Source organism: Microtus oregoni, unplaced genomic scaffold (genome assembly GCF_018167655.1).
Source record: "Microtus oregoni isolate MIOR12 unplaced genomic scaffold, Mior012 000027F_ref0000203, whole genome shotgun sequence".
Classification (NCBI taxonomy): domain Eukaryota; kingdom Metazoa; phylum Chordata; class Mammalia; order Rodentia; family Cricetidae; genus Microtus; species Microtus oregoni.
In genome coordinates, this window is record NW_024543086.1 from 29,652,460 (window position 1) to 29,940,817 (window position 288,358).

General features: G+C 44.1%; 2 protein-coding genes across 4 annotated transcripts in view; one reads left to right on the top strand and one right to left on the bottom strand.

Moving 5' to 3' along the window:
• Nucleotides 1-641: 641 nt before the first annotated feature.
• Cpped1 (calcineurin like phosphoesterase domain containing 1) lies at nt 642-127,531 on the bottom strand. The gene is made up of 4 exons (XM_041676690.1): nt 127,351-127,531; nt 106,681-106,899; nt 28,772-29,194; nt 642-2,056 (listed from the first exon to the last, which is right to left on the bottom strand). The coding sequence occupies exons 1-4, from the start codon at nt 127,418-127,420 to the stop codon at nt 1,830-1,832; spliced, it is 939 nt and encodes a 312-aa protein (XP_041532624.1). The 5' UTR covers nt 127,421-127,531; the 3' UTR covers nt 642-1,829.
• Nucleotides 127,532-218,985: 91,454 nt separating this feature from the next.
• The window catches only part of Shisa9 (shisa family member 9), a 313,031-nt gene continuing 243,658 nt past the window's right edge, over nt 218,986-288,358 (top strand). For 2 of the 3 annotated variants that reach the window (XM_041676321.1, XM_041676322.1), the window contains exons 1-2: nt 218,986-219,991; nt 232,389-232,516. In XM_041676321.1, coding sequence (XP_041532255.1) covers nt 219,306-219,991; nt 232,389-232,516 — 814 coding nt within the window. In that variant the 5' untranslated portion in view covers nt 218,986-219,305. Of the gene's footprint in view, nt 219,992-225,211; nt 225,623-232,388; nt 232,517-288,358 lie in introns of those variants that run through there. The other variant, XM_041676323.1, reaches the window with a different exon arrangement.

A 288,358-nucleotide genomic window follows, 5' to 3' on the forward strand; every position in this document is an offset into this window, starting at 1 on the left:
GCAGCAGCAAGGAACAACGCCCCATCTGATGCAGCGTGTTCTGCTAGGGGACCGAGCTGCCCAAATGCCTGTCCCTTCATGGCCATGGATGGGCTGGTGCCGTGGAGCCAGTCTGGGCCTTTCTGAGACACCCAAGGGGCATTCAAAATTTCAGCACGTACATGTGGGAAGTCTTCATTACTTTTTCTTTCAGTGAGGTATTTTTAAGGCATATGAGTGAATGGAACGCGGACTCGTCTGAGTTAGATGGATACCCATTTCTGTTCCCCATGGCAGGAGGTCCCACCTTGATGTAGCTGCTCCACTGAAAACTGGAAATGCCACGCCATTCTTCCTTTAGCACAGTCGCTGGTTTCTGAACTAGCTCTGCAATTTACGTGGTTTGCTTTATACCACATTCTGTGCCCACTCTGGGGCTGCATTTTTCATATGGATCTTGGACACAGGGCACGCTCTCAGCTCACTGTAATTAAACTTCCTCATATCATGGAGTTGAGCCCACATGTTCTGAGTGCAGTATTCACTCCTGGAACAATTGGACTCTTAGTTACCCCCTTATCCAACTCCTCCCCTGGCCTCTTACATCTGCTACAGAGAAAAAGGAAAACAAACAGGGAACATAGCCAAGCACTACAAGATCATTCTGGTTTGAAAAATTTAATTTTCTTGCGCTACCTAACAATGAGCTCTGGCGTGTCACCAATCTGTAACATAATTAACTTCTTGTATCTTTTGTTCCATATGAATTTACATATCCAATTATCTTTTTATTTAATTTCTCACGGTTTTGCTACATTGACTAAAACTTTTTAACAAGAAAGTTTTTTTTTTTTTTTAATTTAATGGGCTTCGCAGTTCATGTATAACCAGAGAGTTTTTAAAGTTGGTTTAGGATTCCCCTGCACCACTGCAGGACACTGTAAAACTTCGGCAGTAGGATATAGAGCCCAGGTTACTTCAGCATCAGGCCTGAAGATAAATGGAGGAAGAGTCAGAGGGGGCAGAGCTCCCAGAGGAGGCAGCACAGCAGATTCCACAGTGCAAAGGATTTTAAGTAATTCAAATTGTTTTTTTATTCCAGGAGTGTTGTATGTCAGTAGCAATTAGCATGGTGTAGTTTGTCCTGTGAGTTCTGTGCTGTTCTCGGGAGTCTGCAGCAAGTGCAGTTTCCCCATGAGGTTCATTGTGATTGGATAATGCTGTGGCTGCCTGCAGCAGGAGGATATAAACAGGGCAGATGCGTGGGTTGTCCAGGGCCTTCATGCTGCATTCTCTGTTTTGGTCAGCTGAGTTTGTACATAGAGGTGATGTCTGTCACCAGAAAAGCAAACACACTCTCACGTGGATCACCCGTGTTCGTACCATCAGCATTACCAGTCAGTGGTGGCTATGAGGAATCTGTGGGCCCGGGACGGAGTGGTACCGTTTGGTATGCCAGGAAGGGAGGATGGGCCTTTGTTTCCCCAGTGCTCTGGGAGTCAGGATCACAATGTAGCGAGAGCAGATGCAGTTTGTTTGAGGAATTATTAAAGATCACACTTGGGTACTGAGCTGGGATTGAGGGCAGGAGGTGTCAGAAACAGTGAGATTCGAGGGCAACATGAAAGCCGCACAATGAGCAGAGTCTCACACCATAACCAGAAAATATCTGCAGCCTTCTGTTCTGGCTTTGTAAAGGGGTGACAGCCCCCTTTGAATACAATGGAGGATGGGACCCAGCATTTTGATTTACATAAAAGGACATTCATTCACAAACCCGCCTGTCTACTCAAACATTGCTATGAGGTGAAAGGTCATGGGCATGGAAACTGGGTGGGCCAGGTGGGGAGTCACTCCTTCATCAGCTCCTTCAGGTCGTCGTCAATTCCTCTCCGACTCAGCTCATCTAAGCTGTAGTAACGGTGAACAATTTTCTCAGCAGTGACGACCACCACGCGGAGCCCATGGGTGTCTTTGCCTAGTTGGCATCCGATGGCCGATGAAACCACCATGTCAAGGTCCTGGTAGGTTCCCCCAGCATTCCTGTGGTAGTGACCCGAGAATACAGCTCTGATACCTGCAGGGGAGGGAAAGATGTTAGGAGTGCCTAGGACTTCCATGTAGGTTACCCGTTGGCACCAAGGTTTGATTCTGTGAATGGTATTACCATTAATGCTAACTGTTGGAGAATGCATTAATCGAACTTTTCATAGGAAAAGTGTGTGTGTATGTGTGTGTGTTTGTGTGCTAGAGTAGTAACCAAAACCACCAGACAGGGAGTGTGAGGCCGGAACACAAACAGAAAGTCCTGATCACTCACCAAATCAAAAGAAACATCTTCCAGCCCTCGAAGAAACTTCTTGTTAAGTAAGGCAGCCCAGACACCTTAGTTAGGGGCAGGAGTTCACTCCAGGATTAATTAGAAGGAAGAGTCTGGCAAGTATTAAATATCTTTTGTATATCAGAGTTCTTCAGAAAAACCAACAGCCATAAAACTTAGACCCTTTGATGGAAAACAGACAAAAATTGAATAATGGGAAGCAGTGAAAACTCAGAAACAGTGTAACATGGAAAGTTCCACTAAAATACCCAACAAAACAAAAGCAGTAAATTCTACTAGGAAGCAATCAAAGAATAAATGAGCAAACAGACGAAAAGAATCAAGGCAACAAATCAGAAGACACACTGGATACAAAGTAGTGAACATGAAACCCCGAGAACTAAAGAGGGGTTTGGGAGATTAGGAACAGAAACTGGAAAAAGAGAAAGGAGGGAATGATGCAGAAAAGAAGGAGAATTTTAGCTGAAAGATTCCTAGGAAGGATGAAGACACGGGTCCTCAGAGAAACTGTCGTGTAGGAAATACCAGTTCCCACACTGATACATAGCACAATAAAACTGGCACATCAGAGGAGGGGAAGGAAACACCCTTAGAAGGACGGCAGCAGACGACGTCAGACCAAAGGACCGGCATCCCCTGAGAGCAGGAGTCAGGAACCTCAAATCCCATACCTAAGCTCACCTGACACTTGATGGTAAAATAAAAGATATGTCTAGAATGTGGGGAAAAATCAGATTTCACCATTTCCAAAATCTACCTATGAATTACCAAGAGAAACAGTTCAGCAAGGGATGAGAAGAAGAACGGGAAAGAGGAACGCTGGTACGTGAATCCCGATGCACCACTTTGGCGACTTTGTTGATTTAAATATCTATAGTTTTCACTGCTAAAAGTGAGAGCAAGCAATGTCACATGCAGCAGGGTGTCAATATAAGACAGACAGAAGGCAGCGAGCACTCACGTGCCTTCCCAGATCTGACAGCTCTTACGCAGTTATCTGGCTAACACCACCCAGAGACCTCGGTCTAGAGAAAGACCCAAGAGAAATGACAGCACACATCTCCGCTGAAGGCCGCACTAAATGTCCATCCATACGGCAGAACAAACAGTAGCCAGTCATGTAAAGGAACAAAGTATAAACATCAATTGCAATGTTATGAAAACATTAAACTGGGTGAGAGAGCCAGACAAACGGCCACGAGACAGAAGACCCCGTCACACGGAATGTCTGGAGTAAGCGGAGTTAGGTCCCAACAGTGGATCCCTGGCACAGGCTGACAGATGTTGAGGACATGGATTCTCTGTGAAATGGTAAATAAAACTGACCAGCTCCCAGACACTAGTGATGCTGCAGAACCTCTTGAAAATATTTAAATCATTGAATTTTACTTTGAAAGGGAGAATTGTATAATGTGGAGTGCAGTTAGGAAGAAAAAAACAATTTATGGGAAGGACAGGAAGTTGGAATATTTGACTTCAAATGGTCTCAGAGAAGGGACCAAAGCTGTGTGCCATGTGTGTGCATATGGCTCAGTGCTGACTGAAATGGTCTGTAATGCTCCTTTACAGGTGCTGGTTTCATTGTACACAGATGCCCCCTTACCCATGAACAAGATTGGCATAACCCCCAGTAGACGCCTGAAACTGGCTGTACTGGCCCCAGGAATTCCATGCTTTCCCTATGTATGCAGATGGCATAAACACCATGCTTCCCCGTGTATACCTATGCCATGAATGCTATGCTTCCCCGTGTATACCTATGCCATGAATGCTATGCTTCCCCGTGTATACCTATGCCATGAATGCTATGCTTCCCCGTGTATACCTATGCCATGGATATCATGCTTCATCCATGTATACAGATGCCATAAATACCAAGCTTCCTCCGTGTATACAGATGGCATAAATACCATGCTTCCTCCGTGTATACTAACCCCATGAACTCTGCATTTCTATGTCCCACTGAGGCGTTGCCACACAACAATGGAGTCCGTCTGTCTTTCTGTATGTTCTGCCTTATTGCCAAACTTGCACTTAGGGGCTAGTAAGCATGGTTACCTGAAACAAATTGTGATACTGTGACAGCCAGCGTGATACCCGAGAAGGCTGCTGTACACTAAATGCATGAGCATCATATATAGTGTGGATACCGAACCAAAGGACAATCCGGGGCAGACAGAGGACATGTTATTCAGAACAGTGCAGAATTTACAATTTATATAGACTGTTTATTCCTGGAACTTCCCAGTGGATCTTTTTAGATGGGAGGTATACGTGCATAGCAAACCTCTAGATAGGGCAGGCTTCTGAATATGTATTTAGAACGGAAGTGGTTCATATCTGCTGGTATTGTATGTAAGGGGTTCTTAGCAAGAGGATCTCTCTCCCTTTCTTATCACTGTAGATGAGATGTGGGTGGTGACCCCTTGGACAAACCTCTGTCTCTAAACGTGTTTCCATTATGATCCACAACAGTATCAAAATGACAGCTGTGAAGTACAACAAAATAACCCTACGGTTGGGGTCAGCACACACGAGGAGCCTTAGGAAGTTGGAGAAGCACCAATGTAGTCTGTGCTTACAGTGACCATGACTTGATCTGTGGGTCAGGACATGTAAAAGCGATAGTGGTGGCCAGTTGGACCTAACAAGGGCAGGTGCTGTCACACCAGGGTGAACGCACAGAGCTGTAGCAGGACCCTCAGGTTAGGTACCTGAAGGGTCTTCACTACACACAGAGAACTAAATGCTCCCAACTGCCAGACCTGAGTATGAAGGCTGTTGGCATCTGAAGTTCCACTGCCCTCAGAACTCTCAGGAGCTGCAGAGAACAGGCTCAGCAGGGTTCTTTGTGTGTGTTAATGTTAATGAACTATGACTCTACATCTAACGTACAGTTGTAAACAGTACTGCTTTTTGTAGCGGAAATGCCTGGTGATTTTGAGCAGGGCTCACAATAGCAGTGGTTAGCTAGACTCATTTTTGCTGAAGTGTCAAGCCATGCTCCTCGGCATTCACAAAGTGGGGAACGGGTCTTGACTGGTCAAGGGGCCCATGGGACTTTTAGAACAGAATTTACTGGACTTCAGTCATCTGTTCTGCAACATGTATGTCCCCTTTCTGCCACACCCCAACACTTTTAGGGTTCACCATTTACTATTAGTGTCCAAAGAAAAAAAACAAAAACAAAAATGACCAAATGAGAATCCTGTGCAGAGCAAAGACACCTAAAGAGGACTAGAAATAATCAGCCTGTAGGCAAAGAGATTCCCTCGTGATAACAAGGAACTAATACTTTGGGGGTCTGAGTAAGAAATCAAGCAATGGCAATGTGATGTTTACAAAGGAAGGGTCCGGAAGGAGGTTGTAGTCTTCTAAAAGCAGCCAGATGGAACCCTTCCTTCCTGGACTCAGATGGTGCTCTCGGCAGCTCTGGGTCTCCTGGCTGGCCGAGGAACCACAGACACAGGAAGGATGAGATACCATAGGCAATGGTGGAGCTTCTGCAGACCAGAACCGGATCTGCAGGAAGCCCTGTGTGGTGGCCAGTGGGAAATTCTGGGTCTCTCTCTGACTCTAAGCATGCTTTCTTTGCACGGCCTCGCTAAGGATGGGGGATGCTCTAAGGCAGAGTCTTTTTGTCTTTCATCCTGGTGCTTCCTCCCAACTGTCCAAATGAGAACAGAGAGGCCTACTGAAGTTAAGAAATAAACTCAGAGCTAGATCTCAGATACTTGCAGACTCAGGTTCAATTTTTGGGGGAGCGTGGGCACATTTCCGACCTCTGTGGCTGACTCCTTACCTTGGGTAGGACAGACATTTGGGGAGAAGCAGGGAGGGTTAACAAGCTTCCTGCCTGGCCTTGCCTCTGGACAGCCTTTCTCTAGGGCAGTCCAGCTGCTCACTGCTGGCCTGGGGCCCAGCTCTGTGCTAGCATCTGAGCTCTCCAATGTGCATACCACGTTCACGCCTATAGCTGTGAAGCCTCATCAGAAGTTTCACTGCCTTGGCTCAAGCAGCTTCTGAGCATTGACTGGCCATACACGATGCCCACTGATATGTCATGGCTTCCCTGGCGTGGCACTGATGGTCATGGAGTTTCCAGGAGTCGGGCATAATAGCCATTCCTCCCATTCTTCAGTCATCTGTGGTTGACATGCTTCTGTGCTTTCTTAATTGAGAATTATGGATAAACTGATTTTGAGTTATGAATGGCTCTCTTAAAATCACTGCAAGGGAAAGGATTCCCAGTGAAGGCAACCCCTGCATCTTCAGGCCTCGAGTGTGGCTGTCACTGCCCATTTATTGCTCCATGGCATTAAGTCATAAAGAGACAAAAAAAGCTACTTTTAAAGTTGCCCTGACTCAAATTCATTTGGAATTAATCAGAGGACTGGGATACAGTCTCCATATAATTTAATATCCTAATATTGGAAACGTGCCATAAGTCACAGAAGTGAACTGCAACACACAATTCTGGTCTGAACGGTGGGTGGCAGGGAAACTGGGGTGCTTCTGACTTAGGTCTGAAGTGTGCTGAGTTCTAACTGGACAGTTCCCCTTTTTAATTCTGTGTTGAGTATATATTTACGAACATGCTATGCCACTTTATACTGCTAGCTGAAGCAGTGAAAACTACATAAATCTCCAAGTACACTTGATTTATGCTTCCTCGGTGGTGAGGGAAACTCTAACTCACAAAGGCGGAGGGGGGTAAGGAAGGAAGGTGTGTGCGGTATGGGGCAGCAGAAAACAGTGCACATATATAACCTCTCAAGAAATGAGGGTTCCTCAGCAGGCAGTCAGGATGCCAGTGTAGAGATATGACTGTGAGCCCACTCTGGCTTCTGAACGCGAGGGCTCCATGGGTTTCCAGTCTGGGAAGTCTACGCTTCTCATTTTTCCCGTTGGGGCACGTGGGGATGACTGGCGGTGGTTAACTACAGGCTCTCAGGGAAGGCAGGAGGCAGTTTCTTCCCTCAGCTCCTGAAGCCACATGTTGATAAAGCACAACAGGACACAGGGTGACCTCCTGACAACTGCGCAAGGTTCACGCGTGGCCAGGGAGCAATGGAGGGCTCATGACAGTGGCGGGAGACAGCGCCGAGCACGCTCCATCCACCGAGTAGGGCACTTTGTACATACACTGTCTCACAGGGAAGAAGTTACCCAGCATGCAAGGTCAGGTGGCTTGCTTGGGGCTACACAGCTCAGACACCGATCTGGCTCAGGCTGGTTTAGGGTGTGTTCAAAATGCTGAAGGCCACAGAGCTGTAATCCCAGAGATGGTGGATTGGCCAGAACACACCTACGCTTCTAGCTCTCCATCCTGAGCTGGCACCCGAGGGAAGACACTGTAGAAACAATGCTGCCAGACACTGCTGCGGGCATGCGACCGGCTTTTACTTTATATCCCCACCTTTCCCTAAGGAGGGAAGGATGTGTAGTTTTACAGATAAGAAAAGGGAAATCTTGAAACATCCAGCATTTGGTTAACTCAGGTTAACCAAGTTGTGATTGACAGTGTGTGGTCCCAGGCCAGGCTCTTAAACAGCAATGCCTGGCCCCACAAGTCAAAGAAAGAGGGTCAAGTAGGGCTTCAGGAGCTGTGGGATCTGAAAAGGCTCACTGGTCTCCTGGGAGGCTTGTGACTGTTTTCCCAGTATTTTCCAGGAGGGCTGGGAGTGGGAGTGGAAGTCTGCGTGGGACACAGCAGCAGACTCAACAGGGATTAGTTGTGCTGGAGGACAGGGCGCGGAAGAGCTGGGTAATGCCAAGATGGACCTTGGCTGGGGAGGGACAGAAATGACTTGAGCAAAGTGTCCCCCCCCCCCGAACCTGTCTACCCCACACCTGTCTTCTTGCCAGAAGCAGGGAGGCAGAGTCACAACACTCAGCCTTTCATTGGTTAAACCCTCCTGAAGACTCTCTAGCTGGGGCCCCCTCTCGTGGGTTCCCAGACATTTCCACAGAGCTTCTGAGGTCCTACTCCATTGACCTTCACCTTTCAGAACAGGTCAGGGAGGTCAGCTTTGTGGACCCTGCCGACCACTCCTTCCCTTCTGTATGTGAAAGCAGAGAGAGGGGGATGAGAGCCTAGGTGCACAGCTGTGAGCCAAGAAAACTAACCCGGAGGAGGGAAACCTCGGCGAGGCAGGAAGAGACACTCTTAAAAATACAGTCTACGGAAGTCCAGCCAAGATATCACGATTCTGCAAAACCTGCAAGTTTCTGTGCTTCTCAAGACTAACGGAAATGATACATGTGATATTGAATATAGCTTATGAGAACAGCGTACGATGCTCACGGAGCGTGGTCCTTCAGTGAACGGGAGCACCTATACAAGGACAGACATCCAGGAGGCCCAGTGCGGAGACATCTGTTCAGCAAGATAGATAGAGGCCTGGGTTTGACCCCAGGACTGAAAAATAAACAAAACATCACCCTCCTCCCTATGAACCATACTATTGAACGTTAGAGAAATATAGAAATATGTACACAGAATCAAGCCTTGAAATTTTTATAAAACAAACTGGCTGAGCTTAGTGGCATATGCCTTTAATCCCAGCACTCGGAAGGCAGGCAGAACTCTGAGTTTGAGGCTAGTCTGGTAAATATAACAAATTCCAGAACAGCGAGGGCCATATAGTTAGACCCCATTTTAGGAACAATTGCTAGACTTTTGACTGAATCTGTGTATCAGTTTTGGTACATGCCATATTGCCTGCCTGCAGAGCCAGGGACGTGCCTTACCTTCCCACTTCCTAAGCCATCGCCTTCACAGAGTTCCGGCTCTCCTCTGGGACACCATGCTACCCTCGGGGCAGGGGGCTCTTTTCCTCTTGGACACCATACTACTTACTCCAGCGGTTTTTGCCCTCTCTTGGATACCATACTACCCTCAAGGGTTCAGCTCTCCTCTTGGACACTGTGCTACTCTGGTGGGGGCTCTTGGTGGTGCTGGAGATTAAGTTCTAACAATTGTTTGCTAAGAGTATGAAGAACAGAATTGATTTTGCCTATTATTAGCTGTACAGTCTTGGGACCTTACTAAAGAACTTACTAATAACTATTTTTGTCGATTTCTGGGATTTGCCAAATTAAAAACAATAACCACCCGCCAACAGGTACTGCTTTGGCTTTGATCTTTATGTCTTTCCTTTTTCTTGCCCTTTTACAAGGGTAAAGGTGTCCAATAAAATTTAAAGAGGTATATATATGAGGGTAAGCATTTGTTGATGGGAATTTAGTCTTATTATTGCTATTTTTCCAACTTGACACAATTCAAAGATTCAAGTTATTCTTCAGAAAAATTTAACTAACTAAAATCCCATCAAGGCTGTAAGTCTGGACACAGGGATTTCTCCAGTGGCAAAATCACAAGGAAGGGACATGAAGTTCCTATTCCCTAGAACATCCAGGTACTGCTGTTGACCGCTGCTCTGGTATCCTCATGCTGAGGGCTCGCATCTTCCTCTCGACAGAGCCCACCACTCACTATGGTGGACACCATGATAGTCACTGGCTCCTAGACAGGCTGAAGTCCATTCTCTGTTGTTGGGAGGGCAGGCTGCTCAGGATGCAGAACAACTTCTTCCTCAGGAGGTTCCCTTCCCTTGATGGGTCTGAAGGAATCACACCCATTCAAGCAGCATGCTATAGGGAGCCTTTTAAATGAACTGTTCAGAACAGAAATAACCCCTGGCTGAGATTTCTAGAGTTGGGGTGAGGTGGGAGGAAATGCAGGGGTAACTGCAAGAAGGTTACAAGGTTGCTTTACAGGAAAAGAAAGTGCAGAGCAGATAGCGGTGTGCATAAACTTTCGATAACTGAACTGTATGATGGTATGAGAATATCTCAAAGTGCTATCAGAAAAAGGAGTCAGTTACAGTAATTGGAGCTACAACAATAGTGAACTCCAATAGTAACTGGAGACCTGCTTTGGTCCAGGCACTGTGACCAAGCTTTAGGACATGTTATTTAAACTTCCTTAACATTCTCCCCCTGCTCCCCATTAACAGTCTTAAAATAGATGGCCACACATAGGTTGGGTGCCTGCCCCTGCCTCAGGATGGGGTCCCCAAGGGTCTAGCTGGGTCAGATGATGTGTGAGACCGTACCTTTCTTGGCTTTGCTGTAGTCCCACTTCCTTATTCTCCTGTCCCCCAGAGCCAGCTCTAATCCTTGTCCCAAAGTGTCCTTCTAGGGACTGCACCTGGCACAGTTACTGGCTAGACTTCATGAGCTCACTTTGCTGTGACTGCAGGATGTACAACCAGGAAGTAAGTGACAAGCCCAAGGGCTCTGTGGCCACTAGCATCTCCCCAGCTAGGCCCAAGTTAAATATAACTGAAACCTGCTACCATTTCAGCTTGCTTTCTTCACTGCTGTCTTACCTCCTACAAAAGTAAATCATGCCTCAAGAAAGATGAATAAACTGTGACTTGCACACACACATGCACGCACACATGCAAGCATGCACGGAGCTGCAAACAGAGAGAGGACCACCTTCATGAGTTGACAATGGAGGGACTGCTAAGGAAGTGACTAGGCTAGCAATAGGAGAGAGCGGACACACAGGATAGGCTAGCTTTTGTGTGATGCATGCAATTTGACTTCAAATAGATCAGCAATGTATGTATTTTATACACACACACAATAGCTATCAAAAACAATCAAAATAATAAAGCAATGGGGTAAATGATCAGGTCAAATCCTATAAAAGGACAAAGGCACGCCATTTCCTACCACATCCTAGCAACTTTAATGTACGCCTAATTGTATTTCTGGATAGAAAGATAAAAAGAACAACAGATGACTACTAGAAATGAAAGCAAATATTATAAAAAGTATAGACGGTCAAGGCAAAACAATAACAACAACAAACAGGAGGCAGAAGGAAAATGTCCCTCAAACCTTCCCACTTTGTGAGTTCTGTATGTTCTTTCCTGATCATCTGAATATATTAGGGGTGACGGGACTATATGTGAATGTATACGGATTTCACAAGTGGGTACACCACGTAGGCATGTGTGACTTAGTGTACTATGTTCAAAAATACATTCTCAGGTGTTCCACATAGGACCCACAGCTGAATTTCAGAACTACCCTAAAAACCCTGGAGAGTAATTACTTCCCAGCACCACTGCTTACTCTGGAAAACCCTACTGTTGATATGTAAAACCTAAGGTTAAGATGCTCTTTTTGTACTTTAATAAAAACTCTGCCATCATGGTGGTTTAAGGGTCTTTTAGCCCCCCCACCCCCCGGCCGGACTGCTCAGATACAGGGACTTAGGCAGCTAGTGCCCTCTCATAAGGGTACACTTCATGTGTTGGGGTGTGGGTTGGGTATTGGGAGGAGCTCCTTGCTGCAATTCACTGATCTTCTTGAGCACAGATTCTCTTGGTTTTGGGGCACACACCACCCAGCTGCTCCACTTCTGCATGACTGAGGCACTATGGTGGGGGAACTATGGACGTCAGAAGCTGGAAGTCTGGTTCTGTGCTGGGTGCTCTGTGTACTCAGATGTCACATCAGGCAACTACTTGAATGTTGCGTCATAAAGTACCTGGCTTTTCTAGAAAGCCTCCTCTTAGTGGTTTCCTTTCCCCTACTCCTCCTTCTCTTCCTCCACTGTTCTCTTTCCTCTTCACTTTCTGACTCTCCTCTTGATAGGAATAAATGACCCAATTGCTACAATGACATTCGCCCAAGGTCACCTCATCCTCCATAAACTACAGGGATTCCTTCTCTTTCAAGAACTTCTCACCATTTTTCTTTGTCTAAGAATTAGCTATGGAAATTATACCCATCTTGCCTCATCTAAATATTAATCAACTTATATTTTAATGACAGCTAGCAGCGGATGGTGCATGCATCTTGGTGACAGAGAAGCAGAGAAGTGTGGGAGCAGGGTATGCACAGGAGCGGGATGATATGCTCAGGTCAGCACCATCACAGGAATCCCTGGTGTGAGTGCAAGGGACCAGAGCTCTCGTTTGTAGTATGGTATTTCCCATGCCAGCCTTTGAACACACACAGTCTGCTCTGCCCCCCGCAGCCTGCAAGTTTTCAGCTCCAGGGTAAGCAGTGGTGCTGGGAAATAATTACTCTTCAGAGCCCAGAGCTTCCTGGCAGCTGCCATGGATCCGCTGCCCAGGAGGTGTGGTTGGCACCCAGTATCACTCCCTGACTGGGACTTCATGGTTAATTATAGTCCTGCAGCCTTGCTGCCACACCCCTGAATCCTCTTCTCCGCAGCAGATGATGCTCAACTTTTAAAGTTGACTTCCTTTTGAATGAGCTGGGCATTCAAAACCTGGGGAGACTATACAAGAGGTTTCTCTTTTTTATTTGTATTGGTATTTGGTTGCCAGAGAAGCAGTGCCAGGAAGGCACACCCTGCACTCACTTCTGTGGTGTGCAGGTGAGCGACACGGTGTGTGCTTCCACATCTCCAGGAAGGCAGGCTCAGCATTGACCACCCAGGGTCACTGAGGAAGTCAAGTGAGAAGTGAATGGCGCGTGGCTGGGGTCTGGGGATGCATCTCACGGCAGGAAGCTGCAAGTCACATATTGAATCCTTGCTTGATAATCACACTTTTTATCTTCCTCCAACTATCTGATCAGGACATCTTTTATTCTTCATGTGCACAATTTACATCTTTCTCGCTATTCATAACATTCTCTGTATTTCTAAAAGAAGTGAGCAGGCCTGGGAAAGAGATGGCGTGCGGGGCAGGCATGAGGGCCTCAATCCAGAATGGACAATTTTCTATACTTCTATAAGCTTCCCATGTCCTGTCTTAAACACAGCTGTCAGGACAAGAGGCTCATTAAAAAGATTGTTTTGACTGATGCAATGTTCATGTATCAAATTGGAAATCCATCCAAAAATACTAGAGGGAGGTAGACAGAGGTGACTGCGAGCCATGAAGGGAACAGTCTCACAGAATGTAAAAGGGACATGTGCCAGGAGCAAGTGCCTCTGCCTGGAGCCAGCGAAGACTATAGCCATCAAATATGAGCACCATGGCTAGGTCCATTCTGATTTAAAACCCGTGGAAAGGAAAACTACTACCAGGGGTCCCTTAAAAAACAGGTTAATGGCCTATGCACTAGAATGCCCGTCACACAGTGGCTTCAAACAGGGATGAGGGGGTTGCCCTAATGTCCCCTTCCTGGTTCATTCTCCTATTTGGACCTATTCATGAGCTTCCTCTCGTTCTCAGAGTGCCCTCTGGGAACTCCCGTCTGCAGTCCTCTGACTCTAATGTGTTAGGATGATACTCAGCTGTTAGAGGCGTGGAGTCTTAACTAAAGCCTGAGTCTATGTTAGCTGTGATCTGCTGATCCCTAAGAGAGGAGGGTGGATCGTCCACGTTAGAGGGGAGCAACTGCTTGAAGGCTTCATTAAGATCCAGGCTTTTCTCTTTCTGTTTTACTACTCTGTGACTGTAGCTTTTGTCTTCAAAAACATAAAAGAGCTATGGGGCTTCTGGACATCACATCAAAGTTCCAGTCGGGCAGCTTTACTTGCTAAATTCCACAACTGGGTCATGAGGCGACTCTTAGGTTTACAGAGTGCTTTAGTCTGAATGGCAGCCTCAACAAAGCAGGCACAAAATGGTACTCTATGAATAAGGACAAGACTGAATAGGGCCACCTTCCCCAATGCAAATACCCAGCCATATCAATAATAGGAAAGCATCAGGTCCCACTTCAGGATCCTGATCTGGCTCCTATGCGGTGACATCACATGAAGATATAATTTATTAAGGGGTGCAGAAAACAGACAACAGACTCACAAATACAGAACAAGGCAGACACCACGGCTGACCAGCTGCCCTTGTCCTGACATCATGCCCACGGTGAGACCAACTACAGGCTTTCTCCTGCTTTGACCACCCCTGAAAAGAGAGCACGCAACCCCTTCCTCAGTTTTATCTGGTCACATATCCAGAGCAAACCATGCCCAGAGGGCTACTCACCACCAGTGTTATTGGCCCAAATGGATGGAATTCCCCTAACAATCATACAGTGTCTCCCTGTGCGGCAGCCACCCGGTACCTCAGAGGTGGCTCTCATCCTGCAGCTCTGTCTTCTGCCTGCCCTCTGCTCTGTCTCTGGCGCCTCTTTCCTATTGAAATGCCTTCCAGAGATGCCAATGATTGCGTTATTGAAAAACTTATAAAGAAATTCTTAGGAAAACAAATTAAATCTGAAAACAATCTTCAACTGTGTTATTGCCAAAAGTCAGAGTTCAAGTGTAAGATGCTGTCAATGAAGCTTTTTCAGACAGTTCAGGCCAGGGTAACCAAACCAACACCTGCCCACTCCTCTGCTCGTTCTGAGATGGTGATGGTACACCCGCAGGGACAGCTGTCCTCTGCTCGTTCTGAGATGGTGATGGTACACCCGCAGGGACAGCTGTCCTCTGCTCGTTCTGAGATGGTACACCTGCAGGGAGAGCTTGCATTTTACCAAAGGTAATCTAATGGTTAGTGTTCTCAGCCTGACATATGCCTTCCCAGATCAGCTGGGAGAGCTCTGTGGACTGCTGTGGAGGATTCATTGACTGTATTAGCTGAGGTGATAAGATCTGCTCACTGTGGGCAGAACCAGTCCCTCACTGAGATGCTAGAAAGGGAGCCAAGCAGCAATCAGTCATCACTCTGCTTTCTGACTGTGGACTGGATGTGTCTGGCTGACTCAAGCTCCCGTTGCCTTGACTCCCATACATTGATAAATCCTCCCCTTGACCCAAAGGCCAGAATAAGCCTTTCTCCCTTAAGCTGCTTTTGCCAGTGTTTTTATCAAGCAGATATGAAGAAGCCGACACACATTCACTTATCTCTTAAGATTTTAAATTCTTTTAATTTTATTCTTCTTTTCTAGATCCATAGTTCCCATGTCAAGTGACCTGTTCCTGGAGTCCATAATTCTCAGCTCATGTTCATACCAGGATTTATATCCCTGAGGAGCTGCAGAGGCTAGGGTCCTGGATCCCTCCATTTCAACAAAGACCAGTTACAACACAGCTTGCTCATATGCTCAGGGTGACAGGAGAAAGAGGGAGGCTCAACCTAGGGGTGGCTGGAACTGCTGCTAGCTGAGCCCACAGGGGAGATATTCTAGAGCCCCCTTCAGCACAGAGTCCTTGGGACAGTCATGTGCTAAGCTTGCTGGCTGGGCAGACCAGCCCTTCCCTGCAGAGGCCCTGGCAGAAGAGCTTGAGGGAGCTGTCCTACATAGCTGTGCTTCCTTACCCACCTCTGTTGGCCGTGGACACAAAAGATACTCATTAATGCCCTCTGGGTATTTGAACAGATCCAGGCAGGACCCCAGCCCACTCTCTCTACTTCCTGCCTGGAAAGTTTACTTGACCTCCTGCCCTTTAGAGTGTCCTTGCCTGTATAAAGTCACAATGGCACATGCCACGGAGCATTTACTAAACGGTAATTAGTAATATTCTAATTATTGTTTTAAATGTACACATTAAAATTGATCCTCAAGGAGGCTGGCTACCCCATGAATCTAACTATCCACTGGAGACAGGGTGAGGTCATTGCAGGGACAGGGGGTCCCCCAGCACAGTCAGCAGAAAGGGAGAACATCAATGCTTGCAGAGAGACAATGCTCCAAACAATATTAATATCAGCATGCTAAAGCTACTAAAAAGGAAATGTGTCCCCTAAGTCTCAGTTTATATAAAGTTAGGTCATTTCAGTTGTTTCTCAGTGATAATAATGAGGAGATTGATGAAAATGAGGAAGGCAATGTTCAACAGACATAACTTGCATTAATGAGTACCCGTCAGAAGCAGTTTCTGGGTCAAGAGACTAGAGGCCAGCACCCTGCTGCACAGCCTTGCAACCCCAATGAGAACTCGGCCTCTGGGACCCGAGTTTGCATGCCAGTGCAACGGAGAGACAATGCCATCTCAGACTTGTGTGGGTATGCCAGCAGTGACAGTAAGATCTAAAGAAGCTTGTTCACCTCCTGTGTTTTTGAGGAAAAAAGCTCCTCCTTTAGGGGTCTTGACAGAGGAGACAGGGCATTGAAAATTCAATCTCAATCAGGGTTCCCTGACCTGTGGGAAGCCCAAGGACTGCCCACCTCTATCCAGGTCTAGTAAGGTGAGCATCCAAACTGCCTAGGCTCCCCCAAAGCCAGTATGTGCAGTAGGATCAAAAACCCACTGTGATTGTTCTTGAGTTCTCAGTATTCCTCATTGTCCGCTATGTTCAGCTAGTCCGGGGGAGGGGGACTTGATCGGGGGAGGGGGAGGGAAATGGGAAGCGGTTGCGGGGAGGAGGCAGAAATCCTTAATAAATAAATAAATAAATAAATAAAAAAAGAAAATTCAATCTCAAGTAGATGGGAAGCTCAGATTGAGTCCTCACCCTAACAGGACAGATGGCTGCTAAAGTTAAAGCCTGCCTTGCTCTGATGTGACCCTTTCTACCTGCGATGCTGCCTCAGGGGCGGTTGCCCAATGGACGCACTCCTGTGCCTATGAAATTATAAATGGACACAAGGCTTGGCCAGCCCTTCCTAATTATCCATGTCTTGGTTGGCTCCCCCACCTGTACTGTGGACAGGAATGGGGAATCTGTAGTGATGGGCTGGCAACTCTTTAATTCAGAGTCCACGACCACCATGGCAGGGAATATGGCAGCAGACAGACAGTCATGGTGCTGGAGCAATAGCTGAGTGCTTGATCAACAAGCAGGAGGCAGAGAGAGTTAACTGGGAGAGGTGTGGGCTTTTGGAATTCAAATCTAGTGACACACCTCCTCTAAGACACAGCTCTCAACCTTTTCTAAACAGTCCTACCACCTGGGGACCAAGAATTCACATGTATGAGCTTATGAAGGCCAATGCTCTCATTTAAACCCACCACGAGGACCAGGACTGTGTCCGACCCAAGCGAATATCGCCCAACTCTGCTGCTATCTTACTCCCAAGGTGATTATCAATATAAAAACTCTTTAACATTTTATATATTTATTTATTTAGCATGTATCCAGGCACCATGGCACATGTATGAAGAGCAGAGGTCAACTTGGAGGATTCAGTTAGCTCCTTCCATCACGTGGGTTCCCAGGCTTGGTGCCGAATGCCTCTACCCTCTGAGCCAGCTCACTGACCCTGTGAATATTAAATAAAACGAAAGAAAAGCAGCAACATTCAAGCAGTTCTAGGTGATGCTGCACAGGGAGGTTCCAGACCTGGATTGTGTGCTGGGAAGTGGACTTGAATCTAGCAAAGAAGAATTTGAACTGAAGAGAAGGTTAGGGTGTTCTGCTCAGACAGGGACTATGTCAAATGTCCCCACAAAGAAGTCATGCCATGGTTTCACACTCATTGTGAGGTGTCAAGAGAGTGATAACATAAGGGTGGGGCCCTGATCTGATGGGTTTGTGGGTTTATGAGAGAGACCTGGGACAAGATGCTGGTCACATCGTGTGACATCCCATGCCGCCTTAGGACAACAGGGAATCTCACCAGCAGAAAGGACTGGAAGATGCGGCCTCCTGCTCTTGAACTTTGTAGTCAGAACTATGAGCCAAATGGACATTTATTCCTTATAAACGACAGCCATGGTGTTAGTTAGAGTGGCAGAAAATGGAATAAGACACTAGAAATATCCAGCTTCTACAGAGGAACCTCACTGGCCATTTCAGAAGGATGTTAACTGCCATAAAAAAAAAAAAAGTGACCTGAAAGAGCAGACAGGATATCCTTCACAAACCCCAGACTCCACTTCTTTGAAATGTTGCAATGCAATTTTCACCAACACATTTAACTTGCACTTTAAGAATGATCTGAAGGCTGAGGAGATGGCTCAGTCAGTCACATGCTTGCTGTGCAAAAGAAGCTGGGTGCAATCATCAGAATATACACTAAAACAAGCCCAGATGTGGTGGCATGCCTTTGTAATCCCAGAACTGGCAGGGGGAGATGGGCAGATCTCCCATGGCTGGCCAGCTGGCATCCAGGTCAAGGTGGATGGCACATGAACAACAATACTCAAGAGTTGACCTCTGGCCTCCAAATGCAAGTACACATATATGTACTACACACACACACGCATCACACACACACCACACACACACACACACACACCACACACACACACCACACACACACCACACACACACCACACACACACACCACACACACACACCACACACACACACACACCACACACACACACCACACACACACACACCACACACACACCACACACACACACCACACATACACACCACACACACACACCACACACACACACCACACACACACCACACATACACACCACACATACACACCACACACACACCACACACACACCACACACACACACCACATGCACCACACCACACCACACACACACCACACACACACACCACACACACACACCACACACACACACCACACACACACCACACACACACCACATACACACACCACCATACACACACCACACATACACACCACACACCACACACACACACCACACACACACACCACACACACACACCACACACAAACATACATGACCTGGAGCTCTGGAGAAGGAATCCTACCTATTTTGTTCATTCCTCTGGCCTGCGTGCTACTGAGGAGCCTGCACTGTTTGTTGCGTGAATACAGGCTGGCTTAACTTCGGGAATCAGTAGAACGCATTCGCACGCCAGATTCTTGATTTATAAATATTTACCATCAGGACTTGATTTTAACTTTAATTAGCCCAACTGTTAAGGATACCTCCAAAGTGAGAAATGAAATCCACCAATTCACACCAGATGCAGCTTCAGCAGCTGGTCTTTATCTTCTATGCTGGAGGAGATGCAGGCATCAAATGATATTTTACAATGTATGGTGTTTTACAATGAAAGGACCAAGACACAAAACTGACCAAAGCTGGAGAAATGAATGGGGGACTACATGCTAGAAGACAAAACAAAGAGGGAAATGCATCAAGCTGATCTGCCCCAGCGCTTGGGGGGCTGTGGATGCTTCAAAAAGGGACACTGTCTGGTCTATTACAAAGATGGCTGAAAAGAAAAGCCATCCCAAGATGAGCTTCTTAAAAATGTACGTCAGAGGGCTCTGTGGGGGTGATTACTGCTGTCCTGCGAGTACATTTCTTCTTCTCCTTCTCCTTCCTCTTCCTCCTCTTCCTCTTCTTTTTCTTTTTCTTCTTCTTCTTCCTCCTCCTCTTCCTTTTCCTCCTCCTCCTCTTCCTCCTCCTCCTCCTCCTCCTCCTCCTCCTCCTCCTCCTCCTCCTCCTCCTCTTCTTCTTCTCTTTACAGGGTTTCTCTGTAGCTTTGTAGCCTGTCCTGGAACTACCTCTTGTAGACCAGGTTGGCCTCAAACTCACAGAGATCTGCCTGTTCTGCCTCTTGAATGCTGGGATTAAAGGCGTGCGCCACAACTGACAGGTACATTTCTTTACTTGGAAATTCTAACTATGGAATTATGCATCCAGAACAATAGGGAAGTGTGTGCTTTAACAAACAGTCACATGCAATTGTTAAATTTCAAAGGAACTTTGCGTCTAGATTTGTGGCTCTCCCCCTTCTAAACTCCTGATACTTTTTGCAAAGCTAAAAGCACCATGCAATCCTTATCTACTCTAAAGAACATCAGCTTGAAGCAGTGTAATTCCCACACACCCCTGGGGCCAAAAAGCTTTTGCACGATGCTCAGGGTGGACAGCTCCACCCCGAGCAGCCTGCAGGCAGTCTTTGGAGCACACCTGGCTCTGCCAGGACAGTTTCAGTGATCCCTCAAAGAAAGAAGCCAGTGTGCCTGGTTTAGGAAACACCCGTCTAGTTAAAGGAGAGCTAAGGAATCTCACCTCAGTTCGGGGTGGGTGCTATAGGGCAAACAGCTCTTCACAGAGCACCACTACGTGCAGGCATGGTGCCCAGTACTTCTCGGCCATGCCTCAAAACCCCTGAACGCATAAGTAAAAATTTAAAAAGAGAATTAAATCTGCAACACCCACCTCAGGATGAGAACCTCTGTTTCACAAAGACAATGGAAAGCAGAAAGAGATGCCACTTGGCTAAGGGGCCACCAGAGGAAGGTCTGCCCCAACCCATGGCCTAGCATCACACAGCTTCTCCTGTCCCATCAGCCCCCACATGGACCGCTTTTACAACTTTTCCCTTATTGATAGCCTAGCCATACTATTCTTACCTAGCACCCATGTTTAAATTATTAAATAGCTTATGTTTTTCTTAGTACATGTTAAAATAAACATCAACCATCAGACATTTTTAAATGTCGCCATGGGCCTTCCCATCTCATCTCCAGTCTAGACTGCATCACAGGCCTCAGGCATAATATTGGGCTCACCCAGACATACAGCATTCTGAGAAGCAGAGGAGTCGGTCTGTAGGCAGACCCCACAGCGAGCCAGCCGCATTACCACAGAGAGTTTCAGGAAGCACACTGCCATCAGACACGTCAGGAAGCACACTGTTGTTAGACATGTACACTGTCTACCTAAGGACTGAGGCGGCAAAAGTGCCTGCTGCAAGGAAACATGTCTTGCAGACAGGATCAGGACCACCGTCTATTGTTTTAAAATGGTTGGATCATGGCTATAGCCAGTTGACACGTTATGTCTTGTCAATTCCATATTACAAATCATTGCTGAATAGCTCTACAGACATCCCGGGTCAGCAAGCCTAAAATGCTTACAGCTTAACGGTTTTCAAGGAAGCCTATGGACTCCAGGCGAGGGCTCCTTCAAGTTTTCCTACTCATGACACCATTTCACTTGAGAAATTTTTATACAATTCTGAAATATAAAATAGGTGTGCAAATAAAAATCACCACCAACAAATCATAAAACTATTTCATCACAATCCTTTGATAAATGTATATATATATATTTTTTTTTTGGATTTTCAAGACAGGGTTTCTCTGTAGTTTTTGGTGCCTATCCTGGAACTAGCTCTTGTAGACCAGGCTGGCCTCGAACTCACAGAGATCCGCCTGCCTCTGCCTCCCGAGTGCTGGGATTAAAGGCGTGCGCCACCACCGCCCGGCGATAAATGTATATTTTTATCACTTATTAAAGATGAAAACAAATCCACATGCTAATGAAATGGGTATGCTTGCTTATCTTTTACAGAAAGAGCTAAATCTTGGGGGCTGGAGAGATGGCTCAGCACTGGTTACTCTTCCCAGAGGACCTGGGTTCAATTCCTAGCACCTACATAATGGCTCACAACCATCTATAATTCCAGTCCCTGGGGATCTAATACCACTCTGGCCCCTGTGGGCACCAAGCATACACACAATATATAGACACACATGCAAGCAAAACTCCTGAACACATATAAATAAGTAAAATTTAAAAAGAGAATTAAATCTTAGCTGAACACTTGATACCATAGGACATTTGCAGAGTGGATATTTTGATTTTATAATTACAATGCTGAGAATGTCAATTCACAGAAATATGCAATATAAAATGGCAGAAGCACATTTTTATGATCATTTTAGAAATTGTTGTAAATTCTGTCCTAATCGCAAACCAAAACCATTAGCATATTTTTAAGGGAACTCAAACCACAGCTTTTAAAATGAACCATTCTTACATAACAGCATCCAGCGATACACTAATTTGATTCTCACAGGCTAAGGGATGACTGTAGAAAACAATCTTCTTTGTTTTCTGCAATTAAGCTATTATGTTTCCACAAGAGCAGAACACTTCATGTGTACATCTAAAACACCCTGCAATTCATAACATATAATAATCTCAAATCTGAGCAAAGACACTCCAAGCAGCAGCATTTGCGGGTGTGTGGGTATGATGTCCGTGAAGGACTAAGTGTACACATGTCAGGTGTTCAGCTACTCTGTTTTCTTTTTGATATTTGAGACAGGGTATCTCTGCATAACCCTGGCTGTCCCGGAACTCACTCTGTAGATTTGAGGCATGCACCACCACTGCCTGGCTGTCCCGGAACTCACTCTGTAGATTTGAGGCATGCACCACCACTGCCTGGCTAAGGTTCAGAACCAAGGCTGAAACTAATGCAACACAATACCAGTGCTGAAAGAAACACTCCAGGTTGCAATGGGCTTCATTTTGAGCTAAATTTTGGTCACTATGTTCAGGAATGTTTTCCTCTTTGCCCAGCCCCACCTCTGGTCGCATGACCCTGCATAAGGTCCTGTTTAGGCAGCAATGCTCTTGTAGGCAGTGTGTTTGCAGCCAGAACTCAGCTGGCCCTTACAGGCACTGTGGGCATCACGCAGCTGCTGGGGCCATGCGAATCAAGCCAGGCTCTGTCCCTGCTAACCACTATGCCATTATTTATCAAGGGGCAGCTACCGTGTGACAGGCAGAGGGCTGAATTTCCACCAGCGAATGCAGCTGGCACCTTACTCCGTGGTGCTATCAGGATGTAGACACCTTCAGTACAGTGGTGAGACAGAGGACCTGGCATTCTCTTTTTCCTACAGTGTGGCCCTGAAAATCTGACCTCTATGTTCTCTCCTTAAAGACTTGAAATCCTAAAACCAAAACCAAAGACTGAGAGCTCACCTTTTCTTTCTGTTTCTTTGTTAAAAAGCACACAAATGCAAGAGATGAAACTAATCTTTGAAATTACCCATTAACTTTTGCAGGAAAGATCAACTTGATGGAATTTGTGTAATTGCCAAATGTGCCCCAGGCTCTTTTTAGCACAGCCCTTAAGCTCTGTGCTAAGAATGAGGGGAAAGCAAAGCTACTGAGACATTAAGGGGAAAGATGGGCAGCTAAGGAGCCAGACTTCGGCTTTTGTTTGTTTGAAGACTGGATCTTTAAACTGCGTTTGCATTAACTGGGTCACATAGTAACTTTCTGCTGAGAGAAGCCCGAGGAAGCAGGCGATGTCCAGCTTCCCCCAGATTTCATTATCTAAGATCTGTCTTTGCAACTCCAATGAGGTAGCAGGTGAATTAAGGAGAAAACCAATTTCTACATCCCTTGGATGTGATGAAATTGATTATCCCCAGGCAGAGCAAAGAAGACTGGAAATAAGTGGTGCTGCTTCCCATTTGTGCGCCTGTCCTGCCCTGATATCTGTTTATTTCTACCAGTTATTGACAATGTGTTTGCACCACGCAAAGAAGCCCCCCCACCCCAACTTATTGACTTCAAAAGCAGAAGCAGGAAACATCCGTTTCTAGGGAAACCTGAGGTTGGAAGCTCTCGGCTTTTGGATCACAGAGCGCATTCCTCCACAAATGGTGGTCTATTGTGTGATGACAGCCCTTCCTCCTCATTTACCTCATCCCATTTACAAAAATTAATGCAACAATGGGAGATGATTGTTGATGCTCATTATTAAATCATTTATTCATCCCACACAATGATTCAGAATTATTCATTAAACTTGCTGGAAGGAAGCAGGGTTTTATCTCCACAGTGGCTTGGGGAGGAATGTGTTCTTTAAAAGGATATTTTATAACAACACAATTATCGTAATTAAAAGCTACCCTGATCATCTGATGAGCTTCTGACATATTTTTGAGCCCTGGCATTTTAGCACAAGGAGAAAAATGAGACTAAAATAGTATTAGGAAATAATATTGCCGTGGGGGACAAAAGCTAGAGGCAACACTAAATACTACCTGCCACTGTCACCCCAGCTTTATCAAGGTCTTCATGTTAATGAATCTTACCAAATATTGCTGAACTTTTGGCTTTCCAAAATGAGTTCAAGTTCTGTTGCTGGGGCTTCAGCCACCGTCTCCTTTCCTGAGCAGTCAGTGGCATCTGACCCCGTGCCCCCAATCTCACCAATCTACTATCCATGCCTCCCAACCCAGTAGCCATGACAATATTGTCCCCTTCAGATGTTGCCAGTGTTTGTTCTCTGTCTGACAGGGCCTGGCTTAGTACGCCATGGAATCCCACCCATGAATGCAGGAAGGGCTCCCACCTCCCTGGTGAAGTAAGCTTGTTTAGGGGAGGTATCTCCTATCCCAGAATGGGGAGAACAGACTGCTGAGTGACCCCAGAGGACAAGGCAGGCGAATGAGGAGGAGAGACAAAAGGCCATGGCACCCTGTGATGTGGGGCAGACAATCTGAATTAGAGTCTTTCCTGCGTGTGCGTGTCCCAGGGCACGTCCTGGGCACCGACTGTGCCCTGTGTGCTGGCCACTGAGATAACACTTGAGCCAGAGCTCTCGGAGGCAGAGCTCTCGGAGGCAGAGGCAGACGGACACTGTCTCTAACTCCAAGGAGCCCACAGTCAGCTGCTGTAAGGACCCCTCCAGAAAGTGGACAACAGGGCACTGAGGAATCGACTGCCCAGGGCAAGGCAGGCTGGTCCTCCCACAAACTCCTAGTCCACAGGATCTTCTGAAGCCCGTCAGGCCCCACGCTGCCAGCCCTGCCCTGAGTGACCATGGAGGACCCTGGGAAGTGACTGACTGTCTAGGTAGCCAATCAAGTCTCTGTCATTTTTCAATCAATAACTCAGGTAAAATTTTATGCTCCTCAAGAACTCTGATGCAGTTTGACAGCTGGGAGGTTTGCCGGACAACTTCATAAAACAGAAGTCAAGATAACTTCTTGCCATGTTTACATAAAGGGTGTTTGAAGATGCAAAGCTCTGGACGTGAGGATCTGAGACTGTCTTAGGGTCTAAGGTGTTTCAGGGTGCACAAATACAGGCTATTAAAGTGTGTATATGCAAGTTACAGAGGTCTGAGGATAAAAGCTGAAGTCACAGCAAAGACAAGTGATTTGAGATGTTTGAAAAGATAAAACATGTTCCAGATTTCTCTCTTTCATTCTGCTGCTGTTATGTTAGGACTCCAAGGGCCCACATTCTAAACACTAATCAATAAAATTCTGATAAACCATTAATCTAGCTCTGGCAGAGTACGACTACTACCATAACTGCAAGATCAAGTAATAAAAATGCGGACCATTTCCACTGTGGAAGATTATTCGGCGTTGGAGAAAAATGAAATTTGCAGGTAAATGAGTGGAGCTAGAAGAAACAACCACCCTCACTTCTAGTAGGGACGTAAAATGTGCAGTTACTGTGGAAATCAATCAGTATGGAAGTTTTTCATAAAACTAAAAAAATATCCACCATCGGACCCAACTATACCACTCTTGTGCATGTCCTAAAGACCTCTTGAGATACTTGCACAACCATGACTCTTGATGAACTACTCACAATAGCAATGAGATGGGACTGACGTAGATGTCCATGAACAGATGGATGGGTAAAATTCAGTGTGTGTGTGTGTGTGTGTATGTGTAATATATATATAAATATATATATATATAGAGAGAGAGAGACATTTTGAGAAAAACAGATGAAACTAGAGATGATAATGCTAAATTAAATAAGCTAGAACCAAAAAAAAAAAGATTTTAAATCCTCCTTGATCGTTTTCTAACTACAGACCTAGAAGATACTTTTCACTGTGCAGAAACATTTGTCACCGTCATTTCGGAAATGCGTGTACTGCCATTTCTACAGAACAAATTTCGATCCAGATTATAAACAGTAAAAATGCTAATGCGTCATTTTCACAAACTCAAAGAGTTCCTGTAAGATCCAGGGAGCCAACTTGGAGAATTCACTTCAAACAGGTCAGTTGCACCCCTCCCTCAATTACCAGGCACTAAGTGCCCAGGCCTCCCCATATTCCCCTGGTCCTAATACCCTCCCATTCAGTCACCAGGACCTAAAGAATTTTTTTCCTAAACTTAATCTTGCCCTCTGCTCTGTTAGAACCTTGCTAGGTCCAAGAAACACTGGACAGTTCCACAGATCCACAGCCTGACCAGCAGTGAAACAGCCACCTATCCCAGGATGTGGCCAGTATCTCAGCTTCCTCAGGTTCACCAAGATTTCAACAGCCCAAAGTCAGCAGGAAGCAGTCTTGAGAACTTGATGCCCTCATCTCCTTAACCTCCCATGCCTAACCCCTCACTTTTTAATAAAAAAAGAAGGGAGGAATGTTAGCATCCAGGCACACCTTGACCCTGCCCCTTGGAAACCTGGCACCTCTCTGCCTATGGCAAGCAGTTCCCTGACTATATGGAGGTGCAAATGTCTCCTTAAGAGACAAGCTCCGCTCTCTCTCTCTCTCTCTCTCTCTCTCTCTCTCTCTCTTCCCACTGAGGCAAACAGGTCTCTGCCTCTGCCCCTCTTCCTTCTTCCCTCTCCCTCCTTCTTCCCTTTCCCTCCTCCTCCACCTCCTCCTTCTTCTTCCTCTCTCTCTCTCTCTCTCTCTCTCTCTCTCTCTCTCTTCCTCTCTCCTACCTTCCTCTCCTCTCAATAAACTCCACAGCCAAACTATGTCTGCATGGTATATTTTGTCACCCGCTGTGGTCCTTACCTGCCAGGGTCCCACTGGCACTGTATCATAACAATGTCAACACTTGCAACCCCCTTGACAAGCTCTGGGATCAAGGAAACACTGACAAAGAATTGTGGAGAAAGGAGCTTTATACGGAACAGGTGAACACTGAACAGGTTTTGCCGTGTGACATGGAGGCAGTCAGGGCAAAAGGCTCTGGGAAGGGCAAGCTAAGGAGCTGGATCTTGGGCTGGGGTAGGAGAGGGTTCTGAGGGCCTGGCTATGTAGCTTCTTCATGAAACAGGCCCATGGATGAACACAATCTTGCCAGGCAAGGAGGACCCTTTGAGTCCAGAGCCCGCAGGATGCCGGGGTCTGATATCCACCAGGAATAGAAAAGGAAGGTGAACTCTTGCTCTGCCTCATGCTCAAAAGCAACTTTCAAATTGTAATTTGTCTTCCTGTTTAGTCTGCCTATGGGAAGGGGCTGCATGGCCAGGGCTTGTCCAGCCTCATGGTTGTGGATCAGCCTTTGCCAGATGGGCCATGAGATTCACCTCGGAGGCATACACACTCCTGGGTAGACATGCTGACAAGACACCTGGTTCCAGAATCTGTTAGAGCTGTTGTATCCTACACGCAAGTCCCTCTGTGCTCTGGGTGGCCAGGTACCCCGTGTTCTCCAAGGCTGCCCTGCTAACACTGTGGGTCCTCTCAGCATCTGGGCATCCTCACAGATGGCATGTGCTCTGCCGTGGGCCGGGCAGCCCAGACCCACATGCTACCTTGAGGATGTTGACAGAAGAAGAACAGAGAGCAGGAAGGGAACTGCATTTGCACCGCCTTCCATTTGCTGTGGAAGGGCTGGTTTTGGTGGCACTGAATGTTCTACTGGCTTCACTCTCTGTTGCAAACCATCTCCACAGTGGAGTGGGTACCACCCTGGCACGATACTTCCTTGGCATCAAAAACATTTTCCACACTAACTCAAGCATGGCATAAAATTTCAAAGGCCTTTAGTGGAAGTTCCCAACCTCATCTCCATGGAACAGTTGGAAAATGTCTCTCATTATGCAAGCTTTTTGTAAAATGTCTCAGAAGCACAAAAGTGCTCATTGGACTTTCACAAGCAAATGAAAACACACTGAACAGTGGAAGATGAAGAAAAGAGTAGTGAGGATTGTTTTTAAGTTTTGTTTTTTCTTCTGTTTAATAAATTCTGGTTCTTGGGTGAGATACCTCCTTCCCTGCTTCTTCCTGTAATAACCAAATTAAAGGGTTCACATGTCCCAAGAGTTCCACATGAATAAGCTGTGGAGCAGTCTAAGAGGGGAGTTGGGGACAGGACATGTAGCTGTCTTAGTTGGAGTCCTGGAAACCGCTGATCACTTAGGCAAGAAACCCAGGGCATTCCATTTCTTTAGAGGGAGGGGATCTGAGGAGGGGCAGGTGGCAGGGGCTAGCACGAGGGAGTTATGCCATCAATGGCTAAGATAAAGCTTTAAAAACAGGGCATCTTCATTACCCGATCGCACACTTGTAGATCACACAAATGGTAAGTTGCAAGTCTACATCAGAGAGATCCTATACATACATCTATCTCCCTGTCCTAATTCAGGAAGGAATCACAATGTACTTCCATACAGGTGAACCCATAAAGATCCCAGGACCCCTCTATGCAGCCTCAGCCCAGGTTTCCGGCATGGTACGTGAGGATGGTGGAAGGACGCCTCTTCTCAAGGCTTACCTGCCCTCCAGCCAGTTCATGCTTCCCATAGAGATGAAGAAGGCTGTTTCCAGCTCTTCTGCTAGGACCCCTCACCTCCAAGGCGCCCATCCTCAAATGTGGGCGTTTACTTCAGGTTGGTGCTCAGAGGTCAGGGGCCATCCTACACAATTTCTAGGATTACTGTTCATAACCATCCTATGATATCTGCAGAAACCGAGGCAGGAAGGATTTGGCAACTTGTCCACAGCCAAACTACTGGTGAGTAATGAACTGGGATGAGAACCAGTCCCTCTGAAACTCTGTCTCCTTTTCACTTTGCTGAGTGATAGAAAGAAGGGGACACCCCCAGGCCCCAGGCGTTACCTGCTCTAGTAAGCTTGCTTGCCAGCTCCTTCCGCACGGCCTTGGTGAGGTTGAAGTAGTCGTCTTCCTCGTCAATGCTGCACAGGAACAGCGGGATGTGCTGGAAGACGATGGCATGCTGGCACTTCCGCTGCTCCGCGATGCTCAGCTGCTGGTCCAGCCAGTGGTCCTGGGCCTGCTTCAGTGCAGGGCACTTGGAGGCATTGTAAAAGAACTGGGAATTGAGCACCAAGAAGAGGACGCCCCCCACCCAGAAGCTGAAATAGTCATCTCCCCATGTTTGGCAGAACTCCTCCACAGTCTCGGCGGTGGGGATGTTGCCCAGGTCATGGTTGCCACTGACCAGCACCAGTGGAATGTCTTGGTCGATGGCCTTTAGTACTTGCTGCAGGTCCTTGGTCTGTTCCTTCCGCCAGCGAGTTCCTAGAAGACAAAGGGTGATCACCTGAGAGGGCTGGAGCCATTTCCCTATCTACTCACATGAAATAAGACAGACTAGGAAATAAATGGTATAGAACTGTCAAAAAGTAAGCGGCCGCTAGAAGCAAGATGATGAAGTGGGTACCTGTCTACTCCTTACAGGGGAACAACACATCCTGCTCATTTCTGCAACCTGAGAAGTTCAGTGTCTGTGAGATCAGACAGCAGAGAAGCAACTTCCCCGCTGCCCCAACGTGCATCTGGCCATCCTTGTGCTGTGTTTGTGTGGACCTGGTTTTGAACAAGGACCTCACACAGGTATCTATCTGGTCTCGCAAAATCCATCAGAACCTTGAGGGAGAAATCTTGGACCTAGCGATCAACGTGCCAAGAGTCCCAGCACGGAAGAGGCATTCTGTGTTCCCTCAGCAGCTCAACAAGGCACACACAGGCCCAGCATCTTAGTGCTCAGCACATCCTCCCTCCCACTCTGGCCTGCAAGACTCAGAATGGAAATGATTATTTGGATAGAGGGTTGGAAAATGTGTGGGCAACCAGCACTCTCTTTCTTCAGATAGCTGGCTTCTGCACTTCCTGTAATAATGTATTAAAGCTTTAATAAATGGATATTGAAATGACCAATTCAATTCCACATCTGTTCTTCAGAGCCTCTCTGTGTGAATTTATTCAACAAGTATTACTAAGCATTGACTATGTGTGAAGCACCAGTTTAGTGACAGGGATGAGCATAAGTCCTTCCCTCTAAATTGGGGTGTTGATCGTAGGTTAGGTAAATTACCACTGTGCACTCCACCTGCCTGTGATGTCATGAGGACTTAATGAGAAAAGGAAAGCAGAGTGAGAATGCAGCTGCCACGGAGAGCGTGGACAGTGGTCCTCAGCCCTCCTAACACTGCGACTCTTTAGTACAGTCCACAGACAGCGTGGACAGTGGTCCTCAGCCCTCCTAACACTGCGACTCTTTAGTACAGTCCACAGACAGCGTGGACAGTGGTCCTCAGCCCTCCTAACACTGCGACCCTTTATACAGTCTACAGACAGCGTGGACAGTGGTCCTCAGCCCTCCTAACACTGTGACCCTTTATACAGTCCACAGACAGCGTGGACAGTGGTCCTCAGCCCTCCAAACACTGCGACCCTTTATACAGTCCACAGACAGCGTGGACAGTGGTCCTCAGCCCTCCTAACACTGCGACTCTTTAGTACAGTCCACAGACAGCATGGAGAGTGGTCCTCAGCCCTCCTAACGCTGTGACCCTGTATACAGTCCACGGACAGCGTGGACAGTGGTCCTCAGCCCTCCTAACACTGCGACTCTTTAGTACAGTCCACAGACAGCATGGACAGTGGTCCTCAGCCCTCCTAACGCTGTGACCCTGTATACAGTCCACAGACAGCGTGGACAGTGGTCCTCAGCCCTCCTAACACTGCGACTCTTTAGTACAGTCCACAGACAGCGTGGACAGTGGTCCTCAGCCTCCTAACACTGCGACTCTTTAGTACAGTCCACAGACAGCGTGGACAGTGGTCCTCAGCCCTCCTAACACTGCGACTCTTTAGTACAGTCCACGGACAGCGTGGACAGTGGTCCTCAGCCCTCCTAACACTGCGACTCTTTAGTACAGTCCACAGACAGCATGGACAGTGGTCCTCAGCCCTCCTAACGCTGTGACCCTGTATACAGTCCACGGAGAGCGTGGACAGTGGTCCTCAGCCCTCCTAACACTGCGACTCTTTAGTACAGTCCACAGACAGCGTGGACAGTGGTTCTCAGCCCTCCTAACACTGCGACCCTTTATACAGTCCACAGACAGCGTGGACAGTGGTCCTCAGCCCTCCTAACACTGCGACTCTTTAGTACAGTCCACAGACAGCGTGGACAGTGGTCCTCAGCCCTCCTAACACTGCGACCCTTTATACAGTCCACAGAGAGTATGGACAGTGGTCCTCAGCCATCCTAACGCTGTGACCCTGTATACAGTCCACGGACAGCGTAGACAGTGGTCCTCAGCCCTCCTAATGCTGTGACCCTTTATACAGTCCACGGACAGCGTGGACAGTGGTCCTCAGCCATCATAACACTGCGACCCTTTATACAGTCCACAGACAGCGTGGACAGTGGTCCTCAGCCATCCTAATGCTGTGACCCTTTATAGAGTCCACAGACAGCGTTGATAGTGGGCCTCAGCCCTCCTAACGCTGTGACCCTTTATACAGTCCACAGACAGCGTAGACAGTGGTCCTCAGCCCTCCTAACTCTGTGACCCTGTATACAGTCCATGGACAGCGTAGACAGTGGTCCTCAGCCATCCTAACGCTGTGACCCTTTATAGAGTCCACAGACAGCATTGATAGTGGGCCTCACTCCTCCTAATGCTGTGACCCTTTATACAGTTCACAGACAGCGTGGACAGTGCTCCTCAGCCATCCTAACGCTGTGACCCTTTATACAGTTCACAGACAGCGTGGACAGTGGTCCTCAGCCATCCTAAAGCTGTGACCCTTTATACAGTTCACAGACAGTGTGGACAGTGGTCCTCAGCCATCCTAACGCTGCAACCCTTTATAAAGTCCACAGACAGCATGGACAGTGGGCCTCAGCCATCCTAATGCTGTTACCCTTTAATACAGTTTCCCATGATGCAGCAACTTCCAACCATAAAGTTATTTTCATTGCTACTTCATAACTGTAATTTAGTACAGTTATGAATTATATTGTAAATATCTGTGTTCTCCCATGGTCTTAGGTCACCCCCGTGAAAGGGTCATTACACCCCCAAAGATGTCACAACCCAGAGGCATAAGAAAAACAATGGAGAAGAGCAGGCCCACTCCCTAAATGTGATGAACCCAGAGAGGAGGGAAAGATGGCTTTGAGAGGCCCTGGCACATGATGGGTCAGCACTAGAGTTGATGCTGTGTCCTGACACTGCGCTGGGCATCAGACATGAGTCCAAAATCTGCACAGCCCACAAAACTGCACACTTAGGAAAAGCCCCACGAAGCATCTGAGCTAAGAAAGGCTGGAATGCAGAGATGAAGGAATCCGGTCAGAAAGTAACCCGTATGAAGAGGGAGCAGGAGGAACTCAGGGCTGATGCTGAGGGAACAGCTGCAGAAATGACGGGTACACGAGGCCACTGCTTCCAAGGGTGGCCCTCCTTGCTGCTCTGGAGGTCCCCGGTGAGCTCGCCATCCTTGGTGCTGCAACTCACACTGCCTACACTTACTCTGTGCTCCTGGCCTGTGTTCATTAGCTCCAAGAGGTTCACTTAGGTGGTCACAGTGGCGGTAGATCGATCTGTTTCTCTTTGTGTCTCAGTGGTCATGCCGGTCACTGTTAGCTGCATTGTTAGTGTGTGAGGTCAGGCTCTCAGTGCCACCAAAATGCTTTCTTCATGGATCACCCCAATGAAAAGATAAAAGAAACAGTGCAGCTCTTCTGATAAGATGCCATCTCAGTCACTGATACCTGATCACGGCAATGCTTATAAAAGAAAATGTTTAATTGGGGCTGGCTTACAGTTCAGAGGTTTAGTGCATTATCCGCATGACAGGGAGCATGGCAGTGTGCTGGCAGATGTGCAGGCAGATGTGCTGCTGGGGACTAGCTGAGAGCTCTATGTCCAGATCTGCAGGCACCAGGCAGCCAGAGGCACTGGGCCTGGCTTAAGCATTTGAAACCCATCCCACTGACACACTTCCTCCAATAAGGCCACAGCTCCTAACAGTGCCACTCCCTAGTGACCAAGTATTTGAATCTATGGGCCTATGGGCCAATTCTTGTTCAAACCACCACAGGTGCTCACCACGCATAGGATTAAAAACATAAGACATAAAGAGTAGAGTCACATAAAAGTGTTAAAGGTTTAGAGATACATTCATGTTTTGTGGAGAAAATGTCTCTAATGATTCAAGGAGTTGGGAAACTTTATGTATCATTTCTCCTTCCCTTCTCTCTTCTTTCAGCAAGGTGGGGTGGTAAGGGAGAGGGAGAGTGGGATGTGGGATAAAAGGGAAGATGGGGGGAAAGGGAGCAGGGAAGAGAGGAGAGAACTGAGAAGAGGGGAAGAGAATTGGTAGGGAGGGAGGGAGGAAGAGGGAAAGGGGGAAGAGAGGAGGGAAGAGATAGAGGAAGGGGGAAGAGGGAGGTAGAAAGGGACAGAGGGGCAGAGAGGGAGAGAGAAAGAGAGAGAGGGAGAGAAAGGAAAGGAAGGGGAGAGGAGAGGGAGAGGGGAGACAGGAGGAGGGGGAACACACGAACACACACACACACACACACACACACACACACACACACACACTTCTCTTAAGAGGTGCTTTCTGCCAGAAGACTCCAGGGCTTATTATAGAAGTTTCAGAGACTGACACCCAGGCGTTGCACCCCAGTCATGCATCTCTAGTGGAACTTTCTGGGGAGGGGGAGGAGCCACACAGCAGAGGTGAGGCTTCAGTCTATGTGCACAGCTAATGGCCTAAGCTGGAGAAACAGCAGTACCGCCTAGCACAGGGACTAGGAGAAGGCTCTGATAACGGGGCTGAAATTTCACATAGTGTGAATGACCTGGTTAACTAGTTCTGAATCCAGGTTTGCAAGTGCCATGGACCTGCAAGTGTCTTCTTCAGCTGCCCCCAGATAACGTGCGCCTGTGCTGAGGACCCTCGGAGGCTCCGCTGGTTCTTTTCCCTGTGGCCAAGCTGCTAGCTCAGACCTTGAACATGGCGGACTACTTCCCAGGAGTTCCAATGACCCTCCTCCTGCCACCTTGAGAGAGAATGTGCTGCAATGCTCCTAGATGTCCATTCTAAAGTCCCGGCAAGTCAGGTACTGTACCAAGACTGGCCCACAGCAAACAGGACAGCTCAATCAGAGGGCTGCCAGGATTTGAACCGGGCTGTCCAGGCCATGAATGAAGGTCCTGGGTCTCAGGTGAGGGTGCTTAGCCAGCCAGCTCCTTGGGCCTGAACTTTATGACACTTTGGTGCATATAGTATCTCCACTTGCTTTAAATTTATTTGTATTTTTTTCAAGACATTGTATCTCAATGTAACAGTCCTGGAACTAGCTCTTATAAACCACACTGGCCTCGAACTCACAGAGATTTGTCTGTCTCTGCTCCTGAGTGCTACCACCTCCAGTCTCTCTCTCTCTCTCTCTCTCTCTCTCTCTCTCTCTCTCTCTCTCTCTATATATATATATATATATATATATATATATATATATATATATATGAAAACATTAAGGCACTTTTCATTTTCTTAATTGAAAATAATTTTTTCATAAAATCTATTCTGATCAATTTTCCTCTTTTATCTCCTCACAGAAACTCCCCACCTTCCACCCATCAACTCCATGTTTTCTTTCTCTCTGTATTTAAAAAAAATACAGGCAAATACAAACAAACCAGAATAAAAAAGGAATAGGAAACACAACACACACCCAGGCATGTGCCTGTGCGATCACACACATACACCATAAAAACATCAAGTAGGAAACCATAAAATACAAGCAAAAGACCAGTAAGATATAAAAAAATGTCCAAACAAAGCAATAGAAGACAACTGTCTCCAAAAAATACCATTGTGATGACTATTTTGGTTATCAACATGACTACATGTGGAATTAACTAAAATCCAAAAATACAAAACCCATGAGTGAGGGACTTTTGCTTAGCAGGAAGTAGGAAGAGGCACTTTAATCTGATCTCGAGGCAAGAGGATGAACCTCCAATCTGGGCCACACCTACAGCAACCTATATAAAGACAAGGAAAAGGACACTTGCTGGCTTGCCCACGCCTTGCTAGCAAGTCCATCCCTTCACTGCGATACAGCTTGCTTCTTCAGGATTCCAGAGGCTGAACACACACACATAGTGGGGGGCATGGACCTGCCTTTAAGTGTGGCTTATATGCCTACAATGACACTCCATTAGAGAAAACTGATTTTTGTTCTGCTAGTGGTTAGCAGTTAGAGATAGCTTTGTGGTTAGGGATGGGGGCTCTTGTCTACCCCTCCCTCTCTCAGTACTAGGACAGCATTGGTTGGACCTATGCAGGGCCTTTGCATGCTGCCGGTCTGTGCCATTTCATCTGTGCATCAGTCCAGTTGGGTCTGGAAGACTCTCTCTCTCTCTCTCTCTCTCTGGTTTTTCTAGACAGGGTTTCTCTGTGTAACAGCCCTAGCTATCCTGGAACTAGGTCTTGTAGACCAGGCTGGTCTTGAACTCACAGAGATCCACCCGCCTCTGCCTCCCAAGTGCTGGGATTAAAGGTGTGCACCACCACTGCCCGGCTGTTTCCTTGTTCTCTACCAGCTCTGGCTCATAACGCTTTCCTGTCTCCTCTTCCACAGTCCTCCAAGTGCTGAGGAGGGGACCGATGAAGACAGCCCATTTAGGACCCAGTGTTTCAGAGTCTCTCACTCTCAGCACACTGGCCAGTGTGGGTCTGTATTCGTTCCCATCTCCTGCGGGAAGCAGCTTCTCTGACCCTGGCTGGGGGAGGCACCGCTCTACGGGTACAGCAGAAGGTAGTTAGGAGTCATTCTGCTGCTGTGTTCCTTTACCAGAACAATACGATTTGCTTTTCTTCTAGGCTCATGGCCTATCTAGTCTCGGCTGTTTAGCCACCTGTGTTAGGCACAGGCTCAGTAGGTGTCAACTATCACCCCAGTGTTTCAGGCAGGCAGGTCACCACTGCATACTGAGGGGTCTGTGGCTGGGTTGGTGATGGCCTTTCTCCTGTGCCAGTGTGCAGAGGCCCTTCCAGTACCATGAACCCTGGTCAGAAGGGGTGAGGGCTCCAGTTAGGCAGCAGCTTTACTTCACTGTGGAGATGTATAATTGTCTTCAGCAATAGAGCCTGATCAGTTTGTAAATAGGAATGACTTCCAAGAGTTCATGGATTTGAATGCGTGGTCTGCATGGTCATGGACTGGGATATTCTGGTAAAAGGCCTGAGCATGTGCTTGTTCAGAGGACTATGGAACATACTGAGCCTGTGGATTACAACAGCAGGTGAGTGCTCTAAGTGGGGCTTAATGGGCCATCCCAGTAGGAAGGAGCATAGAAGACAGTGCTGTTGAACATGCTTTAAACTGTGGGAGCCCTACTCAGGAGGTTTCAGGGGATAAGAATTTTAGTACGTGGCCTAGAGATCATTCTTGTGATATTTTGGCAAAGAATGTGGCTACTTTCTGCCCTTGTCCAAAATTTATGCCTGAGCTTTGGCAGAGGAGATTTCTGGGCCATGTGTGTTTCTTAGTGGTCAGTCTTAGGCAGACTCTAACAGCAAGGACTAAGCTAAGCAAGGAAGAGCACAAACTGCACAGTTTGTGAAGAGAAGGGGTCTAGGAGGTGTGGACCGAGGAAGGAAAAGTCTGAGGGTAGCTGGAATAAAGGAGTGGTGACCTCAGAGCAAGAGCCCACTCAGCTAAGCTGCCGACTGATGAAAAGGAATTAAGGAAATAGGGCTGGTTGTGGTACACACCTTTACTCCCAGACTCCAAGGCAGCAGCTGATGGACCCCTGAGTCTGAGGCCAGCCTCATCTACAGAGTGAGTTCTAGGTCAGTCAAGCTTAGGCAGTGAAGGAAACCACAGAAAACACAAAGCTGGTGAAAATTATTTGAATAAGTGGGGCATGTCCCTGCCCCAGCAGGCTGGTTTCCTTGAGAGAGTGTTCCTGGAATTCCTCCTGAGTGCTGGGATTAAAGGCGTGGACCAGCTTAGGCTACACAGTTCTGGCTTTAGAGTCAAGAATACAAGAAAGGGGTTATGGAATCTCCCTCTATGACTAAGCAAAGCTGTTGAGGCCAGGCATATTAGGGGTGTCCCTGTTTGGAAGCCTACAAAGGTCATTGCATGAAGCTGTGAAGCTGACTCCTGGGTGGCCTTGGAGATCCCAAGAAGCTGGAGATGCCAGAGGCAAGGAGAGCTGCTGACAGGGAGTGGAACCAGTCTTAGAGAAAGAAGTGTGTTGCAGTCAACACAGCTGAAAGGAGCTGGAGATCTGAGGAGCCCTTTGACATCAGACATGGAGTTGTTTCCTCAGCTGATGACTCTATCTTGTGTCAAGTTGACATTTGAAAGCACCCCAGTACAAGAGGACAGAGGGGTCAGGTTCAGGGACAAGAGCTAGGATGCAGGCCACTGTAGCCACAGGCAGGAAAGAATGAGAAGTACAGGAAGAAGCTTCATCCAAGGACTTTATGAAATGGGGTTATGGGTGCACAGTAATAAGGGTGTACTGGATACCAGTGAACTAACTGCACACACTACATCTCTGGGCTGGGATGCTGACAGCAGTGGGCACAGGAACTTGAAGTTCAGGGATAGGGTGATGGATGCAGTCATGATTACCATCAGACTTCAGTGCTGACAACTTCACAATGTAAAACTTTAAGACAATTCTGAGGACAGTTCTGAGCCCTCTCAGTCTCAGCAGTAGTGCTGTCCAACCCTCCCCCCCCCCCCCCCCCCGGGAACCAAGGATCTAACAACTACACATGCACGTACTGAAATGTTGGGAATTTTCCACCATCTCCCTGAGTCCTTGTGAATGTTCTCCAAATAAACTCAGTTATTGAATAGGGGTAAGATAACCCTTAGGTGTTGACTCAGTTCCTGGTGTTCTGACTCAGTCCCTGGGAAAGGGGCAAAGTGACCCTCAGATGTTCCCTCTTACCTCACCTGATCTGGCAACCACTCTCCAGACAATTATTGGTAGTATCCCTTTTCAATAAGCCAATCATAATAGTTAAAGAACAATCCCCAGTAACCTCCCTTGCTTCTGTGGCCTTTTCCTCTAAAAATAGCCTGTACCAGCCATTTGGGGTCTTTCTGGCTCCTCAAATGCTGAAAGACCCGTCATGACAGAATTAATAAAATCCTCAACTGTGGTGTGAGAGATGGTCTCTTGCAGTGACTCTTCCTCGGTGATTGTACTCCAGGGTCCAACAACACTACTGCCCTTTGGGCTAGCATTTTAGGAAGGAGCAGGTGAGGTCCCTGGACTCAGAGAACTTGAGCTGTACTTTGAGGGATTACAAGATCCTCTGAGCTTTGGGGCTTCTGGTTAGGCCCTAAAACTCCATTAGGGAAATGTGGGGATGAATGAGATCACATACATAAGTATTCAACACACAGTACATGTTCGGCCTCCTTCCTCTCTCCACTGAGAAGGCAGGGCTGATGTGACCTGAGATTTTCCTCATGCTTAGAGAGCTTGAGGTCAATGCTGCCACCTGAGCCAGGTGGGGAAAGTATAGCACAGAATGACTGACGTGCCAGAGACAGGAACTTCTGGCCCAACCTTCAAGAGGTGGGGAATGGGGCCAGCAATGTCCCTTCTTCAGTGTAGGCTGAACACAGAACAGTCAGTGCAGACACCAATTACACAACAAAAATCACAGCGTGACTTTAAAACTTCCCTTACAGGGCCATTAAAAACTATCAATTCAAACTTTTAGTAAGGGACCAGAGTGACACCAGCTTGAAGAAGCATACACAAGAGCCCACAGCAGGCCTGTTCCCTGTGGCATTAGCTGGGACCTCATCTGCGAATGATGGTGTGTATCAGCTGTGTACGGTGGTGTGTCCCTACTGTGTACGGTGGTGTATCCCTACTGTGTACAGTGGTATGTCCTTGTTGTATACAGTAGTGTGTCCCTACTGTGGACGGTGGGTGTATCCCTACTGTGTACAGTGGTGTGTCCCTGTTGTGTACAGTAGTGTGTCCCTACTGTGAATGGTGATGTGTCCCTACTGTATTTGGTGGTGTGTCCCTACGGTGAACGGTGGTGTGTCCCTACTGTATTTGGTGGTGTGTCCCTGTTGTGTACGGTGGTGTGTCCTTACTGTGTACGGTGGTGTGTCCCTACTGTGAACGGTGGTGTGTCCCTACTGTGTACGGTGGTGTGTCCCTACGGTGAACGGTGGTGTGTCCCTACTGTGTACGGTGGTGTGTCCCTACTGTGAACGGTGGTGTGTCCCTACTGTGTACGGTGGTGTGTCCCTACTGTGAACGGTGGTGTGTCCTTACTGTGTACGGTGGTGTGTCCTTACTGTGAACGGTGGTGTGTCCTTACTGTGTACAGTGGTGTGTCCCTACTGTGTACGGTGGTGTGTCCTTACTGTGTACGGTGGTGTGTCCCTACGGTGAACGGTGGTGTGTCCCTACGGTGAACGGTGGTGTGTCCCTACGGTGAACGGTGGTGTGTCCCTACTGTGTACGGTGGTGTGTCCTTACTGTGTACGGTGGTGTGTCCCTACTGTGAATGGTGGTGTGTCCCTACTGTGTACGGTGGTGTGTCCCTACTGTGAATGGTGGTGTGTCCCTACTGTGTACGGTGGTGTGTCCCTACGGTGAACGGTGGTGTGTCCCTACGGTGAACGGTGGTGTGTCCCTACGGTGAACGGTGGTGTGTCCCTACTGTGTACGGTGGTGTGTCCTTACTGTGTACGGTGGTGTGTCCCTGTTGTGTACAGTGGTGTGTCCCTGTTGTGTACAGTGGTGTGTCCCTACTGTGAATGGTGGTGTGTCCTTACTGTGTACGGTGGTGTGTCCCTACTGTGTTCGGTGGTGTGTCCCTACTGTGTACGGTGGTGTTTCCCTACTGTGAATGGTGGTGTGTCCCTACTGTGTACGGTGGAGTGTCCCTACTGTTTAAGGTGGTGTGTCCCTGCTGTGTATGATGGCATGTCCTCAAGCAGTGATAAGAACAGAGAAAACCTGCGTTAAGCAAAAAACAGCACCACACTCTGTCTGGCAGTTTGAGGGAACCTGACGTTGGGCAGGGCTAGGGCAACAGGAATTGGCAGGTGCTATTAGAAATGACATAATTTTGTTGAAAGTATCAAGAGATGAAATATCTAGAAAAAAATGACCAAACTTTTTTTAAAATTTTTATTTATTTATTTATTAAGGATTTCTGCCTCCTCCCCACAACCGCTTCCCATTTCCCTCCCCCTCCCCCGATCAAGTCCCCCTCCCTCATCTGCTGCTACTATCTATGGGGTAGGAGAGAGGGGCAGATACACTCCAGCTTCCTGTATACACTGAATATTGCATAAGCATAAATCACTTTTAAAATAAAAAGTCAGAATATCTAAAAACTACAAATGTGCTGAAATTAGCTCTTGTTAGGTAAACAAGTATAAATATAATTTTAACAGGAACAGACAAAGTAAATGCCAAGGCTGACATGCAGTTCTAGCTCTTAGAGAAACAGAGAAATGGGAGAGGCGAAAATGACAGAAAGGTGCTTCAGAAACTTAAAAAAATAATAACATCCATTAAAAGCACGCATAACAAGACTGTGCTCAGAAGAGACTGTGTTCTTTCTAACAATTGCATTTCCTCTAACTGTGTTCTGCTCTAGGACAGACGCCTTCCAAGGCCAACATCCAGGCACGATGATGCGGCTTGGAGGCAGGACAGGGCTCAGTCAGCACCCAGGCATCTGGAGGGACCATGGTGCCATGAGGGAGTGCTCACCACGGTCTCAAATATCCAGCTCAGTCCTCCTGTCCATAGGAGATGCTCCGCATCTACAATTATTAATTCTAACTATAAACACTGATTCCCCTAAGGAGCCTAAAAGCACACACGGCCTCTTCTTACCCTCTATGTGTGCTATGACTGACTTCCCTCTGTGAACAATGCTTCCAAGTTATATCTCTGAGTGACACTTGGTTTATAACTCAACACAATGCCAGGTTATGCTCCCATGGGGCTAAAGTCCCTATCTACTCCATCCTTTAAGAGTGTTCATGAAAAGCATCAACATAGGAAGGGTCAGAAGAGCTTTCTATGGGCTACTGCCCTAATCATTAGAAACAACACTAAAACCCTGTATGGAGAAACCTGGAGATGAACCCCGGGCTTCCTGAGGAGTTTAAGGCACCACTTTTTATGGTTACTGAGAACCAGTGGCGGGTTTCATTTACAAGAAAAATTTACATTTCATTTACAGGTATCCATACTGCAGCCATTTTCCCTCTTCAATAAGGACTGATTTTCTGAGGGAAAACCACTGGGATTTACTTAGTGGACCTCGGCCAGAGGCACAGCCAACCCCACAAAAGGTAGTGCATACACCTACCAAGCATAAAACATCACAACCATAACACGCCATCTTCCCTCTGATGGCAAAGAGCAAAGGAACTGCTAAAAATGACTGAAGACTGTAACCCTCTTACAGACAAGACAAGAAGAGAGCGGCCAGTCCCCGGACCTCTCTTTGTGATAGCCCTACTCTGTGCAGTAGCCTGCACACAGGACAAAATTCCACTAGCAAACTGTTACTTAAAAGTTATCAGGGGTTGGGAACACAGCACGGTTCGCAAAGCAAGCACCAGGATCCAAGACTGATCCCCAGAACCATGTTAGAAAGCCCAGCATACTGGCCTGTGCTTGTAATCCCAGCACTGGGGAGATAGGAAGACCCCTGGGGCTCCCTGGATGGCCAGCAAAAAACATGCCTGCCCTCTGAGAAAAACACCTGAGTTTGCCCTTTGCCTCTGTATGCACGTACACACATGTACAACTATACACATGTGCACCTACACACATGCATATGTGAACACATGTACACACACATACACACACACACACGAAAGTCATCCATTTCTAAGACTTTCAAAATGTCTTCTCTTCCCTATGGAGGTTGTTTAAATAACACACTGCAAACAGGTTTCCAGCAGGCTATGAATCCATTTACTGTTTCACTAACAAGAACAAGCAAAAGAATGTTCTCTGTAGCAAAAAGACAAGATGGGATGTCGCTTAGTCAAAGAAAATGAGACCTTTATAATCCCTACTCCCTGAAGGCACACGTACTCAAGAGAACTGATCATGATATACTCAACTACTTCTGGAAAATTTTTAATTAAATAACGGGACAACCTCAGTAAGCTGAGAAACACGATTCGGGGCAGCAGGGCGTGTCTCCCTACTCAATACAAGCCACGGTGAGAAGAGCAGAGAAGTCAATAAGCCTCCGAGGAAGCAAACTCAATGATCTCACTCACTGGGCCAAATGCAGGGCCGCAGAGTGGTGGGTGGTCACGGGGAAGAATTTCCAGGTGGCGTCCCAGCGGCTGCCCTCTGTCTAGTCCTGTCCCACACACCTGGTCTCTTTGGTGGCCCAGCTTTTAGGAGCTCCATTTGGAGTGGGACTTAGACCCCTGGGTACACTGTGCAGGAAAAACATGCGCCAGCAGCACCTTTCTTGGCACAATGAAGGTGCTCAGTAAAGATGCGTGGATTTGGTCCGCTTTGCGAGGCACTGTGTGCAGAAACAGACAGACCGTGGAATACAGACAGAACACCCCATCTGCTGTCTTTTTTCACCAAAATTTCAGTGCTGGGCTGTCAACAGGGCAGCCGGAGGGTCCTTCCCACTGCTCAGGCTTTCCAATGCAAACAGCCCAACCCAATTTAGGTATGTGTACAGACACGTATGTGCATGTACCCTGTGTACACATGGCTTCACCCTAACTTGGAGAGCAACAGCCAAGCCCGAGACTGACAAAGGCAATTCACCTCCTGGTTTACTGTAATCTGGGAGGTCACCAAGGGTAGGACATCCTCCTTACTGACTGAACAGGGTCCCCCTCAATTCTTAAGTTGAAGCCCAACCCCCAGAACTTTAGGGTACTATGCATTTGGAGCTGGGTTTTGAGGGAGGTAATTAAACAAATCCCTTGTAATGGTCCCCGATTCACCGAACTCTGGTTCTCTAAGGAGTTTAGGAAACAGGGACACAAGAAGACATTGTCTGCAAGTCAAGAAGAGAAAACATAAAAGGAACCGAGCCAGCTTAACCTTAGAAGTTATATTTCTGTTGTTGAGAACAAGTGGTCTTGCTAACACAGCATCACTAGCACACCTCCTGTGGGGCAGGACAGGAAGGTTGAGCTTTCTGGCCTAAATCTGTGACTCTAGAAGAAACACCTAGAAAATTCAGCCATTAAAACAGGATTGGCTATGGATTTGTGACAGGCTTCAATTCCCCTCAACAGTTTCTGCCCATGTCTCATCCACCACAATCTGCAAACGCCACTCCACTCATCTAGCTCCCAAGGGTCTATGAGTGTGCCTTGACTACTTGCTCCTTCCTTTAGCTGCTGTATCCAGCCACCAACAGATTCTAGACATTTGTCTCCTAAGCGTCTTTCACATCCATGCAGTGAGCATCGACTCCCTACAGCAGCATCCTGCACCCTGACCTGAGCATGCACTGAGCATTGTCTCCCTACAGCAGCATCCTGCACCCTGACCTGAGCATGCACTGAGCATCGTCTCCCTACAGCAGCATCCTGCACCCTGACCTGAGCATGCACTGAGCATCGTCTCCCTACAGCAGCATCCTGCATCCTGACCTGAGCATGCACTGAACATTGTCTCCCTACAGCAGCATCCTGCATCCTGACCTGAGCATGCACTGAACATCGTCTCCCTACAGCAGCATCCTGCATCCTGACCTGAGCATGCACTGAGCATTGTCTCCCTACAGCAGCATCCTGCATCCTGACCTGAGCATGCACTGAGCATCATCTCCCTACAGCAGCATCCTGCACCCTGACCTGAGCATGCACTGAGCATCGTCTCCCTACAGCAGCATCCTGCATCCTAATGTGATTCAGAACAAGTTTCCCCCAAGACCTGAGGACATGATGTTAGCCACATACACACCCCGCCCCCGCCGCTGGGGCCTGTCTGAGCTTCTAAAACAGACTGATGACAAGACAGACAGGGATGACAAGGTACCTTTCCATTCACAGTGGAGGGAAGGAGCAGATAGGATGCAATATGCTCGGTGGTAAGATGTTTTAGCCTCTCTGACTCTGGGCATCTGCCCTCTTCCAATGAAGGCTCTCCCAAGGGAGCTCAGCAGTTGTTCTCGGCATCAATTTCTCAGAATCTGACTTCTTCCTCATGTACTAAAGAGCCCTCAGGACCACATTTGGCCCTAGTCCCAGACCACTACTCGAAGATAGCAATAATTCCTTCCTCCCAGGAGTGTCCTGTTAGAATCTATGTGTTACCTAACATCTACTGGTCCCTTCCCCCCAGGAGTGTCCTGTTAGAATCTATGCACTACCTAACATCTATCCGGTCCCTTCCCCCAGGAGTGTCCTGTTAGAATCTATGCACTACCTAACATCTATCCGGTCCCTTCCCCCAGGAGTGTCCTGTTAGAATCTATGTACCTAACATCTATCCAGTCCCTTCCCCCAGGAGTGTCCTGTTAGAATCTATGTACCTAACATCTATCCGGTCCCTTCCCCCAGGAGTGCTCTTAGAATCTATGCACTACCTAACATCTGTCTGGTCCCTTCCTCCCAGGAGTGTCCTGTTAGAATCTATGTGCCTAACATCTATCCGGTCCCTTCCCCCCAGGAGTGTCCTGTTAGAATCTATGCACTACCTAACATCTATATGGTCCCTCCCTCCCAGGAGTGTCCTGTTAGAATTTCTGTGCTACCTAAATTTCTCCAGCTATAAAATAGAAAATTTGTGTTTATTTTCAAATAATAGAGAAAAATAAATAATGATTTGTTGTGTTTGAAGCTAGGTGCCCTGAGGATCCTGACATCAACAGCATGATCTCTCCTCCATGATACACTCAGAGCACAAGGTACACACCAAGGTTTATGCCAGAGCTGGGGGAGCGGGATGGTGGATGCTTCCACTCCATTCTAAGCACGGTCCACAACCACCTGTCATACAAATACATAGCCTACCCAGGCCTTCTATCATACACAACCAACGTCTGGACACCAAGCATGCAATACATGCCCAGTATAGTGGAATTTCAGACACTATTGAAAGGTACCAGGCTAATCATCCACATAGGCATTCCATTGATTAGAGCTGATGACCCAACACTCAAGCTCTTGCACCCTGCCAAAACTGCTCTGTTTTCCTGGAAACAATATTTGACACTTCTGTTAATGTTGCAAGATTTTGTGTCATTTCTCATTGTCACAACAGCTCTGGTCACTAGCCTAGAAGCCCAAGCACTAAGCATTCTCTGAGACAGCAATGACATAAGGGAACTCAATACGATAAGGAAGAATGGATGTATTAGGTAGAGCAATAATGTTGAGTGAAAATACTTATGTGGTTATTTATACCTTGAAGTACTGTTTGTTACTTTAACCAAAGGAAAATAATACTGAACCGCCAGATTTAGAGTAATGTACCCTTGTTATATTATGAGGCAGGGAGACAGAAGAATCTTTAGGTTAATAATATTCTTGAGGGCACAAGTCTTGGACCTCCACAGAAGAAGAATCGAGCCAGGGACCTCTGCAGGAGCAGACCCAAACCAGAGACATCAGAAGGAACAGGCCTGAGCCAGCAGCCTCAGATGGAGCAGGCCTTAGGCAAGGACATCCACAGAAGCAAGTACAAGGGACCCACTGCTGAGAAAGCAGACTGGAGCCAGAGGTCTCCACCAAGCAGGCCTGAGCCAATGACCTCTGCTGGAGCAGGCCCAAAGCAGCAACCTCATCTGGAGCACCCAAGCAGCAACCTCCATGGGAACAGGCCCAAACAACCCCTAGTACTGCAGAGCGACCCTGGGAGTGATGAGCAACGTCTGGGAACACCGAATGACTTCCAGGGTGACTGGAACCATGCCTCTGACTGCACCACAAGGAGCAACAATCTGAGCCTTGGATCCACTGGCACCTGGAAGATTGATCATCAGAGACACAGCCCCAACTACACCAATCAGAGGAAAAGACAGGAAGACAAGGTAAGAGCACACCACAAAGAGCAACATGACACCAACAAAAACTAATGGCTCTACAACAGTAAGACTTGAACACACCCATATAGATAAAACAGAAGAAAATGACATAAAAAATAACTTTAGGAGAATGTTTGAGGCCCTTAAAGAAGAAATGAAAAATTCCATACTTTCTTCATCCATTCTTCCATTGAAGGGCATCTAGGTTGTTTCCAGGTTCTGGCTATTACAAACAATGCTGCTATGAACATAGTTGAGCAAATACTTTTGCTGTATGATAGGGCATCTCTTGGGTATATTCCCAAGAGTGGTATTGCTGGGTCCAGGGGTAGGTTGATCCCGAATTTCCTGAGAAACCGCCACACTGCTTTCCAAAGTGGTTGCATAAGTTTGCATTCCCACCAGCAATGGATGAGTGTACCCCTTTCTCCACAACCTCTCCAGGGATGTTCTATGGGGAACTCACCAAGGCCAGCTTGCCTGGGTCTGAAAAAGCCTGGGATAAAACCGGACTCGCTGAACATAGCGGACAATGAGGATTACTGAGAACTCAAGAACAATGGCAATGGGTTTTTTTTTTAATTTATTTATTTATTAAGGATTTCTGCCTCGTCCCCACAACCGCTTCCCATTTCCCTCCCCCTCCCCCGATCAAGTCCCCCCCCCCCTCATCTGCTCGAAGAGCAATCAGGGTTCCCTGACCTGTGGGAAGCCCAAGGACTGCCCACCTCTATCCAGGTCTCGTAAGGTGAGCATTCAAACTGCCTAGGCTCCCACAAAGCCAGTACGTGCAGTAGGATCAAAAACCCACTGCAATTGTTCTTGAATTCTCAGTATTCCTCATTGTCCGCTATGTTCAGCTAGTCCGGATTTATCCCATGCTTTTTCAGACCTAGGCCAGCTGGCCTTGGTGAGATCCCAATAGAACATCCCCATTGTCTTAGTGTGTGGGTGCACCCCTCGTAGTCCTGAGTTCCTTGCTCGTGCTCCGTCTCCTTCTGCTCCTGATTTGGACCTTGAGATTTCTGTCTGGTGCTCCCGTGTGGGTCTCTGTCTCTGCCTCCTTTCATCGCCTGATGAAGGTTAATATTCCTGAGGATGCCTATGTGTTTGTCTTTGGATTCACCTTATTTAGCTTCTCTAGGAACATGAATTATAGGCTCAATGTCCTTTATTTATGGCTAGAAACCAAATATGAGTGAGTACATCCCATGTTCCTCTTTGGCCAAAAGACACTTAAGGTCATGCTCAACTTCCTTAGCGATCAGGGAAATGCAAATCAAGACAACTTTAAGATACCACCTTACACCTGTCAGAATGGCTAAAATAAAAAACACCAATGATAGCCTTTGCTGGAGAGGTTGTGGAGAAAGGGGTACACTCACCCATTTCTGGTGGGAATGCAAACTTGTGCAACCACTCTGGAAAGCAGTGTTTCGGTTTCTCAGGAAATTCGGTATCAACCTACCCCTGGATCCAGCAATACCACTCTTGGGAATATACCCAAGAGAGGCTCTATCATACAACAAAAGTATATGCTCAACTATGTTCATGGCAGCATTGTTTGTAATAGCCAGAACCTGGAAACAACCTAGATGCCCTTCAACGGAAGAATGGATGAAGAAAGTATGGAATATATACATATTAGAGTATTACTCAGCAGTAAAAAACAAGGACTTCTTGAATTTTGCATACAAATGGATGGAAATAGAAAACACTATCCTGAGTGAGGTAAGGCAATGGGTTTTTGATCCTACTCCACATACTGGCTTTGTGGGAGCCTAGGCAGTTTGGATGATCACCTTACTAGACCTGGATGGAGGTGGGTGGTCCTTGCACTTCCCACAGGGCAGGGAACCCTGATTGCTCTTTGGGCTGGCGAGGGAGGGGGACTTGACTGGGGGAGGGGGAGGGAAATGGGAGGCGGTGGCGAGGAGGAGGCAGAAATCTTTAATAAATAATTAATAAATTAAAAAAAAGAAAAATTCCCTCAAGGAAATGGAGGAAAAGAAAAACAAAAAAATTGGAAGAAATCAACAAACCCCTAAAAGAAAACCAAGAAAAAGCAATCAAACAGGTGAAAGAAACAATTCAAGACATGAAAACCAAAATAGAAACAATAAAGAAAACATAAACTAAGGGAATTAAAGAAACAGAAATTGTGAGAAAAAATCAGGAAACACAAATGCAAGTAAACACAGCAGAATACAAGAGATGGAAGAGAGAATCTCAAGTGCTTACAATACAAAGAGGAAACAGACACATCGGTCAAAGCAAACACTAAATCTATCAAAAGTGTTAACACAAAATATCCTGGAAATATGGGATACCATGAAAAGACCAAACCTAAGAATAGTAGGGATAGAAGAAGGAGAAGAAGTTTAACTCAAAAGCATAGAAAACATATTCAACAAAATCACAGAAGAAAACTTTCCCAACCTAAAGAAAGATATGGCTAGGAAGACATAAGAAGCTTATATAGACTAGATTAAAAAAAGGCCCCTTGCCACATAATAATCAAAACAACAAACATACAGAATAAAGAAAGAATATTAAGAGCTGCAAAGGAAAAAGGCCAAGTAACATATAAAGGCAGACCTATCAGAATTACACCTGACTTTTCATTGGAGACAATGAAGGCCAGAAGGTCATGGTCAAGAGTTATGCAGACATTAAGAGACCACAGATGCCAGCCCAGACTACTATACCCAGCAAAACTTTCAATAACCATAGACTGACAAACAAGATATTCCATAACAGAATCAGATTTAACCAATACCTAGCCATGAACCCAGACCTACACAAAGTACTAAAAGAAAAACTCTAACCCAAGGAAGTTGGCTACATCAAAAAAAAAAAAAAAAAAAAAACAAAGACAATCGATGGACTCATAGAGGCAAATCCCAAAGAAGGGAAAAACTCACACAATAACATCAACAACAATGAAAACTAAAATAACAGCAACTAGCAATCACTGGTCATTAATACCCCTTAATCTAAATGGACTCAAATCACCTATAAAAAGACACAGGCTAATAGATTGGATATGAAAACAAAATCCATCCTTCTGCTGTATACAAGCAACAACCTCAACTTCAAAGACAGACATCACCTTAGAGTACAGGGTTGGGAAAAAATTGTAATCAAATGGACCTAAGAAACAACTTAGTATAGTTATCTTAATGTCTAACAAAATAGACTTCAAACAAAAAAAGATCAAAGAAAAAAACAAAGAAGTACATTTCGTATTAGTTACAGGAAAAGTCTATCAAGAGGAAATCTCAATACTGAACATCCTTGCCCCAAATATAAAGGCACCCTCATTTGTAAAAGAAACACTACTAAAGCTTGAATCACACAATAAACCCCACACACTAATAAAGGGAGACTTCAACACTCCACCCCCACCACTGGACAGGTCTGTCTGACAGAAAAATAACAGAAATAAGGGAACTAACAGATGTCACGAATCAAATGAACTTAACAGACATCTATAGAATATTCCATCCAAACATAAAAGAATATACCTCTTCTCAGCACCTCTTGGAACCTTCTCAAAAACTGATGACATACTAAGGGACAAAACAAACTTCAATAGATAAAAACCAATTGGAATAACTCCATGTATCTTATAGGCTCAAACTAGAATTCAACAGCAACACTAATTCCAGAAAGTCCACAAACACATGGAAATTAAACAATGCTCACCTGAATCATCAATGAGTTAAGAAAGAAATAAATGAAGTAATTAAAGACTTCCTAAAATTCAATGAAAATGACCACACAACATACTCAAATTTATGGGACACAATGAAAGCAGTGTTAAGAGGAAAGTTCATAGCACTAAATGCCTATATAAGAAAGCTGGAAAAATCCCATACTTGTGAGTTAACAGAACACCTGAAAACACTAGAACAAAAAGAAGCAAACTCACCCACGAGGACTAGATGGCAGGAAATAGTCAAATTGAAAGTTGAAATAAACAAAATAGAAACAAACAAACAAAAAGCAATACAAAGAATCAATGAGAAAAAGAGTTGGTTTTTTGAGAAAAATCAACAAAATAGACAAACCTTTATCCAAATTAACCAAAAGGCAGAGAGAGAATATTCAAATTAACAAGATCAGAAATGAAAAGGGGGACATAACAACAGACATGGTCATATTTTGAAAGCCTGTACTCCACAAAATTGAAAAACTTAAAGGAAACAGACAACTTTCTGGATAAATATCACTTACCAAAACTAAATCAAGACCAGATAAGCAAATTAAATAGACCTATAACTTCTAAAGAAAGAGAAAAAAATCATCAAAAGTATCCCAGCTTAAAAAAAAAAAGCTCAAGACTAGATTGTTTCAGTGAAGAATTCTACAAGATTGTCAAAGAAGAACTAATATCAATACTCCTCAAATTGTTCCACACAAAAGAAACAGAAGGAACATTGTCAAAGTCTTCTTATGAGGCTACAATTACCCTGATACCCAAAGACATTACTAAAAAAAAGAATTACAGACTAATCTTACTCATGAACATATGAGCAAAAATACTCAATAAAATACTGGTAAACCAAATCCAGGAACACATCAGAAAAATCATTCACTATGACCAAGTAGGCTTCATCCCAGCGATGCAGGGTTGGTTCAACATATGAAAATCTGTCAATGTAATCCACCATATAAACAAACTGGAAAAAACCCACAAGATCATCTCATTAGATGCTGAAAAACCCTTTAACATACACAACATCCTTTCATGATAAAAGTCTTGGAGAGAGCAGGGATACAAGTAACATACCTAAACATAATAAAGGCCATATACAACAAGCCAACAGACAACATCAAACTAAATGGAGAGAAACTTAAAACAATCCCACTGAAATCAGGAACCAGACAAGGTTGTCCATTCTCTCCATATATATTCAATATACTACTTGAGGTTCTAGCTAGAGCAATAAGACACCAAAAGGTGTAGTGAAGAGGTGAGCAGGCCTGATTTTTGTCCTGTCCGGCTCACGCACAGCTAGCTTAACACCCGAAATAAAACACACAAATTGTATTCATTTAAACACTGCCTGGCCTATTATATCTAGCCTCTTCTTGGCTAACTCTCACATCTTAATTAACCCATTTTTAATAATTTGTGTAGCACCATGAAGTGGTGGCTTACCGGAAAGATTCTAACCACCGTCCGTCTTGGGAAGGAGAAGCATGGTGTCTGCCTGACTCTGCTTTCTTCATCCCAGAATTCTGTTCTGTCTACTCCACCCACCTAAGGGCTGGCCTATCAAAAGGTCAAGGCAGTTTCTTTATTAACCAATGAAAGTAACACATAGACAGATGACCCTCCTACATAAAAAAAGGAGATCAAGGGAATGCAAATCAGAAAAGAAGAAGTCAAACTCTCACTATTTGCTGATGATATAATAGTTTACATAAGCAATCCCAAAAATTCTACCAAGGAACTTCTACAACTCATAAATACCTTCAGTAGGTAGCAAGATACAGATGATAAATGGGCTGAGAAAGAAGTCAGAGAAACATAACCCTTCACAATAGCTACAAATAACATAAAATATCTTGGAGTAACTCTAACCAAACAAGTGGAAGACCTGTATGACAAGAACTTTAATTCTTTGAAAAAAGAAATTAAATAAGACACCAGAAAGTGGAAAGATCTCCTATTCTCTTGGGAAGGTAGAATTAACATAGTAAAAATGGCAATCTTACCAAAAGCAATCTACATATTAAACGCAATGCCCAGCAAAATTCTTCACGGACCTCGAAAGAACAATACTCAACTTAGTATGGAGAAGTAAAAAACCCAGGATAGCCAAAACAATCCTGTACAATAAAGGAACTTCTGGAGGCATCTCAATCCCTGACTTCAAACTCTACCACAGAGCTACAGTACTGAAAACAGCCTCGTTAAACTGACATAAAAGATAGGAGGATCAATGGAACTAAATAGAAGACCCGGATATCAATCCACACATCTACAAACACCTGATTTTTGACAAAGAATATAAAATGGAAAAAAGAAAGAATCTTCAACAAATGGTTCTGGAATAACTGGATATCAACATGTAGAAGAATGAAAATAGATCCATGTCTATTGCCATGCACAAAACTCAAATCCAAATGGATCAAAGACCTCAACATAAAGCCAGTCACACTGAACCCGATAGAAGAGAAAGTGGGAAGTACACTTGAAAACACTGGCATAGAAGACTACTTTCTAGATATAACCCCAGTAGCAGAGACACTGAGAGAAACAATTAATAAACAGGACCTCCTGAAACTGAGAAGCTTGTGTAAAGCAAAAGACACGGTCAACAAGACAAAATGACAGCCTACAGAATGAGAAAAGATCTTCACTAACCCCACATCAGACAGAGGGCTGATCTCCAAAATATACAAAGAACTCAAGAAATTGGTCATCAAAAGAACAAATAGCCCAATAAAAAAATGGAATACAGACCTAAACAGAGAACTCTCAACAGAGGAATCTAAAATGGCTCAAAGACACCCAAAGAAATGCTTAACATCTTTAGTCATCAGAGAAATGCAAATCAAAACAACTCTGAGATTCCATATAACACCTGTAAGAATGGCCAAGATTAAAAACACTGATAACAACTTATGCTGGAGAGGTTGTGGGAAAAAAGGAACACTTCTGTATTGCTGGTGGGAATGCAAGCTGGTACAACCTCTTTGGATGTCAGTGTAATGATCTCTCAGAAAATTAGGAAACAACCTTCCTCAAGACCCAGTAATACCACTTTTGGGTATAGATCCAAAGGATGCTCAATCGTGCCACAAGGACATGTGCTCAGCTATGTTCATAGCAGCATTGTTTGTCATAGCCAGAACCTGGAAACAACCTAAATGCCACTCTGATGAAGAATGGCTATGGAAAATGTGGTGCATTTATACAATGGAGTACTACACAGCAAAAAAAAATGACATCTTGAAATTTGTGTGCAAATGGATATATCTAGAAAACATCATATTGAGTGAGATAACCCAGACCCAGAAAGACAAATATTATATGTACGCATTTATAAGTGGCTTTTAGACATAAAACAAAGAAAAACCAGTCTACAACTCACAACCCTATAGAACCTTGACAAGAAAGAGAACCCTTAGAGAGACATACATGGATCTAATCACTTGGGAAGTAGAAAAAGACAAGATCTCCTTAGTAAATTGGGAGCATGGGGACCATGGGAGAGGGTATAGGGGGAGGGTAGAGGAAGGGAGGAGAGTGGAGAAAAATATATAGCTCAATAAAAGCAATAAAAAAAATCGTATTCTTGAGACACTCCTGCCTCTTTAACCCCTAGAAGGCCTGAGAGGAGTCAGCCATGATTTGGTTTTGGACAAGTGAAAGTCATAGAGTCCCATGTGTAATTGCTGTACTGCAGCCTGAACAGCCCATTCCAGTGGAAAATGCTGCATTCCTAGAGAACCACAGCATTGTTAGCAGTTTTGCAACACAGGAGGGACAGATAGGCTGACTGCCAAAGGAACTCAAGCAGAGAACAAAGGAGAGCTCACAGGAGTCACCCATCTCTAGGGTATCTTCACATAGAGCATGTCTATGTCTTGTCAGTCTGCTGTCAAAGCCCCACAACTGTGAACAGGAGGAGCCATGACTTCTTGTCATCTTTGCTGGGCCTGCCAGCATCTCTGCACAGGAGGAAATATCAGGGGTATTCTGGAGGCCAAGGGCAAGGGGCCACTGCTGCCTTGGAGAAACCTGTTCTGACAGCTAATTCCAGGTACCCAAGTATTCAACTGTGTCTCCTAGCCCAGGTATACGCAAACCAACATGGTGGAGACAGCTTCAGAAAGAAGCAGAGCTTCTAGGAACCAAGTTTGAAACATGACAAGGTTACACACTGACATATTTCAAGGCTAACCACATTCAAATTTCTAAGAATTGAACTAGATAAGCTTGAAAATTCATAATCCAAAGTATACACATACTAGGAGTTCTGAAAACTTGGGGAGAAGTGTGTCAGAAAAATCATATCACAGATTATGCTTTTGAATCATGCTGACTATTAATCACCATATCTGGTAAAGAAGCAACGTTGGAGTTATCTTGGCATTTTGTTGGTGATGTAGGCATGAGGAATGATCTCTGGAACAGCAGTGAAAGGCTGAGAGCATTAGACCCTTGTTTCTAAAAAGCCATTAAGCAAGAATGACTGAGAAGAAAGATCAGGGTAATTATGGCCCCTGAAACAAGGAATGCAAAAAGCCGCCGTGGACTCCTAGCAGCGATTTCCAGATGAGGATGGTGGACCTGAAAACATCCTTCCCTCTATTCCTTCTACACGTCCCATTACAAAGACAGTCCACACTCAGAGAGAGATAAAGTAATGGAGAAATTAGTCCCAGACTCTGTAAAACAGAGCAGATGGGCAGGTGGCAATGGGCTTAGCTGACTGAGTTTATATAATCAGACAATGAGAAAAAAACACAAAACCTCTGAAATAGTACAACCATTCTCTATGTTTTTATTCAAGAATTCTGTTCCTTTGACACATCCAAACAAATGGGTGAGTACACAGCTCTAGTAAGTGACGTGTCCAAACGTGTCCAAAGCAGATTTATTCATAAGTCGTGAGTAGAAGCAATCTGCAGACCAGACGAGATCATCAGAAACACGGAGGAAACTAAGGGATTAACTGTAGAAGACTTCCCAGAGCACAAGTCTAGAGATCTCAGAGACTCACATGTGGGGTGGCACCGTTATCTGAGCAGTTTGGTTGTAACAAAAGATGCTACGCTCTCCCAGTTTCAAATAAAGCATCAAGAGCAGCAACGGAACAGAATGGCTTAAAACTCACACCCGAGGGGCAAAGATGAGGAAGCCACGGGTAACTCCTGTGCTTCAGTCCAGCACTTAGGGAACAGAGGCAGGAGGATCTCTGTGAGTTCAAGGCCAGCCTGGGTTACAGAGTGAGTTCCAGACAGCCAGGGCTGTATAGTGAGGACTTGTCTTGAACCAGAAATACTGCTCAGAGAGAACAAATGGCAGTCGCCTATCACTTGCTGCTTAGCCAGACTGGAAAACCTGTCAGCTGAGTGGAGGTGGAAGGAGGGATCTTCCCAGAAGCCTAGAAGCTGGAATCCATCTAACGGGGAAGCAAATGGGGGTCTAACATTAGACAAACGTGAAGGAAAGCCTGGAATAGGGACACACACACACACATGATTTGATTATGAATAATGCTTAAAATAATGTTCATATAGGTAAGAAGTCATCAGCATTGAATGCTCGTATAACTGAAATCAGGACCTAATGACCTGGGGCAAGAGGTAGATGGAGGAAGGGCGGGGCTGAGTCTTCATCAGTCGGCAAACTCAGAGCAGCACTGAGCAGATGCAGGAACAGCAAAGCTAGCACGGCATTTAGACTATGGGAACAAACTGGGACGCTCACTGGGGGTGAGTGAAGACAGGGTGACAGTCAGGAGCTGCTGTTTCTCATAATTGTGACAATGTTTAACTCATGATAAAGACAGGGAAACAAAAAGGTAAAAGTGTGAATCACAACCCTGCCTTTGTCTACCACAAAACAGTAACTGTGTCACCAACAGGAACAATTATGTAGCTGTGTTTGCTTCAAGGCATAGGTCTCACAAATACCAGGCACATGCTCAAAAACCGAGACATACACCCAGTTCAAGGGCAAGGTCCTATAATTACAAGACAAGCTTTTCTGTCTTCAAAGATATTAAAATACAGCCCAGCTGCCCGAAGAGTCTGGGGTCCTCCTAACACTGTTCATCAGAACAGGCCAGACTGTGCACCTGCTGAGATCCATGACTAAGAAGGAGTGGGGAGACAGAGAGAGGTGCCTGTGTGTTCCAGTCATACTGCTTTAGCGGCATTCATCATAGACATCTGAGGCCATGGTTTCTAGAGAACCTCTGGGCTGAAGTCAGGAAAGGAGTGAAGGCTGCCAAGAGAAGCTGGGAGGATACCTGAACAATCATCAGGAGGAAGCTGCCCCATGATAGTGCCCAGGGATGGAGAGACCTTGTGAGTGAGAAACTCCCTTTATGGACCTGACAATTTGTTCTACTTCCATGACAGCTAAGAAACAATGATTAGTTTTGCCTTTTCCTTGGGAAAATAGATGGAACTGCCACCAACAAGCAATGCACGTCCCTTCCTTGCAGGTAACTTAGAGCCAACCACATGATAAAAAGAGTTAGCCCATCCTGTTCACAGGACAGTTCAGAAGACGAAGTAGGTCATTTCTATGAAGCAGCGAGGGCATCACCTTGTCCACTGCAAGCCTGGGTAAATGTAAGTCACTGTAAGATAAGATACAGGACAAACATTTTCACCAGTGTGCTGTGGGAAGCTGCACTCTGCCCAGAAATGGCTTGTGTACTGATTAAATACTTCTGCAAGAGGTCAAAAGGGGGCCTCTTCCCCTCAGCACCGCAATGAGGAAATGAGGTTATATTTAGATCAAACTACCCCCAACTGGGGGAAGAAAGCCATGCATGGATACCATTATGGGTTATCACTTCACCCTGGAGAAGAAGTGAGCCAGACTCTTCTCACCGAGGGAACAAGTTGCCCTGTGTCGTCTAACTGAGCTGATGCCAGTACTTCCATGTTCTGACTTGGTTTCGGTGAGCCAGACCTGGACAGTCCCTATAAGCAGGACAGTTCAGAGGAACCCTGAACTCATATACCAAAGTACAGATGCTTCTCAACTTATGATAAATACATGAAAATATTTTAAGCTGAAAATAGATTTGCTCCACCTAGGCCTTCAGAACATCCCTGAGTAACAACAACACAACCCAGTGTCTCTGCGTATCTCATCACCACAGGGCTGCGTGGGAACAATGCAGCTGGTCAACAACAGCTCTGGAAAGAGTGGAACGATGTGGCACCGCTCAAGAAAGGGGTCCAAACTCAAACCTCAAAGTATGGTTTTGACATCACACGAACTGAACTGCTTTTAACATCATTACATGGTCAAACAATCCCAGGTTTAGCCATCATAAGTATGAGGACTCATTTCACCGGTCAACTTAATGCAATCTACAACAAACAGGAGGGTGTACTTCCTGGTGGGTCTATGAGGGATCTCCAGAAAGGATTGATTGAAGGGAGAAACCCCTCCCTTGAAGTGAGCAGCATCTTCTGACCGGTGACCCAGAGAGAGAGAGAGAGAGACAGAGACAGAGACAGAGATAGACAGAGACAGACAGACAGACAGACACACACACACACAGAGATAAAGAGAGAGAGGCCAAGGAGAGAGCAGCCCTGCAAGTCTCGCACCCTGCTGTTGAGTGTGCCCACCCAATTGCTTTTCTTCCTGCTGCTGTATCCTTTCCTGATAACCAAATCCAGCTTCTTCTGCCTTCCAACATGGACTAAAGATCAGCTTCTCTAAGAGTCTCCAAGCCTTTGGCACCAAACAAGGACTGCAGAGACACTCGGCCTTGTGGAATATGCAGCTACTGGCTGCTCAGCCTTTCCAGAACACAGACTGCTCCTGATGTGCCAGCAAATCCATCAGGTAAGCCAATCTTCTGAATTCCTCTTATTATATGTGTGTATGTGTGTGCACATATATGTATATATGCATATTACACACACACACAATTAGTTCTGTTCCTCTTGAGACCCCTGTCTCACACATTTAAATGAGGGTTATGTATATACTTCCTGGCTTTACCCATAGATGAGGAGATGATAAGATATTTGGAGATTTTAGCTCTCACTGTTTAGAAGCTTCTATTTGCTTCAAGAATAAGTTAAATTCTATCCCACAGAGGTAAATGCAAAAAAGAAATAGTGTGAGAGTTAGCTAGTAATAAGCCTGAGCTATTGGTCAAGCATTTATAATTCCTATTCAGCCTCTGAAAGCTTATTTGAGAACTAGCAGGTGGGAAAGAAACATCTGTTTACATATGGCACTCCAACATGTGGCACATAAAACCTGACCAAGTCTTTATAAAGAGTCTAAGCACACAAAAGAACAGTCAAGCACAGTTTCTTGGGTGGGTTCTGTTTCCTGATAGTGAGCAGAGGCATGGCTCCTTTAAGAGGTTAGGCTTTTATTTCCACAGGAAATGAGAGGATATGGATTTATTCTGGGTTAAGGAAAATCAGGTTTGATTGAGGAAGACCCCCCTGAAATCCTGACTGCAGACATAAAAAAAATAAACCTGGAGAAACTGCAAGACATGTGCTATATATTTTACCTGCTCAAACACATAACAACAAATTAACTTTGGTTGACTTGTGTACAATGCACAGTCTATACTTGCATTAATGTATGCTACCTTTAAAAGCTTATGTATCATCCAAACGAGGGAACCAGATACCAAAAAAACAAATGGCCCAGGTAATCCAGCATCTCAAAATGCCTCTGTTTGCAGTCTCTTTGAAGTTCTTCATCCAGAACAGCTTTAGGGCTGCTAGCTGAGGTGGACCAGCTCACAAACCACTCCAGCCAAGACTTAGCCATAATCCCAAATTTTCTTAGGGTCCCCCCAAAATTACTAGCATCCCAAATCTAGATAGTAGAGTAGTCTAGAGAGCTATATTCACATTCCCAAAAATAAATTATGAATGTTTCTAATCATTTAATAGGGTTGGTTACAAGTTCTTATGGATAAAAATCAGGAAAAAAGCTGAACAAAGGAGATTGAATGTAGGGATCTTGTTCTGAACGTAAAAGGGGAATATAGAAAGGATAGGACAAAATGATAGACTATTGAATCTACTTTAAGCCAAAAACCAACTATTAATCTTACATATTTTACATTGGTATGAATTTTGACTTATTGATACAAATTTAAAGTTAATTTTGTTATACTGTTTGTATATTTCTATTCTTGTTTAGGGTATTATGTTTATGCAGCTCATTTAAAAACATACAATTAAGAAATACAGATTATGCAGGGTGGGGTGGGGAAGGTGGGGGCAGGAAGAATGGTGGGAGGGAAAGTGGACTGGAATATAAAATAAAATTAAAAACTAAATGTTTTAAAAACAAAAAAAGAAATACAGATTAAAAGTCATCTGTAATAGCAAACGTATAGTCATGTTAGTTAGGTTTTCAAAGTAATTCTGAGATATATTTCAGATGAATATGTAATCTTCAAACACTTCAAAGACCTACAGAATATGGCATTTAAAATGTTTTGAGAACTTAGACTTTTCAAGACAGTGAGGCAAGTCTGTTCTTGGCAGCACCAATTTATTTCAGAGAAGATAATGGGTCCCTTTGATTTGTTCACTTTGGCGGCTTTTCTCTCTGTTCCCTTTCTGGCCCAATTGCTATTTATCAGCCTGGTGTCTGCTCCAATTTTTGTTTTTGAGTCATTTATTTCAGACTTAGGCCACGTGGACTCAAGTGGACTCTTTCGCCACCACTGGCAGGAACTGGTCATTGCAAGTAAAAGAATTTTTTCTTTTATAAATAAAATGTCTGAGAATGTGACTGTTTTAGATTTTCATAGCTTGTTTGAGTGTACCATGTGGGAGATTTTACAAGAGGTGTCTATCACCCCACATCTATGGATATTTCTGGGATTCGTAATTTTCCTTAGCACTATGTGGTTTGACAATAGAAATATGATAAAGTCTTTACGAGACAAATCCAGGATTCTTAAGGCAGAGGTTGAATGTTTAAAAACAATTGAGAATGACAACAATCTTCTCAAGAATCAGTTTGAAGTTCTCCAGGAAGAGAACAGATCTTTGTTTAACAAGACTCAATCAACTGAGCAAAATTTAGAAAAGGTACAGGCTGATGTTAAGGAGAAATTACTATGGAAGAGGGAACAGCTGACTTGGATCGTAAGCTTCAGTCCCTTTCTGTAGGAACTGAAACATTAACTGAGAGAATCAAAACTGCTGAATGTGACAATCGGATTTTGTCTAAAGCTTATGACAGATTGGCGGAAAGATTGTCAATACAAGAAGGCAAGGTTCATGCCATAAAAACTATGTCAAAAGATGAGATGTTATCTCTAATGGACAAAATTCACACTTTAGAATCCTCAATGAAGGCTTTGGAACATAATTCTGGACAGGAGATTCAGACATTGCAGAAGGCAATGGTGAATAAAATTGAAAAGATTGAGGAATTTCTAAATTCTGATGAAGAAGAGCAAAGGGTAGAAAGGCAAATTTTAACTCCATCTGTGGATAAATCCCTCCGGGACAATTTCCACAAAGCTCTACCTACAGCTGTACCTGTACCTGCCTTTCCAGTAATAACAACAGAAAAGGTGATTGGTTCCAGAAACCCTAGGGTCATCAAGGAAGATACATGGGAGCCTGTCCGTATGAATGATCTCAAAGAAATTAAACAGGCTGTCATGACTTTTGGGATGCACGCCTCTTTTGTTAAAGAGATGCTAAAATCTTGGGCCACAACAAGCAGAGCAACCCCCTCGGACTGGCTCCAGCTGAGCTCCGCGGTCCTTGAGAGTGGACCGCAATTGAAATGGAAATGCTTATTCAGGCAAGAGGCTAGACTTTTAGAACAGCAGGAAAAGGCGAAGGGAATTGACATTTCCCTAGATAAAATTCTAGGTGAAGGGTTCTTTTCTAACCCTCAGGAACAAGCTAATTTGGATGAAAACACACTCTCCATGTGTACTACAGCAGCCTTAAGGGCTTGGGACAGGGTACAAGACCCAGGACAGAGAATGGAATCATTTGTCAGAGTTAAACAGGGTCAGAAAGAACCCTTATTGACTTTTTACAAAGACTAACTAAGGCTGTACAAATAGGGATATCTGACCCAGAAGCAAGACATATAATGATTGAGTCTTTGGGTTAAGAAAATGCAAATGTGGAATGCAAAAAGATCTTGGGGCCTTTAAAGTTCAGATCAGCGCCCTTGGAAGAATGGGTCTTGCATACACTGAATGTTGACACATTTGACTATGGCACTGAAGCATGGGTAGAAGAAGCAATTTCCAATGGTAAGAGGAGACACCAGAATACCAAATGTTTTAATTGTGGCAAAATGGGTCATATGAAAAGGAATTGTAAACAACGGATTTTCAGAAATAATAATAATGCATCTTCTAGAAATAACAGAAATAGGACTCAGCCTTCAGGTTTATGTAGAAGATGTGGAAAAGGCAGACATTGGACGAATGAATGCAGGTCTACAAGAGATAGACAAGGCAACCTGATACAGATGGGAAACGTGACAGGGGGGCCTCACAGGCCCCCATGGCAAACATGGTTCAGTCATTTCCAGTTTCTGCAGAGAACATGCCTCGTCAGGACAATTAGGAAACCACATGCCTACTGTTACAAGCAATAGTGATCAGAAAGATGAGTTACGTGTGTTTTGGCAAACTTCTATAAATGATCAAAGACCTAAGCTGAGAGTGTGTGTAAATGGCATTTTTATTACTGGCCTTCTGGACACAGCTGCTGATGTAAGTATCATTACCACAGAATCTTGGCATCCATATTGGCCTCTTCAGAATGTAAATGTTCAGCTCCTGGGAATTGGAACCCTATCTCGAGTAAGGCAGAGCACGAGATGGGTTGAATGTATAGGGCCAGAGGGACAAATAGGAAAATTAAGGCCATATGTAGCCAATATTGCAATGAATTTATGGGGTCGTGACCTATTACAACAATGGAATACCCAAATTAACATTCCTGCTACTTCTAGAGCCTATATTTCTGAGAATAATATTAAAAGATATTACAAACGGAGAAAACCAGCCATTAGGGCTGTGCAAGAACAAGCAATTGATGTCCCTTCAGAGATACCAACAGCCTTGCCTCTAAAATGGTTGACTGAGAAACCAATATGGACAAAGCAATGGCCTTTAGCTGAGGAAAAGTTACAGGCTTTAGAACAGCTGGTACAAGAACAACTAGATGCTGGACATATAGAAGAATCTACCAGCCCTTGGAATTCTTCTGTATTTGTGGTTAAGAAAAAATCAGGTAAATGGAGAATGGTGACAGATCTCAGGGCCATCAACAAAGTTATTCAACCTATGGGCCCTCTGCAATCTGGAATTCCTTTGCCCCCTTTATTACCAAAAGGATGGCCTCTCATAGTTATTGATTTAAAGGATTGTTTTTTCACTATACCTTTGCAAAAAGAAGATAGAGAAAAATTTGCCTTCACAGTGCCTACTTATAACAATTCTCAACCTTCGAGGAGGTACCATTGGGCCGTCCTCCCCCAGGGTATGTTAAATAGCCCCTCCCTGTGCCAATATTTTGTGAATCAACCATTGCAAATAATACGTAAGAAATTTCCCAAATCTATAGTATACCATTACATGGACGACATTTTGTTATCCGATTCAAACATAGATACCTTGAACAGACTGTTTGAAGAAATACAGATACTTTTACCCAAATGGGGATTGCAAATTGCTCCTGAAAAGATTCAGAAGGGAGATTCTGTTAATTATTTAGGTTATAGAATAGGTTTGCAAAAAATTAAGACACAAAAGGCACAAATTCGGAGAGATCGCCTATGGACTCTTAATGACTTTCAAAGACTGTTAGGAGACATTTCCAGTCTACGACCAGCTATTGGGATAACACCTGATCTAATAATTCATTTGAAAAAAACCTTGGATGGTTATAAAGATTTAAACAATCCCAGAGAATTAACAGCTGAAGCAGAAAAGGAACTGACAATGATTGAGGAGAAATTACAACAGGCACATGTGGACAGAGTGAATCCAGAGCTCGATTGTATTCTCATCATATTACCATCAAAAATTTCTCCTACAGGAATTTTAATGCAGAGAGATGATATTATCTTGGAATGGATCTTTTTACCACATAAACCAAGCAAGAAACTGAAAACTTATGTGGAAAAAGTCTCTGAGTTAATTATAAAAGGCAAGCTGAGACTTCGTCAAATAGCAGGCATAGATCCAGCAGAACTTATAGTGCCTTTAACTGCTGATGAACTAAAGAAATTATGGGAAGATAATGAACCATGGCAAAGAGCTTGTGCTAATTTTTTGGGAGACATTAATAACAACTATCCAAAAAGCAAGCGGCTCAACTTCATAAAGAGAACTTCTTGGATCCTTCCTCGAATCATCCGTGATGCTCCAATAACTGGAGCCCATACATTCTATACTGATGCCAATAAATCAGGGAAGGCAGGTTACAAATCAGAAGACTTGGGTAAGGTGGAACAAAGTCCTTATGATTCTGTCCAGAAGGCAGAATTATATGCCATTCTTATGGTACTAAGAGATTTTAAAGAACCTACTAATATAGTTACTGATTCACAATACGCAGAAAGAGTTATTTTACATATTGAAACTGCTGAATTTATACCTGATGATACAGAACTAACCTCATTGTTTCTCTAGGTTCAAGATTTGATCAGGAACAGGCTTTGCCCTATGTACATAACACACATCCGATCCCATACGGGTCTGCCAGGTCCTCTAGCACAAGGTAATGCAGAAATTGATCAATTATTGATTGGTAGTGTGCTACAAGCCTCTGAATTTCATAAAAAACATCATGTTAATAGCAAAGGTTTGAAGAAAGAGTTTTCTATTACATGGCAACAAGCTAAGGAGATTGTAAAGAAATGCCCTACCTGCTCTTTCTATAACCAAACGCCACTGCCTGCAGGGGCTAATCCGAAGGGCACCCATAGGAATGAAATCTGGCAGATGGATGTGTTCCACTTTGCAGAATTTGGCAAATTGAAGTATGTTCATCACACCATTGACACTTATTCAGGCTTTCAGTGGGCAACTGCTTTAAGTTCAGAAAAAGCTGATTTAGTAATCACTCATTTATTAGAAGTCATGGCTATCATGGGTATACCTACACAAATAAAGACAGATAATGGTCCTGCTTATGTCTCTAGGAAAATGAAACGGTTTTTTGATTATTACAATATCAAGCATGTGACAGGTATACCATACAATCCTACAGGTCAAGCAGTCATAGAAAGATCAAATCGAACTATAAAGGATATGTTGAGCAAACAGAAAGGGGTGGAAAACACCCCCAGAAATAGGTTACATAATGCTTTGTTAACCTTGAATTTTCTCAATGCTAATGAGAAGGGAACGATGGCTGCAGAAAGACATTGGATAATGGAAAAGTCTGCTGAACTAAATCAACCAGTTTATTTCAAGGATGTGCTGACCTCACAATGGAAGCCAGGAGATGTGCTGCGTTGGGGAAGGGGTTTTGCTCTTATCTCCACAGGTGAGGAAAAATTATGGATACTGTCAAAATTAATAAAGGTTCGGTTTGAAGAAGAGAAGTCACTTGGAAAAGATAAATAACAATTCATTCACAAGGATGGCGAGCATACTGAGGGTAAGGTTTACAGATCGGTTGGGGGCAGGGTTCTTTTCTTATCTCCACAGGAAAATACTCATCTTCAAAGAATTTAAGGGACCCTGAATATTTAATTACTGATGGATGGAAAATAGTTACGACCCACTAAGTATCAACAATAAAATTCTATACATACTGTAAGTATTGATTTTTTATATATATTTATATGTTTTATTGAACACTTCTTTATAAATGTGTAGAGCTGGTTTTGGAGTTGGACTATGGCTCAGTCCCTCTTCAATTCCAAGCCTGTTGATAAGAGATATTTCAGAGTTTCTGTCTCAGGTCAGGAGCCATGAAATGGGACAGAATAAGAATAATTTTATACTTGATAAACTTTCTTTGCCTTTCCTCATATCTGTGCCTTTCTTTATATGTCAGTATATGTCCTTATTGTTAATGTTTAAATTTCCCATAACAAGCAACATATTTTCCTACAGTAATCTTTGAAGTTTCCAGGCTGAAGATGGGGCCCCACAACATCAACTCAATCTGGTTTTTATGACGTCATGATTTTTTTTTTAAGCGCTAATATTAGACCTGCTTTTTGGTACCAACTGCAGGAGACAATTTCGAATGATGCACATTTTTGACAACACTCTGGCCGGACCTTCTCAAAACGCTCGTAGACTAGTTATAATTTTCTTAGGTCAAAGGTTAATTTGGGAATTTTACCATCATTTGCTTTCACAGGGGCCCCTAAGAAGAACGTCGCCCCCATGTCAGCTAGAAGCAATCTAAGAGGATGACGTCCCCTCTCCCAACAGAGTTTGCCCACAGGGTTAGGGACATCTTTTAGTGGTTGGTTTAGGGTTGAGGGGATGGGGAGATATTGTATGGAATTAGGGGTATATACAAAAAAAAGGGGGGGATTAACTGGTTTGATGGGATGATTGGTATTTGTGACTTACTGTTTTTAGAAAATTATATTGGTACTGTTTCTTGTATATTGATATATTGAATATTGAATGTGAGTGTTCCTACCTCTATTTTTGTATAAGAGTATGCCTATATTGTATGGATACATCTATCATATCACAATGTAAATTTCTACCTCTGATACTATTTATGTAATAACATTGTTTACATTTGATATGTAATGACATTGTTTACAGGTGAAGATCATTGTCTTCATATATTGCAAGTTGTTTACTCTCTTAGTTTTCAAATTAGATAGGTATTGAGAATTATATGTTTGTCATATTTATTTTTAGGTTAATCAGGTCTTTTAGATACATAGAGATTATATTTAATATAGATAGTATAATCTTCAGCCTCTTCGAAGAGCTGTAGAAAATGGCCTTTAATCTAACCTAGAATTCTGTGCCTACGAGACACAATTACTCCTGGCAACACCACTCTACTCCCGAGAGAACGTTGAGCACCAAAGACACTCCACTGGGAGATTGTCTTCTTGGCAGAACTGGCCTTTGGGTTAAGAAAAGCCCATACATCAACTACTGACTAAGATATGAAACAGGATTGTCTTTTCTTGCCAAGACAGGGTAGTACAATTCTAAGAAAGTTCCTTACATTTATTAATGGTATGTCAGTTATGTTAGGCCTTAGCCAAAGTTGGTTGACTCAACATTGCAAACAAGACTTTGGGTGATTGCCCAGGTAGTTAGTTGTCTCTGTCATTTGTTGCACATTTTGGATATCTCTCATTTGTTAAGTAATATTTATTCCCTTCTCAGATCTTTGATGGAGTTGAAGATTATTTAATTGTAGTTACTCTCTACATTATTTAGACTCCTTGAGATAGAATGTCTAGCAAAACTTTTGTTCTCAATATTGTTTGTTATATTTATCATTTGTTATTATTGTTTATAGTTATATTTGGTTTAGTTCTGTCTTATTTAGACAAAAGGAGAAGATGTAGGGCTAAGCCAGCCCCTTAGGGGGCGGGTTTGCCTCGGGCGAATGCGTATGAATAAATCGGGCGCGTGGGAGGCGGCTCCTCCCTTTTCCTGCCTCCTGTGAAAACGGCTGCGCGGGAACCTCGGTTCTGTAAGTTTATTTAAACATTAAAGCTGTATATATTCTTTAATATCAGCCTTGCATTTATTTACACTGGTACAGGCTTTCCTTGAAGATGGACTGTCACTTGGAAGTGGAAGATGAAACAAACCCTTTCCTCCCCATGTTATTTTTGGTCATGGTGTTTATCACAGCAACAGAGATGCGAACTAGAACAGGTAAATATCATGACTTCCCAAGATTACCCATGTGTCTGTCCATCAGGAAGGAAGTAAACCAGAAAGGAAGCGTGCTTACGGCAAAGTGCATTTTGCAGCCATTCACAGAGGTACTTGCAGTAACAAGGAGGCTTGTCTGTGTGACCTACTGCAGCACAGGAGACTGCAAAGGGAGTAGGAATTCAGACATGAAAAATACATAAAAAAGATTAGGAAGGAAATGTCAATATGTTAATCTCATTGCCTCTGGGTAGTGTAGAATTAGGAGTGATTTTTCGCATTCTTCTCCTCAACTTTCTTCCAATCACGTATCTATTACTTTTATAATCACATGCACCAAAAACCCCTTCACATTATTAAAAAAACATGTTGTAGGGATGAAATGTCTGTGAATATTTTAGTTCTCAAATGCATAACTGTAAGCTGTGGACATGAATATGGATGACCACTGTTTCATTTATTCTGAAACAGAGATGCTAGGATTTTTCAGCAATAATAAAAGGGCAAAGCCTCTGGCAAAGTGCTTTCCCTCCTGAAACTGGAAAAGGTTATGCAAATTACTTAGAGCCTTAAGAGTGGGGACCAACTACTGGTTAAACGCCTATTAAGTAGCCCACCAAATGAGGCCCTGTGTTAAAAGTGATAACCCTGCTCATAAAGTGAATGCCACTTCGTTAGGGCTGCCAACACAAAAATCACCCCGAATTATAACTTCATTTTTTTCTGTTGCAATACCTTTAGCAAACCATTTTGCCAACGTATGTGTAACACTGAAGCTCAACTGATGGGTAAGAGATCATCCAGTAGAAAAAGACCCACATTGGGATTCCACATGTGGTCAAAGAGGGCTCAGGGAGGCAATGCCACACCATGGAAGCTGGGCAGTTTTTGGAGGGAGCTGCTTGAGTGTTGTGATTCTGTCCATCCAGGGGTGCACAGACACAGCCAGGCCATGACTCTTCCAGAAACTGTTTCTAATCACAAGATAAGAACCACAGTATCCACCTTTTCAGAACTGAAACAACAATAAGAAAGTGTGTGTGTGCGTGTGCGTGTGTGTGTTGGGAAAGTGCCTACACTAGTACTTGGGCTACAGCAGACACTGAAACAGAACACAAGGATGATCAAGGCTGTGGGGTTCATCATGCCAATTCTGGTGCTAGGAAAGCTACCTGTATAGTTTGTAGCCTTTCTCTGACTGAAGGAGGCCAAAGGACAAAGACTAAGGAGCAGCAAACAGCTAGGGATAATTAGGGAGAGCACATGAGCTTTCTTATCACAGGGACGGGATCAGTGGTACAGCTTCCCTTCTTTCTCCTGGAGAAGAGATACCCAGTCTGCCGTGGTTATTCTCCAACCAGGAGTTACTGAGGCAATGTGTTAACTGAGCCAGTGTAAGACGCTGACTGCATTTACTTCATGTGAGAAAGAGAAGCCCTGCTTTAATTGCCACCCTACCCTTTACCTGTAAGCCAAAGACTTCCTAATGAATACAAATCATCACTGTGCTCATGTCTGGTCCCCATTCTCAGGAGGGTCGGGTGACTCTTACAGGTGACTGTATGTATTGGGTACGGCAGTCGTGGGGCAGGAAGCGCCTGTATGTTCTAGACACTGACTGTATGTATTGGATACGGCAGTCGTGGGGCAGGAAGCGCCTGTATGTTCTAGACACGGACTGTATGTATTGGGTATGACAATCGTGGGGCAGGAAGCGCCTGCATGTTCTAGATACTGACTGTATGTATTGGGTACAGCAGTCGTGGAGCAGGAAGCCCCTGAAACCCTCTGCATGCACATTAGGGGTTTTGAGCCAGCTGAAGTAGCCAAAGGCAGTTTCCTGGCTGAGTAACAAGGATGTTAGGACAGGAGAGGGTAAAGGACAGCATCTCAGCAAAATGAATGCAAAGATCCATTTGGGCCTTAGGGAGGACAGAATAAGGGGCCGTGAAAGTACAGAAAAGCACCTGGCAAGGTCAGAAGGCTGGCGACATCCAGCTTCTCTGGGACCTAGCGAGGGTACAGTCAAGCATGGTAATTTCACTTCAGAGCCTTGTGGGAGCACACTGGTGTTTTCTCCTGTTAAATCGTCTAAGGTGTTGTATTAGTAGAGTTCTCTAGAGTAACAGAACTTATAGAATGAATCTCTTTCTCTCTCTCCCACCCCCTCTATACATAATACTTACAGGCTTCAGTCCAGCTAATCCAACAATAGCTACCTATGAATGGAAGGTCCAAGAACCCAGTAGTTGCTCAGTCCATAAGGCGGGATGTCTCAGCTGGTCTTCAGTAGATGCTGGAATCTCTAAGAAGTTAACACTAATGCCAGTGAAGAAACTGACTTGCTAGCAAAACAGGAGTAAGCATGCAAACAGCAAAGCTTCCTTCTTCTGTGTTCTTACACAGGCTGCCGGCAGGTGTGGCCCAGATTAGAGGTGTGTCTTCCCATCTCAAAGATCCGAATTAGAAGTGGCTCCTCCCACTTCAATTTAGCAAAAACCTCCTCACAGGTGTGCCTCTCTATTTTTGAGTTTTAGTTAATTCCAGATGTAGTCAAGTTGACAACCAAGAATAGCCATTACAGCTGTCATGGGTAAGCCATCCAGCCACTTTGCGGGCAGCTGTCACACCTTCCCTTAGGTGTTGCCCTGAGAAGAGAGCTACTAAAGCCAAACAGCTCCTTCTCCAACAACTGGCCAGATCACTGCTTTGAACATTCCAAAGTAAACTATATATCCACTGTCAACTGGATTTGGAATCACCAAAGAAACATCCCTCTGGGCATGCCTGTGTGTTTCCAGAGAGGTTGGACAGAGGAGAGAGTCTCCCATGGCAGCAGCATCCCTGTATTGGGGGTCTTGTCAGAATAAAAAGGGGGAAAGGAAAGAGCAAACAGAGCACTAGCACCTGTGTGTCTCTGCTTGCGGACTGCTGATACAATGTGACCATCACCACAGTGACTGTACAGGCAAACTGGGAGCCAGACACACCCTCCCCTTCTGAAGCTGCTTTGGTTGGGTGTTTGTCACAGCGGTAGGAATGTGACTAGCACTGAAGGCTGGTGCTGAAGGCAGTCATCACTGCGAGACCTGTGTACATGGCTCCCAGGTAGCTGTGAGCTACAGAACCCCCACAATGCTGGGTCATTTTGGTGGGATGCTGGGAGATCAGAATACAGACAGAAATGTGGGTAGTGACGACTGTGCTCATTAGGTTTCAGGGGGAACAGGGACTTTATAGGGAACAGAGCTAGAGCTCATTTGTGCCATATTTGGGCAAAGAACCTGGCTACATTTATACCCATGTCCTGAAGACTGGAGGGAGGCTAAATTCAAAAGTAATGAACTAAGTTGTCTGGTAGAACAAATTTCCAGACAACGTCACATTCAGGCTGTCTTGCTCAGATTATTGCATTTACTTATGATGCAAAAAATGTGTGGTTAGAAGGGGCAGGAATCATGATACAGACACAGTGGAAGGCAGTTGCAACCATGAAACAGATTAACATTGTTAAATCACTCTTCACTGATAAACAGGAAAGGAGCTCCGAGGTCATGAGCTCACTCATTGAGAACTTGGCTCACCAAAGTGAAAATCCACTTCAGAGATTCAGAATTGAGAATGCCATTGAAGGGGCTCCCTGCTCAAAATCTACCCGAGGAAGTATTTCCCATCTTCAGTCACCAAAGTGCAACACAGGCCACTGGTCAGCGTGCTTTGAGCGTGTGTGTGTGTGTGTGTGTGTGTGTGTGTGTGTGTGTGCGTGCGTGCAAAATGCAATCATAGAGGCTTGCATCAGGTATTGTGTACAAAAAGCTGGAAAGACAAAGTTTCTGTGGAGACCCCAGGACACCGGAGAGCCGGGATTGTGGGACTCCTGCTGAGGAAAGCCACGTGCATGGTGAGGTACTGGCTCAAGAGGGTGGCTAAGCATACTGCAGAACCAGAGGGGTGCAGCGACCCAAAGCAGCTGGAGCCCAGCTGGTTCTAGTCCAAGCCCCAGGCAGCAGCTACAGAGCTGCAGGGTTTGGTTTGCCTTCCTGGGCTTCAGTCTTCCTTTGGTCTGTCCCTTCTCTGCTGTTCTCGCCTTCCGGCCTTTTGGAATGGTAATATCTCCTCTATGCCCTTGTATATTGGAAGCATGTGGCCTTTTGACATTGTATTTAGCTGGGGCTCACAGTTAAGGCTCACCTGAGTCTCAGAAGATACTTTTGAACAACTCTGGAACTGTTGAGATTTTGGGCACTCTCATAGATAAACTAGTTGCAGTATGAATTGGAATGCACCCGCGAGGACCAGCGGAGAGTATGGATAAAAGCCATAATAAATGTCAGGCCGAGAGGAGGCAAGACATATTTATTGACAGTCCTATCAAGCCCAGATCTGAAGGCAGGTACTGAGGGTGTTGCTGGAAGGTTTAGCTGAGGAGGGAAGGTCGACACTGGCATGAACAGGGCCATCCCTCGGCCTTTGATCCCACACTGACAAAGGACAAAAGGAGGAACTGGACCAAGCGCCTCATTCACTCCTCCCTACTTCCTGCCTCACACTCCTGTCTCCACACCTTCTCCTCCATGACAGACTGCATCCTCTCAAACTGTGAGCCTAAATAAACCCTTCTTTTCTTTAGGTTTTCGCTGTGTGTTTCATCACAGATACATGGTTCCTGTCACAGCCATTCCTGGTGGCTCAGAGACTTCAGGGCAGCTATGATCACATGTCTAGCCTCCACGCCTGCTCTGACCATCATGACAGCAGTCTTTAGCAAGGTCCCGGAGAGGAGGAGCCATCATTCTACTATGGACTTAGCAGAAGCTTGTGATCCCTGGAAGAGTCTGGGTGTTCCTATGTGAGGCTTGTCATTGATACATACATATATACACACATACATACACACATACATACATACATACATACATACATACATACATACATACACAAAATCTGTGCTTGGTATGTATGTGAGGATCACGACAGTGGAATCAAAAGTCATCCACATGCAAGTCTATGTGATTGGTGAAACCAGAAGCTGCCCAAAGGGACACCATGCCTCTCTTCTGGCAAAAAGGAAAATGGTTTTCACCCGTTTGGGGTATTTCTTGTGTCCTACTTACTCCCCAACTCTTGAGTGCTATACCATTAGGCTCCAGTGAATGTTCTTCCCAAATGGTCATTCCTTCCGCACTTGCCATCTTCATCATGAGGAGAGTGGACTAAGTCAGCAACACTCAGAACAGATGAAACCCTGGGCTTCAGCCTCAAGAGCAGCAGCTAGAAGGCGGCTGAGAGTGACTTCCAAACCCCTGGCACTGCCAGGGCTGGAAGCCCTTGAGCCACTCAGCAACTAGAAGGCAGCTGAAGATTTCCAGGAGCACCTGGGAGCAGGACCTGCAGACAGCCAAGACTGCAGAATGCGAGAAGCTGTGGAGAGCTAAGTTATAGCTGGGAGCACCCGTCCCTAGGAGAGCGCCACAGAGCCACCAGGGGTTAGAGCCAGCAGCTGCCAGGTACTGGCTGCAGCCAAGCACGCAGGGCCCAGAGCACTGCGTCTCCAATCCCAGGATCCAGATGTACAAATTTCTGCCTTTGGAAGCTTGGAGCCATAAGCCTCTAGTTCTTGGAAAACCTGGAGTCCTAAGCCTGGGGTTCAAAGGAGCAATAAGCCTCTAAGTTTGCAAGCCCAGTCTGTCCTGTAAGCCTCTTGCACTTAATAGCACAGGGCTGTCAACATTAAGGGCGCTGTTCCTGGTCTCTGAGCAGAGCAAAAGGACCCTCATCTAAGCAGACCAGGTCTCGGGATGTGGGTGGACCAGAATTCTCTAGACTCTACTTTCCACTATTCCCTCTCACGCCCTCCCTTCAAAGACAGAAGTCTTTTAAATCAGTTTGGCAAAGAGGTTCTCATGTTCCAAATGGATTTCGGTGGCTGTGTGAAAACTATTTGTGGGTGTGAGAGGTGTGTATGCAGGTAACTATAGGGGGTAACTATAGGGGGGAGTGAGTGAGTGTGGGAGTGCAATAAAGACAGAGATATCCAGGGTTATTCCAGGGTTAGCAAGTCACCCATGCAGTGTCCTCCCCCCCCCCCGTAGTCTGTATTAGTTACTGTTCTGTTGCTATGATAAAACACTACGACCAAAAGCAATGTATGGAACAAGGAGTTTATTCTGGCTTATGCTTCCAGAGAGGTAAGAGTCCATTGTGGCAGGGAAGCATGGCGAAAGCAGCAGGCATGGCTGGGCTGGGACGCTGAAAGCTCACGTTCTCAACTACAAGCACAAAACAGAGTATATGAACTGGAAGTGGTGTGAGGCTTTGAATCTCAAAGTCTACGTCCCCAGTAATGTACTCCATCCACGGCTGTGCTACCTAAAGCTCCCCAAACAGCTCTACCAGCTGGGAACCAAACGCTCAAATGCTAAGCCTATGGGGACATCTCTCATTCAAATGGCTACACGAGCCAACTGTGCACCAGTGCCAGTTTGCCCTTCAATGTCATCAGAAACCCAGCTTTGCTCCGGGTAGTGATGTGGGATTCCCCTCTGTATGCTGTGAATACACTGGTTAATAAAGGACTGCTTTGGACCTATAACAGGGCAGAACTTAGCTAGGCAGGGAAAAACTAAACTTAATGCTGGGAGAAGAAAGGCAGAGTCAGAGAGAAGCCATGTAGCCCCACCGGATACAGACATGCTGAAACTTTGCTGGTAGGTCACGACTTCATGGTGATGCACAGATAAATGAAGATGGGTTAAATTAAGATGTCAGAGTTAGCAAATAAGAAGTTAGAGCTAATAGGCCAACCAGTGCTTTAAATAATATGGGTTCTGTGCGATTATTTCGGGACTGAGCAGCCAGGAACTAACAAGCGGCTTCCTTGCAACAGGGTAGTACTGTGTCATAATGACTAATCCAAACCAATAAATGAACTTCTCGTCCCTGTTGTCCACAGACCCTGGAAAGTCCAGGAATGTCTGTGGGGTCAGATCTGAATTGTGGGGCCTCAGCACAGTCTACCTGGGGGTAGATTTGGGATTGGCAGAAGCCATCTAATTAGTGTTTGCCTTCCTGGCCAAAGGACACCCACACGTGGCCAATGCAACCATCTTTGGACCACAAGACAGCAAGCAGGAAGAGGAAACCGATTTACTAAGGGTGCTGATGATCCAGTGAGCTAGACCCTGGATCCCCAAGGGCTCTGATGGATGGCTGACCACAGACACCTCCTGCTTAAGCTGCTAGGGCACTCACAGGTGTCCTGCTGGAGTTAGCATCACACTCACAAAAGAGCACAGTTTTGACATGTTACTGCAGACAGGGTGACTACAGATAATCATGGACTGCCGATGACACAGAACAAGACAAGAGTCTGCATATTTTCCCCAAAGATAAATGACAGATGTTTATGTGCAGTTTAACTTAAACATGCAATGTATAAAAATGTATGAAAAGATCAGGTGGCACTCCGCTACCATGCACCATGCTTCAGTACCAGCTATGAAGAGGTAAGGTCCTCCATCACGATACGGCAGTAGTTCTGGCTGGTGGGGAAAAAAGGCTGCAGCCCACGCTGCTGTCACTTACCCAGTAGCTCCAGGAACCAGTGCTGCACTGAGACTATTTACATTTCCAACCCAGGAAGATGGCCTGGCATGACAATCTAATGAGGCCCAATTATGACAGAATATGACAATCACTTCAGGCCAACTGGCTGGCTGGTACCCATAATGCAGTGGGCAAAGATGGCAGGGAGGGTAAATCATCAGACAGAGTGGTTCTGCCTCATAAATGGCAGCAGAGATGCTTGGAATGGTTTTATACCAACATTTAAAAATCAAGAGAAACAAATTAATCTCCTTTTAGATGTTCTTTTTGTGGAACAAGCGGATGGAGACAGGCTTGTTTATGGAGCCCTAAGGAGTGGCTGAGACCGAGGGATTAGCAGTGGTCAAGTGACCCTGCTGTGAGTGTGACTTAGGACACTAAGATGGATGCTGAGCAGTGGTGAAAATGGCTGTCATTGTTTGCTTCCCCTCATTAGGAGAGAAATTAGTTGGGCACTACTGATTTGTTTATGTGAGTACCAGAGAAAATCAGCACCACATATCAGGGTGGGTGGTGCTTCTGCAGGCAGAAGATATCAAATGAGCAGACGTGGCTAGAGTTGGGAGAGCAGGTTCAAGTTAGCTATGCCACAAGCCGTACCGCCTGGTGTGGAGTGCCAATCACACACAGTCGGCGCTTCCCTCCTCTCTGTGGCCAAAGACAATATGACTTAGCTCATTACAAAAGAAGGATGCTCTTACAAAGGCACAAACAAACAAACCCTGATACCCTGTGCTGGGAAGATAACTGATCCAGCCAATGTACACAGCAGTATGGAGGCTCCTCCAACGGAAAGGAGAACTACCCCATGAGCCAGCTAAAGCACCCCTGGGTCTCCAAGTCAGCACAGCACAGAGACATTTGCATATCTGTGTTTACTGCAACACTATTCACAATACCTGTCGTGGAGTCAGTCTAGATGTCCACTCACAGATAAAGGGATGTGGTCCATATACACAATGGAGTTTTAAACCATAAAGAATAAAGTTATGACAGTTGGAAGAAAATTTAAAATGCATTCTCTCTCTCTTTCTCTCCATCCCCCTTCTCTCTCTCTTTCACACACACACACACATGCACACATGCAGACACACAAACCAAATACAATACAAACAAGAAGGGAACTACTTGGGTAGACAAAGGAGACTGGGAAGAGGGGAGAGAAGGGTAATAACGCAGGGAAGATGAGCAAAGAATGTGACCTGAGTGGGACAGTGTCACAATGAAGCCATCCTGTTGTACAATGAGTTTATGCAGATGAAGGGAAAAGAAAAGAGAATGACCAGAATACTTTTAAAGTCAATGTGAAAACTGTGGGCCACTGTCTTCAAGCACCACAGTGTGACTGTAAGCACCACGGTGTGACTGTAAGCACCACGGTGTGACTGTAAGCATCACGGTGTGACCGTAAGCACCACGGTGCGACCATAAGCATCACGGTGCGACCGTAAGTATCACGGTGCGACCGTAAGTATCACGGTGCGACTGTAAGCATCACAGTGCGACTGTAAGCATCACAGTGTGACCGTAAGCACCACGGTGTGACCGTAAGCATCACGGTGTGACTTAAGCATCACGGTGTGACTGTAAGCATCACAGTGTGACTGTAAGCATCACGGTGTGACTTAAGCATCACGGTGCGACTGTAAGCATCACGGTGCGACTGTAAGCATCACGGTGTGACCGTAAGCATCACGGTGCGACCGTAAGCATCACGGTGCGACCGTAAGCATCACGGTGCGACCGTAAGCATCACGGTGCGACTGTAAGCATCACGGTGCGACTGTAAGCATCACAGTGAGACTGTAAGCATCACAGTGTGACTGTAAGCATCACGACTGTAAGCATCACAGTGAGACTGTAAGCATCACAGTGTGACTGTAAGCATCACGGTGCAACCGTAAGCATCACGGTGTGACCGTAAGCATCACGGTGCGACTGTAAGCATCACAGTGAGACTGTAAGCATCACAGTGTGACTGTAAGCATCACAGTGCGACTGTAAGCATCACAGTGTGACTGTAAGCATCACAGTGCGACTGTAAGCATCACAGTGTGACTTAAGCATCACAGTATGACTGTAAGCATCACAGTGCGACTGTAAGCATCACGGTGTGACCGTAAGCATCACAGTGCGACCGTAAGCATCACAGTGTGACTTAAGCATCACAGTGTGACTGTAAGCATCACAGTGCGACTGTAAGCATCACGGTGCGACCGTAAGCATCACGGTGCGACCGTAAGCATCACGGTGCGACTGTAAGCATCACGGTGCGACTATAAGCATCACAGTGAGACTGTAAGCATCACAATGTGACTGTAAGCATCACGACTGGAAGCATCACAGTGAGACTGTAAGCATCACAGTGTGACTGTAAGCATCACGGTGCAACCGTAAGCATCACGGTGTGACCGTAAGCATCACGGTGCGACTGTAAGCATCACAGTGAGACTGTAAGCATCACAGTGTGACTGTAAGCATCACAGTGCTACTGTAAGCATCACAGTGTGACTGTAAGCATCACAGTGCGACTGTAAGCATCACAGTGTGACTTAAGTATCACAGTGTGACTGTAAGCATCAGTGTGACTTAAGCATCACAGTGCGACTGTAAGCATCACAGTGCGACTGTAAGCATCACAGTGCGACTGTAAGCATCAGTGTGACTTAAGCATCACAGTGTGAATGTAAGCATCACAATGTGACTGTAAGCATCACAGTGTGACTGTAAGCATCACGGTGCGACTGTAAGCATCACAGTGTGACTTAAGCATCACAGTGTGACTGTAAGCATCACAGTGTGACTTAAGCATCACAGTGTGACTGTAAGCATCACAGTGTGACTGAAGCATCACAGTGTGACTGTAAGCATCACAGTGCGACTGTAAGCATCACAGTGCGACTGTAAGCATCACAGTGCGACTGTAAGCATCACAGTGAGACTGTAAGCATCACAGTGTGACTGTAAGCATCACAGTGTGACTTAAGCATCACAGTGTGACTTAAGCATCACAGTGCGACTGTAAGCATCACAGTGCGACTGTACGTCCACATTCTGAGGGGTCAGTGGCTACAAGATCAGCTTGAGGAGTCAGAAGCCACATAGAAAGGCAGGAGTGTAGAGTCTGGAATGTAAACTTGGGGATTCAGATTTGCAAGGAAAAACTGGGATAGCAGGAAATACCAAACTAAAGACAGAGAAACACAAAATGATAAAAGTTATGACTACCAGTTAAAATAGGTGTGAAAATATTTATGTCACTAATTACAGAACACATAAAATACACCCACTTATAAGATTCATTGGTAGCTATATAACACCCTCCTCTGCCTCCCTGCTGGGACTTTCACTTTCCCTTTCTAACAGGGTCACAACCATTGGTGGGTACAGTTGTATGCCATGTCCTTCCCCAGACCCCTGAAAGGTAAAGGGTGAGACCAAGAAGCTAACATCGGAGAGCAGAACTCTGCCCAGACAGGTAATTCTCAGCACTGATGGAACATCAGGGGTTGGGTGTTCTATGGAGGTGAACTCTGCCCAGACAGGTAATTCTCAGCACTGCTGGAACATCAGGGGGAGGGTGTTCTATGGAGGTGAACTCTGCCCAGACAGGTAATTCTCAGCACTGATGGAACATCAGGGGTTGGGTGTTCTATGGAGATGAACTCTGCCCAGACAGGTAATTCTCAGCACTGCTGGAACATCAGGGGGATGGTGTTCTATGGAGGTGAACTCTGCCCAGACAGGTAATTCTCAGCACTGCTGGAACATCACGGGGAGGTGTTCTATGGAGGTGCTGAGACGAGTCAGGCTAAGAGGACTCACAGATCAGTGCATTCTCATGGCTGTGACTGACAGGGATGACCACGATGACATGTGTCACTGTTCCTACCAGGGAAGGCCATGGAGACCCAGAGCCAAGGACTTTCTTAGAGCTGCTCACAAAGACAACCTTACTTTTTCAGAAGGAAAGCTGAGGCTCCTTAAAAATCACTGCTCATACATCAGTCATGGCATGGTGAGCTTCTGTGGCCAGTGGCTGACAGAATTCTGAGAATCTAGGTTGAAAGAAGTCTGTTGAGTGCCTGCTGGAAATCAGGCTTATCCTGGGCTGAGGCACAGGGAAATGGTGCTGGGGAGCTTGAAATACCAGAAAGAGAAACAAGATTGCTTCTCTCTTGACATAGACTGAAACTCAGTTCCTTCCCCAGGCCTGTGGGGGAAGGTAACAGGGGAGCACAGGATGCAACGACACTTACATATGAAGACATTAGGAGCCACCCCATCACTGTATATGCCAACCCAAAACATTAGGGACCCCAGAAGAGTGACTTCTCAGGTCTGCAGATGTGGCCCAGTGGTCTTGCAGGTACGAGGCCCTCAGGTCCATTCTCATTAAAACAAACAAGCAAGCAAACATGCTTGCTGTTGTTTCAGAAACAGGTACAGCTATGGGCTGGCCTAAAACTCTCCATCTTCTGGCCTCAGCCTCCCCAGTGCTGTGATTACAGGTGTGTGCATGCCACCCCCACTTACCAAGAACAAGTCCTTGAGAAAAGGAAAAATTAGGCACGTTGAAGACTAAAACTCCTGTTCACTCATCAAAAAAAAAAAAAAAAGTTTCACCTCACCTTTATACATCATGACCTTTATACCTCATGCTTTATTGACAACCATGGGAGACCTGCCCCTTTCTGAACAGAAACAGAGGAGGAGTGGATGGGGGAGGGGCAGGTGGAAAGATGGAGGGGATGAGGTGGGAGAAGAGAAGGGAGGGGAAATTGGTTGGGATATGAAATAAATGAATAAATTTAATTAATAATTTTTTAAAAGAATCTAACTTCTAACAGGGAAAAGAAAGTTAGATCAAAGAAAAATAGCAATAACCAATATAAATGGTTATTTGTAAAAAATTACTCTGTATAGGAAGGACAGGACATGCCTCCCAGTGGGACAGACCACTGGGGTGAATGGGAAGCTCAGAGAAGAAAATCCAGCAACCAGACGACATGTAAAGCCAGCAGGGGCGGCACTTGGGACACACACAAAACTGTCTCCAAAAGACAAAAAGCACACTGTAATCAAGTCTTTGTCTCTTGTTGCTGGGGATCAAACCCAGGGACCTGAACACAACAGGCAAGTACTCTACCAAGCTGCATCCTCGGTCTGAATTTTTAAAAATATATAATATTTTAATTTTTTGAAAATTTCATAATGCGTACAATGTAGTTTGATTGTAATCACCCTCTCTCCTCTCTGTAACTCCCCCAAGATCCATCCCCAATTCCCTCCCAACTTCATATCCCTTAAAAAAATAACCCATTGATTCCAAATTGTGCGGCCTATCCACTCACAGGCATGGAGACATCCAGGGAGCATGGTCCAGCACTGAGCATCAGACCTTTAAGTTAAACTGACTCTCCCTCCCCCACTAGAGCCTCTTCCCTCTGTCCTGGGTTGGTGATTGCCTTGACCTTGTCTAGGCAACTGCAGGTGCTGTGTTCACGAATGACACTGTTTGTTTGATCCTCGTTGGCTTCTGGCTATTACAACCTTTCCACCCCCGCTTCTGCAATGGTCCCTGAGCCTTGGGGGAGTGTGTACGTGTGTGTGCACACATGTGTGTGCATGCACTCGTGCATGTGTGTGCACATGTGATACTTATTTTCTCTTCATTTGGACCAGTTTTGAGCATCTCCATTAACCACCATCCACTGCACAGAGAAAGTCCTGAATGAGTTCAGAAAGCATATGGTTACCCCATAAGTAACATCCATGGGCATATCTTGGCATACCAATCATTACTGGAGTTCACAGCTGGCCAAGAATTTGGTGATTTTCATCCCCCATCACCTGCATGGTACTATGGGAGCTAGCCAGGAAGGTGGGAGCTTTCTGGTCAGTACCACCTTGATTTCCCTAAGTTCTGTGGCCAGTGGGTCCACCCTAGAATTTATGTTAACCCTATATTAGTGAAGCTAAAGTCAAAATACAGCACAGTGCCACCTCACACTCCAGAGACAAGCAGCAATGAGAAGCCCAGAAATTCCAAATGTCGGTGAGAAAATGGCCCGTGTGCACCCTTTACCAACTTGTGCTATTTTATAGAGAAAACACAGTGATCTTCAGGAATGCTAACAGTGGGAGGCACTGGCCCAGCTACTCTAGAAGCTGAAGCTCATAGGTACAGGAACCAATGAGAGTCCAGAGCAGCCCTGGACAGAGCAAGACCACCACCAGCAGCAGCAGCAGCAGCAGCAGCAGCAGCAGCAGCAGCAGCAGCAGCGGTAGTGTGGATAAGAGAACTGCAGCGTCCTAAGCTGGAGTTCACCCCACCGTGACAAGACAGGAACCAGAGGAACACTGAAATAAGCTGCGGGAGGACACTCGGGACACTGACTTCTTACTGTGAGGTTTAAAAACAACAGAACAAACCTATATATTTCTGTGGAATTCTTACACATATAATAAAAATATAATTTTAAAAACTCCCTTAACATCGGGAGAAGCCCTGGGAGAGGGCCAGCAGAAGTGGTCTCTGACAGTGGCATCTCCCAGTACAGTTCTGGCTTGTATGTCACTGGATAAGACGACTTACAAAGTCTCCTTGCCATTTCCACTTGTTTTTCATAGGATGCAGATGTGACGGTTTCTGCAACTCTTTTGTCATCATGAAGACATAGGCCATACCCCAAAGATAAAGGAGCAAAAGCTTAACCCGTTTGGCTTCCAGGAATAGCTGCCTCTAAACTGCTACTACCTGAGGAAACAGAAACTTCTCTTACATATGACAATGTTATTTGGATTTTCGGTCACATGCTCTTAATCCTTAACAGAAACTGGCACACGAGAGGATTCAACAGAATCGATGTTTTATTTCCTAAGCTGGCTGGTAGATACATGTGTATTCATTAACCTTTGAACTATTTTTGGTGTTCTTTATGCATTTCAGTTTTTCTAATATGCTGAAATGTTTAAAATTCTTGAAGAATATTGTCCAGTTCCTCATAGTAAAATCTGAAGGACCTGTTAATTAAATATGAGAAATGCTTGTATTCAGGCAACCCACGAACAATGAAATTATAATAGTGGAGAAGAAGTGTCCTAGATTATTAAGGGCAAAATACAGGTGGCAGATCTCAAAAGCAGGCTCCTCATTGCCCATGTCCCCAAAGACTAAGCTTTGCCAAGCCTGAACACACAGCTCCCGGTCAGCACATCAGCTTCCACACAAGGCCAGACACAGAGGGAGTGCAGCAGCATTTCAGACACTATATAAAGCTCCCTTCAACAGAGCCGATCACGAGAACACCAGACTCACTAGACTGTGGTGAGCAGCAGTCTTTGGCTGTTTCAAAGTCCCCTTAATGCTGGGTGACTGGCAGGACCCCAGACCTGGCCCTGTTCAGAGTTTACCTCGACTGGCTCTTGACAGCTCCTTACTTCATCCTCACCAACTCCTGTTCACAAAGCTACAGTCCGATTGGGGAGTAAAACAACCTGTATCAGTCCTGAGCACACTGGGAGTCAGCCACTTGAGGCTACCCCACCAGGAAAACAATTGAAGGGCAAGGAAGGGACCACGCAGAACACATGGAAAATCACATCCAATCTCTGCCTGTGTGGCAGTACCAACTCCAGGCTCTCCTGTCTTCCAGAATTTATAAGCCAAGGACAGAGAGCAGAGTGATGTCTCCTTAAGCAAACTTGTCACAGTCTGAGCTTATTGTCTTTTCACATCCTGTTGCAAAGCTACTTCTATCTTGCCATCATGTTATTCTCCTGATCGCGACTCCAGGAGTGCCTATTCATCCCTCACCAGCATTCTCCCAGGGTGACCCTCACACAGCTTCAATGGAACTACCTGGGAATACATACGAACTCCTTTGCAAAGGTTATGGCTGATATAATAGCATTAGCTCACTCATTTCAAGGGCAAACAGATAGATACACACAGCAGATTTGAAAGATATGTCTGGGGTATTGTGAAACAAAGTCTCAGTTCAATGGCATATTGACAGCCCTTTGCAGCTATGGGTTTAATAAGGACAGATGCAACCAAACATATACAAAAAGAATTTTTTTAAAAAAAATTTGCATTGTACCTAATGTCTACCAACTTCTGTCTACCTGTTCTTCTACCTTCCTTGCTCCAGCAGAGCAGGTCTCACAGAACATGCAGAGAGCACCAGACACAGTAAGTCACATGGAGGACAGGCCGGGGTCACCTGAAAGCAGTGACACTGTGGACACAGGAGAATCAACATCCCAGGATCGTCATGTCTGTGAGGACACGCGGGAGGCGCCCGGCAAGCACAGGGTTTATCTTACCTCAAGTCAGGTACTCCACCACCTTCCTTGACTCCTGGCTAGCAGTTTGGGGTCAGTGTTCTAAAAGGCTCGTGTCATCACAAACTACATCCAGATCCTGAAGAGCCCTGCTCTTATCAGGAGCGCTCGCCAAGTGCCCACAACCACAGCAGGCCCCAGCACAGCAGACAAGAGGGTCACTGGATTTGGAGCAGGACAGGACTCCAAAGTTCATCTACACATAAGCATCACCGAGAAAGGAAGGGTACCTATAATGCTACCTGCTTACAGAGTTGCCTACTTTATAATCCTATGCTAGGAAATAAAAGCCCACCCAGCCGAATGACAGGTCTTTCCTTTCGATATAGACAGCCTCAGACTTACACACAGGCCCTTCCCACTTACACATCATGTTTGCACTACACACGGGTCCTTCCCACTTACACATCATGTTTGCACTACACACGGGTCCTTCCCACTTACACATCTCATGCTTGCACTACACACGGGTTCTTCCCACTTACACATCATGTTTGCACTACACACGGGTCCTTCCCACTTACACATCTCATGTTTGCACTACACACGGGTTCTTCCCACTTACACATCATGTTTGCACTACACACGGGTCCTTCCCACTTACACTTCTCATGCTTGCACTGAGGAAACTGCCGAGGGAAGACAACTGAGCTACCCAGGCCCTTCCTTCTGGGCTGGCTCTCTGTGGCATGGGTGTCATGAGTGACAGTTTACATACATGACAGGCTTCCTTCCTGGAAGATAATCTGTACATCAGTTCCCATCACACTGTCAGATGGCGTCAGGAAAAACCACGAATTATTTACAGGAGTTGGTGATGCATCCTAGCATCTGGCCGAAGGCTATTTCCAAATAGATTTGCCAACAGCTGGGCTGTTCAAAATCAGAGCAGAGGCCTGGCAACACAGGCAGAGTGTTTGGGTGCCTCCTATCCAGTGTTTCACATGGCATCTCCCATGGCACTGTTCCTTCATGCAGACTTTGGGATATCTGGAATATGAGCTATGGGGGCAAAGAGGAGATATTAAAGATCCTTTTTGTTCCACATACCCATTTCCTGCAGGAAAAGGAACTTAGCAGCATGTGACCAAGCAGGCTGTCACATGAGGACAGAGGGAAACAAGGGCAGGGCCCTGTGACTACGGGCGCCCATGTGTGTGTCAGGTCCTGGAATGTACAATCCTGCTGAGTCTCCTGACAACCCGGAGATGTGGACAGCAACACCCTGGTTTGCAGATAAAGTCCCAGAAACCACCCATGGCAGTCAGTCCAAAATGACACTCAGCTTTAGTCCCATTTGTCCCCAACAAGCCTCTATACTTTGAATATCTATACATAATCGAGTATCGTGGTCACTACTCAGAACCATGAAAAGTGTAACACTTGCATCTTACCACTGATTTGCAGCAGCTCTCCCCACCAACAAATACCGATAGGCAGTCTCCTGAACATTTGTCCTTGTGCCCTAGCTAGCAGCCTCACAGGTACCGTGACAGAGGGTATCACATCCAACCCTACCGCTCCCTGCCTTCCGCCTGAGAGTCACAGCCTGGCTGCAGGCTCTTCTTGTGAACCCCTGATCCTCAAAGTTATAAAAAAAAAAGAGGCCCCCTCTTTTGTCAGTGGGCTCTAATTCTTTTTGGACACCCTGCCACGCTATATAACTTTGGTGCTAAGGTCTTAACTCTCCTCGGAGCCCTCACTGTGCTGTGGCCCTGGCTGTTAGTCCATGTCATTAGCAACTCTCCTAATAAACTCCTTAGTCCCTACCTGACCACCTCAAAGCTAACAGAGACAAAGGGGAGAGAACTACTCCCAGAAGCCTTCAGGCCTGAAAGGAAGAAAATCCATGGCTGTGGCTGTTACAGTCTCTGAACGGCTCACTGCCTGCTAAATATCTATGTGTTTCCCAGTCATTATTTTGGCTAATCCTTCCACCCACCCAGGGATAAAGGACACTGCTTTCCATTTTTATTGAGTCAGTACCATGTGACACTCCTAGTGAGGTTTCATCCCACCGTACACCTCACATGGAGGCACCATCGCTAGCTTTGTTTTGTTTCTGGGCTCTGCGATCCCAATGCGCTGGGCTTAGTAGTCCATCCATAATAGGCCAATTAAACAGAGGTAGCTCTGAAAGCAGTCACACTGAGAAGAGAAGCAAATGGTCCAGTGATCCTCCTCCCTACCCCAAGTCCATCTTCAGGGTCCTGCTGTGAGATTTAGGTCCATTTAAGGCAAGACATATGCATAGCTAAGCAGTGTGGCCAAGGTGTGGTCCTGCACATCACTGCTGGGTTCCAGTTGGTCCTATAAGGTGCTCTGACAAGCTGCCAGCATTGTGTGGGATCCCTTCCTGGGAGACAAGCTCCGTTTCTGGCCTGTACATGACTTTAGACCCCCCCCCCCAGAAGAGGTTTCCAGAGAATCCCTGTTTTTTAGGGTTCCTGTTTCAATAGACAGGGGACCAAAAGGAGGGCCATCAGTGTCTCATTGGAGAATCTTCATTCCAGCCAGGATGACAGTGATTTACAGAGGTGATGGCCCATCCAGCAGGTGAGGACAATCGTGCGGTCAGTGCTCTGGGTCCCCACCTCTACAGACGTAATAGAAAAGGCAAACACTGCGGTTTTCAGTGGGACGTGTCTGGTGAATGAGGAATATCCCTCACTCCCGTACAGCCCAGAAACTCAGAAGGTCTTGGTATAGCCTAGGCAGGGAGGAAACACAGCTCATGTGTGAACAAAAAGCCCCCAACTAGAGCTGGGGTGTGGCTCAGTGGTAGAACACTTGCTATGCACTGGTATAGAGCCCATGGAGCTGGGCTTTGGAAAATGATACTAGGTGAGGAGAGAAAGGATGCACCTTTGTGGCTCAGGGTGTGGCAGCATGTCCACCACCAAATAGGAGACTAAGAGGAGTGTGAGCTTGGTGGGACAGGCAGCAGCACATAGCCGTGTGGGAGCAAGAGCTGGCCCCACGGGGCCGGTAGGGGTGTGAGCAGAAGACATGGCTGGGGAGTTTATCCTGGTCAGGCTCTGTGTGCTTGCCTCTGGCTACTTCACACAGAGAATCAACTTATCAAAGAGATGCTAGGTCTGAGTGGGAAGCTGGAGAACTAAATTGAAGCTATGAGGGCAGAGGTAGTTCTCCCAGCCCTTCCAGCCATATATAAACTGTTCCCAGGGAGAAGTGTGCTCGGGCACAGAGCCCTAGCTTGTCCCACTGACACTGCTGGAGGCGCAAGTCAAAAGCTGATCTTGGTCCAAGTGATCCTGGAATAGCAGAGGTAGCTGCAGTGTCTCTCCATGATTAGGGTGAGGCCTGCCTCTGGAGTTGAATACAGTTCAGGAGAACCTAGCTGAATAAGAGAGTCACAGGTCTAAGCCATGTGACTGAAGGATGCCAGAGAGTTTTCAGGGCATCGTGCTGCCAACGTAACAGGTGGCCTTTGCTTCCTTCCGGACTGCACCTAGGAGGAGACCCTTCAGATGTGAAGGGAACTCATGGACAAATGTCTACTATGAAAGGCTTCAACAACAGCAAAGACTGACACTAAATTTGTCCTTCACAAGTGAAAACGCTACTGCACGTCCCAAAATGAGCAGAGAATTTAGAAAGACAATGCTTCAGTGGGAGGCACTTACTGGAGTCTGGGGACTGTTACAGTGCTGTGGGGGGAGGTAGTCACACCTGTCCTCACTGGAGTCTGGGGACTGTTACAGTGCTGTGGGGGGAGGTAGTCACACCTGTCCTCACTGGAGTCTGGGGACTGTTACAGTGCTGTGGGGGGAGGTAGTCACACCTGTTCTCACTGGAGTCTGAGGACTGTTACAATGTTGTGTTCGGTTTTTTTTCCATGTTGGGGTTGTGGTAGGGCACTCCCTCAGTAGACATGGGCACAGACAATGAAACAATTGCTTTTCATCACAAGTGCTGCCAATCCCCACACCATGTGACAAGTGTTTAGAGAATCCTAGACCAGGGACTCTGGGAGCTGATTTTAATTTACTGACAAGGGAAATTTTTAAATGTGCCAACATTGAGTACTGTTGTCCCAGTCTATTAAACAAAGAACAGCAGCCCCCAGGCGGGAACTTCCTATTAACCTAACCCTGCCAATGCCCATGTGGCCAAGGGCTGCCAGGGTGGCCCAGATCACAGCAACACACCCTTTCTATTTTACCGCAAGGCTCTGCACTGGTGTAGATGGAGAGAGAGAGAGATCATTTTGCACTTGAGATCTAGATCTAAAAAAGGGCATCTTGGACAGGCTGTCATCAAATTCAGGAAGAAATGCAGGTCTTTGCCAAACTGCCCCCTCTTTATCTGTCCCCATGAGGTCTCAGCCCAACGGAGGCCACCAAATGCAGGACTCATCAGAGTGGGTGCAGTGACAGCAAGTCCAGGCTTGGTCACTTAGCTGAGCTGCAGCCATAGAGTGGTGAAGGGCAGGGAGAGCCAAGGGTTCTCCCATCTCCACAGAAGGACAAAGGCACCACTTCCTGCCAGCGCAGCTCCCTCCCTGTGTGCAGCTCTCATCATAGCTCAGAATAGTATCCAACAGGAACAGCTCAGAGACGAGGAGGTCAGTTTGCTCCACAGGCCACAATGGTGGGGAAGGTGTAGAGGCTGGAGTGAGCAGACTGGTCATAGAAGTGGGAGCTTGTCCATGGCTTCTCCCATGGATACACATAGAGGAGACCCGAAGGGGGACCAGAGCCAGAAGCAGGCAGCACTTTCATGGCTAGCATCCTGCAAGCGACCTCTGCACATGAAGTCACAGTCCCAACTCTCACAACACCAGCATGGGCCAGAGACCCTGTCACACAGGAACCTGCAAGAGGCACTTCCCATCCCAGTCATAACACCAGGGACTTCCATAGCAAGTTCTTCCCAAATCCTAGTGACCATTAAGTCTGGGGACAAGGAGTCCATCAGGGAACACTGCATTCTCTGAAATGACTAAATGACTATTCAGGACACACGTGAAGTCGGAGTGACCGCCCTGAGTCAGGGGTGGATACGTGTGGAAGTCGGAGTGAACGTCTCTGTGGGCACCAGGCACACATGTGGTACATATACCTACATGGTAGTAAACAATGAAATGAAACATCAGTAACTGTAGGCACCAGAGGGCACTAAACTCCAGCAGAGCCCTCGGACCTCTTAGACTTATCTCACAGGACTCTTGCGAGAAGCATGTAGTTGGTACAGTCTCTCTTTTTACAGAAACATTAACCAACTAAGGAGGAAATGAGTAACTTACCTGGAGGAAAGAGTCAAGTCAGGATTTGAATATCAGCCATGTGACTTCACAGCCATGTTCTCTTAGCTGATGCACACATGTACAGAGGCAGGCTCACAGGGACAGCTTACAACCCTGGTTACACAGGACCTAACATGAAAGCCCGCCAGCCGGGTCTGTTTAGATGACAGCAGGGATTCTGTTCACAAACAGTAAAGTCTATGGAAACCTGGTTTTCAGTCAAGGACCCATGCTTGGTGTCTGTTCCTGCCTAGCCTTCAGGCTTCCTGTGGCCAGACACGTTGCCTGCTTCTTGCTAAATCAGTGTTTGCACATGAAGGTATTTGCTGTCGGCAACTAGAAAAACAAATGGGTACAATCTGATGGCTTGACTCCGAGAGCCAGCTGAGGGACTAGCTGGACGCAGGGCCCAGAGGCACTTCTCAGGAAAGGGCCCTCTGTTCCAGGAACTGCATCCCCTAGGAGAGGGGACACGGTTACACGCTCTGCCACACGTGGTCCTTGATTGGACGCGTGTGCTTTCATCTAGTCTCGGGAATTTATGGAGCCATAATCCTTTCCATCTCTAAAGCGTTCGTTATCTTCCCCTAATTACTTGAGGTATGTAAATTCACTGTTCTCATACTTTGCAGGCAGAAACATCACTCACGTGGTGACGCAACCCACGCTGCTAACAGATCAAGCTTAATCAGCTTCTACCAGTTTTCAAATTATACATGTTATTAGATGAGATTCATTTAATTCTGCATCTAAAAGCTACAGCTTGTTATCCTGCAGCACCCAGGCACTTCTAGCTGCTCGCTGCTGCATCTGCACCGTTAGCCGGCGGAGGGGCACAGCTGACAACCAAAAGGCTTCAGTGTGCTATAATATGTGCTCCCACGTGCTTTAAAGACAGAAAAGAGAAGACTGAGAAGGTGACCTGTCCAAGAGGCTTTAGTGTGCTATAATATGTGCTCTCGCGCACTTTAAAGACAGAAAAGAGAAACCTGGACTAGCCCTGGGTCACACAGCCAAGCAAGTACGTAGTTGCTCTGACACCCATGCCTCTTTTGACTTTTTGAGACAGAACCCCACTAAATTACTCGGGCTAGCCTGGAGCTTACTCAGTAACATAAGAAACCCCAAGGTCCAAATCAGGAGCAGAAGGAGAGAGAGCACGAGCAAGGAACTCAGGACCGTGAAGGGTGCACCCACACACTGAGACAATGGGGATGTTCTATCGGGAACTCACCAAGACCAGCTGGCCTGGGTCTGAAAAAGCCTGGGATAAAACCGGACTAGCTGAACATAGCGGACAATGAGGAATACTGAGAACTCAAGAACAATGGCAATGGGTTTTTGATCCTACTGCACTCACTGGCTTTGTGGGAGCCTAGGCAGTTTGGATGCTCACCTTACTAGACCTGGATGGAGGTGGGTGGTCCTTGGACTCCCCACAGGGCAGGGAACCCTGACTGCTCTTAGGGCTGATGAGAGAGGGGGAGTTGATTAAGGGAGGGGGAGGGAAATGGGAGGCGGTGGCGGGGAAGAGACAGAAATCTTAAATAAATAAATAGATAAATAAATAAAAAAGAAAACCCTGGCTTTGCAGTCCTCTTGCCTCAGTCCCCTGGATGGTTGAGTTTACAGACCTGCACCACCAGGTCTGGCTTAATACAAAATTTCTTTACAAAAATATTTTAAAAGTTATAACAGTAGTGCTTCACCATAATAAGATAACAAATGAAGAAAAGAATAATGAAGTTTTATAAGAATCAAAATATATATGGTAAACAGAACCTGCAGTGGCTTTCCAGTGGGCTACGGAAGGACCAGATAAACACAGAACCTGAAACACGCAGGAAAGCCTCTAAATACTGAGAGTCTGAGAAACACACTCCTCAGCAACTCTGGCATTTAAACTTTCATTTTCCAGTCTCTCATTACTTTGTTCATTTCCCGTTCTGATCACTCGACCAATTATCTGATAATTGAACTCCTTCAGGATCATGCCCCCTTTTAGTACCTCATTTAGCTGCAGAAAATAGGGCAATGAAAGAGGTGGAATGTTCTAATTCCAGAAAATGAGAGTAGAAACATCGCAGGAAAGATGCCAGTACTGCAGCTAGCTAAGCGGAAGCTAGAAGGCATTAGCTTTGCCTGCTCCATCTTGCTCTGCTTCTTCAAGTTTAAGAGGATTCTATTCAGTGGCTCCAGAAAATCCCAAGGAAGGGTGTGAGGTGCTGCGGAGGTTGTCTGGCACCTCTGAGCAGACTGCCACCTGCTCTTGTCTAAAGGCTTCCAGCATGGTCTGCTGTGAGGCAAGGGTCCCCAGGAGGGAGCGGAAATTAGGAACCAGATCATAAGCATATCTGCTCCTAGGACCTTGGAAGCTTCCATCCCTCGGAGTCCCAGAGCCAGTTATGTGTCGAGTTCTCCAGAGAACCAGCAGGAGCTACACAAAGTATTATCAGAACAGTTCATTATGTGAACTGGCTCATGTTTATTGAGGCCAAGAAATCATGCCCAGCTGCCTTTAAGCCCAGGAAGGCTGGTCGTGCGCATGCCAGCCTGAGACCAGGAGCTGTCACATCCAAGGAGAGACAAAATTGCCCATCTTCTGCCATTTTGCTTTAGAGTGACCTCTGTACTGAACACTACCTGTCCACACTGGCGAGGCAAGATCTCTCCTCCATCTGGACTCAAACGTCTGTCTCTCCTGGAAACACCCTTACAGACAGAAACAGAAACACTGACTTAACAACTACTTAGGCATCCCCAGGTCCAGTGAAGCTGACACACTAAAATTAGGCCTCAGAAGTCATTAAAAGATTTTATGAAGCCGGGCGATGGTGGCACACGCCTTTAATCCCAGCACTCGGGAGGCAGAGGCAGGTGGATCTCTGTGAGTTCGAGACCAGCCTGGTCTACAAGAGCTAGTTCCAGGACAGGCTCCAAAGCCACAGAGAAACCCTGTCTCAAAAAAAAAAAAAAAAAAAAAAAGATTTTATGAAAATTAAGAAACTTTTCCTCTCAAATTCCTTAAGGAATCTATGCAAGTGCCCTGAACTCCACCCAGTTTTCCAGGGTTTACTAGGGGGACAAAATCCTCCTTATGGCAGACCACTCAGGTCTTCCTGAGTGAAGAGCCACCATCTTGGACCTGTGGTACAGTACCCAGAGGAAGTCTTGACTTGTCACGAGAGCCTCTGCTTGCCTTTGGCCTGACTTTCATTTCTTACTTATCATTTTCTATGGGAGCTGGGCTCCTTTTAAGCTTTCTCAGTGTGTCATGGAGCACACAGACATGGGAAGTTTCTCTCAGCTGGTGAGTTTTTGTTTATTTGTTTTGGTCTCAGTGCTGAAGTCAGAGATAAGGAATCTGGTGGACATTTTGTGTGTCCCTCATCAAAAGGCAGCTTGGCCCCTACTGTCAGCTCCAGTCATTCCTTTTCTTCAAAAAACCAAATGGCCATCCTTTCCTAGACCAACATTTCTCTCCAGCTAAGAAACCTTTAATTAAACGGAAAGGTTCCCACCTAATTTGTGTGTTGGCCAATTACATTGTTCACACCGTTACGAAGATGAATGTGCTCCTGTGGGGGACACAGGCTCTTAGTCTGGGCCATAGGACCCGCAGAAGTGGGATGGGGATTCAAGACGGGAGGAAACTAGATTCCCACTAAATCCATGCCCATGGAGCACCCTCTTCCATTACAGCGTTAGCAGCAACTCGTGCCAGCAGCAGCGACAGACGTTTCTGATCACACTTCAGTTGCTGCCCATGCCACAGACTACAGATTCCACTGTCACTATAAAACTCAGCAGCTATTAACCGGGCCACTGTCAGTAGAATGCTTGGCAGTGAATCACCGAGCAGTCAGATGTCAGATAACGGATCAACAGAGAAGCATGCGTGCCACCCAATCATATTATGGGGTAGTACTTTGTTGATTGTATTTCAGATTAATTGGTTTCACTGGGAATCTGTGTTTGAAAACATTATTATGTGATGTGATCCAGGAACTTTGCCAATCTGCCAAAAGGATCCCCTGGCACAAGCAGGGTTAAGATGCCCCGACAGGGAAGAGAGCTGACACCATGCCAGCGGCCATGTGCACAGGCAGTAGATGAGGGCAGCGGTGGAAGTAATCACACACCGAATCAGAAACAGCCATGCAGCTGAGGCCCCATGTTCCCCTAATTAGTAATATTAGGTAGATTAGTTCAAACCTCTTTTAATCAGTCTTGGCAGAGGGGAGCATTGTCCCTGATTGCGCAGATACTTCCATGGGGTTTGTAATGGATGTGAAGGCGTGAGGGAGCCAAGGGGTTGAGCTGATTGCCCTCTGGCTGCTTCTTGGCTTAGAACTGAATGGAGACAGCCCCACTTATCCCCAAGCCTCGTGATGTTTTGACTGAGGTATCACACCCTTGCAAGCAAATAAATCCCCATTTCTGTATAAGAAGCTGTACCGAAAATTGTCTTTAAATCTTGGTACTTCTTGGAGAAGGCACTTAAAAATAGCAAAGCTGCAAGGCTAATTACACAGTGGAGGAAATAGATGTGAAGTAACCGAGTTTCTTAAAAACAAAAAGAGCCACCTTATGATGGACACAAGGGCTTCCACACAACGGAAACTTTCTGAGACGTGGTGTGCAGCGCATAACTTATCTACCTGTGTCACAGGGACCACGGCTGTCAGCTGCCTAAAAGGGACCACACGATCCTCCAGGGAAGCACAGAGCAGAGTGGCTGTTGAGGAGGGCACCCAGGGGCACTAGGGCAGCACCTCAGATTACCTCCCACCCTCAATTATCTCAGGGAGATTATCTCAACGAAGACGACCAGAAGGGAAGGCTGACAACTGGGAAGTGTATGACACCGTCTGTGTAGATCAGCACAGAAGGATTGTCCAGACACTCGGAAGGGAAGAAATAAGTCACAGCACAATGCTCAGAGTGTGGTTGTGTTTAAACTTTGAAGAAGGTTGTTGTGCATGTATGTATACAGGCTTTGAACTACAGTGAAGGCGTCATGGCTGAGTCTACATGAAGATTTTCAATCACATGTTGCTTGCACAATTTAGAAAGTGACTAAAAGATCCAGATCTATTCTAACTCGAATCCTTCAAGAGAGTAAAGTAACACACACACACACACACACACACACACACACACACAGGGGGGTCTCTCTATATACATATCTTTTACTTCCATCTAAAATGCAGGCTCACCCATTTCATTCACTGGCAGCTCTAGATCATAGTCTGGTACAGAACAGGCATGGAGGACGGATTTGTTAAATTAAATTTCATCTATTCTAGAAATTTGTAATAGGGTGCCTACCATGAGCAGCCACTTGCTAAGACCCCTGGGAAGCAGACACAGGCTCATGTGACCTGCATTCCCTCCCCCAAGTCCAGCAGTCAATAATCCCACACACCCCTTACATGCATACTGCCCCCAGGACCTTAGAACTAAGCTTTGGGGAAGGTGAACTTGGCTGTGTTAGGGGCTGAGATAAGGTCCTTTGCTGGCCTGAGCCTTAATCCCGGTTTTGGTTTTAAATTATGCCTCCGAGGCTTTGCTTATCGGACTCTCTCGCACCAAAGTCTACCTGTTTGTTTGTCTGCCCGGCCTGAGAAAAATGAACACCAACTTCCTGGACTGTGTAACAGAAAGGCAAATGGCTCTGTTTCTTGCCTGAAGCCCAGCGCACCACACACTCCATCCTTGCTCAACGCCTCCCTTTCCCAACTTACTCATTCTTTAGAGAATTAGAGGCCATCAAGTGGGGAAAGTGTCTGGATGTTTACTGGGTGGCAACAACTTTTATCCAGACTTTAGCCCATCCCTTCGCACCCAGTTTAAGGTGGAGGCTACTAAACCAAAAGAAAGTTTACTTTTCTGGTCTGCTCAGGTCTTTTACCTGAAGGAACAGCATAATTCCATTTATCCGTATCTTTAATTCACATATCCATGGTGACACCCATTCCTCAGTACCTGGCCACTGAGTGGCCCTCTCCAGCCTCTGCAGCCATTTCTGCTGAAGCCTAGCCCCTCTCTGCCATGAAGACATGTCCTTCTTAGTGGCTTATTCTCAGCTGTTCCTAACAAACCCACCTGTGTGCATCCCCCTTCTCCAATGTGCTCCGGTCATCTCTGGGGCAATTCCAGGTTCACACCAAGGCCCTTTGGTCCCAACAGAAATGGGCCCAAAATTTGAACTTTAAGACATTGGAGACCATTTAAACATTGAAATCAATAAGTGTTTGCCTTGTAAAAGATGCGCAGAACTTAACATGGGGAGTCACACAAGTCCGAACAAGAAAGAAGCCTTTGCTTCTAGTGATGAGATGTTTGTTTAAGTTGTAAGCCTCTATTCTGCAGACCCATAAATTCTTATGCAAAACCCTCTGGGCTGCATCTCATTTAAAAGTGTAGTTTGAGTCCTGCCCAGATCACCTAAGAAGCAGAATGTGACCTGCCTTGCTGAAAAAGCAAGACCAGTGCAGACGCAGGCAGAGGCGCGGCAGATGCGAACTTATATTTTCTGATGGTCCAAGCTTGAAACAGTGAAGCCCACACTGAGAACAGATCGTCCCACTAAACTAATTCAAGTAGGTGTTTTGGTGGATGGCCTGCAAAGTGGGAGGTCCTTTGTTGACGAGGTCCCTGGCAAATGGGGAACCTGGACCTGTCCCTGAAGACCCTCCTAAGAAGTGAGAGTGTTCTTGACCCACAGCAGGACCCAGGAAATGGAGCGGGGGCATTCCCCAAACCCCTTGACTCCCTGGTCAGCCTGCTAGGGCTGCTCCTCCTCTGCTGCAACCTCTCTCTCCCTGGACCATCCCAGCTTGCCCCCAGAGGCCTCGTTCCTTCTCCCTCCCTTCCTTGGGGCCACGGGATCACCCAGTTCAGCCTGTTTGGGCACTGGGTTGGGTGCTCGGGTCAGAGGGAAGAGGGAGTGTCTTTGTTTTGGTGGCTGGCCTACAGGGTGGTAAACCTTTTGTTGACTAGATCCCTGGCGAACAGGGAGCCTGTTCCTGTTCCTGTAGAGCCTCCTGAGTGGTGTGAGGGATCCTGGCCTGTGGCGGGACCCAGGAAATGGAGTGGGGGCATTTTGTAAGCAGGGCCCCTGGCCAGCAGGGAAACCTGATCCTGTTTTAGAAGACCCACTAGATAGCATCGGTAGGAGGAGATGGGCAGGCGCCAAGGCAAGAATTCACCCAATAATCTGAAAAACAACATGAAAACACTAGAACCCAATGATCTTACAACAGAAGGACTTGAACACCCGAACACAGAAGAAGTGGAAAAAATTGACTTTATGAAAGCAATAGAGTCCCTTAAACAACATGTAAAAAATGCCCTTATAGAAATGGATAAGAAGTATAACAAAAACTTTGAAAAAATGAGTAAATACGTAAATGATACCCTGGGAAACCAAGAAAAAACAATCAAACAGGTAATGGAAACAGTTCAAGAATTGAAAACTGAAATGGAAGCAAGGAAGAAAACACAAACTGAGGACCGGCTGGATACGGAAAATCTAGGTCAATGAGCGGAGACTACAGGAACAAGCATAATCAATAGAATACAAGAGATAGAAGAAAGAATCTCAGATTCTGAGGACACCATAGAGAAAATAAATGCACTGATCAAAGAAAACAGCAAAGCCAACAAATTCTCATCACAAAACATTCAGGAAATATGGGACACAATAAAAAGACCAACCCTAAGAATAATAGGGATAGAAGAAGAAGAGTCACAGCTCAAAGGCCCAGAAATTATTTTTAACAAAATTATGGAAGAAAACTTTCCCAACATAAAGAAAGATATTCCTTTGAATATTCAAGAAGCATACAGAACACCAAATAGACTGGATAAAAAAAAATCCCCTCGCCATATAATAATCAAAACAAAAAAACATAGAGATTAAAGAAAGAATATTAAGAGCTGCAAAGGAAAAAGGTCAAGCAACTTATAAAGGTAAACCGATCAGACTTACACTTGACTTCTCTATGGAAACCATGAAAGCCAGAAGGTCCTGGATAGAGGTACTACAGAAACTAAGAGACCATGGATGTAAGCCCAAGCTACTATACCCAGCCAAGCTATCATTCACTATCAATGGAGAAAACAAAACATTCCAGGATAAGAACAAATTCAAACAATATGTAGCCACAAATCCAGCCTTACAGAAAGTAATAGAAGGAAATTCACAACCCAAGGAATCCAACATTGCCAACACTGGGTACAATAACTCAGGCATCTAGTGACCCTTCACCAGCACAACTCAAAGAAGGGAGACACACAAACTCTACTACCAAAAGCAATGAGAATAACTGGAGTAAACAACTGCTGGTCATTAATATCTCTTAATATTAATCGTCTCAATTCACCTATAAAAAGGCACAGGCTAAGAGATTGGATACGAAAACAGGATCCAACATTCTGCTACTTACAAGAAACACATCTCAACCACAAAGACAGGCATCTACTCAGAGTAAAGGGTTGGGAAAAGGTTTTTCAAGCAAACGGGCCTAAGAAACAAGCAGGAGTGGCCATACTAATTTCTAACAAAACTGACTTTAAACTAAATTCAATCAGAAGAGATTGAGATGGACATTTTATACTCATAACAGGAACAATTCATCAGGATAAAATCTCAATCCTGAACATCTATACCCCTAATATAAAAGCACCCACTTATGTAAAAGAAATATTACTAAAACTCAAGGCAGACATCAAACTACACACACTAGTAGTAGGAGACTTCAACACACCTCTCTCACCAATGGACAGGTCAATCAGACAGAAACCTAATAGAGAACTAAGAGAATTATTGGAGGTAATGAAGCAAATGGACTTAACAGACATGTATAGAACACTCCACCCAAATAGGAAAGAATATACCTACCTTCTTCTCTGCAGCTCATGGAACCTTCTCGAAAATTGACCACATACTTGGTAACAAAGGAAACATCCACAGATACAAAAAATATCAGTGTCCACCTGTGTCTTATCAGATCACCACGGATTAAAGTTAGAAGGCAACAACAACGCTACTCCCAGAAAGCCGACAAACTCATGGAAACTGAACAGTCAACTACTGAACCACACCTGGGTCAAGGAAAAAATTAAGAAAAAATTAAAGTCTTCCTTGAAATTAATGAAAATAAAGAGACAACATACTCAAACCTATGGAACACATTGAAAGCAGTCCTAAGAGGAAAGTTCATAGCACTAAGTGCCCACTTAAAGAAAACGGAAAAAGCATACATTGGGGACTTAACAGCACATCTGAAAGCTCTAGAAAAAAAGAAGCAGACGCTCCTAGGAGGAGTAGAAGACTGGAAATAATTAAACTCAGGGCTGAAATCAACAAAATAGAAACACAGAAAACAATCCAAAGAATCAATGAAGCAAAAAGTTGGTTCTTGGAGAAAATCAACAAGATCGACAAACCCCTATCCAAACTAATTAAACAACAGAGAGAGAACACGCAAATAAATAAGATCAGAAATGAAAAAGGGGACATAACCACAGACACAGAGGAAATTCAGAGAATTATTAGATCTTACTACAAAAGCCTGAATGCCACAAAACTGGAAAATGCAAAAGAAATAGACAATTTTTTTAGAGAAGTACCATATACCAAAGTTAAACCAAGACCAGGTGAACAATCTAAATAGACCTGTTAGTAGCGAAGAATTAGAAGCTGTTATCAAAAATCTCCCTTCCAAAAAAGCCCAGGACCAGATGGTTTCAATGCAGAATTCTACCAGAACTTCCAAGAAGAGCTAATACCTACACTCCTTAAGGTATTTCACAATATAGAAACAGAAGTGTCATTGCCAAATTCCTTTTATGAAGCTACAGTCACCCTGATACCAAAACCTCACAAAGACTTAACCAAGAAAGAGAATTACAGGCCAATCTCACTCATGAACATTGACGCAAAAATTCTCAATAAAATACTGGCAAACCAAAACCAAGAACACATTAGAAAAATTATCCATTATGATCAAGTAGGCTTCATCCCAGAGATGCAGGGGTGGTTCAACATACGCAAATCTATCAATGTAATCCATCATATAAATAAACTGAAAGAAAAAAACCATATGATCATTTCATTAGATGCTGAAAAAGCATTCGACAAAACCAACACCCCTTTATGATAAAGGTCTTGGAGAGATTAGGGATACAAGGGTCATACCTAAATATAATAAAAGCTATTTATAGCAAGCTGACAGCTAACATTAAATTAAATGGAGAAAAACTCAAAGCCATCCCACTAAAATCAGGAACACAACAAGGCTGTCCACTCTCTCCATACCTCTTCAATATAGTGCTTGAAGTTCTAGCAATAGCAATAAGACAACATAAGGGGATCAAGGGGATTAGTATTGGAAAGGAAGAAGTTAAACTTTCGTTATTTGCAGATGATATGATAGTATATATAAGCGACCCCAAAAACTCTACCAAAGAACTCCTACAGCTGATAAACACCTTTAGTAATGTGGCAGGATACAAGATCAACTCCAAGAAAACAGTTGCCTTCCTATACACTAAGGATAAGGAAGCAGAGAGGGAAATCAGAGAAGCATCACCTTTCACGATAGCCACACATAGCATAAAATATCTTGGGGTAACTCTGACCAAGGAAGTGAAAGATCTATTTAACAAGAACTTTAAGTCTTTGAAGAAATAAATTGAAGAGGACACCAGAAAATGGAAGGATCTCCCTTGCTCTTGGATTGGGAGGATCAACATAGTAAAAATGGCAATTCTACCAAAAGCAATCTATAGATTCAATGAAATCCCCATCAAAATCCCATCAAAATTCTTCACAGATCTGGAGGAGACAATGATCAACGTTATATGGAAAAACAAAAAACTCAGGATAGCCAAAACAATCTTATACAATAAAGGATCATCTGGAGGCATTACCATCCCTGACTTCAAACCCTATTACAGAGCTACAGTATTGAAAACAGCTTGGTATTGGCATAAAAACAGAGAAGTTGACCAATAGAATTGAATAGAAGACGCGGACTTTAACCCACAAACCTATGAACACCTGATTTTTGATAAAGGAGCTAAAAGTATAAAATGGAAAAAAGAGAACGTCTTCAACAAATTGTGCTGGCAAAACTGGATGTCAATCTGTAGAAGAATGAAAATAGATCCATGTCTATCACCATGCACAAAACTCAAGTCCAAATGGATTAAAGACCTCAATATCAGTCCGAACACACTGAACCTGATAGAAGAGCAAGTGGGAAGTACTCTACAACACATGGGCACAGGAGACCACTTCCTACGTAGCAGCACAGACATTAAGGGCATCATTGAATTAATGGGACCTCCTGAGACTGAGAAGCTTCTGTAAAGCTAAGGACACTGTCACTAAGTCAGAAAGGCAACCCACTGACTGGGAGATCTTCACCAACCCCGCAATTGACAAAGGTCTGATCTCCAAAATATATAAAGAACTCAAGAAACTAGACTGTAAAAGGCTAATGAACCCAATTATAAATTGGGGCAATGAGCTGAACAGAGAATTCTCAACAGAAGAAGTTCAAATGGCCAAAAGACACTTAAGGTCATGCTCAACTTCTTTAGTGATCAGGGAAATGCAAATCAAGACAACTTTAAGATACCATCTTACACCTGTCAGAATGGCTAAAATGAAAAACACCAATGATAGCCTTTACTGGAGAGGTTTGCTGGAGAGGTTGCTGGTGGGAATGCAAACTTGTGCAACCACTTTGGAAAGCAGTGTCGCGGTTTCTCAGGAAATTCGGGATCAACCTACCCCTAGACCCAGCAATACCACTCTTGGGAATATACCCAAGAGATTCCCTATCATACAACAAAAGTATATGCTCTACTATGTTCATAGCAGCATTGTTTGCAATAGCCAGAACCTGGAAACAACCTAGATGCCCTTCAATGGAAGAATGGATGAAGAAAGTATGGAATATATACATATTAGAGTACTACTCAGCAGTAAAATCAATGACTTCTTGAATTTTTCATGCAAATGGATGGAAATAAGAAACACTATCCTGAGTGAGGTAAGCCAGACGCAAAAAGAGGAACATGGGATGTACTCACTCATATTTGGTTTCTAGCCATAAATAAATGACACTGAGCCTATAATTCGTGATCCTAGAGAAGCTAAATAAGAAGGTGAACCCAAAGAAAATCATGTATATTAACCTCCAGCAGGCGATGAAAGGAGACAAAGACAGAGTCCCACATTGGAGCACCAGACTACAACCCCAAGGTCCAAATCAGGAGCTGCAGGAGAGAGAGCACGAGCAAGGCACTCAGGGACATGAGGGGTACACCCACACATGATGGGGGAGAGTCTTCTGGCTTGTATTAATTTCATTGGTTAAATAAAGGGACTGCCTTGGCCCTTTAATAGGACATAAAATTAGGTAGGCGGAGTAAACAGAACAGAATGCTGGGAGAAAGAAGCTGAGTCAAGGAGTCGCCATGATTCTCCCACTCCAGACAGATGCAGGTTAAGATCTTCCCTGGTAAGCCAGCTCATGGGGCTACATAGATTATTAGAAATGGGTTAGATTGATATATAAGAGCTAGCCAATAAGAGGCTGGAACTAATGGGTCAAGCAGTGCTTAAAAGAATACAGTTTCCGTGTAATTATTTCGGGTATAAAGCTAGCCGTGAGAGCAGCTGGGTGGCGGGACACAGCCCCGCCGCTCCTATTTCAAAACACACACTGAGTCAATGGGGATGTTCTTTTGGGAACTCACTAAGACCAGCTGTCCTGGGTCTGAAAAAGCATGGGATAAAACCGGACTCGCTGAACATAGCGGACAATGAGGACTGCTGAGAAGTCAAGAACAATGGCACTGGGCTTTGATCCTACTGCACGTACTGGCTTTGTGGGAGCCTAGGCTGTTTGGATGCTCACCTTACTAGACCTGGAAGGAGATGGGAGGTCCTTGGACTCCCCACAGGGCAGGGAACCCTGACTGCTCTTAGGGCTGATGAGAGAGGGAGAGTTGATTGGGGGAGGGGGAGGGAAATAGGAGGCGGTGGCGGGGAAGAGACAGAAATCTTCAATAAATAAATAAATTTAAAAAAATAAAATAAAAGAGTAGTTTTACAAACTTTAGAAGGGAATAGAGAGGACAGACTATGTAGTAACCAAGCAAGAGTTTGAGAACCACAGCCCGGGAATTTTCTACCAACAAATGTGCAAGTATTTCATTAGATAAAGACAAGGAACAGTCAATTCAGGGCAGTTTTGTTATATCAAATAAATTTAAATATAAGGAAAAGTCTTAATTTTCAGAGTCTCCTAAGTGTTGGAATGGTAGATAGAGTTTTGTGCAAGTCCATGATCCAAATGAGAAGCTTTGTCCTGACTATCCACGTACACCTTCAGCTAAAGAAAATGGGTGCGCTTGCTCTCCAAGGCACTTTGCCAACATGCTGCTGTGGGCGTTTCTATAGGAGAGCATCCTGCTTTAGTTACTCAGAGTATTTAAGAAGAAAAACAAAACCTACACACTTCCAAGCATTTCTTCGGAAACCTGAGCAAACGGATAAAGGAGTGGCAGTTCTCTTGCTTAAAAATACCATCATAAATAACATTTGAAGGAAATTCTCACTGGCTCCTGGAAGGCACATAGGTGTTGTATATAATATATGAAAAACAGAACACACTGGGCCTATGCGTCCTAGTCTGGTGTAAGCACACACATCTCAAGCCTTATTGTGGGTCAGATTCATCTCGTGACTTCATAAATGCCTGATGGATATACCTGGGGCAGAGGTCCTCCATTTCAATGGGCTCCAGTCATTTCCTGGGCCACATTTTTATAGTAGCACTACCATCAAAGTGTAAAAGGTCTGGAAAGGGAGCGAGTCCACCACATTTAGGCTATGAGGCCTAGGGAAAAGGTACTTCCTTGCTCAGAGCCAGTTACCCTGCCAGCAAAAATGGAAATAGTATAACTCTTGAATCCGTTTTGCATTGCTATTGAGAGCAGGTAAGCTGGCAGTACCGACACTGGCCGGTCACACACCCTGAATTTCACTCATCACAAGTCATCTGTGGTGGCCTGAATGAAGCCCTTTCTGAGATGCCGGCACACTGACTCACAGTACTTGTAAGTACTTCATCTTCCACGGCAGAGGAGACTCTGCAGATGGAGAGACTACTCTAGGTTATCAGGCAGGCCCAGTGTCATCATCCAAATCTGTATCAGAGGGATGGAGGAGGCCAGTCAGATGGAGAAGGAGAATTCCAGAGGCTGGAGCAGAGGCCGGAGAAAAGACAAAAGATCACAGGCTTCGAAGATGCACAAGAAGCCAAGAAATCACACAGCTTTTGGATGGGAGAGGCTTCCCAGGAGCATAGCCCTGCAGACTCAGGATGTGCTTTTGTGCCTCCAGACCCGTCTGAGTGAGCATGCCCTGCTTCAGCTGCTCGGATGAGTGATTTGAGCACGGGCTTGCCTCCCTTTACAGAGCAGAAGCTCCTGAGGCTGACGCTCACAAGAAACTTAAGCATGCCGCAGTCACTCGGGCAGCGCTAACATACAACTCTTCCAAGACATTTTATATAAGCGAAGAATCAACCTATGTTACCCATTTCATGGAGTTACAGCAATGCAAATACACGGGCATGCACGTGTGTGTCAGTAGCACACACGAGGCTCACTGCAATCTCTTGTTCATAATTATATCATCATATTCCAATTGCTCATCCGCTCAGAACTGCTGGATTCTAACGAGGCTCCTGGGGACACTGTCAGTGGGTCGATGATTCAGTGTCAGCAGGGCCGAGAAAAGTCACCCTGGGCTTGAGAGCTGAAGGGCTGGAAATCGATGGTCTCAGTAACATGTACAAGATCTTAATTTGCCACTTTTAATGTGGCTAATCTCACAGAGAAGTTATATTAGAAAATAAAAAACCACTTAAAAAATCATAAGAGAGGGCTGGAGAGATGGCTCAGAGGTTAAGAGCACGGACTGCTCTTCCGGAGGTCCTGAGTTCAATTCCCAGCAACCACATGGTGGCTCACAACCATCTGTAATGAGATCTGGTGCCCTCTTCTGGCCTGCAGGCGTGGAGGCTGAACACTTTGTACATAATAAATAAATAAACCTTTAAATAAAAAAAAAATCATAAGAGAACCTGTAAAATGAAGACCAAAACCAAGCTGGAGCCTTAGCACAATGACTCCTCCCACCACCTACGCATCGGTTTCCTGTTAACTCTGAGCGGCCACAGGCCTTGTTTTCTCATTTCCATTGTTAGACCCATAGTGACCATGCTGTCATTGACACTCCTCACCCAGGGAATAGTTGTGGATCAATGAATGTTACAATGGAGAGTTACAATGGAAAAGGGTATTATTTTCACTAAAAAAGTCATTATTTGGAAAGTTGTTTTGCTTCATTTTGAGTTAATATCTACTTGACCCAAGATACTATTTATAGTAGAATTAAAAGCATGCCTCCTGATTTTATCTGCTTATTAATATATGCATTTGGTCATTAACAATGTGCTAAGCAGTCAAAGTAAATAATTACTTTTCTAGGCAGCCCTGGTGTACGTGTTAAGTGAGGGAAGAAACTTCCTGCATATTTAAAAAACTGTAACTAGCTTTAAAACATTCTATTTAATCTCTGACAAAATATTCAAAACAGTCCTCTGTCTGTCTCAGCTAAAACCCCTGAGCACAGCGCAGATCTTCAGAGGAGGTTGTGAGTTCTGATCCAGTCACCTTGGATATAAAGGGTGTGCAGAAGGTTATGGGCTCACATGTTAAGATCTTCTGACCAATGGTTAAGACTGATCATAAAAATGTTATCTTTTCATTTATTTGTGTTCACTGGATTCTATTTAAGAAGCATTGTAATTGCAAGAAAAGCTTTTATTTTACATCTGATTTTGAAATGTGACTGAATATATTAACATAATTCAGAAAAAGTTGGTAAACATCCACGAGAACATGTTATATAATTCCAGGCAGCCTCATGATATCCTGAAGCCACTGCACAGAAAGATGTTAATTTTGTATCTATGTTCAAGGGTCAACAGAACCAGATCTTTGCCCACCATGTGGGCCAAGCTGATGGCACATGGGGCCCTATCACCCTGAAGACATTTGGCAACAGTGATGATGTGCTGGGTTGGTGAAGCCATCCCCTTGTTTGCCTTACTATGGCAGAAGCTAAGCCTATAGCTGTCTCCACATCGTAGTATCTTAACACCCGCGAACCTCGGGCCATACGTAACAAATGGTCAATGAGCAGGTAGTACTTAACTTCACTCTAAAACAAAGGACTGTGTAGAGCTGCCCAGACGGTCACCTCTGTTGTACAGGGAGGGTGGTGCTGGCCCCATTCCACGTGTCTGGATCCAGGGACTCCAAACTTGTTATGGGATCTGGGTCTCTCCATCACTCAGCTCTGCTTTCTTACTACTATGTAGCCCCAGGCCATGTTGGGGTTTGCATTCTTGCTGTTTCTGTGGTTTCTTGACTCAAAAACTGAGAGCCTGAGGTGAAGGGACTGTCTCCTCCCACCTACTTCATCACAAAGGGGCAGTGAGCTGGCGGCCCAGGCTCCTGGTTCTGAGATGACTGTCTTCCGTTCCCTCTTCCTGTCACTGTTTTTACAGGTCCAATCCAGGACAGACGAGGAGCCATGGCCACACGCATGACTTTGTGTAAGACACCAGCGACCAGAGACAAAGACACTTCTGAGAATATTTCCTGCTTGTTGTTTGCCATGAATGTTAAAGAAAACCTTCCAGCTGCCACTTTCCTAGTGCATCTTCGCTCTGGGTTGAGTTCGGGTGCACAGGCAGTCACAGCAGGAGCTGGAGAGTGATACCTGGAAGGTGCCCTGCTATTTGCAATGTGTCTTGGCTTCTGGAGCAGTTAAGACAAGTAGAGTTAGACAAGTGCAGATGTTCCCAGACACTGCTCATGACTGCTACCTGGTCTCCAAGTCGCTTCTGCTATAGTAAGCAGATATGGGGGCAGGGAAGGGGAAGCAGCCATGGAAGCTCGCTCTGATGGGAAGGGCCACCTTCTCCTTGCTTACATTTGATCACTGGATTGAGGGTCTTTCTGAGACAGAAGGATATTGAGTGAGGGTGTCTGAGAGAAGGAAGAGAGTTCCAGAAATGTCCAAACACTTTTTCCTCCTGAGCCCTTCTAACTTGCTCCCTTCTCTTCCCTCCTGCCCTCCCCTTCTCCTCCAGGGAGCAAAGCATGGTCAAAGCAGAAACGCTTGAGGGCCAGCATCTCACTTTTCTTCAGGGAACTATCCTATTCTCCAGACAGCATGGCTGTCGTGGAACTCACCTCACAGTTTAGCTTTGGGCCCATGCGAGTCAGGTGAAGGTGGTCTGTGACTCTGACTGGACTATCCAAAACAGGTCACTTTGTTTGTGTTGTGATTTCTACAAACCTAGAACTCCCTAGAGAGCTAGTCAAGTGGAAAGCACAGCTGAGAGACGGAGAGAGAGATCAAACTCAGATAACAACCTCTGAGCCACTGTGGGAGAAATAAGAGTGTAAAAAGCAAAGGAAGTCGGGTTAGAGAAATGGTTCTGTGGTTAAGAGCTCTTGCTGCTCTTGAAAAGGACCTGGGTTCAATTCTTAGCACCCCCATGGTAGCTCACAAGAATCTGGAACTCCAATCTGAAAGGATCTGATGTCTCTTCTGGTTTGTGCACACACTGCACATACACACATGAAGGCAAAACACCCATACAGAGAAAACAAAAATTGAAAAATAAAGACAACTAAAGAAGGGACCAGATTACAGTTACAGATTATTGGGGGCCTTGAGTGCCAGCCTCAGCACCCCAACAGGGTCTAGCTAAGATTTGCCATAGCATTTGAAAACCTGGCTAATTGATCTGAGGGTAAACCTCTACATATTCTTTATTCGTTGGGGCAAAGAAGCAGCGAGGAGAAGAAGGAAAAGGTGGCAATCCCCACCCAGTCTCTAGTTTTTACAGACATCCTTGGGAAATGCCACAGGCAAAGATAATCACATTTAGAACCATAAAAAGGGCAGGTACATCCTGACAAAGCAGCACACCAGAACAGGTGGCACCACCCAGGAAAGAGCCAGCATCCAAGGGGAAATACCTGACATTCCAAACAATTAGATAAAGCTACTAAAAGTCCCTGAATCTGGACTTCACTCACAGCCAGACCTGTCTGTCAGGTAAGGTCTTCCTATTCGTGTGTGTGTGTGTGTGTGTGTGTGTATAGGGGGGATTGTCTCTATGTAAAAGTGACTGCTAGAACAAAGAGTGAACGTTCTCACTCTAAGGCCTCCAGCCTCTGTTGTTAGAGAATGAATTCCACGCTGCTGCTGAGGCATTTTGAGAATGAATCCCATTTCGAAGGGAAGAATGAATCATGGTTTCACAAGGTTTTTACAGATTTGACAGTGACTTTTCCGAAAGGCAAGTGCTCCTGCAGCTGTGCTGAAATGGGTTCTCCATGTGGATGTGGACGTGTACATTTCCTGTGGACTGGTCACCTGGTCTCAGCTGTGCAGTCACTGTATAGATAGTCTTATGAGCTCCAATGACAGAGCAGAGTTAAAATCCCAGTGTTTGGAAGTCATAATGTTTGTCCTTGGAAATGTAGCAAGGAGACAGAGAGGGAGTGGGTTTCCTATTAAGTTTGGATCATCAGAATTGTGATTAACTTCGCCAAGTTCTAAACAGAAAGTGAGCACACATTTTCTGATATTCGATGACACCAGAACCACCTTGAAGAATAAGAACAATACCAGACAGAGCTGTCTCCGGAGGAAAATCTCCCTTTCCTGCCTATAACCTGTCAGGGTTAGCTGAAGAAGAAAAGATCACCCATGACAACGCAAGGCTTACCTGGCATGGCGTGGATGAGGTCGCCACAAAGAACAAAGAATTTGGGTTTGGGGTTCAGCTTGTTGATAGCCTCAACAGCTTGCTTAGTGAGACGGATCTCCTGCTCCCATTCATCACCACCACTGTCACAATCCCCACTGGACCAGGCCTTCATCAGCCCAAACTGCGGGTCTGCACCTTGGATGAAGAAGAATGGGCCTTTCCATTCCCTTTCCTTTTCTAAGAAAAAAAAAAAAAAGGTGGGGGAGGGATGAAAGAAAATCGGTCAGTGAAGGCATCCAGGTTACCATGCAAGTGGAAACAATACTTTTCTTAAATTAGGTCGGCCATTTGGATAAGATGCTCTGCAAACACATTGCTTTCCTGTCACTGTCTGGAGGATTTTGATTTATACTAATTACACCGGAGAGCTGGTGATTCCCAACGGCCGCAGGAAACCACAGGCGCTGCTCCAGCCCTGTCCCCAAGCTGTTTGTCTAAAAGCTAGACATCAAAAATGAACCAGAGACCACAATGGGGCACAGTGCAGAAGACATTAATGTTCAGTAATAGTGTTCTAATTGGAATTAAAAATACCCCAAACCAACGCTGCCAGAATGTTATATTTAAATTACCAGGTAAAGTGCTTACGAATCTTTTCTTCCAGGCTTAATGGCACCATTTGTGCTGTTTTGGGGGAATGCAACAGAATTTTAATTATAAAACTTGGCATTCAAAGTTCTGGCTATCTGGTGGGAGATGCAGCGCCAGGAACAAAGTCTTAAAATCTTGAAATGAGTGGATCAATATGAAAGGGAAAAAAGAAAAGAAAAAAAAAGTCAATGCTAAAAATTCAAAGGCAGTGTGAACGTGGTGACAGCGCACTGTGAACGTGAACATGGGAATTCTATTTCTTTCCGTTTAAATGAGGTAGAACCAAAACTATATAAAAAAATAAACCAAAAGACCCCCCCCACACACACTGTTGTGTTGTTACACATATACAAATGGTGAAATAATTACCACAGCCAAACAAATTAACATAGCTATCATTTCAACTTTTATACGGGGCTTGTGAGAAAAGCTAGCATCTAGTGTTGGCAAATTTCAAGAATATAACACGTTATAAAGTCACCAAACGTGCAGAACAAAGGGTACCTGATCCTTGAGCTATCATGGCCTTTACGTCCATCCACAACCAACCTGATCTAACTGCAGGCAAGGAGTGGCAGGGACTCTGGTGTGCACCTCACTGTTCAGGGCAGAGAGCAAGCTCTACTGAAGAATTTGACTCCTTTTCATTCAGTCCTTGCTGTGTGTGATAGAAAGACCAAGACAGTCCCTAAAGGTACTACCCAATAGTATTTTCAGCCTTTGTAACCTTGAGTATGGAATATACCTGCTCCCAATAAATAGAACATAGTCAACAATGTCCCTTCAGTACAGGCTGGAAGAAGACCGTGATCTTCCTTCCTCTGCTTTCCCTGCTCCCTGGTCAAAAGCTGTCATATCAAGGTGGGTACACTGGCACATGCTTTTAATCCCAGTGCTCAGAAGGCGGAGACACATTCCAGGTCAGCCAGGGGCTACATAGAATGATTTTGTCTTAGGAGAAAACTAAACAAAGCTGTCATATAGTAAATTGTCCTATGGGGTGGCAAACTAGGCAAGGAACAGATGGAAGAGTCTGGCCAAGATCCCAGAAAGAACTGCATCCTGTCAATGGCCATGTGCGTGGACCAGGAAGAGGATATCCCTTGCTGAGCTTTCGGGTAAGAACAGTGCCTTAAGTAGAGCCTTAGTGGCAGCAGAACCCAGCAAATGTACCCAGACCCCTATAGGGGACTCTGTAACAATGCAGGCTTGCTGCTTCACACTGCCAAGTTGCCAGATAATTTGTTGGTGGCAATAGATAACTACAAATCAAGCTGGAGACAATGGTGAAGGGAGAGAAACTCTTCCTGAAGAGCTGAATACGCTTCATAAAAAAAGAAAAAGAAACAACAAGAACCCTACTAGATGCTTTGTGTTTTTAAAGTTAACTGTTAGTAACATTTTCCTATTATTTCAGTAGTAACCTCTGTATGCCATTGATCGCCTTTAGCTATGTTCTGATTTCTGAGGTCCTTTGCAGAACTATTTAAAACATATAAATTAAACAGAAGCAGATCCGGGAAGTAAGTGGCACCCAAGGTTACAGAGTAAATCAACCTGCTGACACAGTTTAGAAAGTTTCCTGCAGCAAACATTTTAATAAGTGGTTTCCCATGACAAATAGCCAAGAGCCTCAAAAAGTCAATAGTCCTTGGATCTATTAAGATAAATCTTTCATTCCATATTTACTTAGTAAAAACTTAGAGTGTCAATTTTATGATGAAGAAGTACAAAATAAATAGATTCAACTTGTTGATTCAAAAATACAGCTTTCACCTCAAAGGGGAGAAAAGAGTTTATTCTGGAGCCAAATATGAGATCATGTGACCTTGCCCCAAAAAAGAGATTCAAGTGACTCCAGATTCTATTTCCAACATGGAAACAATTTCATGAAGCTTTTAAATAAAAGAACACAGGAAATCATAAATCAAAACATTCTTCAGATATGTTGGTGGAGACATCAGGTATGTGATGGCATTCTAAGCCTGTTCACTACTAGAAGCTGTTGTGTACATTCCAAATGATTTAACTAATGGCCACAAAGATATTAGGTCAAATACACAGGAAGGCAATAAATGACTCCTAAGTTGGCTAAAGATGACCCAAGAAAATTTGGATCTGTACTTGCACCATTGCAAACTGTCCATGTCAGTGACTAGACAGTTAATCAGCCTTCGTAGTCAAAGCTTTCAAGACATTCTCATGCATGTTCGATACCCAGCTACTGTAGCAACCTCATCAGGCAGCTGTTGGCTCAGGATCCTGCACTGCAAGGTATCTTTTAAGGGTTTGCTCGGGGGCTGATGGTTATTAGTATCAATTAATGTGAATCATGCTGAACAGTCCGACAGCATGGCGACGCATGTCTGCACACCCAGCTACGGGGGATGGAACCAGAAAGAGCTGGAGCAGGAAGCCACCCTGGACTACATGGTAGGTGTTTGTATTTTAAAAGGAGATGGCAAGAGACAGCCCAGTACATGAAGGCTCTTGCCACACGCCTGATAACATGAATTCCATACCCTTCCCTCCAGTGAAAGAGAATGAACTCCCAAACGTTGTCCTCTAGTGTCCAATAACACAGTTGACATACAGATGCCTACACACACACACACACACACACACACACAAATACACACACATACACACACGCACACACACACACACAAATACACACACATACACACACGCACACACACACAAATACACACATACACACACGCACATATACACACACAAATACACACATACACACACGCACATATACACACACAAATACACACACACACACACACACACACACACACGTTGCCTGAGATCTCTATCCCACCAGGTCCCGCAGCCATTCAGTCCCAAAGAAACACACAGAGGTCTACATTAATTATAAACTGGTTGGCCTAATAGCTCAGGTTTCTTATTAACTAATTCTTATATCTTAAATTAGTCCATTATTCTTGTCTGTGTTAGCCACATGGCTTGGTACTTTTTATCAGTGAGGTGTTCTCATCTTGCTTCGTCTGTTTGGCTTCCTCTGTGTCTACTGCAGACTGTTTTTCCTCTTCCCAGAATTCTCCTGTTCTTGTCCCCCGCCTCTACTTCCTGTCTGGCTACTGGCCAATCAACATTTTTTAAAGCAATACTACTGATAAATCTTTACAGGGTACAAGATCATTGTCCCATAGCACACACGCATCACTGTAAAAGTAAATTTGAAGACATATAAAGATCAGACTGAATTAAAGCTGTGGGACTAGACAACCATTGTCCTGGAAGGGGGACTGTTCTGAGTGCCCGTCTCCTTCATCTCTCAGGGGTCAGCTTTTTACAGGATGAAACTGAATTCCAAAGTTCAGGCTGACCCCAGGATATATGACCTGTACGGCATCCTTTCCAGGGCAAAGCTACTGTCTGCTTCCCACCCCAGCAAAGTCCAGCTCCTCAAGACGCTCCGGAAGCACTGTCAGAGTAGTCCAAGTCATGGCAATTAGCTAATCTAAGACCATCCCTGAATGAGTTGATTTATAGAGCTTTTGTCACTACTGAAAAACACATGCCGAGAGACCCCATGTCCCCCTAACTTTTCCTGAGAGACTGTCCTCTTAGAGGTAAATGCCTGACAAACCTAATTAAGGAGAACTGCTTGGAAAGGAGGCTGGAGGGAGGAGTGCTGGCAACCTTAAAAGTCATGCAAGGTAAAGAGAGGTATCTGAGCTCGCTGTCCTGCTCAGGGCCAGCAACATCAGCAGGAGGTGGGGCCTAGTCAGTTGAATCCCACATTGACCTGTGACCCACTGACATCTGAGAATAGCTGGTCTGCAGCCAGCCAAGGACGCCTGCTGGCAGGAGACTGGGGTCAGGGGAGAGACAATACTGAGACTTCAGTAACAACACTCTGAGGAGGCTTTTTTTGTTTTTAACTGCAACATATTTGGGGTTGTACTTTTTCCTGTTCATTTCTTCTTTTTTTTTTTTTTCTGACTCTTTTTAGCTTAGTTAGGTATTTGGTCCTAAACATTTCTTAGTATTTTCCATGACTATCCAATTATCACATTGGAAATTGCTTTTCCAAGATTATTTGAATGGTAGAAGCTTAATTGAAGAATTCTTTAGTGACTGGTGAGTTCTAATACTTCATAATATCTATTTATGTATTTTGGAGAGAGGGCACATGTGTGTTTGTATGAAGAGGTCAGAGGACAACCTTTAGGAGTCAGCCCTCTTCCCACAGTGTGGGTCTCAGGAACCAGACACAGGTCATTAGATTGGTGGCCAGCACCTCTGCTCACTCACCTGCCTCATTGGTCCCAGCTCTGATGCTTCAGCTCCTACAAGACATGGTGATGCACAGTGAAAACAGCCATAAGCATGGACGTGTGCACCACACACAAGCACAGAGCACAAACAGAGGCATGCTTTTTCTTGTGGGAGAACCCAAGCAGGGGTTCTAACCGATGGCTATGATGAAAACATGATCAAACGTTGACAAGTGTGTGGGATGAGCGACAGAACACAATGTGCTGGTTAAAGAGTCTCAGATCTGACCCAGATGGCGCCTGTGGTGGTTTGAAAGAAAATGGTCCCCAAAGAGAGGGGCACTATTAGGAGGTGTGGCCTTGTTGAAGGACTTGTGTCACAGGGGAGGGGAAGGGCTTTAAGGTCTCCTATGCTCAAGCCCAGTTTCACAGTTCACTTCTTGTTGCCCAGAGATCAAGATGTAGAACTCTCAGCTCCTTTTCCAGTACCATGTCTGTCTGCACACTGCAATGTCCCACACAACAATAATGTACTAAACCTCTGAACTGTAAGCCACCCAATTAAATATTTTCCTTTATAAAACTTTGCCATGGTCATAGTGTCTCTTCACAGCAACTGAAACCCTAAGATTGGTTGTCTTTTACTCTTTACTCTTTGAGGGGCCTCCCACCCAACTCCCAAATAAATATACATGGAGACTTATTATTTCTTATAAATGCCCTGCCTTAGCTTGGGTTATTTCTTGCCAGTTTTTGTTAACTTACATTATCCCATCTACCTTTTGCCTCTGGGCTTTTTCCTTGTCTTACTTCTGTGATCTTACTCTCACTCTGACTCCATGGCTGACTGGGTGGCTGGGTGGCTGGTCCCTTCTTTTCTTGCTCAGTGACTTCTCTTGCTTTCCTTCTATTTATTCTCTCTGCCTTCCAGCTGCACCTAACCTTTCTCCTGTCTTACTAATGGCTGTTCAGCTCTTTATTAGACCAATCAAGTGTTTTAGGCAGGCAAAGTAACACAGCTTCACAGAGTAAAACAGATGCAACATAAAAGAACGCAGCACATCTTTGTATCATTAAACAAGTGTAGCACGTCTTTAAATAAATTTCCACAACACTAAGAAAGCATGAAAACAAAGCTATATGGTCCTTACAAATACTTGATATAAAGTTCTGTGACAAATCTACAGATCATTTAGCATTAATACATAATAAAGCACATATTTGTTTAATTGAAACACATAAAATAACCATGAATAAAAATGTCCATAATTAATGTATTTTTAAAATTTCATGTGTATATCATGAGTGTGTGTGTGTGTGTGTGTGTGTGTATGTGTGTGTGTGTATTCATGAGTATATATACAGGTTTAAGGGTGCTGTAGTGGGTGTAGAAGTCAAAAAACAAACTCAAGTATCAGTCCTTGCCTTCCACCTTCAGACAGGGTCTCTGTTCTTATTCTGTCCCATAATTAGGAGGGAAAGAGCTGCTGAGGAGGATTCTTCTGCCTCTGCCCCCATATATCTACAGAGGTGATATGATTACAGACATACATACCAGCTTTATATGGATTGGGGCCTCTGCCTCCATGTCTCTATAGAGGTGCTGGGATTGTAGACATACGTCCCAACTTTACATGGATTTGGGGATTCATACTCATGTTTTCACACTTGCATAGACAGATGGCTACTGAGCCATCTCTCTAGCCTCCTCTTCTACAAATCCAATTAGCTGTCTACTGTTAAGTAGCAAATTGCCAGAAATACAACAGGTTAAGACAGCACACATATCCCAATCCCTGGGGGTCATGAATTAGGCTCTGCTCACTCTGCCCTGGCCTCGGAGCCCCTCATAAGCAACAACAGGGTGCTGGTCAATGTGGAGGTCTCAGCTGAAAACTCACAAGGAAGACTCTGCCTCCAAACTCCATGCTCTGTGCCAACTGGACTTAAACGTAGAAGTTAACTAGCCTTGCTACAGGGGTCATCCTTGGTTCCTTGGCATCTCACAACATGAGAATTTGTGTCATCAAAGCCATGGGGGGGGGGGTAGAATCTGATAGCAACTATATTATTATATTATATTATATTTGTATATTATAATTGTACATGACACAGCCCTGGACATGACACCTCCACCCTCACTGCTTCTGGGGAGCTCTTTATCACAATGAAAGTTGTTAGGTCAGCCAACAGCAAGGATAGGGGATCATAATCCCACAGGCAAGGATTCCAGGAGGCAGCATGTGGGGGGATGTGCCTGAGTTAGCCACACACAGCAACCTAAAGCTCTGGGCTAGGTAGTGGCACACACCTGTAACCCTGCACTGGGATGAGGTATTCAAAGTCAGCCTCGGGTAGAGAGTTCAAGGCCAGCCTAGGCCACGTAAGACTTTCTCTCAAACAAAACAAAAAACAAAAACAAGCAAACAAACAAACAAAATCCCAGGCCTAGCTATTCCTGTACTTAGCTCGGTTAGCTTCAAGTTTGCTACTGACTTTGTAGTACTGAGAACTATACCCATTTATTTCGGCCCACCCACAGGAAACTGGAAAGCTTAGCAACAGAGGCTACCTGAGTTATGACAAGTTTCTAAAAACTGAACTTAACCAGCTTTTTATTTAACCAAGGTGTGATACTGAGAGCGTCTCAGACTGGAAAGATGCACAAACTCGGCTGCCCAAAAGTTGTGGATCACTATGTAGACATCTTGTCTCCAGAAAGTTCCTCCAAGTGGAGTGACTCAGTAAATGAGATGAACGCATAAAATGAAGCTGGCAAGGCCCGCACTTTCTCCCCGTAGTCTCTGACGATCACAGTCTGCCAACAGCATGAGGCGGACTCAGGGTACGGCTGCTGCCCAGACACCCAGCTTCTGAGGCTGCTAATTGGTGATCTCCAGACACGCCAAACTCAAGGTCTGGCTAGCAGATGTGTTCTCTTAGACCCACGCACTGTTTACAAAATTTGAAATCTGTTGCCAACATTTTAAATTCATGTTCTATACGAATATATATATATATATATTAATGCATGCCTGGATTTCTGGATTCTCTTGGAAAATCTGGTCACACTGCGCTCATATGACACATGCCAAGGATTGGCTGAAATGCATGGTCCTTCCACAGGCCCTGAACTTGCTCTAGCCCACACACAGTCAATTCACCACCTGGCTCCCATCTAGGGAAACTCTTCTATTGTGCCCAAGGTGAGGAAGAGGAGACCCAGAAAACACAGAAGGAATAAAAGCAGTTTCAAATGCCCTACACATTTGGGATCAGGTGGTTTCCATCTGAGCTCACACAGAAGTCACAAGCCAACACCTCAAGGTTGCCACCAACTTCTACTTTAAAAGCTTTAATTTTAAAAGTTTTACATTTTTAGAGAAAAACAAACTTGTCTTATTAAACCAAGTTATCTGTCGTACACAGAGTTACAAGGTCTGGCTAACTCTGATTTCTGCTGCCTGATAAGAGACTATCATGGCAACCATCTTGCAAAATTAAGGGATTAATAGTGGATCTCGGGTGAGAATAAACTCCTCACAAAAAAGCCTCTGAGATTTTTCAGCCGTTTAATCAGGTGCAAGGCAACCTGACACAGGGATGAGTCTTAAAAGCCTGTGGGAATCACACGCTGCCTCCCTGAGACTGCTTGTGTGCTAAACCCTGCAGAAAGACAGACTCAAACTCCAAGTCTCTTTACAGTTGGCACTGTCAGTGGCTCAGAATAATGTCGGACCTGTTTCTGCCAATGTATTTCCTCTTGCTCACTTGTATTACCATTTGGGTATATTTGTCAATTGTTAGTAGAAGCAGACTTTTAATATATTCTTAAAATTAGAAACATCATAGATTCTTTTGCTACTGCCTGCTAGTCACTGTATACATACATATATACATAATAAATAATATAATAAAATCACTGTTCTTATCCCATGACTAGGAAGAGGCTAAGGAAAGTCACTGTGTCATGAATGCCTGTTGCTGTAATAACGTACGCACTCATGATATGCTACACAGAGAGCCCCAATTGACTACAGGTAAAATACAATGATAAACAGATCTCTTAATTTTTACAAAGGGGGAAAAATCACACTTTCTGTCTTAGGGTTTCTGTTGCTGAAGAGACACCATGACCATGGCAACTCTTATAAAGGAAAACATTTAATTGGGTCTGGTTTATAGTTCAGCTGTGTAGTGTAGTCCATTATCATTCTGGCAGGAAGCATGGTGGAATGCAGGCAGACTGGTGCTGGAGAGGTAGCTGAGAGTTCTGCATCTTGATCTCCAGACAACAGGAAGTGAGAGAGTCACTGGGCGTGGCCTGAACTTTTAAGACCTCAAAGCCCACCCCAGGTGACACACTTCCTCCACCAGGGCCACACCTACTCCAACAAGGCACAGCTCCTAATAGAGCCACTCCCTATGAGCCCATGGGGACATTTCCTTTCAATTCACCACACTTTAGAGACTGAGTTTGGTTAAACACAGCACAAAGTGTAAGACCCTGGCTGAGCAGTCTGGTCAAAAGGCCTCAGGCAGAACTACCTCACATCATTACAGGGTACAGCAATTTAAGAATTCAAGGTGTTGGTTCCTGTTCATTTGGCAAACTCAAAATAACACATAACTAGACAGCTAAAGAATTAACTTTAAAAGGAGTAGGTAGGTTTATTTTTCTTCAAATGTCCAAATGTTGAATTTAAAATTCAACATTTCTACAATTCATGCATTTCACTCACAACTCATCCTGGCTTTTCCCCCGGGTACCTAAGTTCTGCCACCATCACCTCTGGTCCCTTAGTCTACAGATCTTGGGATCATGTCTTTGAAATCACACAGCCAGCCAAGCTCTGACTTTCCTTTTCTACAACATCGCCTGCCCCAGTCTTCCTGTCCTGTACTGCAACCCCCTTGGGTCTGCTCTCTGCTGGTCCAGCTTTAACAGAGCTTCAAGAACAACTCTGCAGCTCCTCTGCTGCAGCCCACCAGGTGGCAGCTGCCACTGTGCTGTTCCAAACCTTCCCCCATCACTCCCCACCCCAGTGAGAGTTACTGTTACTGCTCTGACTCTCAATAGCAAGTTCATGTCTGACACATATCATCCAGACCTGTCTTGGGGCTGGCATGTAGCAAACACATGATGATAGTGGGGATGAGGGAAGATGCCTCTGGACCCTGGCTCGTTCTGACACTGGGAACTGGAATGAGGTCAAAGCTTTTCCAGCTGCATCTACCACAAGTCCAATCAGTGGCTCTACACTCAACAGACCGGATGATTTTAGACACCTTAACATCCACACCGTTGGATGATTTTAACATAAAATGTCTAGACATTTTTGGATGTCACACTGGAAATGGGTGGTTGTCTTAGTTACTGTGATAACCAGCTGGGAAAGTGACTTAAAAAGAGAAGGGTTTATTTGGGATCACTGTTTGAGGGCACAGTTCACCATGACAGGGAGTCACAGTGGCAGTGGCTTGAAGCAGCTGGTCACATTGTATCTACAGTTGGGAAGTAAGAATCCCAGTTCAGGACACACCACAGTACCTTCCGAGATGAACCACTGTCTGCCTCCTCTCCCATACCCATACTTCCCATCCCGCCAAGGACTGTTCTCCATTGTCAACTCTTCCAACAGGAAGTGTCATCTACTGTGGTCAGCCCCACTGCACAGAGCCTGCCTTCACCCCAGAAAGCAGATGCACTCTGGCTCCCTTCTTTCATTCCAACACATGGGAGCTGGGCATGGTGGTGCACACCATATAGCTCCAGCATGCAGGAGGTTGAAGCAGGAAGATTGTGAGTCTACACAGTAAGGGAGGGGAGCACATTATACTCTGGGCACGACTTTGTGGTGTGGGCCATGTGCAATGCTAGACATTTAACAGTGGACAATGCAGGCAGCCTTCCAGAATGGTGGAGAAGGTGGACAGAACAAGGTTGTTATTTGACACCATGCTTGTTAGGATCTTAGGTGTAGTCACAAGGTGGAATGATTAGCGGGGTCCTGGGAGGGACACACTCCTGGGCGGGGTAAGGCTGGAACAGGAAGCTGGCATGAGACCATACATGGCCTACCCTAATCTGGTCCATGTAGTCCACAACCTGAGTTTCAAGAGTTCATGCCGTGATCTATTTCTATTTTACTAACTGTACCACATTCAAGCTCCTTACCCTCTCCGGGATTCAGTCTCCTCATCTGCAGAGAATGGATAAAGTCAGCTCCTTATGAAGAATTACTTAACATATATAAGGCATTTGAACAAGGTCAGAGTAAATGGTTCAATGTGAGCTACCTACAGTTCCCATGATCACCATTCAGAGTCACCATGATTTCTGTCTTAGAGACAGGCTCCTGGAGTTTGACCCATGTCTTTGTCTCCATGAAAACAGCCTATGACATTTTAGAATAAGTATCTACAAGCTCTGTCCCAACACCCTTATTTTTCCCATTCCATGGATTCTGTGTTGGTTACAAAACAGTAAAAGCAGGGAAGCCTTACAGCTGCCTGGAGGCTGTCAGGCTAAAGAGCAAATGCCAGCGAAATACAATTTTTGTAGCTCCTCCTGGCAGCAATCTGCATGGTGAATCGCAATCTAAATGTCTTCAGCAAAATCCTTTTTCTTCTCAGGGGACTAATCTTATTTTAGTGGAAAAAAGTTGCTAAATAATATTCGCTACCCTGGGACTCTATCTAGTCTAACAATAGTCTCATAAAATGGTCAGGCTGGATGTGGCAGATGTGGCGTCCTTCCTTGTCCTGGGGCTGGGGGCTGGGGGCAGCTATAAGTTCTTCTTCAGGATGGTGCAAGTCTAAAGCTGACTGCAGTGATAGTTGCATAGCTCTGTGCATGCGATAGAGAGCGCAAACCATGCACCTAAAAGGGGTAAGCTGTCCAGTATGCGAAAAGTAATTTTAAAGTGTCCTTCAGGGACTGAAATAACAGTTTTTCTCAGAACTGCCAAATCATTTGTCCCAGGTACCAGGGTGAAATGACCCTATTTTTAGTTCAAATGCATTTTAAAAAATGTTTTTGAGACTCAGAAGTCAAGCCTTGACGGACACACTTAGCAACTGACTGAAGACCTGTCAAACCCTTTGGAGACAACAGGTGGATCAGGATTCCTTGGGCAGGTGGCTCTTAGCACCCCTAGCTTTGGCCAAGACTATCTTAGACAGGTTATAGAATAGTAAGGCATCTTCAGGGCTTTCTTGTGACATTTTTGGGGTGTTTCCAGTAGATATTGGCTATACCTTTGCCCCATGTCCCTATTTCCCTACCAAGACACAGGCAGCTCTGACTCACTGGGCTCGAGGGAGACATGGAAGTGGTGTGTCCTCTGGGCAGATGAAACCCTGCAGGTACCAGGCTGGGCACACAGAGCCTTGAATGCAGAAAGAAGGCAACATTCTCCCAGCTGAGGTACCTATCAGTGGTTCAGTGTGGGACTGAGGAACACAAGCCGTTTGCCTAATACCTTAACAGTTCTGTTTTGTTCAGGGGATCCACACATACAGGGATCCATCCACCTGCACATTACACACACTGCTGAGTGTGCTTGACCTCCAGCCACTGTCCAAATCTGGGCAGGAATCACCTATAATCTCGCGGTGGGAAAAAAGAATAGAATCATAAGAAGAAAATGCATTAGAGATGGTCCTATGTGTCATCAAGGAAAAGAATGAGTTAAAGCAAGTGTTGGGGACCTAATTTACAAGATATGAGCAGTACAGACTTCTTCAACTACAAGCTGAATGAGAAGACATAAGGGAGAAAAAGAGACAGAGAAAACAGTAGTTTGGTGGGGACAGACTCCAAACTTGTTTGAGGCCATCCTCTTGGAGCTAGTGGTGTAGGCCCATGGGAAGTACTTGCCTAGAATGTGGGAATCCCTGAATTTCACCCTAGTACTGCCAACAAAACCCAACATTTCCCAAAATCACTTAAGATCGCTCAGTTTCAGGTGAACTGTAAGCTGGAAACCCCGAAGAGAGCAGCCTGGACAGATGGAAATCCTGCCCTGCTTCAGTGTCACTGGCAGCAAAGGCAAGGGGCCTGTCATCAGAGCAGAGGTCTCTGGACCTGCCCATTCACCAAGGTAAGAACTCACATCACGAAATGCTTTGGTAACCCTTATACAGGAAGTCAGCACAAACCAAAGTCAATGAGTGTTTGATCACAGCTGTGCCTTAAAGCAGATCAACCAAGCTGTGCCCCCATTTTATAAATGAGGACAGGTGGCATTGGCATGCTTTCTCTTCTCCTAAAGAAGGCTAAGCAGTGTGTGGTCACTTAGTCCTTGGGTGCTTGGTTGTGGGGCAGAAGGCCAGGAGTTCCTAGGCTGCTGTGGTCTGCCGCTGGCCAAGCACTGTATCAACGCCCCTTCCTCATTGGCGCACTCAGCAAAGTTCAACTTTGGGTAGTGCACAGACATAAAAGTTGTCTTCTCTGGTAAGAAGTCCATGGGATTCTTGGAAGCATTCTAGAAGACTTCTGCAGAAGACAGTGTTATCCAGAGGCCAGGCAGAAGTTCAGCCTGCCGTGACACCCATTCCCCTGCACTCTGCACACTGCTGCACCTGGCCCGAGTAGTTTGCTTTGACTTGTCCTCAATCTGTGAATGCTGATGTTAATTTTTAAGTTGCCTGATTTAATGAAATGTGTGGTGCAGGGGACCATGGAGAGTTCTTTCCAACTCTAAGCACGCCTCTAATAAAGATAAACATTTTAGGGAGAGACTCAAGAAAAGTGAGCTGGTAAAAATAAAACACCATTGATTTCGGTGGTAGGGGGAGAAGTGTCAAACAGGAGAAATCTAAACCTAAGAATCCCCCATGGAGAGTGCTGCCGGGGTGAGTTTTAACTGACTACATGTCTATGGGGAACAGGTTGCAAACTGGAAAACATTCTTTCATTGGTACTTAATGCAAAGAAAAGTCACAAAAGGTCCATCTACACACCCAGGCTGTCTAAGAGAGTCTATTGCTGTGAGAAGACACCAGCACCATGGCAACTCTTATAACAGAAAACATCAATTTGAGTTGGTGGCTTACAGTTCACAAGTTCAGTCCATTATCACCATGCTGGGGCATGGCAGTGTGCCGGCAGACACGGTGCTGGAGAAGTAGCGAGTATCCTACATCTTGGTTTGCAGGCAACAGGAAGCTGACAGAGACACTGGACAGTGTCCTGAGTATAGAAAACCATAACTACTCCAGCAAAGCCACACCTCCTAGAGTGCCACTCTCTATGAGTTTATGGGGGCCAGTTATATTCAAACTACCACACTGGTCAAGAGAAGTGCTTGGCCTGACCCGAAAAAGATAGGTAAATAAATGTGTATTTATGGTCTACATAAAACTGAAAAGTTGAGGGCCACAGTATATTCTTTCTGTTTAAACTGTTTGCTCTATGAAGAGTGCACTGTGGGTAGAAAAGGAAGTAACAGCGGGAGCTTGCCTCGCTCTGTGTCATACAGTCAAATCACCTCAACTCTGTGCAGAGCTGGAAGTGTAGCCCAGAGGGTGAGTGAGGCCTTGCCGAATGTGCTTGAGGACATCCCTATAAACTAATTTCTTTAACTTTATTATTATGATGGGCACCATGAGCCACAGCACACCTATGGAGGTGAGAGGACAATTTGGGGAGTCAGTTCTTGCCTTGCACCTTATTTCTGAGGCAGGCTCCCTTGTGTTTTCTGTGCTGCTTACCCCAGGATGCCTAACCTGCAAACTGCATGGTCTGCATTCTCATCTCTTGCTGTAGGTTCCAGACATAGATTACATCTGTCAGTTCCAGGTAGCAAACTCCAGTCCTCTGGCTTTCATAGTGAATGCTTTTTTACCCTGTGAGCCAGCTCACTGGCCCTCTAAGAACAAAAAAAAAAAAAAAAAAAACTTGCCCAAAATTTAAGAACTATTACCATAAAATATAGGATTAAATCTTCATAATCTGCGACGTAGACAAAGAAATTTTTGTAGGTGTAACACGATACAAGGAAAAGCAATCAACTGAATTTCATCCTAATGTCTTCATTTGAAGACAATTCACAGAGTAGAAGACGGCACCTGTGCATCATACTTCCAGTGAGAAACGGGTCTGGTCCAGAAACAAGAACTCTGTGGGCTCTATCATAAAAAGACAACACAATTTTAAAATGGCTAATAATCTAAGTCAATTTCTTCCGAGATCTACCAGTGGCCACTGAGCACACGAAAAGGTATTCAACACTATCAGTGTGGTGGTCAATCAACTTCATTTGATTTAATGAATCGCCATGGGAACACACCTCAGTCATCTGAGGGTGTTTCTGGAAAGGTTTGACTGAATGTGGGTGGCACCCCTCAGTGGACTGGAGTCCCAGACTGAAGAAAGAGGAAGCAGAGCACAAGCATCCATCCCCAGCTCTCTCTGCTTCCAGAAAGCAGATGCAGTATAAACAGTTGCCTCATACCCCTGCCGTGAAGAACCATACCTCCAATTATGAGCCAAAAATAAACCGTCTTCTTGAGTTGCTTTGCTACATATTTCATCCCAGTGATGAGAAAGCTAACTAATAAATCAGCCACTAGGAAAAATACAAACCAACACCATGAGAACCCACCCCACACTACAACCAAACAGACAGCAAGTGCTGCAAGAAAGCAGAGAAACTAAACCCACAGATGCTGCAGTAAGGAGGTAAACGGTGTAGGTGCTGTGGCAAACAGGTCAGCAGACTCTCCGAACATTAACTACAGCTACTGCATGACCCAGAAATTCCAAACCTACACATATGCTCAAAAGAAATAAAAATAAATCAAGACTTGTATATTGCTGTTCATAGGAGCTACTCATTAAAAAATGTGTTAATGAATATCCCACAATATAATAAATCTAAATGTTTACCAATAAGTGGACATACAAATTTGGCCATTTACACAATGAAATGAGATGCGGTAAAAAGGAGCAAAACACTAACCACTCGCTACAGTGTGGATTAGCTTCTAAAGCATCCTAGGGCAAAGCCAGCCAGAAAAGGCCACATACGATTCTAATCACAGGAAATGCCCAAATAAGATTTAGTAGCTATCTGTGAAGTGTGGCAGTGGGAACACATACAGACTACAGGCAGATATGAGGCTGCTTCAGACTGCTGCATGCCTGCATCACTCTCAGGTGGACACGAGGCTGCTTCAGACTGCTGCATGCCTGCATCACTCTCAGGCAGACACAGAGGCTGCTTCAGACTGCTGCATGCCTGCATCACTCTCAGGTGGACACACAAGGCTGCTTCAGACTGCTGCATGCCTGCATCACTCTCAGGCAGACACGAGGCTGCTCAGACTGCTGCATGCCTGCATCACTCTCAGGCAGACACGAGGCTGCTTCAGACTGCCGCATGCCTGCATCACTTTGCAAATTTACTGAAAGCAAGCTGTAAGCGCAATATTAATGAAAGTTATGGTAAATGGGTTCCCGGGAGTTTTTTTAAAAATAAAACACAGCCAGATGTGACGGTACATACCAGTAATCCTAGTACCTGGGAGACTGAGGCAGAAGGCTCATCAGCTCCACACCACCTTGGGCTAGAGCCTATCGCAAATAAACAAATAAAATAATTCAGTAAGAAATTAGTTTTTGAAAAGTGTGATCTTTTTAAACAGGTAAATGTGCAGTGACCACTGGATCCCATCGCTGGTCACTATGCTAAGGAAAAGAGAAAGGGCCAGTCTTCCTGTCTAATCACAGGAACTTCCTGTGGTCAATTAAATTTAGTGCAGTTATTTGATCAAAACAAAGCAAAGACAGACACTAATGAGCAGGCAGCTCCTAGAGCCAGTGCATCTGAGAACTCCAGCACCTGGCCATTTAAATGAGTAACAGAAAGCAGAAGTGAAGAGTAGGAAGCAATTTAACTGGCTACAGCGTAGTCAGTTCAACAGCCATTGAGTTACAGCTCACCTAGTTAATAGCTTATAGCTCAGTTATCACCACAGGGCCTTCCACAACCAACCCAAGTTCAGCTACTATGATTAAACTCTGTATTGATTGAGGCTGTTGGCCAAATCTGTCCACTCCCACGGCTTTTATTGAACCCCTCTTCAAATAGGAATGAATTTGTCCTAATGAAAAGGCACAACTGGAGCCCTCACTTCTTCTGCCTGTTACAACTGTTTAAACCTGATTATTTCCACCGAGAATTTACTTCCTCTCTGCAGTGAGAGGATTTACAGAAGGACCAAAAATGGTCAACATTAACCAAAGTAATCAGTTCCTACAAGGCAGCTGCAGAGGTGCAAAACGGCCATGAAAACAAGTCTTTATTTGCTATGTTTTAAAATACTGTCCTTTAAATTATTTTTTATTCTTTTATCTCTGTGTATACCTGTGGGTTTACCTGTGTGAATGTATACTATACCATACGTATCTGGATGCCTGTGCAATCTAGAGGAGGGTACCAGATCCCCTTGATGGAGCTCCTGGTGGCTGTGAGCCAGGTCCTCCAGCAGAGCAGAAAGTGTTCTTAAATGCTGAGTCATCTCCCCAGACCCAAACAAACTTTGAAAGGAAGCCACCCAAGAAGGTGGAGTTTCAGGAAAATAAATCTAGTACCTCAGAAGAAATTAAATTCAGTTTCATTACATCTTATTGTTTATTTGTGTGTGGGTGTGGGTGTCCACATGCCACAGCACACACCTGGAGGTCAGAGGACAATCAAAGGGAGTTGGTCTCCTCCTACCATGTGGACTCTCAGAATCAAAACCAGGTGGTCAGGCTTGGCGGCAAACACATTTACCCTCTGAGCCATCTTGCTGGCCGTTAAATACAGCGTTTAAAAGCACCTTTATCCTGATTTCTCCCTTTCAGAATTCCTTTGGAACAGATGTACTAGATCTGAGAAGACAGTTACATGCGGAAAACAAAGTCCTAATTAGGATATCTGTCAAGGAACTCTAATTATCAATTTGCCTAATTAAAATGAGTATCTGGACAGGACTTAGGAACACAAACTTGCTCAGGTGAGACAGTTCCATTTTATTTCTTATAAACACTATCAGCAGAGTATAGCAGATTGTGTTAACAGGATGGCTGAAATTGAGACTCACCCAACTCCTGGAGAAATGGAAGTACTGTGCTCAGGTAAAGCAACTCCTGGAGAAATGGAAGTGCTGTGCTCAGGTAAAGCAACTCCTGGAGTAATGGAAGTGCTGTGCTCAGGTAAAGCACCTCTGGTGGGGATCATATTTTCATCTCATTTGGGACTGTGAGCACAGTGGAAACTAGAGACAGTTGCTTGAGTTAACTGAACTCCTTGGATGGTCGTGTGAGATCTGTATCCACAGACTTAAGGCTCTGCTTCCCAGGGGACTGCACAGCCCTGGGAGCACAGGGGAGGCAGCAGCTCAGCTCACGTTCGCACGCATTTCTGTGGCATCTGACACTGTGTGCCTCCCTGCCTAAGCCTTCCAGCCAGGCTTTGGTGGCAAGACTGGCTGCTGGTTTTTCCAGAATTTCTGGCTGTTCTGCTCTTGGATTTTTGATGTATGCTACATGCATGTGAATAGTAAACACACACAGGACAGACAACACACAGGCACCACCCCCTGTGGTACACTGTACCCCTTCACAATGGGGTCTCCAAACCTTAAAGCAACAAATCCCATCCCTTCCTTTCTAAACATTCAGCGTTCAGAATTCCAGATGATATCTCAAACCTACCCTGATACCAATCAATGCCCCACACCTCCTCACCCCTACCCCAGCCATCAAACATGGCCAAGTACTTACAATCCTGATTCCTCCCACTACAGTGGTCACAAGGTGCTAGGGATTACTATTCTGTACCACAGCTCTGTGCCTAGACTTGGAGCTGAGGGTTGGGATTTGTCACCCCTTCTTTTTATATTCCCCACAACTCACTGGAGAGAGTAAACGAGAGGTATTAGGGTTGCATATTGAAAAGAAACCTATAGCATAAAGGAACATGGATGGATGGATACAACCTCTGGAGGGTAACGTGACATCACTTGGTAAATCTGGCGGTGATTACACCCTTGCTCCTGAAGAAATTCTCCCATGTGTCTACACTGTTACAACACTGTTAACAAGAATGAAAAGTGAAAACTACATAGTCATTGTACCAGTCAGGACCAAGGAAGAAATAGTTAACACACTAAAATTAGGAAAATTCCTGGGTCATCTTCAAAGGGATTATTTGGGATGGGTTGAATGAAAGAAACTATGGGGGATAATTTAATAGCCAGAAAAAGGGAGATCAGCTTTCACTCAGATGCATCGAGCTGGAAAAAGAGTCTGAGAAAACAGCATCTGAGAGAAGCAGGGCCTTTCCAGGGAGGACTACAGCCTACAAAAGGGATCCCTGGAAGGGCATCAAGTGCAGGAATAATGTGCTGGTGTTCTCTTTTCCCTTCACCCTGACCTCCCATGGGAGCTTCTCATTGGCTGAGTCTCTTCCTTGCCCAGCTCTCAAGGCTTCCTAGGGAACAGGGCCAACAGTTCACTGCTGCATGTACCTACGTAGCAGTCACTGTCCTAGAACACTAGAAAGAGAAAAAAGATTGCAAGCTGGAGAAGGCTCAGCATACCCATTAACAAAACGTACAACACATACACTCAATCAAATGGAATATTGCCCAAAAGGAAATAAGGACTACTTAGAGTAATGTGGATGCATCTCAAAAAACATACAGGAAAACACACACACACACACACACACAAACCAAGACACGGTAAAAACTGTGGACAATGGCACCACAGCAGATTGCATTTCCCCCAGTCAACCACAAGTGGACTTTTAGCTGTGCACTCGTGCAGAACCTTGAATTGCAAAGAGGGCAAAGAACCACAGCTAGGCGAGAATTAGAGGATTGATCTCTTTGGCTAGGCAGCCAGAGGTAAGACTGGGGAAATGAACTTGAAAATAGAATGTGAAGGCTGAGAAGGCCCCAGACTTCCCAGTCCCACCAGGGGTCGTGAGCGCAGGGAAGTGCAAGTGCCAGCATCCTCCAGGATTTGGAACCAGCCTGCTTCTTTTTCAGAGCAGTTCAGGCAAATTGGAGGCAGAAGAATGACGCAAGAAAAGACTGCCAGGAGCCAAGAAGGGTGAACTTTCCTGTGGTTCTAAGTGCCTGAGAGGGAAAAACCCCAAAGACCCAAACAAAACGGGGGGGTGGGGGTGGACAGAAACCAATCGCTGTTCCCTCTGGGTGGCCCAAGGCCTAGTACCTAGCGTGTGTGCCACCCTAGGTTACAGAAATATTCTAAACGTGTTTACGTCCCCTGTGAAGCTAAGCCCGACGTCCAAGAACGTTACCAGGACCCAGGCTGCCTTCCTCTCTACTGTTACAGTAAATAGCTGGAAGTGTGGTGTATAAAATAAAATCCTGCAAGTCACAACCTCTGACATGCGCCTCTCACAAGCTCGCCTTCCATAACCACAGTTCTGGGGATGAGGGATGAGGAAGTCGAAAGATAGGTTCCACACAGAGGCAAGGCTTCTCTGCCATCTGCCATCTCCACCCGACTTCCGTGTCTTTTTTCTTTCTTTCTTTCTCTCTCTCTCGCTCTCTCTTTTTTCTTGCAAGGTCAGGGCAAGGCCAGTGAGTGAAGAACCCCACACCCTAGGTAGACGCAACTCCTACAGAGGTCCCCTGGTGCCGTGTGCAACCGGTGAAGGGGTCCCTCTGGAAGCGTGGCCCGTGACCGGAAGGTTCCCTGCGCGGAAGGTTCCGCAGCCCCGGAGTACCCCTTCTCGGGCGAAGAGCCAAGCAGTACCTGAGGAAAATGCGTCCAGGGTCCTGCCCCGGGCTCTGAGGAAAACATCCCCCGCCTCCACGGATGACATGGCGAGCGACTTTCTGCCTTGCCTGGGCACGTCCTGTGGGAGGAGGGAGCGAGTCCACACCACCCTGCGGCCCGCCGGAACAGTTTGTGGAACCTGCCCTCCGCTCCCAGACGGACGGGCGGGGCGGGGCCGCGCGGGGCCACTTGTGCGGCCTGGGAGGGACAAGGGACACGGCGCTCCTCTGGGATCAACCTGGGCGCCTGCTGGGTCGGAGTCCAGCTTGCACGGGAGCAGATCCGGTGTTGAGGCTTAGAGACCTGGAGTTGCCATATTTTAACAAGTATAGGGCCTCTTTGTAATTTGTGATTTCAGATTGAAAACAAGAATAGAAAATAGGTTTAGTGTAAGTATATCCCATGAACTTGAAAAGAGGATGTGAAGGCTGAGAAGGACCCAGACTTCCTAGTCCCACCAGTGGTTGGTCGTGAGAGCAAGAGCTGCTGGGAGATACTGATGCTGTTATTTTTTTTTCTAATATTCTTTATCTGAAATTCCATTTTAATTCGATGCCCTAACTTTTAAGTTGCAGCTCTTCCAAACTGCCCACCATAGTCTTGGGGGTCTTTAAGGTGTCTTGACTGCCCGGACGTTGCCACTCCTTTCTCTTGCCCTGCAGCAGCCATTGCCCTAAGCACTTTGTATTTAGCTCTGTACCTCCTTGGCTTCCTTTGGCAGGTGGAGGAACTGACACAGAGAGTAACACTATTCTTGAAAATTAAGAGTTGCTGCAGGTGAGCAGGGAATCCAGCTCAAAAGCCATTAGCGGAACTACAACCCTCATTCTTGCTATCAATTTAGATTTCAAAGTTGAAATGTTGAATTCAGATCTCCAAGAAGAGGATGTTTTGATCAAGCACTGCAGGGGTAGTCTTAGGGTTTGCCAAGTTTGCGAAATTCTCTTCTCAACAAGTGGCCTACACCTGGAATGTTTTTGTGTTTAGTGGAACCAGGATGACTGTCCCATGACCTTGAACTAGAGTCAGATATAGGTCACAGTGATTCAGGACAGAAATGAGCTCATGTCTCCGTACGTGGGTTCATCCCAATACTATCACTTACTGTAGGTATGATCTTCAAAATTAGTCTCTTTGCACCTCAGTCTCCCTACCTATCAAATGAGAACAATACCTAGGGTTATGGTTGTGATTCTCAACCTTTCTAATGCTGTGATCCCTTAATGCAGTTCCTCATGTTGCGGTGAACCCCAACCATAAAATTATTTTATTGCTACTTCATAATTAATTTTGCTACTGTTATGATTGCAATGTAAATATCTGATATGCAGATACTCTTAGGCAACCCTTGTGAAAGAATCATTGGACCCCCAAGGGGTTGCGACCCACAGGTTGAGAACCATTGGGTTATATAGGGTTGGTAAGAAATGTAGATGATGTTATGATTCAAACATAAGATGTCTCTCATAGGCTCTGTTATTTCTACCGGTTGAGAATAAGACCACTACCAAAATTTAAAGCCAAATTTAAACAAGCTTTAATTAAATACTGACCAGGTCTATCTCCGGGTCCCCAGAAAATAGCCACAAGTCACGTTTTTGCAGGAGCTTGAAGAGGCAAAACCCCTAATTCACTGGATTTCCCATCAGGCCCAATCAAGAGCAAGCATACACCCCGATGAATTTCCTGCTCAGGTACCTCCTGCCCACGTGTGATCAGGCCCATGCAGTGCAGATGGGCCCAACAAACATGGGACAAACAGAAATGTATTCTTAACTGCAAAAAGAACTTTTAACCTTAAAGGTAAAATTTTCCAGTTTGGGTTTCCATTTACTTGCAAGGTGTATTATTCTTGTCCCAGCTCATGCTGGAGAGTTCACCCCAGCCAGTGACAATATTTTTGGAAGTTCAGAAGGTGGTGCCAGGTTGGAGATACAAGTTGTTTTGGAAAGTGTCCCTTGGAGATGACCTTGTTCCTAATCACCTCCTGCTAGCGTCTCCTGCTTGTCCCTGTGGAGTGAGAACGCCCTCTGCTCTGACATACTCCCTTAGTGATGTTCTGCCAAGAGCATGACCCACACATCTGAACCGTCTGAACAGTGTGCTAACATAGGTCCTTGCTCCCTTAACTTGTTTCTGCCATAGCAATGAGAAAAGTAACAACTACTGATGCATTTGTATGTCAAAGTGCTTAAAATGATAGTTCCATTGGCAAGTAGTGGGTAACCAAGGCATATTAGCCATGGTTATTATTGATCATTATACCTCTATTGCCCACATACAACCTGGATTTAAGGAGGAATCTAAGGAAATGTACAAAGTAGAGGTGAACGACTGGGAGTCAAAGCCCTAGTGTTCCTGGGTGGTCCAGCCCCAGTCCACTTCTCAGGCAGTAACTCCTGCAGCCACAAGTCTCTCAAGTCTTTAAATGCGTAGATATAGTTCTTTGCACAGCACATTTGAATGGGATCTTTGGAAAAGGAGAACTGTTGTCAGGGTGGATTGGGAGGAAAGAGGTAGATTTCAGAAAGGTGGAAGTCACTGGCTGGAATGCCACTCTGCCCCATGATCATTCTTATTAGGGAATAGAATGTGTACTCTATTTGGCAGTCTTAAATAATTGGCCACCCCATCTTTCTCAGGAAAGTATGTTTAGTCAGATCTTTTTTCAGGAGGGTGGAGTTCCTGTCCTCAGCATGTAGTTTGGGTGACAGTGACACCCCCTCTTCCTCGGGGGTTCCTATGGCTGGAGCCAATAGAAACTTGCTGTCTATGCCTCTCAGCTTGGGTTTGTAGCAGTTTCTTCCCAGTTGAAACATTGCATCCTAGAGGGAAACTCATGTCCCGGCTCCATCCATGAAGCAAGCAAAACAATTGCCTTCATTCAATGCTCCAAGGTATGAGGCTGCTGAGCTTCTGACATTCTCTTTCAACTTTTTGTAGACCATTTGTCTCTTACTTGCAACTGGATTGTGAGTAGTCACCCTTGTCCCAGAACCCACCATAGCACACTCCTGCAATCTACCTCCAGTGGCCTGTGAGCCACCTTGGCTTCTAGGTATCAGCTCTACAGGGGAAGCTGAAGCCTGACTTACACAAAAGTGCCTTCCTCTGACAGACATCAGTGTTCTGGGGGAAGGAGGTGGGCTCTGCAATGGATAATTTATGGCTACTTTACTGGGCCATAGGGTCAGGATATTTGGTCGAACATCACTCTGTATATTTCTCTCTCTCTCTCTCTCTCTCTCTCTCTCTCTCTCTCTTTCTCTCACTCTCTCCTTTTTTCTTTTGATTTGTTTGTTTGTGTTTGAGACAGGGTTTCACTTTGTAGCTCTGGCTGGCCTGGAACTCACTCTATAGACTAGGCTGTCCTTGAAGTCACAGAGATCCACCTGCCTCTGCTTATTCTGGGATTAAAAGTATGTACTACCATGCCTGGCTACTCTGGATATTTCTGAATTGATGATTTTGAATGAGTTTGTATTTACCTATGGAGTTTTCAGTTTTCCTTTCCATAGCATGTTAGGTCTTGTATTAGTTACCATCTTAGTCAGTGTTTTCTTGCTGTGAAGAGGCACCATGACCACAGAAACTCTTATAAAGGAAAGCACTTGCCAGGCAGTGGTGGCACATGCCTTTAATCCCAGCTCTTGGGAGGCAGAGGCAGGCAGATTTCTGTGGGTTCGAGACCAGCCTGGTCTACAAGAGCTAGTTCCAGGACAGGCTCCAAAGCTACAGAGAAACCCTGTCTTGAAAAACCAAAAAATAAAATAAAATAAAATAAAGGAAAGCATTTAATTGGGCTTGTTTACAACTTCAGAGGTTTAGTCCATTGTCATTATGGCAGGGAGCATGAGGGGCGAACAGACAAACATGGGCAAATATGCAGACATGGTGCTGGAGAAGAACTGAGAGTCCTATATCAGGATCTGCAGGCAGAGACAAAGATACTGGGCCTGACTGGAGCTTTTGAAATCCCAAAGCCCACCCCCACTGACACACTTCCTCCAGCAAGACCACACCTCCTAATCCTTGTCAAACAGTGCCACTCCCTGGTGACCAGGCATCACCTGTCTCTTTGCTCAGGCATTGGAATACTTGGTACCCAATTGATGGCACTGTTGGGCAGCTCAGGAGATGGGGCATTTTGGAAGAAGTCTATCACTAGAGGGGGCCTTTTAGAGTTTAAAGCCTTGCACCTTTCTGCATCCACTCTGCTCCCTGCTTGTCAGATGTGAGCTGACAGTTGTTCCCACTGCTGTGCCTGCTGCCATGATGGCCTTCTAGAACGGCAAGCCCAGATGAACCCTTCCTTCTGTATGTTGCTTCTGGCCATGGTGTTTTATCACAACAAGGGAAAGTGACTGATACACCAGACAGGAAGCAATTCAAGTTAAAAAATGTTTATTTTGACTCCCAATCTGAGGTGGGGCATGAGCGGTGTAAGGTCACATTGCATCTGCAGTCAGGACTCAGAGAGAGATGAATGTCGCTGCTCAGTTCACTGTCTCCTTTTCATTCACACCAAGATTTTAGCCCATGGATGATGATGTCCAATACTTAGCACAGGTCTGGCTTTTTGCTGTAGTTAACCTACTCCAGAACCCTCACAGGCCTGCCCTGAGACTCGATTCTAGATCCTGTCAAGGTGGCAGTTGGAGAAGAGCCTGATCTCTAACCAAGCAAGAGGAATCCAGCACAACAGACAGCCTTTGAACTTAAAGTGAGACTCAGTGCTCTTCCCAGGGTCATCAGCCTGCCAGTGCACAGGGTAACTCCTAGTCACAGGAGCAAATTCCTCCAAATAAGCTCCTGTCAATAAGGACATGTGCTATTGGCTCTGTTTCTTTCAGAACAGACTTTGATTTTTCTTCTAAAATGCTGAAGTCCCAGAGTTGGGGTTACTGTCCAAACTGGTTTCGCCTGAAATGAAGGACAATATCCTCACAGAAAGTTGGAGGAGCAGCGCGTCTGCTGCTCAGTTCTACTCAGACCTAACTTGTACAGGACACGGTTGGAGTCAGGGCAGAGAGAAACCCAAAAATGGCACAGGGTTTTCACTTCTGCAAATTTGGTCTCTGCCATGTATGTGTGTGCACACGTGTACATTCCTGTTTGTGTACATGTGCATGGGTGTGCATGCCATGGGCATGCTGGCCAGAGGACAGCAGGTGGGTCGTTCCTCAGGGACTGCCCTACTCTTTTTTTTGTTGTTATTGTTTGTTTCAAGGTTATAGTTGTTTGTTTGTTCTGTTTTTGAACCAGGGTCTCTCACTGGTCTAGAGCTCATCAAATAGGCTAGGCTAGCTAGCCAGTGAATCCCAGGGATTTACCTGTTTTTGTCTCTCCTTTCCTGGGATTACAAGCACACAGCACTAGGCCAGCATTTGTTTATGTCAGTGTTGGGATTGAATTCAGGTTCTCATGCCTGTAAAGCAATTCATTAAGCCATTTACCCGGCCACGGTCTGTTTTCTGTTTTTGTTTGTTGTTGCATGTTTGTTTTGCCATATGTGTGCGTATTAAGGGAAAAGCAAATAGCTTGTTTTCTAGAACTAGAAATGCCATGTGTGCTGGAAAGCAGCAGCAGCAGCAGCAGCAGCAGCAGCAGCAGCAGCAGCAGCAGCAAGCGAGGGTTCTTTGTTTTGCTTGGCTTTGCTACTTTGAGATAGGATCTCAATAAGAAGGACAGGTTGGTCTTCTATCCTCCTATCTTCTCCAGAGTACTGAGATTACAGGCATATGCCACCATGCCTGGCTTACTTTTAATTTATCATTTCAGTGATAACGATATTGGGCTGATAGTAATAACACTTCCCCTCTCATTAGATATATTTTTGGAGACTTCCAGATTAGACCTGTATTCTTCGGCAGTAATGTGAACTCATGTCCTTGCCCCCTTAAGAGATCTCTATAACCCTCTTCTGGGAGTCGTTAGCTTTCCTGGCTTTTGTTATCAGAAAGAAAACTATTTTGACTGTCATAATATATAATTGTCATCTATAAGTTACCTATGAAAGTGTGTATTTTCTAAGTTACCTACAAAGATGTGTATTTTCTATAAGTTACCTACAAAGATATTTCATGTGTATTTTCTTCCTTTTATTACCCAAAGTAAATTTTCACATCTTTTTAAAGTAGAGTCCACTGAACCTGAGGCTATTTTCTTGGAGTCACCATCATTTCCCAAGAAATGGCAAACCTTAGATCCCTCTTCCTGTTTCCTGTCCTTTGGTGTCAATTTCACACCACCGCTCTTTAGAGCTCTTCTGTTCTGACTTTCTTTCTTGCCTACCTTTTAACTGTAAGAGTTTCTTAAGTCTTTTTATTTTGAAAGGGTCTTACTCTATTGCCCACATTGACTTAGAACTCCTAAGTCCAATTGATCTTCCTGTCTCCGCCTCCCAAGCTCTAGGACTACAGGTATATATCACCCATGCCCAACATGAGTTTCACCAGAATTGTCTTTGAGAATATGTGTCCATTTGACATCATCAGAAGCCGAAGTCAAATCACATGTCAGTGATTGTTCTGCTTGTTGTAAGTACTGGGAACTGAGGCAAAGTCATTAATCTCACTGAGTTCTGTTTATCTCAACTGTAAAATGGGACTTGTCATGTTTAACTACAGAGTTGCTGGGAGGATTTGGTGGCATGGACTGTTTAAAGCACATATAGTAATCGTTCAGTATAGTAAAAGTATATAGTAATTGTTAAACAAATGGATTGTTGTGGTCATTGTACTAAAAGCCATCAATGGCCTTTCAGCAGGGCACAATCCTCAGGCCCCTTGGATACAGAGGCAGGCAGGATCCTGATGTTCAGAAGCCTTTTCATCTAGTAACTTGAATTTGATCAACTCTGTGACTTTCTGTCCATCTACCAATCCCTTCACTATATAGTACTCCCTTGAAAAGATGATCAAATCCTTTTCTTTATCAGAAATAGTGGGTGACTCCATCCTCCTAATGCATCTTAGTATTCTTACATTTATTAGATTTGGTGATAGAATGGTCTTGCCTCCTTTCTCTGTAAGAATAAAGAACAGCACTTTTTCACCTTAAACCCATCCTCTTGATTCCAGTGTTTGAGGAATGTATAGTTTAAACTCTCTGGAAGATACAAGCTTCCATAGGGAGCTTAGAGCATAGCAAGAATCCAGAAGAGTCCATCATGACTCAAAAGCCCTTAATCAGTGCAGGAGGAATCTAATTGAGTTTTAGTCTTGATTAAACTTGTTGATGTTTTCCATCCTGAGAGCAGACAATATGTCCACCTCAAAGGTCATCAATTCCATATAAGGATCCCCTGAATGTCACCTTGAACACCCCTCAAAAACTTACTTCACTCAATAAGGAGCAGGAAGCAGTTTGGAGAATACTATGCCCAAATTTCCAAATATTGTTTATAAATATTTCTTTACATTAATATGGATATGCTATAGAGGTTTGCATTGGTATGGATCTTACTTTATTAATACAAAATTAAGGTCAATTTTGTTATTTCTGATCTTGATTGAGGTATTGTGTTTGTGTAGCTTATTTAAAAATGTAATGTATAAATAAAATATAGGTTAATAGATAGTCATCTATAATAGTAAAGCTTCTTCTAGTCATGTTAGCTAGGTTTTCTAGACAGAGATATGTATTTCAGTTAGATATTTTTCAAATATTTTAGAGACCTTCAAAATTTAAATGTTTTTAAGAAATTAGGACTTTTCATGACAGTGAGACACATCTGCACCAATTACTTCAAGAGGAAGATGGGCATCGAAGAGGTTCCTTATAGCATTGGTTAGCCATGTGGGCAAGAAACTGCTCTTGCCTGGACTGCTTGATGAACTGGACATGCAGGACCTGCAGATAAATGACTGCTGAACTTGCCTAAAGGTGAGGCAATCCTTCAGGGTTCCTGCTTCATGAAAGAGTCTGCAAGACATTCTGCAGGATCAGAAGAAAGTGACTAACAAACTTCCAATATAGGTGGAACTGTCTTTGAAATTTCCTACTTTGTGGGAAAGTCTGCTGGATACTATGAGCCTATAGGCTGAAGATGGATGCCCCAATGATACAGAAGAATTTTGGGTGACTGTCCAGGTAGCAAGAAGTCTCTGTCAATTCTAGAGTTTTGGAAGTTGCTCACAATGAACTTAGGTAATATTATATCCTTCAGGAGTCTTTATAGAGTTGAAGAATTTATAGTTGTAGTTTTTGTTAGTTATAATAAAAGATAAAGTAGATATAAATATTGTAACTATAATTCTTGCTTGATACTTGTTTTGTTATATGTAATCTTTACTATGTTAAAGTTAAAGCCTTTCTTTTTATTTAAACAGAAAAGGGGAGGTGATGTGGGATTTTCCTCTGTATGCTGTGATTACAATTAATGAATAAAGAAACTGTTTTGGACCTATAGCTGAGCAAAACTTAATTAGGTGGGAAAAACTAAACTGAATGCTGGGAGGAAAAAGGGCAGAGTCAGGGAGAAGCCATGTAGCTCTGCCAGAGACAGATGCTGGAACTTTAGCCTATAAGCCACAGCCATGTGGTGATACACAAATTAATGGAGATGGGTTAAATTAATATGTAAGAGCCAGCCAATAAGAAGCTAGATCTAATAGGCCAAGCAGTGCTTTAATTAATACAATTTCTGTGTGATTATTTTGGTTCTGGGTGGCCAGGAAGAACAAGCATCCCCTTCCAACAGGATAATTTAAGAGAGATGGCTCAGTGGTTAGGAGCGTTGCCTGCTCTTCCAAGGGTCCTGAGTTCAATTCCCGGCAACCACATGGTGGCTCACAACCGTCTCTAAAGGGGTCTGGTGCCCTCTTCTGGCCTGCAGACGTACATTCAGACAGAGTATTGTATACATAATAAATAAATAAATATTTTTTAAAAAAGGATAATTTAAGAAAAGCTGGCTAGAAACAAGCCAAGTTAAGGCCATACATTTATGAAAAAGAATATCTCTGTGTATTTATTTGGGTGGTGGGTCCCCCCAAAGAGCCGAAGAGTCAAAGAGTAAAAAAATACCAACAACACTAAACCAAAGAGGATAGGATAAATCCTTTAGTGAATTCGAAGAAAACATAAACATCTGAATGAAAATAAGAAAGACAATTCAGGAAAATTGAAGTCGGTAAAGAGAAACACTGAAAAAATACAAAAATAAATAAAGCTGAAAATAAAAAGTCCAACAAGTCTCCCACAAAATGCACAGGAAGTCCTCACTTATAGAATGGGTATGTGGAAGACAGGGGTTGAAAGAAAAGTAGAGGAATTGGGTCATTTAGTCAAAAGAATGATTTTTGAATCCCATATGTGACATATGAGATCGTTGGGACACCAAGAAATGACGAACTTTGACTTATGGGCACTGAAGAAAAAGAAGAATTCTGTGCTAAATGTGCAAAAATATTTTTAATAAAACCAAAGAAGAAAATAACCCAAATATAGTGAAAGTGCAACACATCCAGATAAAAGATATATAAAACACCGAATAGGAAGATCTGAAAAGAAACACCCTCAACCATATTGTAGTCAATAGACTAAATATACAGAACAAAGAAAATGCCTTAAAAGCTTCAAGAGAGGGCTATCAAGCCAAATACAAACAAAGCCACGTGCAGGGCCAGCAGAGTAACTGCTTACTTCTCAATGGGAATTTTAAAAGTCAGAAGAGTTTGGAACAGTTCTCCACAGATGCTAACCAAAACTAGTAAACGCAGCAAACTTATCAGTCACAATTGAAGGGGAAACAGGCAACTGGATGATGAGCTCATCTACAAAATGGAAGAATACCTGCCTGCTGTTGTATACCTGACAAAGAATGAATACCTAAAATATACAAAATACTGAAAAATTTAAACTCTGAGAAAGCAAATGGAGGAGGCTAGTGAGTGGCTCCTGGGTAGAAGCACGTTCATGTAAGCCTGAGAACCTGAGTCTTACCCCCTGGAACCCCACGGTGGAAGGTGAGAATGGGCTCAAGAAAATTATTCTTGGACCTGCATCCGCACGGGGTGGCATGTATGTCCCCATAGTAATGCCAGTCTTGCCATGAGTGGAGCAACTGAAAGCTACTGGTGACTGACAACTTCTTAGAACACTTGCCGAGAATTGGGGCCACTGTGTTGAAGAGTGCCCTCCCATCCCCACAGTGACACATGGAACTTCTCCCTTTCCCACACCTTTGCCAAACTGCCCTACAAGCCACAAGGGAAACACTTGACTAGCTAAATCCACATATTCCTCTCTCAGCTGGGATTTTCTGAGGAATTTTGTTCCCAGTTAACTCCGTTCAGGATCCCCTTTCCTTTGGCAACCAGACACGCACAATTGTCTCCCTTGCCCTGGGTGTGCAGGGGTCATGCAGCAGAAGCCTGACTGACCTACAATGGTAGCATATAATCACCTGAAATGTAGTTTCTAAACATTGGCTTATGTGTTTATAATTCCTCCACATCACTTTCATCATCCTGAGATGGACAAGAATCATGACTACAGAATGTTGTGGAAAAAAAAAAAATACAGTGTAAAGTCAGAACAAGGCACCAGCTGCAGTGTTAAGTGCTAGCTTAATGCCTCATCATTACCCTAAGATCTTAGTACCAGCATCCCCACCTTCAGATATGGAAATGGTAACTGCTCATCCAGACACAGCTGCTGGACTAGTTGCTTGTCAGAAGTAAGCACCTTAACACAGCACATTTATTTATTTACTATTTACTGATTTTCTTATTTAACACATCTATTTTTAAAAATGGGCCTTGCTATGCAGCACTGGCTGGCCACAAACTGCTCCTCAGTCTCTGTGTGTTGGGACTGTAGGCATATATCACTATGGGTTGTTCACCAGTGTTCTGCTGTAGGCTTGCAAGAGGCTGAGATCAAGGCAGCAGCCAGGGCTGGGGTCTCACGTGAGGCTTTGATAGGGAACAGATCTGCTTTCAGGCTCATCCGCCCATGTGGTTGTTGGATGCCCTCAGTTTCTCAGGGGTTGGTGAACTGTTAGCCTCACTCACCTGTTGGCTTCGTGTCCATTGTTCTTTCGAACTCAGAAGCTCCCACATGGAGGCTCCCTTCCTTAAAGCCAGCAAAGGACAGGACGAACTTCCTGTGTAGCCTTATCACAATGTAGACAATCCCATTGTCTTTGCTGTTTCTTTTGATTAGAAACAAGTTCCAGGCTAGCCCACTGATGGTTGATATTGATTGTCTATGACACAGGGTCCAGAACTGCCTAGGAGACAAACTCTTGGGTGTGTCTGTGATGCAGCTCTAGACTGGGCTAGCTGAGGTGGGAAGACCCATCATAAATGTGGGTGTCACCGTTCCATGGACTGCAGTATCAGACTGAATAAAAAGGCAGAAGAAGGCTGAACACCAGCACTCCTCGCTCCCTTCTTCCTGACTGCAAATGTCGTGTGACCCCAGGCACTTGCTGCCCGGATTTGCCCACGTATTAGACTGTCTGCCAGTGTCCTTGAATGGAGAGACAAAGTAAACCCTTCCTTCCTTAAGATGCGTGCATTGCATGTAAATAGCCACTCCCAGAAACCCCGAAACTCCCTAAGTTAGCCACTATGCTCTGTTGCCTCAGATGAAGTCACCTGATTATTCCCCTGAAAGGATAGTTCTATTAGTCTCCTAGGGACTCCAGCACTTCTAAAAATGTGTTATTCTTTTCTATTAATCTTCCGAGTCAGAAGGAAGCTGAACAATCCAGTGGAGGAGGGCACTCTTTCTACAGATTTCATCTAGAGATAACTTTTATTGTAAGACTAATAAGACTTCTAATGCTAAACCCTGACCCCTAGCTATTAAACACAACATTCTATGGGATTCTTAGAAGAGCTGACCAATTTGTATAAGGAGAAATAAAAACCAAGCAAACTCAAAGCAAAGAAGCCTTGAGAGGGAGAACTGTTATTATCCATGCAATCACCCCCTCTGCCTTTGTATTCTGCTTCTGTAACTAAATTCAGAATCGAAATGACTGGCCTTGACAAACATCTTTAGACTCGGCCATGTATCTGTGTGTAGTTTCAGGGGAGTCGGAGTAGTTCATCAGAGCCTCTGCGGGCAGAGGTATATCTTAATTTACTGAAATGTTCCTAGCAACAGAAGTTGTTTTCTTTTTCGCCCCCAAGTCCTCTGAGTAGAAACAGACAAAACTGATGACAAGAGATCGGGAAAATGGTCGATGCATTTCAGTTTCCTGTGTGTGCAATTTGTGTGGTAAGTATATTCTGTTGCATTTACCAACATGAAGTCAAAGTGCTGTGCTTTTTAAAAATCTAACGACAAACATGAGTTCCTGCGGGCTTTTCTTCCTTCAGAAGCTAACATAAGGAACAGCAGGTAAATGCGGTCCCATCATACTGCCTAGGGATTGTTCTGGCATCTCAATCGCATTTCCCTTGCAGCGTGATTTTTCTTATTATCTGTTTCCATATCATTTAGCTCTGCATGCATTCAGAAGTTAGCTGACTCAGTTCCTTCTGAGAAGTACCAATAACAATAATAGCAGTTATTAGCATCTGTGTTGATCACTGTGTGCTCAGTCTTCCCTGTGCCTTCTGCATGTGTGCGTGATATGTAGTGTGTGCACAGGAGCATTGACACTGTAGCTATGCTTTTGTATGTGTGTTGTGATGGACTCAGCACTCCTGCCCACTGAGGCCCTCCTCAAACTCTACTCTATACATTTTCCATGCAACACATCATTTTATTTTCATAGTAATCCTAAAAACATCATTCATTCTTACTGATGACAGAAATGAAACTCAGGCTCAAAGCACATGTGTAACTTGTCCACAGGGCCACTGGAAGTCATCAGGAGAGCAGGATTTGAGGCCCTGCTCTCCAGACTGTAGTGGACTGCCTCCCTGACGTCTCAGTAGATGTGATTAATGAATGAGTGAGCAATTTGGATGCTCCATGTTCTCCAGCCTTCCTTTGCACAGAGTATACTCAGAGCCCTCAGTCCTGAACGCTCCTATTGAGAGTGCAAACAGTGGGGCCAAACAGCCTTGCAGTCCAGTTCAGAACTGCAGTTTCTTAGCTGTGTGACCTTGGCCAAAGTTATAAAGCCTTGAACTCTGTTTGCTTTGTCAGAATCCAGGAGTTATGATTGTGCCTGCTTCTTGCAGTGGTCATGAGAGTTTCATGAGGATATACATGTAAAATGCTTGGCATGGTGCCTGGTATAATGGATAAAGATATGGATTCTGAAGTGATGACGAGTCCTGCTTCTGTCATTTATTATGCCTATGACCAGGAATAAGCCATTTAATTGTCTGAGACTCAGCTGTTCTGTTTGTTAACTGGGCATCATAATACAACCTTGGCAAGGGGAATGTTCTAAAAGATTGACATAGAAGATTCCAGATGTCACCTAGGAGATATTTTGCAATGCCTAGAGCCACTTTGATTGTCAGAACTGAAGTATTCTCTCTCTCTCTCTCTCTCTCTCTCTCTCTCTCTCTCTCTCTCTGTGTGTGTGTGTGTGTGTGTGTGTGTGATATGCAGATCTCGTCAAATGGGAGAAACACAAGTCAAATAATCCCAAGATAACTCCAAATAGGGTATTCTGAGGTTTTTCTTTATTTAAAGGAAAAACTCAAGGAACAAGAACGGTGGTCCAACATCAAGGTGTGGAGCATAGGAAGAAAGAGGCAAGCAGGCAGGACCATGGCCTTTTGGTACCCCAAAGCAACGCCTCAACCTGGTCCAGTCTCTCAAAGATCATTGGCTGAAGGAGGTTCCCCATCGTGTGTGTGTGTGTGTGTGTGTGTGTGTGTGTGTGTGTGTGTGTGTTACATCTAGGGATATTGGATACTCCTGGAATCTAGTGAATAGATGCCAGAAATGTTTCCAAATATCTTATATGCACAGGACAGCCCTCTACAACCAAAGATTATCTGGTCTGAAATGCCAGTAGTTCCAACATCACGCTATCCCACTGATGGGCATTTTACACATGAGGCCCAACACATGCTAGCAGTGATTATTTTCTGTCTTTTGGGGGTCTCCATTTTCCTCATTATTTTTGAAGGTCCTTCCAGCTTTAGAACTCTCTGATTCAGCATGAGGTAAAACATAGATCCAGCTCCATCTAGGACCCAAGAAGGGTATAAATACTGTGTCTGAGTAGGCTCTCATCAAGATGAGTTGGAAGCACTGATCTATTTTAAAATCTGAAGTTTTATAAAAGTCTTACTTTCAAGTGGTATTTGAAAGAGTCTTTACTGAAGCTTCATCCCTACTTCATTTTAAAAAGAACAACTCCAGGTTGTCTGCTCGGGTTGTAATCACACTCCTCTTTGCAAGGGCATTCACTGTTTTCTTTGCTGAGAAGGGAAAAGATAAATTACCACTGATTTTTTTTCTAAATCATTATTGCCATGGACAAACCCATACACTCTTCCTAAGAGTAATGGGGCCAGTTGAGGTGGCCCACACTAGTGAGCTTAAGGGGAAGAATCAGGAGAATCAGAAGTTTGAGGCCAGCCTTGGATACCCATTTTAAAAAAGTATCAGTTCACATTGAAGATGGATCAGAAAGATGGTAAAAGCCAGAAGTCAGGGAGGACCAGAGAAAGACGATGTCTCCAGAACATGAAAGGAAGGACTACTATATTCATGAGCCCACAGCAGCTGTGCCTGCACAGAACCCACCCCGGATCAAGCCAGTCAGCACCGGAGGCGCTAGGAGTCACCAATCCTTATGCCTATTGAAGAGCTATTGACAGTTGATGTCTTCTGAGGGAGATGGAGTCGGTTTCTTTAGAGTATAGTCCCAGGTAGGTGGGCCATGCTCCAGGGCATGATCCCATACCTACAAGTATGCTAGACTTAATGAAACAGACATAACATGAAGTTGTGCGGATGGGGGTGAACCTGGGAGGGACACAGTGAGTGTCATCAAAATACTTTTAAAGAAATTCTTTAATTAATTTATATTTATATTATATATAATATAAATTTAAAAAATATTATTTTTTTTAAAAAGAGCTCTCCTCCCAAATAAAGTTATGGGACCTGTCAAGATGGCCTAGAAAGAAGAAACATTTTCCAAGCAAGCCAGATGACCCAAGTTTGAGTCCCTATGGTGGTTTGGATAGGAATGGCCCCATGGACTCTTATGTTCAAATGCTGGGTCATCTGGGAGTGGTGTTACTTGAGGAAGATTAAGAAGTGTGGCCTGCAAATTTCAGGATGTCATTACTTTTACCACTGAGTAGTACCCCAGTGTATAGATGTGCCACATTTTCTTTGTCCATTCTTCCATTGAGGGGCATCTAGGCTGTTTCCAGGTTCTGGCTATGACAAATAGTGTTGCTATGAACAAATGTCTTTGTAGTAGGATGGAGCATCCTTTGGGTATCTCCCCAAGCGTGGTATTGTGGGTCCTGAGGTAGGCTGATTCCCAATTTTCTGAGAAACCACCACACTGATTTCAGTGGTAAAAAAAAAATGACATCTTGAAAATTGCATGCGAATGGATGGAACTAGAAAAAATCATCCTGAGCGACGTAACCCAGAAAGATGAACATGGTGTATGTACTCACTCACAAGTGAATACTAGCTGTAAAGCAAAGGATATTGAGCCTATAGTTCATGATCCTAGAGAAGCTAAGTAACAATGTGAACCCTAAGAAAAACAACATAGATCCACCTGGAAATGGGAAATAGACAAGATTGCCTGGCAAAATTGGGAGTATGGGAGTTGGGAAAGAAGGGAGGGTGGAAGGGAAAAGGTGGAAAGAAGGGGATGGGGGAGGAGAGTTTGAGGGAACTGGATAGTCCAGATGGAGGAAGGACAGAAATAAGAGCAAGGAAAGCGATATTTTGATTGAGGGGGCCATTATGGGGCTAATAAGAGACCTGGCATTAAGAGAAATTGTAGTAAATAGGGGCGGCAGGGCTGCGTTCCCAGCACCCCGGCAGCCTGGCTAGCTTATGCTCCGAAATAACAACACACAAACTGTATTCATTTAATCACTGCTTGGCCCATTTCTATCTAGCCCTTACTGGCTAATTCTGATATCCCGATCAACCCATTTCTAATAAACTGTAGCACAGGTCTTACCGGGAAGATTCTAGCCTATGTCCATCCTGGGTCGGAGCTTCATAGCATGTGTCTGCCTGGGAGTGGGGCATGGCGTCTCTCTGAGGCATCTGCTCCAGAGAGGAGAGCTGTGGAGTCTGAGCTCACTTCCTCTTCCTCCCAGCCTTCTGTTCTGTTTACTCCACCTACCTATGTTCTAACCAATAAAATGGGCCAAGGCAGTTCCTTTATTAGCCAATGACCTTCCTCCATCAAGAAATTTCCAGGAATCCACAAGGATGACCCCAGCTAAGACTCTAAACAATAGAGGAGAGAGTGCCTGAGCTGGCCTTGCCCTGTAATCTGGTTGATGAATATCTTAAATATCACCATGAACCTTCATCCAGCAACTGATGGAAACAGAGGCAGAGACCTGCACTGGAGCATTGGACTGAGCTCCCAAAGTCCAGTTGAAGGATGGGAGGAGTAAGAATATGAGCAAAGAGGTCAAGACCATGATGGGGACACCCACTGGAACAGTTTACCTGAGCTGATGGGATCTCACAAACTCCAGCAGGACTGGGAAGGGACAAGCATAGGACCAAACTAGTCCCTCTGAATGTGAGTGGCAGTTGTATGGCTGGGACATACTATGGGGTCATTGACAGTGGCACCAGGATTTGTCCCTACTGCATGTGCTGGCTTTTGGGGAACCTATTCTCTTTGGATGGATACCTTGCTCAGTCTAGATATAGTAGGGAGAGCCTTGAACCTTCCCCCAAAATAATGTTCTGTTCCTTACCCTCTCTGAGGAGTGAATGGGGGGTGAGGTAGGGAGTAGGTGGAGGGAATGGGAGGAGGGGAGGGAGTGGGAACTGGAAATGGTATGTATAATAAAAAAAGTTTGTTTTCTTTTCTTAGAGAAATAAAATAAATTAAAAGAAGTGTGGTCTTATTGGAGGAACTGTCTCACTGGAAGTTGGTTTTGAGGTTTTAAAAGCCCAAGCCAGACCTATCTGTCTCTCTTCCTGCTGGGTGGATATCTGACTATAGGACTCTTAACTATTTTCCCAGCACCATATTTGCCTGTGTGTCATCATGTTTCTTACCACCCTCAAGTAAATGTTTTTCTTTATAAGAGTTACTGTGTAGTTGGACTTCTTTTTCAGGACTATTGGCTCCCCAATAATGACACAAAGACTTGTTAATGAAAGCTCAGTTGGTAGCTTAGGCTTGTTCCTAACTAGTTCGAATAACTTAAATTAACCCACATCTTTTAATCTTTTTTTTTTTACATGGTTTGGTTACCTTTACTCTACACTGCTCATGCTGCTTCCTCTGAGTCTCCGGGTGTCTCCTCTATTCTCTGCCCCCTACTTCTTCTTCCCAGCATCCTCTATGCCTGAAAATCCTGCCTAGCTATTGGCTATTTAGTTTTTATTAAACCAATCAGAGTGACACTTCTTCACAGTGTATAAAAAGATTATTCCACACAGTTGTGATCTCTTCACAGCAATAGAAACCCTAACTAAGAACTATGGCAACTCTTACAAAAAAAAGCATTTAATTGGGCTTGCTCACAGTTTCAGAAGTTTAGTCCATTATTGTCCTAGAAGTGAGTGTGGCGGCATGAAGGCAGACATGCTGTTAAAGAGAGTTCTATATCCAGATTGTCAGGCAACAGGAAGAGAAGTGCACATTGGACTTGACTTGAGGATTTGAAACACTAAAATCTACCCCCAGTAACACCCTTCCTCCAACAAGGTCACCTCCTAATAGTACCACTCCCTAGTGATCAAACATTTAATTCTATAAGCCTATGGGGGCCATTCCTATTCAAACAACCACATTCCACTCCCTGGCCCCCATAGGCTTGTAGTCATAGCATAATGCAAAAAAATTCATTCAGCCCAATTTCAAAAGTCTCCATAGTCTATAACAGTCTCAATGCTGTTTAAAAGTCAAAGTTCAAAGTCTATTCTGAGATTCATGCAATCTCTTTACTGTAACCCCTATAAACTCAAAATAAAGAAGTAGATCACATACTTCCAACATCCAGTGGCACAGAATACGCATTACTGTTCCAAAAAGGAGAAAATATTGGACCAAAGCAATACCAAAAACCAGCTGGGCAGACTCTAAGCTCTTCATTTCCATGTCTGATGTTAAAGCACTCTTCATATCTCCAGCTCCTTTCAGCTTTGTTGGTTACAGTATACTTCCAGTCCCTGTTAGCAGCTCTTCCAGGCAGGGATCCCATGACTGTGGTGTCTCTAACATCCTGGGTTCTCCAAGGCAATCTAGGCTTCAGTTTCAACGCTTCATACAATGGCCTCTCTAGGACTCCATGCAGGGCCACCCCCCCCCCCCCCCGACACCTGCCTGGTTTCAGTGACTTTCATTAGTTGCAGAGGGAGATTATATAACTTCTTCTATTCTTGACTCTAAAGCCAGAACCATGTGGCCAAAGCTGTCAAGTTCTGCTGTTTGCTAGAACATGGCCTTCTTGTTCAAACAAATTCAACAGCTTCTTTCTTGATGGTTTCCTTCACTGTCTAAGTTTGGCTATCCTGGAACATGATCTGTAAACTAATTTGGTCTGAAACTCAGAGATCTGTCTGCCTCTGCCTCTGGAGTGTAGGATTAAAGACGTGTGTCACCTCAACCAGCCCTAAACTTTTCTTTAATTCCTTTCCACAAGTTGGAAGCTTAGCTGTGTGGGGTCTTTCCCTCAGGTCACCGCTCCCTTTATTCAATTTAGTATCAGGTTTTTCATTAAACTTTTTATTTCCCCAAGCCCCGGACTTGAGTCCATTACACTTCTTGGTGCTTCTTTTCTCCTCAAACTGTACATTGTGTACCTTTCCTTGCTCAGCTTGCTCCTTTTTTATTATAGATCTGCGTAAGGCGGGCCATTAATAACCAAACAAACATCAAAACTAGGCTGTTTTGAAATCTCCTCTGACAACACTTCAATTTAACCATGGGGCAGATTTTTTGAACAAGAGCAGAAAGTAACCACATTCTCCATCAAAATATCACAAGAATTGTTTGATCCTGTTCAGACCACTACACTGTGGTCATGGTGTCTCTTGAGAGCAATAGAACACTAAGACAGCCCAAAGACCCAGGTAAAAAACTAGCGGTGGTGTCAGATATTATAATCCCAGCACTTCTATAGCAGGATGGGAGACTGAGGCAGAAGAACCCCAGCAGTTTGCAGGCCAGCAGGCTCAGAGTATGCAGGATGGCAGAACCAATGAGAGAGCTCCTGTCGCTACACTGCAGAAGGAGAGAACCCACTCCCCAAAACACACATACACATCATACATATAACAATAATAAACAAATTGTAGAGAATTAAATAGGACAGATTGAGCTATCTTTCTTCTTGAGATCAGCTTTTTTAAAGTTTTAATTCTTTTTTTCCTTCTCTCATTTGCTTTTGTTACTACTTCTCATTTTTTAATAATATACTCATGAAATGATAAGGAATTGCAATTGATTCCATGCAGTGAGCACTGCTACTGACACAGTGGAAATTCACTATTGATTTTCTTAGCTTTCATAGTTAACACTGATCACTAACATCAGTTAATCATTGTGAGGAGCTCACAGAGTAAAAGAAGAAGACAAGGAAAGCAGACACAATTGTCCCACCCGAATATGCCAACATCAACCCCGCGAATAATGGCACATTTCTTCCTTATTTTCTTTCAGTAAGAATTTTTACAGACATTAGAGTTATCTTACCTTTCTTATTTAACCCACAACCCTCAAAATGTACAATCCCTTCTAAATAGTTCATCCTTGAACAAATCAGCTCTGAAATGTGAAAAGCTATAGGAAAATATACGGCACTGAAAAATATATGATACGTATATATGTATACATTCACACATGTGTGCACACATATTCATGTATGTAGGTGCCAATATGTGAGTGTAGAGAGCACAGAGTGATGTCAAGTGTGTACCTCAAGCACTCTTCACCTTACATTTTGAGACTGGATCTTTCTCTAAGTACAGAGCTCAGTATATCAGTGAAGACAGCAGTCCAGTGAACGCCAGGCATCCGATTATCTCCACTTTCTGTGCTGAGAATACACATGTATCAGCACACTAGCTTTTTATGTGGGTTGGGAATCCAACCTCAGGTCTTACTGCTCACAAAGAAGGCGCTTTCTTGACTCCACAGCCTTGCAAAAATACTCTTCTACAGAATAGTGTTTAAAAGGAAAGGGGTTGTTCTGTAGTTTTAGTTACTCCTCACAATTCCATGTGTGTCTTCTAAGATTGTGTCTACGGTAGCCATTAGTGTCACTTGTTAAATGTTTCCAGGTTTTAGTATCCCAGGCATATAGCATGGCCACTTGCTGTCTGGTTTAGAGTCGGCTTAGGTCATGGGACTATCTTTTGCCGATGAGCTATATTCAGTTAAAAATCTATATAAGAACCATTAGGTTTTGCTCTGGTAATGAGCAATGCTCCAATTAGTAGCTGCTTGTCATGATTCCAGGAAGAAGGTATACAGAACAGAGCTCCCAGGCAACCTGAGAACATGAAGAATGAGAAACATCTTGCAGCATTACTCTAAGAGGGGTTGTCTCTTACAGCATCATAACCTATCCTATCCTTACTTGTATTAGAATATTATTATGCCCACATTTAGCTAAAACTATACACATACATTCAGATATGCTTATCCACCTACACTTGTATAAACACAAACCTATTCAAATTGTCTTGCCTATACATTTTTTATGAAAGTTTAATTTAACACATTATTAGTGGGGGGGGGGAGCAACACATGTCATGGTGTGTGTGTGTGTGTGGTCAGAAGGCAACTTTATGAAGTTGGTTCTTTCCTGTCACCTTGAACTGAGTTCTGGGGATTGAAGACACGTTCTCAGGTTCTCTTTACCCACTGAGACATCATTTTTTTTTTTACCTTATTTATTCTGTTGTCATCATTCTTTTAGGGGTTATTGCTATTAAGAAATACATTTATGTTTGAAAGTTGTTTGAAGATCTATGTCCTATTAACTTTTCCAGATTATGTGTCAATAAAAACCAGAAAAAAAACAATAAGATAGCCATGAAGGGTCTATTCTCAGAGCAGCTGGTGTGGGACATGCATTTGTCTTGTAAATACTGATCTGCTTTGATATACTTAGCTTCTTCTTGTGAGGACAGACACTAATGTCTTTAACCAGCTCTCTCTGTGCATGTTTAGGCTGTTCTCAGTCTGTCTCTTGTGGGAAACAAGGCTGCAGAAGCTCTCAACAGGCACAGAGTGTGAGCTTTGCATGTTACAGGACACTTGTGGGCACATTTTAACTTTCCCAGTCGTTCTGCTACAAGTGGATGAATGAACTGTCTTCAGGCCTTTGTTATCTATGCACTGGTTCAATAATTAACCAAGCTATAGATTTTGGAGTGGTTGTGGATTATTTCATTAAGATAAAATCTCCAGGATACTATAAATAGAGCCACAAGCTGGGCATCTTTGAGGCTATTGAAGTGTTGGCAGGCTCCTCCCTCCCCCACAGTCTTGTTTTATGGATTTCCCTGGGCATCTGTGGTAGCTTTGCACAGACAAGATAAAGGATGTGAATTTTCCAGCATCTTCCTTCAGGCCACCTGAGGAGCCAAAGAAACTAAGACAGACACAAGAAAGCTCAATTAAGCTAAATAAAGCTTGTTTCGTTAGTTTTTGATTAGTATACACAGCATTAGGTTTCATTAGAGCATGTTACAATGAACGTTATTTTTGATTCTGCTTCCCCATCCTCCTATAGCCTCTTTTCCTTTTTGAGATCTGGTTTATTTATTCTTTGAGATGTCATATGTGAGTACAATGTATTCTCATGGTATCCACCCCTCCTCCTCCCGAGTTCTTCCAGACTCCCACCAGGTTCCTCTCCCTATTTTATTTTTTTCCTTTTTGAACTAATTGAACTGCATTCAGCTGATGCTTGCCATATACGCACATGAATGTAGATAATGCCCTGGAGTGAGGTGACCTATCAGGACCCACGTTCTTGAGGAAAATTGACCCTCCCTTTCCTGGTAGCCATCAGTGCCAATAACTGCTCACTTATGGGAAGGGCATGGGGGCTCCTTGTTCATTCATGCTGGGATTTTGTATTAGCTCAAGCTAACTAAAATTCCTTCCTTCCTCTATCCCTCCCCCTTTCTTTCTCTCTTTTTTCTTTCTCTTTCTTTCTCCCTTATTCTCTCCCTTTCTCCCTGCCTCCTTCCCTTTTTACTTATTTGTTTCAGTTAATGTTTCCTTTCCTTCAGATTTCTTTCCAAGGCAAGGCTCATTCCTTACTTTTCTTTAACAAAGCTGTCACAGTGGACACATTTCACGCCTGACATTAGACCTCAGCTGGCCTTTGTCCAGGGAGCACACCCTGTGGTAGGTTTCCTATCCCACTCTCCAAGACAACTGTCTGCTGTCCTTACCTGTGCCCATCTTCCAGAGGCACACCTAGCCCACTCTGCACTTGGACACCACTGTGTTAGCAACACTTTTAGTCACCAGAACCAAACGTCTGACAGAACCTGGGAGAAGGCCCAGGTTTCAGAGAGATTTCAATATGTCATGGTAGGAAAGGCATGACAGTAAGAACTGCTCTTTCTGTGACTTTGGTAGCATGTAAGGGAGCAAGTGCCTGCTAAGGCCACCCCTAGGGAGCCACCTGACCAGTAGTCCCCATCTCCTAAGGACTTCACACACACAGAATCTGGGGACCACACTTTTAAAACATGAGCCTGTGGAGGACATTTCAGAGTCAAGCCATAACAACAGTTCCTTCTTTCTTCCTGTGACAGTGTTGGGACAGCCTGCCACCCCCACAGAGAGCCCCTCTAGTCTACTTAGTAGCCACGTCTCTCATCCCTGCTTCCTGTTTTCTCACCGCACACAGTGGTAGGCGGATTCTGTTAAGGCTTGCATTTCTCACAAAATGTCCTCCTTTCCGTTCTGGAGATAAAATATGTAAAGATCCCCAGGGCAGGTTTTCCAGTCAACTCTAGGCCCCTCTGAACTGTTATGGGCTGCCCTGTTCTACTGGAGAGTTTGCCCCTGGGACAGAGTGCTACCTATATTGCTCAATGGCCCAGAGAAGCAGGGTGTTCTAACTGCTCACAGTCAGTGTTTCTTGCCCACCAAGCATCGGTAGCATGACATCTAATGCTCCTGTCCACTGATCGTCGGTAGTGTGACATCTAGTGATCTTGTCCACTGATCGTTGGTAGTGTGACATCTAATGCTCCTGTCCACTGATCGTCGGTAGTGTGACATCTAGTGCTCCTGTCCACTGATCGTCGGTAGTGTGACATCTAGCACTCCTGTTGAAGCATGTGACCAAAGGAGCAGATGAACAAGAACGATGGAATCCCATTGCCTCAGGGTTTGCACCATGCTGGAACAAGCTGCCTCAATATGCACAGCTCCATGTCTGACAGAAGGGTCAGGGTATGGCTCCTCCTGAGTACACTCCTTCTGTAAAAGAAGTGTGTGTGTGTGTGTGTGTGTGTGTGTGTGTGTGTGTGTGTTGTTCAGGTGCATGTGGAGGTCAGAAGGCGGCATCAGGTGTCATCTTCTATCACGCTGTCTTCTTCATTTGAGGCAGGGTCTCTTTCTGAACCTATATTTTGAGATCTTATTTTGAGCTAGGCTGATAACCAGCAAGCCCCAACAATCTTTCTGCCTCTACCACCTCCACTGAATAGAGATACAGACATCTGAAGGACAACACCTGGATTTTACACGGCTGCTGGGATTCCCTCCTCTGGTCCTCATCTTTTAGATCAGGTGCATGTAGTGAATGAGTCATATCTTCATCCTAATTTTATAAAAATGTATGGTTGTCTACCTGTTTACTTGGTGTCAGCCATGGACTTGGGGATGTGAGGATACTTGTGTGAACAAAGTAGATACCTGTCCTCATGGGACTTGTATTCTTGAAGAGGAATTCAGGAAAACAAGTAACAGACAAACATCTGTGTGCCAAGAGATGATCCTTAAACTATGAAAAAATAGAAATTACAGCAGGGCAGGGGCAGAGGCAGATGGCACTATTAACCTGGATAATCACAGTGACCCTCTATAAGGAAACACATTTGGTTTAAAAGTGATGGAAGAGTTAACCAAGGAGATATGAGGTAAGATCTTGCAGAAAGAAGTAATCCAGAAGGGGTGTGAGGGAGAGCATGCTGGGTATGGTAAGGAGCTATACCGGCACGGACATGCTGGGAACAGATGGAAGAGAGGGAAGACTAGCCAGAGAGAGGCTTGGCGTTTGTTACCATACAACAACCTTTATGTTACAGCATGAACTGTCCCTCTATTTTGAAGAAAGTGCAGAGCCCTGACGTGTGGCAGAGTGGTGACATGACCCGACTTATGTTTTGAAAGGTTTGCTCTGATTGCTAACTTGAAAAGTGACTAACAGCTGCCAAGTAGGGAAACCAAGAGTCCTGGTAAGAAGGCATTGCTAAGTTATCCTCCTTTTTTTTTTGTTTTTTTTTTTAAATTTTTTTTATTGAGAAAAGGAGAAAAAAACATAAACAAAAAACAAGTTTCCACCTCCTCCCAGCCTCCCATTTCCCCCCCCCCCTCCTCCCACCCTTCTCCCCTCCTCCCACCCTTCTCCCCCTCCCCCCACTCCTCTCCCCCTCCCTCTCCAGTCCAGAGAGCAGTCCGGGTTCCCTGCCCTGTGGTAAGTCCTAGGTCCTCCCCCCTCCATCCATATCTAGGAAGGTGAACATCCAAACTGGCTAGGCTCCCACAAAGCCAGCACATTAAGTAGGATCAAAACCCCCTGCCATTGTCCTTGGCGTCTCATCAGCCCTCATTGTTCACCATGTTCAGAGAGTCCGGTTTTATCCCATGCTTTTTCGGTCACAGTCCAGCTGGCCTTGGTGAGCTCCCAGTAGATCAGCTCCACTGTCTCAGTGGGTGGGTGCACCCCTCGTGGTCCCGACTTCTTTGCTCATGTTCTCCCTCCTTCTGCTCCTCATTGGGACCTTGGGAGCTCAGTCCAGTGCTCATGTGTGGGTCTCTGTCTCTATCTCTATCCATCACCAGATGAAGGTTCTATGATGATATGCAAGATATTCGTCAGTATTGCTCTAGGATAGGGTCATTTCAGGTTCCCTATCCTCAGCTGCCCAAGGAACTAACTGGGAACCTCATCTTGGGCACTTGGGAGCCCCTCTAGGGTCAAGTCTCTTGCCCACCCTAAAGTGGCTCCCTTAACTAAGAATTGTGGTTCCGTGCTCCCCTATCCACCCTTCTTTATCCCAATCCTCCTGTTTCCCCAAGTCCCCCCTCCTTCCCTTCTACTTTTTCTCTCCCCATCTCCCCTTACCCCCATCCCACCCCACCCCCAAGATCCCAATTATCTCCCCGGCAATTTTGTCTACTTCCCTTAGCCAAGAGGATAACTATATGTTTTTCCTTGGGTTCACCTTCTTACTTAGCTTCTTTAGGTTCACCTATTGTAGACTCCGTGACCCTTATTTATGGCTAGAAACCAATTATGAGCGAGTACATCCCATGTTCATCTTTTTGGGTCTGGGACACCTCACTCAGGATAGTGTTTTCTATTTCCATCCATTTGCATGCAAAATTCGAGAAGTCATTGTTTTTTACCGCAGCGTAGTACTCTAGTGTGTATATATTCCATACTTTCTTCATCCATTCTTCCATTGAAGGGCATCTAGGTTGTTTCCAGGTTCTGGCTATTACAAATAATACTGCTATGAACATAGTTGAACAAATGCTTTTGTCATATGATAGAGCATCTCTTGGGTATATTCCCAGGAGTGGTATTGTTGGGTCCAGGGGTAGGTTGATCCCGAATTTCCTGAGAAACCGAAACACTCTATGATCAAGTAGGCTTCATTCCTGAGATGCAGGGCTGATTCAACATATGAAAATCTATCAATGTAATCCAGCATATAAATAAACTGAAAGAAAAAAACCATATGATCATTTCCTTAGATGCTGAAAAAGCATTTGACAAAATTCAACATCCATTTATGTTAAAAGTCTTGGAGAGATTAGGGATACAAGGGTCATACCTAAATATAATAAAAGCTATATACAGCAAGCCGACAGCTAACATCTAATTAAACGGAGAGAAACTCAAAGCCATCCCACTAAAATCAGGAACACGACAAGGCTGTCCACTCTCGTCATACCTCTTCAATATAGTGCTTGAAGTTCTAGCAATAGCAATAAGACAACATAATGGGATCAAGGGGATTCGAATTGGAAAGGAAGAAGTTAAACTTTTGTTATTTGCAGATGATATGATAGTGTACATAAGCGACCCACAAAACTCCACCAAAGAACTTTTACAGCTGATAAACAGCTTTAGTAATGTGGCAGGATACAAGATCAACTCCAAAAAATCAGTCGTCCTCTTATACACAAAGGATATGGAAGCAGAGAGGGGAATCATAGAAGCTTCACCATTCACGATAGCCACAAACAGCATAAAATATCTTGGGGTAAATCTAACCAAGGAAGTGAAAGATCTATTTGACAAGAACTTTAAGGCATTGAAGAAAGAAATTGAAGAGGATACCAAAAAATGGATGGACCTCCCTTGCTCTTGGATTGGGAGGATCAACATAGTAAAAATGGCAATTCTACCAAAGGCAATTTATAGATTCAATGCAATCCCCATCAAGATCCCATCAAAATTCTTCACAGATCTGGAGAGGACAATAATCAACTTTATATGGAAAAACAAAAAAACCCAGGATAGCCAAAACAATCCTATACAATAAAGGATCTTCTGGAGGCATTACCATCCCTGATTTCAAACTCTATTACAGAGCTACAGTAATGAAAACAGTGTGGTACTGGCATAAAAACAGAGAAGTCGACCAATGGAATTGTATAGAAGACCCGGATTTTATCCCACAAACCTATGAACACCTCATTTTCGATAAAGGAGCTAAAAGTATACAATGGAAGAAAGAAAGCATCTTCAATAAATTGTGCTGGCACAACTGGATGTCAACCTGTAGAAGAATGAAAATAGACCCATATCTATCACCGTGCACAAAACTCAAGTCCAAATGGATTAAAGACCTCAATATCAGCCCGAACACACTGAACCTGATAGAAGAGAAAGTGGGAAATACCCTACAACAGATGGGCACAGGAGATCGCTTCCTATGTATAACCCCAGAAGCACAGACATTAAGGGCAACATTGAATAAATGGGACCTACTTAAACTGAGAAGCTTCTGTAAAGCCAAGGACACTGTCACTAAGACACAAAGGCAACCTACTGACTGGGAGAAGATCTTCACCAACCCCGCAACAGACAAAGGTCTGATCTCCAAAATATATAGAGAACTCAAGAAACTAGACTTTAAAATGCTAATTAACCCAATTAAAAAATGGGGCACTGAACTGATCAGAGAATTCTCAACAGAAGAAGTTCAAATGGCCAAAAGACACTTAAGGTCGTGCTCAACTTCCTTAGCAATCAGGGAAATGCAAATCAAAACAACTTTAAGTTATCCTCCTTAATACTGGAAGTAGACATGATTGCCAGGCAAAAATTGGGAACTTGGGAGTGGGGGTGGGGTGGGGGTAAGGGGAGAGGGGGAGAGAGAAGGGAGAAGGGGAGGTTGGGGAGAGCTTGGGGAAATGGGATGGTTGGGATGGAGGAAGGGTGAATATGGGAGCACTGAAGTAGAAATCTTAATTAAGGGAGCCTTTTTAAGGTTAGCAAGAGCCTTGACTCTAGAGGGGTTCCCAGGTGTCCAAGGAAATGTCCCCAGCTTGTTCCTTGAGCAGCTGAGGAGAAGGTGCCTGAACTGGCTTTATCCTATAGCCACACTGATGAATATCTTGCATATCACCATAGAACTTTCCTCTGGTGATGGATGGAGATAAAGACAGAGACCCACACTGGAGCACTGGACTGAGCTCCCAAGGTCCAAATGAGGAGCAGAAGGATGAGAATGTGCGCAAGGAAGTCAGGACCGCGAGGGGTGTGTCCACCCACGGAGACAATGGGACTCACCAAGGCCAGCTGGACTGGGACTGATGGAACATGTGATCAAACTGGACTCTCTGAATGTGGCTGACAATGAGGGCTGACTGAGAAGTCAAGGACAATGGCATTGAGTTTTGATTCTACTGCATGGACTGGCTTTGTGGGAGACTAGTCTGTTTGGATGCTCATCCCCCCTGGATAGAGTGGGGCGGACCTTGGACTTCCCACAGGGCAGGAAACCCTGACTGCTCTTAGGACTGGAGAGGGAGGGGGAGAGGGAGTGGAGGGAGTGGGAGGGAAATGGGAGGAGGTGGAAATTTTTAATAAATAAAAAAATAAATAAAAATAAAAAAAGAAGGCATTGCTATAATCTAGGCCAGAGTTGCTTATGGCTCAAGCCAGAAGATGCTGACAATGGAGGTGAAGAGAAATGGTTAGGTTCTGAATTTACTTTTGAAAATGAGGCCAGCATTAGAATTCTGAGTGTTTAGAAGCCAAGAAGGAGATGGAGGTAGCTCTAAGATTCTATCCTCTGCTCCTGGAAGGAGGATGTTGTTCAGGGGGAAGATGAGAACAAGGGCTGGGAGGTAGCTGTTGTGTAGCGTGCAGAGTCAGAGAGAATCCCAGCAGTGCAGGCAGAGATGTCAGGAGCAGTAGGACAGATACATCTAGAATTCCCAAGGGATATCTTGGCTCCATAGCCATACAGGACTCAGGTTATTTCTTCTTCTGCAGTTTTTGGGAGCCATGTTATTCATTACTCAGATGTGTGTCCATGTACCTGGAATCAGTAACAACTGACATTAGAAATGATGATCCCCAACTCCCCAAGATCCTCAGTGTCTTCTGAATAATCAATCCAATAATACAGCTTTTGTTTTAGAAAGGACTTCTGCTTTAGTTTAGAAATGACAGTTGATATTTTAAACAAAGATTTCATTTTATTCATATATGTGTGCTCATGCTTCTGAGTGTATGTGCCTGTGAGCATGTATGTGAACATGCATGGGGTGCCTTTGGAGATCGGAAGAGAGTTCCGGATTCCCCGGATGCTGGAGCTGCAGGGTTTGAGAGCTCCCTGCCATGAGTGCTGCACTCTGTGCTCTGATCTCATGATCTCATGATTGATTCGCAGCCACTGAACTGTCTAACTGGGTATCTTTCCACAGCTTCTACGGCAGCTATAACCTGAAGGCTATTTACTTGTTTGTAATTTGTGTGTGTGTGTGCGTTTGTGTGTATGTGCATATGTGTGTGCATGTTCAAAATCAGAAGCTTGCATGTGCTTGTAGAGGTCAGGAGTCAGGTTAGGCTGTTTCCCTTATCCCACACTACCGTTTTTCTTTTTCTTTTAAAAGACATCCTCTCACTGAACCTGAAGTTGGATGGCTTGCCTCAGTGGGCTGGCCAGCAATTTCCCCAAGGCTTGGATTACAGGCCTGCACTGGAGCAGCTGGCTTTTATGTAGGTGCCAGGGACTGAACTTAGGTTTTTATGCCTATGCAGCTTTTCCAGCTGAACAGTCTCCAGTGTTGTGTTTTTGTTTTTAGTACATTCTGATCATGCATATTTAGCAGGTACAGTATAGACATTTAGCACATATTCATTCATGAAGCATAGCGATCAAATCATGGTAATTAGTAAAATGATCACCTCAAACACTGAGCGTCTTTGTGTTGTGAATACCTAAAATCCATGAGAGATGTCGAATTCTCCATACCGTTCACTAATTTCATCTGCACAAAAACGGGCACACATTTAGAATCAAATAAGCCTGAGCTCACATCTCAGGACTGGCATCTTCCTGCTGTGGTGTAATTTAAGTTGTCCCCTTACTGAGGTCTTCGTCAGGTCAGGAAATACTCACCAGGTCCTTTGAAGTTATTATCATTGTGACATTGTCCTTCTACCTTCTCCTCTTTCCCACAGCATCATGTGCAGACATAACAAGTGTTTTACTAATGCTTGTAAACATCTTATCTGAGTGAAGAGAGGGTCTGCCATTTCTCTCTCCAACTTTCCTAGTTCTGAATTTTCCTAGCATCTATCACAATGAGACATGTCAAGATCTTTGTCTTGTGTGTGCATGCGTGTGGAATAGGTATTACATGTGTGTACATGTGTATGTGAGTGCACATGCAGGCATGCCTATGAAACACAGAAGTTGACAGCAAGTGTCTTTCTCCATAGCTCTCTTATTTTTTTCGAGATGGGTTCTCTTACTGAACCCAGTAGTTTCTGATTTAGCTTGATAGGCTGGTTGCCCAGAGAGCTGTGACAATCTCCCTTCCTCTCCCCACTATAAAAACTCAGGCCTTCCTGCAAGCACCTTACACTAATATGTTATCTTTTTATTTTCTGCTCCCATATGACAGGAGCTTGCATTTTCCTATTCCTTTATCTTCAGTGCTTGGTACTGCTTTGGTTCATTACAGTATCTCCAGAGCTGGCTACTCAATAAGCAAGGTGTGGTTGGATGATGGAATCATGTCACTTATAAAGTCAAATTTTAATGTCACTTATAAAGTCAAATTTTAATGACCTTAACCTAGACAAATCTGCCACACAAAAGAAGGCCTGACATTGTTGCCAACAGTGACAATTTTAGAAATTAATTGATTTTTCTGACTCAGTGTGAGCTTAAACCATTGTCTGAAGGCCCACAATATAGTCTTTGAATTGTTTTAAAGGAAGAGACAGGAAAGATGGAATAATGAGTTTGACAGTCTACAGAACCTTGTTCCATGAGGTCACCCTGTTATTGCCTTTCAGCTCCTCTGCTTCATAGAGGGAACAGTTTGGTGACCCCTCTCCGACCCTAGTTCATTGGAGAAAACAGAAGTCCTGCCTGTTTGAGACGGTGATGTCAACCTTATCAGACCCTCAAACACAAGCCATTACCTTGTGCTAGCCCCAATACCTGACCTGTCCCTGCAGCCGCAATATTAAATAATGGGAAGAATAACCAAGACTGGCTGGATGAATCACCATGGTGAGCTACCAGTCACATTAAAATCTCCTTTAACAAGAAGGCCTTGAGATACAGGAATAAAAACACATTTCTTTAGTTTGCAGTTTTAATGGTTGTGTTCTGCATTTTCAGGGACAATGTCTGCATTTTGTTCTCCCTGTAGGATATTGTAACACATGAGGAATATGTATTGGGGTCAAAGTTGTTTCCTAACTCAGGGTTTGCAAACTTTGTATATCACATCGTGTGTGTGTGTGTGTGTGTGTGTGAGAGAGAGAGAGAGAGAGAGAGAGAGAGACCTGTGTATCTGCTCTAGGAAGCTGAAAGTTGATGACATGTGTCTTCCTCAATTGTTCTTTACTTATTAAAATATTTGTGTGTGTGTGTGTGTACACGCATGTGCTCATGTGTGCACCACAGCGTGCATATGGAGGCCAGAGGGTTATTTATGCTAGTCACCTTTCTGCTTCTACTGCCTGGGTTCTGGGGATCAATCTCAAGTTATCAGCTTTGTTCTGGGGATCAATTTCAAGTTAGTTGGTGGAGGCTGCTTGTTCGTTTTCCAGCTTCTCAGACCCGAAATAATCATACAGAAAACATATTAATTGTAATAGTGTTTGGCTAATAACTTAAGCATATTTTTAACTAGTTCTTACATCTTAAATTAACCCATTTTTATTATTTTATATTTTACCATGAGGCTCATGGTTTACCAGTAGCAGCACGTGGGTGTCTTTTTCCTCTGGTGGCTGCATGGTGTCTCTCTACGCCACCTCCTATCTCTCTCTATCTGCTTGGAATTTCTGCCTTGCTCTAGTCTGCCCTGCCATAGGCCAAAACAGCTTTATTCATTAACCAATAAAAGTAACACATATACAGGACTTCCCACACCATTTCCCCTTTTCTGTTCAAATAAAGAAGAAGGTTTTAACTTTAACATAGGAAGATTACATACAACAACAGATATCAAGCAAGAATTACAGTTATTGCCAGAGGCTGCTCGTTCATTCCCGGCTTCTCAGACCTGAAACTATATTAATAGCCACACAATATTGCAATAGTGTTTGGACAGTAGTTTAAACATATTTCTGGCTAACTATTATATCTTAAATTAACCCATTTCCATTATTTTATACTTTATCATGGTTTACTGGCAAGGTTCTGGCATGTCTGTCTCCTGTGGTGCCTACATGGCTTCTCTCTGGCTCTGCCTTCTTTCCTCCTCTATCTGCTTGGAACTCCTGCCTTGCTCTATTCTGCTAAGCCACTGGCCAAAACATATTTATTCATTAACCAATAAAAACAGCATATACAGAAGGACTTTCCACATCATTTCCCCTTTTCTGTTCAAATAAAAAGGAAGGTTTTAACTTTAAAATAGTAAAATTACATATTAAAAAGCAAGTATCAAGCAGGAATTATAGTTACAATATTTATATTTACTTTATCTTTTATTGTAACTAAGGAAAACTATAATTATGACTATCTATTCTTCAACTCCATCAAAGACCCCAGAACGATATAATATTACCTAAGTTAACAGGAAGTGCATTGTAAGCAACTTCCAAAACTCTAGAACTGACAGAGTCATCTCACTGCCTGGACAGTCACCCAAAGCTCTTCTGTAACATTGGGGCATCCATCTTCAGGCTACAGACCCATAGTGTCCAGAAGACTTTTCCACGAGGCAGGGAACTTCAAGATCTCTTATGCCTTGTACTGTACTGTCAAAGTTCATCATTTGCTTTCTTGTACTGCAAAATGTCTGGCAGTTCTCTCATGACGCGGGAACCCCAACGGATAGTCTCAACTTTAGGCAAGTTCAGCAGTCATTTTTCTGTGGGTCCTGCATGTCTAGTTCATACAGCATAACATCAAGCAGTCTAGGCAAGAGCAGTTTCTTGCACAAATGGCTAACCACCTCTATAAGGAGCCTCTTTGATGCCCATCATCCCCTTGAAGTAGATAAGTGCTGCCAGGAGCAGATGTGTCTCATTATCATGAAAATTCCTAAGTTCTTAAAACCTTTTAAATGCTGTATTCTGATAGGTTTGAAGAATGCCTATCCATCTGAAATATATCTCTGTATATCTAGAAAACCTAACATGACTACAAGCTTGACTATTATAGACGACTATCTATTAACCTGTATTTCTTAATTATATATTACATTTTTAAATAAGCTGCACAAACACAATACCTTAATCAAGAGCAGAAATATACATTATAACAAAATTGACCTTAAATTAGTATCAATAAACCAAGATCCATACCAATGCAAAATATTCATCTCTAAAGTAGTGGCAAGTTCCCTTAATCAATGAGCCTTCTAGCTACCAACAAGGTATTGTTTGGGACAGAACTAAGCCTGGAGCTCACTGGTTTGGCAACACTGGCTGTGCAGTAAGTTCCAGGGAGTCTCCTGTTGTTGCCCCCAGAGCACTGAGTTTCCAGGCTTGAGCTAATATGTAGGTGCTAAAGTTTGAACTCATGTCTTTATGCTTGTCAGACAAGCACTTGACCAAAAGACTAGCTTCCGCAGCCCCTTGGATAGCAGAGTATCACCTTCCTTAATTTCTTTGTCTTATCTGCAAGCCACCTATATTATATTTCATTTCTGTGTTTTCTCACTTTTATTACTCCCAAACATTTGTGTAATACAAAAGAAAATTCTGTGCTCATATTCTGTAAAATTAGAATCTCTGTGGCATGGGTAAACCTGCAGGGAAAACAAGTTCTCAGTGGATGTCAGCAGCTTCTGCTGTCTGGTACTGACAGTATGACTGCGGATGTCAGAGATGAGGGAGAGTTCCGAGTGCCGTGTGGAAGATGAATGAGGGGTGCCGATAGTGTCTTTTTTACAGAATGAATGAAGTGAGCTCAAGAAAGGCCCAATGTGTCAAATACCTAAGAGAGCTACTCAATTGGGGAAGGGCTTATTTTGACTCATGATTTCACAGGTTTTTGTCCGTAGCTGGTTGGGTTCATGTCTGAGCCTGTGGCAAGGATGAGGAATCATGACAGATCAGAGGATTTCTTTCTACTTACTACCTAACAATGGCCAGGTAGCAGAGAGGATTCTTGAGCTGGTGGGGTCCCCCATTTCCCCCTTCTTCCTGTCTAAGCCCCCAGCCTATGACATGGTACCACCCATACTCCGGGTGAGTCTTCCCCTAGAAGCACTCTGCAGATATATACAGTGTTGTGTTTCACTGATGCCCTAAACCTCACTCAAGCCAAATTAAGTTGCTGGTAAAGAGGAACCACTTCAGACTCCTTTGTGGAGGAGGTCTGCTCTGTATTGGGTTTGTGTGGACAGTTACATGAGACAGAAAGAAGCAGAACTACATATACAGAGGAATCATACACACATACCATATATTCTCTCTCTCTCTCTCTCTCTCTCTCTCTCTCTCTCTCTCTCACACACACACACACACACACACACACACACTGATAAATGTCAGTGCATATAAAACCTAAATATTGTACTACGTCAACTTCCTGAATTTGATATGTCATAATAGCGTGTGTCAGACGTAAGCATTCAGTAGGGTGAAAGACACTCAGAACTTTCTCTCTTATATCTGGAGCAGCTTCCTAAAGGCCCATCTGCCTTCAAAATAAAGTGTTGAAAAGGAGAGAATGCTGCCCCACTCCCACAATGTAATCTGTGCCTGCATATCACCTAAAACCAACCTGTGTACTGTTATTTGCCTTGTGCAAAACTAAGCTTGTCAGTGTCTGGAGATATAAACTTGGGAAGATTCACCTATCAGACACTTTGACAATGGAATGGTAAAGGGTAAGATAGGTGTGGCCAAAGCCTGGCATCCCAGATTTGCATCTCACGTTCATTTTCCCAGTACAGAGGCATTCACTGAAGGTCTTGGCCTTTCAGAGACGAGGTGTTGGGCTAGGAAGTAATGCTGGCATGAGAATGGAGCATGGCTCTTTTCAGAGGACTGCTCAGGGTGGGACAATGCTCTCTGTGCTCAATAATTACGGGTCTCATTTCCTCATCCTTTCCTCATCTTTCTTCCCCTTTTTTCATCATCACCATTCTTCTACTGGACTGAATTGCCACTCAAATGACATGCTCAAGTGCTCATTTGGCACCTGTGGCTGTGACCTTGTTTGGAAACAGGTTCTTCGAAGATGTGGGCACATGAAAGTGAGATCACACTGGAGGGTAGACTGGTGTTCTCTGTAACAGGAAACTGAGGGTGTCTTGATGGAGGTGGATCTTGTATCTTATCTATTGCTTTCATTGGTTAACTAATAAAGAAAACTTGTTGGCCTGATAGGACAGAAAATTAGGTAGGCAGAGTAGACAGAACAGAATTCTGGGAGAAAGAAAGCCTAGTCAGTCAGTCGCTATGATTCTCCCACCTGACATAGCCGCAGGTTAAGATCTTCCCTGGTAAGCCACCTCGTGGGCTACACAGATTTTTAGAAATGGGTTAGATCAATATGTAAGAGCTAGCCAATAAGAGGCTGGAAGTAATGGGCAAGGCAGTGTTTAAAAGAATAGTTTCTGTGTAATTATTTTGGATAAAGCTAGCTGTGTAGGCGGCCGGGCGCCAGGAACGTAGCCCACTGTTCCCCACAACAGTGTCTTGGAGATGGGGTGCAGAGGAGGAACACAGCAAAAACTGTTACTGTTATTGACCTAATAGAAGGCGCTAACTAGAAAGAAGGAAAGAGCTTTGACTGAAAAGCCGTTCTCTGGGGACTATTGCTCTGCCAATGCCTTGGCTTCCTTGGCTCAGCAGTCTTCAGAAGGAAATTTCTGTTGCTTATAAGTCCAGCTTATAATATTCTGTGACAGACCCCAAATGGACTGAGACTTTCAAAGTGATTGACCATGGCTGCATTTCATAGAATTAAATTCCTATCATCTCTGGGATTATAACAAAGTTCTCTTCTTTGCCCCATCTTAAAAACACCATCCTTAAGTCATGAGACTGTAATGGTTATGATCTCAGAGCCTCTATATTCCAAACACTTCCTGAAAGAACTGAGGTCGAAAGAGAAGTGATCTCCCCAGTTACAAGGCAAACCCACAAAATCTTACACCACAACCACCCAGCAACACATATAAAATAATAATGTTGCTGCTCCCTGTGGCAGAGATCAGCATCACAAGCCAACACAGCCCACACATTCCTGCTGCTTCGAATAGAATGAAGATGATTCATTTTAAAATACAGATATTCCTAAAGGTAAATTTCTTAGGAGAAATAATAAACCACAGAATATAACTTCTCAGAGGGAAAGTAAGGTTAATTCTTTAATATATTAGATTTAAGTTTATGATTAGTGTAACTTGGCTTTGGAACATTAATCACCGATGAAAGCATATTTCTTTCAGCTGATTATACATACATAAATGTATATTTTACTGGGTTAGTGCAATAATATTGCACATTTACAGCTAATAATTTTCTACTGGATTTTAATACACTGTAAAATATACTTAAATAAACCAAAAGTAATATATACTCCAACAAAAACTTTTTAAAACTTGCTTTCAATACATATGTATGAAACACATGTAGAATTTTCCCCCAAAGATAAAATTATAGCTTTGAGTTGCATTTTTTATACTCACATAGCTTATGCACCTCCAAAAGTGATAGGAACCCAGAATAACTATTTTTTATTGTTTTTTTGTTGTTGTTGTATTGTTTTTTGAGGCAGGGTTTCTTTATAGCTTTGGAGCCTGTCCTGGAACTAGCTCTTGTTGACCAGGTCAGCCTCGAACTCACAGAGATCCATCTACCTCTGCCTCCCAAGTGCTGGGATTAAAGGTGTGTGCCACCGCCACGCAGCTCAGAACAACCATTTTTAATATGCCTCAATTAGGGAATATTTACTTTTTTTTATTTTGCCCTGAACTTCTTAGCCAATCCTCATAAAAATTTCAGCAGTATTGGGATTAGAAAACAGGGTACTCAAACTCCCAGGCTCAGAGGTGCATTTAATTGAGTGATCTGCTTTGGGAACACTGTGGGGATGGAACCGAGTTAAGAACTCATTTCTGGAGTGTTCATTAGCTATGGCTCCTCAACTGCAGAAAGGATTATCATGGCTTGTGCCATGTGCTTGGCAAATGTCACCGGAGACAAGGGGGATCCAGCTATGCTTTTTCTCCATCCAGGAACAGCAGGGAAATGCTTTTAGCCCAAAGGAAAGGAAAGTTCTTATTGATGCTGTTGTATTTGTTTTCGAGAAGAGGGAGGCGAGAGACACCAACATCTCTGTGCCAGATGATCACTTTATTAATGTGTGCATGTGCGTTGATGTATGTGTATATGTGTGCATGTTGATGTATGTGATGACATGTGTGTATATGTGTATGCATGTTGATGTATGTGAGGACGTGTGTGTATATGTGTGCATGTTGATGTACGTGATGACATGTGTGTATATGTGTGCATGTTGATGTATGTGAGGACGTGTGTGTATATGTGTGCATGTTGATGTATGTGAGGACGTGTGTGTATATGTGTGCATGTTGATGTATGTGAGGACGTGTGCACATATGTGTGCATGTTGAAGCATGTGAGGACATGTGTATATATGTGTGCATGTTGATGTATGTGATGGCATGTATGTATATGTGTATGCATGTTGATGTATGTGAGGACATGTGTATATATGTGTGCATGTTGATGTATGTGAGGACATGTGTGTATATGTGTGCATGTTGATGTATGTGAGGATGTGTGCATATATGTGTGCATGTGTGTTTATGTATGTGACGACATGTGTGTATATGTGTGCATGTTGATGTATGTGAGGATGTGTGCATATACGTGTGCATGTGTGTTTATGTATGTGATGACATGTGTGTATATGTGTATGCATGTTGATGTATGTGATGACATGTGCATATATGTGTATGCATGTTGATGTATGTGAGGGCGTGTGTATATATGTGTGCATGTGTGTTTATGTATGTGATGACGTGTGTATATGTGTGCATGTTGATGTATGTGAGGACGTATGCATATATGTGTGCATGTGTGTTCATGTATGTGATGACATGTGTGTATATGTGTATGCATGTTGATGTATGTGAGGACATGTGTGTATATGTGTGCATGTTGATGTATGTGATGACATGTGCATATATGTGTATGCATGTTGATGCATGTGAGGACATGTGTATATATGTGTGCATGTGTGTTTATGTATGTGATGACGTGTGTATATGTGTGCATGTTGATGTATGTGAGGACGTGTGCACATATGTGTGCATGTTGATGTATGTGATGACATGTGTGTATATGTGTATGCATGTTGATGTATGTGAGGACATGTGTGTATATGTGTGCATGTTTATGTATGTGAGGACATGTGCGTATATGTGTGCATGTTTATGTATGTGAGGACATGTGTGTGCATATTGATGTATGTGAGGATATGTGCATGCATGCTGTTATATGCAAAGATTCTTCATTGAAACACACTAAAATTGTTATTGAGGCAGTTGTCAGAGGATGATGGTCAAATCACCATGAAGAAAATTGGCTGCTGATGACAGAGTGCCAGCCTAGCATGCAGGAAGCCCTGGGCTTCATTCTTAGCACCACAAAAGCATGATGCATGTCTGTAATCCCATACCTGGGAGAAGAAGGCAGAGTATTCAGAAGTTCAAGATTATCCTCAGATACATGGGAAGCTGGAGGCCAACCCAGGCTACATGAAAGATAGATATATAGATAGATATATAGATAGATAGATAGATGATAGATAGATAGATGATAGATAGATAGATGATAGATGATAGATAGATAGATGATAGATAGATAGATAGATAGATAGATGATAGATAGATAGATAGATGATAGATAGATAGATAGATAGATAGATAGATAGATAGATGATAGATAGATGATAGATAGATAGATGATAGATAGATAGATGATAGATAGATAATAGATAGATAGATAGATAGATGATAGATAGATGATAGATAGATGATAGATAGTTAGATAGATAGATAGATGATAAACAGATGATAGATAGATAGATGATAGATAGATGATAGATAGATAGATGATAGATAGATAGATGATAGATAGATAGATGATAGATAGATAGATGATAGATGATAGATAGATGATTGATAGATGATAGATAGATAGATGATAGATAGATAGATGATAGATAGATAGATAGATGATAGATAGATAGATAGATGATAGATAGATAGATAGATAGAGAGAGAGAGAGATAGATAGATGATAGATAATAGATAGATAGATGATAGATAGATAGATAGATGATAGATAGATAGATGATAGATAGATGATAGATAGATAGATGATAGATAGATAGTTAGATAGATAAATGATAGATAGATGATAGATGATAGATAGATAGATGATAGATAGATGATAGATAGATAGATAGATAGATAGATAGATAGATGATAGATAGATAGATAGACTTGGCAGCTGAGTGAATAGTGAAGATCATACAACATGTAAGCAGAGAAAATGAATCTTAAACTATGAGCCACATAACTTATCTACATATCTAGTCCATATCTTTATCTACCACATTGTGTTCTTATTATTAATTAAATTTATTCATTTGCTTTACATTCCTCCCTCCCTCCCTCCTCTCCTCCTATTCCTCCCCATGCCCTCCTCCTCTGTTTCTGTTTAGAAAGGGTCTGGCCTCCCATGGCATATCAAGTGTAGGTAGCACTAAGCTTCTCCCTTTGTATTAAGGTGTTGTTTTTAATCCTTATTATTTTTCATAGAAGTAATGAGCAAACAAGTGAGACTTGTGCAAGCAAGCTTTCTCTATCCCCATCTTCATGTCTCCCTCAACCCAGACACAGCAAAAGGTGGGCAGGACAAAGGCATAGAGCAAGAATATAAACAGAACCACTGGGGAAAAGGGAGGGCCCAGCGGCTCTATAAAACACACAAGCCAGCATCCATAAAGGGACTCCCCACCTCGGGCCCCCTACCTTATTGAGGAAACATTCACTTTCCCAGCTTGGTACTTATTCTTCCCTGATGTCAGTTCTGCTCAAAAATTTCCTAGCCAACTGCCAGCACTCACTTTAGAGTACGTGGTAAGACTATGTTACCAAAAGGAAGGGATAAGAAAGAATTTATTGAACAATGGTCCTCTGCCAGACTTCAAAAATACAATGAACCAATTGCAGATAACAGAATCCCAGTATCTGAGCCACTTTATAGAAGGGTTGCAGGTATTGGGAGGGTTCTCGAGAACATTTAAAGGAGAAGGTTGCGCCGATATAAAACAGATCAGGGAGCCCTCCCCGTTTCCATTGAGGGTGGCAAGAGGCACAGTCTGCCAACAGCACCCCAGCTTCTCAGGAGCAGTGGATGAGCTCATGTGTAAGTCTCCCAATGCTGCTGGGTCGGAGGTCCGAAGTCTGACCCCACGCTCACTGGACTAAGACCCCAGTCCGTTTCTCACATTTCCCTCTGATTCTTGTCCTCCACATCCTGCTTCCTCTGCTTCGGACACCCAGGCCCTACTTTAAAGTTGCATGGTTAATAGATATCACAGCATCCACAGTCTTCATCCTCATTTGCTACCTGCTCATGTATAACCTCCAGGGATGAGGACATGGCTATCTTTGGGGTGGGCAATTGTTATCTTATTTGTGACGGTTTATGTTGAAGGAAACTTGTCAGGATGTAGAATCACTCTGGAGACAAATCTCTGGACATGTCTATGATGGCTTTTCTACATTAGGTTCACTGAGGTGGAAGCCCCACCCTAACTGCTGGACCAGTTAAAAAGGAGAAAAGGAGCTGAGACCAGATGCAATGCAATCAGCAGCCTCAAGTTCCCTGCCACGACTTCCCTACCAGACTGACTGCACCGGGTGAACAAACATAAACACTTCCTTAGGTTGTTTCTGTTAGGGATCTTGTCGCAGTAAGGGGAAAGTAACTACCATACCTTCTACAGAGGCAATCAGGTACATTAGTTAGCAATTCCAGGTACAGTGGGTGAAGAGGGGTCCAGGGTAGGGGGAGCCGTCTAGCAGACACAGACAAGCAGGCTGCCAAGATCAGAGTCAAGGCCAACACTTTGACAGTTCTTTTTGTCTGTACGTCCTGCCACTTGGCAGTAAGAAGCCTGAAGAAACTAAAATAAAGTGGATTTGTACTGATGTGTGAATTACCCTGAAGTTTCCCAAACCCCTCCTCAGTTATTCCCCTGTGGCTTTTCCTTCTTAAAGTGTGGAGTAGATTTCATCCCAGTGGCTGGCGGAGAGCTCCATTACATTCGCATCTCCTTCTGCTGTGTTGACTGGCAGCAAAGCAACCCGAAAGGAAGTGCTATCCAGTTCTCCCGCAGCTTAGGTGCCAAACTAATCACCTCCTCGACAAAGGTACAAATATGCTGGCAGCTCCTGGCCAGAGAAAACAGGCACAGTGGCAAAGGTCTTTAATTCCACAAGAGGCAGGTGGATCCCTGTGAGTTCAAGACCAACCTGAGCTAAAGAGTAAAATTCTTTCCCAATTAACTAACTAATTAAAAATAAATAGATTCTGCATTGTGAATCTTTTCTCTCGTATCTTGACTCATTCCCAGCAATTAACCAAAGTTACAGTTCGGTGTGCATGTTCTTCTACATTGTTTTTCATATACAAATATATATGAAATTTCATTTTTCCTTCATAGTAGTGCATTTTGAAACATAGCTTTACCTGGTATTTGGAAAAGATCATTGCCAAATCTTCCAAATGTATTGACAGCAACCATAGATTGAAGTTTCTGTGGAGAAAGTTCTGACCCTTTATTTGCTTTTATTTCTTCATTATTGTTATGATTCAGTGGTGCTGGGACTCAATCCCAGGGCCTAACATTTGGGAGGCGAGTATGCTACCACAGAGCAGTACCTCTGATCTATGCTTTCATCTTGTAAGTGGAGGAAGCTAATTATGAAAACACGTAGAAGCATGCAGCCATCACTGAATGCCTGTGGCTGGGTCCATCATGGAGGCTGCTGATCCCAAACATGTACATGGATGTACTGCTCAGTATTACCCTCAAGTACAGAGCTGGGAGAATTTACCGAGACCGGAAACAGATTCAGACAGCTGTGACTAAGGTTATCATTGCTCATGCTACTGTCCCTTGCTAGGCACACAAAGGTGCTTGTAGCTTCCTTTCTATCACTGGGTAGTAGAGTCAGGCACCATTGTCAAGCATCCAGCTGCTGGTATGAAAGCTTCTAGCTTTGTGCTTCCCAGAGGCCACACCTCCAGCATTCTTAGCATGATAGTATGTTTTTTGAGGCAGTCTCTCACTGGCCAGGAAGCCCTAGGTGTCTGGTCAGCCTAGGAGGCTGGACAATGCAGCAGCATGGACGATGCAGGCAGCAGCATGGATGATGCAGCAGCGTGGACCATGCAGCAGCCAAGCAGTGCCGCAGCTCTGGAAAGCTGCTGAGGAGACTATGGTGCTGAGTCCACACTGAAAACCTGCAGAGGCTGTAATCTGACCTCCTGGAACAATGGCAGCAGGGGTAAGCACTGCTTCAAGAGAAAAGGGAGCTCTCGACCTGTATATGCTGCTTCCTCCCCCTCTGACTTCCTCCAGTCACAGTTTCCAGTGCACTGGAAGGTTCCACACACACTCAGGATGGTGCTTACCACTATCAGCACACATCACTGCCCCCACATGTTAATCTTCTCTAGAAAGGCCAGTCCAGTCCTAAACATCACTTATCCCTCCCCAGGCAAACTGACAACCTACACCTACCATTAGCATTACAGCCACCCCCTTCTTCTCCAGGTCTGATCTGTAAGCTGCATCCCACCCCATCATTTTCACAGTCTTGTAGACTATGCAGGTTGCACACACCATGGAGATGTGTGTCCTGGAGCTATAGATTCTAGTGCACGGGAAGGAAGAAAGTGAGTGCATAGCTGAGATGGACCACGTGCTCTCTTTCTATATGGGGGAAGAATCAATCTGTCTTGTGATTGATGACTTTGATCCATCCTGGGAAACCCTGATGCCAGGGGAAAAGCCATTAAATGAGAAAACTTTTTATAAAGTTATAAGTATTCTAGTTCAACCCAGAATATTTTCACAGTTGTCAAAAGAAAGCATGAAAATTGAATGTTGAAAATGCAGTCACATAGAAAATACAAAAATGGAAAGCAAGCATTGTTAACCCCAGCATTTTGAAGTCCAGCTAGGAGGATTGAGAATGAAAAGCCAGCCTAAGAAATGAGAAAGACCTTGTCTCAACAAGAACAACATCAAAAGCTAAGAAGAAATGAAAACTGAAGCAGTTTGTGAACATGATATATTGTAAAGAAGGTTCACTATACTAGTCAAAGAGGTGGGCAGACTTGAGGGTGATGCCGGAGGAAACATGACATCCAGTCTAGGGAAATGGACCCACTGCACAAGCACAAGGACCTGACTTTGATTCCACATAGAAATGCCAGGCATGGTTGTGTGCGCTTGCAATCCCAGTGCTGAGGAAGCAGAGACAGAGACATCCCTGGGAATTTCTGACCAACCAGCTTTCCTGATTAGCTTGCTCAGCCCCAATGAGAGACTGTGTCTCAAAACAAAACAAAATGAAATACCAGGTGGACCCCTCTTGAGTAAAACTTGGGGTTTTTCTCTGTCCTCCATTGCTGTGGGACAATGGTCTTGTACCCTGTAAAGATTTGTCAGTTGTATTGTCTTAGTAAGACACTGATTGGCCAGTAGCCAGGAAGGAAATATAGGCAGGGTGGCCAGGCGGGAAGTATAGGCAGGTCAACCAGAATAGAAGAATTCTGGGAAGAGAAAAGGCTCAGTTTGCAGACATCACCCAGTCACAGAGGAAGAAAGATGAGAATGCCTTGCTGATAAAAGGTACCAAGCCACGTGGCTAACACAGACAAGAATAATGGGTTAATGTATGATGTACGAGTTAGTTAATAAGAAGCCTGAGCTAATAAGCCAACTAATTTATAATTAATATAGACCTTTGTGTATTTCTTTGGGACAGAATGGTTGTGAGACAAAGCAGGACAGAAGCCTCTGTCAACATTCCACATGCGTATCAACAAACATACTCATGCACATGTGCACACACACAGAGACACACACATAAACACATGCACACATACACATGAACATATGTGTGTACTCAGACACAGAGGGAGGAGAGACAAAAATTTGGAGAGAGAGAGAGAGAGAGAGAGAGAGAGAGAGAGAAAGAGATATTTAACATGGCTTCTATATCTCTTTCTCTGGGTATATGTATACAAAGAAAATATTTTGGCCTTGCTTAAACATGGCTCACAATTCAAACTCCTTTCATTTGAGTTTGTGACTATAGATTGAACCACAGTGTCAAACTAACACTTAAAAAAATCAGTTCCTAAAAAAAAAAATCACTTCCTGCCACATATTCACTATTTATTCACTTATAGGACAAAAAAAATTGGTATTAAAAATGGATGTCCACAAATTAGCATAAATTTTTCAAGAACAATAACAACAAAATCAATCATAGATCACAGCTGTGAAAACACACAGAATTAGGATTCAGTCTCAAGAGTTTATGTCTTAGGGACCCTTTGAAATGTACAAGCTCAGAGCTGGCTTCTGTTCTTTAAAAATCTATGCCTCTTTTGGAGCTTAGCACCTACTGTGTTGCCGAGGATGCAGGTTCCACTTCCTTGACCCACATGGTGGCTCCTTATGGCCTATAGCACCATTTTCAGGCATTCCATTTCCTTCTTCCGGCCTCCATGGGCACTGCACTACATGTGTGAGCTACACATAAGATCACTGAGGCTAAACACCCACATACATAAAACAAACAAACAAATAAACAAGCAAATCTTTTTGAAAATCTCTCTTTTGTGCTGGTGGGATGGGTAAAGATGGTTGTCACCTAGCCTAGTGACCTGTGTTCAGTTTCCAGGATGGTGGTCCCAAATGGTGGGCAACTCCCAAACATCCACCCACATACTGTGGTGTGTGTGTGTGCAAACATGCATGCATGCATGTGAATATAAATCAATGTAATAAACATTTTAAGACAATTTTAAAATCATTTTATTTTCCATACTAAAACTTAAAAAACAAAAACAGCCCAAGAAAGAAATTTTAATTAAGTCAAAATGACCCAGTTAGAAGATCCAGTAATTAGGCTTCCTGGAAGAGTCAATCTTAAGAAATTAATGGAAAGCCACAGTGGGAAGGAATTGGCTTCTATAAATCTAATTTTAAAAATAAAGTTCAAAGTTAAATGCTGTTTTCATATTTCAGGGTGATGTTTCCTAAGCTACAAAAACATGAAGAAAATCAGCAGAGATGAGTGGTGAAGAAGTTCTGTCCCTTCCTCCGAGGAACCTTAATAAAAACCTTCTATTACAATACCCTATCGCTACTTTATACAGGCCACTTGGGAAATAGCAGTTGTTTCCAGAGTAGCTCTGTTATGTGCTCCCTTTGAACAAACCCTACTTTTATGAATATTGCTGCTTTAAGTGCCTTGGTTTGGGTGCATGTAACGGCGTAAATGAATGCAGACAGATTGTAAAAATATATACCCAAAAAGAGGAACATGGGATGTACTCACTCATATTTGGTTTCTAGCCATAAATAAAGGACATTGAGCTTATAATTCCTGTTCCTAGAGAAGCTAAATAAGAAGGTGAATCCAAAGACAAACACATAGGCATCCTCATGAATATTAACCTTCATTAGGCGATGAAAGGAGACAGAGACAGAGACCCACATGGGAGCACCGGACAGAAATCTCAAGGTCCAAATCAGGAGCAGAAGGGGACGGAGCACGAGCAAGGAACTCAGGACCACGAGGGGTGCACCCACACACTAAGACAATGGGGATGTTCTATTGGGAACTCACCAAGGCCAGCTGGCCTAGGTCTGAAAAAGCATGGGATAAATCCGGACTAGCTGAACATAGCGGACAATGAGGAATACTGAGAATTCAAGAACAATCGCAGTGGGTTTTTGATCCTACTGCACATACTGGCTTTGTGGGAGCCTAGGCAGTTTGGATGCTCACCTTAACGAGACCTGGATAGAGGTGGGCAGTCCTTGGGCTTCCCACAGGTCAGGGAACCCTGATTGCTCTTCGAGCAGATGAGGGAGGGGGACTTGATTGGGGGAGGGGGAGGGAAATGGGAAGCGGTTGCGGGGACGAGGCAGAAATCCTTAATAAATAAATAAATTTAAAAAAAATATATACAGTTTAATGGGTAAATAGACTTACAGAACCACCATTCCTGCAGAGACCAGGAAAGCAGAAGGGGCGCGTGGGCTCCCGCAAGCCCGATTTATAAGTAAACATTTGCCCGAGGCGGACACGCCCCCTAAGGGGCTGGACTTATCCCTACATCTCCCCCTTTTGTCTAAATAAGACAGAACTAAACCAAATACAACTATATACAATAATAACAAATAATAAATATAACAAACAATATTGAGAACAAAAGTTTTGCTAAACATTTTATCTCAAGGAGTCTAAATAATGTAGAGAGTAACTACAATTATATAATCTTTAACTCCATCAAAGATCTGAGAAGGGAATAAATATTACTTAACAAACGAGAGATATCCAAAATGTGCAACAAATGACAGAGACAACTGACTACCTGGGCAATCATCTAAAGTCTCATTTGCAATGTTGAGTCAACCAACTTTGGCTAAGGCCTAACATAACTGACATACCATTAATAAATGTAAGGAACTTTCTTAGAATTATCCTACCCTGTCTTGGCAAGATAAGACAATCCTGTTTTATATCTTTGTCAGTAGTTGAGGTATGGGCTTTTCTTAACCCCAAGGCCAGTTCTTCCAAGAAGACAATCTCCCAGTGGAGTGTCTTTGGTGCTCAACGTTCTCTCGGGGGTAGAGTGGCGTTGCCAGGAGTAATTGTGTCTCATTGGCACAGAATTTTAGGTTAGATTAAAGGCCATTTTCTACAGCTCTTCAAAGAGGCTGAAGATTATACTATCTATACTAAATATAATCTCTATGTGTCTAAAAGACCTGATTAACCTAAAAATAAATATGACAAACATATAATTCTCAATACCTATCTAATTTGAAGACTAAGAGAATAAACAACTGTGCAATATATTAAGACAATGATCTTCACCTGTAAACAATGTCATTACATATCAAATGTAAACAATGTTATTACATAAATACTATCAGAGGTAGAAATGTACATTGTGATATGGTAGATGTATCAATACAATATAAGCATACTCTTATATAAAAATAGAGGTAGGAACATTCACATTCAATATTCAGTATATCAATATACAAGAAACAGTACCAATACAATTTTCTAAAAACAGTAAACCACAAATACCAATCATCCCATCAAATCTGTTAGTCCCCCCCCCCTTTTTATCATTATTTGAGGACTTTTTTGATTAAAAGCAATGGCAGATTGGGAAGCATTTTGGTGTGACAACACTAGCATAGAGTTTGGTGACAGGAAACCCCTAAGAACATCTGCTAATAGAAGTATATTTCTTTTTCATAAATGAAGTTTACAAGTAAGCAGTGTAGGGAAAGAATGACAACATGAATGGGGGCAGGCTTAGGCTCCTTTCACATTCCATACAAATTTTCAGTTCCTTGTTCAAAGTGGAGCCATTGCTCCAGTCAGCAGGAAGGTCACAGGGAAAAACAAAGGGACAAAAAGTGCAAATGCCACCTCATGTGAAGGTGTTCAGAAAACTGTTAGACACTATCCTACTTCATAATTTAATCCAAGGTCATCTTATTAGTCAAGGTTCTCTAGGCAGAACTGGTAGAATGAATATCCTATCTATCTATCTATCTATCTATCTATCTATCTATCTATCTATCTATCTATCTATCTATTATCTATCTATCTATCTATTATCTATCTATCTATCCATCCATCCATCATCTATCTACCCATCTATCATCTGTCTATCTATCTATCTATCTATCTATCTATCTATCTATCTATCTATCTGTATTACTAGAGTGGCTTACAAACTGTCGTCCATATTATCCAACCACAACTGTCTACTATCAGAAGGTCCAAGAATGCAGTAGGTGTCAGTTGGTGAGGCTGGATGTCTGAACTGGTCTTCAGTATATGCCAGAATTCTGAAGAAGTAGGCTCTAATGCCAGCAAAAGAATAGACTTGTCAGAGAGAACAGGAGTGGGAACAAACAGACAAAGGGAGCAAAGCTTCCTTCTACCATGTCCTTTATGTGGGCTGCCAGCAGAAGGTGTGGCCCAGATTAATGGTGGACCTTTGTCCTTAAAAAGATCTGGATTAAAAGTGCACCGGTGAGTCTTCCCACTTTTAATGATTTAACTAAGAAAAAAATCCTCCACAGTTGTACCCAGCAGCTTTGATTTTAGTTAATTTCAGATGTAGTCCAATTGACAACCAACAACAAACATCACAAGTCTACCCCTTCTCAATTGGACACACAATCAAATCTCCTGATGTCGTCCTTAATTTCCAAAGGAAAACAATAACCAGGACATAATTATGTCTAATCATCCCTAGTACAAATGGCATTGCATTATAAATTTTAGAATAGGTGGTGTTGCCCCTTGAGGGACATTCTTTTAGTATCTCAGAACTTACATATGAGAACCACTGACGTTCTCTTAATTGATTTTATATCACGTGATAAAGAAATTGAGGAAAACATAAATATCTGTACAAATACATTCTTAACAAACTATGGGCAGAAACCCTCATGTCAATTATAATCCTCATTTCTACAAGCAGTCATGGACTTAGCTGGTATTTGTAACTCAGCTCTTCTACTACCCATTCTGTATGTCTTCCACTCTTGGCAAGGACCTCAGCAGGTCTTGGCTCTTTCCCTGGAGGAGTGGACCCATACTTTCATTCCTGATGGGTCTGGGTCTGTGCCCCCTTTTTAATCCTGCCTGAATTATGCTCTTGTAGTTGTAGTTTCCGTTAACTTTAATCACAGGACATGGTACCACCAAGAAACGCCCTAAAGGATCTCCTCAGATGTAATCGTAATCTTTCTTACCTCCCTTGTAGGGAAGCAATCCTATTTCCTCATGGTAATCTGGATCAATCACCTCTCTTAACACTGTTTTTCCTTTCTTAGTCTGTTGGCTTAAGGGCATTAGATGCCTAAAGTGGCCAGGGGGAGCTTCCAGGTCATTGGAATGTTTGTTCCTTCTTCTGGCAGGTGTGCTCCCTGCTCTGAAACCAAAACTTCCAAGTCAACAGAATTTATTAAGGTCGAGGGGAAACAATCAAAAACTTTCTTAGTTGGTTATTGGGGATGACAGTATATGGAACCATTTGCTTTCCCACCCCTTGACTCCTGGGCCCATCGATCCTGGCTTTAGGAGAAACTGTACTACATATTGGACACTGTTTCAAAATATATACCACCTTTTGGAGAACCACGCCCTAGCCCTCCAGGCTGGGTGCTGTGACTGTGTCTCCTTTCTACCAGGCCAGTTGATTCAGGATGGCAGCAAACATGGTAAGACCAATGAATTCCATCACCATGAGTCAGCTGCCACACGCCTCTGACCGTCACTGTTCTATTGCTGTGAAGAGGAACATTGACTACTGCAACTCTTACAAAAGAAAGCAATTAACTGGGGGCTTGCTTATAGTTTGAGAAGTTTAATCCATTATCTTTGTGGTGGCACTCCTGGCGCTGGAGCAGTAGCTGAGAGCTATACCCCGATTCACAGGTTGAGAAGGGGGAGAGGAGAAACGAACTCCTACACACGTGCTCTTCCTTTGTGCTGGCTCTCTCTCCCAGTTGGTTGTGGTTTGCCTGGACTCCTTCTACGACAACTGTCAACTAGGCAGCTGCCTTGAAAACCTACTCAGGCTTTTACTGTTCTATGTAGCAGCAGTCAGCCTCACACTTCACCATCATCTTTCATCACCACCATCAGCAGATTTGGTGAGACAATTGGGAATTCTTAAAGGAGAGAATTAGTTTTTAAAAAAGAGACAGTTTTTTTCTTAGAAAAGAGACAGTTTTTTTTCTCACGTTAAAATAATGGGAAGCACTATTACAATGAAGAGAGTTAGTCTCTGAGTGATTACACAATAGGTGGTCTAAAAATGCATCCATTAAATGAGAGGATAATTAACTGACATAATGTCAATAATAAACATTATTGATTTGATCATTCTTGTTTTATCCCTAAAAAAGTTGGTTGATATGAGTGTCAAGTTACAAATTTTAGAAAAACATATTAAAACAGATCATGGAGATATTCAGATCCAGACAGAGAAATTTAAAGGAGAACCAATCTCAGCATTGCATTGTAAAGTTAGAGAGGAAAACTTAAGGTTTTCAAAGAACCAATCTTAATTTATCCAGTCACCTTACTGGAACTGACAAATGACAGCTACCCCCAAGACTATACAAGAGCTGAATAGACTCCCGTGGAAATATTAGATTTCAGAAGATTTAAGGAAGCTATAGTTTCATATGGTATGCATTTACCCTTTGTGACACAGATGTTAAACTCATGGTCAACTTGTAACAGAATGATACCTCAAGATTGGAGATTTGGTTACAGCAGTAATGGAGCCTGGTCCTCAATTACAGTGGAGGATATAGTGGAATGATGAGGCTAGGACCATTGAACAATGAAGCATGGCTAGGGACATTGATATCTTCCAAGTACAATTTCTTGGAGAGGGCAATTATGCTAATGTACAAAGACAGTCTATATATGATGATCATACCATGACTCTATGCCATGCAGCAATTTTGAATTCTTGGGACAGAATTGAGGAAGTCAGAAAGAGAACTAAGTCATTTACTAAAGCTATACAGGTCCCAAAAGAAACTTTCACTGATTTTTTTCTTTTTTTATTGAGTTATACATTTTTCTCTGCTCCTCTCTCCTTCCACTCTCTCCCATGATCCCCACGCTCCCAATTTACTCAGGAGATCTTGTCTTTTACTACTTTCCATGTATATTAGATCCATGTATTCTCTCTTAGGGTCCTCATTGTTGTCTAAGATCTCTGGGATTGTGGTTTGTAGGCTGGTTTTCTTTGCTGTATGTTTAAAAACCACTTATGAGTGAGTACATATAATAATTGTCTTTCTGTGTCTGGGTTACCTCACTCAATATGATGTTTTCTAGCTCCATTCATTTTCCTGCAAATTTCACGATGTCATTATTTTTTCTGCTGTATAGTACTCCATCATGTAAATGTACTACATTTTCCTTATCCATTCTTCAGTTGAGGCACATGTAGGTTGTTTCCAGGTTCTGGCTATGACAAACAATGCTGATATAAACATAGTTGAGCACGTGTCCTTGTGGTATGAATGAGCATCCTTTGGATATTACCCAAAAGTGGTTTTGTTGGATCTTGAGGAAGGTTGCTTCCTACTTTTCTGAGAAATTGCTATACAGATAAATCCAAAGGGGTTGGACCAGTTTGCACTCCTATCAGTAGTCCAGAAGTGTTTCCTTTACCCCACAACCTCTCCATCATATGTTGTCATCAGTGTTTTTGATCTTGGCCATTCTTACAGGTGTAAGATGGAATCTCAGGGTTGTTTTGATTTGCATTTCTCTGATGACTAAGGATGTTGAGTATTTCCTTAAGTGTCTTTCAGGCATTTTATATTCCTCAGTTGAGAGTTCTCTGTTTAGGTCTATACTCCATTTTTTTATTGGGCTATTTGTTCTTTTGATGACCAATTTCTTGAGTTCTTTGAATATTTTGGAGATCAATCCTCTGTTTGATGTGGGGTTGGTGAAGAGCTTTTCCCATTCTGTAAGCTGCTGTTTTGTCTTGTTGACTGTGTTCTTTGCTTTACAGAAGCTTTTCAGTTTTAGGAGGTCCCATTTATTAATAATTTCTCTCAGTGTCTGTGATGCTGGAGTTATATTTAGGAAGTGGTCTCCTGTGCCAGTGCGTTCAAGTACACTTCCCACTTTCTCCTAAATATGGCATCACCCTCGGACAACAGGATGTAATTTTAAGAACATGATGCCCACTTTCCCAAGAGATGGGGTGGATGTTTTTTGTCATCATTTTGGGGGTTTGGTTACAAATTGTTATTGGCAATGGTCATGAAAAAAGCTGAACAAAAGAGATTAGATTCAGGGATCTCATTCTAAAAAGAAAAAGGGGGAAATATAGATTTGATAGGATGTTAGGGTAGATTATTTTAAACCAAAAAAAAAAACAACTACTAGTTTTAAATATTCTACATTGATATAGATTTTTGTATATTGACACAAATTTAAGTATTTTTGTTAGACCATTCTGTACATACATTTCTAATCTTGTTCAAGGTATTGTACCTACCTATACAGCTCATTTAACAATACAATATAAATTTCTAGACCTTGAGATTTATTATTACAAACTATTTAGGATAATATAGAAATGAAGATTAGTAGTTAATCACCTATTATAATCAAACTTGTCATGTTAGGTATGTTTTCAAGCTCAAACATAAATATATTTTAGAGACAAGTGGTCTTCAAAACTTCAGAGATCTACATAATATATTTAAGGTGTTTTAATCACGTAAGGTTCTTTTTTATGACAATGAGACATGACTGCTCCTGTTAGTACCAATCCACTTCAGACTTCAATAAGATGATGAACATTGAAGAAACTCCATATGGTATTTACTTTCTTTGTGATAAAAGTTAGCTGTGGGCAAGAAAGTGATCTTGCTTTGACTGCTGACAGTGTGCTGTCCAAATTGGACAAGCAGGACAAAAAAGAAAGTGATTACTAAACTTTGCAAAACAAGGTAGGACAGCCCTTCATATTATCTTGCTTCTCAGATAATTCCTCCAGTTATTCTAGGACTGTAGGCCAAAGATGGATTCCCCTTACCTTGGATGACTATCCAGACAACTAGCTGTTTCTGTCATTTCTCACGTTTTTTTGAAGTTTCTTCCTTGCACTTCTTGCTTACTTAGGTAATATTATTTCCTTCTCATAATTCTGATGGAGTTGAAAACTAGATAGTTATAGTCTTTCCTTGTTAACAAATTCAGAAAAGAAACTCACGTAAAAAAGATGTAAAGTGTATAGGGTTGAGAGACATCAAAAGATAGTTTAGGTTTGGTAATGCAAGTTAGGATAGAAAGTGAATTACGTACAACATTTTGGACTCACCAAGATAGGATAGATAATGGAGTATTTTCTCTAAATTTGTTAAATGCTAATGGAATAGACATTGTTAATATAATTTTTGACTATAATATTATATATAGTTATTGTACTTCTTGTATATAGTTCTTCTGTTATTTATATCCTCTTTATTTTAGACAAAAACGGGGAAATGTGATATTTTATTTGTTTTCTGACAAATAAAGCATGCTTGGAGATCAGAGGGTGGAGCTAGCCATTAGTTAAGCATATAGGTCTAGAAGTCTGTACAGACAGACAGGAAGTGATAAGGTGGGGAAAAGAATACAAGATCTTGGCCCTTTTGGTCTGAGGAATGTGTAGAGGTAAAACCTCTAGTGGCTGGCTGCTCTGCTTCTCTGATCTTTCAGCTTTCACCCCCTAATATCTGACTCAAGGTTTTTATTAAGACTAATTAGGTTTGTTCTTCATACTTGTCCAGCAGAGACTGAGATATGCAATCTTTATTCTGGGTGGCTTTGCACTCAGGCTAGAATTTTTGGATGTCGTATCCCCATGAAAGAGGAGAAGAAATCTAAGTTACTGTCATTGGTTCTAAAAATGGTTTTTGGGTTTGAATGCAAAATGTCCCCTACAGGAACATATGTGGCAGCCTGGATCCCAAACTCTATTAGAAGACCCTAGATTCTTTATAAGGTGGAACCAAACTACAGAGAATAGAGAACTGGAGTCAAATCCTTAGGGATACTTTGTCTCTGTCCCTTCCTTGTCCTTCTGCCTGCTTCCTGTCACTCTGTCACATACTCCTGTTACCATGATGCCCTGTCTAAGCTCAAGACCTAAACTTTCTGAAACTGTGAGACAAAATAATTGTTCTTCTTAGCTTTTAAAGGAATTTCTTTAAAATTATTTATTTTTATTTTATGTGTATGGATGTTTTGATTAAATGAATGCATGTTTATGTGCCATATATGTCCCTGGTGCCCATGGAATTTGGAAGAGGACATTAGATCCCCCTGGAACTGGTGTTACACATTGTTATAAGCTGTCACTTGGATTCTGGGAACTGGATCTGTGTTCTCTGCAAGAGCAGCAAGTGCTCCTAATCACTGAGCCATCCATCTCTTCAGCCCTCAGTCCTTCTTTTAACTTACCTCTATTAGATTTTATATTACAGCCATGGACTTTGGAGCCAGGCACAAATCTAGTACTTATGAATTGCTTAACTTTTTAAAAATCATCTAAACCTGCATTTAAAATCCCAGAAACAAGGGTAGTACACAAAGACATTGTGTTTGTTACACATAGTCCAGAACTCCCACAAAGTCTATCTGTATAGCAATAAACTCTGAATCATGATATGCACATCTTCAAAGATGACTCATACAAAATATTTAAATATCTGAGGGGAAAAGTCTTTGTAGAATTCCCCCAGAGTCATCTAAATCTCATTAAGGTAGAATTAAGTACAGGATAATATGATTAGTTTGTACAGTAAGTGTGGAAAGACAGAATGCATATATTTAAGAAATACTTCCATAAACTCTGTCAAAGTATTGCATAATGGATATTAACATGATTAAAAAATTAAAAAAATAGCTATGTATGCTTTTTAATTCTTCATTTAAAATTATTTTTGAAGGCTCTGGACTTTTGAAGTTTTTGAGAGGTAGTAATGAACAGGAAAGCAAGGTCCCTGCTTGCATTGAATTTGGTTTGTTGCAGGGAATCTGTTCTTTCCCAAATTTGAGAGTACAGCATTTTCACTCTTCAGAATTCTGAAACATGTGCTTCTTATCTCAAGTGTGGAGATTGGGAAAACAGATGTGGAGATTACTCCAATACTGAGGGGATCTAAGAGCCAGGCAGCAGGGAGTATACCCGCAGCCATGCTATCTGAAAATCCACCCTGCTTGTTCACCTACGAGCTCAGTGAAATCCTGGAAAACAGCTTGTTCCAATACTGAGAGGACCTAAGAAGCAGCCACAGCAAGGATTGGACCAAGACACCAAGATACTACTGCCTCATTTGAAGGAAGAGATGGGTAGGCACCAATGCAAGAAATCCTCCAACATCCTAAAAAGCAACATGGTAACACCAGAATCCAGCAGATACACAACAGGAAGACTTGATCATACTAACCCACAAAAAGTAGAAGGAAACAACTTTAAATGTAACTCTACAAAAATGATGGAGACCTTTAAAGAGAAAGTGAAAAACTCCCTTAAAGATCTGGAAGAGAAGGCAAACAAAAAGTTGGAAGAAATTAATAAACCCCTCAAAGATACCCAAGAAAACCAAGAAAAAACAATTGAACAGGTGAAGGAAACAGTTCAAGACTTGAAGACTGAAATAGAGGTAATAAAGAAAACACAAACCAAGGGAATTCTGGATATGGAAAATATGGGTAAATGAACAGGAACTACAGAGACAAGTATAACCAAAAGAATACAAGAGATAGAAGAAAGAATCTCAGGCACTGAAGATACTATAGAGGAAATAGACTCATTGGTTAAAGAAAACATTAAATCCAACAATTTCTTAACACAAAACATTCAGGAAATTTGGGACACCATGAAAAGACCAAACCTAAGAATAATAGGGGTAGAAGAAGGAGAAGAACTCCAGCTCAAAGGCCCAGAAAATATATTCAACAAAATTATAGAAGAAAACTTTCCCAACCTAAGGAAGGATCTCCCTATGAAGGCACAAGAAGCTTACAGAACACCAAATAGACTGGATCAAAAAAGAAAAATTCCCTCACAATATAATAATCAAAACACAAAACATGCAGAACAAAGAAAGAATATTCAGATCTGCAAATGAAAAAGGCCAAGTAACATATAAAGGTAAATCTACCAGAATTACATCTGACTTCTCAATGGAAACCATGAAAGTCAGAAGGTCCTGGATAGATGTACTGTAGACACTAAGAGAACATGGATACAAACCCAGACTACTATACTCAGCAAAGCTTTCTTTCATCATTGATGGAGAAAACAAGATATTCCATGACCAAAACAGATATAAACAATGTGTATCCACAAACCTAACCTTACAGAAAGTACTAGAAGAAAAACCTCAACCCAAGGAAGCTAACTAATCCACAATAACACAGACGTTTGATAACTTCCCACCAGCATAACCCAAAGAAGGAAAGCACAGAAATAATACTACTGAAAAATAACTGGAGTTAAAACCACTGGTCATTAATATCACTTAATATCAATGGACTTAATTCACCTATGAATAGACACAGGCTAAGAGAATGGATACAAAAACAGGATCCAGCCTTCTGCTGTTTACAAGAAATACACCTCAACCTCAAGGAGTAAAGGGTTGGGAAAAGGGTTTTCGATCAAACAAGTGGGAGTAGCTATTCTAATATCTAACAAAATTGATTTCAAACTTAAATCAATCAGAAGAGATGGAGATGGATACTTTATACTCATGACAGGAACAATTCATCAAGATGAAGTCTCAATCCTGAATATCTATTCTCCTAATACAAAAGCACCCACATATGTAAAAGAAACATTACTAAAACCTAAATCACATATCAAACCCCACACACTAATAATATGAGATTTTAACCCTCCTCTCTCACCAATGGACAGGTCAACCAGACAGAATCTTAACAGAGGAATAAGAAAACTAACAGATGTCATGAATCAAATAGACTTAACAGCCATCTATAGAACATTCCACCCAAACAAAAAAGAATATACCTTCTTCTCAGCACCTCATGAAACCTTCTCTAAAATTGATCACATACTTGGTAACAAAGCAAACATCCACAGATACAAAAAACTGGAGTAACCCCCTGTGTCTTATCAGATAACCATGAAGTAAAGTTATAATTTAACAACAATACTATTCCCAGAAATCCTACAAACTCATGGAAACTGAACAGTCAACTACTGAACCACCCCTGGGTCAAGGAAGAAATAAAGAAAGAAATTAAAGTCTTCCTTGAATTCAATGAAAATAAAGGCACAACATATCCAAACCTATGGGACACGATGAAAGCAGTGCTAAGAGGAAAGTTCATAGCACTAAGTGCCCTCATAAAGAAAACAAAAAAGTTCACATTATCAGCTTAACAGCACACCTGAAAGCTCTAGAAAAAAAGAAGCGAACTCACCCAGGAGGAGTATAAGACAGGAAATAATCTAATTGAGGGCTGAAATCAACACAATAGAAACAGAAAACAATCCAATGAATCAATGAAACAAAGAGCTGGTTCTTTGAGAAAATCAACAAGATTGAGAAACCCTTATCCAAATTTATCAAAAGGTGGAGAGAGGACATCCAAATTAACAAAATCAGAAATGAAAACAGTGACATAACAACAGACACTGAGGAAATTCAGAGAATCATTAGATCTTACTACAAAAACCTGTACTCCACAAAATAGGAAAATGTAGAAGAAATGAATCATTTTTAAGATAGATACCATATACCAAAATTAAATCAAGACCAGGTGAGCAATTTAAATAGACCTATAAGCCATTAGGAAATAGAAGCTGTCATCAAAAACCTCCCAACCATAAAATGTCCAGGATCGGATGGTTTTAGTGCAGAATTCTATGAGAACTTTCTAAAAGAGCTAATATCTATACTCCTCAAAGTGTTCCACATAAGAGAAACAGAAGGGTCATTGCCAAACTCTTTTTATGAAGCTACAGTTACCCTGATACCAAAATCACACAAAGACTCAACAAAGAAAGAGAATTACAGACCAATCTCACTCATGAACATGGATGCAAAAATTCTCAATAATGTCAGGGTCTTCTATTCAATTCCATTGGTTGACTTCTCTATTTTTATGCCAATACCAAGCTGTTTTCAATACTGTAACTCTGTAATAGAGTTTGAAGTCAGGGATGGCAATGCCTCCAGATGATCCTTTATTATATAAGATTGTTTTGGCTATCCTGGGTTTTTTGTTTTTCCATATAAAGTTGATTATTGTCTTCTCCAGATCTGTGAAGAATTTTGATGGGGATTGCATTGAATCTATAGATTGCTTTTGGTAGAATTGCCATTTTTACTATGTTGATCCTCCCAATCCAAGAGTAGGGGAGATCCTTCCATTTTCTGGTGTCCTCTTCAATTTCTTTCTTCAAAGACTTAAAGTTCATGTCATATATGATCCTACTGCACGTACTGGCTTTGTGGGAGCCTAGGCAGTTTGGATGCTCACCTTACTAGATCTGGATGAAGGTGGGTGGTCCTTGGACTTCCCACAGGGCAGGGAACCCTGATCGCTCTTTGGGCTGACAAGGGAGGGGGGGACTTGATTGGGGGAGGGGGAGGGAAATGGGAAGCGGTGGCAGGGAAGAGACAAAATTCTTTAATAAATAAATAAATTTAAAAAATCACAATAAAATACTGGCAAACTGATTTCAAGAACACATAAAAAATCATTTATCATGATCAAGTAGGTTTCATCCCAGAGATGCAGGGCTGGTTCAACATATGAAAATCTATCAATGTAATCCATCATATAAATAAACTGAAAGGAAAAACACCATATGATCATTTCATTAGATGCTGAAAAAGCATTTGACAAAATCCAACACCCCTCCAAGATAAGGTCGTGGAGAGATTAGAGATACAACAGTCATATGTAATATATAAAAGCAATATACATCAAGCCAACAGCTGACATTAAATTAAGTGAGAGAAACTCAAAGTGATTCCACTAAAATCAGGAACAAGACAAGGCTTTCTACTCTCTCCACATCTCTTCAACATAGTTCTTGAAGTTTTAGCGTTAACAATAAGACAACATAAGGAGATCAAGGGGATTCAAATTGGAAACGAAGAAGTCAAACTTTCGTTATTTGCAGATGATATGATAGTGTGCATAAGTGACCCCAAAACTCTACCAAAGAATTCCTACAGCTGATAAATACCTTCAGTGATGTGGCAGGATACAAGATAAACTAAAAAAAAAAAAATAAGTAGCCCTCTTATACACAAAGGATAAAGAAGCTGAGAGGGAAATCAGAGAAATATCACCTTCCACAATAGCCACAAATAACATAAAATATCTTGGGGTAACACTAACCAAGGAAGTGAAAGATCTATTTGACAAGAACTTTAAGTCTTTGAAGAAAGAAATTGAAGAAGACACCAGAAAGTAGAAAGATCTCCCATGCTCTTGGATAGGATCAACATAGTAAAAATGGCAATTTTACCAAAAGCAGTCTATAGATTCAATGCAATCCCTATCAAAAATCCCAACACAATTCTTCACAGACCTTGAAAGGACAGTAAACAACTTCATATGGGAAAACAAAAAACCCAGGATAGCCAAAACAATTCTATACAGTAAAGGAACTTCTGGAAGCATTACTATCCATGACATTAAACTCTATTACATAGCCACAATAATCAAAACAGCTTGGTATTGGCATAAAAACAGAGACTTTGACCAATGGAATCCAATTAAAGACCCTGATATTAATCCACACACCTATGAACACCTGATTTTTGACAAAGAAGCTAAAATTATACAATGGAAAAAAGGAAGGATCTTCAACAAATGGTGCTGGCATAACTGGATGTCAACCTGTAGAAGAATGAAAATTGATCCATATCCATCGCCATGCACAAAACTCAAGTCCAAATGGATTAAAGACCTCAATATAAACCCGACCACACTGAACCTGATAGAAGAGAAAGTGGGAAGTAGCCTTCAATGCATGGGCACAGGAGACCACTTCCTTAATATAACCCCAGTAGCACAGATACTAAGAACAACAATAAATAAATGGGACCTCCTGAAACTGAGAAGCTTCTGTAAACAAAGGACACAGTCGATAAGACAAAAAAGCAGCCTGCTGAATGGAAAAAGATCATCATCAACCCCACATCAGACAAAGGACTGATCTCCAAAATATATAAAGAACTCAAGAATTAGACATTAAAATTCTAAATAACCCAATTAAAAATGATGTACTGAACTAAACAGAGAATTCTCAACAGAAAAAATTTCCAATAGCCAAAAGATACTTAAGGATATGTTCAACTTCCTTAGCTACCAGGAAAACGCAAATCAAACCAACTCTGAGATATCATCTTACACCTGTCAGAATGGCTAAAATAAAAAACACCAATGCTGACTTATGCTGGAGAGGATGTGGAGTAAGGGGAACACTCATCCATTGCTGGTGGAAATGCAAACTTGTGCAACCATTTTGGAAATCAGTATGGTGGTTTCTCAGAAAATTGGGAATCAGTCTACCTCAGGATCCAGCAATACCACTCTTGGCAGTATACCCAAAAGATGCTCAATCATACTACAAAAGCATTTGTTCAACAATGTTCACAGCAATATTATTTGTAATAGCCAGAATCTGGACACAGATGCCCCTCAGCTGAAGAATGGATAAAGAAAGGGTGGCACATTTACATTAGAGTACTACTCAGCAGTAAGAAACAATGACATCTTGAAGGAATATGCTATGTACTCAGTCTTAAGTGGATATTAGAAGTAAATAAAGGACATTGTGCATATAGTTCATGGTCCTAGAGAAGCTATGTAATAAGGTGAACCCAAAGAAAAACATATATAGACCCATCTGGGAATTGGAAACAGACAAGATCGCCTGACAAAATTGGCAGCATGGGGGAAAGGGGTAGAAGGAAAGGGAGAATGGGAGGGTTAAGGAGAACTTGAGGGAATGGGATAGTCAAGATGGAGAAAGGACAGATATGAGAGCAAGGAAAGAGATATCTTGATTGAGGGAGGCATTATGGGGTTAGCAAGAAACCTGGCTCTAGAAAAATTCCCAGGAATCCACAAGGATGACCCCAGCTAATACTCTAAGCAATAGAGGAGAGGGTGTCTGAACTGGCCTTACCCTGTAGTCAGACTGATGATTATCTTAAATATCACCATAGAACCTTCATCCAACAACAGATGGAAACAGAGGCAGAGAACTGCATCAGAGCCCTGGACTGAGCTCCCAAGGTCCAGATGAATAGTGGAAGGAGTGTGAATATGAGCTAGGAGGTCAAGACTATGAGGGGTTCACCCACTGAGACAGTTTGCATGAGCTGTCCACATTCAACTGGACTGGGAGTGAACGAGCATGGGATCAAACTAGTCCTTCTGAATGTGGTTGACAGTTGGGGCAGAATGAGGGGCCACTGACAGTGGCACTGGGACTTGTCTCTACTGCATGTACTGACTTTTTGGGATCCTATTCTCTTTGTATGTATACCTTGCTCAACCTAGATGTTGTAGGGAGGGCCTTGGACTTTCCACAGGGCAGAGTGCCTTGCCCTCTCTTAGGACTGGAAGGGGGAGGGGTGGGAGGGTGTGTGGAGGAACTGGGAGGAGGGGAGAGAGTGGGAATTTTGATTGGTATTTTTTAAACGAATAATAATAATAATAATAATAATAATAATAATAATAATAATAATAAAGAAAACATAGATGTGCTCCTCAGAGTGAGTTAGAACACTGGCTGTAAGACCCCAGTTCCATCTGAGAACATTAGAGCAAGTGAGAGAGTTTTAAGGACAATAGTCTGACTCACCAAGTTGGTCCAAAGAATTGGTGTGCCAGCCTGGATGGGAGAGCAGCTATGACCCAGGTAGACAGGAGAGTGAAAGAATCTAGGCTGATCATAGTACCCACAATAAATTGTTCCCATGGGTGTTCTGCCTGGCATTAGGATTCTCCATCAAAATAGAGCATGAACACAACATTCTAAGCTCAGTGATCTTAGGGTGCAGTTGTTGCTAGATCCATATATGCATTTACTTACCTTCTACTCATACAATTATTTATCCATTCACCTGCCCATCTGTCCATCTGTCCATCCATCCATTTGCATACTAAACGACACATTCTTTCTTCTCTCAACCACTCCATGACTCCACTAACCCAGCCTTCTCTCAGCCATCTATCAGTTCACTGATCCACCCACCTACCCACCCATCTATTTATTATTCATCTTCATGCCCTGTTGGGAACATAGTTTTTATACTGTGTGGAGATGTGCGTATGTCCTCCCTCACTGCCTTAGGCACCTTCTGATTGGTTTAATAGGGAGATGAATGGTCAATATCTAGGCAGGAGAGGATAGATAGAACTTCTAGGCAGAGATAGGAACTCTGGGTAAAAATCTGAGGCAGGAGATTCACCAGCCAGATCCAGAGAAAGTCAGATATACAGTACTAAGGTAAGGTAATAAGACATGTGGCAGAATGTAGATTAATATAGTAAGATTAATTTAAATTTTAAGAGCTGGTTGGAAACAAGTCTAAGCTAAGGCCAAACTGTCATAATTGATTAAAATTCTCTGTGTTATTATTTAAGAGCTGGCAGTTCATAGAAAGTATAACTATACTACCCACTCACTCATTCGCCCACTAATCCCTCCCTCCCCTATCCATCCATCCTTCCATCCATCCATCCATCAACCCATCCATCCACTAATCTATTCATCCATCCATCCATTCATTATCTATCCATCCATCCAGTACCCATCCTTCCATTAATCCATACACTTAGCCATCAGCCAGCTCACCTATTTACCTACCCACCCATCTATTGATCTATTATTCATCTACCCACAATTCACTCATTTACATACCAATCCACACATTCATTCATCCATACCTCCACTCATCCATCTATCCATCCATCCATCCATCCATCCATCTACATACCTAGCCATTTAAAAAATACTCATCAAATACTTTTAATGATGATCAACAAGTTGTGGCTTCTTTTCTTTAGAAACCCATATGGCATAGAAGGAGACAGCCAATCAGTCATTCACAACATAGAGTGGTAGTGCTAGCCTGGGTGTACATCACATGGTGATGGTGGTCTCAGCAAATGTCAGTCTTAGGTGTTGGGTGCTCATGAGCTCCAAGAATGCTGAGTTCCTCTCCAGTCATAGGGAAGGGTTTTGTCCCAGTGCACAGTGTAATCCCATTTCCACCATCAATAACTCTTCAGTATCAGCAACTGCAGCATCACCACCATATCAACTATTACATCTATCTCCTTATTATGTGCTAGGCGTTGCTCTAACTGGTTTATATGTGTTAACAGAGTCTTGATTGAGAGATATAAAAGTGAAAATGGTAGCTGAGAGACATGAAAGGTGCTTTGTTTTTATTTTAACTCAGGAGGTGACAATCTCTTTCAAAATATTTTATTTATTTAAAATTTTATGTGTATTGATGTTTTGCTTACATGTATAGTTAGTTGTGTGCACCTAACATGCCAGGTGACCATAAAGGTCATAGAGGGTATTAGCAGCCCTGAAACTGGAGATGGGTGCTGGGGCCTCAGTGCTCTTAATCACAGAGCTATAATGCCAGCCTTCTTACCTTCACGACTATGTCTTTTACCACAGGCTGGGGTCAGACTTCAGAGTCTCACTTGATTATCTAGTTTGAAAAGAATCCACACAAAGGAAAGAAGGGAGAAAGGACTGCTGTTCTAGGCCATCAGATTCCTGGAACTGAGTAGAGGGGCTTTGAGTAAACGAAGATTCTACCAGGTGTGTGTGTGTGTGTGTGTGTGTGTGTGTGTGTGTGTGTGTGTGTGTTACAGAAAGAGGGTGGAACCTGGGGTGGTGGTGGGAGGGTGGGGTGATGGGAGGGGTGGGGAATTAAAACATTTGCCTAAGAATCTTATAGGCTGGGGAAGATAAAATATTTGAATTCCTTGTTTTAAAGACAGGTTTTATAGTATTTTATAGAAAAGACTCTTTTAATACTTTTTACAAATCCCTCCTCTTTTTACATATTCTTTCCTTCAACCCACTATGATTTCAGCTTTCTTTATCCTATTCTGGAGTAAGAAACTGCAATAGGGAGAGAGTAACTGTGTAATACTAGCTGACTCAACAAGCCTGAGCTGGGCCCTAGTACAAAGGATCATTCCATCTAGTTAGCAAGCTCAGTTTAAGATGATCTTGACTTTCTAGGGATGATTGCTTGACTGGGAGACTGGCCTGTTCGCATCCAAGCATCAGGGCTGCAGCAGGCTTGAGAGTCTACTGTCTTGAGCAAGAGGAGATTTCTCTTAAAGCCTCCACTGCTACTTTAACATCCTGCCACACTGAAGAGCCGAGAACCTAAGAACCAGATCAGAGACCACAGCTCCCCAGCCGTGTTGGACATCATTTGCCTCTGGCAACGAGTCTCAAGGACATTTCAAACTTTTAGCAGGAAAGAAACCAGTTATCTTTCTTCAAGGTCTTTGATGAGCATCTTCCTCCCTCAGTTTAGGGTTGGTCACTTTGAACAGACACAGGTAGGCAGACAGGCCCAGAGTTTTGGTAACCGTGTCCTATCTAGCCTTGAACCTGACTCTACTGGTGGGAGGAAAAGCCAGACAGGTCTTTGCCTGCAGTCAGGAGTATGAGGAAGAAGCCCAAAGTTTGCTCTCTGTCCTTTTGTGGCCCCTCTTTCTGTTTGTCTATCTAGTGGGGATCTAACTTCTTTGTAGTCCCTCACTTCAATGATTTGAGTCATCTCTCCATCCCTATGAGAGCTGAAATAAAAATATTGAGTCCTGTTCTCTTTATCTTTCCATGTTTGCATGCGTACTCACACAAATACATTATACTTGTGGTATATCTATGTTTATAAAAGTTGATTTCATTCTTTTTCCATGCTGCATGCTTTTCCATGGGATATTAGTAATGTAAGTTTCTTTTTTCATTTATGGGCATTACAAAAGGGAGGATTTCAGTGTTGTTTCTTCTGATGTAATATCTTTTTAGATCATGCCCAGTTCTTTTTTGTAGCAAAAAAATAAAAGAGTGTCTAGGACTATCTTTTTGTAATATTTTTGCTTATATCTGAGAAATTCCTAGAAGCAGAATTACTTGGTCTGAAGAAATGCACATTTAACACTTAAACATAAAGACAGAGCGCCACCAGCAGGCACCCAAGTATTTCCTGTCCCACGGCCTGATGGGTATTGAAGGGAAGATATCCTCTGTTAGGTAGAGAAGTGAATCCTTCATGATTTCAGAGTGCCGTACCCACCTCTTTCTCCAGGGGACATAGGCTCTACTGAACCACATAATGGCTAACAATTGATAAGCAGGAGACAAAAATATTTTCTATGTCTTCCCAAAGTGTGCTTAGCACCATCTAGATGACAGAGATGACGCTTAAAGTTGGCTTTAGAACAGAGGGCAGAAACTAGGAGCCATGTGCTGCTGACTGCCATTTCTTTTGCAGGGCCCACAAACTGACAGTATTTCTGATATTTGAGCATGACTAGAACAAAGTAAAAGATAGGAACATGGAGATAAAATTCATTTTTCAAACTTCTTAGGTTTTATTGGAACATGGACCACATTTATTTGTTTTCATATTATTTAGACCAACACTTATCACATATTATTTACATGTACTTACTGGTTTATGTTCTATTTGCATATATTTACATACTATTTTTATGGTAGATCTGAAAATTTGCAACAGTGATCCCCTGGACTATAAGGCTGATAATACTTGCTTTCTGGTCTTCTACAGACAATACCTCCCAATCATTCTTTTAGGACTAGGTTGTTATTTTCCTTTTGCATTAATTGCATTTATTTCTTCTCCACATTTTTCTCTCTAAATTTTGTAGTATTTCTTTTCCCTTAACACTTTTCTAAAGGTAATACCTCAAATTATCAAGGCTTGCTTTAACAATGAATTTCATTTCGCTACTTGCCAAGTTTTTGAAGGTAAAATATATTTTAAGGAAAATAAAGAATAATCTTTTTTCTCCCTTTGGTTGGTCTAAAATTAATTTTGGTCACAATATTAATGCAAAGCTAATGAAATTCAGAACTATGGGAATTTAAAAAGAAAAGGAATAGGAAAACATAGATCTTAATCTTTCTAGTCCTGTATTTCTCTAGCAAGATTCATTTCATTTAGGATAGAGACTAGAGGACCTGTGACTCTCTCTCACTTGGGATTCATTAAAACAGCAACAAAACATTTCCAAGTTAGGAATGGCCAGAGGCTGACCAGCTACCAGAAAATTCTACGTCTGAGTTCAGGGATGTAGGGGAAGGACTTGATCTTTTTTACATTCTTTCTCTGGCTGGCTCATCAGTCTCTTAAAAGCAAGATGTGAGAGATGATTTTGTGGGCCACTATCTTTTAAAATTAAAGTATCTTTTATTTATTCTTTCACAATTTCATACATGCTTTAAAAACCCATTTTGATCATACTCATCTTTACCTTTCTCCAGGCACAATGTATCTCCCTTTCATGTTCTCTCCTAAAACCAAACCAAACAAATCAATAAACAAAAAACCTCCGCTGAGTCCAGTTAGTTTTGCCTGTGGAACGTGGCTGAGCTTGTTGGCTTGATTTTTGGGCAAGTAACCACAGCTGCTGTGAATTCATGAGTCCAATGGCCGTGTCATATTCAGACACGTCTCACAACTGGGTCCCTTCTGGCTCTCACATTCTTTTTGCTCCCTGTTCTGCAGTGTCCCCTGAGTGCTGGTAGGGGATGATGTAGAACATCCAGAGACTGAGAGCTCACTAGTCACTTTTCCTAGTTATTAGACTCTGTGTTGACTGTAGTGTTCATAGTGCCTAGAGGTAATGTCCTGAGCCTATCTATTTTGCAAAGGATTTTCTTTTTTTTTTAAAAATTAGTGTGAATAAAACATGGTAGAGTCCCAGGAAGACTATGGAGCATAAGACATCTGGCTTTGGCCAATCTAGCTACCTGATAGCATCAAGCCCAGAATTTACCACCAGTAAGAAGTCTTTGAAGTCTTAACTTAGGCATTAATAAGATGGAAATAATCACTGGCTGGATTTCTATGCTCAATACTGAGAAGGCACTGATATTTGAGTATATTCACATGCTTGGTTGTTTATCCTTCATGCAACTTATGAGTAGGTAGAACACAAATTATGATCCCATTTTCTAACGGGGAAAAAAAGAGGGTGGTAGATCCAGTACATGTCTCCTTCAAGCATCAACTCAACAATTTTCTAGGTGCCTCTTTGTGGTTTTTTTCTTTTAGTTTTTTTTTCTAGACAGGGTTTCTCTGTGTAACAGACCTAGCTGTCCTAGAACTAGCTCTTGTAGACCAGGCTGGCCTCAAACTCATCTGCCTATCTCTGCCTCCTGAGTGCTGGAATTAAATGTGTGCGCCACGACTGCCAGACTGCCTTTTGGTTCTGTAGAACTGAGGAACCAAAAAGGTCCAGATTTTCCTGACTCCCTTGCAGCTAGATTTCTAACTGGTCTGTAACAGCCAATTACATGGACTTACAAGGAAATTAAATTGTTGTGGAGTTACATAGCAAGAAAGACCTGTACTGTACCAAGAAACTGCAGCTAATAAGAGAATGGTTTATGTGTCTAACTCCATGGCAGACATCAGAGTGTGGTTTTTTGGCTGCCCATCCTCCTCTTTCTGTGACCATCCAGTGCGCCCCTGGAAATCATCTCCAGAGGACAGTCAAGATCCTGTTCTTCTAACCCTCACAATGGTGTCATTTCCATCGGATTCTTTATGTTAAGGTTTGTTATTTTTGCTTGAAATAGAGATTTCGTTTGCCTTAAGCTCAGATAATAGGAGATGTTGAGAAGTTATATTTTTTTGTCACAATAAGAAGTAAGAGTTTACTATTCCTGGCATATTTTATTTTCAAACACTTTCAAATAGTGATTCTATGGGCTCCAGGCTTCTCTACTTTGACTTGCCTCCTTCTCATCTTCCTTTTTCATCTTTCAGAACTTGATATAACCTTTGTTCTGCAAGGTAAAGACTGAATGACATCGGGGATACTTCACTAAGGCCAGATAGGTGACTTGCAAGGCATTTTTATCAGTATAAAGCAGTTGTAGGACAGTATGTATCAGCAAGTATGTGGGGTTTACAAAGAGAAAACAAGCACCTTTCAGGGCCATTCGGCTCTGTGTGTGTCTAGGGTTGGCAGTGGTAGCAGTTCTGCTTCTCATGGCTACTCTAGTATCTACGATGATGTAGCAATACTCCGCTCTCCTTTGGTTTTTTTTTTTTTCTAGACAGGTTTTCTTTGTGTCCTGGTTGCCCCGGAACTCACTCTGTAGACCACGCTGGCCTCAGACTCTGATATCCACCTGCCTCTGCCTCCCTAGTGCTGGGATTATAGACATGTGCCACTACTTTCTTGGTAATGCCTCTCTTATGTTTTTTTTTTTTTTTAAATGAGAGAAGCTCTGGACAGAATGGGGGGCAGGGTTATTCATCTTCAGATGTCAATATATCTTAGCCATGGTGAGTTGGTTAGATGGAGAGGATAGACAGAAGTCTGGAAATCAGAGTTGTCCCTGCAATCATTGTCTCACTTACCTTCTTATATCCCATTCTTCTGGAGTTGGTATGCTCCAGAGGAACATGAATCCATGTCTGTCATTTTCTCATTTATCTTGTCTGGATACCAAAAATAAAGCACAGTTCTTGTCATGATTTCATGACCATATTGGTTATTTACTGCTGCATAACAAATAATCTTTGATGTGCCAGGGATCAAAACAGTTGATGTCTGTGTATGCTCTGTGGATGTGTACGTGCGGGTACGCATGTTCGTAGAGGGCAAATGTGGACGTTGAGAATCTTCCTTGATCACTTGCTACCTATGTTTTGAGCTAAGGTCTCTTACTGAACCTAGAGCTCACAGATTAGCTAGACTGCATGGCCAGTGGCCTTCAAGACTCCTTCACTTCCCTGGTGTTGGGAGTGTAGACTGTGTCACCACACACATGGCCAGTGGCTTTCAAGACTCCTTCACTTCCCTGGTGTTGGGAGTGTAGACTGTGTCACCACACACATGGCCAGTGGCTTTCAAGACTCCTTCACTTCCCTGGTGTTGGGAGTGTAGACTGCGTCACCACACACATGGCCAGTGGCCTTCAAGACTCCTTCACTTCTCCGGTTTTGGGAGTGTAGACTGCGTCACCACACACATGGCCAGTGGCTTTCAAGACTCCTTCACTTCCCTGGTGTTGGGAGTGTAGACTGTGTCACCACACCCCTCTTTTTTTTCATTTTTCGAGACAGAGTTTCTCTCTATAACAGTCCTAACTAGCTGTTCTGGAACTCACTTTATAGACCAGGCTGACCTTGAATTTACAGAGATCCACCTGCCTCTGCCTCCCAAATGCTGGGATTAAAGGTGTGTGTCACCATCACCTGGCCACACTCAGCTTTTTAAGGGGATGATGGGGGCCAAGTTCAGGTCCCCCTGCTTGTGCAGCAAGCACATTATGACTGAGTCATCTCATTGATGCTACATGCATTTTCTTTTGACCAGGAATTTGGGAGTGACTTAACTGGATCCTCCTGTTCACATCCCTGGTGAAGATTTGATCAGGAGATCAGTTGGTTGTGTCTTCTGAAGTATGGCTGTTGGTTGGAGATCTCAGTTACCCCCATATTATTTTTCCTATGCATCTACTGGGGTGCTCTTCACATATGTGGCTGCATTTCCAAACCAGAAAAGAGGATACACTGGTTTTCGTTGACTTTGACTCATGTCATGTGTTGCCATTGTTTCAATATTCTACTGCCCCACAGGTCATCCCTGCTCATTGTCTATGAAAGGTTGTGACTACCAAGGTGGGATCCCTGGAACGGACTGGTGGGAGGTTGCCTACCACCACAACCTACTTACTTGGTTTTATTCGCTAAGAATTCACAGGCCTCTTACCATATTCACCTTCTCTCTGTCCTGATATGAGCTTCTTCCAATACCTTGATGCCCTTCCTCCTACAGAACATTGCTTACTCAGCACTTCCAGGGGTTCAGTCAAGCATATTTTAATGATTGCCCCAACCAAACATCTAGTACTGCTTTTCTCTGGGGTCCCTTCAGGCTGATCATTAACATTTTATTCTATCCCTTCTGCTCCCTCTCAGACACTGTCCTGATTGCTTCTTGGTTTACTTGGCTTATGTCCTCTTAGGTCCTAGCTCCCTAAGAGTATCCTTCCCTATTGGCTTAACCATCTAAAGCATTCCTAGCACCTTTAAGGCCCCATCCAGACCACAGATCACGAACCATCCCTAGATGCCTAGTGGGAGAACAGCTTCAGTCTCCTTTAGAAAATTCCTCAGATTTCTTTATCTGCTTTTCGTACAGTGGACTTGAACCAGAATCTGACTCCAGGTTGACAGTAAACTCCCTGCTACTCTGAGAGTCTGCAAAGCAGACTTGTCTATCTTGAGAAGTGGGTAGGACAGTCCAGGGAGCAGGCTGGGAGGTTGCCTTGCTTCGGGGCTTGCCTGGAACTATACCTTAGCTTCCTTCTGCCCAGAGCCTTTTGGGCTCTGATGGTGATTATTTGAAAGAGGCACTCTTAACTGAAAGAGCTGACAAGGACTTCTTGGCAGGAGACCCATTAATGCCAGCCTAAATGGGAATCACCTGGAGAGAAGGAAGCCCAGGGGCCACTCTGAATGCTTTAGCAGAGCCCGTGGCCTTCTGGGGTCTCTGTGACTTCCCTGACAATTAAATGGGCACCAGACAAGACTGCTCACTTAGCTCTGTAGTCTCTGGAGCTGCCCTTGGTGGGGACAGACCAAGCACCTGCCTGCAAGACTTCTTCACCTTTTCTCCACCTTCCTCCCTCCCTTCCTTCCCTTCCCCCGCCACCATTCCTTCTTCCCTCAGTTTCCTTTCATCCCTCCCTTCCTTTTTTCTCATCTGCGGTAAGTGCTGAAGGTCTATAGTTTTCTGGCTCCCTAGCCATCATCCAGACTTCTGGCTCCGCCCACCACATCCTTTCCTTCTGTACCCAACCTGTCTCTAAAATATCGACAGCCGAGCTGACCCACTTTCACTTTAGAAGCAGAGGCAGCGGAGCTGGGGGCTGGATGCAGGACAGAAATGGACAGAAGTGTCCAGGTGGGGACAAGCTGTGGGAGCTCACAGGGTTACCTGGCCAGGCTGCTTGTGGCTTCTTGCACACTTGGTGTTTCAAAGCCAGCATGCTGTACATCATCACATGCCTGAAACTTTGGAGCTGGTACATGCTCCAACATCTCTTTGACACCCATGGAGCAAGAAGTGCCATTTCTAAATTCCAAGTGTTACCCTGGCGCTTACGTTAACTGGAATTGTGCTGGGTCATGGAATCTCATTAGTAACCATCAGGAGCTTGACAAGGGGAGCACACTGCTCACACGTCCCTATCTGATCCCAGAGTTCTTGTGAAATGGTGTTATTCGTGACCATTTTTCAGATGAGAGATCTGAGGTGTAGACATGTTAAATAGTTCAGGAAATCTGAAAATCCCACGTCATACTGCTTCTCAAATTTGGTCCTTGCCAAAATTCTAAGAGGTGAGAATCCTTATTTTATATTTGAAAGAAGAAAGGGAGGTAAAGAATGTGCAACCCAAGCAGGAGGTGCGCTCTTCAGTGATCCCTGTGCGCATGTGCAGGAAGTGCGCTCTTCAGTGATCCCTGTGCGCATGTGCTGGCCTAGAATGAGAATGAAAAGAAGAAAAGAAGGAAGGGCATGGCTGCATCTACTTATGGTGGAGAAGCTAGTTTATTGTAGAAAACAGCAAGAGCATAGCCAGAGGCAGGCACATCTGGGAGAGTCCAGAGCAAACACACCCAGACTGAGCTGGACCATGTGAGGAGAAGGGGAAGTGCTGCCTGCTTTCCACCAGCCACACTTCTAAGATACAGATGTGGCTTTTCCCATCAAGATGAGAAGCCTATGTCCCCATTCTCGAGTGTGGGCTGGGCTTGTGAGGTAGCAAAAGCCATGGTGCTAACCTAGAGCTAGGAAGCCTATGGCTTTGAGCTTTGGATGACTGTTCTGAGAGATCAGCCACAGCAGAGCCCCGTGGCTCACCCAGCCACGTCTCCTCAGTCAGCAGCAGCCAACCTTTAGAAGCTGCTGTGTGGCTCTAGCTGGCCTACCTCACAGGCTCAGAGCACTAGCTGCTTGTCTAGACGACCCAGGTTTGGTTCCTAGAACCTATGTGATGACTCCCAACGGCCTGTAACTATTCCAGGGTATCTGATGCCCTCTTCTGGTCTCTTTGAGCACTGTATGCTCATATAAATACATGCAGACAAAATAGGCATACACTTTTTTTTTTAAGACAAAGATACACTTGTAATCTTCCATTGCACCATCACACTGTTGAGCTAATGGACCCTAAGACTTGGAATTTCCTTAGGCACATTGTGCTGGGAAAAGAAGAAGGCTAAAATGAAGCCAGACAAGCCAGAGAGGGAGCTTGTCTTCCAGAAAGAGGTTTTTATGCAGTTCTGACCATTTGTCAAAACTCTTTGTTGGAAAGATGAGTTGGGCAGCGGAGATGAGAGAGCCCACACACGGAGCAGGACTGATGAACTCTGGCTACCTCTGATCCTCTATTTAAAAACAAACCTCAGGACAGAATCCTAAAGATGGACTTAGTGGGTGGGGAGTCACTGGACCTGTGTGTTTCTATTCCCAGTGTGGCTGCATTGAATCAATCTCCTTTCTCCATTTTCCACTCATAATTTTCTCTTTAGTCTCTTGAGGGTAGGTGGCCGAAAATAGCTTGACAGGCTTGCCAGAGCCCTGACTCTGATACCAACAACCTGTGGTGACATTAAGTCACCCGGGTATAGACGTGTGAGTGACATTCAGTCACCCGGGTATAGACGTGTGAGTGACATTCAGTCACCCGGGTATAGACGTGTGAGTGACATTCAGTCACCCGGGTATAGATGCAGGACTGACATTCAATCACCTGGGTATAGACGTGTAAGTGACATTCAGTCACCCGGGTATAGACGTGTGGGTGACATTCAGTCACCCGGGTATAGATGCAGGACTGACATTCAGTCACCCGGGTATAGATGCAGGACTGACATTCAGTCACCCGGGTATAGATGCAGGACTGACATTCAATCACCTGGGTATAGACGTGTAAGTGACATTCAATCACCTGGGTATAGATGTGTGGGTGGCATTCAGTCACCCGGGTATAGACGTGTGGGTGACATTCAGTCACCCGGGTATAGACGTGTGGGTGACATTCAGTCACCCGGGTATAGATGCAGGACTGACATTCAATCACCTGGGTATAGACATGTGGGTGACATTCAGTCACCCGGGTATAGATGCAGGACTGACATTCAATCACCTGGGTATAGACGTGTGAGTGACATTCAGTCACCCGGGTATAGATGCAGGACTGACATTCAGTCACCCGGGTATAGATGCAGGACTGACATTCAGTCACCCGGGTATAGATGCAGGACTGACATTCAATCACCTGGGTATAGATGCAGGAGTGACATTCAATCACCTGGGTATAGACGTGTGGGTGACATTCAGTCACCCGGGTATAGATGCAGGACTGACATTCAGTCACCCGGGTATAGATGCAGGACTGACATTCAATCACCTGGGGATAGATGTGTGAGTGACTGCCAGTCAAGATCCAGCCATCCCAGCTGAGTGCCCAGAATGAGTGAAGCTGCCGGTCCTGAGACTGTGCCCCAACCTGGCAATGTCACCTGGCAGGAGTGTAGAAATGAGCTTCCAGGAGCCGTCTCGATGCTTCTGACTCATGCTAAAGTTCAAGAACCACTAAATCCAATAATTGTCGTTATTTAAAGCACTAAATTAGAAGACGGCTCATTACTCCATGGACGAGCTGACACAGGTGTGGAAAATGAACTCAAACAGTGCCCTTGAGATGTTTAAAGTTCATTAGGAGACATGATAAGCCCTTCAAGTTGAAGGGCTTCAACATAAAAAGACAGGCATTAAAAGTCAGCAACCAATATCAGATTACAAGATACTGACGACCATTGGTGCATAGTTAAACAGTGTTCACTGTGCGCGTGGCTATGGAAGCTGTGCATTTGCTATTCTACCTCATTCACACACGTGCTGGTCACTGTCAGTGCCGTTTTTATGTTCACTTTTCAGATGAGGAAACTGGGGCCTAAAGGGATAAGAGTTTCACCTGAGGCTTGTAAGTAGCCCAGATTTCGGTCCAGGTGTCTATCAGACCCAGAAGCCAATTCTCTTTCATGGCAGAGGATGAGAACCATAGCATGATGCAAAAACCGTGCTCTGGACATTTGGAGCAGTGGTCCTTCAACCGCAGGATCTGTGAGGAGCTTGATGGAGGGGAGCCCCAGGGCACAAGGGTGAGGGCTCCCCAGTGTCCACCCTCACCTTATACCTGTTAGAGACTGCAGATTCATTCTACACACGCCAGGCTAGGCGACTGTGACTTCCAGGGCTTCTGTCTCCGTCTCCCACTCTACTGTGGGTGAGAGCATTAACATTATAGCCACATGCATTAGCTGGCCATGTGCATTACCTCGTCTGGATTTTAGATGGTTTGGGGAGCCGAACTCATGTACCAGATAGCAAGTACTTTACCCTGCTGAACCACCTCCTCGGCACCCTCCTTAATTTTTTTTTTGAGATATGGTCTCTCATTGGCCTGAAGCTGGTCAAGTAGGCTATGCTGACTGACCAGAGCTTCAGGGATCTGCTGCTGTACATGGCTTTAAGAACTGTGAGTTCTGGAGGTTGAACTCCAGTTCCCATGCATGAAGGGCGAGCACTTTATTAGTCTAAGGAAAGGATGCGTGGAAGCAAGTAGGGAAATGGACTTAGGAGGAGCAGGCTGACCCATGACAAGGGAGCATCTCAGGGGAAGACGGTGAGAGGATTTCAAATTCAGGGCATTGCAAAGATTCACCATTAACAATCCTGTCAGGAGAAAGGTGAGGAAAGGTTATTTGAAATATTAAATGATTAAGCCCAGCAAAGGTCTCCTGAATTTGGATAATGCAGCCTGCACTGACTTTCTCCACGTTGACTGTAAATGGGTGATTGCACCAGACTGCAAAGGGCCAGAGGAACTATTTTGCTATTGCCTTAATCTCACTAAGTTTTTATTTAGATGTTATTTCTTGAAGCTTATTGAAGAAGCACAATCTTTTTCTGTGGTCTCTCTTTTCAGAACAACAGGAGAAGGAATATACCCGCGGGGATCTGTATTATGTGCCCAGCCCGTGCGCTATCTGTTCCTGTCTCTGCTGCTGAGGAGTCTAGCAGTCCATCTGAATGAGGACCTACTTGGCCTGAATTCTAAAGACCGTTGGTGCGTGCCAGAGACATCAGGAGGGCCTCGGGGGAAGTCAACACCAGCGTGGGAGGAAAACACACCGGTTTCAGCTGACAGGACACTGGGGCCAGCTTTAGCGACAACTAGAATATATCTTCATCCAATTTAGGAAAAAATAAGAGAAGAGCCATTGCCTAAACATTCCTTAGCACATCTTTGATAAGGAATGGCCAAGGCATTCTCCCTCTTGGATCAACTGTGCCTGGAAGCTATGAATTGGCTACTAATGCCTGCTACAGGTATGGGAGGAGCACGGGCAGACATCCTTTATATATAACTCCCCTTTCCACATGTTTCTCTGAAGACTATCATACAATCTGTTTTCATGTGCCCAAATACTAAAATCTGTGAGTGCTTTGATCGTTAAGACAGAAGTATATCAAAGAGGCAAGCTTATCAAACATTTGAAAAGAGAATTTTCTGGAACATTTCTGTTCCTGAGATTCTAATTTAACAACTTAAACTTCATTTGGAGGCTTATGTGTTGATTACTCTATAGCCTAAAAGACAACTGTGTGATACAGCAAAATACTGAATTCTTAATGAATCTATATAAACGTCAAGCTATATTGGCTTGCTATAGTTTTGACTGAGATTCTATTTCAGCTAAAAAAAGGTCACCAAAGGATGTGATTCATTACCATAGCTATAGTAGGTGGTCCTAAAGGCTTGATTCTAACTAACTTTTAGGTTTCAGGGGATGGAGCCGGGGGGGGCAGGTAGATCACATAGGATATTTTTTTCCTTTTTTCTGTTCTTTAAAAGCATCATTTATTTTTAATTATGCATCTGTACATGTGTCTGTGTGTGAGTGCAGGTGCCTGTGGAGGCCGGAGGGAGCATTTGATCCCTTGGAGTGGGAGCTACAGGTGGTTGCAAGCCTTCTGAAATGAGTCCTGGAAATCAAACTTGGGTTCTCTGGAAGAACAGCAAGTGCTCTTAACTGATGCCCCATCTCTCCAGTCCTGAGTTTCCCCCTTGGTCCCACAACACCATGAAAAATGGAGGTGGAGGCAAAAAGGGATTCAGTATTGCACAACAAACAGTTCTGTTAGGGTGGTTTGGGGGGACAAAGTCTTACTATGTAGCCCAGACCACCCTTGGCCTCACGATCTTCGGAGACACCTTTCACAATACAGTCATTGGGACATGATGCCCTTAGCACTTTCTCTCCTCCACTGAGGCTCTTCCAGATTAAGCTAAGTTTATCTGTCAATTTTAGTTCAGTTTAATGAAGACAACGAACAGTTACAGCACCAGAAAGTCTCACCACAGCACAGGCAGCTTCTCTAAACCCCAGCTGACGTCCCACATTCTAGCACCTCCTTAGACCACAAGACCACATGCAACTGGGGCAGAATTACATGCAGCTGGCAGGGAGGGTGAGGCTGAGATTTCAGGTGAGGATCTGATGAGCTTCCTCCAACAGCCTGGTCACGAGGGTCTCCTGCGGGCAGTCACAACAGACATTCACACACATCCTAGCATCAATTTTGTGTATGTGTGTGTTTATTATGAAGAATTGTGGAGACTGAGATGTTCCAAGATCTGTGTCTCCAAGCACAGTGACGAGGAAGACGGACATGAAACACCATGTGTACGGGGACCCATAAGAGTCCATGGCAGTTAGAAGGTACAAGCAGAAGGCATTGGCCTACATGTGGTTAGGGCCCCAGCAAGAAACAGGACTTCCTGGAGGAGTGGAGGTTTCTGTTGAGCCTCAGAGGATTGGTGATGTTTTATGCAGAAAACAAGATCTGTGAAAGTTGTCCTAGGCAGAGAGCCAGCATGGCTGAAGGTGTGGAAAGCTGTGGAGTCCTGGGACCTCGCAGCTCCGTCAGTGTCACCAAACAGGGGAAGTAGGTCAGTGTGTGGCTGGCAAGAAGACCAGGGAACTCAAGGGGACTTTGAAAAACTGTGAAAAACTTGGGACTTTATTCTGTGGGCAATGAGAGGTGACCAAGGTTTCAAGCTTGGGAGACACTTGTCACCTTTGAGCTAGTCTGTCCTGGTGAGCGGTGTAGAAGACATGTGGGAGTCACCAAGTCCCTTGATCTTTTATGCAAAGAGATGGGGACCAAGAAAAGCATTCTAGAGAGTCTATGACTATAACAAGATGGCAGTGATTTATTCAAGGTCAAACATGGGGGTGGGCTCTACCTACAGCTACTTTTTCCTTCCCTCCCTTCTTCTTCCCTTCTCTTTTCACTTTTCCCTTCCCCTTCTAGCTCCCTTCCTCCTTTCCTCCCTTTCTTCCTTCCTTCTCTGTCCTCCCTTCTGCTCTTCCCTCTGCCCCTTTGTTGAGAAAATATCTCACTAAGTTACCTAGGCTGGCTTTGAACTCACAACTTTCTAGCCTTAGCCTTCTGAGTGCTAGCTTAAGAATGCACCATTGCACTGAGCTCTCTCCAGCCCTTATGACTATTTGATGAGTCAGAGCCTAAAGAATCCTATGCATTCGAATATTTGTTCACAGGGTTGATGGGGGAGAGTCTTCTGTTTTGTGTTAATTTCATTGGCTAAATAAAGAAACTGCTTGGCCTTTGATAGGACAGAAGAACAGAATGCTGGGAGAAAGAAGCCGAGTCAGTCAGTCGCCATGATTCTCCCACTCCAGACAGACGCAGATTAAGATTTTTTCCTGGTAAGCCAGCTCGTGGTGCTACACAGAATATTAGAAATGGTTAGATCAATATGTAAGAGCTAGCCAATAAGAGGTTATAACTAATGGGCCAAATAGTGTTTAAAAGAATACAGTTTCTGTGTAACTATTTCGGGGCATAAGCTAGCCAGGTGGCTGGGAGCTGGGGCGGCAGGGAAGCAGCCCGCAGCTCCTACTACACAGGGTCATTGTTCAAAATATTCTGTTTAGAAATAGCCTCATCAATATATTAGATAAATATATTGCACAGTCACACGACAGAATACTATAGTAGCAGTTGTAGAAAAAATGCAGAAATAGGAAATAAATTAGCTGAAGAAAATTCTAGTAAGCCAGGACATTGCTATACCTCTAAACCATGTTTAAAATTACAGAACATGTTTGTCCCCCATCAGTTCCTTTACCACTATACATCCTTCCTTAAGACTTGTTTAGCGCGCGCGCACACACACACTCACACATGCTCTCTCTCTCTCTCTCTCTCTCTCTCTCTCTCTCTCCCTCTCTCTCTCTCTCCATCCTATGGAGAACTGTGGCTTTGGACATTCCCAGGAGCAGGTCTCAGGAATCTCTCTCAAGGAATAGTCCTGCATGTTTGTTCATATTTCTATCGATGGTAGACGTCAGGACCATAATAGGAAGTGAGTTTATGTTTTCCCAATGTCCCTGGGAGATGAGAGCATCATTAGCCCCGTGGGGCTAATTAGGACCACTGCTGTAGAACAGGGCTATTCAAGAGAAGTAAAAATGAGTATCACACACACAAAGTGCTCTAGGAGCTGCACTCAAAAGTAGCAAGAAATCGGTGACATTTGTTTTAATACTGAATGTTATTTGGTCCAGTATCTTAGAGAAAAAAAATTATTTCAAAGTGTCTTCAATGTTAAGATCCAGAACATCCTACTTGCCCTTTGCAATACAATCTGTATTCTGCGTTGATGGCATGAATCAACTTGAACTTGCTGCTTCTCAAGGCCTCAGGAGCTGATGGAGCCACAGCTACCATGTTGGACCAGGTAGTGGTAGAACAAGAACATGATGGTGGTGGGGACTTTGTATGTCTGTGATGTTGCCGACTCGTCAGAGTGTAGCACACAGAATACCTAGGGTTTAACTGATGGAGTGAAATTATGATCTGTTCATAAGAGAGATGACAAGTTTATATTACATGGTGTTTTAACAGACATGAAGGCAAATCTGGGAATTATCACTGGGTGAGGGCTTCAGTATACATGGGGGATTGCCATGAAACTGGCTGAGGAGGCCAGTGTGCTGGTGGGTAGGTGAAGTGCCCTTCTAGAAATGTCCCTGTAAGGGCTGGAGATGGCTCAGTGAGCAAAGTGCTTGTCACACAAGTGTGCTAACCTGAGTTCAGACTCCCAGAACCCACGTAAAGGTTGAAGTAGCACATTTCTGTTATCCCAGCGATCCTACATGGGGGAAAGGCAGAGACCACAGGGCCAGCCAGCCTGGTGTACAAGGAGGACAGCAGGAGAGGCTATCTCAGTCATGGTAAAAGGGGAGGATAGCGTCTGATGTGCTCCTCTGACCTCCACGCTCGCGCTGTGACATGCTTCCTACTCACACTCAGTAACACACACACACACACACACACACACACACACGCACACATACACACAAGCACGCACGCATGCACGGGTCTTTTCAAAAGAAGCTAAACTTCCCAGTGAGACCTGCAGATCAGCCCTCTGTCATACCCCTCCTCCATGTAGTTTTGATGGTCAATTCATCGTTATATTTGCTGTAACTGCTTTCACCCAAGATATGGTGTCAAAATCCAGTCTGGCCTAGAAGGAAAACACAGGCTTCAGTACCTGCATTTGAGATTACACTTTTCTAATTGGCAAACACCATGTTCTCCTGTGGATTCGTGGGCAGCTCAGTGTGTTATTAAAAGGAGATGGTGTTGTGCTTTTTACACACAACATGCTGATGTCAGCAAACTGGCCTCAAAAGATGCAGTCGGGGCCAGCACTCCACAACTTCCCTGTTCTCCAGTGTCTTGATGAACTTTTCTAATTAGGCTCCAAGTCCTTTTGAGTATGGCTTCACATTTTTTCCCCAACACTAAGGCAGAGGCTGGGACAACTACTTGCAGAGAATGACTCTGGAGTTTTCACAGACACATCCTTTTCCCACCCTCCCGGAAACTATGTAGTCAGTTTTCTAAAGATGAACTCATCTTATCGGCTCAAGTAAAATACTGCTCGGGTCTGTTGACAAATACCAAGGGAGAGAGCTGAGAGTACTAAGCATAGTACAGCACTTTCTCACTGAGAAGTCATCTGTATTACAACGGCTTTTGCTTCTCACCAAGCCTGCCATTTGGCCCTGTTCCTGTCAGCGCATCTGCTCAGTAGATGTTACACTAACCTGCTGTCTCCCCAGAGGATTAGCAGACATGTTCTTCCAAGGCGCTTTCTAATGTCAACCTTTTTGTTGTCTGGGAAGCAGTGACAAGCCAGGTTTGCATTATCAGACCAGCATGGTGTGGGGAAGATTAACCCCAGCCATGCCAAGGGGATTCAGCCTCTCATCCTGCCCTGTCCCTTCGACTTCACCCTGGTAGGAAACTCTCCAGTGAGGACAGACCATCGATGGCTGAGGCCTGCTGGCTTAGTTTAAATCAAGAGCATCTCTGGGACTTTGACTCACTGCACTTCCACTGCGCATTCCTGAGGAGGGGACAAAGGAGGAAGGTGGCCTCTCAGGTAAGCAGCTCTGAGCTCACCTTTAGAAGCAGAATGGGCATGCACAGTCTCCCTGCTTAGTAAGAGTCATTCTCCTGCTGACCTATGGGCTCAGCCATACCCATTCTGGTCTCCGTACGTGGCTCTGGTCCTAAGGAACACAGATTTTGGATCCAGGAGCCACACAGTTCACTGGTCTGCTCGACATGTGCTTGCAAACCAGTTTTCCTCCTTCTGCTTGCAACAGGTTCCATCCCCACCCTCACCCTCACCCCCATTTTTCCTTCTTTTCCTCATCTCCCATCAGTACCAGGAATTGACCGCAGGGCACTGGTTCTCAACCTTTCTAATGCTGCCAAGCTGTAATGCACTTCCTCATGTTGTGCCGACCCCAACCACGAAATTATTTTCATTGCAACTTCATAACTATAGTTGCTGCTGTTATGAATTGTAGTACACATATCTGGTATGCAGGATATCTGATATGTGACCTCAGTGGAAGAGTCATTCAACCCCGCAGTGGGGTCATGGCCCACAGGTTGAGAACTGCTGCTCTAGGCTTGCACATGCTGGGTAAGTGCTTTACAGCTGAGATACATCCCCAGTCCTTCATAGGCTTTCCTTTGAATAGGAACTCATAGTTGCTCAGGCTGGCTGGAGTTGGTTCTGTAGCCTAAGCTGACCTTGCCCTCTTACCTTGGCCTCCCATATATCTGGAGTTACAAGGAGAAGCTACCATACCTGGCTCAGGATCTTTATTTCTTGGGGGAAGTCAGTTTGCCTGAGTCAGATAGATCCGGTACTGATATCCTTGTCAGGGGAATTACATATCATTCAGAAAGCATGTAGGGAGAAGGGAGATGGCTCAGTTGGTCAAATGCCCAGTGTGGCAATGAGGAGCTGAGGTCGGAACACCCATGTAAAAATCTGGGTGTGGTGACATTGTTGGGGAGATAGAAGCAAAAGACTTGCTGTACTGTTGAAGCTTCTTAGATAGCGAGTTCTGTTGGATCGACAAGTTCCAGGTTCAGTGAAATTAAATTCTCTTGATCCAGAAAATAAAGTGGGAAGTGATGGAGGAAAACACTTGACATTGATATCCTGGTCTCTACATGCACATGCACGTGTACATACACCACACATACTACACACACACACACACACACACACACACACACACACACACACACACATGCATGCACACACACACACGTTTTAAACAAAAAAAAAGAATGACAGTCTCCTAATTACATTTCTCCTTGGGTAACTAATGTTTTGAGACTCTGGGCTCTATGATTTCTCACATCTGCCTGCTCTTTGAATAAAGATGGAATTTCTGCTAGTCCGGATTTATGCCATGCTTTTTCAGACCTAGGCCAGCTGGCCTTGGTGAGATCCCAATAGAACATCCCCATTGTCTTAGTGTGTGGGTGCACCCCTCGTGGTCCTGAGTTCCTTGCTCGTGCTCCGTCTCCTTCTGCTCCTGATTTGGACCTTGAGATATCTGTCCGGTGCTCCCGTGTGGGTCTCTGTCTCTGTCTCCTTTCATCGCCTGATGAAGGTTAATATTCCTGAGGATGCCTATGTGTTTGTCTTTGGATTCACCTTTTTTAGCTTCTCTAGGAACATGAATTATAGGCTCAATGTCCTTTATTTATGGCTAGAAACCAAATATGAGTGAGTACATCCCAAGCTGAACATAGCGGACAATGAGGAATACTGAGAATTCAAGAACAATTGCAGTGGGTTTTTGATCCTACTGCACGTACTGGCTTTGTGGGAGCCTAGGCAGTTTGAATGCTCACCTTACGAGACCTGGATAGAGGTGGGCAGTCCTTGGGCTTCCCACAGGTCAGGGAACCCTGATTGCTCTTCGAGCAGATGAGGGGGGGGGACTTGATTGGGGGAGGGGGAGGGAAATGGGAAGCGGTTGTGGGGACGAGGCAGAAATCCTTAATAAATAAATAAATTAAAAAAAAAAGATGGAATTTCTGTTTTCTGTCTAGACCACTTTGCAATCATGAAGGGACATATCCCCCAAGGTGTCTCAGAAGATTAAGTGAGGTTATTACATAGCTGATGTGGGAGTGATTTCTTATTAATAAAGAAACTGCCTAGACCCATTTGATAGGCCAACCCTTAGGTAGGCGGAGTAAACAGAACAGAATGCTGGAAGAAAGAAGCTGAGTCAAGGAGTCGCCATGATTCTCCCACTCCAGACAGATGCAGGTTAAGATCTTCCCTGGTAATCCAGCTCATGGGGCTACACAGATTATTAGAAATGGGTTAGATCGATATGTAAGAGCTAGCCAATAAGAAACTAGAACGAATGGGTCAGGCAGTGTTTAAAAGAATACAGTTTCCGTGTAATTATTTTGGGTAAAGCTAGCCGTGCGGGCGGCCGGGTGCCGGATACGTAGCCCACCACTCCTATTACAACACATAGCCTTACTGAGAGTTGTGCTTCATGGTATATAGATGATTACAATAGCTCAGAGTATAATAAAGAGTTCTTTATTTGGGGGCAGACTCACAGATCCACAGTCCTCTGCACAAGCTGGGAACAGAAACAGAATCTAGCAGACAAGAGAGTACACACATTTCTACATCTGTTTATATAGTACCCAAGGCCATGCCCAAAGTGGGCCAGCATCTCTAAGGCCATTGGCTGAAAGAGGTTCCCCATCACCTCCCCCTTTTGCCTAAATAAATTGTCCAAACCCAATATAAAACTATATACAATAAGAACAGATATCAAGTATAAAAATTAGAATTACAGCCAGCATAAACATATGCTAAATGTTTCAATAATTATCCTATCCTAAGGAGTCTAAGTCTTGTACTAGAAATGGCTTAGCTAAGTCAGGAGAGGAAAGTAACTACGACTATCTAGTCTTCAAGCCCATCTAAGGCCTGAGAAGGGAAATGATATTACTTGAGTAAATAGGAAGTGCAATCAAACAACTTCCCAAATGTGCAATAAATGATTGAGATGACTGGCTACCTGGGCAATTATCCAAAGTCTCCTTTGCAACATTGGAGCAACCAACTTTGGCTAAGGCCTAGAGTAACTGACAGACCATTTTTAGAGGCAGGAAAAATGTCATAATTGTCTTACCCATTCTTGTCAAGGTTTGGCAGGGTTTTTTTTCTTGTTATATTCTTCTTGTCCAGTCCAGACACCATGTATTTTGTCAGTGGTCAGGCCAGGGGCAGTTCTTTGCCCAAAGGCCAGTTTTGCCAAGAAGAAAAGAAGCTCCAAATGGAGTGTCTTCAGGGCTCAACATTCTCTTGGTAGTAGATCAGTGATGCCAGGAGCAATCATGTCTTACACCCACAGAGCCCTAAGTTATTTAAATGCCATATTCTATAGCTCTTTAAAGTGGTTGAAGATTACTTATTTGTACAGAATACAATCTCTATGTATCTAAAGAACCTGATTAGCCTAACTATAAGTATGACAAACATGGATGACTCTTGACCTATAATTCTTAATAACTATATAGCTTAAAGACTAAGGCTTCATATTAGAATATTAGACAATCTTTAAACAACTGCACAACATATAAGGACAATGACATCAAAATGTAAACAATATATAAGTATCTTGATCAGAGGTAGAAATGTATAGTGACATATGATAAATATATCCTAAAATTGTATCAATATACGAAATGTCTTAAGAGAGGTAAAAACATGCATGCATACAATCTGACAAAATAACTTTGCATAAATATACAAATATTGTAAACAGAAATAGGAGTATATTCAATATAATAAATATAATTGAATTTGTATCAATATACAATAATCTATACCGATGTAAATTGCCTATAAATAATAGCTCACAAGTATTCATTCTATTACTCACTATTATTACTATTAGTGTGAGTAAGCTCAAGCTAATCTACTTGTTATCCCATCCAATTTCCCTTTTTTCTAAACGACATCCCTGAGACTACATAATTCTCACCCATATTCTTCCTGGAAACTTCAAAGATTACTGCAGGAAATTTATTGTTCATTGTGGAAAACTTGAACGTTATTCATATAGGCATATATTTAATGAAAGATACAATATAGACAAAATAGGTATGGAGAAAAGTAATGGTAAGACACTCCACCTGCCAGTCACCTTCCTTCATTGTTAAAGCTGGGGACCACAAGGACATCATAATTATGTGATGTATGATGTTAGACTTATGTGAGGTAGGTATTTCCAGAATACAGTTCTAGGGTCCACTATCCTGTCTCAGAATCTGTGGGAGACAGCATTTCTTTTAATTTCTTTGACTGAATACTTTCCATTCTAAGATTTATCGATCACTGGATTTGATCCAACATTTTCCAAGTAGAGTGATTGTACGAAGATCATTTGTTAACAGTACTGCTTCATTCTAGTGAAACCAAGTTGGCCTAAGGGAACAAAGAGTGGCTTGGTATATTTGTTCATAATACCCCAAAGGTAATGTAACAGGAGGAGTGGGCTGCTTGTTGTCCTGGTGGCCTGGCTAGCTTACACCCGCAATAATCACACAAAAACTGTATTAATTAAAACACTTCCTGGCCCTTTAGCTCTAGTTTCTTATTGGCTAATTCTTACATCTTAACTTAACCCATTTCTATTAATCTGTGTATCGCCATGTGACTGTGGCTTACCAGCAAGATTCTAACCAGTGTCCATCTCAGGCAGGAGATCCATGGCATCTGCCACTGTGCCCTTCTTCCCAGTTCTGTCTACTCCGCCTACCTAAGTTCTGTCCTATCAACTAGGCCAAGGAAGTTTCTTTATTATCCAAATAAAGCAACACACAAACAGAAGATCTCCTACACCAATGCAAGGTCAAGTCTGGTGCTGGCCAGACTCAAGGAGTCAAAGATTATCTCTCTGGTTCACATATGTTATCATAGTGCTCATGAAGATGAGGCAAGCAGCTTGCTGCAATTTAAAGGTCAACTTGGACTATGTAATGGTTTCTAGGACAGCTAATGCTGACACAGTCTCAAAAACAAAAACAAAAGCAAACAACTTTCTCTGTCTCCTTCATGTCCAGACTTTCTTATCGCCAAACTGGAGTCATCAATGGGATCTCCAATGCATGACACTCAGAAACAGCTGTGTTCTTACCTTGTCTTCATGCCAACTATCTTCAAAGATAAAATCATCTCATTTTCTCAAGAGAAAAGGTCTCCGGGGATGCACATCATTGCAGCTTGGGTCACATGCTATTGTAGCACACTAACCTCTGAGCATTGTAGCCATTCTCTTCATCAGAGAAACTGGTGACTCTGGAGAGATGCTGGAGACCATGTCTGTGGAATGATGGCTGTCTTTCATAGAAAAAGGAGCCGAGGAGGTCACTGGATCTTCATCTGAGATTCCAGCCACTCCATTTTCATCTCTTAGCCAGTTGCATCTCCTACCATAATTGCATTGGCTTTGTGATCTTGGGAACAGCTGGAGTATATAGCTATGGAAGGTTACTAAAGCGGAGGACACCATCTATGCAGCAATGCAAAGTCATCATCTATACTGGTGGCATGGTTTGTGGTGTAGTTGCTCTAAAGTCACCCAGACCCCGTCCCTCATCCATGTTCCTTAAATGAGCCCAATAAACTCACTGATTCCCCATGATGCACTTTGGTTAGTAGATGCCTTTGTATAAGGACATTTGTTTATTATTCTCCAGAGAAAGTGTTCATGTAACACCTGCCCATCGTTGAACCAGAAAGATATAGTTCTCTTATTTTGTTGTTGACGGAACAAATCATTAGTATTTTTAATGCCTTTTATGAACTCACTGATGGATAATTAGAAGATGACAGATATTGGCTTGGTCACATGACCTTGATCTATTTTACAATGAAAGATTAGGAAACATCAACTATATGCATTTTTTGCATCCCAAGAGTACATAAAATGGGCATAGATGTGGCTGAATTTTTTCTTATAAACATTTTCTCATTCCATAAAGTAAATAATTTAAGATGAAGGATGTTTGCCTCAGGCTTCATCCACCTCATTTTTCCTTTTCCTTTTTCCTGGTTGTTGTTTGTTTTTCTATTTTTTGGAGACAGATTCTCTTGCTCGGCCCTGGAGCTTACCAATTAGGATAGACTGACTGGCCAGTGAGGCCAGGGATCTGCCTGTCTCCACCTCCACAGTGCAGGGATTACCAGAGACTGCCACCAAACCAGACTTTTTTCTAGGCCCTGGAGGCCAAACAGCCTGGCAAACACAGTGCTAACTGAGCTTTCTCCTGGTCCTAATCCTCACTTCAAAGGCATCTGCAGGGACTCAAACTAAATGAGCGGTCCCTTTGAGCACAAGGTCCCACCTCCCAGCTTTAGGTTTCAATCCCAGTCCCTCCATCTTCTTCTGTCTGCTGAAATACTACAGTATGTTCCTTTTTCTCAGATTGACTTTACATTAGTCAATTTAGAAGAATCTAACACTATGGTCTATGATCATTTGGAGGATGTACCTTTTTTCCTCCCACATACTGAAACAAGTTAGACGCTACTGACAAGAGAAATATATGTCGGGGGGACCCCCACCAGTGCAGGGCAACCATGCTATCCACCTACCTCTTCTGTGAGGCTTCTTTATCTCTACAGTCATGGAGAATAAAATCCATCAAATCTGTGTTTCTGGACGCACGCAAGCCTTGCTACAATTTGCCTCTGTGCCATCGCTCCTTTTTCTCCCCTCAAGGCTAACAGTTGCTTGGAAACCTCTTTGAAACCTTAAAAGCCACCTGATGAGGAAGATTAACAAACAGCTCACTCAGGCAAGGGCCACAGTGCAGATAATTTAATTTGTTGCATAGCTTTTAAGCATTGGTTTCAATAGTCCCGGGCAGCCTACATTACACCCTGTCTTCTGCTAGTTCCTCGCTTTAATTGTTAGTGGGTACAAACACATGCTTGCTGCAGTGGGCACTAGAGCCTGAAAAATTGAGACCAGAGCAAAAGAGATTTTCTTTTAGATATCAAAAGGGCCTGTGTTGTGAAATTATAGCATCCTCAACTCTTAGAAAGAACGATTTCATAAAGGGCTGTGCATTTCTCTGTGATGTGTTCACATGGATTCGTTTCTGTAGTGGTTTGGGGGAGAGATTTGATATGATCCAAGAACTTGCCAAGTGTGTCAGTGAGCAACTTTATAACTCCCACCCCCCACATAGAAACCCTAAAGAAATACCCTTTCAGTCATGTGCTCCAAACAATCATGCCCCTATCAGGGGGTAGTGGTTATACTTGCTAACTTGGTGTGTCCAGAGAAAATGGGCATTTGTTTCTCCTTTTGAAGAGTGAAGAGAACACAGATGATTCTCCTAAATATTTTTCAAAGGCTTAGCACATAGGCTGGTACAATCCCGGTAGGTACAGCCACAGCCTCCGTAGACAGGAAGAAAGCAGTCAGGGAAATTGGAGAAGGCTTAGGGTTCTTCCAGGAAAGAGGCAGCTAGGACTAATTCCTTCTGAAGCTCAGCTCCTGCAGTTCTCTTGTTGCAAACAGGGGGCAGCCTCTGTTAATTAAAGCTGGGAGCAGCAGCCAGCGAGTCAACGTCCTGAAGACAGGGGTTTGTTCACAGAAGGGAGGCAGGTCCTGACATGGACTTTCCTATCCAGAGTTTGTGTGAGGTATTTAAAAATCAGGTTTTAAAGTGTCTTAAAGTCCCTAAATCTTACAATGTGTGTGTGTGTGTGTGTGTGTGTGTGTGTGTGTGTGTGTGCACGCACACGCGTGTGTGAAAGAGGGAGGCAGGACCTGCTTTTATAGAAGGTCACTGTAAAGATGCCCTGATGCTGGTGGTTGGGAACACCTAGATGGTGGACAAGGTCGGGATGGCAGAAGACTACATTAGTAGTTGGGCGTCTTGTTCCAGTCTTGACTTTACTGCTTGCTGGACAGAGTTCACAACTTCTGGGATCCTAGTAAGCCTGTTGGAAAGTCCCTTCACAAGCCCGAGCGTAGACCTTTCAGAACTCACAGGAGTCATGGTGGAAGAAACGGACATCCGAGTTTTGACTATTCCTTTCCTCTTTGGTAACAAAGAGAATTATTTCATAAAGTTGTCTGTCTTTCTCTCCACTCCCACCCCGTGTGTGTGTGTGTTCCTGTGGGTGCGGGTGTGTATACACATCTGTACCAGTGCATGTCGAGGCCAATGGCAACCGTGAGTGACATTCCTCAAGAGTTTGCTTTTTTAAAGCGTCATCTTTACACGTGTATCTGTGTTTGTCTGTGCATACCAAGTGCATGCCGGTTCCCGTGGAGGCCAGAGAATGCCACATACTCCAGTACTGGAGTTGTCAGTCATGTAAGTCACCTGATGTGGGGCCTGAGAACCAAACCCGAGACCTCTGCAAGAGCAGCAGGGGCTCTTAGCTGCTTCTCTGGCGCCTCATCTTGGTTTTTAAGAGTGAGGTCTCTCTCATGGTCTGGAGATGCACAAGGAGGTTAGGTCAGCTGGCCAATGTGCCCCAGGTATCTCCTGTCTCACCTCTCCAGCACGGGAATTGTAGGGTACCCACTGTGCGCTGCTTTCTCACGGAGGCTCTGGGGATTGAACTCAGGTCCTCATGCTTTTATGACAAGCACTCTCCTGATCTATAACTTGTTAAAAATCTCAGTTAACTAAACAATGAGTTTACATAGCTCATAAGTAACTTTTGTCTGTGTGCTGGGGAACACAGATAATCACGTTATTTACGTGGTAGTGCTTGGAGACATTAAAATATAAATATATAACAGAAGGTGGATGAGTGTCTGTTAAGAAGGTACAGGAAGTAGCTAGGTCACAGGCTCTGGAAGCAGATTTCTTGAATCAAATATCAGATCTAGCATTCACTCCACAAACTACCATTGGGTGGCTTTTTCCACTGCCTTGAGACTAAGTCAGTTTCTCCACTTTGCTGTTGGGAATGTAATATTAACCAAGAGTTAGAAATTTAATGGAGCCACTGGGCCCAATCATTCCCCCACAAGCCCCCAGGTTGTCTGGGACTCAGTTAATTATTGTTTTCTAATAAAAGTAAGCTCAAAGTCTTGCTACAAGCCACAGACAAATGCCCGCTGCCATTGGCACCAATGGCACCTTTTTGTGAGACCGACAGGAGGGTGGCAGCTGTGGGTGCCCGCCCTGTTTTGGAGATCTTGTTGGGAGGAAGCTGATGAATTGGGAGTCAGTCTCATGACTTTCCCAGATGAGGAATGGGTTGGAGTACATTCTAAGCAGCCAGTCTTGGCTCTGAGGCCTGGTGTGGTCTACTATGGTGGCCCTGGGGTATATGTGTAAATCTTATCCCAAACATCTAAAGGTGCTGCTTATTCAAAGGAAGGGGACGCTTAGCCAAACTCTTTGATTTGGAGAAAACTTGTCCCACAGTCCCAATAAGCTCTCTCACAATTTTCCAATTATGGGGATCCCAGCATACCATTTGACAGGTGGCTCAACTTTTTGGTCCTTTGAAAACCTCCCCCAAAGAGTCCTACAGCTGAAGTCAAAAAGAGGAGAGGGCAGCGACGACATTATTTCCCTCTGAGTCACCCAGCAGACTGCAAAGAGCATACTTAGTTAATACAATTAAAAACAAAATGCCAGGGAGTATGGGGATATAAATTTAGCTTAGCAGCTTTGAAGCGAATTCTGTTTTAGAGGCCACGGAAGTCAAATTCAAGCAGAGGACAGGAAGAAGTGGGAGAAATGGGAGAGGGCCTATGGCGGGCTCGGAAGCGAGAGAGAGAGAGAGAGAGAGAGAGAGAGAGAGAGAGAGAGAGAGAGAGAGAGAGAGAGAGAGGAGAGAGAGAGAGAGAGAGAGAGAGAGAGAGAGAGAAACACAGACTTGGAAAGGCTGAAAGAGATGCTGGGAGCCAAGGAAGCAAGCTCCGTGAGGATGTCGGGGAAGGGGGCACCGTGGGGACAGGGGACAGCCTGCTCTGGAGACAGTTGCGAGGGCTGCAGGAAAGACAGGATGGCTTGAGGATGAGTGCCCAGGCCTTGCGCTGCGCCAAAACTGCTAGCGCAGAGGCGGCGCCGCGGTGTGCCCTCCTGTGGAGCTCAGAGAACGCTGCGGGGGCGAAGAGGGACCAAAAGCTGCAGGTCCTAGGGGCTAGGCGAGTTCCTAGGAGACACCTTTCAGGAGGCGTCATTGCCTTGGCTTTGTCCACTGGTCGCTACTCCAGACCCCAGGGCTTCTTAAAGGAATTCCCAACCCCTCTTCTGGGGTGCTTACCACAGCCCAAGGGCTGGGCACTTCACCCACCTTCCCAGTTCAGCTTCTGTTTTCTCTGTCCAGGCACTCGAACCACCCCGGGCTCAGGCCAGGCTGGAGGGCACATCCCGGGAAGGGCAAGGCGGTCTCCGCCCGCCCGGGAGGGGAAGGACTATCGTGTCTACACTGCATCTAGTGTGTCTTGGAGTATGCAAGCCATCTAGTCTGTCCCGATTCTCCCCGAGTCACCCCTTCCCTGATAGACAGATTGCAACCGCAGCTCCTGCGCACACACCTCTGGGGGAGAAAGAAGCCGCGGGCGGAGCCACCTCTGAGCCCTTGCTTGGGGTGAGCCGCACCTTTCTCCCCGAGAGGGTGCCAGAGGTCCCAGCCGCGTTCCTCTCCACCTGCCGGGAAATCCGAAACCTGGTGGCTGCGGAGCTCACTGCTCCAACCAGAGCACTATCTTCACGCCCCCCACTCGCCCCCGCCCGCCAGAGTCACCTCTCCCAGCGCCCCCGCCCCTTTCGAGCTCGCGCCCGCCCCCTCCCCCTCCCCGCGCCTCCTCTACCCGCCCTCCTCCCCTTCCCCCTTCCCTCCAGCCCTCCCTTCATTCCACAAGTGTCGCTTCGCTCTCTCCAGCGCACTTGGCGAGCTGAAAAGGTGAAGAGCATCCTGAGAGCGAGCGGACGTGGGATCTGGTCCTGGGCGGCGGGCGGAGGGGAGTTACGGACACACCGACTCTCCCTGGCTCTCCACCTCCGCCTCCCTCGGTGGCCGGTAGGACCTGCACCCCGTGCTGGCCTCCGCTCCTGCTTCGTCCCCGCCCGGCCCCGGCGCGCTCCTCCCCGGCCAGCCCCCTTCCTTGGTGCGCGTCGCGCTGGAAGCGAACGCAGGCTGAGACGAGCGCAGTGGCCGCCGACCACCGAGCGCCCCGCGCCGCCTCCCTGTATGTGCGGCCAGAGGCGGCCCGCAGCCCCAGCCAGCAGCCTCGGCAGCTTCGGCCGCGCGTCCAGAGGCGGCGGCAGCGGCTCCAGCGGCGGCCGAGCGCTCCAGCCCGGGCTGGGAGACACGATGCGCCGAGTCCTCCGGCTGCTCCTAGGCTGCTTCCTCACCGAGCTGTGCGCCCGCGTGTGCCGGGCGCAGGAGAGAGCTGGGCACGGGCAGCTGGCGCAACTGGGCGGCGTGCTGCTGCTCACAGGGGCCAACCGCTCCGGGGCCGCCTCCGGAGAGGCCGGCGAGGGCGTCGGGGGCTCGGACGCACCGCCGACTCGGGCGCCCACGCCGGACTCCTGTCGGGGCTACTTCGATGTCATGGGCCAGTGGGACCCGCCGTTCAACTGCAGCTCAGGCGACTTCATCTTCTGCTGCGGGACTTGTGGCTTCCGGTTCTGCTGCACGTTTAAGAAGCGGCGACTGAACCAAAGCACCTGTACCAACTACGACACGCCGCTCTGGCTCAACACCGGCAAGCCTCCAGCGCGTAAGGATGACCCCCTGCACGACCCCACCAAGGACAAGACCAATCTGATCGTCTACATCATCTGCGGGGTGGTGGCTGTCATGGTGCTGGTGGGCATCTTCACCAAGCTGGGGTTGGAGAAAGCGCACCGGCCCCAAAGGGAACACATGTCCAGGTGGGCTGCCTCCCCTTCGCCCTCCTCTCTGGGCCCACTTTCCTTTCCCTTGCATCCCAGCATCCCTAGCCATGGTTCCTCCCCACCCCAACGTTTCTGATTGGGAAATGTCACCCAAGACAACAACTTTCACTTGCAGTGTGGAACCGAGGCACTGGGCTCAGCGCAGGTGGGGGTGAACGCCGAGTGTGAAAGGGGAGGGTCTCTTTCCCCCTTGCCCATCTGCTGTCCCCTCTCACCAGAGAAGGTGGTGGGACTTGAGATATACAGCCTGGTCTCCAAACTCTTGGCTTTTGCGGGGAGAGAATTCATTGATTCTAGATGCTCCTCTCTAGGTAAACAGAGGCAGGCGAACTTGAAAAGGGAGGGGGGCGTGTGCAATCAATCCCTTGTGCGCGTGTGTGATGGAGGGAGGGACGAAAGGAGTGCGTGCCTCCTGCAACTCGTACACTAGCAAAAATGAAGCAAAGGAGAGGGAGAGTGTGTGGAGGGGGTGAGAACAAAAGCCTCCTTGGAGCCGGCTGCTTTGCTTTACCAGAGCTTTGATGGCCCTTGATTGGAACCTCATCTTTTTCCTGGGTCCTTTTGTCCCTCACCGTCTCTCTTTATGTTGTGGCGCATCAACATAAGGGGCGCATCAACATAAGGGGCGCATCACAGCGCTGCGCCCCTTGCCTGGGCTGGAGCTGACTCCAAGGCCACCCTCCACCTTCCAGGCACCTTGATTCGTCAAGTTTGCCTTTTGCTTTATTATGCAAGTCCCAACATAGGCAAAGTCGCAGCAGATGGGAGAAAGCATTTGGGGATTAATGAAGAGCTATTTGCGGTTTTGTTTAACCCCTTTCCCAAGTGTCTAAATTGATTTCCAGAACTCAATAACTTTGGAGGAGAAGGCTTCAGACTGGAGCCCAGAACCCAGGGGGAAGATGAGGGGTTAGTGTGAGGTATGGACAAGAGATCAAAGAACTACCACGGGCCAGCTGACAGCAGGATGGTGGAGCAAACGCTGACTTTGAGTCAGTGCATTGAAGTTACTGCGTTTTCTTCTCCAATCTACTCACACCCCCATCCTGCACTGGGGTCTTGTGTGTGCACGTGTGTGTGTGTGAGTGTGCGTGTGCATGTGCATGTGATCCATGTACATGCCTAAAAATCTGAACAAAGAAATCCACCAAAAATAGAAGAAGGAACATCACCACCTCACTAGCAATTATTTTCTATTTATATGTGGAAGAGTATCCAATGAGTTTTTCTTTTCCCAGAGAGAAGGTGTTTGGAGGGGAAGGTGAGGAGGTTCTGATCAGTTTGGATTAGTGGGGAGGTCTAGGTGGATGGTGAGGTCTTGGGGTACAAAAGTAAGCTCCCAAGGGCTCCATAAAACCAGGGCCAAAAGAGTATGGCACTGGCCCAGCCTACCTCCTGCTACTCCGCGGTGCCTTACCTACTAAGTCCGGCCAGGGAAGACTCCAGGCCAGTGTGAGGCTGAGGGTGAGGAACGCATGTATGCAGGTTGGGCAAGAATGTTGCTATATAGGGAACTGGTGCCCAGACACAGGTAGGCTGCTTGCTGATACCTTAACTGATCTCCACTACGCCTTTCTGCTAAGTTCTCAAGACTCCCTTTTTGAGATTTGGTGGCAAGAGGAGCTACCGTTTACAGGTCTGTTGGGGGAGATCTGTGCGACAGCTTCAAGCTCCCTTAAATGGGTGCTTTGGTCAGCCCCTCCTCTCAGGCAGCTCTTTTGGGGGTATTGACTCTGGTTTTTCTGCAAGCTCTAGGCAAGGTTTGTTTAGAGGCAACGTCCAGGGGTACCCAGGACTGATGTAGCAAACTCATGTTCTCTCTGGAAACATTTGGGGTTCTAGAATGCAGTGAGTGCCAGGCTTTGGAATGGGAGAAGACTTCATGTTTTCCAGCTTGCTGCTGTTTGAGACCACCTGTATTGCTTACAGTTCTTGTTTTTGGGGCCCCACCTTTGATTTTAAATTAGAATGTGGGTTGAGAGCCAAGTACCATTGGGCTGGCAAGGTTCTCTAGGTGATTCTAATGCTCAGCCAAACACTGTGCAGGAAAAAAGAATGAACACCTGCTGAGCACAGGGCTGGGTTCCAGGGACTGTATGGTGTGTGTGTGTGTGTGTGTGTGTGTGTGTGTGAAGATTCAGTCTTCACATCTATGAGACAGCTGTTACTTTGATCCCCTGGTTACGCAGGAGAAAATCATGGCACAGGTGAGGTGGCTTTGCTCAAAGTCACGCAATCAGAAGACGATGGCGCTGTCCACAGTAACATGAGGTTGAGCTTACTTGCCTCCGAGTCATACGTTTTTCAGGCCCAGCCTCAGAATCTGGGGGCTTCCCAAGGGTCTGACTTTTAAGTTCTTGGTTTGGAGACTGAGAGTCAGTATGTTTGGACGTCTTCTTTATCACCTTCTCTCAGTGAATATAGGATCTGGGAGAAACACCGGCCTTGAGTTGGAAATATTTATAAAGGTGGGAGGTGCAGAGTTAACCCAGCAGGACAGCAGGGACAGTGGAGCTCCCTTTGCATCTGTAGCTCGTGTTCTCCACTCGTGTGACCTTCCCGTGGCTCCCAGGCTGCCCCAGGTCCCTCCAAATGCATCACATGCTGCTTATGCACTTAATCATTCGGAGCCCAGTGTGGCCATGGCTCATTAGCTTTTGCCTGATGGTGCTAAGCATCCTCCAGCAGGGACCAGTGTGCCGAGCTTAGCAGCAGAAAGACTGCTCTGAGGTGAGGCACAGCCCAGGTGAAGTTAACCTGCCATCCCCAGCCTCTCAGTGTCTGTCAGGAGCTGTGGAATGCAGATGTGGGTTTGTTCTCATTTTGCCCGGGAACCGCCTTGTCAAGGACATGCAGGTGATGGTGTTCATCTGCACACTTTATCCTAGTGACCAGGAAACTTGTGTTTTCTAGTGGAGGCCCCCCCTAGCATGTCAGAATGCACATTTGGAGTTCTTGGCATATGGCCTGCTTCCCTCTGGGCAGATGAGGATGGAAAAGAAAGAGAAGGATGGCCATAAGGAGGGCTGGAGAGAAGCCGTGCCATCTTGTAAGGACTGTACAAATGCAGGCGTAGGGAGATGGCCCAGTGGGAGGAGTGCTGGCTGTGCAAGCGTGAGGATCTGGGCTCAGATTCCAGCACCCACATAAGAAGCCAAGCACTGCGGTGGATGTCTGTAATCCTAGGGCCAGAGGTGGATACAAGTGGACCCCAGGGTGTTGCTGCCTAGCCAGTCCAACCAATTGGTGCACTCCAGGTGCAGTGAGATACCCTGTCCCCAAATGTAAGATGGAGAAAATAGAAGAGGATATTCAGACATTGACCTCTGGCTTCCACATGTCCCCTGACACAGTCAAGTGTACCCCCCCCCCCCAGAAACATATAACACTATGGAAAGGGAGAGGAAGGGGAGGAGACTGTGGGCTGTGTGTGCATGTACCTCTGCAGTACCATGACAGCCAAGGGCAGCCACTGTGTGCATGCACCTCTGCAGCACCATGACAGCAGCCACAGAAGCAGTAATTGCAGTGGTGGCTAACTATGGCCTGGGTAGATATTGTTTGGCTTGCAAGGTGTTACTATTTATGTTTCTTAAAGGTTTTCTGTGTATTGTTTTGAGACAGAATCTGACTGTTTGTCCCAGGCTGGACCCCAACTCATGGTCTTTGCACTCAGGTTCTCATGGAATAGGTTTGTAGGTGTGTACCACCATAGATTTCTACTAAGAGAAAATGTAAGCAATCAAAAACCTTGACGGGTATACAAGGAACTGCTTGATCACAGCCTGTTAGCCTCGGCATATTTATCAGGACTGGAAAGGAACTCCTTGGTGGGAACTGCCTTGCACGTTGTAGGGAGATGGCAGCATCCTTGACCTCTGCCTACTGAGTAGATGACACCTACACACACCTGCCATGACAGTAGAAAATGTCGCCACACTGTCATATGACATGGAGAAGTAAAATCCCCACACTGGGAACACTGATCTTAATTAACCTAACTTTACAGTTTTCTCAAGTTTGCTTCATTTTATTCTTCCTTTCTATTTCTTTTGACCTTTATTCCCTTCCATTCACATCCCCTCCCTTCCATCCTTCTCGTTCTCCCTTCCTCTCCCTTTTCTTTCTTCTTCCTCCCCTTCCCTCCTCCCTTCCTTCCACTCTCTTCCCCCTTCTTGCCTCCCTCCTGCCCTTCCTTCTCTGCCCTCCTTCCTCTTATCCCCCTTCAGCTGAACCATTTGAAAATAGTTACAGACACAACATTAAGTCCCTCATACTTGCAGCATGGGTCTTCTAAGACCAAGAGCATTTCCCCACACGGTAAATTCCATGATCATAACTTAGAGAACAAACTGCTACACTGTCATTATATGTCCAATCATACTAAAGTTTCCTCATATCCCACATGCTCCTCAGAGTTGGGCTCTAAGTCTGGATCTAGTAAAGAGGTGTTGGATTTGACTGTGCAGTATCTGCAGCCCCTAATATTCATGCTCTTTTAAAACCAACTCCAAGTCAGTAGCTAGTACTGAAAAACTGGATCTCTCGGAGAATTCCTGTTTCTAATTCCTCTGGCCAGTTCAGGAGATCTGGTAACTCCGCTCTTGCAGTTTTCACAGAGCAGCATCTGTGGCTGGATGGTGACTAGCCCCTCTAGGGAGCTCTTTCAGCTTACTGTATCATGTCACCTGTGAACCCAGGGGAGTCAGAAGGCTTGCATGAGTGGCACATGCTCTCTGCAGATCTAGTGACGCCTCTTAATATTTGTGTGACCTTGGTTGCTTCACCTCTCTGAGACTCCGGTTCTTATCTGAAGGTTGAAAATTCAGAGGAGCAGACTTGGAAGGTAATTAACATTGAGCCCATGTAGAGTCACCACCCAGCATCCTTCTTACTGGAGTTCCTTCCCCTTGTCCCCTGAAGGGGGTGACATTGCAGATCACACTCCGGTGACCAGTCTGTACTCTGTACTCGGTGGCAATGGCTAAGCCTCCTAACCTCTCTGGATTTGCATTTCCATCTGATCGGGGATGCTGGCAGCCTCTGAGCAGGAGGGATGGCTTGTGTGTGACTCGATGAAATGTACTGCAAAGTGCTGTCTGGGGGATGTCGAAGAACCCGTGTTAGATTTACAATTTTGCCACAAGCTTATGTGTAAGTTCTCATTTAATTTCACACCCCTCCCCCACAAGGTAGCTTCTATGACAGTCTGCCATTTACGGAGGCACAGACTGCTTTCCAAGAGGGTGAACAAGCACCCAGTGAGCTGGAGAAGTTTGACTTCAAACCCAGTCTGAAGCAGGGGCCAGGTCCTTGGCTGCTAGGCTGCACTGTACTGGAGTATGGGACCATAGGACCTCCAGTCTTCCCAGATGCCAAAGACGTACCCAGTACCCCAAGGAGCAGCCTGCACCAGGACAATCAAGGCCTGTTCTGGGAGCTGGTGCGAGATCACATCTAGGAATCTTGTCTGGACCTGCCCTGGCAAGGTTAGGATGGTGGAAGTGTTGGGGGAAGCAACCCTGAGGGCAGAGACATATGTTTGAAGCTCTTTCCCCTTGAAGTCACATGTTGTTTTCCCCACCTTCAAACAGAATAAAAAATCCAAGCCAGAAAAAATAAATCCATGTGGGCAAATGACATAGCAGTGTCCTGTGTGATTTTCAAAAATGGGTTAGAAGAGCCATAGTCCTTTGCAAAGGCATGACATCAAGGGGTAATGGAAGGGCATTTATCCCCCTTCCATTGATATTTCCTGCGACCACACCCTTCCCACCTGTTCCGGCTTCCCAAGCTGGAGAGGCTCTGTGTGTATTGACCACAGGAGTCTCTATTTTTCTTACAGGACGTGTTTGCTTCCCCTTGGGCACTGAAATCAGCTTTACAGAGCATAACTAGCGCAGTCAGATGCAAACGTGAGGCCACAGAGTTTGATAAGCTTTGATATTTGTTTGCACTGCCGTAGCCCCCACTCTAGAGACTTGGATTGTGACCGTGGTCCTTGTGTTCTGAACAATGAATGAAATTCCTTGTGTGAGAGGTGGTGCTCAGGAAGCCCACTGATTTCTTTAAAACTTGGAACACGAGTGTGGAGTATGGAGTACTTGTTTAGTGTGCAGGAAGACCTGGGCTTGAGCCCCACCACTGCATCAAAGCAGGCATGGGGGTACATGCCTGTACTTACAGCTCTGGGGTAGAGTTGGGGGCGGGGCAGAAGAACCAATGCTTCAAGGTCACCCTCAGCTCTATAGGGATTTGAGGCCAGCCTCTAATACATGAGACCCTGTCAAAACAAAATATACCAACCAAAGCCAAACAAGCTAAGAAAAACAAATCCTTTCCAAAGTTTCGACTTAGACTCCTGGGAGCTTTCAGGAGAGGGAGCTGGACTGGCTCTCCTTTTGGAAATGTTGGCATCTTATATTTGCTTTCTGTATCGGAAAGAAAAGTGATACAATGTTTCCATTTTGTCCCACAGACAGGCCACCCTCATTCCCATCTCTGAGCTGTCCCTTTGGCTCACTCTCCCGTTAGATGTCAAGTGACATGTTCTCACCCTCAGATTCCAGCTATATAGTGTCGCCTTCTCCAGGACGCCCGCTGACCTCTCCTGATCAGCTTTCACTCCTCCACACACTCCAGCTTAATGCTCAGTGTCGTTTGCTTCCCTTTGTAGTGTGGTCTCAAAGTAAGTTACTGGTTAATTTACTATCTGTCTCTTTTCATTACCATTCACAGTAAAGAATCCAGGGACAAACATTCCATAGCTGTGTCCTGAGTACCTAATATAGAGAGGTTTGTTTCTGGCATTCTGTTTTAAATGGCATAGACCACCTCATCCATCCATCCATCCATCCATCCATCCATCCATGCATCCATCCATCCAAACATCTATCCATCCAAACATCTATCCATCCATCCAAACATCTATCCATCTACCCATTTATCCATTTATCTATCCATCCATCCATCCATCCATCCTTCCATCCATCCACCCATTTATCTATTAATTATCCATTCATCTTATACTCATTCATTTATCTATTTATCTATATATCCATCCACCTGTCCACCTCCTTTACCTTTCCACCCATCCATTTATCCATTCATCTATCCATTTAGCTATTAATCTATATATCCATAGATACATACATCCATACATACATCCATTTATCATTCATATATCCATCCATCCTCCATCCATCTAATGGACACTTACTGAATACCCACTTTCTGGCCAACTCTGAGCTAGAACTACAAGAAGACAGTGACAGACACAGATGCAGTTCTTTCCCTCACACGCTGCTAGTCACATATTTGAGGAATAGGTAGGTAACACACAATGAAATGTACAAGAAAATTTATACTAAGCTGAAGCTTGTAAAATTGCCAATATTCAATCATTCATTTTTCAACCTCAAAGATAATATATCAACACAATTGTTATGAATTGGGTTAAGAGGGTGTGCATGGCAGGGGTAAGGAGACAAAAGAGTCTAAGTGTGGCTGCTTCTGTGAGGGACCCAAATGAGACAGGATGCTCCAGGAAACAAAACCAGTCTATCAAAGGCTTTATTATACAGAATTATCAAGTCCCAAATTTGTCAAGCTGCTATCTCAGGTTAAGGCTGAAGGCTGACAGAGAGGATTCTACAGAGCCGGGAAGGACCAGTGCTCAAGTGTCACGACCGTCTGGCAGGAGATCTGTCTGTTGGAGAAAGATCAATCTTTTACTTCATTCAGACCCTTCAATTACTGAACAAGGCCTACCCACCTTACAATGGGAAATCTGTCTTCCTCAGTTTACCAATTCCGTGTTCATCTCCTCCAAGAGCACTCTCTCAGAAGCACCCAGAAAATAATTTTGTCCAGCTTCTTAGCACAGTATGGCCAGATTACTATGGTGCTTATCTTGATGCTCATTGGCTGGCTTATGGACCATCAGTGTTGACATTATCTGGCAGCTTGGGCAAAATATTAGTTATTTTATCTTAGTTATTGAATCAAAAATTTCATTTTAACAAGACTTTCAGATAATCTTGTGTCCTGTACAAGTGCACTGAAGCCAAGCAGAAACCAGAATCATGTGTCAGACCTTTTAGTGTTCGTTTGTTTGGTTTGTGATGAATTGTGGGTCTTTTCCACTGACTCATCACAGGTTTTGACACAGTACTTAAAAATGTTTTAGTAGTACCCCATAATATGCTCATTTTGTTAATTAGTATATGCCAGGACCGATGAACAAATATAAAGTGCATTGTAAAGCATGCATCAGAAAAGATTTGTACTGTGTAGAAGCTGGGAAAATAAACCTTCACTGAAGCTTGCGGTTAGTCGAGATGTCTTCCTACGCCCACTAACCAGTTCCAAGGCACCGTGGACACAAAGAATGATATTCCTCACACACAAATAAATCTACATTTTAAATGTTCTTCTTGAGAGTTTTGATTTTTTTGATGACTTTGTTTAAATCTGAGTGGAGCGATATTGCTTTAACTTTGTAAACAGCTAATGGAGAGTGGAGCTCTCTCCCCTTCTCCCTTCTCTATCTCCCTCTCCCTCCATTTCTGTCTCCATCTTTATCACCTCATTCCCCTTCCCTTTCTTCCCCTTTCTTCTTCCATTCCCCTTCCTATCTCCCTTCTCCCTCTGTTCTTTCTTACCCTTTGCCCTGTTCTGTTTTCACTGGGACTCACTATGCAACCTAGGCTGGCCTTGAACTGTCCCATGTAACCGAGGGTAGCTTCAGAGTTGCCATATTTCTGCCCTGGCAGGAATTCCCATGGCTGGATTGCAGATGTGCACCACCACACCTGGCCTAGCATGTTGTTACTGTTGTTTGTATTAGCAGCCCTGCCTTCAGCCTGTGGTTTTATAGAGGAGAGCTCTTCCTTTAGCCACATGCCTGCTTCATGATCAGCCTGACCTAATGTTTATATTTTACTGTTTACCTTTCCTTTGGGAAACACGTGACTGCAGTAAGGATCCTGGTGAGGGTGTCTCTGGTGGCTGCTCCCTGGTCTTTGGTCTTTACTCCTGCCATCTGCTGTGTGGATCCAGTGCAGAGTGGCATCAATACAGAGAATTGAATTGTTTTCTCATTCTAATGACTTCCCCATCCCAGACCATTGTATGCATTCCCTGGAGTGAGCCAAGCATGTTGTTGATGGTATTCACCCAGAACGTCATGCCTTGGGAATGACTGTTACCTTGTGACTCTGAGGATGGACGGTCACCATTCGCAGTATCCAGAAGCCACCCTGTGCTAGCCAGGCTAAAGGTTGTCACTCCAAACCTTTGCTTTGTTGACCCTGGAAAGCTTAACTGTTTTTGTGCTTTAGGGCTGAACCTGTGGGGAATTTGATAAAAGTATGGCTTTTTTGCTCAAGAAAAAAAAAGCACAAACAAATTTTTCATTCAATTCCAGAAGAGTTCAGCGGTCCTTTGAAGTCCAGGATGAAGAACCCGTTTAGCAGTGAAAAAGGCAAGTTAGGTTAGCAAGGCCCTGTCCTCTGTCTCAGAATTCCCCTTCCCGGAAGCTTTCCTGAGTTTTAGACCATTCATATTGCACAGAGCTAGGAAAGGGTGTGAACTTGCATCTCAGACATTCAGGACTGGGACTCCACTCACTCCTTCACTGAATAGTGGAGCTCATGTGGGCAGTTCCTTACCCTACAAAATGGGTTATGATAGTCTGTGCTTGCGATGCTCCCATTTGCCCCGTTACAGCTTTGTTAGCATGCTTGCCTATTCTTCTCTATGCTCCACCTGACATGCTATTTCCATCCCCTTCACGTGTATGAGCTAAGCTTTCTGTTACTGCAGCAAACATCTGAGCCAATCAACATACACAGAGAAAAGGTTCACCTTGGCTTAGAAGCGTGGAGGTTTCAGGTCACAGTCTGTTGGCCTTGGCAATGAAGCATCATGTCTTGGCAGGAGTGTGTGATGGAGCACAGCTGTTCTCTTTGTGGCCACTAAGGCAAATGGTGAAAAAGGAAGACACCAGGTCCCACAGTACTTTGAGGCCATGTCGCCAATGACCTGAAGACCTCCAACTATCCCTGCCTCTTAAAGTCCCCACCATCATTCACAGTGTTGTGATGGAATCCGAGCCTTTGACATGCATCCCTAAGCCAAGCTGTGGTGTCACATGACCAGCGCATCTCTGCTTCTCAAGTCTCATCTCTTCACAGAAAGCTGTGCTAACAGCTCTCCCCATCTCTCCCACTGAAAAATGCAAGAATCCCCATTAATTTACTCCTGAGCCACTAAGTCTAATGAAGCACTAACTTGGGGTGCTCCCCCAACACCCGTTAGCAGTCAGTTCCCACACAGCCTCTGTAGCCACAATTGTACCTCTCTTTATGAACTGTCTATTCTAGACATGTGCTGTAAACAAAACCACAAACCCGGGCCTTTTTGTGTTTGCTTTCTTTCACTGGCTCTAAGGCTTTCAAGTTTGGTTGGGGGTGTCGGGGGTTCCATTGTTCCTCTTCATGGCCAAATATTATTCCATTTCACACGCTGCACTCTGCTTATTGGCTGAGGAACTTTTGCACTGTTTCTACTTTTTGGCTGTTATGGAAAATGCTGTTTTGGCACCTGGCTCTGTCGGCTGTATCCTTCTTTGTTTGTTTATTTCAGTTCTTGCTTATTTTTATTTAACATATTCATTTTTATTCTCTCCCATAGAATGTAATCTCCAAGAAGGCCACGACCTTTTTCAGCTTGTGCAGTGCTGTGTCCCCAGGGCCTCGTGTCATGCATGGCATACTGTAGACAATAAACGTCTGTTGAATGAACAAATACGTGCAAGCTGTTGTCATTCTCCTGTCTTTCTAATAAATTCCATCCTGGCCTTGGGCTTACAGCCCTGGGTCTCTCTCCCTTCAGACTTCTCCCTAGCTGTGCTTCTTATCACAGCATCTGAACACAACCAAGCCCTCCTCATACAGGGTCTCTGTTGCTCTAGCACAGACCCAGACTTGAACTTGAGCACACGATCAGTGCATGGGGTAGGCTTTCAAAATCACCTCCCATGGGTTCCAGCTCTGCAGTTTCTAATCCTCTGGTTCAGATGGATCTAGAATGTTTAATCATGTTCCTGGATGCTCCTAGCTGTGACCATCACTGTCCTGGTGGGTTGACTTCAGCAGATAGGCTCTGCTGAGCTCCTGGGATCTGTGTGGGCCTCCAAAGCAGTGCCTCTCCCTTCTCTGTCTCCTTTGATGCGGATTCTGAGAATCTACTTGGCTAGGAATGTCTGGGTGTACCCCCTAAGAAAATGGGACAGGGCTTGCTGGTGTGCACCCACTCCTGGCTCAAGAGGAGACCAATACAAAGATGTTCATCGAAGTATTGGTTCCTGGGATTGTTCATAATACCAGAGCTGCACCTACTGGTTTTCACAGAACACCTCCATGCTTGTAGTTGGCACCACTGTGGCTGGCTGGTTCTTCCACCTTGCTAGGGTTGCAGATGGAAACAGCCATCCTTGCAGGTAAGTAGGTAGGGGACTGAGGAGGCTGGGGCACTGTTGTTCTTTAAGATGTGAAATCAGCAGACTGTCAGTTCTCCCCCAGCTGCTCGTGAACAAAGGGGAAAATGGAAGGAAGTTTGAGAAGACCACACATGCAGAGGATTCACACGCTAATAACACTCTACTTCATCTGGTTAAGGGCATTTGCATGTCTCTAAATGCGCATATCATGGAGGGTAGATAAGAGGGGAGATGTGGTGGTGGATCCAGCTGGCTGTTGTCTCTACTCTGTGAAAGTACATCTCATTGTGAAGGTAAATGATATCAGTTGGACTGTGTTCCTATTCTCTTAAAAAGAAAAAAAAAGTAAAAAGGAAAGGTTGGCTCTGTGTTGCACACTGACGTGTGACCTTGAGCAGTTAATTTGCCTCTCAGAACCTTTGTTTACTCTTCTGTAAAGGAATAATACTTTTTGTAAGCCCACAAGATCTATATTCTTCGACTTTGGAAAGGGATGCCATTGCTTTCCATGTTTAGCCTAGTGATTAACTTATGGCAAGGACTGACACCGGGCCATTGCTAAGCAGGAAGTCTGGGCATCTGTGTGAGGCATAAAGAGAAAACCCATTTTCTGGGGTGGAGTCTCACTGCAGGAACTCATCCTCTGACCCCCTCAGCCACCACTGGGTGGACAAGCAGTGGCCTGCACACAGAGTGATTTTTGTAACCTCTGATCCATTGCTTCTGTGTTCTCCTGTCTATCCCTAACTGCAATGGCAGCTCTCTAGAAGGGATGGCTTTGTCTTTTGTCCAATTAGTCTGTGCTGGGCACATGGCAGGTGCACATGGTCTTATTGCGGATGAGCAGAGTTCTGTTCTTTGTTCCTCCAGAGCCCTTGCGGATGTCATGAGGCCACAGGGCCACTGCAACACTGACCACATGGAGAGAGACCTTAACATTGTTGTCCACGTGCAGCATTATGAGAACATGGACACAAGAACCCCCATAAATAATCTCCGTAAGTACGGGTGCACTGGCCACTTCTGCTCCCACCACGCAGCGGCAGTGGTAGCATGGTGGGATTTCCTGGGGCGCGCCTGGGTCAGCAAAGAGCACCTCAAGGTGCGTTAGATTTCTCTGTTCGGCGTGATGCTGAATTTGGCACCTTAATAATTGACTTGGTTGTGTTCTCTGTTAAATAATGATCCACTTGTTTGGTCTCTGTTAAGTACTAGAAGGCTTGACTGCTTCATTGTTGTTGATCTATTTACTTGGTGGTCATGTTTGATTTAGGTTGTTACTAGTTCATGTCGATTGGGTTGTGTGAGCTACTGGTCCATTTTGATGGAGCCACGTGTTAACCAGTTGTTTTATTTGCTTTTACAGGTAGATGTTCTTTTATGTTTCATATCACTTTCAGGGAACAAGTTTAGAATTTTATCTTTTAAAACATAAAATGAGCGTAACAAAAAAGACATATTAACACCTCACATGTGTGCTTAGTGGGGAATGCTGAGTCCTGGCCACAATGATTAGAACTTCCCATGTGAAGTAGAAAAAGACAAGATTTTCTGCGTAAATTGGTAGCATGGGGACCTTGGGAGAGGGTTGAATGGGAGGGGAGAAACAGGGATGGGGAGCAGAGAAAAATCTAGAGCGCAATAAAAATCAATAAAATTTTAAAAAAGAACTTCCCGTGTGTATAGTGGGGGAATGTTGAGCCCTGGTCACCTTGGTTTGGGATGAATATGCTGTTTCTGCAGTAGTAAATTCAGATCTCTCGTTCTGCCGGGAGAAAGGAGCAAGGTGCTTTCATGGCTGTGTTTCAGTAGCTGTTCTACTTCGGTCAGAGCATCCTTGGGTATCCTGGTCTGTGCCCTAGGTCTCCTTTCCTTCCGAAGCTCTGTTCAGACAATACACAACCATGGAGCCTATGCTCGAGTTGGAGCTGGGGAGCAATGGGGTTGTTTGGATCCTGACATATGCACATTACAGTGGTGGACTTTCCTAATAACTATAGTTTCGGTCATCCTACCTCAGAGCAATGTGAAGTTGATGGTTGAACGCAACAGAGGCAGGCAGCGGGAAGGGCGCATCTAACCAACCAAGGCCGTGGAAGCTTTGGGGTCTTGTGCTTTTCCGGGAAGGGCATCCTTTGCTGAAGCTTACACTAAAGCTGCAAGGCTTGTTTATTTGTTGAGACCTGGTTTCGGGTTGTTAGGTGACTTGTCTTCTCTGATTGATGGTGATGATTTTTCATGGTTTTGGAAAGTCTTGTGCTGTGTTGGCAATGACAGTATTCGACACTGCACAGGTGGGAAAATGGGCCACCAACGGGTGCTTCGGGTTTTGTAATATTAAATAACTGTACACCATTTATTGGTGAGCTGGATCATAACACAGTAGTAGAAATCACCACACTGCAGTGCAAAATATAAGAGCATTTGGAACTTTTACGTCCAAATCCTACAGACCCTGTAGTGTTGGCGACTGTGACACGGCAGTTGCTGTACGGGGTCCTGCTTTGGATGGAGTGAATACATGCTCTTCCCAAGTCTGATGAATGTGGACCCGAAACGGTGAACAAATGGAGGCCATCAAGGCAAAGACATGGCGTGGCGTCTATGGCCGTGGAGGGTGTTTGTTAACAGGTTTTCATAGAGTCTTTCTGTCTGTGATTTGAACCATACTGGAGTTGTTCATTGGGCAACAGACTTACCCAGTTTTCCTAGCTGCACATGCGAAAGGTCAGGGAAGGAAAGCTAACTAATTCTGCATTAAAACAGACTTTTGTTTAAAGTTTTCTGAACGTAAATGTAAATGACCAGCGACTGGGGAACTCGGGTACCTGTGGAAGGCCACTTTGGAGTATGTATGATTCTTCCTTGGGTCTTTATTTGTGCCTTGGTGAATGTGTTTTTTAAATACTGGGAGTGGGATCTAGGCCATGCTTGTGTGGGGTGGCATTGTATTAGTGGGCCACATTCCCAGTCTTTTTCTTTTTTCTTTATTTTCTCTTTTTATTTGGAAAACAGGGTTTCACTTATTAATGCCCTGGGTGCCCTTGAGTTCTTCTGTAGCCCAGGCTCACATTGAACTCTAGATTTCCCTGTAGCTGGAATCACAGGCCTCACAAGGCCTGGCTCTGCGGTCTTTGACATCAAAGAGAATATCGTACGAGGGTGTTCCTAGTAGACCTCATGGGAGAATTCCACTAGTGCCGTCACCGCGGTGTGTCTTACAAGAATTGCTACGGGCATTGCTTCCATTTAATCCTGCCAGGTTGACCCAGTCCTTCTCCTCCAAGTTTTCTTGAGAACATCTAAGAACGGTAGGGAGTATATAGCCTTGTAAGTTGAATTCACATTAAAAAGATCAATTGTATGCACAATAGTAGTTAACAGTAAGAATGAGATTCTTTGTAGTGAAATATTTATCTTTTAATTGATTTATAGAAACTTTTTTATATATTTTAGTCACCTAAATGTGTATGTTCAGAAGATGAAATGATCTTGGGAGTTCACTGAGAGTCTAGGTCTACATGATATTAATTATTTACCAGGGGAATAACAAACTGAGCAGTCTCAGAACCCATTTTGACTGATGGAGAAGAAACAGGAGAGGACTCTGATCTGATCATTGCACAATTAGACTAGCCCTTCATAGAATTAGGACAAACCTAATAGAATATAAAACTACTCCCTGGGCATTGTGGGAGCTACGGTGACAAGATGAAAAGACAGATGCGTGCTTTTGCGACATGTCAAGAAGGGAGGATTGTTCTATTTTTAGGTTATTCTTCATTTAATATTCAAGTTGCTGGATTTGACTGTGAATTTGATAGTCTTGGTCTACAGCTCTTTTTTCTCTCTGCTCAACAATTCATATTTCAGGATTAATCTCTGAAGGGCCTCTAGCTAACCCAGGCATGGCAATCCTGGCTCTGGCAGGCCTTGTCCTTGCTCCCATTCCCTCTGCCTTACTGAAAACGGTTAGATTACGTTCCTGCAGCTAGTCCCCACAGTCTACAGTCTATCCCCTTATCTGACCTCGTCCTCCTTCTGAGGCTGACTACCCTGGTCCGGCTACCAAAGTATTAAAGTCCAGCAACCAGAAACCCCCTTTGGCTGCCCTAATTAACCCTCCAATTAAAACCAAACACCTCATTCCAACACAGGGTTTCCCCTTCACCTTTACAAGCTGCCTCCTCTCTATCCAGAGCAGTCCTTTGTCCTCCCTGAACAAACACCCCTCCCCCCTCCCTGTTCCCTTCACCTTCTCCCTTGTACTCTGCCATCTTTGTCTCTTATTCCCTGCCCTTTGTCCCTTTCGGGTAAGTAAATCTCCCTTGTGCGGAGAACTTGGTCCTGAGCCTACACTGATCCCTTCTATCTCATTTTTAATTCTCCCACCATCTCTCTCCTTTTCCTCCCTCCCTTTCTTCCTCCCTCCCTCCCGACCCACCTTTCTTTGAAGCAGATCTTATTTTGTGTCTCAGACTTGCCTTTAGTTTGCAAGCCTCCTGCCTCAGCTTCCTGTGTGCTGGGATTACAGTCCTCTGCCACTATAAGGGACTCTCATCATCTTTTAAACACTGGGACTAGCTCATTTCCTGATTGTCCTTTATGTTTGGGTCAAATGTTAGAGGAGCTAAGGTGCACTGTAGAAATGCAGGTGTTTGGAAGGAGAGGAGGTGGGAGGAGAAAGCTTCATGTGGGAGATATTGTTACCAGTTTTCCCTTATAAATTTCCAAGGGTTGACTGTTCCCTCCATAAAAGGCTGGACTAACTGTCTCTCCACCCCCTCATCCCCCCCCCTCCCGCCGCCACTTAACAAATGTTTCTGTTCTTTCCATGCATCCAGTGGTGTTGTCTGTTTGATGAACAGGGTGCAGATTTTGATGGGATGTTGATTTTCTGCAAACTCTGAACCTTCTGGGTAGCTACATTGTGTCCTGAGAAAGCACCCTGCCTCCCCCTCTGTATCCTTCTGTCTTCCAGAGACCCCTGCCTCCCGTTGAAGTTCACTCTTCCCCAGGATGGGAGGTGTGAGTGAGGGGTTGCTGATACGACCTAGCTGTGTTTCAGCTTAGCTATGTTAATAGTGGCCTTTTTGAAATAAAAGTATTTTTGATATTCTTGTTTACAGAATACTTGCAGAGATTTGTCCTGGAGTTCTGCACACTCTTCATGAACCCTCTTCTCTCAGCATTTTATGTTACTGAGGTTCACTTATCAAAATTCAGGAATCTGTATGGGCAAATTCCTCTTAGCTACACGTTGTTTGACTTTTACCGGTTTCTTTGTATCTCATGATCTGCCCTGGTTGCCACTGTCTCTTTAGTACAACATCCTTTAGTGGCTGAATTTTAGTTGTGTGACATTGTAGCATGCTATGATGAAGAGGGAGAGCAATATTAACTCAGGTACAGGATGTCTTCCAGTGTTTGTAACACCCACATAAAAGCAGCCATCCAGTCAGTGCTGCGGTGAAAATAGTTGCTGCCTGGAATGTGCTTTAGGTCTAGAGCTGTGGGGCAATATGCCCTTATGCTCCGTGCACACGTGCAACTTGGCTTTGGCATTTGGTCCATGGACTCACTTTATCTGTCTATCTATCTATCTATCTATCTATCTATCTATCTATCTATCTATCATTTATCTATTACATGAGTATGCACAGATGTGCTCACCCATGTATGTGCATACAGAGGCCAGAAATCAGCACTGAATGGCTTCTTCTCACTCTCTTTCTTATTTTTTGTGGCAGGATATCTCATTGAGCCTGGCCCTCTCCGTTTGGCTAGGTTGGCTGGTCAGTGACCCTCGGGACCCCCCTCTTTCTCTCAAGCACTAGTGCTGGTCAGTGACCCTGGGACCCCCCTCTTTCTCTCAAGCACTGGTGCTGGTCAGTGACCCTGGGACCCCCCTCTTTCTACCCACCAGCAGTAGGGTCTCAGACCTCACATGCCCAGTTTTTACAGGGGTGCTCGGATCTGAACTTGCATCCTTGTGCCTGTGCAGCAAGCGCTTTACCCTGCCCACTGCTACTACATTGTTATTAATTTTTACATCGTAATCTAAGCAATTGAGGTTTCACCCAGTACTGAGGACAACCAGTGGCAATGTTTTAAATCATGGAATCCACGGCAAAGAACAGGCTCACATTCTGGCTCCATTAAGCCTTCTTCCCAAACGGATTCCTAAAGAAGCAGACACACAACTTAGTGGCGCTCCTGCCTGGGCCCACTCATTGTCCATGTTCACCAAGGTTGGGATGGGGTGCCGTATCCTTGGCTTTTCGAAACTCGTACTACAGTAGATGTTCTCAGATATTTTGTAATATGGAAGGGGCAGTGAGGCCCCAAGGCCTGTGGTTAACACCATTTGATCTCTCCTGTGTTGCAGAAGGTGGGTGTCTCTCTGGGAATGGGCACTTTGAAGGATATGCTAAAGGAACTGAAGGCTCCTTGGGTGCCACAGCAAAGAGCCTCATCCAATTTGTCATCTTGTAACAAGGCCTGATGTTTATTGAGCACTTGCTGTGTGTGTGCCAGGCACTGTGTTAACCCATTAGTACCCCAAACAATTGTCAGGTAGCCGATCCCATGCTGCCTGTGGCTCCGTTCCCCTGAAATGCATTGTGCCCAAGCACACTGTTCCTCAGGCTCCTTACTTGGCAGCCTGACTCTAAACTGTCCCCTCAGCGAGATCTTCTTTTTTATCTCTGGCCTCAAGGCGTCATCTGCTCCCATCTCACCAGGATTTTCTCTGTAGCACATTGTTCCATCTGAAAGTGTCTTGGTTTATCCATCCATCTTGCAGCACATAACAAAACCCGGGAGGAAAGGCCTGTGTGGTCATCTCCCCATTACTGGACTTGCAGCAGCAGCTCTGTGGATGTCTATGCAGTGTAGGTGGCACTGTTATTCACAGTTTCTGGATTAGGAGACTGAGATGGGGGAAAGCTAAAGAATCCACTTAACATTTTGGCTGACAGATGTTTCTAAAGTCCAGAAAGATGGACAGTTGTGGGAGATAATAGATAGACACAATTGGAAAAATGCTGAAAGTCATTGTGTCTGGGTGACAAAATACCCAGGCTTGTGCTTTTCTCAGCATGTGTGTAAAGTGTAAATTAGGGTTAGTGTTAAAGCTGCTTGTGACATTGCAGTGACTCAGCAGAGGAGCCAGGACTCACACCTGGGCAGGTGCATATAATACCTGAGTCTCCCTAGGAGTAGCGGGGCATTAGTGGCTTTTGCATATGTGTGATCAAAATACTGACAGAAGTGACTCAAGAGAAAGGTTTTCCTCACGGCTTCAGAGAGCTTTAGCCCCTGGCTGCAGGAAAGCATTTGGAGAGGCTCAGTCCATGATGGCAGGAACACACAGCAATGGGAATGTATGGCAGAGGCTGCTCACTTGGTGGAGGACCAGGAAGCAGAGAGTGAAGCAGGGACCAGGGGCAGGGTTAGCCCTCAAAGGTCTTCCCCCAGCTAGACCAATCCCCCATGGTTCCACAGCCTCCCTGGATAGAGTCGCTAGCTGGAGGAGGACATTGTGTTAACACAGTAAGATCAATGCCAGCTTCGTTCTTGACGGGGACTGGGTACAGGGCACACAAATGTTGGTCTCTGGTTTGTGAGTCTTGTGGGATCAGCTGTCTGATCGTAGATCAGTTCAGTTGGGCAAGGGGGAGGGTATTCTTGGGTCCTTTAAAGTCTTGGAAGGGATAGATTCTGTAAGTAGGAACATGGGAAGTAGAGGATGAGCAGGAATGGACTTGCTCAGGTTGTCCCCGTTTCCCTAGTATTTAAAAATGTACTATATTCATAGATATTTGCTGGATCGATGCATGCATGAGTGTCTGTCACAAGATTAACAACAATCACAGTGGAAGGCACAATAAAGAGAACTCAGGATTTTAAGGTTTGAAGGAACTTGGCCCATTCCAGTTCAGGTAAGGGTTTAACTCGTATGATGTCACATACACCAACTTGTTCCTGAACTCTAAAAGTTTTTCCTGCTTGCCCCATCTGACTCCAATGACCTGGGACATGCACTGGGGGGAAATAGCAATTAAAGTGATCTGTGCGAGATGACTTCAAGTGGCTTTGTCTTGAGGAATCTGTTTGTCCCTGGTCTCGGTGCTGTTGGAGAGTCTTCAGCATTGGGAAGGTGCTTCTCAAGCCTGTCTAGCAGGAGTATGAGGCAGTGGAGAGAGCAAGTGGAGGGTGTGCACCTCAGAGACAGACAGCTAGCATCTGGACTTCGTCTCTTCACTCACCAGCTGTGTAAGCTTACAAAAGTTAATAGAATTCTCTGAGCCTCTTTTCTATACTACACAAGGAATATTGTAATATGTACCACACGTGATTATGTGAAGATTAAATGTATGAGCATATGTACATATAAGGGGTATAACAACATGCCTGGATACATAAATATCTATTATTGATTTTGTTGCTCATAGAATGATTGACTGTTAGTGCTACAATTATCTGTTCACTAGAGAGCAATGATGTGGATTGAGATGGATTCAATGGGCAATTGTCCATATTGTTTTCATTCTCTGTGTCGGCTGATAGCACAGTGTGTGTGTGTGTGTGTGTGTGTGTGTGTGTGTGTGTGTGTGTGTGACAGAGAGAGAGAGAGAGAGAGAGAGAGAGAGAGAGAGACTAAGAGAGACTGAGAGAGACTGAGATGGATTCAATGGGCAATTGTTCATATTGTTTTTATTCTCTGTGTTGGTTGATAGCACAATGTGTGTGTGTGTGTGTGTGTGTGAGAGAGAGAGAGAGAGAGAGAGAGAGAGAGATTTGTGCATGTACACTGTGTGTGCTGTCAACAAAGAAACAGAGCCTCTACTGGCTAGTTTTGTGTCAACTTGACACAAGATAGAGTCATCCAAGAAGTGAGCCTCAACTGAAAAACTGCCTCCATAAGACCAGGCTGTAGGCAGTCTTAGGGCATTTTCTTAATTAGAAATTGATGGTAGAGGGTTCAGCCAATTGAGAGTGGGGCCATCCCTGGGCTGGTGGCCCTGAGCTCTAAAAGACAGCAGGCTGAGCAAGTCATGAGGATCAAGCAAGTAAGCAGCACTCCTCCATGGCCTCTGCATCAGCTCTTGCCTCCAGGTTCCTGCCCTGTTTCAGTTCCTGTGTTGTAGGAGCTGCAGGGCTACATTCTGCCACCCAGCTCCCGCCACCGGCTAGCTTTACCCGAAATAACAACACACAAACTGTATTCTTTTAAACACTGCTTGGCCCATTATATCTAGCCTCTTCTCAGCTAACTCTCGCACCTGGATTAGCCCATTTCTAATAATGTGTGTAGCACCCCAAGGTGCGCTTACCGGGAAGATTCTAGCCTACGTCCATCCTGGGTCGGAGTTCATTGCGTCTGCTCCAGAGAGGGGAGCATGGCCTCTGAGCTCACTTCCTCTTCATCCCAGCATTCTGTTCTGTTTACTCCACCCACCTATGTTTTAACCTATGAGGACCAAGCAGTTTATTAATTAACCAATGACCTTCCTCCATCATTCCTGTCTAGATTTCCTTTGATGATGAACTGTGATGTGGAAATGTAAGCCAAATAAACCCTTTCCTTCCAAGTTGCCTTGGTGTTTTATCACAACAATAGTGATGGCAACTAAGACAGAGCCTTAAGAGGAAAACAAAAATCACTTTAGGTAAGTTCTTTTCAAAACTTCCTTTCCATGTGAAGGCATATGCTGCCTAATCAGTCTTGCACTGCTTTCCCATGGAAAAAAGTAAAGAAAGCCAAACTGCTCAACCCTTTGTCTGGTTGGGTTTCAAAGACGCCAAGTTTGTGCTCCTCTCATCCGGGGAAGCCTGTGCTTGGACGAAGTTCCTTTGTGAGAACATTTCTGTCCTCATGTCTGCATGAAGAGAGGAGTACATGTGCTACGTGATTGACGGGCTGGAAGGAATCACAAATGAAACAAACACATTTGCATGTCACCTACCAAGTGTGTTCATTTTACTTCCCCCAAGAGCACTGGGAAATAATGGAAATGTGTTTTCAGCAACAATGATCAATGGAGTAACCAGCTCAGGGGCTTTGAGCGACCTGCCAGGGTATAAACTCATATACTGAGCTGAGTGTCTTCACTCTGGCCACATCCTTTCTTATGCTTTTCCGAGGGGCCCTTGCTGTGCATTTTATCAGGGCTATGTTTCTTTTCTCTTTCTTTACCTTAATGATTGACTCTCTAAGAATTATAATATTCAATTATCCTCATCTTTGGAAATAAACTCACTTAAAATGTCACCAATCCTGTTACAGAGCACCAGATATTTCTGACAGTTGTTTACTTGCCTGCAATTAATATTTCCTTTGAATCAACTTCCAATTGGCATTTAAAAATTCCCTCTCTGATCAATGGGAGGTAGACACATGCCCTAGGTTTTCTGTATATCCTCTCAGCTTTACAAGATCATGAGAGAATAAAGCTATTCAGTAATGGCTGGAGCTGCTGGGGGTACCCTGGGAGTAAACAGGATGTCCCCAGAATGTAGGCTACAGAGGAACAGGGACAGCTTTCCCTGAGAAACTGATAAAATTTATTCTGCAAGAAAAATACTCCCCAACAACTTTCCAAGAAAACCGAGGGGGAGGGAGTGGAACACTTTGATATTATTTGTCTTTGAAGGGAGGATTCTGAGCCAAAGAAAACTGGTTTTGAAGGGTTTTTATTTTTCTGTTGCAAATTATATAAAGAAAGGAGCTTTTGTTTGATTAAGATCATAGTGATTTTGGTAGAAAAGTGAGAATAAGAATGCCAACTATGACAGAGGAAGCCTAGATTTCAGAGTCAACTATGTATGGAGAGTTTAATCCAGACTATTTTCTGGCTAGAAGGCTCTCTTCACTCAGCCAGCCTGCTGAGGAGATTAATGTTGATCTTTTGCTTCTTTGGAAATTAACAGCCAACAAAAAATAAGTAATATACTTAATATCATACATACATTAAAATAATTTACAGTAAGTTTTGAGGAAACCTGCCTTAAAAAAAATCCCTGTAAGCATACTCAATAAAGTTAATTACAAGTTGAAAGGAAATCTCATTACATTAGCCTGAGAATTACAGTTAATGAAGCTGACTGTAATCACAATCTGAATATTTCATTAAATGGAGATTCAAAGTCATTAATTTAGGTATTTAGACTGGAGTCTTGAGCTTGCATAGAGAGTGCTGATGTCAATGCCTGTGTTTTGTAAATTTAAATCCAGCTCCCTGGACCTGTGGAAACACACCCAGAGCAGCCCCAGATCTGTCCACAGTGCTGAACCTCTTGACTGTAGTTGCCCAGTTCAAGCCACCTGGCCAGAAATTCTATCTTGGGTTACTTTGGAGCTGGGGAAAACTTTAGTATCATCTTGCCTTTCCTGTGTTCTGACTTCAAAGAGGTCAGGGAATTTACAGAGGAGGAGCCCCAGGGTTTATGCAGTGTGCTAGGTTTACAATTTTCTAATAAAGCAAATTAATTTTCTAATAAAGCAAATTAAGAAGCAATTACTAGCCGGGCGGTGGTGGCGCACGCCTTTAATCCCAGCACTCGGGAGGCAGAGGCAGGCGGATCTCTGTGAGTTCGAGACCAGCCTGGTCTACAGAGCTAGTTCCAGGACAGGCTCCAAAGCCACAGAGAAACCCTGTCTCGAAAAACCAAAAAAAAAAAAAAAAAAAAAAAAAAAGAAGCAATTACTAAATGTTATCTTTATTGTGTCATAAAAGATGTGAGCACTTAAATATCAAACATTTAGGCAAGCGCTAGTTCTCATAACAAAAGCCAAGGCTAAACTGGGCTTTGTGGCACCAGACTTCAGTTCCAGCATTCTATAGGAGGTAGGTTCAGTGCCAGCCTGTGCAAGGAAACAGGACTCTGTCCCAACACCCACCACTCCCACCAAACAAAACATAGGTAAAAACAAGGCCAAAGCCTAAACCAAGTGAAATTAACATCATGTAGAACTTAGGTTTCTATGAATTTACTACTCTTTCCTTTTTTGCCTCTCTCTCTCTCTCTCTCTCTCTCTCTCTCTCTCATCTATCTATCTATCTATCTATCTATCTACCTATCTATCTATCTCTATTGATCTATCATCTATCCATGAATCTTTCAATTAATTGAAAATGAGTATGTGGGCTTGCATTTTGCCTGTTTGATCATCAAATGAGTATTTGTTATTTACTAAATTCTAGGCATTGTGGCTTGGGGTTAGTTATAAAGAAATTATCATTGTGTTTCTACACACTATTATTGTAGGATATTTGTACACTGTGTGAAGATACGTTGTTGGGATTGGTTTAATAAAGAGCTGAATGGCCAAGCTAGGCAGGAAGTATATGTGGGGCTTCTTAAATGCAAAATACACAGGGTGTCTGGATCACTGACTTTGATTTTTTTGCTAATATACAAAAACCAATAGCTACTGAGAGACACTGTATTATGGAAACTGCTAAATCTAACCAACCTTTATATATATATTTTTAAAAGTGTCTTAACTTCAAAATGAAAGTCAGAAAATATGTTACATTGTGAGAGAGGTTATACCTTTGTTTCCAAGAAAACAAAAAGTTATGTTTATCTTCAAAATAATCAGTTTTGATTAGGGGAGACCTGAAAATCTTGGCTACAGACATAACAAAATAAGCCAAGAAAGACTACAGGACAGGTGCTTTATATGCTGATACTTCTACATGGGAGCAGCACTAAGACTGGTTCAGACATGATAAATCTTGATGGTGACAGAGTCCTCATGACTTATTATTACATGCCATCCTTTTATATGGCAAGTACAGAGGTTTGGTTAAGCAGTCTAAATAGTTAAATAGTTGGGGGATGTTTCTTACCTGCTCAAACATAGAAGAAAGAAATAATCTTTAACTGACTTATACACACTGCATGTTGCTGCATACTCATGGTAATGCAGACACACACACACACACACACACACACACTACATTTAAAAGTTTGTGTGTTTCAGGAACAAAGGATAAGACACCAATAAAGACAAGTAGCCCAGGTGATCCAGTCTCTCAGAATGCCTCTGCTGCAGTTTCTTTAAAATTCTAAATGTATAACAGCTTCAAAGCTGCTAGCTGAGATGGTCCAGCCTCACAGACCATCCAGACAAGTCTTCAGACAAGCCCTAAACTGTCCCATCACATAGAGACTAAGCAAAAAACAATAGCTGTGCCAGAACTTAACCATCATCTCAATTTTCTTAGGGTCCCCTAAAGATGTCATTGCCCTCAAACAGGAGGAAACAGTTTAGAGAATGTGACACCCACATTCCCAAGAGGTGGGGTGGATGGTTTTTGGTCATTCCTTGGGCTATGGCTATTTGTCCTTATTTAGTGGGGGGTGGTTACAAGCTGTAATTGTTAATGGTCAGAAAAAAAAGCTGAACAAAGGAAATTAGACTTAGGGTTCTCTTTCTGAAGGGAAAGAGGAACATAGTATGAAAAAGATGGGGTAAAAGGGTAGAATGCTGAGTCTACTTTTGAACAACCACTAGTCTCAAATATGTTACACTGTTGTGGATTTTTATACATTGATACAAATTTAAGGTTATTTTGTTATACTGTATATATGTTTCTACTCTTGTTTAAGATATTGTACCTGTTCAGCTCATTAAAAAATGTAATGTACAGTTTTAGTCCTTAATAGCTATTATTATAAATCATTTAGGATAATTAAGAAATGCAGGTTAGTAGTTAGTCATCTATAACAATCAAGCTTGTAGTCATGTTAGTTATGTGTCATGGTCATATAGAAATATATTTTAGATGGATAGTTGATCTTCAGACACTTCAGAGACCTACAAAATATGCCTTAAATTTTTTTTTTGAATAATATAAGCTTCTCATGACAGTAAGGCACATCTGCTCCTGGCAGTACCAGTTTACTTCAAAAAGGATGATGAACATCAAAGAACCTCCTCATGGAGTTTACTTTCAATGTGGCAAGGTTATCCACTTGGCAAGATACTGCTTTTTCCTTGACTGCCTACAGTATGCTGTTCAAACTGAACAGGCAGGATACTAAAGAAAGTGACTACAGAACTTTGCCAAGACAAGGTAGTACAGTCCTTCAAAATTCCTGCTTCACAGAAAACTTTGTTGATATTTTAAGTCTGTAGGTCAAAGATGGTTGCCCCAACATTACAATGGGAATTTGGGGTGACTGTGCAAGCAGCCAGATGTCTCTGGCATTTCTCTGCACTTCCTGTTTAATCAGGTAATACTATATTCTTCTTGGATATCTGATGGGGATTTATGACTAGATAGTATACAGTTTTCCTTGTTACCAAATTCAGAAATAAAAACTTTTTTAAGAGATATAAAGTTTATAAAGTTGAGAAATGTGAAAGCTTATGTTAGATAAATCTAAGAAGATGTTTTTAGATATAAAAAGATACTTTTAGGATGGTAATACAAGTTATGCTAGGAAATGTTTTAGGTATAAAACTTTAAATTCATCAATCTAAGATGAATAATAGAGCATTATCTCTGAATATGCCAAATTAAAAATGGACTAGACATTGTGAATATAATTCTCACTTGATAATTGTTTTTTATTGTATGCCATTTTACTGTGTTAGAATTAAATTTTCCTTATTTAGACAAAAGAGGGGAATGTTGTGGGCTATTTATACACTGTGTGAAGATATATTGCTGTGATTGGTTTTATAAAGAGCTGAATGACCAATAGCTAGGCAAGAGATATAGGCTGGATTTCTGGGCAGAGAAAGGAAGTAGGAGAAGATAATTGAGGCACACAAGAAATGCCAGAAGACACAGAGAGGAAACGGGACATACAAAATGGAAGAAAGGTGAAGCCATGTACTAGAATGTAGATAAATATAATTGTGTTTATTTAGCATTGAAGATTACCAATCTAATAATTCTTTGGTGATAGCTGACAAAGAAATTGCATAAGTATATTGACAAAACTGTTTCACTAGGAACTCTTCTGATAAACTTAGAGGTGACCAGGCCCAGATGCCAAGCTCTTAATTTAAAGCATGCTTTAACTGTGCCAGAATTGCCTCCACCCCATGGGACTTAGGCTTGCTACATTTCCCAAACTATTGTTGTGGTGTGAATATAGAATGCCCCCCACATCCTCATGTTAAAGTTTTAACATTTGATCTTCGCCATATGACTCTATTTTAGAAGGTTGTGGAACTTTTTGGAGGAGTGGTGTGGTGGTTTGGAAGAAAATGGCACTGTTAGGAGGTGTGGCTTTGTTGGAGGAAGTGTGCCACTGTGGAGGTGGGCTTTGAGGGTTCATTTATGTTCAAGCCTCACCCAGTGAGACAGTTCACTTCCTGTTACCTGCATTCCTGTTACTCCAGCATCCTGTCTGTCTGCATGCTGTCGTGGCCCAGCATGAGGACAACAGATCACACCTCTGAACTGTGGAAGTGAGCATTGAGGCTTTAGGTTCTCTGATACTTCCTGTCTGCTCTACCCTTCATATTCCAGCAAGACGTGAGTCTCAGCTGACCCCTGCTGCCATGGTCTCTCTGTGGCCCTGACTTCCCTTCATGATGGACTGCCCCCTTCTAAACTTTATAGCCCATGAAAAGCCTCCCTTGAGTTCTTCTAGGCAAGGGTGTTGTCACAGCAACATGAAGAGTAGCAAACACCTGCTCTCTCTTACAATGCTTGCTTTGTGCAAAGCTTCTGTGCAGAGCTGCCTTGCGGGAACCTGCTCCCAGAACTTACCATTTACCTTCCTCACAGCCCATGCCACTATCAAAACTCATATCTCTTCCTATCAAAAACACCAGGCTTCTTTGTCTGACTCATTCCCCACTGTATCCCCAATTCCTGGTGTATAGTAGATGCTTTGTAGAAAAAAACTGTTGGGTGAATGATTGTTGTCATATTACAATACTGGGCACATTTTATCAAGTGCATTGCTTCGACTTGTTTTCTTTGTGAATCTGCTGGAGTGTTTCTTCTTGTGGACTAAATTTTTGCATTGTATCTGAGTTTAGTAAATGTTAAGTCATGTGCCAAGAGAAGTTGCTGTGTACCTTGAAAAGCTCATGAGTCTATTCTGACGTTGCTGGCAGTTAGGAAATGTCACACAAAGGCAGTGTTTCCCAAGTTTAATCCACTGATTCAATCACAATTGATTTTTTTCCAGTAGTATTTCCCTCAATTTCATTTTGTTTCTGTGTCTCATGATGTTCAATCCATGCCAGTTCTCGATCATATTAGTGTCAAAGCAAACTAAAGAGGGAATTGGGTGTGTTTAATATTTATGAAATGACTATGTTGTGTTGATATGAATAATAAAAAACTTATCTTTGGAGAGACAAAGTAACCTTAATAATCCTCTACTTAGGATCACAATATTGATTTTAATGTGTTGCCAAACAGACTATCTGTGATGGCTATGTTTCACATTTAATTATTGTAGTCTGCTGGGATGCTGTGGTGGCACATGCCTTCAGTCCTAACACCCAGGAAGCAGAGGCAGGCAGATCTCTGAGTATGAGACCAGCCTGGCCTACAGAATGAGTTCCAGGACAGCCAGGGTTACACAGAGAGACCCTGTCTCGAAATAGAACAACAAAAAATTATTACAGTTTAAAGAAATTTACAACTCATGGGGTGGAGATATCCAGATGAAGGGAAGTGAAAGCCCACAGCATGCACACAGGTCAGCTCTGAATCTCGGCTGGATGCTTGCCCAATGGCAAACCCTAAGCTTTGGTTACCAGTGGTTAGAATGGAATGTTTAGAGAACTGGCTTCTTTGCTGGGGATCAGTGTTTTCCGGCTTCCCAATGCTATGATCCTGTAATACTGCTCCTCATGCTGTGCTGGCCCAATCATAAAATTATCTCATTGTGACTTTATAACTGTCATTTTCTACTGTCATGAATTGTAACATAAATATCTGATATGCAGGATATCTGTTGTGCAATCTCAAAGGGCCAACACCTATAGGCTGAGAACTACTGCTGTAGATGGAGGGAGGGAAGTAAACCCTCTTGAAGGCATTTCTTTATTGTGTTTTATTTTTGAGTTTTGATTAGCATATACTAATTATGCATATTTGTCTTGTAATGATATTTTCATACATATCTGACTACTTTGATCACATTCACCCACATTGTCTCTCCTCTCTGTCTGTCCTCCTGATTCCCTTCCTCTTCCCAACAGTCTCCCTTAATTTGGACATCTGTTTGAGAAACAATTAGCTTAATTAGGGTCACTCATAGGAGCATGAGTGAGAGGTTGTTCCCAGGAACATGGACAAGTCTCCAATGTCTACACCACGGAAGAAACTGTCTGTCTGTCTCTCTGTCTGTCTCTCTTTCTAGTAGGGATTTTCCCTGGGTTTTGATCTTTGATCTCTGTGTCCCATTGTAGCTGTTCATTTTAATCAAGCAACAGATGTATGTAAGCCATGGTATAAGGTGTACTCAGGTGGAAAGTAGCCAACACCAACAATGCATATTGGATAGCTGTGGTTTGCCAAGAGTTTCAATGTATTACCTCATTTATTCTTTTCAACACTGCAAATTGGTATGTTTACACATATTTTAAAGATAATGTCTTAGGATCTTTATGTAATATATAAACAAGCAGAGACTCTGTATTTAATGCCCAGAGAGGGCAGGATTCAGGTACGCTTTGGTCTGACTCCAAAGCCTGGATTCTTTCTTCTATCTGAAGTAGAGGGGACGTTCCAGTATGAGAGCTGTTACTGATAACTGGTTATAGCTGCCTGCAATGAAATACTAAAAATGGATTTCAAGACTGAATTCAAACCAAGAAGGCATGAGTGCTGTAATTGTTTAGTCATGCCTGCAGGGAGACGGCAGGAGTATTGTGATTGCTTAGTCATGCCTGCAGTGAGAGCAGAATAGGTTAGTTCTTATGTGCCATATATTTACTCTTATCTTTGATACCAATATGATAAAAGACCCTCAAAGGACAATGATTTTATAAATCAAGTGAAATACATATGATCTGGAATGGGGAATATAAATCAAATTGATCGATTGAGAAGGCCTTAAGTGTGAAGTGTATAACATATGGTGTTTGGATATAGAGTAGGCAATTTAACATATCTTTGCTTAATGAATGAGTGAATATTCAACTGAATAGTTGAAAATGTGACAACTTCTGATTCCTTGAGATCCTCAGAGTCCGAGTGCCTTAAACTGTCCATCAACACCATTTCTCTAGTTGCCAAGAGAAATGCCAACACCGTCTCTTTAGTTTCTGATAAGAATGCTAATCCAGAATTGCATTTTAACAGAATATCTTTGATTTATTTTCAAGTCATAGTTGATGTAATAAAGGGAAATTTTATCTATTTATGTTCTTGAAGAGCTTCTGTAGAAAATGCTAAGTTCATATTTTTCAGTATTGTTTTTGTAAAATTGCTACTGTGTGTACACATTGTATGCAGGAGGGAGTGCACACGAGTCAGAAGATGTGTACAGGTCCAGAATAGCTTTGTGGGGACAGTTGTCTCCTTCCACCATTTATGTGGGGCTCTAGTCTGATTCCGTTGCTGCGACAAACTCCATGACCAATGAAGAGGGCAAAGGATTTATTTCATTTACACTTCTGTCCATCAGAGGGAAATAAGAAAAGAAATTTAACCAGGAACTGAGTCAGAAAACACAGAGGAATGTTGCTTGCTGGCTCACTTACAGGATCATGTTCAACTCACTTTCATATATTGCACAGGACCTTCTACTGGGAATGGTGCTCCCCATGGTGGGCTGGGTCCTCCTGCATCAATTAATAATCAGGACAATCCCCTAAAGCCATGCTTATGGGCCAGTCTGATTTATGCAAGTCTTTACTTGAGGCTTTCCTCTTAGATGAATGTAGACTGTATCAAACTGACAAAACTGACTCGGACACTTAGGTTCTGGGAGTTGAACACAGGTCACAAGGCTTCAGTGGCAAATGCCTACATCCACTGAGCCATCTTGTCTCAATATTCTTTATATAGAGAATAACTTGTATATTCCAAGTTTGTTTATATACTTTTATTGTATTACCTAAGAGGCATTGTACTAATGAATTAAAAACAAACCATGTCTTTGGCTTCTAGAACCTGAATTTCAGTAAGGGAAGACTGTCTCTGGTGGTTTGAAGGAAAATGGCCCCCATAGGGAATAGCACTATTAGGAGGTGTGGCTTTGTAGGAGTAGGTGTGGCCTTGTTGGAGGAAGTGTGTTTTTGTGGGAGTGAGTTTTGAGGTCTCCTATTCTCAAGATGTTCCCAGTGACACACATTCCACTTTCTGTTACCTTTGGATCAAGATCTTTTAGCTCCTTCTCCATCACCATACCCGCCTATACTTCCATGTCCTGCCATGATGATAATGGACTAGACCTCTGAAACTATAAGCCAGCCCCAATGAAATGTTTTCTCTTATAAGAGCTGCCATGATCATGGTGTCTCTTCACAGCAATAGAAGTTGGTATGGGACTAGGGTGTTGCTGTGATAGGCCTGACCATGCTTCTGTTTGGAGGTATCTGGACTTTGGGACTTTGGGTTAGGAAGGCAGTGGAATGCTTTAAGCACTGCTTAATGGGCCATCCTAGTAGGAGCCTGGAAGACAGTGGAGCTGAGTGTGATTTGATGAACTCTGGGGACTGGCTCAAGAGGCTTCAGAGGAGAATTGTAGTTTGTTGCCTAGAGGGATTTTTTTGTGATATTTTAATGAAGAATATGGTTGTTTTTTGCCCTTGTCCAAAGAATTTACCTGAGATTAAAGTGTGAAGTTTGGTTTAATTCCCTTAGCAGAGGTAATCTCAAGCCATTCTGGTATTGACTCTGTTATGTGGCTATTGGTGTTAACTCTAATGAAGATTTATATTAAAAAAGAGAAATCTGAGCAAGTAAAAATATAAAATGTGCAAGTTGAGGATAAAAGGGGTACCAGGAAGTGGAATGAAGCTAAATTCTGTGTTTAAGGATCTAAACAGTTTAAGAAATGGAATAAAGGGAGTGGCAACCTTAGGGCAAGACCCCACCCAGCTAAGCTTCCAACTTATGAAAATGAATTAAAGAAAAACTTAGGTCCAGGCATGGTGATGCACGCCTTTAATTCCACTATTCCAGAGGCAGAGTCAGGTGGATCTCTGAGTTTGAGGCAACCCTGGTCTACAGATCCAATTTCAGTACAGCCAAGCTTGGACAGTAAAGGAAACCATCAGAAACAGGAAGCTGGTGAAGATATAATTGAACAAGGGGACCATATTCCAGCCACAGCAAGCAGCAGAACTTGGCAGGTTCAGTCATGTGGTTATGGCTTTAGAGTCAAGGATAGAAGAAAGGGGCTGTGGAACCTTCCTCTGTGACTAAGGAAAGCTGCTGAGGCCAGGCATGTGTCCGGGTGGCCCTGAATGGAGGCCTAGAGAAGCCATTGTATGAAGCTGTGGAGGTGAAGTCTGGATTGCCTTGGAGACCCCAAGATGTTGGGGATGCCAGAACCATGGGATACATGCCAAGAAGAGCTACTAAAGGGAGTGGAACCAACCCAAGAAAAAGAAGTGTGTTGCGGTCAACAAAAGTGTTTTGACACCAGACATGGAGATGCAGGGTTTGGAGTTTGCCCAGCTGGTTTTCGGTCTTGCTTTGGTCTAGTATTTCCTTATTATTTCTATTTCTTACAGTTTAGAACAGTATTATATATCTTGTGTCATTGTATATTAGAAATGTGTGATCTACCTTTTTATTTTGATTTTACAGGGAGTTAAGAGATTGCATGAATTTTAGAGAAGACTTTGGAATACTCCAAAGAGACTGTTAAAGACTATGGGGATATTTGAAGTTGGATTGAATGCATTTTTGCATTATGAAATTGCTAATAATAATTATGATATTGCTAATAGGGGACCATGGAGTGGAATGTTGGGGTTTGAAATAAAATGGCCCATATAGGGAGTGGCACTATTGGGAGGTGTGGCTTTGCTGGAGTAGGTGTGGCCTTGTAGGAGGAAGTGTATAACTGTGGGGGTGGGCTTTGAGATCTTCCATGCTCAGGCTGTGCTCAGTGACACACAGTTCATTTTCTGTTGCCTGCAGATCAAGATGCAGAACTCTCAGCTACTTCTCTAGCACCATGTCTGCCTGCACACTGCCATGTCCCATCACGATGATAATAGACTAGACCTCTAAGACTGTGGGCCCTACCAGTTAAATGTTTTCCTTTATAAGAGTAGCCATGATCACGGTGTCTCATCATAGCAATAGAAACCCTAACTATGACACTGTCCAAAATGCTAATAGATAAAAATAAACGAGAAGCTACTGAAGGTAAATGAATGAGGTGACGTGGTTTGGGCTGCAAGACTGCGGTGATGAAGTGACAGGGAAGGCAAGGCTCGAGGGCAGATGGGAAGGACAGGAAGGGTGAAAAGTGCGTGGAGGGGCAATCCTAGTCAGAGACTAGAAGCAGGTCTCCAGAGGCAGGCACACAGGTCAATAGATGTGGAGAGGAGCTGTCCAACACTGAGAATAAAGCAGCATCCATAGACCATAGGCAGAATATTTAAAAAACGTAGTGTGATTTGCGTGTGTGTGAGTTCATGTATGTATGCCTGTGTGTGGTCAGAGGACACTTTTAGGAATGGCTTCTTACCTTCCACCTTCTTGAGGCAGACACTCACTGTTCCCTGCTCTTCTGTTACAGCAAACCTGGCCCATGGGTTCCCGGGCAATTCTCTAGTTTCTGTCATTCTTCTCATAGTGGAAGGGGGTGTTGGGAATACAGAAGCACACACCACCACATTCAGCGTTTTCTGTGGGCCCTAGAGGTCAAACCCAGGTCATCAGACTTTTGCAGCTTGTTTCTTTTCCAGAGCCATCTCCCTGCCCCAATGTGTAATTTTTGAGCCACTACTAAGTCTTACACTATTGGGTCTCTACTGTGCCTAAGTGCTTGGTCTGGTCATCCAGTATTGCTTCCCAGTGGCTGCGGTATTAACACTACTCCTTAGAAAAATTCTGCAAAACCAGAGCTCTTTGGACAAATAAATGAGAGACTCTAGAAAAAAAAATGCAACAAAGCCATTTGTAAGGGTGCTTATTTCTGGTTTTCAAGCTGATATATCTATTAAACATCTGGTGTAGCAATTATTAATATCTGGGGGAAGTAATAGTCTGAGAGCCAACTTTGAAAAATGTTAGTGGGCTAATGCTTACCTGGCCCTGCTTAATCACCTCCTGTGGTAATAAGCTCATTATGTCCCAAGGCAATCCATCCTGTTTCTAGGCTGATTTCATCGACAAGGAGTTTGCCTTATGTGCACTCCAAACCCCTTAAAACATCTGCAAAAGGAAGCAAAAGCTAAAGCCATCAGTAAGTTCCTTCCTTCGCCTCTCTGTTGCCCAGTACCCCTTCCCCTTTAAGGCTCAGTCACTAGTCCATGTCACAGTGTTGAGTGACAAGCAATAGAAATCAATCCTACAGAAGGTAAAAAACCTAATTTTTGGAAGAATGTGGGTTGATTCATAGATCTAAGAAATGTATGAATGTCCCAGCTTTGGAAGGCAGGAGCACAGGCAGTACTCCTTCCTCTCCTCTGCTGTCTCCAGGCCTCTTCTTGAGATGCTCTTATTACTTAGCATAGACTGACTTTGACTCACTATCCCCCTGTCTCAGCCTCTGGAGTACTAAGGTTGCACAATTACAGACATGCGCTATGCTATGGTTTAGTATAAAATGGCCTCTCCCTAGCTGGAGGCGCTAGCATGAAGACTGTAGAACCTTAGGAGATGGGGCTCCTGCTCTAGCCCCACTCCAGTCCTGTTGAGATTAGTGTGAACAGCTCCTGCTTCTGCTGCCACGATAGACTGTAAGTTAAGTACACACCCCGTGCTCAGCACCGGCCATTCTAACTGTGTTTGTTTTCAGAGCTGCCTTAAAAGCATGACTCACTCCATTTTTCTCTCTTTGTTCCCATTTAAGTTTAAGGGCCCAGAGAAGGGTCTGACTGCTCCACATTGAGTCACGTCTTCAACCCTTGGCCTTGAGAGAGGTCAGCGTTTTATTGGTTAGTTTCACTGCATATAAGGATAATAAGAGAAGTCTACAGAAAGAAACCAAGATGAAGATGAGAAAAAACAGAAAATGGGCTTCTGGGTACTTCAAGGGGAAACCAGCAAAGCCTCTCCTCCTACATATTCTGTGGTCTGGAGTTAATTAGACTTTGACATCTATACAAGTAATTTCCATACCATTCAATTTCACCAACATGACAATGCTGTCTGCAGGGTTCCCGTGGCCTGTGCCTTAGTCCCCGGAGTGCTCATTGACAATGGGGATGTGTTTCTCTGTGTCTTTATTAGACAATAATGAAACCTATAGCATGTCTTCAACAAAATCTGACTTGCATGATCGTGAGGAGAGATAGGCAAGTAATCAGCAGGGGAGTATTGGCCATGCAGTGTGCTGAGAAGGAGGTATGAGTGGTCAGGTGAGCCCATGGAGAAGCATGTTTGCAGGAAGCTGCTCGCAGACAGAGAGAACTGGCCTCGCTTGGCCAGAGGGGCTTCTCATGGGATATGAGGACTTATGGAGAAAGATGTGTGAAAAGCCTCAGAGGCAAGGTGGAAAATCCAGAACTGAGACTTTGGAAGCTCTTGCCCAAGCCTGACAACCTTTCTAACAGGAGTCTTGTGAGGTTGTTGGGATGGTAGGGAGGAGAGACCTTTAAGATCATTTAGAGAAGAACTCTAGCAGTCTTAAGCACAGCTGCCACTACCTTACCCATGAAGTCTTTGTTCCAACACTTCACTAGAGCCTTTTAAGGGTTGCTAGGAAACCAGGGATGCTTGAGCAGTTGTGATCCGATTGCAGTAATCTTCTAGGTTTCCATGGTTGGAGGAGGAGCCAGGCTGGCCCGGTGCTGCGTTCTCTTCCCTTACTATGGAGTACAGCGAGCCATAAGTGTCTTTCGGTTGTGTGAATTCAACTCTGTGATCTCAGTTCAGGGATGTGGAGAAGAGAATTGGTGGTGGTGGTGGGGAGTACGAGCTTGTAACATAAATAATTTAAGTGTTCCCATCCCCTTTCCACACAATGAGCATATGCTGGAAATGAGACAGGAGACATGTGTCTGCTTCTGCCTCAGACACATTCACTTCCCACGAGCTGCTCCACAGTGTGATTCTAGCATTTAAAGATATGCATTTTTCATATAACTTGGCCCCTAAATACAAGTTAGTTACATCATCTGGTGCTTAACCAAAGAAATAGCCATTCTGAAGAATTTGGCTGACACACGACTGTAGCTGCCCCTTCTGACCTCAGCTCTCTGCCTAAAATGAGGCTCCCTGTCCCATTCTCTTTCTTTGTCGCCGTGGGAGATGCCACATGATTTTGCCCATTTGCAAATTTGCATGGCCTTGCTAGGAATCAGCACAGCTTACACAGTTTTCCCGTGCCCAGTTGTTGTCATTGACATCACAGAAAGTGCACCCAGGTGCCTTCATCTAAATAGCAGGCCCTCTGTGAAGCAGGTTTTGCAGCTTCCCACTGACCTGTGCTCAGAGTTTGTTGGAGTTTTATGTTGAGTTTTAGATGGTTGTTGATCTTAAATTTACCTAGGATAGCTACTTTGGGCTTTCAGGCAATATCTTTTGGCCAACTGTCTGTCCATTTCTTGTAGTCCATCTTTAAAATTAATGTATTTGAGTAGGTCAATGTATACATGCAGGAAAAAAGTAAAGAAGAAAGGCCGAACATTGAATTCGTCCATTCTCCAGCCCCTCCCCTTCTCCAGAGTCACCAATGGGGAGCAGTTTATTGGCTGGTCTTCCAGAGATAACCTATGCACTTGTTAATGTTTATGAATATCCCTGCATCTTGTTTGACTTCACTCTGTAGTGAGTGCCTTACTCTGCTTGGACTTCATAAAAACATACCACAGTCTAGGTGACTTACCCCTCAGAATATTTTTGTCTAATGGTCCTGGAGGCTGGAAAGTCAAAACCAAAGTGCTGGCGGGTGACTTTCTAGTGGGGCTTCTCAGAGGCAAGAAGTCCCTAGATATGTTAGGTACTAGGCTTTCAGTGTATGAGTATGGACGCAAGGTGCAGACATTCCGTCTGCAGCAGCAGACATTGGAGATGTTTGCCCGACCTGTAGGTTTAGGCAAAGATGCACTTACATTATTGCCTTTCCTGGAGACTGGACTGATGGTGCTGGATGGCTGGTACCAGATGGGATGATTGGAAGGGGAGAATGCAGAATCCAGATCCAATGGTGGGCCTCAGTGGATGGGCACTGACGGTTCTCACATGATCTGATGTCGTGATCAAGATGGAGAGTATGGACTTCATGAGCCTTTGCTCTCTGGGAGTGATTGTGAGACGGGCACCCAGATTAAGAGGTGGAGCCCATGCAGGAAAGGGAAGGAGACAGCTATCTTTGTTATAATCTATATATTTTGGCAAGTCAGTTCTTGGTCCTTAAACCCAGGACCTCAGAGAGCCGGAGGCCATAGTGGGGCTGTGGATGCCTCTCCCAGTGCAGCTCTGGCATGGCATGCTCCCCCTTTCACACTGCAGTCCCCTCTTTGCCCTGAACTCTCAGACACAGCCCAGTTCAGCTTGCTCTCCACCCACCTCTCCACCCATCGCCCATACTATCTCTTAGCGCTCCATCCGTTTCTGCTCTCTCCTCGCTCACTCGCAGCTGTACGGCTCTTAGTCTGCCCTATGGTCTTGCTTGCTGATTTACCTTTTACTTTGTGCCTTTTAACTTTCCTGGGGATGTTTGTTTTCCTTTCTGACCAGAATGAAGACTATGAGGATGCTAAACACTTCTAAGTGTTCCCTAGCATGTCTAGCGTGTACCATGCTCTCTGAAAATACTGGGTGAATGCTCATTGGGAGAACACATTCTCTTGGTGCCTTAGGGAAGAAGAATGCAAAAGAAAAGAGAGAGGCCCAGGATGTTTTTCTCTGAAAGTCGTTCATTGCCCATCAGTTTCCTCCCAGGTTGGTTGTTTGCACTGGGCATACTGTATGCTTGTCCCTTGGCTCTCGTTGGGAGTTGGTTGTCCTAGAGTCTGAAAGCTGCAAATGCTCTAGTTTCCTATACACAGAATGGCAGAGAATTCTCATATTATCCCGTGTAGGTTACTTACAGTGCTTAGAGACATGATTGCTAAGTAGCTGCTCTACAGTCTCAGTTAAGGAATAATGACAAAAAAAAAAAGCATTCTGTACAACTTCAATGTATATGCAGTTCATGTCCCTCGCCAGTATTTGGTGGAATTGACTGATGGAATCTGTATGGGGAGAGCCACTGCGCTTTAAATGGAATCCTACAGTTGGCCAATGAATGTCATTTACTATGCACTATTATAGCTCTAATTTACATACTTAGAGAAGTTGTCACTGGTATAAGTAGTTGTTTGGAGAGTTGAAATCCTAATGTGTCTAGTTTGTGTTTGCCTCCTTTTATCCACATTCTATCTGCATGTCCCTGCCATTTATCATGACAGTCATGGAACATTCCAGCAATGATAAATATGTGATACATAGCACCTACCAATACAGAACAGGGAACTCTGCAAGTCCTTTTTAATAAAAGTTGTCTCAGTAGAGCTTTGTTCTCTTTGGACAACAGTAGAGGTCTTGAACACAGGCTTGGCTGGTGCCCAGGCTATGGTTGGAGACCAGGCTGTGGTTAAAACCCAGGCTGTAATAGACACATGGTTAGACTTACCCCTGCCCATTTGATTCTGACGCAGATGGTCATGGACAATAACTTCAGAGATGTTGCATTACAAGCCCTATGTGGCCAACTAATTCTTCCCATAGGGTAAGTACTAGATAATTTTGGCATTTTAAGAATTGACCATCCTCAATATCATACTTTTGTAGTTCTGAAGATTGAACCCAATGACTCGTGCGTGTTAGACAAGTGTGCTTCCCCTGAGTTCTATCCCCAGCACAAGCCCAGCACTGCATTTATGCCTAGAGTGCTGCATGGACCTGCTGAGAAGAAAAGGAAAGCTTGGCTGGATGCACTGAACATGGACAGGGACTTTGGGCTGTGTCATCAGGACCTGTGATGCTCACTGTCAAGGTTATGAGGCAGAGGCCAAGACAGGGGGCTCTGGAGACAGTCACACCAAAAGGAAAAACAAAATGAAGATTCCATCTTTCCCAGTGCAATTTCAGACATTGTGTCTGAAATTTGCCCTTGTGTGTGGCACTTGAGTGAGTCATGCTGTTGGAATGGATTTTATCAAGTGCAAGGGCACAATGCAATATTTGTTTGTTTGTTTGTAAGGACAAGTAGCTTGGAACAATCTGTTACTTGGGCTGGAGTCATCTCAGCCCCCTCAGTGCAATGACAGCCTGGTGGGAACCTGAGATCGAAACAGCTTAACCACAAGCAGGAGATGAGGAACAGGAGCACTCTGAAGGACAGTCCCTAATGTTTGCCAGTGTATTTGCATAACACTTCCCACAGCTGGAGGGCAGAAGGTTCCCAGCTTCTTGAGTTTCCCTCCTCAGCAGACAAGAGTAGACCATTTGGAAGTTGGTGTAAAGGGCAGAGAATTAGCAGTGGCTAGTTTGAGGGGCAGTCCCTACAATGTTCAGCTGGACAGACACTTTCTGGGATCATGTGTACTCAGACCACATCACCTCTATTATTACAGAATCAAGTCAAGTTGAAGGCGAGTCCCTTGGGATCCATAGCAGAACCTATCAGCAGCCTTGTAAGTCTTCCTCTTGGAGTTCCTGCAGGATGACAATCCGTGAAGTCACCATCCTTGCTGGACTCCGTGTTTCTCTTGTTCTGAGACAGAGCCTCATGTCACGCAGTCTGTCCCTGAACTTTGTATGTAGCCAAGACTGCCACGATCCTCCTACCTCCTCTTCCTCCGTGCTGGGATTATAGGCTTGTGCCACCATGCTAGTTATGTGTAGTGTTGGGGACTGAACTCAGGGGTTCTTGAATTCTCAGCAAACACTCTACCAACTGACCCTTGGTTCTCCGCCCAGTGTTCCTTCCTACAAAGCCTACCATGCTTTGAGAAGTGCATGTCAGGGAAAGAACTTTGCTTCTTGAATGTTCACAGTTCAGAAAAACAATGTAAATTGATCAGTTTCCCACTCTGCTTGAAAGAGCACACGGAAAACTGAAGCTTCGGGATTCCTCATCGCCTGTTGCCTGTTTGGCATCTTTCACGTATCCTGGACCATATAGGATATGGACTATGGCAGGGACTTGGAGTTCCTGGTGACAAAAATCTAATGTAAAAAAAATGCATTGGGCCACATCTGATCTATAGACTCTGCTAGATCTCCAGTGTTTCCAGGGATTTGTCTCCTTATCTATAGATATTGTATATTTTGTATATGTTATGTAATTTTTCTTGACTTAATTTCTAGACGGTTCTTTTCCTGAAATGGTCGTGTCACTACTGGTAGTCCTAACCAGAGTCTGTAGTGAGTTTTAGTGATCCAGAGATCCAGGGAGGGAAAGAGGATATCTCTCTACAGCTGTGTTGAAAACCACAGAGAGGTTTATGACTAGCTTGTGGGAAGTAATGGGAACCAAGGGAAGCAGTGCTCTGATTGGCTAGCTAGGATTGAGGGGGTGGAGTCATCTGCCTAAACTCACAGGTGGAGTGGAGGTATCTATGTAACAGGGAGGGGTGTATGTGCGTGCGTGTGTGCGTGTGTGTGTGTGTGTGTGTGTGTGTGTGTGTGTGTGTGACTGTCTATCTGCCTATCTGTGTCAGTGATATTTAAAGAGTAGATCTTCAGGAAGAGATTCTACATAGACAACAATGACAAAACACACATACCTCTGTACTAATTTATATTTTTCCTGTATTCAGTGTGTGATTGTTTATTTATATTTTGCTTGCCGCCTGAAATCCTTTGTGAAATGAGGTGGAATAAATAAATGATAAGATGTGTAAACTGGCTGCATAAACAAGCCAGCGCCTCTCCCCATGCGGAAGGAAGGAGGGGTTGATTAACGACGAGCGGTGAGATGAGCCGCAGCTTCGGGATTTGCTGGGTTGAATCGGAAATTTTCTCCAAAGACTCAGGATTTTAAAGCTTGGATTCTTAATGCAAACTTCAAGCTGGGGTTTTGTGGAAGTCATCATCGGAACTGTGACCCAGCTAATGGACCAGTGCATTGATGGGTTTGTGATTTTTCTGGCATTGTTGGAAAGTGGAAGAAAATACGAGGTGCCTGGTTGTGGAAGGAAGCAGATTCCTGGAAAGGTACCCCGGAAGGGCGAATATTGTCTCTAGGCCCCTCCTTCCTCTCTTTCTCTGTTTCTTCCACTTCCCCTGCCCCCTTTCTTTTTCTTGTCTGTCAGATGAGTGGCCTCCTTCACCAAATGCTGCGCCATTACGGTGAGTTCCTGAATTTACCTTAGGCTCAAAGCAATGAAAGTGTGTGACAACTGAGACCTGTGAAGCTGTGACCCAAGGCAAACCTTTCTCATAAGCTGTCTTCTCAAGCATGCCATCACAGTAATGGAATATATGGGACTAATGCGGAATACATGAAAGCAAGGCTGTTTGTCTCTTTTCGGACACTGGACAGCTAGGACCTCTGTCATGAGCATGGCTGTTGTAAGTTTGTACCTGGCTTGGCATGGTGGTACACAATACCAGCACTTGAGAAGCTGAGGCAGGAGGATCATAAACTCAAGGCTAAGTGGGTTACATAATGAAACACTGTCTCAAAATTAAACCAGAAAAGCCCCCCAAACCCAACTAAACATGAAAAGCACATTCCTCTATTTGTAGATCTTGAGGGGGGCCCATATAATGTGTATCCCACACACAGTTTCATCCCAAGAACTAAGAGGGAGACAAGAATCTTAGTGTTCGTATCTTTCTCTGCCGCATTGCCTGGCACTTAATAGATGTTCAATGAATGTGTTTTTTTTTTTTTTGGTTTTTCGAGACAGGGTTTCTCTGTGGTTTTGGAGCCTGTCCTGGAACTAGCTCTTGTAGACCAGGCTGGTCTCGAACTCACGGAGATCCGCCTGCCTCTGCCTCCCAAGTGCTGGGATTAAAGGCGTGCGCCACCACCGCCCGGCTTCAATGAATGTTTTTGACTAAATGAACTAGCCACTCCATCTTCTTCATCTGTGCTGTCTTGCCGTCTAGACAGCGACACTCTTCATGTGCACGTGTGTACACAGGCATCATCTTCAAGCACTGTTGTTTTCTAACAGGCTCTCCTAATGGCTGGGGGCTTGCCAAGGAGACTGGGCTGCCCAGTGAGCCCCAGAGGTCTGCCTGTCTCTGCCTACACAGTAGCAAGATTACAAGGACATGCCACCAAGTCAGGTTTTTCAAATATGAGTTCTAGGGTCAGAATCAGGTTTTTGTGCTTGTGAGGCAAACCCTTTGTTGACTGAGCCATCTCTCCGGCCTCCGGTTTCTATTTAGGAGTATTAAACAATGAATGTGTGGGTGTGCTCTCAGATGCACAGCAAGCACTTACATGGTAGCTTTTGAAATCTCTATTTTTTTATTTTATTATTTTTCCAGGAACATTGCTGAGCCCAAAGCAGTGCCCTTTTTCCCTTTAAATTAAAATTTTTAGTTCTAGGATATAACCAAGAGCCTGTGCATGCCAAGGAAGCCCTCTGACCCTGAGCACACCCTAGGTTTGTGAAAGGTCCCCCTTGTGTGCTGAGCTGCCAGGACGGCCGAGACTGAAGCAAGTGAGGGACTGGTGTATTAGCAACAGACATGGGCTTAAAAGTCTCGGGGGTGGGGGGGGGGGTGGCAGATCTCTGTGACGTTATCCTGCCGGCTTTCTAAGAGCCCACAGTCTCCAGCCAGAAAGTAGCAAGGGACCCGTGTGTTTTTTCTTTTCTCTTTATTCTTCCCTTGTTTATTACATCTGGACTGCAGTTTCCCCTCCCTTCTCTCCTCCTGGTCTCTTCCACCTCCATTCTTCCCCAGATCAACTCCTCCTCTTTCCCCTTCAGAAAAGGGCAGACCTCCCAGGGATATCACCAAACATGAAATATCAAGTCACTCATATGCTCTGCCGCACACTTTTATTTTTTCTCTGTAGCTTTGGAGCCTATCTTGTAACTTGCTCTGTAGCTCAGACTGGTCTTGAACTCACAGAGGTCCACCTGCCTCTGCTTTCCAAGTGCTGGGATTAAAGGCATACAGCGCCACCACCGCCCAACTCCACACACCTTCTTGCCTCTTGTTAAGCCTGGAAGGCTTTTTTTCAATGTTCACATGCTGGTGAGGCCACCTCCATTTAGTTGCCCCAGAAGCAAATAGCCTGAGATAAAGATTTGAGAAAATATCCTGTATTTGGGAGGTAGTTTCAAGAAGTACTGTAAGGTGGACTGGAACAAGGCAAGGGTGTAAGGAGTGGTGTGTTATCAGAGGACTGCAGCCACTGAGACCTCGGGGTCGACATCACTGTGAACTGTGGGAAAGGGGCCAGAGTCTGTCCCCAGAGACAGGAAAGCAAGTACACCTGGAGGAGGTATAAGACCACATCAAGGGGACATGATGCAGGGTGGAGACTTCTCTCCAAGGAGTATCTTTATCTGGGGTAGTAGCTAGTCTGTGTGCAGAAGGCCCCGGAGGCTCATTTGTGGTGCAGAATTGCATTTAGAACCCAACACTTTCTTTAGGGGCGTGCAGTTCTGGGTGTTTGAAGCACAAACACATTCAAAAGCAATTATTGCACCACCGTGAACAAATCTGGTGACATCAGATAAAGACATAAAGGACAGTTTCTGCCTTCACAGGAGCACCAGAGAGAAAAGGCCATCTCCATTCCTGATGCGGGTGGACAGAAAGCAAGATATCATGTGCTTGTTCACAGGGACATTGAGATGATAACTCTCAAAATCCATAGACTATTTTTATCAAAGGAGAATTCAGTGCTAAATATTTGATGCCTTTAGGATAACTCATTGTCACTGGGCCAATTTAAGTGTCATTAATCACGTGAAGGAAAGAACTTCCTGCCCCTTGAAGCTGGTAAGCTTGAGGGATGCTGCCCACAAATGAACTCAAGTGGTCTAATTATGCAAAGAGGGGCACAAGAAAGATCCTGCTGAGTAGGGACAACATCTGGACCTACAGCTGTCAATCTCCAGCTCTGCTGCTGGGCTTGGGGCTACATGAACTGGCAAAAGTGGGGGTTTTGCAGGTCATGGTGGAAATCTATCAGTTGCTTTTGGGGACACATGAAACTGACCTCAGAGGCAGCACGATCTAGTGGCTGTTTATTGGCCTCCCATTTACTGAGAACATACTCTGTGCTGGAGAGGAATCTGCACTTCGAAGACAAATTCATACTCTTTGTAACAGTGCCAAGAGCTTCAGGTCCTTGTCCCTTTCACAGAGGTAAAAATTGAAGTTTGGAGATGTTACCCCGTGAGAGAGCTGGGAGTTGAGCCCTGGTCTGGTCACTTCCAAACCAAACCAAGCTCTTTAGCTATTGCATGGTAGTATATTCAGTAGATCCAACGCTGATCAGTAAAGGGACACTTTCCTGGTGCTGGCAAAACCAACACTTATCTGGTCTAAATGCCCACAGAAAGCGATTGGTGATGCTATATTGGTATACCGCTGTCTCGGTGTGCTTGGACTGTCCTATGACAACACAAACCCGTTTGACAGCTGTGGATGCTGAGATGCCCAAGTTCTAGTGCCAGCAGGCGAGCTCCACTCTCTCAGAGATAGTGGCTTGTTGAGTTAGACATGGCAGTAGGTGTCTGTGATCCCAGCACTCAAGAGGCAGAAGCAGAGGACTGTGGGTTTCAGGCCAGTACGGAATACCATGAGATTGCAGGCAAAAAAATGGCACCTCCTCCTCATCCTGCTACTGTGGAAGGGACAAGCAGGCTCCCTCAGGCCTGCTTTATAAGGCCCTGAGTGACACTTGTGAGGTTCTGCCCTCGCAGTCTAGAAACTTCCCAAAGGCTTCACCTTCTAATGTCATCACTTTGAGAGTTAGGATTTTAAATTACAAATTTTAGGGAGACAAAATCATTTAGATCATACCTAAAATCCTTTTAGTATTAATTTCCTGGTCATATTTGGAAAAAAAATCACATATTCACATGATGACTTTTGTCTTATTTTCCAGATGGGTCTTATACCTCAAGCATTCCATTATCATTATTATATTCATTATGTTATATATTCATATATATAATATAGTATATATAATTTCATTATTATTATTCATTGTTATGCAGATATTACTAAATAACTCTATAGAATGTTATTATATGGCTGTATATGCTCTCTTCCCCTTTCCTCCCCTCCCTCCTTCTTCCCCTCCCTCTCTTCTCTCTCCCTACTTTCCTTCCTTCCTGCTTCCTATTTCCTTCCTTCCCCTCCATTTCCCTTTTCTCTACTCTCCCTCCATCTTCTCCCTTGCTCTCCCCTCTCTTCTTCTCTCTCCCATATATCTCCCCTCAACACCTCTCTTTCTTCTCATTTTTTTACATTATTATAATTATTATTATTTTGTAACTGGGATATAGAATCTCACTATGTAGCCTCAGCAAGTTTTTTTTTTTTATTTTTATTGAGCTCTACATTTTTCTCTGCTCCCCTTGCTGCCTCTCCCCTCCCCCATTTAACCCTTCAACCCTCTCCCAAGGTCCCCATGCTCCCAATTTACTCAGGAGATCTTGTCTTTTTCTACTTCCCATGTAGATTAGATCTATGTTTGTCTCTTTAAGGGTTCACATTGTTGTCTACGTTCTCTGGATTTGTAGTTTGTAGGCTGGTTTTCTTTGCTTTATGCTTCATTTTGAGTAAGGTAACCAAGACACAGAAAGACAATTATCACATGTACTCACTCATAGGTGGTTTTTAATCAGCAAGTTTTAATCTTCAAATTCTCTTTCTCAGGAGTTCTGGGGCCATGAATATGCACCACTATGCCTCACTGTTATTGTTTCTTTATAATTAAAATGTGGATAGTATTTCCCACCTTATAACTGTGTAAAAAGACAATAGCTACTAGTGTCTGACTTAGCATAGCTAAGTACTCAACAAATATTTATTCTCTGATTTCCCCAAACTCAGACAACTTCCCTAGAAGCAGAGCCTGAAATGGAGTTCTTGTGCGAGGACTTCCTTGGGAGAGCTCTGAAAGGGAAGGGTGGTGGTCAGAGAGCAGGCAGGGGACAAAGAGAAAGGGTCTTTACCAGAGCCCAACCTCAGCATGACCCATGGGAAGAGCTGGGAAGTGAACTGCACCAATTAGCCCTATGCTGCCGCCATGGACGTATGCCAGTGGTCATGGATTGTGGATTCCTGATGAAGACAAGGACGTGAAGCCTTTGCATGGGATGAGACACCTTTTCTTTATTCATGGATGACTCAAGAGTGGCCCTTTCCAATATGGCAGCTCAAAGTCACTGTGGCAATGAAGTTTGAGGGCAAATGTGCCATCAATGTAAAATACATACCAGATTGTAAAGGCTTAGTATGAAAAGGTCGTTAATATCATTATTTTCTTAATGTGTTTGTGTGTGTTTATGTATGTGTGGATATACATGTATGTATCTGATTGTGGAAGTCACTAGACAGCCTCAGGTTCCACATTTCATGTAGTGTCTACTTTGTTTGAGAAAGGATCTTCCACTGATCTGTAACTTGCCAGTTAAGCTGGGCTGTGTGGCCAGTGACTCGGGAAGCTTCTGTCTCTGTTTCCTTAACACTAGGATTACCAACATGCACTACCACACCATAAAACACAAACACACACACATACACACACACATACACACACACACACACACACACACACACACACACACACAAATCTGGGCGGTGGTAGCACACGCCTTTAATTCCAGCACTTGGGAGGCAGAGACAGGCAGATCTTTGTGAGCTCAAGGCCAGCTTGGTCTACAAGAGCTAGTTCCAGGACAACCAGGCCTGTTACACAGAGAAACCCTGTTTCGACAAACAAACAAATCAAAAAAAGAAAACAAAACAAAAAATCACGCATGATGACAACACTATCTTTCCTTTACGGGAAACACACAGAAAGCATAACCTGAAGGTGGTAGGTATAGATGATGTAGAAGCGTAGACACCAGACAAATGGCCCGATGCTGGGGGCTCCTGGGATAGGAGAGGATGTGGCTCTTAACTTCATCTGCCTTGCTTCATCATGAGATCTTAACTCTTTCAGGGCTTGGCTAGGTTTAGAAAAGGTTTGTGTATCTTACAGGCTTCCAGGATAAAAAATATAGTGTTGCGAAGAGAAATACATGATTTACATGATTGCTTTGCTTCCAGCGCATCCTCTCAACACTTGAAGATTCCCCAACCTATGAGTCTAATTGAGATTCCTGGAGGTAGGATCGCCATTTTGAGCTGAGGCCCAGCTGTCATTCCTTTCTCAGAAGCATTTAGAAAATGTAAAGTTAGCAATCTCTGCCAGAATAAGCCCTAGCCAGTGACCTCAGCCAGAGCAGGCCTGAGCAAGTGACCTCCACAGGAGCAGGTACAAGGGAATGACCTTCCAGGGAGCAAGCTGGAGCCAGAGACCTCTGTGGGACTGTGCCCAAATCAGGGACCTCTGTAGGAGCAGGCCCAATCCAGGGACATCTGTGGGAACAGGTCCAAGCCAGCCACCTCTGTGGTACCACGCCTGAGACAGCAACCTCAGTGGGATCAGGCCAAAGCAAGTGACCTCAATGGGAGAAGGCCTGAATGACCTCCAGGATTGCAGTGTGATCCCCAGAAGCACACAGCAACCACGGGGAACACCAAGTGACTTCAGTGGTGACTAGAACTGTGGCCCCGACTGCACCATGAAGGGCAACCATCTGAGCCTTGGATCCACAGGCATCTGAAAGATGGAACACCAGAAACACAGCTCCAACTACACTAATCAGAGGAAAAGATGGGTAAGAAAGGTAAGAACACACCACAAAAGAGCAACACAGCACCAACAAAAACTAGTGACCTTACAACAGCAAGACTTGAACACCCCAATATATATGAAGCAGAAGAAAATAACCTAAAAAATAACTTTAGGAGAATGTTTGAGGTCCTTAAAGAGGAAATGAAAAATTCCCTTAAAGAAATGGAGGAAAAGATAAACAGAATATTGGAAGAAATCAACAAATCCTTAAAGAAAACAAAGGCAATCACATGAAAGAAACAATACAAGATTTGAAAACTGAAATAGAGACAATAAAGAAAACACAAACCGAGAGAATTCTGGAAACAGAAAATATGGAAAAATTATTAGGAACCACAAATGCAAACATAAAGAGCAGAATACAAGAGATAGAAGAGAGAACCTCAAGTCCTGAAGATACAATAGAGGAAATAGACTCGTCAGTCAAATAAAACATTAAATCTAAGCTGGGCGGTGGTGGCGCACACCTTTAATCCCAGCAGTTGGGAGGCAGAGGCAGGTGGATCTCTGTGAGTTCGAGGCCAGTCTGATATACAGAGTGAGTTTCAGGACAGGCTCTAAAACTACAGCGAAACCCTGTCTCGAAAAACCAAAACAAACAAACAAATAAACAAAAAACATTAAATCTAACACAAGCTTAACATAAAATATCCAGGAAATGTGAAACACTATGAAAAGACCAATCTTAAGAACAATAGGTATAGAAGAAGGAGAATAAGTTCAACTTGAAAGCACAGAAAATACACTCAACAAAATCAAAGAAGAAAACTTTCCCAACTTAAAGAAAGATATGCCAATGAAGATACAAGAAGCTTACAGAACACCAAATAGATTGGATTAAAAAAAAAGGTCCCCTTGCCACATAATAATCAAAACACTAAACATACAGAATAAAGAAAGAATATTAAGAGCTGCAAAGGAAAAAGGTCAAGTAACATATAAAGGCAGACCTATAAAAAAATCACACCTGAGTCTCAATGGAAACAATGAAAGCCAGAAGGTCTTGATCAAGTGTTTTGCAGACACTAAGAGACCACAGATGCCAGCCCAGATTACTTTGAATCACAACAGACAGGCAAAACAAGATATTCCATGACAGAACCAGATTTAACCGATACCTAGCCATAAATCCAGTCCTATGCAAAGTACTAGAAGGAAAACTCCAACCCAAAGAAGTTAGCTACATGCACAAAAACATAGACAATAGATGGCCTCACAGCAGCAAATCCCAAAGAGGAAAACACACACACACACACACACACACACACACACACACACAATAACATTGCCAACAATGAAAACTAAAATAACAGTAATTAGGAATCACTGATCATTAATATCCCTTAATATAAATGGACTCAACTCAACTATAAAAAGACACAGGCTAACAGAATGCATACAAAAACAGAATCCATCCTTCTGCTCAATATAAGAAACACACCACAACCTCAGAGTAAAGGGTTGAGAAAAAATTTTCCAGTCAAATGGACGTAAGAAATAAGCTGGTGTAGCTATCCTACTATCCAACAAAATAGATTTCAAACTGAAATCAAACAAAAGAAACAAAGAAGGACATTTCATATTAGTCACAGGAAAAATCCATCAAGAGTAAATCTCAGTACTGAACATCTATGCCCCAAAAACAAGGACACCCTCATATGTAAAAGAAACACTTCTAAAGCTTAAATCACACATAAACGCCACACACTAATAGTGGGAGACTTCAACACCACACTCTCACTACTGGACAGATCTGTCAGACAGAAACTTAGCAGAGAAATAAGGGAACTAACAGATGTTATGACTCAAATGTACTTAACAGGTATCTATAAAACATTCCATTCAAACATAAAAGAATATAACTTATTCTTAGCACCTCATGGAATCTTCTCAAAAACTGACCACATACTAGGTAGCAAAGCAAACATCAACAGATTAAAAAAAATTGGAATAACTCCATGTATCCATTTAATCACCATGGCTTAAAATTAGAATTCAACAGCAACACTAATTCCAGAAAGTTTACAAACATATGGAAATGAAGCAATGCTCACCTGAACCACCAATTGGGTAAAGGAAGAAATAACGGAAGAAATTAAAGACTTCCTAAAATCAATGAAAATGACCACACAACATACCCAAACTTATGGGACACAATCAAATTGGTGTTAAGAAGAAAATTCATAGTACTAAATGCCTATATAAAGAAGCTGGAAAAAATCCCACACTTGTGAATTAACAGAACACCTGAAAACTTTAGAACTAAAAGAAGCAAACTCACCCAGGAGGACTAGATGGGAGGAAATAATCAAATTGAGAGCTGAAATAAACAAATAGAAACAAAGAAAACAATACAAGGAATCAATGACACAGAGTTGGTTCTTCAAGAAAATCAACAAAATGGACAGAGCTTTATGCAAAATAATCAAAAGGCAGAGAGAATATCCAAATTAACAAAATCAGAAATGAAAAGGGGACATAACAAGAGACACGGAGGAAACACAGAGAATCATGAGGTCATTCTTTGAAAACCTGTATTCCACAAAATTGGAAGACTTAAAGGAAATGGATAATTTTCTGAATAAATATCAATTACCAAAACTAAATCAAGGCCCGATAAACAAATTAAATAAACCTATAACTGCTATAAAAAAATAGAAACAGTCATCAAAAGTCTCCCAGTCCAAAAAAAAATAAATAAATAAAAAGGCCCAGGGTCATGTGGTTTCAGTGCAGAGCTCTACATGATTGTCAAAGAAGAACTAATACCAATAGTCTTCAAATTGTTCCACACAATAGAAACAGAAGGAACATTGTCAAACTCTTTTTATGAGGCTACAGTTACCCTGATATCCAAGCCACACTCAATAAATATTCAATGAAATCCTGGCAAATCGAATCCAAGAACACATCCTAAAAATCATCCACCATGGCCAAGTAGGTTTCATCTCAGAGATTCAGGGATGGTTCAACATATGAAAATTTGTCAATGTACTCCACTATATAAACAAACTGGAAAAATAGTTCCACATTATCTCTTATTAGATGCCTCAAAAAGCCTTTAACAAAATACACCATCCCTTCATGATAAAGGTCTTGAAGAGAGCAGGGATACAAGGAATATACCTAAATATAATAAAGGCAATATAGAGAAAGCCAACAGTCAACATCAAACTAAATGGAGAGAAACTCAAACAATCCCACTGAAATCAGGAAGAAGACAAGGCTGTCCACGTTCTCCATATCTATTCAATATAGTACTTGAGGTCCTAGCTAGAGCAATAAGACAATGAAAGAGATCAAGGGGATACAAATCAGAAAAGAAGTCAGACTCTCACTATTTGCTGATGATATGATAGTTTACATAAGCGACCCCAAAAATTCTACCAAGGAATTTCTACAACTCATAAACACTTTCAGTAATGTAGCAGGATACAAGACTAACTTTAAAAAGTCCATAGTCCTTCTTTATGCAAATGATAAACAGGCTGAGAAAGAAATCGAGAAACATCACCCTTCACAATAGCCACTAATAGCATAAAATATCTCTGAGTATCTCTAACCAAACAAGTGGAAGATCTGTATGACAAGAACTTTAAATCTTTGAAAAAAGAAATTGAAGAAGACACCAGAAAGTGAAAATATTTCCTATCCTCTTGGGTAGGTATAATTAACATAGTAAAATTGGCAATCTTATCAAAAGCAATCTACAGATTCAATGCAATTCCCACCAAGATCCCAGCAAAATTCTTCAGAGACCTCAAAAGAACAATATTCGACTTCCTATGGAAAAGGAAACAAAACCCAGGATAGCCAAATCAATCCTGTATGATAAACGAACTTCTGGAGGCATCACAATCCCTGGCTTTAAACTCTACTACAGAGCTACAGTACTGAAACCAGCCTGGAATTGCCATAAAAACAGACGGGAAGAACAATTGAACCTAATCTAAGATCTGACACCAATCCACACACCTATGAACACCTGATTTTTGATAAGGAAAGAAAAAATATAAAATGCAAGAAAGAAAGCATATTCAACCAATGGTGCTGGCATAACTGGATATCAACATGAAGAATGAAAATAGATCCATATCTTTTGCCATGCACAAAAACTCAAGTCCAAATGGATCAAAGACATCAGCATGAACCCAACCACATTGAACCTCATAGAAGAGAAAGTGGGAAGTACACTTGAAGGCATTGGTACCACTTCATAAATATAACTCCAGTAACACAGACTCTTGAGAGAAACAGTTATAAAATGGGACTGCCTGAAACTGAGAAGCTTCTGTGAAGCAAAGACACAGTCAACAAGACAAAATGGGAAAAGATCTTCACCAACCCCACATCAGACAGAGGACTGATCTCCAAGATATACAAAGAACTCAAGAAACTGTTCATCAAAAGAACAAATAATCCAATAAAAAATGTGGTACAGACCTTAATAGAGAACGCTCAACAAATGAATGTAAAATGGCTGAAAGACACTTAAGGAAATGCTCAACATCCTTAGTCATCAGAGAAATGCAAATCAAAACAACTCTGAAATTCCATCTTGTAGCTGTAAGAATGGCCAAGATCATAAACACTGATGACATGGGTTCTGGGGATGGAACTCAGGTTTTCACACCTGCAAGGCAAGCATGTTAATGGCTGAGGTACCTTCCAAGCGAGCCACCTCTCAGTCAGCCACCTTCCCAGCCAAACTTCATTAATTTTTGTAAATGTAACTGGATTAGGTGTTGTCACAATAATGCATTGATTATACCGGGTTAAATAACGCAGTTTATTAAAATTGTTTCCTTTTGTTCTGTATGCGGTTGCTTGGGAAATTTGCTTCATGGCTCTCATATTTTTGTTGGACAATATCACTCTAGAACAGAAGCGTCAAGTCACAAGCTCTTCATGAAAACACATATCAGAGGGCAAAGAGCAGCTTCTGCGGACTTGTCAAGTCCTTTGGTCTCTGTAGTTCTTCAGCCCTCCAGTCGTGCAGAAGATTCAGACACAGAACAAGCATAAGCAAAATGGTAAGGTGGCGATCCAAGAAAACTTTATTTACGAAGTTACTGGATCTGGCCCCTGTGCTCTAGTGTGGTGACCTTGCTTTAGAAAATAAATTATTGGGTTCTGAGCAGCCAGTCTTGAGATGGGTGCCTGGAGTCATGTTGCCGGCCCTGTGAACTAGTCTGGTGGAAGATTCAAGCATCAATAGCTCTTTGGGGACTCCTCACTTGCCTGTTGGTCAAGACTGACTAGTCAATGAGTTCCTAGTCACCATCTCCCTGTGCCCCCGCAAGCGCTGAGGTTCTAAGTGCGCCTACTCTGCTCAGCTGTTTACAATTGCTAGGGGCTGAGCTCAAGGCCTCATGCTTATGGCTAGCACTACAGACTGGTCCATCGCTGCAGCTCTCGCCTTTGCATTGACCCCTAGAGACTCCGGTTCACACCCAGAGGAGGAAACTTTACTTCTGGTAGCTTGGACTATAAAATTCTCTTGCAATAGAGGCTAAAGATGGGGAAATACACAGAAGGAAGGAAAACAAAACCAAACATTTACTCCATTCTCAGAATTGGAGGGGAGGAACATATGTATGTCAATATGTCCTCTGAAGAGGCTGCTTGGTTGCTGGAGGTCTGTGAGCTTGGTCTGCTCTGGAAGATGGAGGCGCTGTCTTGAGGACTTAAATGATTTTTAAAAATGACATATCCCCACAGCCTTTTGCTAACACAAACATAAACATGGAGTTTTTCAATTGAGAGCAATTAACATAGAATGCCTTAGGCCAGGAAATAATTAATACAAAATTCTGGAGAAACTGAAGCTCCGTAGCTCATGTTTTTCAAGGTGGAATTGCTTTATTGAAATGATTTTATAGTGTCTAGAGAACTCTCTGTGGCCTGTTTAGGATGGACTCAAATCTCCCCACTGGGCCTGAGTATTTCCTATGGCTACCCTGTGGCCCTGTTTCTCCTTGTAGATGCAGAGAATCTTCTAGAGGGCCTTGCATCAGCGCATGGTTGAGTCTTCCCTAACTGTTACTCATAGCATTTTAGGACGCTCACATCCATCGCTACTGTCCCCCTGTCAAAGTCTGTTGGTTCCATTGAGTTAGAATTGACATTTCCTTCTTTCTTGCCTCTCATAAATGTGGGCTGAACTCTTACCATGTGCTGAGCCTTCATGGGTCACCCACAGTGCCCAATTTACACACTGACAGACATGTGAGCCGGCACAGTGCCCGACTTACACACTGATGGACACGTGAGCCAGGACAGAGCCCGACTTACACACTGATGGACACGTGAGCCAGGACAGAGCCTGACCTACACACTGATGGACACGTGAGCCAGGACGGAGCCTGACTTACACACTGATGGAGGAGAGGAATGGCAGATCAGTCAATAAAGTATGCACGGTCAGGAGTGGTAGGGGCTGTGAATAAAACGAGAAATACAGTAAAGGTTTATGTGGGGTGTTCCTCTCAGAAAAAACAGGCAAAGAACTTCTGGAGGAGACATCCTCTGAGGATGCTCGAAAACAATACTGGGGAAGCAGCTTTCAGAGGGCCTCCTCGCCCTGGCCCTCATGGATCCTTTACAGATCTTTTCTTGTTAATGTCGTGAGCATGCGGTGAGGCAGAGTTCTGAGGACCTCCCCACAGCAGCTGAGACCCTCGGGCATCCAGTTCATAGTGTTCAGATGGGTCTGGCTTAGAATGCCCCAACTTAACTGCAGGCCTAAGGTCTGTGTTAGCTGGACATTTTGTTATGGCAAAAGTTGGAAAGAAATGGCAATGCAGGAAAGCTTTGTTTTGGCTAGTGATGTTTGAGTGGTCAGTCCACATCTGGCTGACTCTGTACTTCTGGTTCTGGTGTCAGGGTGGTCAGTCCACATCTGGCTGACTCTATACTTCTTGGTCTGGTGATGTCAGGGTGGTCAGTGCACATCTGGCTGACTCTGTACTTCTCGGTCTGGTGATGTCAGGGTGGTCAGTCCACATCTGGTTGGCTCTGTACTTCTGGGTCTGGTGATGTCAGGGTGGTCAGTCCACATCTGGCTGACTCTGTACTTCTGGGTCTGAATTGAGGCTGAGCATCATGAATTGGAGGGTATGACCGAGCAGAACTGCTCACATGATTGCAGGAATGTAAAGAGAAGAAACAGGAAGGGGCTGGGGTGTGGCACTTCTTTCCACCAGTGTCCCATGTGACCTACTTCCAGCTAGAGTTTACTTCCTAATTTCCATCACTTTTCAAAAATGTCATCATATTGTAATTAACCTATCGATGGCTTAATAAGTAACTGATGATTTCAGAGCCCTCGGGACCCAAGCACCTCTCAGTAGCGATGCTCTCTCTGGGACCAAGCCTTCAGCCTATGAGCATTTGGGGAGTGAATTTCCCATTCAAGCCATAACAAAAGCATGGCTTATTGAATATTTGATTCCTTGACTTAGTGTCATCTTTCACTCATAGAGGACCACAGTTGATCAGCAAACGTTGAGCATGTTTAGCTAAGTCAAGAGTCACCCCCTCTCCCTGTAACTTTTCTTTCAGGATTTATGCTTCTTCAGTAGTGGTCTGTAAACTTCTATCAGTAGCTGGTAAAAACGTTCTCTGTTACAGTCATTTCTTGAGAAACTCTCTCAGTGTGCTTGGGCGCTATCTCATCCTGTTCAAGATGCTGCTCAAACCTCTGTAGACGGGGTGACGTAGCTACAACCGGTATTTATTGCTCACGGTTCTGGAGGCCGGAGGACTGAGGTCTGGGAGCTTGAGTAGTTGGGATCTGGTCAGGGGCCTCTTCCAGGTTGCAGGTTGGTAACTTCTCCAATAGCGGAGAGCAGAGAGGAAAGCAAGCTGGCTGGTGACTTAAGGACACTCATTCCATTCATGAGACTTCTGCCCTTATAACCTCACTCAATTCTAATTACCTCCCCAAAGTCCCACCTCCAAATATCATGTCGTTGAGGGGTAGTGAGTCAGCACACGGATTTCATGGGGATAAATAACAGTTCACAGCAGACTGCTGTAATGGAATTCCACAGACTAGGGCTGGAATAACAGGGGTTCTGTCCTGCCCGGTCCCCGCAGTTGTTAAGTCCCAAAGAAATCACACAGAGGTCGACATTAGTTATAAACTGATTGGCCTATTAGCTCAGGCTTCTTATTAACTCTTACAACTTATATTAGACCATTATTCTTGTCTATGCTAGCCACATGTCTTGGTACCTTATTCAGTGAGGCAGTCACATCTTACTTCTTCTGTGGCTGGGTCATGACTGCAGAATCTGCTTCCTTCTTCCTAGAATTCTCCTGTTCTCATTGACCCGCTTCTACTTCCTGTCTGGTTGTCCTGCCTTTACTTCCTGCCTGGCTACTGGCCAATCAGCATTTTATTAAAATACAATTGACAGGGTACAGACCATTGTTCCACAATAACAGATGTTTATTACAGTTACGGTCTCATTTAAACCTAACTCTCCCCAAAGCACCACCTTTAAGCACTGTTGTGCTGAGGGTCAGGGCTTGCTTCAATGACAACTACTGACACACGTGATCTTAGGGAGGAAAGTTCTCTTTCGACCTGCAGTTCAGAGGGAATTTAGTCCATCATGGTGGAGGCAGAGGTTGGTCATTCCAGGTTAGAAGGAGATTGGGTAAGGGTTGCCAACAGCTTAGTGGATCAGGAAATACAGACAAGATGGGAAGTAGACCAGAGTATAACCCTCAAGGCCTGTGTCCCAAATCTGACAGCTAGACCTGACTTCCCAGAGGTTCTACTCCTTCCCAAACAGAACTGTTACTTGTCAGATGCCTGGGCTCACAGTGTCACAGAGCTTCAGCACACACGTTATATGGAGCAGAGGGGAGCAGAGGTATTTGGTCCAAAGAGCAAGTGCAATTTGTGATTTTCTTTGACTTTTTCTTTTTTTAAGATTTATTTTGTTTTTATTTGTGCATGCATGTATGTGTGTGTATGTGGGTGTGCATGCGTGCACACACATGTGTGTGTATGGGGTGGGTGGATTCTGGTTCCAGAAGAGGGTGTTAGATGATTGTAAGTGGTGCTATAGCACATTTTATCATGTGATGCATTCTGTAGATTTAGCTGGGTTTCCATTGCTGGACATGGGGGTTGCTTCCATTTTCCACAGTTCTAACTTGTGTGGACCCATGATGGCTCCCCTCAGGTAAGCACTCAGAAGTGAAAATGACTTTTGATTCCTGGCTTGTTGAAATTTGGGGACATGATGAGCTTCATGGCGGATGTCTTGGGTTATACTGCTGAGCCATGCTCTGTTGCCAGGTCAAACCAGTGCCTGCTGGTAATGTTATATTATATTTTCAATCACTTTTTACAGTTTTTAAAATCTTTTTCATCTGTTGTCCCACAGTCACAGCATGAAGTTTGTGGAGAAGAGATGAATTTATCTTCAAGAAATTGTAAAGCATTCCGAGGTTCAAAGAGGTTAAGTGACTTTCTGAAAATTGTGTATCTAGTAAATGGAACTACCAGAATACTACATCAGTCAGCTGTTAATGTCAACAGTGCTGCATAACAAATATCCCACCATCTCAGTAACTTATATCAACAGGGAGGAGAAATGTCCTTTGGTATCCAAAGGACATTGATTTTAGAATACCCTTTCTATATTAAAAAACACAGATACCTCTAAAAGATGGTGTAGTGTTTGCATACAACTTATACAGTCCTCTTGAAAACTGAAATTGTCGCTGGATCACTTAGAGCATTTACCATAATCTAAATGCTATAGAAAGAGTTGTTATATTGTTTATGGAAAATGTAAGAAAAACATATTTTCAGTGCAAATAGTTTTCCCCAAATACTTTAAAATATAATATTTTTGTTTATTCTTTGAAAATTTCATACATGTACAGTGTATCGTGACTATATTCACCCCATCTACCTCCTCGAGCTCTCCCAGAACTCCCCTAACACACTTTCCTCGCAATTCTAATTAATTATTAATAATCTGCCGAGTCCCTTAATGCTGCCCATATGGATGTAGGGTCTTCATGGGCAACCTACTTAATTTTTTTCAATTTTTATTACATTTTAAATTATTTATTTTGTCTGCATTTGTGTGTGGACTTTCACATGGCACGGCACACATGTGGAAGCCAGGAATCAAACGCATCAGCAGCCCTCCAGCAGGCACCTTACTGCTGAGCCATCTCACTGCCTGCAGCCCACACTTGGTGGAAGGCTGGATGCTCGGGAAGGTGAAGAATTTGAAGATAAAGAGGGCCTCCTGTAGTTTTTGTCCTCTGGCAAGTTGACTTTGAGGATTTGCTTTACTTTGGATGATTTCAGACAGGCCAGTATGGCCAGGCATAGGGGTCAGGGCGAGAGGGACCCCAGCCAAGGTCAGCAAGGAAGAGCGGGGACTACAGCTCACCTGCTGCAATAAAAGAAATTGATATTTGTGGTAATGGGAAGCCCTGAGAGTGTTGTATGTAGGAGGGACAGGCTGGTTTGTGTTTTAAGAGCTAATTTGGGTTGTTTGCTTAGCCCTGGATTCCCATGGCCGTTTATAAAAAAGATCCTATAAATGTTTTTATTCAGTTAATAATGAATGTGGTCCCACGGAAGAGCAGCTTGGTGGGAGGGCTAGTTCTCAGGGAGGGGCTGAGCAGAGTGGCTCATTGAATCGTAGAGTGAGTCTACTCGCTGAGGAGATGCTTTTTGGGTGGCAGTGGGAAGGACTGGGGAGGACAGACTGTGTATTCCCTAGAGATCTCACAAGGAACCCCGGTCTCAATCTTTTACCCCCAGACTTGGGAAAACCGGGGTATAAGTGGGTGCTAGTCTCCCGGGTGTTTGTGGTATAATCACCCGAAAAGAAGGGAGCGATTGTTAGAGCCGGCCATCTTCCATGAGTTCCCTGAGCTCCATTGTGTAGAAGAGAAAGTTGAGGCGTGGAGGATTGCTGACTTGCTTGGCTCAGCTGAGCAGACCAGACCCCCATGCTTCATGCCCATGCTCACCTAAATACAGGGTTTGGAAAAGAAAACTAATGATGCTTATTTTAAATTAAAAAATGCCCTTTTCACAATAAAAACCAGCCATATAAAGTGAATTTACATTGAAAATTAACTGTTCACATGGGAAGGTTCCCCTCAGGAGTAAGAATCACGGCTTCTAATTATATAGTAGCCTATACTACATATTTATGGAATCTTTGACGAACTGTTATAAATAGGTCAGAGCAGAGCTCGTGTTCCCTGTGTGTCTGTTTGCCTGGTGTGCCCGTTGGCATTTGGCCCTGATCTTGTTCAGCCTTGAACTCTAGCTATGTTCTCTTATGCAAATGAATCATCTGGTCAGACTGCAAACAGGGTGCTTTTGCTGTTTGTTGTTCTCTTCTTCCGTGTCCCGGGTCTAATGCGGACATTGGCTTACAGATCATGTGTTCCCCCTCTCTCCTCTCTCCCCTCCCTTCCCCTGCCCTCCCCGCCCTTCCTCCTTGTTTTCTCCTCTTGTTCTCCATTCCTTTCCTCCCTCTCTCCCCTCCCCTTTCCTGCATGTTCTTTTTCTCCTTCCCTCTTTGCGCTTCACAGACATTTCTACAAAGTGTTTGTTGTAGTCCGAGGTTCAGTGACAAGTCCTGCTGAGACAGTAGGTAGGTAAGGGCCTGAGTTCAAATCCTCAGCACCCACAGAAAAGCTGGGCACGGCTGTGTGTGTGCCTATATTCCCTGCACTGTGAGAAGCAGAGCCAGCGTATCTCTGGGGCTTGCAGACCGCCAGCCTACCTCCAAGTCCGTTAAGAATCTCTGTCTCAAGGAAATAAGGCAAAGAGTTATGGAGCAGGACACCTAGCATTCTGCCCTAGTTTTCATGTGTGCCATGAGCACATGCGCACCCCTTCCCCCTGCAAAGGTTCAGTGATGACTTAAAGGGAGCATGGTTACCATTAATAGTTCCCATCTGTGATCATTTTAAATGCTCCTTAGTCTGATACTGATGGTGCGTGTGTGTGTGTGTGTGTGTGTGTGTGTGTGTGTGTGTTTGTGTGCGTGCGCACTTGTCCATGTATATATAGATACATATGCAGCTGTGACCTTGATGTTTTCACCATATATTGAACAAGTGGAGCTTACTACTTGAAGCCACCGTAACCCTAGTAGCAATATGTCATCAGTGTCTTTGGTTGTGTAGGAAGCTCTCCTAGTTAGAGGCTGAGGCTACCTGGCTTTATTTAATGCCTGCTGTATATAGGGTGCCAGCCACACTCCCAGTACTGAGCATTTCTTCCTCACAACAATTTGTCAACATTGCTCAGTGAGCAAGACAATGGAGGCACAGGGAAGCGAGGTGAACTGTTCAAGCTCCCCTTTGGAGGATGCCCTGTGAAAGGGAAAGGCTTTATTAACTGGAATGTTACTTGCTGAGTGTCTATTTTGTGCAATGTGTATTCAGCACTGTGGTAGAAAGCATCCAAGAAGTGACTAAGAGGCAGAGTTGCTTTTTCAGAGCTGATGTCTAAAGGGCCAGACACTGCTACTCCCATACAGCATAATGGGGCTGTAAGTCGAAAAGGTGCCAGGCCCCAGTAAGGCACAGAGGAGGGAGCAAAATTGTGAAGTATCAGAATGTTGAAATGCAAGCATTCTGGAGGCAACATCTGGATGGGGCTGGAGAAGTGGATAGAGCCAGATCAGGCAGGACCTGAGTGATGAGCTGGGTTTCATACTATCCTCCTCAGCTAACAACAGTGTGTCCTTTCTCCTTAGGATGGCAAATTGCACATCCTAGCTTGCTTTCTCACACAGCTGAGCCGTTACTGTGTTCCAGCCCCCGTGCTAGAGACCTAGTGGGGAAGATGATGCTGTGGTACTTCAGGTGCATCAGGTATGCAAAGAGACAATGCACGTTTGCTATGTGCCTTGATGCTAGGAGACAGAGAGCCGGCAAGCAGCCAGCAAGGGTTCTTAGAGGGGGCGGATGTGAGCTGGAAGAGATGGGCTAGTTGAGAGAAGAGCCAGTGTGAGTGTTGGCAGGGATAGCAAGGGTCTAAGGTCCAGAGGCATGTGGCAATGTGTGTGGGGGGACAGCAGAATGACCAAAGATAGGGTTGAGGAGTTGTGGGATGTCCTGGGAATCAGGCCCTGAAGGCTGAACAAGTAGGTGAAGAAGAAGGCTGAAGAAGGGGTGAGTGGAGACCTCATAGACTTCAGAATTCCAATGAACAGAGTCCCCCCTCCTGCCCGAGAGCCATCTGGGACCAGCCCCGAAGGCACAGGAGTGCACAGCACTAGAACTTTCAGTTGCTGCTCTCCTGTGAGCAGCATGTGTCTCGCAGGTGCAGGCTTCAGCTGAGCTTGACTGTTTGGGTCATTGTCAGCTGTGACTGCATGCCCTTGCCCAAGCTAGCCTTTCTTGGCCAGCAACTTCTGTCTTCCAGCATGAGTAGGACAGGACTCCAAGAGGCCAGAGCCTTGGCCTGGGAAGAGCAATTAAAATAGGATCAGTGTGGTCTGTCCTGTGGCGATGTTAGTGCAAAGCTCCCAGCATGGAGGCCTCTGGCAGTGACTGGACTTGTTTCCTGAGGCCTGGCACGCTGCCTGTCTTGCCTACACAGGGCAGGCTCTCTCTAGCCAGATGGAGGACAGTGGTGTGCTGAGGTCATACTGCTGTCCCCAGTTTTCAAGGCAACATCCGTATAAGACAGGTACGGGAAACTGAGGCTCAAAGGAACCCCATGAATAGTCAGGCAGAGTAAGGTTCCACCCCGGGTCTATGGCCTCTGCTCCTCTGGGTTTTCGGAGGCTACTAACTCTGGTGGTTTGAAAGAAAATGGCCTCCAAAGGGAGCAGCACTAGTAGGAGGTGTGGCCATCATGAACTATCTACCTCCACAGTGACACACTTCCTCAAACAAGGTTAGACCCACTCCAACAAGGACACACCTTCTAATAGTGCCATTCTTGATGGGGGCCATTTTTATTCAAACCACTGCAAGAATTGGGAGGAACACATTTCTGTTGTTTAAGCTACCAACTTGTATTTTGCTGAAGTACTAGCTGGCTAAGACAGTAGCCACATACTGAGTTATCCTTGAGAAAATATTTCTCCCAGCAGGACTTGACTGATGGTCCTTTGACCATGTTGGGGGGCCATCTGGCATCTTTGTTCAGGGTCTGATCTCTTTAATCTCTTATAGTCTAGCACATTCCCTCCCCAGGGATGCTGAGAGAGGCCTGGAGGGAGCATGATTCTTGTCACTTGCATCTAATCCTGCTGCTATGTCTGGTCCACAGCCTTCTAGTCTTTTCTGTATGCTACTTGAGGCACCCCCTCCACACACACAAACAAAACCCGTTTCTGCATGGGCCCTACTTTTGTGCCTGTTGTTTCTATGGCAGTTACAGGCTAGCGGCAGCTGTGGGTTGGGTAGCACACGTACCACACAGAACTTGTCTTTGAGCATGTGTTGGGAGTGTGGTCTGTGTGACCTGTGAGGAATGTGGAACACATTGTTTTAGGACCCAGTATCAGGGCAGAGGGATATGAAATAAAAAAGAAAAGAAAGATCAAACAAAAACAAAACTTTTCCAACAAAAGTTGAGTTTCAGAGGCCAGAGATGCAGACTGCCTTGACCTCCAGGGGTTTCTACTGAGAAGCAGGGATGTGACTTTGGCCTTGGTGACTGTGAGTCACTGTGACAGACACAACCCTATGGGGGAAAGGTCATTTTGGCTCGTGGTTTCAGAGATAACTCAGTCCATCGTGTCAGAAGGGTGTGGCAGTGGCCGAGGGAAATGCATCTGTTTGTCATATCATGACTTACTGAGAAACAAAGAATTCAGTGACTCATATCTGCCCACCAGGCCTCAGCTCCTGAGACCTCCCAAGCCATTTAAACACAGTACCAGGAAAGGTTTGCAATGGCAGTATTAGCAAGTAATTGTTTTCTCTCGAAAGCTCAGGTTGAAGGAATCTCGTATGAGGATGTGTTTATATAACAGCCACGTTTGAAGTCTGGTGCTGTGACTTGGTCAAGGGTAATGTTTCACAGACACAGTCTGGTTTGAGATGGAAAGGATTGCTCGGATTTTCTGTGAAGTACAGATGGCCAGCCAGAGAACATGACGGGGTGAGGGCGTTCTTCACTGTCTTCATCTCAGAGAAGCCACCGAAGTTTGCCACGAAGCCAGTGTTAGAATTTCTGCCCTGTTTATAGTTTGATATTGTCAGAAAACTCAACTGGGTATGACTTCTTTAAAGTTGTGCAAAAATATGTGGCTATGTGTTATAGCTTTGGGAACTAATAAACTTAATAGCCATGGTGATTTAAAAAATAGGAGTCTAGGATAATTCGTTCACATATTCATCCATTTCTATATCTATATGGATGTACATCTCTATCCTTCAGGACAGCAATGTCAGCATCATCTTCACTGTGTGTTTGTGGGTATGTACTTGGGTGCACACGTACGTGCAAGTGTAGGCATATGAATTCAGAAGTCAACCTTGGGTGTCATTCTTTAGGGCTCTTCTGTCTTATGATTTGGGGCAGAGTCTCTTATTGGGACTTGGGATTCATTAGGTTGGCTGGCCAGTAAGTTTCAGGGATCCTTCTGTCTCCCCCTTAGTGCTGGGATTAAAAGTGCACACTGCCACGTCTGACTTTCTTCTGTGGACTCGGGATCAACTCAGCTCCATAGACAGAGTATACATACTGAGTGACTTCCGGCCCCTCCAGCATCTGAATCCCTGTAACCCACACTTTTCCCCTGCCCGGTCCCTTCTTATTCTTAACCAGTTTTCCTCCCATTTCTTTCTGTCTTCGTCTCTTAAAAGAATCAATGAGTGAGAGAAAACTTGACACCTGGCTTTCTGAGCCTTGGCTTACCCAACTTAACAGATGACTTCGTTTTCATCTGTTTCCCTGTAAATGACATGGTTTTGTTTTTAATGGATGAATAATATTTTGTTATATTACATATCCCATTTTAATCAACCATCACCTGTTGAAGGGCCTGTAGCTGATTAAATAACTTGGCTCTGATAAACATGGGTGGGTAGATATCTTAGTTGTAATTGACTTTGACACCTTTGGGTATAAACCAAGGCAGATACAGCTAGTAGTTCTATTTTTAGTCTCTTGAGGAATGTACAAACTGCTTTCCATGGTGGCTGCACTAATTACTATTTCTATCAATGATACATAAGGCTCCCTTCTCCCTTTCACCTTGTCTTTGCCAACTGGAGAATTTCTAAAATTCCAAAGCCCAGAGCTATGAACATCCCACCCACATCAAGTAAATTACAATTGCTTGGGTGTGACCTAGGCATTATTCTGAAGCTGCCAGGTAATTTCAGCGTAGACTCCTTTGGAAATTACTGGCGTCCACATCTATTATCAGGTGAGCAAATAGCTATGTTATGATGTACTAATGTAATGGATTACCTTGCTGTGATTGTAGTGGATGGACTGCGCCAGGAGACATGAACAAAATATTGTCTCCAGCATTATTCATAAGAGCCCTGCATGGGAAGCAACCCAAACATCCATCTATAGTTGAATGGGTAAATAGACTGCATTGTAAACACAAAATGGAGTATCATCTATCAGCCAGAACGATGGGCTACAATTATATACGAATCTCACAAACACGCCGTGGAGCAAAAGAAGCAGACACCAAATGTGTCTGCTGTGTGTCTCAGGCTGTGTGAAAGCCTTTAGCAGGGACCTGTAGACACTGTTTCAAAGAGCCTGAGACCGAATGTTGTGGGCTCAGAAGCAACGTGGTGCCTTGTTCCTGAGTGAGGGTGGCTGTGTTCAAATAAAACTTTATTTATAAGAAGAGGTGGTGCATGGGCGGGGGGGGCAGTTCCTGGTGTTTGCTGCTTGCTGATTTGCATCCAGCAGCAATGGGTTTGTGGTGAAAGATCTGTGTAAGTCGTTACCAGGTGGAGGCTCCAGAATGGAAAGACGTGAGATCGTGGCTGGGACTCTGGAAATGACTTTCACAAACGCTGGGTAGTGATGACGCACTTTGTTGACATCTGCCACTGTGGTTTACAGAACAGGCGCTGTCCTCCAGTGCTCCCCACGTCTGCTGTTCGTTAGAAGAGACTGAATGAGTACGCAAGAATTCTGCATTCAACTCTGATGTGCAAACAGGAACTCTGGGAGCCATAGTAAAATGTAAAGCATTGAAAACTGCAATAAATTGCGGAGGGGCTGTAAGCTAGATGAAGGGTTAAAAGATGCATGTGACAACAAGCAGCACCAAGTCGAGGAAAGTGGGACCCTGGGGTCAAGGATGAGGAGGAAATGGCTGGGCGACTGGATTTGTTTATTAGCTTGTTCGAGCCAGTGAGAATGGAACACAGACCTTCATGTGTGCTGGACAAGTGCTCAGCCACTGGCCTACATCTCCAGTCCTATTTTTACTTGTTTTGAAATTCGGGACAAGGTCTCATAGAGTTAGCTTCGAACTCACTCTAGTCTAGATTAATCTTGAACATGCCGTTCTCTTGCCTTGGCTTCCTCACTCAGTATGTAGGACTACAGACCTTCACCATTAGACTCAGCTAGGTTTTTCACCTGCTGAGTTCAGTGAGTCATAGTCAGGCTTCACTGGGTTACTCTTTATTTTTCTTCCTGTGTCTAAGTGTTCAGTTATAGTAGAAGAAAGAATAACCCTCTCCCCTCTGTGTGTATGTGTGTGTGTTAAAATGGACTTAGAAGAATACAGGCCAATAAGGGAGAGGCTTGACACACAGATGGCATTCATGGGATAATTGCTGACAAATGACATGTTCCTCCTCTGGGGCAGCTATGGATTGGTGGGGAAGTACAGGCTCCAGAGCAGCACACTCAGGGACTCTCTATCTGCCAGGGGACATTGGAGTCATGCCAGGAAACTTGGATGCTCCAAGGATTCTCTCTTCCCCCATTCTTAAGACATGTTCATATTTTGTTTCAGTGTATGCTGTGTGTATGCATGCATGTTTGTCTCATGTAGGCACATGTGGTGTGTGTATGTATGCATATTTGCTTGTATGTACGTACATGTGTTGGTGGGTAGGTTGCATGTGTACATGTGTGTTTGTGTGCTTACAAGCTGGAGGTGTTTGTCAGGAGTCTTCCATCTAATTAACTGAAGTGAACTCCATCAGTTGATCCAGAGATGGTCAATATGACTAGTTTGGCTAGCTAGCTTGCTCTACAGGTGGCCAATGTACCCGCTAGGCATTTATGTGGGCTCTGAGGATCTGAGCACCAGACCTCATGCTTGCTTAGCAAGTATTTTAACCATTAAGCCATCTTCCTGGCCCAAGAAATACCTATTTTTACATCCTGGATGATAAGTCTAAAATATTGGGGCAGATACTTCAAAGACGGTGCCTGCCACTCGTGCTTGCCCTCGAAAGGTCAAGGTAGAGAGGAGGCTGTAGGCCTGGCCTCTCCCTGGCTCTATAGGGCTGTCTAGAAAACCCCCATGCCTCTGTCTGATCACAGACAGGGAAAGAGGCTATGTGAGAGACAGAGGCTGTGTCCTGCCGGGCTTGGGAGGCGGGCAGAAACCCGCTTGCCTGCTGGCTGACTTCCCAGACTTGCATGGAAGAAAGGTCTTCCCATGAAGCGTGAGTCAGCCTCCGAAGCTTGGGGAGGGGCTGGGAGGGAACTGCAGCCTCATTTAATGCATAATTGGGAAGGCAGGCTTCCTCCTTGTGCTCTGGGAATGCTGCGGCTTAAAATATTCATGAATCCCCTTACTCACACTGTGCTGTCCTTGTAGATAGTCTCTTCCCAGGAGCCTGAGCACCAGGGGACATGCTTGGTGCCCCCCCTTTTTTTTACTTCCATCATTATCAAAATGCCATTATCGTTGTCTGGATCTTTGAAGCAATTAATCAAAGCAGCCAAAGTGCAGAAAATCTTGGGAGAAGAAGTAGAGAGAAAGCAGACTTTCTCTATTCTGGCCCCGTGTTCAGCTCGATTTAGTTGGATCTGTGGGTTATTTCTATTAACTGTTTCTTTAGAGAGTTGTCCCACGGATTCTAGGCCTGAATTTGCATTATATTTAGCTTACTTATTCCATAAAGCAGTTTCTTGAGTTTCCCTATGCCAGACACTATTCTAGACACTGGTGACACGTCTGTGTGTGTGTGCACGCACGCGTGCGCTAGTGTGCACATGCCAGTGTGTATGTGAAATGGATAACAAGATAAACTAATAGATAATTATGAATACTTTCACTAGTTGTAAACACTGGTGTTGAAAATGCATAGAGCTCAGGGAAGGAGCCTGAAAAGACATATTTGGAATTAGGACACGATTTAACATTAAGAAGAAATTCATCAAAGGAGTGGAAGAGGGTTCTAGCCGTGGGGAACCACTGGTGCAAAGATTCCGAGGCAGGAAAAATGTGCAACAGGTTCTACAAGTGCATTGAAAGTCAAGGTGACAAGGATCCGTGAGTATGAATCATAATGAAGATGATGAGGTGAAGATACGGAAGGAGGGATGTAGAGGGTCATCTTACAGAGTCCAGTAAGGAGTGGACTGGTCGTCTGAGCTGTGTTCAGTAGAAGTTTCCATGGTGATAAAACTGCTCTACACCTGTTTAATGTGGCAGCTACTAATTATATACGGTTGTTGGTCAGTGGACACCTGTTGAATGCAACCTAGAAAGTGAATTGTTTATTTCATTCAAAATTAACTTAATGTTAAGTTGAAACTTGAACAACTGTTTGTAGCCGTGGCTATCAAGTCGGACAGTGAATGCAGCAGCAAATGATCCAGGGACTGTGAGCATCTCAGGATGATGGGTTGGAGGAGAATGGATTTGCAGCAACAGCAGACGCAGCTCCAGCCCCCCCCCCCCCCACATCCACTGTCTAAGAAGCTGATAAAGGTCCTTCTGGTCTGCAGAGTGCTCAGCCTAAGTGGGACGTCTAGATCACCCCTCCCCACTTCAAGTCCCACAGAGCATTTCAAAAAAGGAGTAGAAAGACTGTCCAGGCCAGAGGTCACAAGACTTCCACGAAGTGCTGTCTTGTGCCCAGGGCTGAGCCCCCAGCAGCAGCTCCTGTACAAGAGCCCTCTTAGGGGGAAGGATCTTGGTTTCAGCAGAGGCTGCTCAGTTAACTGACCATGGAGAGAACTGTTTACTTTCCACTCTTTTCTTCTTGCTGAGAAAACACACTCGGGAAAATCTGCAGATGCTGAGGACAGCTGTGGGCTGTGTCATTTATGCCTGTGTAAAACATTGGGTTTTCCAAACACTTTACCTATGAGTGACTGATTCCTGAGCAAGGTTGGTACTTCAATATTGCTGCGAAGGTCCTTTTATGTAGGGGTGGTGTTGCTGGTTTGGATCCAGGGGAAGAAAAGCTGGATTGGGAATTTGGTTGTATGTATTCTGGAGGAAGGATCCTAAGGGCTGGCTCCTTGGCCCTTGGAAAGGCTCTGACTTTGTCGAGATGTTAGTGTGGTGGTTGGTATCCTTCAAATGCCTTTCTGTACTCTGGCAGGAAAGTGCCCTTGCTCTCATTCTACAGAACTAGAATCCAGGAAGGGAACTCAGGAAAGGTTGAGGCCCTAGAGCAGTGGTGTTCAACCTTCCCAACATTGCATCCCTTTAAAACAGTCCCTCATGTTGTGGTGACCCTCAACCACTGAATTACTTCATTGCTACTTCATAACTGTAATTTTGCTACTGTTGGGAATTATAATGTAAACATCTGTGCTTTCAATGGTCTTACATGACCCCTGTGATAGGGTCATTCTACCCACAGGTTGAGAAATGCTTGTTTAGGTGGAGGCTCTTCGCAAAAAGTCGTTGGGATTTGTTGGTGGTAAACAATGGCGATGCAACAGTCAACATTCCTAGCAG

Bases quoted from the DNA above. Each gene is read 5' to 3' on its own strand.
- Cpped1 (XM_041676690.1), bottom strand. From the start codon at position 127,420: ATGTCATCCGTGGAGGCGGGGGATGTTTTCCTCAGAGCCCGGGGCAGG. The intron at 106,900-127,350 runs GTACTGCTTGGC...TTTTTTTCTTAG, and splicing joins CCTGGACGCATTTTCCTCAG to AAAAGGAAAGGGAATGGAAA. The intron at 29,195-106,680 runs GTAAGCCTTGCG...TTTGTCTTCTAG, and splicing joins CCTCATCCACGCCATGCCAG to GAACTCGCTGGCGGAAGGAA.